The sequence below is a fragment of the Phocoena phocoena genome, chromosome 4 (genome assembly GCF_963924675.1).
Source record: "Phocoena phocoena chromosome 4, mPhoPho1.1, whole genome shotgun sequence".
Lineage (NCBI taxonomy): Eukaryota > Metazoa > Chordata > Mammalia > Artiodactyla > Phocoenidae > Phocoena > Phocoena phocoena.
Window position 1 is genome coordinate 135983188 of NC_089222.1, and position 226723 is coordinate 136209910.

The 226723-nt window shown below is 45.7% G+C and overlaps 3 protein-coding genes and 1 pseudogene across 4 annotated transcripts; all 4 read right to left on the reverse strand.

Annotated features, from left to right (window-relative positions):
- Positions 1-11898: 11898 nt before the first annotated feature.
- On the reverse strand, positions 11899-12669 carry C4H21orf140 (chromosome 4 C21orf140 homolog). The gene has a single exon (XM_065875912.1). The coding sequence runs from the start codon at positions 12667-12669 to the stop codon at positions 11899-11901; it is 771 nt and encodes a 256-aa protein (XP_065731984.1).
- A 43904-nt stretch (positions 12670-56573) lies between these two features.
- On the reverse strand, positions 56574-62295 carry KCNE1 (potassium voltage-gated channel subfamily E regulatory subunit 1). Its single transcript, XM_065876478.1, has 3 exons — positions 62230-62295; positions 61157-61251; positions 56574-57204 (listed from the first exon to the last, which is right to left on the reverse strand). Exon 3 carries the CDS (start codon positions 57151-57153, stop codon positions 56764-56766), a length of 390 nt encoding a protein of 129 aa, XP_065732550.1. The 5' UTR covers positions 57154-57204; positions 61157-61251; positions 62230-62295; the 3' UTR covers positions 56574-56763.
- A 44397-nt stretch (positions 62296-106692) lies between these two features.
- On the reverse strand, positions 106693-202393 carry RCAN1 (regulator of calcineurin 1). 2 transcript variants are annotated; one of them, XM_065875732.1, is made up of 4 exons: positions 115310-115521; positions 112425-112598; positions 110646-110805; positions 106693-108457 (listed from the first exon to the last, which is right to left on the reverse strand). In XM_065875732.1, exons 1-4 carry the CDS (start codon positions 115394-115396, stop codon positions 108285-108287), a joined length of 594 nt encoding a protein of 197 aa, XP_065731804.1. In that variant the 5' UTR covers positions 115397-115521; the 3' UTR covers positions 106693-108284. The 2 variants fall into 2 exon arrangements, with proteins under 2 accessions (XP_065731804.1, XP_065731803.1); XM_065875731.1 differs by lacking the exon at positions 115310-115521 and adding an exon at positions 202160-202393 and having other exon boundaries at positions 108285-108457.
- LOC136122910 (large ribosomal subunit protein eL21-like) lies at positions 184842-185331 on the reverse strand (annotated as a pseudogene).
- Positions 202394-226723: the final 24330 nt, after the last annotated feature.

Here is a 226723-nt window from a genome sequence, read left to right on the forward strand (position 1 = left end):
GACAGTTGTGGACCTTCTCCCTGCAGAAGCTCACATACTAGAAACACCTAAATTGTACATAAAATTGCAGACAGGGGTGGGGAGGAAGTGGGGTCACAGGTCATTTAAGACCCCTGCGTGTACCTAAGATTAAGAAGCCCTGCTAACCTCAGGATAATGACTCCTAGGTATGGCATATAAATCCCTTCCCAGTGTATCCTCACCCCGGTCACGTTTGCCCCCTTTGCTGCCCCTCTCTATGCTCCTGCAGGCCATTCCTTGACCACGATAGACGTTCGTGCCCCTTGGCCTTTGCTGGTCGGTCCCCTGGCCAGAGGGCCTTCCCGATGACCGCCTCACTGGGCACAAAGTCTTCCTCATTGTTGTAGCCCAGTGCCTGTCCCAGAGCGCAGGGGGTGCCCAGAATGTGTTTGTTGAGTTAAGGCACCAGGAAGTTATTAAACACCCACTTACAGATCGAACTTAGGACAATTAGCAGTTTCCTAAATTCTGTTGTGCTCCCCCAGTTTCATCACTTCTCAGGTTGAGTTCTATGCTTTTCGCTAAAAATGAGAGGATTCAAATATGGTAGCAGGGAGTTCTAGATCAGTGGTTTCCAAACTTGGCTAATGATCAGGATTTGCCTGGGGTGCTTGTTAAAATGCAGATTCCCAGGGCCCAGCCTCAGAGAGGTTCCATTCTGCCTCTGGTTGGGTCTGGCATCTGTTCTTTTGAAAACTTTTTAGGTGATTCTTATGCTGTCTTCTCAGCAACAGGTCACTGTAGGAACCACTGGGTTGGTGACCTCCAAAACCTCTGTCCACTCTGAGACAGACTTCTGTAGACGTGAATTCCCTTACAATACTCGTAGACTTGCTGAGGCTATAAGAAGCATACTTATGAGTAATAATTGTCATAACGTATTGAATGACTGTTCTGGGCTAGCATTTTGAGCGTTTCACATACAGCGATGTTACTGACCACTCCTGACGGCCCTGTGTGGTCCATTCAGATTGAAAAGTGGCCCCCACTGTACATGGTGAAGAGCAGAACCAGAACTGAACCCAGGTCGAACGTTCAACCCCAGTGTGTCCCTCCCGGTCGTACTGTGTCCTGGTCCTGAATGCCAAGTTCAGGGAGGGAGCTGCTGGAAGCGCTCAGCTCCTGTTTCTCACCCCAGAGGAGGAGACCGTCCTCTCACTGGTCCTTAGTGAGCTGGATGCCCTGCCAGGCCAAAGAAGTTATTGTTATGAAATCTTGCCCTTTTTTTTAAAAAAAAAATATGTTTTGGGGGCTTCCCTGGTGGCACAGTGGTTGAGAGTCCGCCTGCCGATGCAGGGGACGCAGGTTCGTTCCCTCGTCCGGGAAGATCCCACATGCCGCGGAGCGGCTGGGCCCGTGAGCCATGGACGCTGAGGCTGCGCGTCCGGAGCCTGTGCTCCGCAACGGGAGAGGCCGCAACAGTGAGAGGCCCGCGTACCACAAAAAAAAAAAAAGATGTTTTATTGACTGAAATTCATGAGTAGGCACTAGACGGGGAAGAGGGAGCACTTCAGAATTGAAGAAGGTGAGGGAAGGCAGTTTCCATTGAAACGCTGATTGGATTTCTAATCCACAGAGTCATCCTTTTGTGTGTTAACCGCAAAAAGAAAGAAAGGACGAGGTGCGAGGCCCTAATCGCTTCTTCCTTCCCACAGACTTCAGTAGAGGCCCGTCAGTGAAGTAGGGAGGGATGGCTTGTCCAGCTGAGCCTAGAACTGACCAGGGCAGCCCGTTTCCCCGTCCTAGGCTGGCAGCTTATCAAAGCTTGGCCTGGAGCCTTGTTTTAAACAAAAGGGATTTTTTTTTAGATGAAAGGAAATTGTGATGCTAAAACTTCATTCCTTAATAGATATGCTTCAGTGGTTTCTGTTTAAGTGTAAATGGCTGAACTTAAAGGTTGATGCTGAGCGAGTAAAATAATCACTCTTACTCTGTGAGACATTTCATACTTCTCCCTTTGGTCTTCCTTTCTAGATTTGGTAATTTAAATGTCAGCTTGAGTGGACTCCGGCTGAGATGAAAGATTTAATGATTGAATGGTATGTCAGAAGATAAACTCCCAGCCTATAGTCTAACTTAAAACGACGTGAATTTTTCTGTGCTTTTAAAAGAACCAGTATTTTGTTTACGAAAATAAAATACCTTTGTAAAAAGGGTGTCTCCGGTCTTTGGAATAAGCCAAAGTAGGTGTATGTCTCTCTCTCCTTCTCCCTCCCTCCCTCTCCCTCTCTCTGTCTCTCTCTCTCACACATACACACACACACACACACACACACCCCTCTGTGTAGTGAGAGGAGGGAATTTTGCATTTCTAGCATCTCCTAGCTGTGGGTACCAGATCACAGGTGCACCTCCACAGACGACGGGGCCATAGCTGTCGCGTCAGCCTGCTGTCCCTCACCCACCCCTCCAGCCCTCTAACCTGCTGCCCTAGTGCCTACGCTCCTTTCCTCTTTCTCTCCTCCGAGCACTTCGGCTCTTTCTTGTGTTTTCATTGTTGGGGGGAGGGGCTGTTCGCTGCTCCAGGAGCATCGTGCGTCTGCTGACCCGTGAGGTCCTTGCAGGGAGGGGTGCGGGATGAGACCCTCCTGCCCCGGTGGGCACCGAGTCTAGGAGGAATTGCCTGTTTGTGAGGAGGAAAGAGGATCCCAGGTGTGCTTTGTCCTCTCCCCACCAGTCTGCTTGTTCCGATTTGCTGATGTGAGATGAAGGGCGGGACATGCCCAGCAGACTGTAATATTTGAGAGGAGTGGGGTCCATAAGTCTTTTGACTCAGCCCCTAACCGACTGAGGTCTCTATTAAAAGGTTCCCGTTTTTTCACTTCTCTCCAGATACCACAGAGGATGGGGAATGAGGCAACAGTAACCAAAGCCACAAATATGGTGGAATGTTTGGTCTCGTTGCAGGCAGCCACGTGGAAAATCTGCGCGAGGGCATGTTAGTAGATACTCCCCCTACCTCCCCCCTGCCCCACGCCATCCTGGCCCAGGTTGGCAGAACTTGGAACTTTAAGCATGAGGAATAAAGGGAATTATGTTTTTCTTAAGTTTTACTGTGATTGCTCCTAATCACAATTTAGAAAACAGAATTTACACAGAATCAAAGTTTTAAATACAGGAGACTTTGACTCTACAAGCTACAAATCCCCAAATAGAAGGGACTTTCCCTCGTGCTCGCACCTCAGCCTCCCTGCAGTATGCTGCTCTGGCCTTTGCCTGGGAGCCCCGCGGTGGCCTGGGTCCCATATGGCAGGAGCAGATGACCAGAGCAGAGGTGAGACGCAGCCTGGCACCCTCGCTTCCCTGACCCGCTCAGGTAGGTCCAGAACTGACCCTGGGCCGTGGCCTAGCCTTTGTCAGGGCGGACTCTGCCGCCTGGCGGGTGACCCCCCCACCCTGCTCTAGGCTCCTGCGCTAGGGCCTCGGCCTCTGCTTCCTCACCTCTCTGCAGGATGAGGGCATCGTGGGCTCCCAGCACGCCTGGCATCACACCCACTACCTCTGGGCACCCTTTCCTCATACGTACTTACACCTATATGCCTCGTAAATCCCAGGGCAGGGGATGAAGAGTGGCCTTGGCTTTTCACGGAGACCCTATGCCCATCTAGTAGAGGTTCAGGTTTATTTTAAACACAGGTGTGTTTCTAGGCTATGGGATTTAGAACTCAGTTTTGGAATTTGTGGAACATCTGGCCGTCTTCTTGGAAAATTTGGTAGCAGATCATCTAAGGATAGGAATAAACCATTGACCACGCCCACAGGTTTTCTGTAACCGGTGTTTTGGGGTTTAAGTTAACCTTTCTGATATTCTCTTCTTCCACTAGGGGGAGATAATCACTATAGTAAGTCCCCAACATACGAACGAGTTCTGTTCTGAGAGTGCGTTCGGAAGTTCAATTTTGTGTGTACGTCCAACAAAGTTAGCCTAGGTACCCAACTAACACAATCGGCTCTATAGTACTGTACTGTAATTAGTTTATAATACTTTTCGCGCAAATAATACATAAAAAACAAACACGAAAACATTTTTAACCTTACAGGACAGTACCTTGAAGAGTACAGCAGTACAGCACAACAGCTGGCATATAGGGGCTGGCATCGAGTGAACAGGCAAGAAGAGTTACGACTGGAGGAGGGAGAGGAGGTGGGAGATGGTAGAGCTGAACGGTCGTCAGCAATAGGAGACCGAGGGCTGCAATTTCACTCATGCCTGACGTTGATGGCTCAGGTTCTGGTTCCTTGCTGGAACCAGATGCATGTTTGCATCTTTGAAAGTTTGAAACTTGAAGGTTTGTATGTAGGGGACTTACTGTAGTTGGAGTTATTGATACTCTTCCAACCGTGTGTACATGAAGTCAGTAGATTTGTAGCTTGACTTTTAATAAGTGGTTGGATGCATGAACACGTGGGTGGATGGAGCGATTGGTAAAGCCCACACCCAGGACCCCATCTGACTGCACCTACCCAGCCTCTCTCGGGACCATAACTGAGAACGATTCCATAAGACCACCATCCCTGGGCAACTGAAAGATGTTTCAAAGAACGTAAACTGGAATCTACGTCCTCCATGCACAAGAGAGCCCCAGGATCCCTCACACAGATATTTCGTCTTGTTAGATGGGCTCCTAACACGTTTTTGGTTTTTGAGCTTACAACATACTAGAATCAGATATGAAGAAAGGCTGTTGGCGGCAGAAATACCTCAGAGCAAGAGAGACGGTCTTTGAGCAGCAGACCAGGCCTGAGAACTCGTCTGTACGATCGCCAAGCCCACACCAGGAACGACACCCATCATGACATTAAGGAAAGGTGAAACTGTCTTTATATACTTTGCTTGACGAGGCAGAGACGTATATAATATATCTCAGGAACTGAATATTTCAAACAAAAAATCTGGGGCGTTTGAAAAAAGGTCATCTCTTGCCCGTCTGTCACCAAATTCTCATCTCAGGGAAGCACACCTGCCTGGATGCGACCTTCCCAGCCTCCTGCAGGGGCCGGGCCTGCGCACGCACGGTACTGCAACTCAGCCGACTTGAGGTCCCCGGCTGTGCTGAGATGCCACGGGCCTCGTCCTTGTCGGAGGGAAGCCAGGGTGACGGAGAGTCTGGAGGGAAAAAGAGGATTGAGGCTGGGTTCTTAAACGTGAGCGCACACGAGAGGCTGTTTAAAGTGCAGACTCCTGGGCTGGGCCCCAGACCCACGGCATCAGAAGCCATGCGGGAGAGACCAGGAATCTGTGAACAAATTTGAAAACCCCGAGGGGATGGCGATGAGGTGGTCCTTGAATCTCCTTTGGAGCCTTAAACGATGGGCAGAGGGAGATGAGCCAGAAGCCGGGCTGGGAAGGAACATCTGGAGCCAGTAGGCTGGGGAGCAGGGGAGAGAACGTAGCTGCGAATCCTTGTTTAGCCCTTAACTATTCCTCCTGCTTTACATCTATTACCCCCAACATGTGTCACCGTCCCCGTCTCACAATAAGGAAGCCGAGGCACAGAGAGGTTAACCTCTCTGTCTAAGGTTCCCCAGCTGGCAAGAGGCAGAGACAGGATGTGGACCTCGCAGTTCAGCTCTGGGCCTGTACTCTTCACTCCCGTGCAAGGACAGGGCAGGTGGGCAGGCGTTCTTGTTCTTCCAAGTCGTGGGTCATCAAGTCTTCAAGACGGCAAGGTGAGGACAGAGGCCAGGCTGCGGGAAGTGGGGAGGGTATGAGGAAATAGAAACAGTGCCGTTTGCATCCTAATTTCAAGTGTGTGTGTGTGTGTGTGTGTGTGTGTGTGGTCTGCAAAGTCAGGAAACAAATTTTTGTCTGAGCAATATGTTAATAGTTAGTTTTCAAATAATTGGCTCGATATTTCCCTTGAGTTTCCAGATGTTTTGGACACTCTCTAATGTACTGATTTGTATTTTTCAAAGATTCACAATTAGCCCCATTGAATTAAATTTGGAGGGACTTCACGGCGAGCTGATTATTTAAAAATTGTAAAAGAAGTTCTCCCAACTTTGCCGCCTGCTGTGCACCTCAAAGGTGGGGACAGAGACATTGGTAGCCTTAGGGGAAGGCAGGGTTGAGGGAAAGGTTTTTCCTGAAGGAGTAAGCTTGAGCATGATCACAGGCTGAAGGAGGTGCCAGAGGAAAAGGGAAAGGAACCTGGCCGGGCTGGAGGTGGGTGGCATCTGGGGGCCGGGCACTGAAGGCCCCGGTACATGCAGGGCGAGGGGATACCCAGGGAAGCTGTGCTGGGTAAAGGCCTCGGTTTCCCCTTTAGCTTGAGGCAAGTCCTTCTGCTCTGAGTGTGGGAGGGATGCTGGGTGCAGTGGGCAGAGCCCGAGGACCTGGGGCCTGCAGTCCCCTCTCCCCTCTCCCTCCAGGTCAGCGGCCTGAGCCGTGGACTACAGCTCCCTTCAGAGACGGCAGGGCCCTGGCTGTCACCAAGTCTGCTGTGGGGAGGGTGGTGTTTGCCCCCATGAGCCCTGCTGGGTGACACCTTTGTAACTGCCTGCGGTCAGGCCTGGAAAACCACACAGGGGTTTTTAACCAAGAGCTGGACTCCTTGGTGGGAAAACTTATGCTTCCACACCCTAACCCATCGTCCTGTACCACACCCTTCAGGGTCTTTCCTTTCCTTCTAGAATAGCCCAAACTCCTTCTCATACAACACGTTGTTTTCTTTTTCCATCCTGTCCCTTCCACACTTGCATTCTTCCTTTCATTCCACTCACACTGCTCCCTGCCCACCACACGCACACTTGCACGCACACGTGCGAGCGCACACTCACATACCCTGTGCCCTGGGAAGTGGGTAAGCTGGACACACTTGACCTCTTCTTCTACCCACTGTGATGAAGTCCTTGCTCTTCCTCTGGCCTCGGCTCCAGTTTCACCTCTTCCTGCCGCTCTGCCCCTGACTCCCCAGCCAGGCCCTGGACTCTGAGCCCTCACTCCCCACACCTCCAAAATCTCACTGACCGAGAGGTACTCCACACCACCAACCTGACTGCCTCCAGGGCCTGAGCTTACTTTCTTTGGGCCCCTGTCCAGGCCACACGTTACAGGCACATAGAAGGTGCTCGAATATTTGGTGAGTGGATGAGTGGTAGCACCCAAAGGAAGGGGAGCAGGGATTTTCAGCTGGCCACATCACCACCCAGAATAAAAACTACTTTTCCCAGCTTCCCTTGCAACTAAGTCTGGCCAGTGAGATTTAAGTGGAAGGTTTAAGTGTGAGACTTCCTGGAAAGCCCCTTAAAAGAAAAGGGATGAGCCCTTCTTCCTCCTTTTCTCCTTCTCTGCTACCTGGAATGCTAACGCAATGGCTTTTTCAGCAGCCATTTTGGACTATGAGGTGATGTTGAGGATGGAACCAAGTCTAGGACAGTAGAGGAAAAAGATAAGACCCTGAGTTCTTTATGATCGTGGATCCATCATATTAGCCCTGAACTGCCACCTTAGCATTTTTTGTTTTGGTGGGGGATGGGAGGGTACCTTCTATTTTATTTAAATCTCTGTGGTTAGGTCTCCACTACTCATAGCCTGACCTAATCCTAACTGACCCATAGAACCAGCTAGAGAGGGCTGTGAGGACTTCCTGATAGGAAAACGTGGATTCTAGTCCTGACCCTCCTGCCACTACAGGTGGGCATCCCTCCAGGTGAGTCAGTTACCACTTTGTCTTCATCTGTAAAACGAGCTTAACGATCACTGCCCTGCCTATGTACAGGGGGTTATCTAAACTGAATGAGGCCAAGTATATAAAAATGTTCTGTACATGTAAAACAATCACAAATGGAAGGAGTGTGTACCACCTGCGGGGATGGGGGGGGCAACTCGGTCCCCTGATTGGCCAGGTGCAGCTTGATCAACTCAGTTGAGCCTGGACCTTCCTTGAGTGGTCAAGGCCTGAGCCAGTGGGCATTCAGCTCCATTAACCCATTTCCCTCTGGGCTTTTTCCAGGGCAGCACATTTTCCAACGCGCCACCTCCTCAGGGGGCGCCTGGCCCACGGGAAGGGAGTGGGCGTGTGGTGGTTGGTCCTGACGAGGACCAAAGTGGATGAGATGTGCCCTCAGCCAACCTCTCTGAAGGAGTCAGCACCACCAACATCACGAAGGGTCTTCCAGAAGATGTGTCCCCACCTGCAGGGCTGCTGGGCCTTATCACCCACTGTTTTTTGGGTTTTTTTTCTTTTTTGCGGTACGCGGGCCTCTCACCGTTGTGGCCTCTCCCATTGCGGAGCACAGGCTCCAGATGCGCAGGCTCAGCGGCCACGGCTCACGGGCCCAGCCGCTCCACAGCACGTGGGATCCTCCCGGACCGGGGCACGAACCCGCGTCCCCTGCATCGGCAGGTGGACTCTCAACCACTGCGCCACCAGGGAAGCCCTCACCTACTGTTTATTTCATACAAGTGCTGCTCCCAAAAGGTTCCAGGCTGTACTCTCCATCCTTGCTGTCCACACCACCAGAAGAGACCTCTTATCCTTAATTCCCTAACCTATCGCGGATGGTCTTAAAAGAAATGCCAGAGAAAAGAATTTCCTTTGATCAAAAGACACGTCTTAAGATGTGTCTACTCTGATTACAACCCAGTGATAAAAAGCGAGAATTTGCCACAGAGAGTGAAAAGGAAATGAGGAGCAACTGTGGATGCCCTTGCTGGAATCCCAGCCTGCACTGCAGTAACAGGAGCTCCAGTTTATTGAGCGCTGAGTCGGGGCTGGTCATGATGTAGTGGCTTGGTGTGTGCTAAGTGTTTAAGCCCTCAACTCTAGTTTACGAATGAGTTCGTTGAGCCTCAGGGAAGTAACTTGTCCAAAGTCTCATAGTTAACAAGCTGGAAACTTGCGATTGTAACGAGATCCATCCGATTCCCAAAACCCTGTGTACTTTCCACTATTTTCTCCTGGAAGTTTCCATGCTTGGCGTAAAGCAGCATTTCTTAATTATGAGTACAATATTACGTAACTCAGTTGCACGTTACCCGTGGCCCTTTGATCTCTGGTTATACCGATGTTCTCTTTTTCCCTACTTGCTTTCTAATGATTGAACAAGGCCTCGAAGGAATACAATCCTAAACTCGTTTTATTAGATCGTCTCGGTTTTCCAAGAAAAATAGCTTCTGTTGGTCTATCTTGTTCATCTGATAACCCAAAACCCTCCCATTTTTTTTCTCACTGCAAAATAATGTGTCTTTAAAAAATACCTGCCTCTAGCTCAATATTGTACTGAAGTATGTTTTGTTGTGTCCAGTTGGAGGCAGCCACTTTGCCAGCCGATTGTCTGATGTCAGAGGCAAGCCTTACACCGTGTTTCAATAACCAAGCCAAGCATGGCGGCTGGGCACACGGGCTTAGGCTCTGACTGGCCTGAGTGTCACAGTCTCCTCATCTGTAAAATGGGAAAGTGATAGGACCTACCTGAGAGGTTGTTTTGAGGGTGAACTGGGCTGCTCGTTAGTAGAGAGGCTGTGTGAATAACAGTTCTACCTGGGAACTCTGGATTTGAACCTCAGCTCTCCCGCACTGGAGCAAGTTACGTATCTCTCTGTGCCTCAGTTTACCCTTCTGAGAAATGGAGACAATGGTAGTTCCTACGTCGCAGACTGTTGTGAGGATTAAGTGAGTTAAGCGTGTATAGCTGTTAGTGGTTGTCACTACAGAACTCTGGACAGGTGTGAGATAAATGCGACGTGGGGCAAAACGCACTGACATCCCAAACGCAGGCCACCGACACTGAAGTCACCAAGGAGGTCTGAGTCCTGTTACTTACCCTTAAGGAACATAAATCCTGAAACATACATGAAACAGGTAGCAAAAAAAACCACACAAAAGTACCATGCAGTGGACTTCCCTGGCGGTCCAGTGGTTAAGACTCCCCGCTTTCATGGCAGGGGGTGCACGTTCGATCCCTGGTTGGGGAACTAAGGTCCCTCATGCCGCGAAGCATGGCCAAAAAATTTAAAAAATTTTTTAAATAAAATAAATAAAAGGTTTAAAAAAGTACCACGCAGTGAGAGCCATTTCACCAGGGGTAACTGTGTTACCCCTGGGAAATGTGGTGGGAAGTGAAGTATTTCAGTGGGAAATGCAGTATTTCAGCTGGCAGAAGAAAACCTTTAGAACCTGTGCTCAGCTGAATAATGGTCCCTAAATGTATCCAGGTCTGAATCTCTGGAACCTGTGAATGTTACCCTATATGGAAAAAGAATCTTTGCATGTGTGATTAAATTAAGGATTTTGAGATGGTGAGATGATTCTGGATTATCTGGATGGGACCTAAATGCAGTCACACATGTCCTTATAAGAGGGAGGCAGAGGGAGATTGGACACAGAAGAGGAGAAAGTAATGTGGCCACAGAAGCAGAAATTGGAGTGATGTGGCCACAAGCCAAGGAAGGCGGGCAGCCACCCAGAAGCCACAAGAGGCCAGGAATGGATTCTCCCTTAGAGCCTGTGGAGGGAGCGTGGGCCCTGCTGACACCTTGATTTTGGCTCAGCGGAACTGATTCCAGACTTCAGGCCTCCAGGACTGGGAGAGGATAAGTTTTTGTTGGTTTAGTGCACCAAGTGTGTGGTAGTTGTCACAGCAGCCACAAGAAGCTCATACTGCACGGTCGGCTGTAAAGTGGGAGGTGTAGCTGAGAGTGTCTGGTTCCCAGTGGTTGGAGGTGGTAAGTGTGATTCATCTGCAGATAAAATGCATAAAAACAGGATGATAATTATGATAATAATCATAATTAAGCAGAAGTCCACAGCTTAGTTGCTGAAAAGCACCGAACATCTGTTTTCTGACAAAGTGTTTCTAAATAATCCAGGGAGTTTCAGGAAGGAATTAGGGCAGAAGACAAGCAAAGAATCTGATTTTTCTGTGCTTGGCTAGCGGGAACCTGGCCTCACCATCTGATATATAGGCAAGTCTATTGGGAGTTGGTAGCAATTTTCAGACATGGTTCTTGACATACCCCAGAATAATTACTTCTGCTATAAAATTACTGCCTGAACGTACATAGACAAGAGTGAATTTTGTGATATGTTTAATAGGAGGCAGGGCTTTTTTTTTTTTATAAAAGTGAAAAATACCACCACAAATCCTTACAGCCACCATTAGCAGCAGCCCCAGACTTTAGGGTGCTGTTAGCCACAGGTGGCTCAGCAACCAGGGCCCCGAGGTGCAACTGCATGACGGGCTAGTGACCTCCCATTGGGATTCTTGGAGTTGGAATGGGAGACGGATTGGATAAGTGGGTTCTGTAGACCCTCCTGTTTACGTCACCTGTTCACCCACCAAGTCCAACTTGAACCAATCACTGTCATAGCTTTCCAGGTTCCTTATGGGGACCACCAACTTGCCTGGAGGATCTGGTTGGGGTTTAACTTCCTTGGATGTCTCTTGCTCACCCTCTGCCTCCTTGCTTTCAAGCAATGGAAGGGAAAGAGCCTGTTCAGCCACCATCTGGACCACATCTGTTGATGGCAAGCCGGCTCCCTGTGGATTATTTTGGTGGACTGAAACCAGTAGGCACACTAGTTAATTTCAGTTTTCTGTGAGCACACTCTTGGTTCTCTTTTTTTCCTCACACAACCTTTAGCTCTGTTCATCTCTCTCACTTCCCAGCTCCTTTGGGCTCGGTTAACTCTCATCCTCTCACTGACATAATAGCCCTCAGAGTGGCCTTAACCAGACGAAAGTCAAGATCACTAATTTACCAACAAGATTTAATGAAACCTTCAGCGAACCATAAGCACTTTGCCAATGCCCTTAGGAAGCAGTCCTCACAGCATCCCTGTGAGGTCATTGTTGGAGCATATTTGGCTGCAGTGGTCCAGAATCAAACCCAACAGAATTGGTAAAGATCATGCCCACAGCACGGCCCTGCTGTTAGAGGAATCGCACTTCAGAAAATTTACCAAGATAGTAGTTTTCCCATCTTTGTACTTTGTTAGTTAGTGTTCTCCATTTGCTTGGGTTTATCCTTTCAATCCCTTTGCTAATTAAATCACTGAAGAGTATATACTGGTAAGAATAGACACCATCAGTGGATTGCAAACAAAACTCCTTTCTGTAATTGATGACAAACCATTTCAGAGAAGACCAGGCTGAGTCTAGAGGGTTCAGATAACTGTAAGGGGAAGGCAGAGAGAGTAGTTTATGGCCATAGGACTTGGCCACCTCAGGACAACATGTGATGTTCGTTAAGTTAAGGACTGATGAGACATGGGCCTGGGCCTCGGATTCTGTGTCTTCCTTTGGCTTCATCTCATCCTGCTGCCTTCTGTCTTTGACCACAATGGTGCACTTCCCATAGGTCTTCTTTGCCACATCACAGAACTCAGAGAAGAGGCTTTCTTCTTGTTTGATGCATAACTCATCCCTTAGGAACATCCGATATTTCCAAGGCATCCATCCTTGACTACCACCGGCATGCACAATACACCAAGTTGGAGTTGGCATGAAATGGCCATCACTAAAATCTTCCCCTGTTACAAGACTCTCAGGGATATAAGTTTCCCCAAAATATACAGTTGTAAACCCATCATATTGCAGTGTTCTCAGGGTTTTCAAATACTGGAGACATTGCTTCCTCTTCATGCTGTTGAATAGATTTCTGATAATAATGTTTCTTAAAAGAGGTTTTGCAAAGTGAGACATGGTAGCTCTTCAAGTGTTTTTCAAAGCTTGAGTGTCTCCATCTGCAGAGATCTGGCAAGAGTGGGATGATGACCTCATAAAGGGCTTTCTTACAGCTGAGCTGGTCCCATAGATACACTTGAGATTTCAAAGCATCATGAAACACACACTCAGAACAATTCCTTTCTGGCTTATATGACGTGGGAATGGGAATGGCAAGCCATCCAAGATGTTACTTTGACATTGCATCTGTAGTAGGTCTGGAGAGAGATTGGCAATTGTATTAGTTTGCTAAGGCTGCCGTAACAAAAGAGCAGAAATTTATTTTTTCACAGTTCTGGAGGCTAGAAGCCCAAGATCAAGGTGTCAGCAGGTCTGGTTTCACCTGAGACCTTTCTCCTTGGCTTGCAGATGGCCACCTTCCCCCTATGTCCTTATTTGGCCTTTCCTCTGTGTGCCCACGTGTCTCTGTCCTAATCTCTCCTTATAAGGACACCAGTCCTGTGGGATTAAGGCCCACCCATATGACCTTATTTTACCTTAATCACCTCTTTAGAGACCCCGTCTCCAAAGATAGTCACATTCTGAGGTCCTGGGGGTCAGGGCTTCAACATGAGATTTGGGGGAGACACAATTCAGCCCCTAAAGCAACCTTTTAACAGTGATGAGCCAAGTTCCTCACTCATTTCCATTTAGGTCATGAGGATGAAGTGTAATATATTTGTTCATTCAACCATTCTGAGCACCTACTATACACCAGGCATTGTGCCAGGCCCCAAGGGTACAAGTCATGATGTGTCCGGTGAGGCCTAGACACATATATGGTTTGTCTGTGTACACATGGACTTTGTGCCTGCTGCCTGTCCACTTTCACAATCAAGAGTGGTTTTTCCAGGCGGCAGAAAGGGTATGGCGAACAGTGAAAGAAAGTCAGCCTGCATACCTGTCTTTCACTGGGGCTGCCAATTCTTGAGCTAATTCAATACTCCGTCTACAAAGGACTTTAGTTTTATATACTCAAGGCAAAATGACAGTTTACTTCAAACTCTAGCAGCCTCTTTAATTTCCTTTGTATTTTCTTGTCTCCTTAAAGATCTTTCATAAATGTGAATAATGGGTTCCCTCAAATGAAGATGTGGACAAACTGATTTATTGGGTGCTTTTCTCTACTGTTGAATGGATGATTTTCTTCCCACAAAGTTTTCTTGGGACTCAAGTTTAAGCAATGCCAGACAGTAAGACTAACCTAGCATAGTAAAGTTAACATGAAGCCTGTGCTCTCCAAGCAACTTTCTCAGAGGCTAGAATCAGTGGGTCTGGGTTGATAATTGTGGCCATTTTCTCTTAGAATTTTTCTTCTGGTGGCAGGAACCATTTTCAGACCAAATTTGGTATGGATGCTAAATATGTAGAAGTGTGGCTGCTCGGTTGAAGTGGTAATGGTGGTCCTAGAGCCCCCCCCAACCCTGTTCAGACACCCCTTTCTGCCTCCTCTCCCACAGGACCCTGTGGCCTGGAGCGATGTGAAAACATTATATAATACTATGAAGTCAATCCCAAGACAACAATTGTTTGCTTCTCTCTCATCCAATCTTTAGTTATGTATGGACATGAGAAACATGCTCAGAAGTGTAGAAGAAAATGTATAATGTTACCTTTGTGTAAATATATGTGTGTGTATAAATGATAAAGAATATACATACTTGCTTGTATTTTCAAATATAAGCAACAGAAGAATAAACCTAACACTAATTAAAAATGCTTACCTATAGGGGAAGGGATAGAACAGGAGGGAGGAAAAAAAGTGAGAAATCTTTTCTGAATGTATCTTGTTTTATAGTTTTGACTAGAAAATATAAACATTTCACATTTTTTAAAAATAACAAGAGTAAAAAAAGAAAACTAAAACACAATGATCTCTAAAATATGCAAGAAAACGGAAACTAATGAACCTCACTGCTTATCATGTCAGAAACCAAAACAAACAAACAAACTCAGTAGCAATGTATACTCTACCCTCCAGATCATGGTCTCTCGATATTATTTCCTACTGAAGGAATCAGGGGTCCTTTGATTGTAAGTCTGGGGAAGGAAATGTGCAAGATGAGCTTGGGACATCTTGTCCAGCCTGACAGAAAGGAAGCCAACAAAGACCACAAGCATCCACCCTCACTGGCCCAGGGAGAGGCCAAGTCTGCACCCGAGCAGGACCGAGAAGTAGCCTGCCAGTCAGTAAAGTGGGTGGGATCTGGACTCAAGCAAAGCATTGCACCATGGGTGGCCAGAGAAACTCAGAGAACCCTTCCCTTCACTCCTTCCCCTGATGCTATGCCTTGTGGCTTTCCCCTTCTTGACTTCAGGTTCTGTTGGGAGATACTAAGGGCTTGGGAGAAAGAACAAAGCTTCACCTGGGTCACGTCCCACTTTGGAGAATGTGCAGGGTGACAGAAGGACCACTAGGAGGCAGTAGGTATATGTCTCCTTGATGACTTATAAGGCAACACCTTTTAAGTACCTCCCAGGACTCAAGATAGAACCTTGCTTTCCCAGAAGCCTCACACCCCACACCCCTTCCCAGTCACAACCTTCTCCCTTGGCCCTAAGAGTCACTACTATCTGCTTTTCTAGAAAACACTTCTGTACTTCTTTCTTCTCCACTGCCTGGGTAACGGATATTCTAAGGTAGAATGCTGTCATATGCTTAATTCATTGAAATTAATTTGGTATAACTGGGACATCAAGTTTGTTCGGTTCAAAGATGGAGAGGAACAGAAATATTAACTCAGTGTGTAAGTATTAGTGTGGTTCTGTTGGCACACATGCCACAAATTGTGCTCGTCACCAAAAAGGGGGAACGTTTGGAAACTGGTTTCACCAACCGTAACCTCCCCCCACCAAATCCCATAAACTAAAAGAGTTGCCGCACATATACACAGAGGTGTGTTTACATGTGCTACTTCGAGTCTTATTGCACAAACTTGGTTGTGCAGGAAACATTATGCTTATTTTATTTTTGAATTTATTTTTTTATACAGCTTTTATACAGTTTCTTATTAGTTATGTATTTTATACATATTAGTGTCTATATGTCAATCCCAATCTCCCAGTTCATCCCACCACCACCCCCTGCCGCTTTCCCCCCTTGGTGTCCGTACGTTTGTGCTCTACATCTGTGTCTTTATTTCTGCCCTGCAAACTGATTCATCTGTACCATTTTTCTAGGTTCCACATATATGCGTTAATATACGATATCTGTTTTTCTTTCTGACTTTCTTCACTCTGTGAAACAGTCTCTTATTGATATAAATCAATCACACTGGACTTGGGCATTGTAGAGGCTCCTTACCCCACCCTCAAGGCCAGAGCGTTGGCAGGATGCTGAGGCCACCCCTCCCTCTGCTCACTGTGGTCATATGCGGATGTGCCTGCATCCAACACTGTGGTCCCGGCACCTAGGCACTGCAGTCCTGTTGGGGCTAATAACTTCAAGGCTAGGATCCGGCCCACTGAGGTGTGTGCCCAAGGCCACTGTCCCAGGAGACCCAGCCAACTCCAGGGGGACAAAGAGTGAATAGGCTGAGGACCCCGCAGTTCCCCTAACCCAAGAGGCTCTGTCTGTCTGTCTGGCCCCAGGCTTGGGTACAGCTCTGCCCCCATTCTCTCCTCTAGGCAGCCCTATCCTCCCCTACCTTCTGCAGGACAAGTAGCACAATCTCAGCTACAGGGGAAGAGGGCCTGCCCTCAGGCTTTCGCCCTGGCATCCTGAATCTCCTCCAGGGCAACGAGCACAGAGCCCAGCGCCCCCTACAAAGGGCAGGGCAGGAAGGAAAAACTGCTGGGAAGAAACCCAAATTCACTGCTCAGCAGATGATCCACCACTGTGTGTGTGTACACGTGTGTATCGGACTTTTCATTGTCCCACAACCCACTGTTGGAGTGTCACCCCCAATGAGACATGTCTGTCAAGTGAGGTCACAAAGCCCCTGCTCTGTCGGTGAGTGGGGGAGATGATATTGTTCTAGAGCACTTAGTGCCGGAAACAGCCCTGGTCCCTCAACATGAAGCATCTTGGTTAATCCTCGTGGCGACCCATGGAGCTGGAATGATTATCACCCCGCTTGGGAGACAAGTCGCTTGGGAAGAGAGGACGAAAGTGCCCCTTCACCTCTCTTTGCCAACCAGGAGAAGAACCCCTAGTCACCGTTTTTCCACACACACAAAAAAATTCTTAAAAAAAAATCCTTCTAATATACTTTCTAGAGCTAAGGAGAGTTGACCAGAACCAAGGGGGGGACTTCTCACACGCCTTGACGCTCCTCACAGCTGCTTTTCGTCACACGTAGGATGAGAGAATTGGACCAGACAAGGGAGGAGTTTCATTCACCCCAAAATATGATCTTTCTCTTTCTTGTGAAACAAAAAAGATGCATGTGAGTATGGATGTAAGAGTGTGTGTGTGCAGAGTGTGTATACATGTGTGGAAGTATGTGTGTGTGTGTGTGTGAGGTGTATATATGGGGTAGATTTACACGTGTGAGTGTGTATGTGTGTGTGCACATTCGTGAGTGTATATGTGTGCTGATGTGTGTGTGAATGTGTGTGTCTGCGTGTGAGTGTGTGTGGACGGTGTCGTGTGTGTGAATTTTGAACCTGTGGGCCCCATCATCCCCAGCTCCCTGCCGCTGGGAAGGAGCTGGAACCATCAGGGTAATCACCAAATTCTCTTCAACCTTCCTCAGCTCGCTTCTTGCCTCGTTTAATGGAGGCAATTCTCCCACCCCCAGCTTCTCCTCCCGCCTTCACCTGGAAGGCAATAACCAGCCCTCAGGGCTTCAGCTGCTTCCTGACACTGCTTGGAACAGCACTGAGGAACTATCAGAGGAGCTTTGCTTATGCCTGGGCCCCGAGCTCAGGGATTCTGATGGAATTGGTCTGGGGCGAGGCCCAGGCATCATCAAGCTTTTTACAGACTTCTATGTAATTCTAAGGTGAGGCCAAGTTGAAACCCCCTTTTGAGAGCAAGGCCTGATCAGAGCCTGGTGGGGACCTATGGGTGTAGAGCTGGCAGGGACCCCAGAGTTACTTTGAAAGGGAACAGAACAATTTTTTTTCCTCACATAAAATTTATAGACTTCTTTTTAATGTAGAAAGGTTTGAGTTTTATATGAATGAAAAGGATAGAATGTAGGGAATGGGACTGACCTTTCCTCAGTCCTGCGGAGACCTGAGGAACCTCCGTGGAACAAGGAGTCTTAGTCCCTTTGTGCTGCTGTAACAAGTTACCACAGATGGGGCTTAAAAATAACAGACATTTATCTCTCACAGCTCTGGGGGCTCGGAAGTCCAAGATCAAGGTGCCTGTAGACCCAGTAGATACAGTGTCTGGTGAGGGCCCACTCCCTGGGCCCTCAGACAGTCATTTATGCAGGGTTTCCTCACATGAAGAGGGCAGAAATTGGAGGAGGCAAGCCCTCAGGTCACTTCTCCTAAGGGCACTAACCCCATCATGGGGGCCCCACCCTTATGATCTCATTACCTCCCAATACATCACATTGGAGGTTAGGATTTCAACATATGAACTTTGCAGGGGACACAAACATTCAGTCCTTAGCACATGGTTTGAGAACCTGGGATCTGGTTCAATTCTGTAGTAGCCACTGGTACTCTTCCTGGATTGTTTGGCTCTGGCCTTCCAGGCACAGGGTAGGATGGCACTTCCCCACCCCCTTGTGGTTGGGAGGACCATGGGCTACTTTAGCCCGTGAGTCGGAGGCAGGTGTGATGTGCGTCTCTTCCAGGCTGGAGCATTTAACCATCCAGGTGAGACTCTCTGGATTTCTTCCCTTCAACACCAAGACCAGAGATGTTTCAAACAGTGGCTGCTCCAGAAACCTGAGTCTCAGAGCAAGGACAGTAATGACACAGAGCAGAGCCCCAGCCAACCCACCGTGTGCAGGGGGCATGAGAGAGAAATGAACCTAGCCCAAACCAGTAGCCTTCTCATTCCTCACCTTGGATGAAAATAAAGGTATATTTTGGACAAATAATTCACAGAAATATCACATGGACCTAGCTTTGAACTTCCTGCCCACTGTTTGACAATATACAGGTTTCTTAGCCTCTCTGCACCTCAATTCCCGGATAGCACACACCTTGTGGTGTTTATAAAGGGATCACCCAGCTAGTGTACATCAAGGCACCCAGAGTTTGGTAGTGTTCATTAAATGTTAGTTTTCTTCTCTTCCTACGGCACCTTTAATGGACACATGTTTGCCTCCCTGCTTCCATTTTCCCGACCACCCCCCCCACCCCGCTCCCCAACAGAGCCCTGAGTTCGGTTCCAATGTTCACCTGTCTCCCATGAAGCTCAGGTTCTTTTGGAGGAAGCCATGTCAACTCCTGCTCCAAGCTTAAGCCAATCAGCACATCCCACTCCCCCAGCCACTGCGTGGTTCAGGGAGTGCTCATGACATAAGCAGCCCCCAGTAAATCTTGGGGCTCTTGCCAGGACTTCTGGGCCTTCAGGACCTGAGAGGGGCCCAACCTTACTTCTCTCATCTCTCTTTCCCCAGGAGGAGATCTGTCCTCTGTCCTTCATGCAAAGAGCCTCGCTGACACTTGCTCAGACACATCTGACCCCAGCAGGGGACCTGATGTCCCCTGGGCTCCAGCTGGGACCCCCCCCCAAATTGTTTGTTTTCTGCTAATTAAACTTCCTAATATAACTTGTGCTAAGTGGGTTTACAAGGCAGGGGGTGTGGGGTAAAGGGCCCTGCCAGGCCTAGAGAGGCTCCCCTCTGCACTTCCTGATGATAAAGAGACAAATGCATGAAAGTTCTTGTCTGGGATTGGTGGCAGCTAAGGGCAGAAGGCATGAGGCAATCAGGGTTTCAAACAACCCAGGAGGAATACGACTCGGGGGCAGACAGCTCAGCATCTCCCCAGCAAATAATAATTACAATAATAATACTCTCCAAAGAACTTCAGGATTTGTGCACACATGAGAGCAACACAGAAATCCATGTCATGGAAATGATGTGGCTTAATTTGACATTTACGACTTTTATTGGAGGCTCATCAACTTGTTGGTTTCACTTCATTAAATTTTCCAGTGTGTCGAATTATATTGCTAATGCTGATGGTGGATGACATAAATTTCCTTTTCTGCTCTGATCTGTGGTTTATTGATCAATTTTGCAGTTCTGTTGTAACACATTGTCCCCAATCACTTTATACATGCTACTTTTACGAAGAGTGCATGACCTGTGTCTTTCTTCCTATAAGGACGCTAATCCCATGGTAGGGGCCCCACCCTCATGACCTCATCTAAACCTAATCACCTTCCAAAGGCCCTATTTCCTAATACCATCACATTGGGGATTAGGGCTGCAACATATGAATTTGGGGGTGGGAGCACAAACTTTCAGTCCATAGCGCACTACCAATGGCCTAACTCCCCCACTGGCTGTCCACTAGCCTGTGCTGACCTCTGTCCTGGGCAGTTGTTTTCTGCAGCCTTCCCATCGTGGTGCGGTGCACAACAGACTATGTGGTACCCTGCCCGTGAGTGGGCTCCCTATACCCCAATTCTCTTTATGCACCCATTCATCAGCCTTGGTTCTGCTGGGCCAGGGAAATTGTTAACTGCTGCCCAGAGACTGTGGCCCAGGCAACCATGTGAACCTCTCCACCACCCAGTGGCTGCAGCCATACCTTCTCCAATGAGGTCTGCTCCTCAGCCTTAGGGAGGGGACCCCCTTCCAAGTTTGTCCTTCCCTGGGCACTCTCCCTCAGACCCTGGATATGCTTTAGAGTTCTCTTTACATCTTCATAGTTTCTTCCCTATTGTCATTTAATAATTCTTTATATGAAACTTCCTCTGTTCAAATGACTGCATGGTTTTTCTCTAGCTTCATTGGTGGGTGTTAGCATAGAGGCAGCATAGGACCTGGGGATGCAGAGAATGGGTAACAGGCACATGAGATAATACATGTAGAACATTTAGCAACTGGTACACACCAAGTCCTTTTATTTTAGCTGTTATTATTTTTAAATGAGTATTGCTATTTTTTGGGGCACACCTGTAGGAGACTGGGCAAGGGGAGAAGGCTTTCTGGAGGAGAGGATATCTGAGCTGGCTTGAAGACAGACTAGTGAGTCAGACCTACGGGTGGAAAGGGAGCCATCAGGGCCAAAACCAGGAACTGGCCCACCTCCCATGGTTGTTATAAGGACTGAAATGAGATAGAAAGATAAGTGTATTTTGTAAACATGGAGAGAGATTATAAACAGTAATAATCCAACTCCCTTTGCTTGCTGGAAGCAGACCTTAAGGACAACAAGTCCCCTGTGCAAATTCCATGCTCATTATATTTTGTCTGAGCACTGGACATTTCCACCAGGAGAAAGTGCCTAGAGAAAATTGTTAGTACCTACTGTCCCAAATGGAATAGCACCCATTGTAAATAACTAAGTTGACACACTTGCAACATTCACTCATTCAGCACTTATTGTGTGTTTGCAAGGAGTGAGTGATGTCAAAATTAATAAGATGTTGTCCTTATTTTTAAAATCATATTCTCATGCGTCGGCGGGGGACACAGACTGCAGACCAGTACTTGTAGTCTTATGTGATAAGTGCTCTAATAGATGGACCAAGTTTTCAGGTGCCCCCCTCAAGCACTCACCCCACCCTCCCTCTTCCCCATACCCACTCTACAGGGATTTGGTTAAAGTTGGTACCAGCTTCTCCATGACTTTTGTTACTTCTTGATAGTTTAGCTAAAACTAAACTGGAACTAAAGCGTTCCTGTCCCCAGCATCCCATGTCCACCTGCTGCTTCAACTCTACCTGCCACAGACTTGACACATCACCCAGTCCCTTCACGGTCTCCCAGACCACTCACTTCAAGCGTTTGTTTCATGAGTTTCCTAACATTGTAGATCAGAGCTGGTGGGACTGGTGGTGGGCGAGTCATTGGAGACATTTCTCAGTGTGTTCTGCCATCAAGCTAGATCCCTTAATCACCCCTCTGTCTTTTCCTCCCTCCACCTCTCTTGAGAAGCAAATTCTTCGCCTGGTCTCCTGTAGAAGAGTTTTACCCATATTCAGCAGCCTCTGGGGTCTCACTTCCTGTACCAAATACTTGGTAAACAAATGCAGTTCTCATCCTTGGAGAAATTCTGTTAAATAAAATTTTCTCTTTGACCCATCCAAGTGTTTACCAAGTGCTATGGCAGCCCTGGAGGAGCAAACAGGTCTGCCTTAGGAGTCAAGAAAGTTCCACAGAGGCTGATATCTGAGCAACGGTTCTTTTTTTTTTTTTAACAGTTCTTTTTATTTGCATTTTCTTCCTAGACTTAGTGCCCTCATGTCACATAAGGGAGCTCATGACCCAGCCTCAGCCAGTCAGAGCTCTCCACTCACTGGGTCCACCCTCAGTGATTGGTCCAAGGGGTGGGCACCTGCTATACCTGATCCAATGCAATGCTGTCCTCTGACATCTGAAACGTGAGCAGAGGCACAAAGAGACAGCATGGGAGCTGAGCCATCTTCTGGGAGGACCCTAGAGAGAAAGTTCTCCAGCTGAGGGCACTGAGTGAGGGGCTTGAGCAAACTGACCTCTCTCCTTCCTGAGGCCTGGATAAGCTGCTGCCCTTTAGATTCTGTGAGCTAGCTCAGTTGCCTTCTCCCAGATCCTCCCCCCGCCGCCCCCATTTTTTTTTTTCATGAGTTAGCTAGAGTTGGTTTCAATTTTGCCAGGAGAAGAAAGTCTAACTTTAATTGAAGGGTGAGTTGACCTTCTTCTGCTCTCGTGGAAGTCTAGACAATCAGAATCAGTTCTGAGAATCAGAGCCACCTGCCACTCTGCGAAAGGCTGGGTAAATACCAACAAATGTTTACCCTCTAAATTCTTCTTTAAAATCCTCTTTTAAAATCTTGTGGTAATTATATCACACCAGACAAATCATAGTGCAGCAGAGCTGATAGACTTTTATTCAGAAGAGATGTGTTCTGATCACCCAGGAAAGCTGTGGTAACCTCGATTTGATTTGGTACAAACCCTGGTACCATCAGCCACAAATCCCAGAGGAAGCCATTCTTGGAGACAGTGAACCAAACCCATTCTACATTGATTTTAATTTTAATTTTTTAAATTTTTGGCTGGGTTGGGTCTTTGTTGCCGCACACAGGCTTTCTCCAGTTGCGGCGAGCGGGAGCTACTCTTCGTTGCAGTGCACGGGCTTCTCATTGCAGTGGCTTCTCTTGTTGTGGAGCATGGGCTCTAACCATGTGGGCTTCAGTAGTTGTGGCACGTGGGCTCAATAGTTGTGGCTCGCGGGCTCTGGAGCACAGACTCAGTAGCTGTGGTGCACGGGCTTAGTTGCTCCGCAGCACGTGGGATCTTCCAGGACCAGGGATCGAACCTGTGTCCCCCTGCACTGGCAGGCAGATTCTTAACCACTGCACCACCAGGGAATTCCCTCTACGTTGATTTTAAATAATTCCCTTTTCAGAGGAAGGCCTTCATCTGTCCTGATCTGCTAATCTTGGAGAAAACTTACTATAGGACAAAGAAACTTACTATAGGACAAACTTACTATTGGACAAAGAAAGAAAAAGTGTCTGAATCTGGGACTCAGTTTGCTCTGTTCCTGTCTCCACCAGGGTTGATGAAACATGCAAACCTCTTCCGCAGTCACTGACTTGAACACACACTGTGGTGCTGGAACCTCTCCCTCCTAGTCCAGCTACATAGGTTTTGCCCAGACAGTGATTAATTGCTGTGAGCCTAAACATTTTAGATTTAAGGGATTTTGCACAAAATATTCTTAATACCTGAAGTTCTTTCCCACCAGTCTAGCTTATAATGGAGCCTACATGGATCTAATTCCCACCCAAGAACACATCTCCCTGGCAAACTCTCGGCCCAGCTCCCCAGAAAGTGGGTAAAGTTGAATCAAGCAGGGAAAATGTCCTCAGATTCCACGTAACTAACTGTGTCTGGGTGTCAGTGGGAAGACAGTGGCTTTTGCTCCTTAGGAAATACCTTTGGAGCCAGTCCTGACCTCATATCTAACATGGCAAGCCCTCTAAGGAGTTTCCACAGTAAGAGTCAGGGATTAAATGGAACAAAATCTCACTGAATGCTCTTTGAGAGGTCAAGTTATGAGAAATCTTGCAAGTGACTGTTGAGCTGACACAAGCATACCAAATCTGTGTTTTTCCTATAAACACAAAATCCTATAAATATAAAAATCTTTGTGAAAGAAATGATCCCACCTTACCACATCACATTGCTTTTTTTTTTTTAAATCAAATTCCACTCCAAGGCCCACTTCCTCCAGGAAATTATTTCTCCAGTGATCTCATTGAGGATATTTTTGGTTGAGGGAGACAGAAAGCCTACCTCCAAAGGACTTACTAAAGGGAATTTACTGGCCCATAAACTAAAACATTCCAGTGGGAAATTAAGGCTTTGGGCACAGTCTGATCAGGACTCTAGCCTCTGTAATTTTCTCAGTTCTCCTCTTTATGTTGGCTTTTGCCCTCAAACTGGCTTTTCTCACGGTGAAAAAAATGGCTCCAGCAATTCCAGACTCAGATCTGTGTTTAACACCATCCAGCACAAGAGAGGGCATCTGTGTTCCAGAAGTCCCCATGGAAGTCCTTCCTGTCACTCTAAGGCTTACTTAGGTCATGGGTCCAGCTTGGCCCCAGTCAGTGAAGCTGGAGATAGGATGCACTGATTAGATTAACCTAGGTCTCTTATTTCAGCCTTGCACTGGGAGTAGTTTCAGCTTTCTTAGAGCCATATGGATTCCCAAATTCAAATTAGGGGGTGTTGGATTAAGGAAGAGAAAAATGCATAATGAGGAAGAAACCAACAAGAAAGTATGTATTTTATCTTCAAATTCACTTAAGTTCTGATGTTTTGCTCCCATTTTAGTTCATTCTGCATTCCTATTCACTGTGGATTACATTTTTATCTATCTTTGTGTCTACTGTTTTATGCTGCCCTGTAAGCATCTCAAATATATGGATGAAGCCCAGCCCTAACTGTATAAACAAACCAACACTTTTGCTGGAGAGTCTGTGAGATGATGATGTGGAAAATATGAAAAAAAGAAAAGTAGCTGGAAGTCTATCTCATCCTCTCAAAAAAAAAAAAGCTTGGCATTTAATTCTAACCTTTATTAAATCATTGGGGCTAGTTGCTGACCACTGTCTGAAGACAGGGAAATACATTTTATTTGTAATCCAGGAGACCCCTCCAAAAGCGAAACTAGATAAACTTCACAGAAGTTGGTATAAAATATATTTTTCTCTTTGCCTACTGAAAGCCACTTGTAGAAATTCAGTTAATCACAATCTCTCTAAATTAATCAGTCTGGTAGGCAAGATCCTATTTCTCTCTCTCTCTTTTTTTTACACACATACAAACACACCACATCCTTTTTTTTTTTTGGCTGCGTTGGGTCTTCATTGCTGCACGCAGGCTTTTTCTAGTTGGGGCGAGCCAGGGCTACTCTTAGTTGCTCTGCATGGGCTTCTCATTGCACTGGCTTCTCTTGTTGCGGAGCATGGGCTCTAGGTGTGCGGGCTTCAGTAGTCATGGCACATGGGCTCTAGGGCACAGGCTCAGTAGTTGTGGTGCATGGTCTTAGTTGCTCCGCGGCATGTGGGATCTTCCCAGACCAGGGCTTGAACCCATGTCCCCTGAATTGGCAGGCGGATTCTTAACCACTGCACCACCAGGGAAGCCCAAGATCTTATTTCTTTTTGAAGCAGAGACAAGAATATAAGTAACAGATATTTGAAAAACATTTGAATGAATCGTTTTATGTCTAAGGTAACAAAATCTAAAAGTGACTGTTTTGTCTACATATACAACTTGAATTTCATGGACTTGATTCAGAGCACAGAACATCAACTGTTATGCAGATGGGCTCTCCTGTAGAATAAGGTAATACAACCATTACTTATAGCTATTACCAGTAGACTAATCATTTCCTGATCCACAATAGCATCACCACCACCACCATCAGCATCAACCACCACCAACACCATCAACATCAACCACCACCAACATCAACTTCAACCACCACCACCACCATCAACATCAACCACCACCACCACCAACATCAACCACCACCACCACCACCATCAGCATCAACCATCACCACCACCATCAGCATCAACCACCACCAACACCATCAACATCAACCACCACCACCACCATCAACATCAACACCACCAACAACATCAATATCAACCACCAACAACAATATCAACATCAACCACCACCACCACCACCATCGTCAACCACCACCAACATCAACCACCACCACCACCACCATCAACATCAACCACCACCACCATCAGCATCAACCATCACCACCACCATCAACATCAACCGCCACCAACATCAACATCAACCACCACCACCACCATCAACATCAACCACCACCACCACCATCAACATCAACCACCACCACCACCATCAACATCAACCATCACCAACACCATCAACATCAACCACCACCACCATCAACATCAACAAATACCAACACCATCAACATCAACCATCAACCACCAACACCACCATCATCAACACCAACCATCAACCACCAACCACCACCAATACTACCATCACCACCAACATCAATCACCACCACCACCACCACCACCATCAACCATTATCACCACCACCACAACAGGGCTTATATTTACATATTTATTTTACTTTCCAAAATACATTCATATGCATGATCTCATTAGCTCTTATCTACTTTGTAAGATTGGCAGAAAACTGGCATCACTATCCTCACTTTATCTGTAAGGAAACTAAGGTCCAGAGGGGTGAAGTGATGTGTGCAAGGACAACAAAGTGGTCAATAGTCAAACTCAGACCAGAGTCTGGTTCTTCTGACTCCAAAACTAACGTTTTTTTCAATGGTCCCCACCCTCTCAATGAAAATGAAGAACTTCTGAAAATGAAGATGTTGATACTGACAACTTTGGTTCGATATTCCAGTCAGAGTTTTTAGAATTAATGGCCCTCTGGGACCATATTTCCCAACGCTCACATGTTCCAGATGAGCCACTAGCCACTCAAAGTTCATGTGACCCTCTAGAAGTTGAATTTTCATCCAAGGGATTTGACTCGAAATTCAGCCTTCTTTCCATGACAAGAGGCCACCTTCACATATACACCAAGAGTTTCCCAGATTACTCTAAGAACACTGGATGTCCCATGCCCTTTCCTGGAGCACAAGCTTTTCCAGTGAAGGTTGAGTTGGGCTGGAAGCCACTACCCCTGCTCATCTCAAAGCACCAGAAAACCTGAGAAGGAAACAGGATGCTGGCTTTTGGTCACAACCCCATCCACCAGTGGCTCAGTGATGCTCTTCCAGCCCGACTCAAGGGCTCGACTCCTCTCTCAAGGTTCCAGTTAAATCCAAAGCTGCTCCCCAAAGCAAGAAGTTTGGGCCTTTTCTACGGAGGCCTGCTTGCCTAGACTTTCAAGGGATTCCTTGGATTTCGGTGTGGGGCTGCTGTTTCCACACATTATCCCCAGGCTGGCCTGGTTGGGCTGCAGGACAGCTCCGTTGCTAACGGGCAGTGAAGAGCATTTGGCTGCCTTGCTCTGGAGCCCTTTCTTCTTGAGTTCAGAGGTCAAATTTGAGTAATAAATATCTTCCAGGGATTTATCGTTCTTTCTGAGGATGTTGCTGGCCAGTCGGAAGAGGAAAATCACTCCGTAGATGCCAATGATGATCAGGATATACCAGGCGGCACTGGTCCCGTCTGGAAGCTTCAGGGCCCTGGTGGAGTTGGTGCTGTTCCTTCCTTCCAAGTGGTCCCTCAGCAGGTGCCCCAGGACAGGGCTGGCCTGGGTCTGGTTGGGGGCTCCGTGATCCCCTGAGAAACAGAGAGGTCCAGATGAGACCCAGCATTCTGGGCTAAAGTTTGCCTGACCAAGCCAATAGCAGTATCTTTACATCAGTGGGAAAATGGGACTGCTGAAAGAGGCTTTCTCTGTTCAATGGGCAGAAGCCTAACAACATACGTGTCAATATATTCCTTTTAGACAAGAGAAAATCACACAAAAGTTTAATAACATGTATACATGGGGAAGACCGAGGAAAACTGAGTAACTCCCATGTCAATATATTTTTAACAATCAAGAGAGTTCAAAACACCAAATTCTTGAATAGGAAATGCAACATCATAAAGATGTCAATTGTCCCTAAGATCATCTACAAAACTAACATAATTGCACTTAAAAGATCAGTAGGATTTCTTTGTGAAATAGACAAACTCTGCATACTGAAAAAGTTTTCCTAATTAGGAAAACTCTGAAAGAGTGATCAGTGGAAATAAGTTTAGCCAGAAATTTAAACCTAGCCAGCCAGAAAAATGTTTACTATTTTTTGAATGAATGAGTGCTTTATTTGCCCACAGCCCAGGTGGGGCTTACTGGGCTTTGCAAAGGGCATGAGGGGCTCTTCAGAACCAAGTACAGCTTTCCCTAAAATGTCTCCCTATAAAACTACAATAGCTAAAACAGTGTGACATAATACATAGACAGGAAGACCAATGGAACAGAGTAACAACATCAGTAGAGTTGGAATTGGAATTTGGTAGATAATAAAGGGGTATTTTTGATCAGGAAGAAAAAGATGGATTATTCAATAAGTAGCATTAAAACAAGATAGCAGTGAGTTCACATCTCTCACCTCATGCCCCAAAACTGTCCAGATAAATCAAAGATTTTAACATTAAAAAAAGAAATAATTTAAAGTACTAGAAAATAACATGGTAGATTTTTTTCCCCCTTATCATGTCAGAGTGGGATATCCCTTTCTAAGTGAAACACAAAAATTCAGAGGTGGAAAAAAAGGAAGAAAGAAAGAAAATGCTAAATTCAACTACCTAGAAAATTTTAAAGTGATTGCATACTCTAAAACCAGAAGACAAATGACAAACCAGAGAAAAATGGAAATTTATGCCACTAAACTTCTTAATAAGCTTCAGTTCTATAAGAAAAATCCAAAACCCCAGTAGAAAATATGCAAAGGATATGGGCAATTAGGTCGGAAAAAGAAATGGACCTTAAACATAAGAAAAGCTTCTCAGTATCATTCATAATAGGAGAAATGCACATTAAAACTGCAGCAAGATAACATTTTGTTATCTATCAGGTTTGCAAACTCATGATGTCTCAGAATACACTGGATATGTCTGCAGGGTTGTCAGGACCTTGCTTAATTGCTGGTGAGAGCGCAAATTTATACAACCAATATGGAAGGCAGATTGACAAGGTCTATTGACATTACAAACGCATGTACCTTTGACATAGCGATTCTACCTGTAGGAATTTATCCTAAAAATACGCTGGAACATGCCCCAAACCATGCATGTTTAAGGTTAGTCATTGCAGCATTGCTTGTGATGACTAATGCTTAAGAACAGCCTGAGTAGCATCAATTGGAAGATGGTTTAATCCATTTTGGAACATCCACACAGTGGAATACTATGCAGCCGTAAAAAGTAACAAAGAATTTTCTTGATACTAAATCTTAACAAATAAAAAAGTGTATAGTGATATAGCTGATACGATCCTGTGTATAAAGGAGGGTATGTTATTTGCTTGAAGCTTATATACGTGTAAAATATCTCTGGGAGAATATACAGAAATTGGTACCTGAGGTTTCCCACGGGGAAGAGAGCTGGGAGCAGGGGACGTACTTTTCACAGATGCCCTTTTGTACACTTTGTACCATGTGTATTGTTTTTTGTTTTTTGTTTTTTTTTTGCGGTACGCAGGCCTCTCACTGCTGTGGCCTCTCCCATCGCGAAGCACAGGCTTGGGACGCGCAGGCCCAGCGGCCATGTCTCACGGGCCCAGCCGCTCTGCGGCATGTGGGATCCTCCCGGACTGGGGCACTATCCCGCGTCCCCTGCATCAGCAGGTGGACTCTCAACCACTGCGCCACCAGGGAAGCCCATGTGAGCCATGGCTGCTGAGCCTGCACGTCCGGAGCTTGTGCTCTGCAACGGGAGAGGCCACAGCAGTGAGAGGGCCGCGTACCGCAAAAAAAAAAAAAAAAAAGAAAAGAAAAAAGAAATTAATTTAAAAATGGAAGAGTACAAGTGGGCACTTTCCTGATCTCATTGGTGAAGTGCCCCTGGGTAAAGACACTGTGTGCCCTTCCAAGACCAGAAGATTAAGATCTTAATTGCTGTTTAACTCAAAACTGTTTTCTGTACTAGGAGAGCCAGTGAAAATGAAATGATAAAAATCAGAGAAGTAGTACTGTGAGACATTTTCCAGCTGTTTTATAGGTTCAAATTCTCATTTCTTGCTCTATGTGAACACAGATGTATCCAGACATGTCATAGGCTAAATCCCATCACCTGCTGGGTAGACCAAAGGTGCTCCATAAGTGCTTTCTATTTGATATTCACTTGTTGTTAATTCATTTTGCTAATGCAAGGCTCAGAGAGACCAGTAGTTTTATTATAGTTAATTGTCAAATGAATAATCTATTACTTTGAGATTAAGGGAGAAACCATTTAAAAATAACTGTACAAACCACATGTGACACAGCCCAAATTAACAGATTTCATTATATAGAATTTGTCACTCATAAGAAACAGTACAGTGATCTGGAATTTTTTACTGCTGTTGATAGAATCGTTTGAGAACTTAAATGAGGAAAGGGAAAATGTTCCCATAATTATTGAAAAACAAATCAACCCAACAAGAACCTCACAAACTTTAATTAGGGCAAGAGAACTTGTTTAAACCTGGAATGCGTGTATAAACTTATAGACCTTTTTGTGGATTGTTATAGAATGATGTAATATGTTCAAATGCATATAAAATATATCCAACTAAGAACTACAGAACGTTAAATTATTTGAAAGCCAGTCCATTTTCCACATGAAAGAAACTCAGTATTTTAATTATTGCAGTACATTGTTCTTTACCTTTCTTTTTAGATGTATAAGTTAGATGGTATCTTCTATATCCTATAGAAGAGACAAAGCTTTTTTCGTCTGTGCTGTTTTGCACTTATAAATTAATAATGTGACATATATAAGAAATTCTAGAACTGCTCATCCTTGCGTCAGAGCAGAATACTCACGTTCCATGAGGTGGTCTTTTCCTTGACTCTTAAGGAGGCAAATATAAGCAGCTGCCATTGAAAGAGAATAACTTCTTTTTGCAAATGACCACAGTCCTACTGAAGTCAGGCTGCACTGAGGTTCAAGAGCAGATAGCAACGAGACCCCCAGAGAGTCTTAGGGCAGCACCAAGTAGAAACTGAGCAGAGAGAAACTGGACTCATTTTCTCTCCTTCAATTAATCAGAGGATCAAAGTCGATCTGTCATCTGTTGGCTCAGAATAGAAAGCACTTCCTGGCTTTGGCTTGCTGAGAAGATCCAAAGCATAGGAGTTGTTTAAAAACATGCTGGTACCAAGGAGCCTCCAGCGCTTGCAGGTCCCATCCAGGACAGTGGTGGCAGGAAGCTCTCCAAGGCTGGCTTACAGCCTGGAGGGTTCCTGAAATTCCCTGTTCTGCACCTGTTGCAGGTGTGGCTGATTGTCAGGTGTGGCAGAGACCCGTTGTCACAGGGCCAGGAAACTCCATGGTCAAGAGTCAGTCACCAGCTTCCTCTAGGACTGTCCCGGATGAGGAAACCCAGACAGGAAGGAGCCTGTGCAGGAGGACACAGCTGAGGGAGTTGGGTTCCCCTCAGAGATAAGTGGGCGATGGGCTCATGGGTCAGGCTGTGAGGAACGGGGCTTCTCTTTCTCACACCCCTGAATCACAGGCCACATTGGAATCAAAGCAGATTTAACTAGAACGGGTGAGAAGAAGAGTCCGGGAGCAAAGGGAATGCCGGGAGAAAAGGTCGGAAGACTTGGGCCGGTTCTGTGATGCAGCCATTGTTCTCTGAATCCTCACCAATGTGGCCCTGACCTGCCTAACTCATGAGGCTCGCTGGCTTTTAAGATGTAATTTGATCAAATTTCCATCAATAAAGGACTAGATAAGTAAATTTTAAAATAGGCCATATGATTCAGGAATTCCACTCCTAGGTATATACCCAGGAGAAATGCAATCAAATATCTAGACAAAGACTTGTATATGAATGTTCATAGCAACATGATTCATAATAGCAAAAAACTGGAAACTATCCAAATGTCCATCAACTGATGAACAGATAAGTAAAATGTGGTCTATCCATATAATGGAATATTATTTGGGAATAAAAAGGAATAAAGTACTGGTACATGCTACAACATAGATGAACCTTGGAAGCATTATGCTAAGTGAAAGAAGCCAGTTACAAAGGACAACATGTACAATTCCATTCATATGAAAGGTCAAGAATAGACAAGTCTATAAAGGCAGAAAGTAGATTAGTGGTTGCCTAAGGTTGGAGTAGGTGACTAAGCGGTGATAACTAAGGGATACAGGGCTTATTTGAGGAATGATTAAAGTATTCTGCAATTGATTTGGTGATATTTGTGAACATACTAAAATCCACTGAATCATAGACTTTTAGTGGGTGAATTTTTTTGTAAGAAATCTGATTATTCAAATTTATTACCATCAGGAATTATGCAATGATGCTGTGGTTTTCTTAACAAATAGAAAACAGACTGTGTACAACAGTGAACTCTATAGCACTAGCATCCACGAGGTAAAAATGAATGTCTCATTCATGGGATGTGGATTGTATTTCAATAATATAATATAGGTCCACAATGGAATACTACCCGGCTATGAAACAATGAGGAAGCTATTTGTGTACTGATGTGTAAAGATCTCCAAGATGTTTTGTTAAATGGAAACAGCAAAGAAGAGAGTATGTTACCATCTATGTAATCATCCAGATCTGATTTTGCTCGTATAGGCATTGAAGAGCCCCTTAAAAGGATGCCCGAGAAAGTAAGAACAAGAGGAACCTGGGGAGGCGAGAACTGGGTAGATGGAGGACAGGTGTGGGAGGAAGAATCCTCACTGTATATTCTTTATGAATATAAAGAAGTTTAACAGTGTTAAACACACCCATTCATTAAATGTAAATCTTTGTCAAAGCTCTATCTAGGCTCTTGCTGTCTCCCGCTGTGGGATGGCTGGACCCTGGTACCTCTGGCTCTGCCACAGAGACCGGGATGCTCAACAACCACCATGAGATGTGAGAAGGGGCAGATTGGAGATCCTTCATGATAAAGGGCAAATGGGAACTTCCCTGGTGGCGCAGTGGTTGAGAATCTGCCTGCCGATGCAGGGGACACGGGTTCGAGCCCTGGTCCGGGAAGATCCCACATGCCGCGGAGTGACTAAGCCCGTGCGCCACAACTACTGAGCCTGCGCACCTAGAGCCCATGCTCTGCAACAGGAGAGGCCACCGCAACGAGAAGCCCGCGTGCTGCAACGAAGACCCAACGCAGTCAATAAATAAAAAAAAATTTTTAAAGGGGGGGCAAATGGCAGTGAGGAGGGCTGGGAGTCAGGGCTCTAGTTCCCAATTTGTCCTTGTTGTGTTAACCCTGGGCAAGTCCTCACCCTTCCTGCAGTTTCCTCCCCTGCAACTTGGAGGAGCAGCAGAGTCAGTATCCTCTGGTCCCAGGGAGACAGGGAGGAAGCCTGGGGTGTAGGGAAGAGCTGCTCCTTGTGAGGGTGTCTGAACAGGAAGGCTGCCAGCACTGGCCACCTTGGGAGAGGGAGAACACGCCTGGGCAGCTGGTGCCCAAGAGGTGCAGGCTTTGGAGCGTGTGTCATCTGTGAAGTCAGAAGTTTTCGGCATTCAGTTCCACAGGATGTCAGTGTGGGACGTTGGGAGGGATAAGTACCAGAAAAATAGGGGAGATGTAAGGAAAGGTGGCCTTTGGTCTCATCCATACCACCAAGGGAGCACTGACATTAGGAAATAGCTCTGTGCCAGGTGCTTTCCTCCTGGATTCCATCTCTTAGAATTCCTGCAAGGCGGGAGTATCATTCGCAGTTAAAGAGGGGAACGCTCTTTCAGGCTCAGAGAAGAGACTTACCCAATGTCATACAGCTTGTAGGTGCCAAAGGCCTTCTCCTTCCACACCGCGAATGTCACCTTCAAACTGGACCCAGAGTCCCATGAATTCTCCGGACTGCTTGTCCTACAGGTTGACTTGTAGACTGTCATTGCTGAGACATATCCATGACTTTGAAACCCTCCCTGTTGGCCGAAATTAAACTGTTATGTTACAAGTCAAAGTAATAGGTACCTTACAGCTGAGGGTGACTAAAGGAGGCAGGAGGGGGGCTCTAGGGTGCTGGTCATGTCCCGTTTCAGGGCTTTGTTCAACTTGGGGCACGTCACAGAATTGTGTTCACTTTTCTGCATGTATGTTCTACTTTATTGCAAACCTCACCTTGCTGTTTAACACGGAAAGCCCTGATAGGCGATGGGAAAAGAAAGTTGAAGGCTTATCTAGAAAAATACAAATGCTGTTTTTAAAAAGGGTTCTATATTCTGTCATGGCTGTGGCCATATGATACCATCTAAGGAAAAGTGCCCTAAGGTGGGGATGGTCAAGATTATGGTCACAGGGACTGGGCAGCTGCCTGTCTTCTTATGCAGTGTGGGTGATGCCAACTATTTGTCATTCCTGAATGCTTACATAACAGCAAAATGTACCACCACGTGGGCCAAGAATTTCCTTCCCACTTATGTATGTCTCCTCTGGCCTTCTGGTTCAGTCTAGACAAATACCAACCTCAAGGCAGTCAAGGAAAGCCACTCACCCAGTAAATAGTTGACTGAGCTGGGGCAAATATTCTCCTTCCTCTGGGAGGAAGGGCCCCAATACCCTCTGGCTCCTCTGACTTTAGAACCTGAACTCTCCCAGGGGGCCATGGCTTTTTTTGTTACTGAAGAGCCAGTCAGTTTAGAGAATGGCTAAATTGGGAACCAAGGTGGTGGTGATATGGCTTTGACATTCCAAAACAGAGAAAAAAAGAAAAGAAACAAGTGCTTTTGCATTTCATGGGGCCAGAAATGGTAGTTTTAAAATGTCAATAAATAAATGCCTATATCCACACTTGACCTTCTTTCTAAGAAGTATTTTCGGGTGTGGGAGGAAGACCCCACCAACCAAGTCTGACACCCTGCCCTGTGAAAGGACATTAAAGCTGATGTCCAGCAGTCGTACGGCCAAGAACATAGATTCCATGTGTTTCTGCCTTTGCAGGGGGTACAACCTCCCAGAGGACTTTTAAAAGATGCTTTGCATATTTAAAAAAGTCTCTAACTTATATGTCACTCCTGCCCTTCCTTTCACCTTCCTTGTCATCTTCTAGCACTTAGGGACATTACTCTTCTCTGCTGTCTCCAGGGGGTTACAGAGGAAAGCTCAGAGCCTTTGCAATTGGAGGACCCAGGCTCTAGTTGGGGCTTTCTCACTTACTAATTGAGGGACTGTGGTCAAGTCACTTCCCTGACCTGAACTTCTGCTTTAAACAAAGGATAATAAATTGTGATGACATGAAGGACTCCAAGGGGCAAATGCAGTCATTTCTCAAATACACCTCATTTCTTCTCCCAATTAATTACTTGAGCCCTTGGTTGTCTGATTCATAGGAAATCTTATATTTATTTCCCTCTTAAGGCCTCCCAGTTGACCAGGACTGCCAGGAACTTTGTCCAGAGTAGGGAAGGAGGGCAGCCTGGTTTCCTCAGCCAAGCCCAGAGGACTAGAGTCTGAATAATCCTCTGCTACTGTTGCCTCCAGCTGCCACATGGGGTCGCTGTTGAACACTGACCTTGCACAGTCTGTCAGATAAGGATGAGCAAGTCTTCAAAGACTGAAAAAATGAACCCACAAGAGAAGGCATTAGCTCTAAACACCTGCCTGTTGCTAGTTCACACCACAGAACTGACAAATAAGACTGTTCTGCTCCCTCTCTGGTTCCCTTGCTTCAGCCCTGGGGAGGTCAGACACCACAGTAACAAGGCGGAAGTAGAAGCAGAAGAGCAGTGGCTGGAAGAAGGAAGAAGGAAGGAAGGAAGAAGGACGAAGGCTGTCCCCACTGTCCCCCTGCAGTTCTCCTGCCCCTGAAGCCTGAGCTGGAGACCGGGGAGCTTCAACCTGAGATCGAGCTCAGAATTTTGATTATGACATGAGACTGCATGATCTTAATTACCGAATTCAGATTCCCCAACCTGACTGTAGGGCAGGGGAGATCAAACGCCACACTGTGTAGAGCCCACAGAGCAGAATTAAAGAAGTGGGAGCACAAAGGTGTGTTACTATTATGTCCCATGAGTCTTGTCTGTAATGATGGATCCCATGCTCTGGGATGCAGAGCCAAATTTAAACAAGAGTTGGAAGAAAGGGAGATTTTATGGGTTCAAGCAAGCAAGAGAGAGGGCGGGATAGAGCTGGCTTGCAGGGCTAATGCAGGGAGGAAGGTCCATTTCTGTCTTCCTTCTCAGCCTCTCTCCATGTATTGTGGCATGTGGTGCTCAGACTTACACCCAAATAGTTTCACCACCAGATGGAAAAGGGGGTACTTTTCTCCCTGTTTAGCCAGGGATATCCCAGGGAATGGCTCTGATTGGCCAGACTGAGTCAGGCATCTACTGTGGGCAGTCAGAATTGGGATGGGGTCCAGTAATTAGACCAGTCTATAGCACATGCTCAGAAAAAGACAAAAGTCACCTGTCCTAGACCACACAGACTTCATTGTAGAGCATGGGTTGAAGAGGGACAGGATTGGAGGCAGAGAAACCAGTCAGGCAGCTGTGGGCTTAATCCAGTAAGAGGTTAGTGGGAGTAATGCTGGAGAGAAGTCATGGATTCAAGAGACATTCAGAAAGAACAGAGCTTGATTAGCTCATGTAGTAGGTTGAATGATGTCTGCTGTGAACTGAATTGTGTCTGCTCAAAATTCATTTGTTGAAGCCCTTAACCCCCAGTGTGATAGTTTTTGGAGGTTGGGCTTTGAGAAGTAATTTGGTCTAGATGAGGTCATGAGGGTGGGGCCCTCATGATAGGATGAGTGCCCTTATAAGAGAAGACACCAGAGAACTTGCTTCCTCCTTTTCCGTCCACCATGTGAGGACACATCAGGAAGGCAGACACCTGCAAGCCAGAAAGAGAGCTCTTACCAGACACTGAATCCGCTGGCACCTTTATCTTAGACTTACCAGCCCCCAACTCTGACAAATACGTTTCTGTTGTTTAAACCACCCAGACTATGATATTTTGTTATGGCAGCCCAAACAGACTAAGACAGTGTTCCCTCAAAAGATAGGTTCATCTGGAATTTCAGCATGTGACCTTATTTGGAATAATGGCCTTTGTGGATGAAATTTAGGTAAGGATCTCAATCATCCTGGATTAAAGTAGATTGCAAATCCAATGGTGAGTATCCTGATAAGAGACAGGAAGGGAGAAGACACACAAAGACACAGGGAAGAAGGCTGTGTGAGGGCAGAACAGAGATTGGAGTGATGCTGCCACAAGCCAAGGAATGCTTGTAGCCGCTAGAAGCTGGAAGCAAAGAGAAAGAATTCCTCTCTTGAGCCACCAAAACATGTGTGGCCCTGCTGATATCTTGATTTTGGATTTCTGGCCCCCAGAATTGTGAGAGATTAATTTCTGCCACAAAGTCAGTGGCAATTTATTGACATGGTGCTAGGACACGAATATAGTTGGATATAAATATAAGTACTTGTATCTATCATTATCATGATTATCATATAGGGAGTCATTGTTTATAAAATTTGGCTAGTTTTGTTCCATTCATTCAAACATACATTCAAAAAATATTTATTAACAGCCTACTATATGCCAGTCAGACACTGTACTAGGTAAATGATGGAGGTACAATGATGACAAGACAGATTCCCGGCCCTCAAGGAGCTTATATCTAGTGGGAAGAGAGAAAAAAAAATATAAGCAAACAATATACTAATAAAAACTGGACTTCAAACCATGAAGGAAATAAATAAGATGCTGCAATAGGGAGCAAAGAGGTAGAGGAGGAGAAATTCTTTAGAAAAAATCATCAGAAAAGGTGGTCAGGATAGGCAGGACAATTAGTAGTATTCTAATTTTATTTTTATCCATATTAGATAATTAATGGATATTGTTCAAGAAACAAGATTAACCACATTATAAAAAGTATGTTTAAAAATAACCAGTGGAACAAATGGCCAACAGGCACATGAAAAGATGCTCAAAAGCATTAGTAATTAAAGAAATGCAAATCAAAGCCACAATGAGATATAACTTCACAAGAAAAGAAAAAAAGGAAATGATCATGTGTTGGTGAGAATATGGAGAAATTGGAACCCTTAAACACTACTAGTAAGAATGTAAACTGCTGCATCCACATCCACTGTAGAAAAGAATGTGTTGGTTCCTCAAAAAGTTAATCATAAAATTACCATGCTATCCACCAACTCCACTCCTATGTATATAACAAACACTCATACATGAATGTGTACAGCAGCACTACTCAAATAGCCAAAAGGTGGAAACAACCCATATGTCCACCAGTGGATGAATGGATAAACAAAATGTGGTCTCTATATACAATGTAATATTATTTAACCTTAAAGAGGAATAAGGCACTGATAGACTATACCACAAAGCTACAGTAGTCAAGACAGTATGGTACTGGCACAAAAACAGAAATATGGATCAGTGGGACAGGATAGAAAGCCAAGAGATAAACCCACACACATATGGTCACCTTATCTTTGATAAAGGAGGCAAGAGTACACAATGGAGAAAAGACAGCCTCTTCAATAAGTGGGCTGGGAAAACTGCACAACTACATGTAAAAGAATGAAATTAGAACACTTCCTAACACCATACACAAAAATAAACTCAAAATGGATTAAAGACCTAGATGTAAGGCCAGACACTATAAAACTCTTAGAGGAAAACATAAGCAGAACACCCTATGACATAAATCACAGCAAGATCCTTTTTGACCCACCTCCTAGAGAAAAGGAAATAAAAACAAAAATAAACAAATAGGACCAAATGAAACTTAAAAGCTTTTGCACAGCAAAGGAAACCATAAAGAAGACGAAAAGACAACCCTCAGAATGGGAGAAAATATTTGCAAGCAAAACAACTGACAAAGGATTAATCTCCAAAGTATACAAACAGCTCATGCAGCTCAATATCAAAAAAACAAACAAAGAGAGGTGGGATAGGGAGGGTGGGAGGGAGATGCAAGAGGGAGGAGATATGGGGATATATGTATATGTATTGCTGATTCATTTTGTTATAAAGCAGAAACTAACACACCATTGCAAAGCAATTATACTCCAATAAAGATGTTAAAAAAAACAATCCAAAAATGGGCAGAAGAACTAAAAAGACATTTCTCCAAAGAAGATATACAGATGGCCAACAAACACATGAAAAGATGCTCAGCATCACTAATCATTAGAGAAATGCAAATCAAAACTACAATGAGGTATCACCTCACACCGGTCAGAATGGCCATCATCAAAAAATCTACAAACAAGAAATGTTGGAGAGGGTGTGGAGAAAAAGGAACCCACTTGCACTGTTTGTGGGAATGTAAATCGATACAGCCACTATGGAGAACAGTGTGGAGGTTCCTTAAAAAACTCAAAATAGAACTACCATACAGCAATCCCACTACTGTGCATATACCCTGAGAAAACCATAATTCAAAAAGAGTCATGTACCACAATGTTCATTGCAGCACTGTTTACAATAGCCAGGACATGGAAGCAAGCTAAGTGTCCGTCAACAGATGAATGGATAAAGAAGGTGTGGCACATATATACAACGGAATATTACTCAGCCATAGAAAGAAATGAAGCTCAGGTTTTGTAGTGAGGTGGATGGACCTAGAGTCTGTCATACAGAGTGAAGTAAATCAGAAAGAGAAAGACAAATACTGTATGCTAACACATATATATGGAATCTTAAAAAAAATGGTTCTGATGAACCTAGCGGCAGGAAAGGAATAAAGACACAGACGTAGAGAATGGACTTGAGGACATGGGAAGGGGGAAGGGTAAACTGGGACGAAGTGAGAGAGTAACATTGACATATCTACACTACCAAATGTAAAACAGATAGCTTAGTGGGAAGCAGGCGCTTAGCACAGGAGATCACCTGGGTGCTTTGCAACCACCTAGAGGGGTGAGATAGGGACGGTGGGAGGGAGACGCAAGAGGGAGGAGATATGGGGATATATGTATGCATGTAGCTGATTCACTTTGTTATACAGCAGAAACTAACACAACATTGTAAAGCAATTATACTCCAATAAAGATGTTAAACAATAATAAAGTACTGGTACATGCTAGATCATGGAAAAATCTCGAAAACATTATGCTAAGGGAAATAAGTCATATTATAAGACATATAAAAGGTCACATATTGTATGATTCCATGTCCAGAAAAGGTAAATTCATGAAGATAGAAAGCAGATTAGTGGTTGCCAGGGGCTAGGAGAAGGAGGAATGGGTAATAATGTTTAACGGGTATGAAATTTTCTTTGGGATGACGAAAATGCCTTGAAACTAGATAGAGGTGATGGTTGCACAACATTGTGAATGTACTAGATGTCACTGAATTGTACACTTTAAAAGATTAATTTTATGTTATGTGAATTTCACATTAATAAAAAAAAAGCCTACTGGAAGAAGCAGATTATAAAGATTTCACACTGTCAGAAGGTGCACACATGCAAAGCAAAGAAAATACAACAAATAGGAAAAATGAAAAATAAAAAAGCATTGAAAACAAAAAGCAGGCTTTCCTGGTAGCATAGTGGTTAAGAATCCGCCTGCCAATGCAGGGGACACGGGTTCGAGCCCTGGTCAGGGAAGATCCTGCATGCCATGGAGCAACTAAGCCCATGTGCCCCAGCTACTGAGGCTGTGCTCTAGAGCCTGTAAGCCAGAACTACTGAGCTCACGTGCTACAACTACTGAAGCCCGTGTGCCTAGAGCCCTTGCTCTGCAACAAGAGAAGCCACCGTGATGAGAAGCCCACACAACGCAACAAAGAGTAACCCCCGCTCGCTGCAACTAGAGAAAGCCCGCACGCAGCAACGAAGACCCAGTGCAGCAAAAAAATAAATAAATAAATAAAATTTATAAAAAAGAAAAAACAAAAAGCATGATCTCAAACCAGATAATAAACCAGGACTAAATAAATTTGTCCTATCTATATATTGCAGATGAAAAAAATCAACACAAACAATAGCCAATTATACTTTGCATTCAGGAAATGTAGAAGGGCTTTGTTTGTTTTTATTTTCAGCAAACTCTTAATTAGCACTTACTATGTGCCAGGCATGTTCTAAGTCAGATTACAATTATTAATTAATCTAAATCACTTAATTATATCAAAAGAAAAAGAATGGGCACGGACACACAAAGTAGATACAAACATAAAGAAAGCAGAAATATCCATGTTAATATCATGTACGTTGAACTCAATACATAAAGCATTAAATAAAGTAAAAGGAGGCACTTAATAATCCACTCTGATCATATAACATCATGAGTATCTATGCACCAGATAATACAGCATCAAAATTCATAAAGCAAAACTTACTGAAAATAAAAGATGACAGAAAAAATATAGAAGCAGGCAATTTAAATTTACTTCTTGGCCCATAATAGAAAAAATAAACAAGATATTTTAAGTAAAGTTATAGAAATCAAAATACATAATTGATATATTTAATAAGACAGAACTAATTTGATATATATATATATATATATATATACACATATTGAACTCTATGTCCTGAAAATACAGAATTCAGTTTTTTTTCCAAGAACCATTAAATTTTCACATACACAAAAATCATATATTTGGCTGTAAAGGACACTTAAGGACATTTTTTTAAAGTAGAAATATTCTCTACTAACAATTATTAAGAACAGAAATTAATTTAAAAAATTGAAAAATATAAGTCTTGCTACTGGAAATGAAGGCTCAGAAAATTCTTAGTTAAAATGAAAATCAAGACTAAAAGTAAAATGTTATCCAGAAAATTAATTAAAAACAGTGCGTATCTGCTATACAATATGGCTAACATTAGTAAAGAAGAAAAACTAAAAATAGATTTACCAAAAAAATGGGGAAAGTCCAGTCTTTTCAACAAATTGCAGTGGAGCAATCAGATATTCATATTTTAAAAGTGAACTAAGACCCTTACCTCACACTACACACAAACATTAACTCAGGATGGACCATTTAGCTTAACCTTAATGTAAGAGCTAAAGCTAAAAAATTTCTAGACAAATACATAGAAGAAAATCATTGTGATGTTGAATTAAGCAAAGATTTCTTAGATATAACTTTAAAAGCACTATTCATGAAAGAAAAAAACTGATAAAATGGACTTCACCAAAATGCAAAACTTTTGATCTTCATAAAACACTATTAAGAAAATGAAAAGACCACAGACTGGTAGGCAATATTTGCAAGTCAAGTGTCTGATAAAGGACTTGCATCCAGAATATATGACAAAGTCTTACGATTTAATGATAAGAGGACAAACAACTCAATAAAAAGTCAGAAAGAGATTTGAACAGACATTTCACAAAAGAAGGTACACAAATGGATGATAAGCACATGAAAAGATGCTCAACGCCATTAGTCGTTAGGGAAATGAAAATCAAAACCACAATGATGTATCACTATACACCCACTAAAATGGCTATAATTTAAAAATTGGACCATACTGAATGTTGGCAAGGATGTGGAGAAACAGGAACTCTCATACATTGCTGGTGAGAATGATGATGGTACAACTACTCTAGAAAAGTTGGACAATTCCTTAAAAAACTAACTATATACCTACTACATGACATTGCAGTTTCACTTCTAGGTGTCTACACAAGGCAAACAAAAATATATGTCCACACAAAGACTAAATATTCATAAATATTTATATATAAGCATAATATACATAAATATTCATATCAGTACCTTTCATAATAGCTCCAAATTGGAAATAGTCCATCATCAGGTGAATGGAAAACCAAAATGTGGTATATCCTTATGAAGGAACACTTCAGCAATAAACATGCATGAACCTCAAAAGTATTATTCCGAGTGAAAGAAACAAGACCCATAGGACCACACATTGTAATGTTCCATCTATATGAAATTTCTAGAAAAGGCAAAATTACAGAGACAGAAAGCAAATCAGTGATTACCTGGGGCCAGAGGTGGGAATAGGAACTGATTCAAACAGGAACAAGGGGACTTCTTAGGCTGATGGAAATGTTCTGAAACTGGATTGTGGTAATGGTTCACAATTGTATACATTTACTAAACATCATCACACTGTACCCTTACAATGGGTAGGTTTTATGGTATGTAAATTATATCTCAATAAGGCTGCTTTAAAATTGTAAATTAAGCACCTAATTCCAGGTGTTAGAAAAAGGAAAACAAAATAATCCTAAGGAAAGTGGGGGTGGGGAGTGGTTTATTACAAAAGGATAAGAGCAGAATTTAGAAGCCAGAAAATTGATAACGCTAATAATACATCTAAGACATGCTTCCTTGAAGAAAGAAAGAAAGAAAGAAAGAACAGAAAAGAAAGAAAGAAAAAGAGGGAGAGAGGGAGGGAGGGAGGGAAGGGAGGAAGGAAATGGATAAACCATTAGCTACCCTAATAAAGAAATAAAGGACAAAGAACAAATATACAAAATAAGAATTGTGAATGGACTAGCAATAGATATAGAGAAAATCAAAGAAATGATTCCTCAATTCACCTGCTCAATTCTGTGCAAATAAATTTGAAAACTTTGACCAAACTAATGATTTTCTAGGAAAATGTAGATGACCAAAACTGATCCCAAAAGAGATTTTAAAAATCAGAAAATATCGGTTACCATAGAAGATGCTGAAAAACCTGTGAGTCATCCACCCAGAGAAGAATCTGGTTCTGCCGATTTCACAGGTGAATCCTACCAAACCTTTACTGATAAAGAAGGCTGCTTTTAATCAGCTCTAGAGCATGGAGAAGGGAAAAATCTTCCGAATTTTTCTGAGGAAGCCACTACATCGGTGATAACCTAGCCCTATAAAACCACCATGATAAAAGGTAACCACAGACCAGCTTCACTTCTGGATAAAGATGTAAGTATTCTAAGTACAATATTAGTCAATAGACCCCAATAGTACACTAAAAGAATAATACACCACAAACAAATGCAGACATACCAATTATGAAAGAATTGTTTAATATTAGGAATCCATTAACGTGATTTATCACAACAATAGCCAAATAAAATATGTTCATCTTTATAGATGATAGATAGGTATTTGTTCAATTTCAATTCCATCCTGATTTTTGAAATCTTGATAAATAAGACGATAGATATTTCTCTAATATGCTAAATTAAATATATCTGAAGTCAGAAACTGGACTTATGCTTAATGGTGAGACACTACAAGGACATCAATACAGTCAGGAATAAGACACAATCACCCCACAGCTGTCAGAATGGCTGTTAACAAAAAGACAACAGATAATTGTTGGGAAGGGCGTGGAGAAAAGGAAACCTTTGTACCCTGCTGATGGGAAGGAAATTGGTGCAGCCACTGTGGAAAACAGTATGGCAGTTCCTCAAAAACTTAAAAGTAGAACTACGATACAATCTGGCAATTCCACTCCTGGATATTTATCCAAAGAAAACAAAAACATTAATTTGAAAAGATATATGCACTTCTGTGTTCATTGTAGCATTGTTTACAATAGCCAAGATATGGAAGCAACCTACGTGCCCATTAATAGATGAATGGATAAAGAAAATGTGATACACATACACACACACACACACACACACACACACACAAAAACACAGGGGACTATTACTGTGCCATAAAAAAGGACAAAATCTTGCTATTTGTGACAACACGGATGGACCTAGAGGCTATTATGCTAAGTAAAATAAGTCGGAGAAAGTAAAATACTGTATGATTTATGTAGAAAATAAATCAAATATTAATATTAAAATAATACTAATGATATATGTGGAATCTAAAAAACAAAAAAAGAGAGCAAACATAACAAAACAGAATCAAAGTCATAGATACAGAGAATAAACAAGTGGTTGCCAGAGGGGAGGAAGGTGAGTGGATGAGAGAAATAGGTGAGGGAGATTAAGGGGGTCCAAATTTACTGTTAAAAAATAAATGAATCATGGGTATGAAATACACAGTGTGGGGAATACAGTCAATAATAAGTAATATCTTTGTATGTTGATAGATTGTAACTAGATTTATCCTGGTGATCATTTTGAAATATATAGAGATATTGAATCACAATGTTGTAGACCAAGAACTAAAGTAGTTATAGGTCAATTATACTTCAACAACAAACAGACTCATAGAAAAGGAGATCAGATTTGTGATTACCAGAGGTGGGGGACAGGCAAATTGGATGAAGGCAGTCAAAAGGTACAAAATTCCAGGTATAAGATAAATAAGTACTAGGAAGGTAATGTACAACATGATAAATGCAATTAACACTGATACATGTTACATATAAAAGAGAGGAAATCCTAAGAGTTCTCATCAGGAGGAAAAAATATTTTTTTCTTTTATTTTGTATCTATGTAAGATGATGGATGTTCCATAACCTTATGTGGTAATCATTTCATGATGTAAGTAAGGCAAATCGTTGATTATTCTGTACACCTTAAACTTGTATGGTGCTGTATGTCAATTATAGCTAAATAAAACTGGAAGGAAGCTAAAGAAAGAAAAGACACATTCACCCATTATCACCACTGTCATTTAATATTATACAGGAGGAATTATTCGATTCAATTAGACAAGAGGTACTAAAACTGGAAAAGAGAAGGCAAAAATTATCATTGACTGTATGATTAGAAAAATAAAGAGAATCAACTGCAAAACTATTAGCAACTATTAGCAAACTATTAGTAGGATAATTCAGTAAGCTGAGTGGGTACAACATAAATACTAAAAAAAATCAATATCCAAGAATCTATATTAACAGCAATAACTTTGTAAGTATAATTGAAGACAAGATTCTACTTACAATTGGAACCAAAAAAGATAAGACACCTATGAGCACAATAAATGCATAAGATTCATACAGAGAAAATCTTTAAAAAGAGGGACAAAAAGGAAGATTTGACTAAATGCAAATATTTCATATTCTTAGAAAGACTCACTTGTGTAAAGATGATAATTCTTTCCAAATTCATCTATAGATTTAGTGCAATCCCAACAAAAGATCAACAGAGGTTTTTGTTGTTCTCGTTTTGTTTTGTTTTCCAAACTACACTGAATGCCAAGTTTTCAGAGCCCTTACTCCATTTGTTAATGATCTTATTCTTGCCTTTTCCTTTCCAATGATATATTTCGTGTTTTCAGGCCCATATTTCTTTCAGTTTCAACGAATAGAATTCCAACTTTTAGGCTTGAAAAATCGCAGCAAAATCAAAAGGAGAAAATGGTCCTTCTTCCCCTGCAGCTACAGAGGGCAGCAGACAGCATCCTTCATCATAAACACCCATCCTTGCAGGTATCACTGCAACAAATGAATAGGCGAACCCCCAGGATTTCAAGGTTGCCTCTGAGAAAAGTAAACTTGACTTCCCCCAAAGCTATCATTCAAACTGGTCATTTTACTTAATTATGTTGACTCTGGCAGAGATATAAACTGATAACTGTTTCCTCAAAGGAAATATCTTTGTTAACTTTCTTTGTTTGGCCTCCCTCCTCTTTCACCAGAAGCGTGAGGTAAATAAATTTGCTAAATTTCTTATTTAGACAAAGACTTTGAGAGCCTTGCTCCATTCAAATTCACACAGACAAGTTGAGTCTAAAATTTATATGTAAAATTGAACATGCAAGAATAGCCAAGAAAATTATAGGAAAAAAGAAGTAATGAAATATCCCTGCAAGATGTTAAAACATATTATAAAGCCACAGAAATTAAAAGGGCTTGATTCCAGCATATAAACAGGCAGACAGACCAGTAGAACAGAATAAATTCCAGAAATAGATTCAAAAACATTCAGGAAAATAGGATAAAATAAAGAGAATGTTTCAAATCAGTGTAGAAAAGATTGGTTATCTAATAAATGCATGGGACAACTGGGTAACATCTGGGGAAGAGTTAAATTGGATGTCTACTTTGTTATGCCAAAATAAATTCCAGATGGAGCTAAATTATAATTTTAAAAAAATAAAGCTATAAAAGAACTAGAACAAACATGGGAGAGTTATTTTTATAATCTCAGATTGTGGCAGTCTTTCCAAGCACGACACAAAAGTCAGAAGTCACAAAAGACAAGACTGATCAATCCAACTACATAAGCATTAAAAATGCCTTCGTGGGGACTTCCTTGGTGGCACAGTGGTTAAGAATCTGCCTGCCAATGCAGGGGACACGGGTTCGAGCCCTAGTCCGGGAAGACCCCACATGCCGCGGAGCAACTAAGCCTGTGTGCCACAACTACTGAGCCTGCTCTCTAGAGCCCGCGTGCCACAACTACTGAGCCCACGTGCCGCAACTACTGCAGCCCGCGTGCCTAGAGCCTGTGCTCCGCAGCAAAGAGAAGCCACGGCAATGAGAAGCCCGCGCACCACAACAAAGAGTAGCCCCTGCTCGCCGCAACAAGAGAAAGCGTGCGCACAGCAACGAAGAACCAACGCAGCCAATAAATAAATAAATTTATTTTTAAAAAAAAGCCTTCATGGCAAAAGCAAAATACTATCAATCGAGACAAGAGATAAATAAAAGATAAACTTGGGGGAAGCATTAGCAACACATATGGTAAAGTGTCAAATTCGTTAATATTTAAAAGTTTTTCAACGTTAAATAAAAGAGGTCAGCTATTCAACAGAAACATGGTCAAAGCACATGGACAACTAGTCACAGAAAAAGAAGTCCAAGAAAAAAACATTTAAAGAAAGAAAAGAAAAAGAAGTAACAGTGTCTTTTAAACAGAAAAAATATACTCATTCTCACCCATAACAATATAGATGCAAATCAGAATTATAAAGAGATCTCATTTACTACTGGTAGACAAGTAAAGATCATTTGCAAAGTGGGTCTATCCATCCACAGTGTGTTCGCCACGGTATACAAAGCAGTCTGAACAGTGTCTGACACACAGTGACCGCTCATAGAAGTCAGCTTTTATTATTATTATTGAGGATAATTGGGATTATTATAATTTTATAGCACACATACCTTCTGACCACTCAGTCATCTTCTGGGAATTTGGGGGACTTAGGTGTGATGTGAGCATATTTCCAGGACATATGTACAGGTCTGGTCATTGCAAGCAAGAGATTGGAAACCTTAGTCTAAATGTCCATCAAGAGAGGACTGGTAAGGACGGTACGGAAATCCACGCGATGGGATCCTAGTCAAGCATTAAAAGGAATGAGGCAGATGTTTGTGTACTGAAGAGGAACAGTCTTCAAAATCTTGATAAGTAGGAAAAAAATAAGCATGATGTAGATTGGTGTGTTGTCCACCGTTTGTATATAAAAGCTGTATATTCTTGTATATGCAAAGAATATTTCTAAAAAGAGACCTAAGAATCCTTTTATTGTCCTCTGGGCAGTTTCCTTTTAAATGATTTGTTTGTTTGTTTTTTACTATGTGTCTGTTACCTATTGAAAAGGCAAATCTATTTTTTTAAGAGTGAGGAGTTTGCAATGAACACATCAACTCTTTACATGGAATCAGCTGTTTCTATGCTAGTATGTTTGAAAGTCTTGCTTCCAAACATTTTAAATCCAATCCCCTAGACGTCCATCTCTGTCCCTGATTTGCATCTTCTTGTAGAAATGTTCCCTTGTGTAAGAGAAATAGCCTGCCTCACAAGAGAGAATCACAAGAGGTGTGAAAACTATGTATGTGCAACTTGCCCTGACTTTATTGCAAAAGCCCTTTGAAATTCAGTGATTCATTCTCCCTCTGATTCTGTGTCCCCGGTAATTACTGATTCAGTAGTTCAGTGTAGGCTGTCCTGATGCTACCACCACTAGACATTCTCTCTCCAAGGGGCTCCAAGAGGCCCCTGACGACTCTGGACTCCGGGATTCTTGCGGGGCAGGGCTCCGAGGTACCCATGGATGCTCTGCCACCCTGTGGCGAGAGGTTGCTATAACAAGCAGGCCATCCCCAGGGAGCTGCCGCAGACGGATTCCCTGGGTGACCAGTTCAAGGGTTTTCAATAGAGGGCGCTGATGAGACAGCCACGCGGGAGCTGCTCGTGTTTTCTAGAACAATGGTTAGATACGTGGATTTCACACATAATGCACACAAAAGCATTAAAAAAAATTGTAAAGTACATAACTCAATAGTCATTGATTTTTTTTTAAAAATCCAATTCTGGTATTCCATGCTTAACAGACAAAACTTGGAAGAACCGGGCCTGCCTCAGTTTGACCCCAGAGAGTGCCTACTGCCTCTCACCCGTGGCTCCTGTACTTGCATGCTCCAGAATGTGCATCCCCTGAGCCCTATGGTGCCAACATTACCAAGTATGGCCAAGTCATCAAAAAAATTCAGGATCGTTCTAGAACAGGGGTCAGCCTCCTTTGTTTCCGTAAAGGACTAAACAGTCAATATTTTTGGATTTGTGTTTCAATATGATCTCTGTCACAAGAACACAACTCTGCCTCTGTAGCAGGAATGCAACCTTACACAATATGTAAATAAATATGTGGTTGTGTTACAATAAAACTTTATTTACAAAAACAGGGGAATTCCCTGATAGTCCAGTGGTTAGGACTCAGCACTCTCACTGCCGTGGCCCGGCTTCAATCCCTCGTTGAGGAACTAAGATACAGCAAGCCCTGCGGCGTGGCCAAACAAACAAACAAACAAAAAACACCCCAAAACAGAAACAAAAACAAAACCAAAAAAATAGGTGGTTGGCCAGGTTTGGTCTGTGGGCCATAGTTGGCCAAACCTTAGTCTAGAAGGTTCCTCCTGTCTCTCTTTTCCCGACTGGACCCCGACTGATCATCCACAAAATAAGTGATAAAGTCCGCGGTTGAAGGATGAGAATATGCAGTGAAAACATCACTTGAGAAAAATCACAACTGGGTTTACGGTAGCAACTGGGGTGGTGTCCTAAATCTGATGGCTGATGTCCTTATAAGAAGAGAAGACACACACACAGAGCAGAAGACCAGGTGAGACAGAGACAGCGGTTGGAGTGACATGACCACAAACCAAGGAGCCACCAGAAGCTGCAAGAGGTGGGAAGGGTCCTCCCCCAGAGCCCCAGACGGAGCAAGGCCCTGCTGACACCCAGACTCTGGACTCTGGCCTCTAGAACCACGAGAGGATACCTTTCTGTTGTTTCAAGCCACCAATTTTGTGGTCATCGTTTATGGCAGCCACAGGAAATTAATATGATCGCCCACTGAATTCTCACAGAAAAGCTATGTTTAAAAAGCAGTTAGGGGGCTTCCCTGGTGGCGCAGTGGTTGAGAGTCCCCCTGCCGATGCGGGGGACGCGGGTTCATGCCCTGGTCCGGGAAGATCCCACATGCCGCGGAGCGGCTAAGCCCGTGCGCCACAACCACTGAGCCTGTGCTCTAGAGCCCGTGAGCCACAACTACTGAGTCCACGTGCCACAACTACTGAGCCTGCGCTCCAGAGCCCCTGAGCCACAACTACTGAGCCCGTGAGCCACAACTACTGAGCGTGTGCTCTAGAGCCCACGTGCCACAACTACTGAGCCTGCACTCTAGAGCCCGTGAGCCACAACTACTGAGCCCGTGCACCACAACTACTGAGACCTGTGGTCTAGAGCCCGTGAGCCACAACTACTGAAGCCCGTGTGCCTAGAGCCCGTGCTCCGCAACAAGAGAAGCCACTGCAATGAGAAGCCCGCGCAACTGCAAGGAAGAGCAGCCCCTGCTCACTGCAACTAGAGAAAGCCCGCATGCAGCAACGAAGACCCAACGCAGCCAAAAATAAATAAATGAAACTAATTAATTTATAAAAAAACACCCATGGAGGGGGGGCCCTGGACAAGCAACCACTTTCCCCATTCCTCCTCCCTGTGACAATATCTGAACGGGGTCACTTAGGTTACTGTCACCCCAAATTTGCTCATCCTCTTCCATGAGAGCATGAATGGTCACAGGCCTGGAATGGAAAGGGGCTGAGGTCTGGGTGAGAGATGGTTTCCCAATGGCTGGAAAGGATGATGAAGAGATTCCTAGAAAGGGGGTGGGCAGGTTCCAGCACAGAGGAAGGGAGAAGGGGTCCTAGCAACTTCCTGAGGACTCTGAGCCCCCAGGGCCCCTGCTCAGAGGAGGGGCCTCCCAAGGCCCCTCCAGAGGCCTGCTTCTCTCTCTCCCTCCTGTTTCGTAATGATGACCATGGTGGGCTCCGTCCTGCTGAACTTGATGAGTGAGTAGAAGTTTAGCCTCCAGAGAATGTCTGAAGCCCACCCGGAGAACCTCGCCGGCCCCAAGCAGGCACCCACCCGGCTCCAGGTGCTCAGGGCTCCATGTGCATTGGAAATTCTCAACCTGACCACCAGGGGGCAGCCACACCCAGGGCGCCTTCCTCTGCCCGTGGAGACTGGCAGACAAAACCCTGTATTTCTGGAAATATCTAGGACACCTGGCATTATTGACCTTAAGCAGACACACCGAGGAAACTGAGGGCCAATTGCTCTAAGTCCTTGACTCCTTTTTGTATTTGTATTTAGATTTGTTTGTGTACCCAATGAATCAGTTAAAGAATTTACCACCCCTTCTCAGTCCATCCTTAGCTTTCTGTACATTTCTTTTGTCCTCAAGCTCTCGTAGCCTTTGGCTATCTCCCTTAATCTGATTTAGTATTTACTTCTCATTTTTTTTTTTTTAGTATTTATGTGCCCATAGAGAAGCCATCTACTGATGTGGATGTAAGATCGGGCATCCTCTGGAGAGAGACACGCATTAACACACAAGTCACACACAGGCTTGTCTGGAGATTCAGAGATTGTGGAATCCCTAACAGTTTTCTCTGCCTGTCAGCTTATTTCTAATTCTTGTTATGGCTACTATCGAATTACCACAGTGTCCTGAGGGGAAACTGAAATTCAGAGCCAGGGCAAAGACGATATTTCAAGCCATATTATCAGAATTCGCAATTGGCTTCTTTCTGGCTCAGTTTGCCTTTTTCTTTAAATGGCCCAGCTCAGATGCTGGACTACCTTCTGTCTCTTTAAGCAGACATCTAGGTATACAGTGCAGACGGTATTAGGATACTTTTTATTTCAGGCAAGGCTTTATGGGGTCCCTGCTGCAGCAAGGGGGAGGGAGAACAAACAATAGGTTCCCTTGCTGGTTTGCTCGCTGAGGTGAGGCGAGCTTGTTCCTTATATGCGGTGAGAATAAGGGTGTGTCCAGGGGTCAGGGCGGAGTGGTGGCTTAGGTGCTTTGCCCACCCCTGAGATGGTGTTGCAGGCAGGAGGCATGCACAGTGCCCTGGACCCCCTGCTTGTGGGCTCTTCAAAATTGACAGTTGAGTGTTTTAGTCTCTTTGTATCTTTTGTCCAGAATTTGCCCTAACTGTACATGCATGCAGTTATACTTAGCTCATACAGTTTCTTTGTATTTGGTTGCCTGAGGAGAGGTGTGTCCAGGTGCAAGTACTACAGCACTGCAGCAAAGGGTCAGCCTGTCTCATTCCCCCCCCGAGAGACCCTACACCCTTATTCTTAAGGGGTAAGGGGCCGAAGGTCTCTTCTTCTGAAACTTCTTCCTGCTGGATGGGGGCCACAGACCCTAGCCTATCCTAGAGGTATAGAAGTCCCTCACTGACTGTTCCAAGGACCTGTAGTGACTGTCCTCTGGAATTGGCTGAATTCCTTGAGCCATCATGAGCCTTACTTCAAACTGTTGGAGCCTAAAAGACACAAACTAAACCAAACGGTTAAACAAACAAGGGCTAAAAAGGAGAACAAGAATAGCCATTAAAGGGCCCAGAAAGGGAGGGAACGAGGAGGACCCTTTTGGAGAGTAAATTGTCTGATATTCCTAAATGATATCCCGTAAAGGATGATCAAGTCGGGTTAGTACGCATGAGAATAAAATCAGAGCCCCGTCATTCCTTCCCCACCTCACAGACCCCCAGGAACCCCTGGCTTGTCAGAGAGGACAGAAGTTAGGGGAGCACACCTCCTGCTGGCTTCCTCCTTCAGGCAAGCGATGACCTTGGGTGTGTCCTTGAACCTTGCTGAGCCGCAGTTTCCTCAGCAGTGAAGTGACAGCCATGGTCTAGTTAAACCTCAGGGAGCTTGCTCTCCAAGGCCAACTGTCTGGTGAATTGCATGTGGGGGGCATATCTAATCTGGAGCCATTCGCCTAGCCAGGCTGCGCGCCTCCAGGAGAGGTGAGGTGCCATGTCATTCTTCGTATTGGCTAGTGTACCCCAGTCCACGGTCAGCCCTCAGTCTTGTAGACAAGCCTGGTTTGTCTGCTCATAGAGTGGATCCACCTCTCCAGGGCGGACTCCACAACTGGTTCCAAGAATCTGCAGAGCAAAATTGGAGCCGTAATGCCCTCTTCTATACTGACAGAGGGTGAGGGGCCTGCCATCTGAATGGGACGTGCCAGGTAAAGACAGCCCGATGCGGCATCCTTTCAGAGGGCTGGGATCTGAGGGTCCACTGGCCAGGCCCACACCTGGGTTGCTGCCACTGATTCCACCTGCCTCTGCCACCACGGCGGGCAGTCCTTCAGATGCAGGTTCCCCTCCCTGACTCTGGTTTCTATCAAGTGTGGCCTGGGGCTGTCCCGGAGCTATTCTTTCTCCTTAAAGCGGAGGTTGTAAATCAGTGGTCTTTGAGCAGAATTCAGTTCAAGGTCATAGCCTGTTTGGCCCACACATTAAAAAGAATAAAATTGAATTAGTTGCCCACATTCAAAAATCAGGAAATTTCAAATAAATATCCAGACTTCCCCGGTGGTCCAGTGGTTAAGACTTTGCCTTCCAATGCAGGAGGCGTGGGTTCGAACCCTGGTTGGGGAACTAAGATCCCACATGCCGTGGGGTGCGGCCAAAAACTTTAAAAAAACATCAAATAAATATCACAAGTGCATCAAGAGTCTGCCCAAGCTGCTGGCTGGCTGGGGACGTCTGGGATTCCCAGGTGGGGAAGGTGGGCAGCCTCCCACCCCCTTAGCAGGAGGCTTGGGTAATAGGGGAAGGGGCGCTCTGCAGTCTGCCTGCAGCTCCACCTGGGGCTTTGCTCCCTTGTTTTCTACTTGTAGGATCAGGGGTGTCTACGGCAGAGTTGAACCACGGGCAATCATACTTCCTTATTCCAGAGCCCCCCAAGAACCCACATCCACTTTCTAAAAGGATCGTAGTCATGTTAACAAAACACACACTACACATCGTGATAAAAGACTCTAATTTTTTAAAAAGATGTTTTTAATACCTCAAAAGGCATGCTGTCCTATTCAGTGGACACATAAAATATTGAGCACAAAGCATTGAGATTCTAGTTTGAAAGGGCTTAGCACAGTGCCTGGCTCCTAGTAAGCATTCTACGGATGCTCACCCAAAATTTTAAATGTGGTAACAAGCATTTGAACATGTGTGGCTTATAAGAGGTTTGAGGGGTGTGGGGAAGTGAGCTGAAAGCCTGGTGCTTCAAGGACGGGGAGGACTAAAGCCCGTGGGATCTCCCTCTGCCTTAAAGGGGCAGGAACCTCATGGGGGAAGTGAACCGGTGATAAAGAACTAGTCTGTGTGCCTGGACTACCCAAGTCTGCCTGCCGCTGTGAATCATGTTGTGGACCACGTGCGCTCTGGGTTCCTCTCCAAACTCCCGGGCCCAGCCTGCTTTCCTTCACTAGGGGCCAACTGTGTCTGCCACAGCAGGGAAGTCACACGTGGCCAGGAGATGCCAGCAGTCATAGGTGGGCTTCCAGGGGCCCAAGAACCCCCGAGATTGTGGGTAAAATGTGTCTGTGTGCAATCTGGGGAGATCATAGCTTTCATTAGATTGTCAAAGGACTCTGACACAAATAACCACTGGTCTCAAGGACTGTAGTAACTCTGCCAGGCTTCTGTCCAAGGGATGTCCCATTGGGAGCCCGGCCCCCAAGCCCACAAAGGAATCACTGTCTATTACGTGAAGCAAGGACTGGGCCCCATTCGTCTATTGGAGGATGGCCAGCGATGCTTACGTGTTGCTTCTAATTTATATTATGTGCAGGTTTCTAACAAGTATGTTTTATTTAAGTATTCCACCCTCTTAAGCAATGCCTAGGCAGGTGAGTGTTCAGGACGGCGCAGGTGACCGAGGGCAGCCGGGGAAGAAGGCTGAGACCCAGGTCACACGTCCTCTGAGTCCCTCAGGCCAGGCCATGCTCACGAGGCTCCTTCCACTGCCATGAGCAAGTCCCTGGTACCGTCTGCCTCCACCCCTGAATCCCCTTCCCAGCTCTCAGTTGGGAGGGACGTTTCCAAGGGAATCTCTGTCTTGTGAGGAGAAGGGCCAGGAGGAAAGCACTGTTTCTGGAGGGGTGGTCAGGGCAGAGGCGCTGTGTGAGCTTCCCAGGGCTGCTGGAGCAAACTAGCCCAGCCTGAGTGGCTTTGAGCAAGGGAAACCCCTTGTCTTCCTGTTCTAGAGGCCAGAGGTCTGAAATCACAGGATCTCAGGGCCCTGCTTCCTCTGAAAGCCATCCGGGAGAATCCTTCCTTTCCTCTCCCAGCTTCCAGTGGTGGCCCTCAGTCCTTGGTGGTCCTTGGTTTGCAGCGGCACCACTCCTATCTCTGCCCAAATTTCCCTCTTCTTATAAGGATGTCAGTCACATTGGATTAGGGCCCACCCCAATGACCTTACCTTCCTTGATCACATCTGCAAAGACCTTATTTCCAGATAAGGTCACATTCACAAGTTAGGACTTGAAGGGTTAAGAGGATCTTTTGGGGGGGTCACAATCCAACCACGATGGGCACATTACCTCAGAAGGCCCTGCCACCTCAGTCCCGTGTGTTGCCCCTTTGCCCACACCCACGCCTTCCCCTGAGCTCTTGAGGTGGTGGATGCAACCCTCCCTCCTGCCACGAAAACTGAGTACTTTCCCCTTGGTACACATTCTGAAGCAGGAGTTTTTTCCTTCTGCATCTCAACTGCGCTACGTGAGTAGGTAGTGTGTGTGTCCTTGAGTATCTGTGTGTGTTTCTCTGTATGTTTCTGTGTGCACGTGTGTGCCTCTGGGTATGAGCGTGTGTTTGGGGGGTGTGTGTGTGAAGGGTGGGCATGGGGGGGAAGAGGAGGCAGGAGAGGAAGGGGAGGATAGAGCCACCATGGTGAGGGTACGAGTGAAAAGGGCGGAGTAAGTCTTGTCCCGTAGCAAGTGGGGAAGTGTGCTTGCAACGAATATGGAAACATTATGTCTTGGGTCTCAGTCCCATAAGGAAGGCGTATTCCTTAGGATTTTGATTCTGTTACTTTAACAAAAAACAAAATCACACTGGCCCAAGGAAGATCGGAGTTAGTTTCCCTTTCCTCTAAAGTCTGAGCTGGTGATTGACCAGACCCTGCCCCATGCCATGGCCCAGGGGCGCAGACTCTTATTGCTGTACCATCTGTGAATACACTGTCCATTTCCAGAGTCAAAACTGGCTCACCACCTGATCCATGTCCCAGCCGCGGGGAAGGGGGAGAGGGGAGTGGAGGACACATCCTTTCCTTTTCAAGGCTCACTGGGAAATTGCCCTCATCATTCCCACTTCAACTGGCCATAACTTCATACAGAGGACGTTGCTAGCTGCAAGGAAGTCAGGGAAAGACAGCTGTTATTCTCAGAGCCCGTGATCTCAGGGATTTTGCTGAAATTAACGAGGCAGGCACACACACTGGGGAGCGGCTCACAGCCTATTATAGAAGGAAAGTGATTTTAGAAATATAGTGTTACTAATCCACCTTTCACCCCTTATGATAGAAAAAAAAACCGAATTATACTCATGCAGGAAAGAATATAAGGAACATGTAATTGGAAAAATCAGATCATCAGGGAGGCTTTGTCCAATTCTGACCAGTCTCGGGGTCAGGATGACAGCTTCATCTCAGGAAGGTATGCAGTGGGTCGTTCTACAGCCAGCTGGTTTTCAATGACATAACACGCCCTGCAGCTCTCCAGAATCCGGGCCTGGAAGTACGCCTTGTCCTGCCCCTGCCAGGTGTCAGACTCGATGTACACGTTGTACGGGTCATGGGAGTGCTCCAGTTTCTTGGAGCGGATGTAACTTAGCATGATGCCCAGGGTGAAGAAGCCGAAAAAGCCAAGCACCATGAGGATGTACAGTGCCGCCAGCTTGCCGTCATCATGGCCCAGGGACCTGCGGGCCAGGTTGGATGTGTTGTTGCCCGGTTGAACTGTCCCCTGCCACAGCTTGGTCAGCAAGGGTGTCACAGCTGTGGCGTTAGACAGGATCATCCTGGGAGTCAAGGTTTCACTGTGGGAGAGTGAACTTCCCAGGCAAACTTTCTAAAAGAAAAGTGCAACCTGAAATCAAAAAATATGTATTGGCCCAACCCCCACCCCCACCCCAACACACACACCACACAGTTTTTAAAAATCTCAGTAAGAGGGGTGCCCTACCAGAGTATGATGGGGGAGTACCCGGTCATGGTGTGTGCCACCTGGGATCTACATAATGCCCTCTCTTGACTGATCAAGTGATAAATTGATTCACTTTTATTTCTATTCACCACCCCCACTCCCTGCCTCCATAGGTGAGCGCCAGAACGAGTTCCCTTAATACACACATTGTGTCGTACGTGTGCCTTTTAATTTATACGCCATGGGCCAAATTGTTCTCTCCAGCAAGTCATATGTTCAAGCCCTAACCCCTAATGCAGTTGAACCTGGAGGTAGGGTCTTTCAGAGGTAACTAAGTTAGATGAGGTCATAAAGGTAAGGTCCTAATCTGATAGGACGGTGGCCTTATAAGAGGAGGAAGACAGACCTTGCTCTGGGTTCCTGTCTGGCATTGGGACTTTTCAAATCTTCTCAGGTGATCCTACTTTGCACTCAAGCTTGAGAACCACTGAGCTATGATGTGGGTCCTTAGCAAATTAACCAATCAGTCTTTTGTGCTACAGAGTACCCGGAAGAATTATATAAGAAGAGAAATAATAACTTCATAGCATAATTTTCCAATCCTGTTTGTTTTTCAGATTTTCTTTTTCGGTCTTGCATGTCCCTGAGAAAATCTGAACAGGAATTGCGGAAAGAAATTCTCAAGTCATCACCATGACCTCAGCTGTCCCTGTCCTAACTCACAATGGCACCTCAACATTATGGTAAGCCAGTCGTAACTTTATGCTGGACCAGAAAAGCCAAGTTACTTAACTGCCTTTCAAATAACAACTCTGCATTTTTAACAAAAAATCTTTTGCTGACTTTACACTTAATTTATTGTATCGCTTTTACTAAATGCCTTCTATGCCCCCAAGGCCTGCATGCTGGGTCATGTGGTGTTTTTGCGTATTGAGTCACAAAATGAGTTTGGCAACGTCCTCTAATAATCAGCATGGTGTAAACGACACAGAACCCAATCCGCACAACAGCTGTGGGTTCGTGTCCCATTCTCCAAGTTCACATCCATTATAATGCCAAAGCACTGCCCAGTGGCCACAGTTAGGACTGTTGGACTCAAATGGATGTGGAGACCGGCTGATCCAACGGTCTTAACTTCATAGAAAACTGGTTTCCACAGAGGTGAGCTGACTTGCCCAAGGTCACGTCTCCGATCAAAAATACAACTAAACTTTAATCTCTTAGCCATGGACACACATTTTATTAGCATAGAAAAAGGAGTTCTCAGGACCTTGCAGAGAGAAGGCAGATCTGTATTTAAGCTCAAAGGGACCAAGGAGCCGGCTACTTTTATCAGGTAAAACTGAGTCTACCTAATTGGGAACTGGCTTCTGACCTACATATGCCATCAGAAGAGCTCTCTGCCCCACCGGCGAGAACCACAGCTTTTTGTAGCTCGCACAGGGAATAGGGGGCTGGAGGAGGAAGAAGCAGCAGGAACCAGGGAGGTCCAGCTCCAAACACAACCAGTTTGATGCTCAGCCTGGGCTAAACATTCTCAAACTGGCTTTACTGGGCCCAGAAAGAAGGAAGTGGGGTGGGGGTCTAGAAGTTTCTGCTTCTGCCTGGGTTTGAGACTCTTCAGTAGGCATAAACACTGCCCCCAACGAAGGTTAGTGCAATTTTTTTCCGTCAAAGCTGAGTCCCAGAGCTGCTGGTCTACTGAGAATCACTCAGGATTCGGGACTGTGGACAGCCGAGCTGAGCTGCAAATGGACAGCAAGCATGCCTCCAGCACCCCGGGATCCTGTGAACGCTCCAACTGTACCCAGGGGAGAGGGGGAATTAGGTGATGTCACGCTGTTCCCGGCACACATGGCCCCTTCTGCCTTTCTCCCAGGAGTTCCAGATCCGTCTCATATCAGCACCCATAACAGGCTTTTAGAACAGATTTCCTAGTACCGCACCTCTCATTCTTTCTTACGCATTTACTAAAAGGGCAAGGCTTTCGTGGCTGACTCCAAGTTCTCTACTGAGAGGGACAGATTCTGGGGGCAAGTCAGGGGAAGAGGAATGTCAGGGTTCCCGAGTTCCAGCCCTGGCTCAGTCCTAGCTACTCCTCGCGGCTCCCAGACGGTACCGTAGCTTGCTTATCTAGGTGGGATGGGGATGACATTCCTGCCATTCTTGTCAGCATTTCCTCGGAAGAGCATCCAGTTTTGAAATCAGCACTTTTTGTTTCAGGAAGCAGAATTAGGGTAGAAACAATTACGGATAAGCTTAATTTGGGGGAATATGATCTTACTGAGTCAGGAATTCTGTGAGCCAATTTTCCTTGGAAATACCTGTCAACTGTCTTCATCTTTATCGAAACACAATGTCCAAACTCTGGAGATATATTTACCTCCTAGCAGCAAAGAGGGGCCCAGACTCTTCCAGGCAGTCAGCGGGCTTTGTCTTGGGCTTCTCACCTTCCTCTCTCCCGGGAGAGGAATAACTAAGGTGGCCAAGGTCTCAAACAGTCAGGGTGTAACCTGTACAGAGGCACCGCATTTGACTGTCCTCAAAGATCTGTAAAGGGCTTTCTGCCACCTCCCTGCTGGATGTGCAGTGTGGTTCTTGAGTCTGGTCACAGGGCTAAGAGCGTCCCAGACCTCTCCGTGGGTGGCAGAGAGGAGCTCTGGGGTGTGAAGGGTGGAAATGTGAACCAGGGAGCTGATGAGAGGGACCCGGTCAAACTCAACATGGGAAAAAGGATGAGCATTTTGGCATGGAGAATGGATGGCAGCAGGATTCCCAGACTCTGGGAAGGGAGCTGAAGTCACATAGAAGGAAGAATCTCACCCTCAGCAAATTAAATGAATTTGGGGAGCCCCAGTTTCCTCATCTGAAAACTGGGGATGATGGGATGACTGGGGAGGCATGAAACAAGCCCACAACCTTCCTATCTCTTGCTTTTGCTGCTCTCTCTGCAAAGAGAGTCATGACCACCATGTCTGCCTGCCAAAATTCTACTGGTCCTCCAAAAGCGCCCTCCTGTGCCAACCTGTGAAGCCGCTTCCAGATGTCCCGTCCCCTCCTTTGAGCCCTCATAGTACCCAGTCTGTACCGCTCAGATTCTAAGCTGTGTTGTAATCATTTATGGGCTCGTCTATGCATTTCCAGGAGCTCAGGAGGATCAGAGACCGTATCGTTCGCCTTGTCCTCACTCCAGCCCCCAGAATGGGTCCATATGGGTTTGCTGAATTAAATTAAATTTAATAATGAAAAGTATTAAATTCAATACAACTACAACGTGAATGTGAGAGCAAATAATCAACAAAGTAGAATACACTCTGGAAAGAGCTTGGTGTAACCAAATGAAAACCTCTTTCAATGTAGTCTGTTTTGATATAATAAAATTTAAATTATTTTTATGTATATTTATTTTATTAGCATTATTTATTTTGTGTATTAAATTTTATATTATTAATATAGTTATGTATAACTATATTAATAACTATATATGTCTGCAACCCACCTTATTCCTAAAAAGGTTCAAAGCCATCAATAATTGTTAATAATACAGCATAATTTTCACTCATCCTCCCCAATTCCCGTAACTCTTATCTTGCCCTCCTTTTTATCCATAGTACTTGATCACCTGCACCTAGTATAGTTTTTCTTATTTATTCTGTGCATTGTCTATTGTTTGTTTTCCCTATCAAAATGTAAGCTTTTGAGGGCAGGGATCTTTGCCTGTGTTGTTCCCACGTATCCCGAAGACCAGAACAGTGTCTGGCATGTGGCGGGAGCACAGTAAATATTCACAGATACAGGCATGCATGCATGGATGCATGAGTGAGTAAATGTCCCACTCAACTACGGGAAAGCCCGAACCACACAGAAACTGTCTCACCAGCTCTGCCTTCAGAGACTTAAGATGACAGGAGTGAATCCCTCTGATGTCTTCACAGGGTACTTTATTTTCAAAACAATCCACTTTTGAATAACCTGTCAAAAGCAAGACATACCTGAATATTCTGGAAACTGAGAATGCCTTCCTCAGACCCATCCTCAGCTCATCTCTGATGAGCAGCAGGAAACAGAGCAGAGCCAGCGGAGGGGTTTTGCCCCCTGGTTAGAAACCCATAGATCAGAGTCAACAGCGCCTTCTAGCAATTCACTCATCACATGAATTAAAGCAACGGTGTGATCACAGCAAAGTTCCCCACCATGGTGACCGTAAGTGACAACTGTGGTTATTGACAAGGCCCTTCCTCAATGGAGCTGGAAGCTCCTTCTTAACCTAAAAGTGGACTCAAACAGTTCACATACAGCAGTCTGAAAAATCGAGGGTCGGGGGCAGGGGGCGGGGATGGGGCGGGGCGGAGTAACGTGATATACTCAGCACATAACACGTGACGGCTACTGGGTCAACTTCTGAAAGTTCCACATTTTCCCCAGTTACTACAATCAAGATCAGATACCAGTAACGTTCTGCGTGTCCCATGCCTCTTCCCTGGGGAGATGCCAAGGCCCAAGAAACTTTTCTGGTCCAAAGAAAACCCACAAAAGATTCCCTTTGAGGCCGGGTGCGTTTGCAAATACTGCCCCATCTGGAGGTCTTTGAAACCAAGCGGGGGGCTGGGATCATGGGCGGTTTTAGTTTTCTTTGGATGCTTTTAAGTATTTTCCCAATTTTCTCCAGGAACGACTGTAATTTAATAATAATGGGAAAATGTTGTCGTTGTTTGGTGCTGAGATGATTTTCTAGGCATGCGTTCTAGAAGTGTAGAAGGCAGAGGGGAAGGAGGCGTGAGGCCGAGCCGCCTATTCTGTCTCCCACTAAGGGGGTCGCGGCTCCTCCTGCCTGGGGGCGCCCGCTGTGGCCCAGGGGCTGAGACTGGGTGCCTGGAGCCCGCTCAGGGTCGCCGGCCTGGGGCATTGAGCGCCGGTCGAGGAGCCGGGAGGCAGGAGCCCTTGACTTACCAGGTCTGGGGCGCGGAGAGAGCCGGGAGCGCAGCGGGGTCCAGGGCAGCCAAGCGCAGGGCACCGACAGCCGCGCCCCAGGCGGAGCGCTCCGCGGGCAAGTGCGCGGCGGGGCGGGCGGGGCCTCCGGAGCCAGAGGGCGCCCCGCCCCGTCCCCGCGCGTCCCCGCAGAGCCGGCGGCCCCCGGGCCACCCCAGGCCATCCCGGGGCGCCCCCCGGATGCTCCGCACCCTGCGTCTCCAGCAAGCGCTCTGTCACGCGGGGTAAGCGCAGAGCCGGCAGAGAGTCTGTATAAGAACTGCCAGCCAGCCAGCCAGATATACCTTCCTGAGGAGCTCGGCACTGGCAGGCGAGAAGCCTCAGTGGCCAAAAGAAGTCCGTCCCGGAGAACCCCACTGTCGGCCAAGCACTCGCCAAACACCCCTTCACACATCTCCAAACAAGAACTTCAAATCAGCTCAAAACCACAGCAGACTCCTTTTAGCTGCGTCCTGAACCCCAGCAGTGACCATGCATCTATCGGCAAGCATTTATTGAGCACCTACTGACAGGTGTCCTGTCCTGAGCTGGGGGTGCAGCTGTGGACCAGACAGACAGGGGTCCCCGTGTGCAGGTGTCAGTGGTTGGAGCCACCCATGCGTTGGCACCCCAGCTCCGAAGTTCCTGGGGCAGTGGGAACAGCCTTTCAGGCCGCCAGGAGCAAACTGAGCCTCGGCCCCAGGAACCTCCAGGGAAATTTCACAGCTGCTGCCTACCAGCTTGTGGGGGTTGGTAGGGGGGTGGCGAGCGTGAGACGGGCAATTCCCAAACGACAGTCCTGTGAAAGCACTGGGCAATAAGGTCCAGGCTTGCGGTCTACAGGCAAGCAACAGAGAAATTAGATTCCTGACCTAGAGATAGAAGACATTTTCTCGGACCCCCCTAGTCTTCCTGGGCCAGTCACTTCTGCTTGAGCCTCCGCCTGGGGGTTCTCTTGGGGAGGAGGCCACTGAAGGCTGTGGGAAGGGGTCCATTGGATGTGGCACTTTAGGACGCAGCCCAGCTAGCACAGGCAGAGCTGGCACTCCCCTGCACTACGGGTGCTAGTCTAAATAAACCCACACAGCAACTCTGGAAAGTTCTAAAATGTCCATAGCCTTGATGTGTACTTATACTGTGTGACATATATTCTATGGAGGGGATCTGAACTGTAGAAAAGCTTTATGCATAGAAAAGTTCTTTGTAGTTTTACTTAAAATAACTAGAATCTGAATGTCTCAAAATAGAAAAGTGGTTACATTATGTTACGTATGATAGAATATTATTCTACATACTGGAATGTTTTATGTGGTCATTAAGATAATGTTTACTAATAGTTTGTAATGTTAAGTGAAAAATACAAAACCCTAAATTGTACATACAAGATGCTATGCATTATTTCAAAAGACTAAGAAAACACACCATGATGTTAATACTGTGTGCTAGCGATGTGCTTACATGGTATTTATTTTCTTATTTATACATTCTATGTTTTCCTTTCCTTTTTTTGTAATAACTATATTCTTTAACATTTAGGAAAAAATACATAAACTTTATCTGAAAATTCTCTGGATTCTACCCCATCAAGGCCATGCTGTATGTATTTAGTATCTTTTTGCTCACCTTTCCACAAAAGGACTCCACCAGGAAGGAAAAAATGGATCATTGAAGCAAAAATGTTTGTCCTGTAGAATTTATGTGCTACCCTTTCAATAATAACCCATGGGCCAGGTAAACATGCATGGACAGTGTGCTCCAGACCAACTGCAGAGACCCCCCTGTCAGGGGATGGGGTGGTCGATGTCTGCCCACCTGTCACCCAGTTACTTTGCAGACTGTGTGTTTGGAAGTGTCTTCAAAAAGGTAAAGTAGGGGGCTTCCCTGGTGGCGCAGTGGTTGAGAGTTTGCCTGCCAATGCAGGGGACACGGGTTCGTGCCCCAGTCCGGGAGGATCCCACATGCCGCGGAGCGGCTGGGCTCGTGAACCATGGCCGCTGAGCCTGCACGTCCGGAGCCTGTGTTCCGCAACGGGAGAGGCCACAACAGTGAGAGGCCCCCGTACCGCAAAAAAAAAAAAAAAAAAAAAAAAAAGGTAAAGTAGGGCCTTCCCTGGTGGTGCAGTGGTTAAGAATCTGCCTGCCAATGCAGGGGACACCAGTTCGAGCTCTGGTCCGGGAAGATCCCACAAGCCGCGGAGCACCTAAGCCCGTGCGTCACAACTACTGAGCCTGTGCTCCAGAGCCCATGCTCCAGAGCCCGTGGGCCACAACTACTGAGCCCACATGCCACAACTACTGAAGCCCATGCACCTAGAGCCCGTGCTCTGCAACAAGAGAAGCCCCTGCTCATCGCAACTAGAGAAAGCCCACGTGCAGCAACGAAGACCCAACGCAGCCCCCCCCCACACACACACACAAAAGTAAAGTATTCTGGGAGTGGTGATTTGTGGCATGCGGGATCATAGTTCCCCCACCAGGGATCAAACCCATGCCCCCTGCAGTGGAAGCAAGCACAGAGTCCTAATGAGTGGTGATATTCTTATTTCTCTCCCTGGTTCTCTCCATCCCACATGTGATGAATTATTTTATTGCAGTGATACCGTTGTTGTCATTCCCTATTCGTAATGATAAAACACAATTACAGATAAGAGAGTGTATTTTGTTGCCTTTGGCGAACTTGAAATGGCTTCTTTTCTCTTTCTCTTCCTTCTCCTTTTACTCTTTCATTCTCACCTCTTCCCATCATACAGGTGTGATTGGTCTTAAACAAACATAACAACAGAGCGACAAAGTCCTTGGGTCATTTCCCTTTTTTCTGTGGCTCCTCCACCTTCTCCATTCCTCTTGGTCCCTTCACTGGGAACTGTCCCTTGGGAGAGGGGGCGGCAAATGTGGGCTCTGCTCCTCTTGGTGGGTTTATCGTCATCTTCCATGAGCTCCCACCTCAATGCAGGTGACATCCAAAGCCAGAGCTCCAGCCGCTTCTCGTTCTTTCTTAGGAAGATCCCAAATCTCAACTCGCAGCTTGGAGTTCCTGCTCATGTTTCTAACCCTTTCCACACGCTGCCAGAGAAATAGCGTCCCCGTCACCAGAGAGGACTGTCTTCATTGTAACCCACCCAGGACGCACATACGGAACCCAGGATCGTGCAGATAGCTCTTTGCCGTTTTCTCTGGCTGCTGTTCCATTGGCATCCAGATGCCCCTGTGTTAGCCTGGGGAACATGCCTTTCCCTTAGGACCCCTTCCTTCTTTCTTGTTGACCCTTACTGCACAGCTTCTGGTATCCCCGGGGGCAGCCCTCACCTGTCAGTGAGAAACACGTGGAAAGCCAGCAACTTTTTCGAGCAGCCACAGAGCATAACCTGGGTGCCGTAGTGCGCGAAAATTGCAATACTTCCTCCTCATGAGACAGACAAAGAGGAGGAAGGTCATTGAAGTCCCCATCCTGCCCCCAGTGACGGGTGAGGAGGTACAGAATGATGGAAGAGAGCCCGGCCCTGCTGCCTCAGCTGTGGTCCCCCCAGTGCCGCCGCAGCTCCATCCCCATGCCACACAGATGGCTGGACATGTTTGTGTCTTCTCTACTGGCCATTCAATGCTCGCATCTTTTCTGTCCCCCTTCCTTAGCCAACAGCTCCCACCTGATTCACTTGGTCACAGGAGGCCAGCTTCAGTTTGCTCCCAGGGCTCCTCTTTAGGTGGGAGTCCTGCACACAAGATGCATCCTTCCCAAACACGGCATTCTCCTAAAACCCTCTTGAGGGCTGATCCTGTTCCAAAAAGAAACCACTCCCAGCCTGCTTGGGGCCCTACAGGCCATTCCAGCTCCCAACCTCATTTCCCGGTGCTCTGCCCCTCTGAGCTCCCGGACCAGCCAACGAGGCACCTCCATCCCCTGGTCACTGCCCATCTTTTCCCCCTGCTCCAGGCCCTTATTCATGGGGTCAGCCCTCTGCTTCCAGCTTAACAAACCAGAGGTTGATGACTGTCCTGCAGCTGGAGCTCAGGACTTTTTCAAATCCCAGATCTTCAGCAAAGGTCTAAGACTAGGGAATGCTAGTCTTAGACTAGCTGCACCGCACAGGATGTGGGATCTTAGTTCCCTGACCAGAGATCAAACCCGTGCCCCCTGCAGTGGAAGTGCGGCGTCTTAACCACTGGACCGCCAGAGAAGTCCCTGTTAGCTCTAATTTTGAATTGGTTTTTAGATTAAAAAAATTAAGAGCTCTTATACTAAATACCTAGACTTTGGCTTCTCTCACAAAACCCAGTGGATTTAGAAACTTATGCCCATATTTGGCAGAACAAGTGGCAGGAGCTGAGGGCACCAGCCCCTTTCCAGAAAAATGCAGACTCCACATTCTCCCTGACAAGGACACTCAGCAGGCCCCGCTTACGGAATGCCCTGCCTGGTTCTGCAGTTACTGAGTTTGTCACTTTAATTCTAGGCCCTTCCCTTGCAGGAAAAAGTTCCTGCAATGCCCTTTCTCTGGCTGTTCCTTCACTTTGCACACCTGGGAACTCACTTCCTCACTGACTTGTTTTGGCCTTGCTCAGATGTCGTGTTGCACGTGCTTTTTGGCTGTTTCAGATGTGTATGTTCTGTTTGTCCTTTTAGAGCAATGGTTCTGGATTCTTCAGGATTCCTTTGGGAATCTGAGAAAAGCTATGGCTCTCCCCAACCCTTACCCCAAATGCACACGTGTGCAACGTTTGAGCTACAATTGCGCAGACTTATGGACCCCTGATGTGCTAGATGATTCTTGGCTGCTGTGTTAGGAACTGCTGATTTAGGGCAAGGACTGTCTTTCCCATAAAACAAATTCAACTCTGTGGCATCAATTCTATGGGGCTCTACAGTGCACGTTGCCACTGAGTGTTGCCTGGTGGGCGGATGGCAAGATTATCCATTAAAATAGTCATTTAAGCTGCCTCTGCCCAGGTCTCGGGGGCACTTGCACTAATTTTTGTCACCCTCGAGTCATTCAAAGAAGACGATGCAGCTGGCTATAGACCCATGGATTCAGGCATCCCAGCTGCCCTTGCATTTGACAAATAACCACAGCCTTCACCTTGTTATGAAAAGAGCACAAATCCAATTAAGAAAGTTTTTCCAAAAGAAATAACAGTGTTGATTTCTGCCCCCACGCCCCGCCTCTCTCCACCCCTTTATGTCCTGGAATAATGCTGTGCTGATAAGAACATGGATATATTAATTACAGCTTGGAATGTTATTTATGGCTAAGAAAGAACACTAAATCTACACATACAGTGTTTGACATTTGACTACAAGCACAGCCCTTATGTTTAAAAAAAAAAACCCTCAATCCGTCCAGTTTACACTGACATATGTCTAATCCTTTTAAATGCTGTGGATTTGAAAATCACAAAGGTAACAATATGTTGGCTGTTCTACTCAGCCAAAGAACAAGGAGACACAGGAGTGAGATTAGCATCTCTTCAGTTCTTTGCATGTCTGAGACTATTTCAGTGTACCTCCAATTCCTGATAACACAGAAGCACTCTTGTGGCCAAAGTGCCTGAAATGGAAATGCATTGGCAAGCCTGAATTTAAAACTAGTGCAGGCAGGCTTTCTGGGAATGTGTGTGAAGGTCACTTTTTTTTAGAAACGGACTGTCCACAGCCATTGTCATGGTTTCTGTGTTATTTCAACCAGGACCTCAGCCTGGAAGTCTGGATTCATGTGGGTTTCTGCAGGTCCTCCACGGGGATTGAAGGAAAAAGTGAAGAAATCAGGGGTGGTGTCCAGCATGACTCAAAAGGGGATGAGAGGAAAAATATTCAAAGGAAATCTTTAGAAAAGCAAATTCCAAAATACTGGGTTGGCCAAAAAGTTCGTTTTTAAGTGCAAAATTTGTTAACAGTGAGAAGATTTTGATAACAGTCTATTGTTTGTTATTTTTTAAAATTGTCGTTTATTTTATTTAAAAATTTTTTATTGAAGTAAAGTTGATTTATAATATCATGTTAGTTTCAGGTGTACAGCACACTGATTCAGTTATATTTATATGTTCTTTTTCAGATTCTTTTCCCTTATAGGTTATTACAAAATACTGAGTATAGTCCCCTGTGCTAGACAGTAGGTCCTTGTTGGTTGATAACAATCTTGATTTTTCAAACTGAATCCTTATTCTAAGTAGTGCCCTAGTTTAAACTCGGATCCCTTTCTTTACAATTTTTCCCAATAAATAAATCTTTTCCGTGGATGACTAGTCAGTTCAATTCAGTATTTATTGAGTTCCTCTATGGGTAGGTTGTAGAGCACCCAATCAAATGTATGTTCAAATTCACCCATCTTGCAGATTAGAGCTAAAATATCCTTTCTCTTGCTAACCTCCCCCATGTCCCAACCAACACACACAAAGACTTTCTGGCAGAAGTGATTTTCTCTCTCTGCTGGAGACCGCTGTGCAGGTTCCAACAGCACCAGGGTGTCACCTATGACTCTGCCCTCCACCCCCAACAGTGATCTCAGGACTTCTTTTCATTTCTGAAGCCCCTACCAAAGGCCAGTCTGTACCGACTTTTACCAGGAATCTCACAAGAGTTTCAGGGCTGATCTTCTGGCCCAGTCCCACCCTCTTCATCCATCCTTGCATGGTCCACTTCACCACTCTTAATTTTCTGCCTCACATGTCAGTAATCAATGACCGTGTCGGCTGTCCTCCAGCAGTAAGCTCTACCAAGGGACAGGCTTTACCAAGGGACTTGCCTTTCAGTCATCTACTGTGACCAGCAAGGAGCTTGGCATGTGGAAAGAGATTCCTAGATATTTCTTGAGTGGAAAACGAGTTGCTCATCTAGGCGTGATTTGGGGGACGCCCCTTCCTGGACCAGTCATGGACCAGACCATACCACCTGATGGTGTCTGAGCACGACAGAGCCTCAGTGAACATTTGCTGAATTGAACTGAATTGAATTGAATTTTGGAGCATGGAAATTTGTACTAGAAAGGTAAATGGGAGGAATAAGTGGGAATGACACTACCTAAATTAAAATCCAGTGCTGTGACAGCAGATCGGACATTTTCTCCTCTGATACTATTCTTGAAATTACAAAATGCTCAAGGTATCAAAAGCATTGAAAAATTGGTCAAGGGAATTGTCTTTAATGAATGCCGTGATCATTCAGTGTTCTATTTCTCTTGGCAGCAAGAATGAGTAAAAAGTAAAATTGGGATGGGCTCTGGGGGAACAGGCTCTGCAGGTAACCAGCTATTCTCTAAACCTGAACTAAAGCAATTGAACTCTCTGTTTCTTGTTTTGCTCATTTGTCACTCGGGGTGATAGGAATACCTGCTCCATCTGACTCATTGCATTGGCATCATAAAGTAAAATAGTTTCTTTAAATCCCTGTGAGATAAGGCAGTAAATTGAAAATAAGAAAGATAGGGAAGAGTGTTTTGAACAAGGCAGCTCAATGAGTTCTTGCTTTGATCCATCCTTTAGCCTGAACACAAAGCCATGACAGATAAGGTATAAAAATAGAAAGCTAAAAAGAGATATCTGGCTCAACAGAGGCAGAAGAAAACTCCTGAAAGCCTCTGACCCAGGGGGCTCTTTGTTTAAAATCAGCGGGGAGTTTGGCTCCTATGGGATAAACCCAAGACACAAACACCCAAGATGGCAGACAAGAACTAAGTACATTGCTTAAGTCAAGAACTGGGATGGGAGCCCCATGGCTTTCCATTGCCTGGAGACCAATATTTTAGAAGAATGAGAGTCTAGGAATGTGGGGCTGGAGACCAAAGCCCCAGCGAAAAACTGAGCCTAGTCACATGCTGGTCTCATGATGGCATGGACGTCCCCACAATCACTATGGGACAGAAACCCCAAACTGCCTTTATAAAATCTGGTCCAGGATGAGGTCACAGAGCCCAGGTGAAAGCTACCACAAAATGATCATCAGGGAAAATCTCATTGGGTGGGGTGGAGGCAGGTGAGCAGAAAAACGAAAAGAATAAAAACAAGACCCCACTCAAATTGAGCCTAAAAATCAAAACTCTAAAACATGTGAAGAAATATAATATGAAGGACAGTCAAAAATCCTTGACTCATTTTATGAAGCTAGAACACTCATACCAAACTGGATAAAAAAGGACAAAAAAGGAAAATCACAAGAAAATATCACTTCTGAAAATAGATGCAGAAATGCTAGATACATGGTATATCTCTCCATCTATTTGTATCATATTTAATTTCTTTCATCAGTGTCTTATAATTTTCTGCATACAGGTCTTTTGTCTCCTTAGGTAGGTTTATTCCTAGATATTTTATTCTTTTTGTTGCAATGGTAAATGGGAGTGTTTTCTTGATTTCACTTTCAGATTTTTCATCATTAATGTATAGGAATGCCAGAGATTTCTGTGCATTAATTTTGTATCCTGCTACTTTACCAAATTCATTCATTAGCTCTAGTAGTTTTCTGGTAGCATCTTTAGGATTCTCTATGTATAGTATCATGTCATCTGCAAACAGTGACAGCTTTACTTCTTTTTTTCCGATTTATATTCCTTTTATTTCTTTTCCTTCTCTGATTGCTGTGGCTAAAACTTCCACAACTATGTTGAATAAGAGTGGTGAGAGTGGGCAACCTTGTCTTGTTCCTGATCTTAGTGGAAATGCTTTCAGTTTTTCACCATTGAGGATGATGTTGGCTTGTCATATATGGCCTTTATTATGTTGAGGAAAGTTCCCTCTATGCCTACTTTCTGGAAGGTTTTTATCACAAATGGGTGTTGAATTTTATCGAAAGCTTTCTCTGCATCTAATGAGATGACCATATGGTTTTTCTCCTTCAATTTGTTAATATGCTGTATCACATTGATTGATTTGTGTATATTGAAGAATCCTTGCATTCCTGGAATAAACCCCACTTGATAATGGTGTATGATCCTTTTAATGTGCTCTTGGATTCTGTTTGCTAGTATTGTGTCGAGGATTTTTGCATCCATGCTCATCAGTGATATTGGCGTGTAGTTTTCTTTCCTTGTGATATCTTTGTCTGGTTTTGGTATCAGGGTGATGGTGGTCTCGTAGAATGAGTTTGGGAGTGTTCCTCCCTCTGCTATATTTTGGAAGAGTTTGAGAAGGATAGGTGTTAGCTCTTCTCTAAATGTTTGATAGAATTTGCCTGTGAAACCATCTGGTCCTGGGCTTTTGTTTGTTGGAAGATTTTTAATCACAGTTTCAATTTCAGTGCTTGTGATTGGTCTGTTCATATTTTCTATTTCTTGCTGATTCAGTCTTGGCAGGTTGTGCTTTCTAAGAATTTGTCCATTTCTTCCAAGTTGTCCATTTTATTGGCATAAAGTTGCTTGTAGTAATCTCTCATGATCTTTTGTATTTCTGCAGTGACAGTTTTTACTTCTCCTTTTGCATTTCTAATTCTATGGATTTGAGTCTTCTCCCTTTTTTTCTTGATGAGTCTGGCTAATGGTTTATCAATTTTGTTTATCTTCTCAAGGAACCAGCTTTTAGTTTTGTTGATCTTTGTTATCATTTCCTTTATTTCTTTTTCATTTATTTCTGATCTGATCTTTATGATTTCTTTCCTTCTGCTAACTTTGGGGCTTTTTTGTTCTTCTTTCTCTAATTGCTTTAGGTGCAAGATTAGGTTGTTTATTCAAGATGTTTCCTGTTTCTTAAGGTAGGATTGTATTGCTATAAACTTCCCTCTTAGAACTGCTTTTGCTGCATCCCATAGGTTTTGGGTCATCGTGTCTCCATTGTCATTTGTTTCTAGGGATTTTTTAATTTCCTCTTTGATTTCTTCAGTGATCACTTCGTTATTAAGTAGTGTATTGTTTAGCCTCCATGTGTTTGTATATTTTACAGGTCTTTTCCTGTAATTGATATCTAGTCTCATAGCATTGTGGTTGGAAAAGATACTTGATACAATTTCAATTTTCTTAACTTTACCAAGGCTTGATTTGTGACCCAAGATATGATCTATCCTGGAGAATGTTCCAGGAACACTTGAGAAAAATGTGTATTCTGTTGTTTTTGGATGGAATGTCCTATAAATATCAATTAAGTCCCTCTTGTTTAATGTATCATCATTTAAAGCTTGTGTTTCCTTATTTATTTTCATTTTGGATGACGTGTCCATTGGTGAAAGTGGGGTTAAAATCCCCTACCATGAATGTGTTACTGTCCATATCCCCTTTTATGGCTGTTAGTATTTGCCTTATGTATTGAGGTGCTCCTATGTTGGGTGCATAAATCCTTACAATTGTTATATCTTCCTCCTGGATTGATCCATTGATCATTATGTAGTTTCCTTCTCTGTCTCTTCTAATTCTAGTCTTTCTTTTAAAGTCTATTTTGTCTGATATGAGAATTGTTACTCCAGTTTTCTTTTGGTTTCCATTTGCATGGAATATCTTTTTCCATCCCCTCATTTTCAGTCTGTATGTGTCTCTAGGTCTGAAGTGCGTCTCTTGTAGACAGCATATATATGGGTCTTGTTTTTGTATCCATCCAGTCAGTCTGTGTCTTTTGGTGGGAGCATTTAATCCATTCACATTTAAAGTAATTATCGATATGCATGTTCCTATTCCCATTATCTTAATATACCATGTTCTTGGATTGGAAGAGTCAACATTGTGAAAGTGACTCTACTACCCAAAGCAATCTACAGATTCAATGCAATCCCTATCAAACTACCACTGGCATTTTTCACAGAACTAGAACAAAAAATTTCACAATTTGTATGGAAGCACAAAGGACCCCGAATAGCCAAAGCAATCTTGAGAATGAAAAACGGAGCTAGAGGAATCAGGCTCCCAGACTTCAGACTATACTACAAAGCTACAGTAATCAAGACAGTATAGTACTGACACAAAAACAGAAATATAGATCAATGGAACAGGATAGAAAGCCCAGAGATAAGCCCATGCACATATGGTCACCTTATCTTTGATAAAAGAGGCAGGAATGTAGAGTGGAGAAAGGACAGCCTCTTCAATAAGTGGTGCTGGGAAAACTGGACAGGTACATGTAAAAGTATGAGATTAGATCACTCCCTAACACCATACACAAAAATAAACTCAAAATGGATTAAAGACCTAAATGTAAGGCCAGAAACTATAAAACTCTTAGAGAAAAACATAGGCAGAACACTCTATGACATAAATCACAGCAAGGTCCTTTTTGACCCACCTCCTAGAGTAATGGAAATAAAAACAAAAATAAACAAATGGGACCTAATGAAACTGCAAAGCTTTTGCACAGCAAAGGAAACCATAAACAAGACCAAAAGACAACCCTCAGAATGGGAGATAGTATTTGCAAATGAAGCAACTGACAAAGGATTAATCTCCAAAATTTACAAGCAGCTCATGCAGCTCAATAACAAGAAAACAAACAACCGAATCCAAAAATGGACAGAAGATCTAAATAGACATTTCTCCAAAGAAGATATACAGACTGCCAACAAACACATGAAAGAATGCTCAATATCATTAATCATTAGAGAAATGTAAATCAAAACTACAATGAGATATCATCTTACACCAGTCAGAATGGCTATCATCAAAAAATCTACAAACAATAAATGCTGGAGAGGGTGTGGAGAAAAGGGAACACTCTTGCACTGCTGGTAGGAATGTGAACTGGTACAGCCACTATGGAGAACAGTATGGAGGTTCCTTAAAAAACTACAAATAGAACTACCATATGACCCAGCAATCCCACTACTGGTCATATACCCTGAGTAAACCATAATTCAAAAAGAGTCATGTACCAAAATGTTCATTGCAGCTCTATTTACAACAGCCCGGAGATGGAAACAACCTAAGTGTCCAGCATCGGATGAATGGATAAAGAAGATGTGGCACATATATAGAATTGAATATTACTCAGCCATAAAAAGAAACGAAATTGAGCTATTTGTAATGAGGTGGATGGACCTAGACTCTGTCATAAAGAGTGAAGTAAGTCAGAAAGAGAAAGACAAATACCGTATGCTAACACATATATATGGAATTTAAGAAAAAAAAATGTCATGAAGAACCTAGGGGTAAGACAGGAATAAAGACACAGACCTACTAGAGAATGGACTTGAGAATATGGGGAGGGGGAAGGGTAAGCTGTGACAAAGTGAGAGAGTGGCATGGAAATATATACACTACCAAACGTAAAATAGATAGCTAGTGGGAAGCAACCACATAGCACAGGGAGATCGGCTTGGTGCTTTGTGACCACCTAGAGGGATGGGATAGGGAGGGTGGGAGGAAGGGAGACCCAAGAGGGAAAAGATATGGGAACATATGTATATGTATAACTGATTCACTTTGTTATAAAGCAGAAACTAACACACCATTGTAAAGCAATTATACTCCAATAAAGATGTAAAAAAAATTCTTGCAATTCAATAATAAAAAGGTAAACAACCCCCCCCACTCCAAAAAAGAAATGCTAGATACAGTATTAGCAAACTGAATCCAGTAGTTCTAAAATAAGCACTATATCACAATAGAGGTAGGTTTATCCAGGAATGCCAGACTGGTTTAACACAGGATAATATGAGAAAATCAGTGTGTGTAATTAACATGTTAGTAGTATTAATAATAATATTATGATGTGATGGTTAATTTTATGTGTCAAGTTGACTGGGCCACATGGTGTACAGATAATTGTTCAAACACTATTCTGGGTGTTTCTGTGAGTGTGTTTTGCGATGAGATTAACATTTAAATCTTTAGACTGAATAAAACAGATTGCCTTTCCCCAAGTTGGGTGGGCTTTACCCAATCAGTTGAAGACCTGAATAGAACAAAAGACTGACTCTCCCATAAGTAAGAGTAAGTGAGAATACTTCTGCCTGACAGCCTTTGAACTACGATGTCGGGTCTTCCTGGTTCTACTGCTCTTGGTTCTTCCATGGCAGCATCTGTCAGAAGAGAGCACAGCATCCATTCCCAGGGCCTGAGATCCACACCTACCAAAAGTAATCTAAGCAGAGGAGAAATTGGTTCCCTCGACTCCTAGAAAACATCCTCCTGCCACTTCAGAGGAAAACTCCTCTCCCGGCACCGTTTATGTTTCTCAGAACCAGCAGAATCACTTCCTTGTGATTTAAGAGTAGGCAGTCAAAAAAGGTCCGAAGACTTTAATTCAGAACTTTCCAGTTGCTCTTGGGGCATTATAAAGTGAAATCATACCATGGTTCCAGGCTACCAAACTATGGAGTGACATGGAGATAGGAGCGTTAGTGCAGCGACGTGGAGATAGGAGCGTTAGTGCAGCTGCAGAGCAATGATCCATGCCTCCTCTGTGCAGAATTGACAGCAGGGAGGGAACAATTGAGTACATAAACGAAGAGAGCACAGACCCATGTAATATGTGAACTTTTTCATCTGCACAAAAACATCTAGAATATTCTTTAAAAGAAAAAAATGCTGCCCTGTGCGCTCCGCGGCGGCATGGGCACCCTCCCCTTCCAGGCGTGAGGCGCTGTGAAGAAAGCAGAAGCGAGCGGACTCCACGGGCAGCGAGGCGCTGCCCCAGCCCAGCCTCCGTCGCCTTCGGCGCTCCCGTCGTGTGGGCCTGGGTTCCTCAGCACACCCAGCTCCAGCAGCCCCAGAGCCTGTCCTCAGTCCTTCGGAAGCCCCGGCGCCAGCCCCGGCCCTTGGCGGGGAGGATGACAATGACGGAGCTGCAGTCTGCACTGCTACTGCAAAGACAGCTGGCAGAACTCAACAAAAATCCAGTGGAAGGCTTTTCAGCAGGTTGAATAAATGACAACGATCTCTATCGATGGAAAGTCATTATTGGTCCTCCAGATACATTTTATGAAGGCGATGTTTTTCAGGCTCATCTCACTTTCCCAAAAGATTATCCCCTTAGGCCTCCTAAAATGAAATTCGTTACAGAAATCTGGCACCCAAATGTTGATAAAAATGGTGATGCATGCATTTCTATTCTTCACGAGCCAGGGGAAGATAAATATGGCTATGAAAAGCCAGAGGAACACTGGCTGCCTATTCACACCGTGGAAACCATCACGATTAGTGTCATTTCTATGCTTCCAGATCCTAATGGAGACTCACCTGCTAATGTTGATGCTGCAAAAGAATGGAGGGAAGACAGAAATGGAGAATTCAAAAGGAAGTTTGCCCGCTGTGTAAGAAAAAGCAAGAGACTGCTTTTGAGTGACATTTATTCAACAGCTGTAACTTCACTCATTTCAGGGTCTCCGATTGAGAAACATGGCACTGTTTTTCCTGCACTCTACCCACCTATTGCTGGACTTCTGTTGTAACAATTTGGCAAACACTGGCTGGAACTGGGCTGCAATAAAACATGTCAGTATCAATGCTGACAGGAGCCTAACAAGTGCCAACTTACAGATGATTATGCATTTTGAATTCTAAAGAACTGTTTTAACCTTCAGGAAGAATTGTAAAGACCTGTACATAGCACAACATGATCCAGAAAATATAATATACTGTTCATGTACATCCACAAACACACCTTGTACCCAATAATGCTTTCTTGTAGTAAAATAAGAATCATGTAAATTCTAAAAAGATTTTAGCAGGTTTTCTTTCCCTATTCATTGTTCTTATCAGTTTTAAAAGACTCCTTAAAGCATGTCAGATAAAAAGCAATTAGGATTAAAAGTTTCCATTTAACTTCCTTTAAACTATTGAAGCTTCATTAGATACAGTATTCATGTATCTAATGAAGATACACTTACTAAACTTTGTATCTTCTTTGTTTTGACACACTTCCCTTTGCTTTAATCTCCTCTGTCTACCAGGAAGTTTTTAAATCATTTAGTGCAAATACTGAAACACTCAATAAGCAGCTACTTGATTTTTAAAGATGACTTCAGAGGAATGGTTGTCACTAGGTGCTTTGTCCCTTTTGTATTATATTTGCATCCATCTCTTGGATTGGATATTTCAATAACATGTTTTCGTTGTTGAGAGCTCTTGAATTCAGTCATTATCCCCATGAACTAAAAAGAGTTGGTTCTGAATTCAATTCAGATTTAACATTATTGAAATGTACCCCAAACAGTAAAAAATTCTGATTTGGTTTTATTTTTGCCCTCAGTTACCTAATGTGAATATTGGATGAATTAATCATGCACAGCTATAGGTTTTCTACTTAACTTCTGGGTTTGCTATTTAAAATGCTGTTTACCCACATAACCTTTTCCTCAGCCCTTCATATTTCTTTGCCTGTATTCTCTATACTGCAGATTTTTCTCACCTATTGTACAAAGAAATTATGATGTATATTTTCATGTAATTTGATTTTGGAATTCTGTCACCTTATGTAGTGAGTTCTTCCGAAACACAATTTTTTTCCAACTAAAAAAAAAGAAAAAAATGCTGATTTTTTTTTTTTTTTTTTTGCCCTGTAGAAAGTTACAATTGTTTTTACCAAGAGTCTACATGGGGCTTGATTTACACTCCATGCATTGGCTGGAACATGGATTAGAGATTAGATAGAAAAATAAATCCTGTTTGTTATTTTTTTAAAAAGTTATGCATCCATAATAAATACATAGTCAATAAACCTTCTTATATCTGAGAACCAAAAAACCAATATATGTCTACTTAACTCATTGATTGAAGAAGTAAACACAGTGGAAACAATAAGATATTAAATGACATAGAGTGCTATATATGAAAACCTCTGGGTTCATAAAGTGTTTCTTAGAGGTAAATTTATAGCATTAAATACATTTTTAAAAAGAAAAATAATATGAATAAATGAAACTAAACTCAAAAAGCAAAAGAAGAGGGACTTCCCTGGTGGTCCAGTGGTTAAGACCCCATGCTCCCAATGCCAGCGGGACATGGGTTTGATCCTTGGTCAGGGAACTAACCCGGGGCACAGGCTTGATCCCTGTTCAGCATCCTGAATGCTGCACAGTGTGGAAAAAAAAAAACAAAAAAAACTATGCGATAAACTAAAGAAAGTAGAATAAATTAAAATTTAAGCCAAGAACAGAAATTAACAAAAAAGAGAACAAAGAAAAATAGAAAGGATCAACTAAATGAAAAGCCACTCAATAAACAAAATTTGAATATTTAGATGAAATATTTCTCCAGCAAAAAATAAATTACCAAAGTTAATTCATAAATAAATACAATTTCAGCAGAAAGCTAGAATCTATTAAAAGATATCAATTCAGTGAATACGTTTAGTAGTAGATTAGACACAGCTAAAGAAAGAGTTCATGAATTAGAAGAAGTAGGTTAAAAATACCTAGAGTGAAGCACAAGGAAAAAAAATAATGGAAAGTACAAAAAAGGAGTATAAGAAATATAGGGAAAAGGACTAACACAAGTGCAGCTGGTGTCCTAGAAGTAGAGAAGAAAGTAAATGGAGCAGAAGAAATATTTGGAGAGGTAGAGATTGAGAATTTCCCAAAACTGATTTCAAAACATCAAGCCACAGATTAAAAAAATATTAAAAATGTCAGGCAGAATTACTTCAAAGAAAATCACCTGTAGGCACATCGTAATACAAATGCAGCAAACAAAAGACAGAGAACCTCTTAAACTGAGATGGGGGAAGAAAAAGATACATAACTTAAAGAATCACCAATAAAATATATGTCTTATTTCTCAAAAGGAATGATAGACTCTCCCCCTCCAAAAAAAAAAAGAAATGACATTTTCAAAGTGCTGAAAGAAAATAACTGCCAACCTAGAATTCTATACCCGGTGAAAATATCCTTTAAAATTGAAAGCAAAATAAAGATCTTAATAATTCAAGGAGCATGTTGTAATCTCTGGTGTTGTCACTAAAGTAACAATGAAAGAATGCATAGATAATAAATTAATTATGGGGAGCATGTTGTAATCTCTGGTGTTGTCACTAAAATAATAATGAAAGAATGCATAGATAATATATTAATTATGGGGAAATATGAAATAAAAACTTCAGTAATCCAAAAAAGGAAAGAAAGTAAAGGAACATAGACAAGTGAAACTAACAGAAAATAATTATTTAGATGGTAGATTTAAACCCAAATTCATCAGTAATTATATTATACATAAAAGACAGAATATTTCAATTAAAAGGCAAGGATTATCAGGCAGGATAAAAACATAAAGCCTGCTATATGGGCTTTATAAGAGACACCTTTTAAATATAAGGGTACAGAAATGCTAAAAGCAGAAGAACAGAAAACAATATGCCATGCAAACACTAAACAAAATAAAGTTGGCATAAGGATGCTAATAACTGACAAAATAGAAGAAGCGTACTAGAGATAAGGAGGAGAATTTCATAATGACAAGACTCAATTCATCAGAGAGATATAAAAATTCTATATTTGTATGTACTAAATACATCATCAGTTTATAAAGCAAAAAGTGTAGAAAAAAAAGAAGAAAAAGACAAATCTACAAACAGGGTGGAATTTTAACACACTTTTAGCAGGAACTGATTAAACAAACAAATAAACCAAATGTGGTGCCTCCATACAATGGAATATTATTCAGCAATAAAAAGAATGACTATCAAACCATGAAAAGACATGAAGGAAACTTAAATGCATATTGCCAAGTAAAGGAAGTCTGTATGAAAAGGGTACATATAGTATGATTCCACTTATATGACACTGTGGAAAATGTAAAACTGTAGACACAGTAAAGTGATCAGTGGTTTCCAGGGTTCAGGAGGAAGGGGGGAAGGATGAATAACACAGGGGATTTTTAGGGCAGTAAAACTGTTGTAATGTAAGCTTTTAGGGCAGTAAAATTACAATAATGATGGATACAAGATACTATGCATCTGTCAAAATCTATAGAACAAAGAGTGAAATCTGATGACTGCAATTTTTTTAAAAAATCATTTAAGAAGTTGGGGGAACACAGGAAGGAATGCAGACTGTGACAAGAGAAGTTAACTAGTTAACTTTTTTTTAAATTTTATTTTTGGCTGCATTGAGTCTTTGTTGCTGCACGCAGACTTTCTCTAGTTGTGGCGAGCAGGGGCTACTCTTCGTTGCGGTGCGCGGGCTTCTCATTGCGGTGGCTTCTCTTGTTGCAGAACATGGGCTCTAGGCGTGTGGGCTTCAGTAGTTGCAGCACGCGGGCTCTACAGCGCAGGCTCAGTAGTTGTGGCACACGGGCTTAGGTGCTCCGCGGCACGTGGGATCTTCCCGGACCACGGCTCAAACCCATGTCCCCTGAATTGGCAGGCGGATTCTTAACCACTGTGCCACCAGGGAAGCCCTAACTTGTTAACTATTGCAGTTCTCAAGTTAACTATTACAAGAAACAACCTCACTGAAGGGGATGGGTAGGTGGGGTGGGGAGAGGTGTTGACCTAAGTGTCTTTGGAAATGAGTGAGATCTCTAAGACTAAAGGCAAAAGGAACTGCATACGAGCTCTGTACACTAGTGGATAAAGCTGTTTTCCTCGGGGTACTGGTTAACAATTCTGATACAGCTATATATGTATACTAGACTGGAACAATCACATCAACGTATGGCCAGTGGTGGAGCCAGGTTTCTCAGTATTAGAATGGGAGTTTATGGATAAACAAGGGTAGGATCCATGTAGTAATGGATTTGAGATATCAATACGAACTCATGCTTTGCTTAATATAGATACAGATGGTTACATATACAAGGGTTTATAGTTACACTACATACACACCACTTAGTACACATATATTTTTTGCTCTGTCATCAGAGAAGTCTAACAAGAAATGACACCCCAGTATCAAGCATGGCTTAGTACCCAAATTTTGGTTTCTAACACTGCTCTCCAATAAGATGAACCAGGGCTCCTTGGAGAAATGGCTGATTCTAAGACTAGGCAGGACATATACAAGATGAGCCTGGATAACTTGGTAGTCCCTGAAAGTGAGGAAGAGCTCAACACAAAACAAAATAAAACATTGACCAGTATGTCAAAGGACAAAGGACCACAGTAGCCCATTGAAAGAGTTCCAGGGGTCAGAGGATTACAATCCAGAAAATAAAGTAAATATCCACAAGTCCATACTGATGTAAATAGATGACTGAATAAATTAGTAAACGAGGAAGAAGAGACGAATCTCCCATACAGAAGAATTCCGAGGAATTCATGTAGATACTCTGCCTCCAAGGAGAGGGAGTAAAACTGCTCACTCTGTAAGTGAGGGCTGTGCAGAATGACCTCCTTCCAAACTGTACAACACGGAAAGGGAGAGAAAAGGAGTCACTTTACAGGGGATAAACCGGACAAACGCTACCTCCGGCAGGTGACTAAGGCCACCGTCAACAGTCATCAATAACGTTGGCAGTACATATGCTTGCTATGGTGTCATGAAAAAAGCACTTCACCTTTGTGGTCTGGCTCCCACCAACCTAAACCCAGTCTTATCATGAGAAAAACACCAGGCAGGGCTTCCCTGGTGGCACAGTGGTCGGGAGTCCGCCTGCTGATGCAGGGGACACGGGTTCGTGTCCTGGTCCGGGAAGATCCCACATGCCGCGGAGCAGCTGGGCCCGTGAGCCATGGCTGCTGAGCCTGCGCGTCCGGAGCCTGCGCTCCGCAGCGGGAGAGGCCACAGCGGTGAGAGGCCCGCGTACCGCAAAAATAAAATAAAATAAAATAAAACCCAGGCAAATCCCAATATTGGGGTACCGTACAAAATACCTGACCGGACCTCACAGAAACTCTCAAGGGCATCAAAAGAGGGAAAGTCTGAGAAGCTGCTACAGCCACCAGGAGCATAAAGAGACCTGACAACTAATGTCACGTGGGAGCCTGGAACAGAAAAAAAGAGCATTAGGTAAAGATTAAGAAAATCGAAATGAATTATGAACTTTTGATAATAAGGTATCGATATTAGTTACATTAGTATGTACCATACTAACGTAAGAGGTTAGTAATAGGGGAAACTGGATGAGGTATATAGGAACTCTCTGTACTATCTTCCCAATTTTTCTGACAGTCTACAATGGTTCTAAAAGTAAAGTCTATTAAAGGGAAAATTTTAAATGAACAGACTACCTCTATGCATAAAACATAGATGAACCTCTCGAATATAAAGTTAAGCAGGAGAAGTCAGACACAAGTCTACAAACTCTGATTCCTCCATACAGAGTTCTTGAACTGGCAACTATGGCCTGAGAAGTTAGGAAAATGTTTTCTCTGGGGTAGTGGAGCAGATGATGGCCAGGTGATGTCATGTGAGGGCTTCTGGGGTGTAATTAATATTCAATATCTTAACACAGTTTGTGGTCACGTGGAATATATTCACTTTATGAAAATCGATCGAGCTGATGCTCATTATTTGTCTACTTTTCTGTACAACTCAATAAACCTCAGTGATGGAAAGAAAACAAGGATGCATGAAGAATGAATCAGAATATGTTTCCACATGGGTAAACATAAAAAACAATGTTGAATTTTAAAAGTAATTTGCCAAATAATGCCTAAAATATACCAACTTAAAAAACATACCATCAGTAAAACAAACTATATCTTACTTACAGACTTATAAAATTCAGTCTAAGTACAAAATCACACATGAGATTATAAATAGTGAACTCATGATAAAGTTGCCTCTGCAGAGGGAAGAACCGAAATGGAATGAAGGAGTGGGGTGTGGAGGGTCTTTATAATGTTTTATAAATATGAAATATCTGGAATACATGTTACAAGATGTCAAGTTGTGATATAGTTGGGTTCAGCTACGTGGGTAATCATTTTAACCTCTGCTCTTTTTCCTAGTACACTTGCATATATTTGTACATATGTATACAGAGAGAGAGAGAGAGAGAGAGAGAGAGAGAGAGAAAGGGGTATAAGAACATGCAACCAATACCATATAGAACAATAACAACCTAGGAGAATTAATAAGTATTTTGTGATCAATACTTGGCCTCAGTGTTTCTGAGGATGAATGGATACGTAAATCTTTTGCAATATGGAAACTTTTGGCTTTTTTTTTTATGAAGAGCCTAACTCAAAGATTAATTACCTTTACATTTCACCACCCCCTTGTTAATAACATATCTTTCATGAAATGTAATTCAAATTTTCCTGGAAGATAAATTACATCTGCTGACAAGGCTCTTTAGAACCACTGGGAACAGTCAGATATTGGAGGCTGATGAGAAAGCAACCCAGCTGCTTGTTCATTCACTCTGCAGCACGGACCATGTGAGATATGATGGGGTCTGAACTCGGCTGGTAGCAGAGGAGTGGGGGAGGGGAGAACAACAAACAAATAGAAACGTTTTGAGACTGAGCTCTCAGAAGTCGCTGAATCGCTCTGAATAATGTGGCAGAGCCCAGGACTCCAACAGATTTGAAGAGGAATCTAGGACATCAGCTAGGGTTGACAGCAAAGTTTGAGTGGCTGCATGGAGGTTGGTGTCATGAACTGAGATGGTGAAGACGAGGGAGAAATTTAGGAAGTTTTTCTTTTGAACATGGGAAACTTCTAGACCTTTCAAAGTCCAGATCTAGAAGTGGGCGCTTGTATATTGAATCTGAAGCTCAGAGAGGAATCAGGGAGGAGATATACACTTAGTTGTCATCAGTATACTGATGGCACTTCATGCCAGGGGACTTGATGAGACCCCCGTGGAGAAAGGGTAGCTAGGGAAGAGAGGTCTGAGGTTCAAGTCTGGAGACGCTCCAGGGATTCGAGCTTCACAGAGGAGTGTGGAACCAAATGAGAAAAACAAAGGCTGTTCCAGAGCTTTCTGCAGAAAGGGAGTTGGCCACCATCACTTGCATTTTGGCAGAGACTCAAAGGCAGGCAGAAGAGCGGGAAAACCTCGTAGTGGAAGAAGGGGACGGCTTCAGTGTCCCTGATTCGAGGCTGTGGGCCTGGGGAAGCCGGAGGTGGGGTAATTAGAGCGGGGCATCCTACGTGAATGTTTAGGGTGCATATTTGGCTTTCTCTGTTGGCCTTAAGTTGGAAGCGGGGACAAAAATTGGGAAGCTGTCAGTTATTAAGTCCTGGCCATTTGGGGTCAGTTGCTGCAGAACTTATTGATGAACTTCCTGTATTGTTACTGGAGATGGCAGTCTAGCTGCCTACACATCGGACTGACAGCAGGCTGGCTTCCTGGGCTGGTTACTGGAGTCAAGGGGTTGCTTTCCTGGACAGGTTGCTGCAGATTGTCGGTCAGAGTTCTCTTTTTATATATGATCTGACTATTGTCCATTTGTATATTCAGTCTCTCCGGAGAGGAAAGCAGAAGAGGAGACTAAGAGGGAACAGCACGAGGTAGGAGGAAGAGCAAAGAAAAACACCACCCTGGGAGTCAGGAAAATAAAGCGCCTCCAGAAGGAGGGAGTGGTTAACTGGCAAGGGTCGCCGAAATGTCTGGTAAGAGGAAGATGCAAAAGTAGATCGAGGTTTTCCAGATGAAAAAGAGATGCAACCATCATTCTTGCTGAATTCTCACACAGGAGAAACATTTTCCTGTGGCAATGGTTGGAAACAGGAACAAACAGGATGAATTAGGAAGAGAAGATACCAGTCAGTCCCTGCAGGTGGCACCTTACATCATTGTGGAGGACTGAGCTGCAAACACTGCCCCCTACTGGGAAGAAATACTGGCTGATTAGATCACACCTGAGATTTCCGTGAACCTCAGCCCGCTCCCAGGACTTAAGCTCCACACTAAAGGCTCTATTATTCCATTTTAGGGAATTCTACTGCCAAGTAGATTGGGACCCTGGTCATTCTCCTTCACAGACTGTTAGAAACAAGGCAAAGAAAACTGAAGACAGCAGTCCCGGTTTAATCTCCAGCATTCCATCCCAGGAACTTCAAATCTGCCACAAGAATGTTAACCACGAGAAGAAATTGTTTAATGATGTTTTTCACTATCATGAATTTGGTTTTCCTATACCTACGTAATGTAACCATGTTACAAAAACACGTACAATTGAGAACAGATAAAATTATCCAGAATCTCTCTCCCTTATCATTGCTCTGTTAGAATTACCTTACACTTGAATTTGATGGGTGACATAAGCAGATGTTTCTGCCCCTTCATGAGGGGACATTTGCCTCACTTCTAGATGTGAACCCTAACTCCTGTTCTTCTGGAAACTGACTTAGAGGCTGCGGAAACCTAAGAGCAGAGAGACAGGGAAAGGACGACCTTGAGGGTCTTCTTCTTTGTCCTGCTGCCTCCACTCCAGCCCAGGCTCTCATCTGGATCACCCAACAGTCTCCTACCTGGTTCCCTGGGCTTGTTCCTCTCCTGTGCACCCTTCACACGGCTGCCAGAGCATCTTTCAAAATCCCCAATCTATCAGTACTATCCTTCTCCCTACAAAAATTCAAAGGTCTTCCCTTTCTCAAAAGGCTCCAGTCTGGACTCCCTAATAATACACAAAAGATCCCTTCAAGCTCTGCCCCTGCCAGCAGTTTTCAACCTTGGCTACACTTTAGAATCCTTTAAAGATTTAGGAGCTTTGAAACCTGCCCAGTTGGGACTTCCCTTCTGGTCCAGTGGTTAAGACTCTGCACTCCCAATGCAGGGGGCCTGGGTTCAATCCCTGGTCAGGGAACTAGATCCCACATCCCGCAACTAAGACCCGGAACAGCCAAATAAATAAATATTTTTAAAAAACCAAAAAACAAAATCTGCCAGTGGTTCTGGTTTAATCAGTCTGGGGAGGGTCCCAGGTATCCAGAGTTTTAGTTCACTTCCCCAAGACCTGGTGACACCTTCTTGAACTATTTGCATATTCCAGCAGCTCAAAAAGAAGAAAAATTATTGTGTTTCCAAGGTCACTCCATGCAGCATATGGTAGGTTTCAGACAGAGAAATGGGGATGGGGATGCGGAAGGGAAATGTGGGAACCCGGACTTGGGAGGGTGCTTGTGAGACCTCGATAGACAGCAGCCCCAGGACTGACCAGTGGCCCTAGAAGTGAAGCAGCCAGTGAACAGGAAAAGGAGGGCCAATCCTCCTGGACTACAGGGGCACTTCCACTGGGGGGACCATCCTCCCAGGCAGCTCGGCCCCTCAGCAGATCTTCACCTGCTCCTTTTTCCCTAGGCAGTGTAAGGGTAACTACAAATGGAAAGGAAAGATTTTCCCTGGTGCCAGAAGGGAAAGAGAACTCCCTCCCTCCCTTTCTTAGGGTGTTTCCTTTAAAATCCTTTCTCTGTCTCTTTGAGATGTGTGTAAGCCTTTCAATAAAACCTAATAACCCTTTACCAGTTTGACTCCCCAGAGACGTCTTTCTTGGGGGCCTTGGAGCCGTCTCTTTGAAATGTGAACATCAAGGAAGATGGTACCCTGACTCCCTGTCTCTCTGGCTCCAAGTTGTAACTTCCTGCTTTGACAAAGGCATGAGAATTTTAATTTTTCTTAACATTAGGTGTTGCCTGCCAAATTCTGCTTGGGAGTGGGTGAGGGAGGTGAGAGTTTTGGGGGCATCACTCCAGACTCAGGCACCCTCGACCCAAAGCTCTAGGACTGGTTCTGGTTTGCCACTGCTGTCTTCTGCTCTAGCGAAGTGGGATAAGCTTATGTAAAGGCCAGGTAGGACCTGCACTGCCATGGAAGTTGGATTGCCCAATAAGCACACATGAGCTGACCAGTGGAGGCCATCCCAAATCTCATGGAAGGGGGATCAGGAACTCATATACATATCACAGCAGAGAGTAAGACCAGGCAAGTCAGGGTTACCTGCTATAGTAAGTTACTGCCCAAAGAAAAAGCGATGGAAAAAGGTCCCCCACATTCTTAAACACAGAAGTCGTCTGCTCCAGGAAAAGATGAGAGCAACTTCCCAGGTAGAACTTGAGGATTGTTGCTCACAGCTCTACTGGGAATGGGAAAGGGGTTTCTTAGCATGGAAGTGTGGACAGGCACCCACTGGTCTGGGAGGAAATGCCCATCTCCTGGACTCCACTCTTGTTATTGTCCTAGAGGTTGATACTTAACTGTCTGAGAAAGAAGATGAGATCATGAGATCTTGCAGGTTTCAGGGCCTGCAAAATAGGTTTCAGGACCCTGAGGGCCGGGTGGAGATAGATGAGAAGGGTTACAGTCTTTGGGTCTAAGAGGTGCGGTTGGTGAGAACAGGGGAGTCTTAAAGAGCCATTAGAGCCTGGGACCATACAGGTGGGTACAAGAAGAAAGATCTAGGTCCATGGGCTCCATGCTAGTGCACCAGGATCAAGCCCAGACAGAGAACCCACCCCTGAACTATAACCTCATTCCCACAGGCCCCCACTCTGCAGTTGGAGTATCCATGACTTCTGCAAGATAATGATGGGCAGCATCTGTTACTCTCCAGTCAAGGTACACCTCAGCTACACTCTGGACTCCAGGAGGAGTGAGCTCAATAATAATCTGGAACCTCTGTAAGCCTTGGGTAGCACTAGATCCTAAGATGGGCTTTGAGCTTGGTGTTATCACCAACCAGTGGGTGTGGACCTGGAAGTCCCATACCTTGGTGAGAGTGGGAACGTTGATGCCCTGGGAACTGGGGACAGACGAGATAAGCACTCCATTTCTATGAGTTTGTGTTTGCGCCAACCATCTAAAGCACCTTTCCTTTTCTGATCCATGTGGCAGAGTCCTTCCTGTCCGCCAGGAGTCAATACTAGCATCACGTGGATAAGGAACCTTTCTTGGGTCCCCTTAGGTCGAATGGCCCAACCCTTCCTCTTGCATTCAGTCCTTGTTGATGAACCCAAGTTTGCGTGTCTAATGCACAGTGAGGCCAAACAAACCCAAACATTAGAGTTTGGAGCTGAGAAAAGTTTACTGGAAGTCCAAGCAAGGAGCACAGGCAGCTCATGTTAAAGAAGCCCAAAGTCCCCAACGATCTGGGGGGAAGAGCTTTCTTTTGTTTTGTTTTGTTTTTGCGGTACGCAGGCCTCTCACTGCTGTGGCCTCTCCCGTTGTGGAGCACAGCCTCCGGACGCGCAGGCTCAGCGGTCATGGCTCACGGGCCCAGCCGCTCCGCAACATGCGGGATTGTCCTGGACCGGGGCACGAACCCGTGTCCCCTGCATCGGCAGGCGGACATTCAACAACTGCGCCACCAGGGAACCCCGGGGGGGAAGAGTTTTTAATGGCAAAATTTGGGGATGGGCTGCAGTGTATGTGACCTTCCTCTGATTGGCTGGTGGTGAGGTAACAGGCTGGTGTTCAGCCTTCTGTTTCCAACCAGTCTGGGGTCCTCATGGGCGGGGGCCTTGGTTCCAATAGAAGAACCCAGAGGCATATTGCCATGTATATCCCCCAGGAGGAAGCAGGATCCTGCCCCATCCCTGCACTATTGTTTCTTGACTGCCTTTCCTTTGTTTCTGCATTGCCTCATTCCTCTAATTAGTGACTGTTTGAATCTGCCCTTTGGAACTCAGGGAAGGTCTAAGAGGCTGAAACCATTTTCCCCCACACAAGAAATGGGGGACACAGAAAGGCTTTTGTACTCGGGAGGGTCCCACAGGGTCCTGCTTGGTTTCATCCTGTCTGGATTATAAGGACTTTGACTCATCTCTAGCTCCATCATTTTGCCCTGTATTGGGCACCTAGCAGGTACTCAATAACCGTTCAGAGATGAATGAATGAACGAATTCAAGTGCAGAAACTAGTCTGAGGGTGGTTTGCCCATTTGACAAAGTCATCCAGCTTGTTAGTTTCTCATCTCTTTGAACCAACCAGGAATGAAGACCAAAACGCAGATTGGCTTTTTCATTTCAGGGCATGTCCTGTCCTTCATACAGATGTAGACTTACCATGGAGTTTTTGTTGTTGGTCACACCTAATAATCCCTAGTGGCTACCTGGGTGGAGCTCACATTGTGCGACAATGAGGAAAACTCATGCCCCACCCAACCCCATGCCCTGTACTCACTCACCTGACCCCACCCGAAGACTTGGTCCCTCCATCAATCAACAAGAGTACATTGAGGACATCCTGTCGATTATTCTCGACCCGAGACAAGTGAAGTGCAAAGAGTTGTTAAGGGCACTGGCCTGAGACTGGAACTCAGCCAGGGCTGGTCAGATGACCACGTGATCAGAGGTCACAATACTCCTTATTAAGCCAGGCAGTTTGCCTTAAGAAAGGTGGTTCTGGAATTTCTGAGTTTTCCATACAATCTCACCATGGCTACTGTCAGGCATGGGTGAGGTTCTCATCTTCCAAAGTCTCCTCCTTTAGAAAACCACCTGCTTTACTTTAAGGGAAGTACATCCTTACAAAAAGTGAGCTCTTTGGGCATCCAGAATTTCAACATATGCCACCAAACTCTTTCCTTCGCTCTGAAATTTTGGAGTAGCTCTTCCCCTTGTGAATTTGTAACACTCCGAAGCAGGAAATGCCCACATTCAAACACATGTAAATACCAAGAGTTATTTCCTAGTAAGCCCCTCCCATATTCCAGTTACACAGATGCAACAAGATAGAGAAATTTTCATCTAAGCAGCTGGTGTCAGAAGCCCAGCCTTTATCAGGTGAGCCCACGTGTGGCAGACGCTGAGCCCTGGACCTTGTGTTGACTGGTGCAGGGCCTTCAGAGGAAGAGGAAGCCACTCCATGTAGTTTGGACCTAGGTGAGCGTTTGTGGGTGGGTGGGATTCAGGAGGATACAGGGTGAGGAAGAGGGGGAGGGAGGGGGAAATGGTAGAATGTTCTGCAAGATGAGACCCGCTTCTCTCAAATCAAAATGAATGGCCAATTAAGTACAGGAAAAGATGCTCAACATCACTAGCCATCAGGGAAATGCAAACACACACCACGATGAGATGCCACTTCTGCTGCTAGGACGACCGGCGTGAAAAAATCAGGTAACAATAAACAATAAGTTTTGGAGAAACAATAAGGATGTGGAGAAATCAGAACCTTCACATACTCCCGGTGGGTGTATAAAAGGGTTCCAACTGCTTTGGAAAACAGAAAGGCAGTTTCTCAAATGCTTAAACATAGAGTTACCCTATGACCCAGCCATTCTACTCTTGGTATCTACCCAAGGGAAACAAAACTTCAATTGTCCATATAGAAACTGCACATCAATGTTTGTAGCAGCATTATTCATAAAAGCCAAAACATGGAAACAGCCCAAATGTCCATCAACTGATGAATGCCCACGGTGTATCTATACAATTAAATATGATTCAACCATAAAAAGGAATGGAGTACTGATCCATGTTACAAATGCATGCTAAGTGAAAGAAGCCAGTCAGAAAAGATCACATATTATAGGATTCTGTCTGTATGAAGTTCCTGAATAGGGAAATCTATAGAAACAGGAAGTAGATTGCTGGTTGCTTAGGGCTGGGCTGGGGGCGGGGGCAGGGGAAGGACGGGGAGATAAGGGAGGTGATAATAAAGGGTTTGGGGCTTCTTTCTGAGGTGATGAAAGTGTTCTAAAATTGACTGTGGTGATGGTTGCCCATATCTGTGAATATATCAAAAACCATTGAATTGTACACATTAATGGGGTGAATGGTATGTCTGTGAATTATATCTCAATAAAGACGTTTAAAACAAACAAACAAAATCAAAGACCTTCTTTCTGTCCTTTGGATTTCTTGTGGCAGCTGGTGAGTGAGGCACACTTTGTGACCTGGGAGGTGTGGGTCCCAATAGAGGCAGAGGTAGGTGAGGAGGGAGTGAGGTGGGAAGCAGCAGGCACCATAGAAGGCTCAGGGCTTCCTAAGCTACGGACTTGCGGTTTGAACTCACCCAGGTCTTAGAGACCCGAGCAGTACCGGTTGACATCAGGGTGCAAACATGTCCTCTAATCCACACTGCAATCCCTAGGAGCTGGGAATGTGCTGGTTTCTCTGTACTCACGTTGTCAATGTGTCCTGAGTACTACTGAGTATCATCTTGTAGATTTCTCCTTCTCCCCTCTTGTCTGAGAAAAAGTGAAATAAAAAAAAAAAAAAAAAAAAAAAAAAAAAAGTGAAATAACGTGCATGCAAAGACTCCACTGCTTACTCCAGCTCAGAAGAGGCGAGACTACACCCCTGAAAACACCTTGGCTTGGGGTGTCTCCTAGTTACTCCCACCCCCAAGACACCTAGCTTCCACCTCGAAGTTGGTAAAAATTCCCATGTGCTGAGCTTAGTGAGACAAGACAGAAGTTTCTGGGAAAAAAAAACAAAAGCAAAAACTTTTTAACGGCAGTTTTCTTTTTTTTTTAAGGAGCATTGTTTAAAAGTAATTTCAACATATACTCTTTGTCAGTGGAGTTGTATAGCACTTGTATGTTAAATGCCTCACATTCGGAGATTATTTTGTTTTCAGACCCAACAGGGATTTCCTCAGGAACGAATCACTATTGTGCATTCAGAATTATGTGGCTGCATTGTTTTTATCTTTATACATACTAGTATCCATAACCTGTTTATTCAATTCTATTTAGATGGCAACAATAACAAGATTCTTAATGCATATCCCCCCCAACCTGTACTCTTTCCCTATGCTACCATTTTGACACTTACAAAAGAACACCTCAATTCAGCAACCGAGTTTTACAACTATTATTCCTACCCATCAAATGGCGATGCAGAAGGTCGTACTTCTCATGAGTTTTTAATATATTAAGAGTACATTGTTTATCTAGGACCGAAGGACTGTGCCTTACTTTATAAGAAACAAAGATAACCACATCAGTTGAATTCCATATATGTGATGCTACATATTCAATGTATTAAAAATTGAAATAAACATCATAATCAAACTAAGGCTCCAAACTTATGCTCTTCACGTGGGAGACAGTGCAAGAGCAGACACAATAGAGACTGCCTTGCAACAAGAAAAATGGGAAGGTGTTCGGGTCCCCTGTTGATTTTTAAGCCACTGTGTCAGATCTGATCTGCCAGTCTTTGGGCTTCTGCGTATATGTGAACAAATAAACCCTTAGCTATTTAAAATAAATACATAAATAGTTGCTTCTTAAAAAAAAAAAAAGAATTCTGTGGCTGCAGTGGTTCCATATTGCGGGTCCAGGTCAAAAACTCAGGAATGTCCCTTCTGTCCCAGCTCCTTAAGGCGGGCCCTGCAGATCCCAAGGGGACAGCCTTTCAGAAAACTGCTAGTTGTCTAGACTGATCATATCTTTGAAATGTTTTCTCATCACTGTTTTCTCATGCGTGCGTGCCATACTTCCATGTGAGAAATCACATGTTTTCTCATCAGTGATTTCTTGCTTTAGCTTAACTCCGCTGGTTGGATAGATCGGGCAGATCACGATGTGAACACAGCCGGGGGCGTGGAGGTAAGAACCAGCCTCTCTCGGATGCATCTGCGGAAAGCCAGGCCCGCGTTTCCATGTTGGTGCACAGAGTCTGCACCCAGAAAACACCGCGGTGAAATATTTGTGTGCATCCCCTGCCTTAGGTTCTAGCCTCCCACACGGACACGGCCCGCTCAACAGTGCTTGAGGGAGCTACATCCGTACAGTTAAAGAAAAAGGGATCGAGCTGGGTGGTACGCAGTTCATTCAACAAATAGCTATTGAGTGATGATTTCATTCCAAGCCTCTGCTAGGTGCTGAGAAACCAGAGACAAATAAATCAGCTGACGAACTGGCTGGGGGTTGGAAGGGAGGCCAACCACTGGGGTCTAGATCCGTGGGGTGAGAGCTGTGCTGGGAACTCGATGGGTTTGCAGGAGCCGGGGCAGGGACATGTAGTTCCCCGACCAGGGATCAAAGCCACTGCAGGGGGAGCTCGGAGTCTTAACCACTGGACCGCCAGGTAAGTCCCAGGGACACACAGCTCCATTTGATGGGACAGGCAAGTGGCAGGCAAGTCATCCCAAAGGACATGATGCCTGAGAAGTTCCCTGAGAACAACTAGAAGCTGGAAAGTCAGAGAAAGGCATCGCAGGTGAAGACAGAGGTGGAAGTATGGCACGCACGTCCAGAGAAGCGCAGACGCCCACTGAGCTTGCTGTCTCTGCGGGAGGCGAGAAAGAATTCCCAGTGTAAATGGATGCACCTTAGAGGACTGAGTTTGGACTTTAGGATGAAGATGAAGGAGGTATGAAGATCAGACCTATGTGTTAGAAAGCTCACTCGAGGTGTTTGTTGTGTGGAGAATGGATGGGCGAGGCTTTGCTTATAATAAAGTGAGAGAGGGTGAGGGTCTGATGGGGTGGGAACACAGGGGGCACATCCTAAAGATAGAACAGAGAGGGACCGGGACTTGCAAGAGTGACTGAAGTCGGGGATAAGGAGACAGAGGCCGCCTTCCATGGCCCTAGCTTGAGTCACTGGGTGGACAGGGCTGAGATCTGGAAATGCGGATGGGAAGTCAATGAGCCCTGCCGGATAGGCAATTCTGGAGTTCCTGAGAGAGGGCTGGGTGGAGAAGTGTGCAGGGAACAAGGGCCTGACCCACATAAGCATGTCAAGACTTCTTTCTGAAAGAAGGAAAGCACACCTCTGATGGTGCGAGACATAAACACACATCAGCGGGTCAGCCCTGAATATCTTTCTTGGGGGGCTTAAATGATGGGGCAGGGGTAGCGTATCCCAGGCTCTCCCTTGCCCATGAGAGGACCTGAGTCGGTGATGAGATGAAACTGAGCAGGTCCTATTCAGTTTAACACAACGCTTGGCCTTAACACTCCACTGCATCGCAAACCATGTAAGAGGTGAGAGGACCACTGGTGGCCAGCAGCTTTAGCATCTGAAAAAATTTAGAGACACTTACTCTGGCTTTTAGAATGTTTTTAGACCAGGGACTGCACAATGACAGCACCATCTAGAACCACAGGCCATCTTTCTTCGGAGGCATACAAAGAGCCTAACTCATCCCCTCAGGTCTAGGTTAGCTAATCGGTTTAACTCACGATTTGGTGTTTTCTGGAAGGACATCTATGAGGTAACTCTCTCTTGAAAGGCTTCAGAATAATCAAACATTAGGACAGAATGTATTTTTTAAAACATGGGAAATATGCAAAGAGTGAGCAAGCAGTCACTGGACACCTTTATAAAAATATCCGTAGAAGTGAATATATATGATAAAAAGTGCAATACAGCTAGAGGTCCTTCTTCACCCTTTTTGTTTTGTTTTGTTTTGTTTTTTGTTTTGCGGTACATGGGCCTCTCACTGCTGCGGCCTCTCCCGTTGCGGAGCACAGGCTCCGGACGCGCAGGCTCAGCGGCCATGGCTCACGGGCCCAGCCGCTGCGCGGCATGTGGGATCTTCCCGGACCGGGGCACGAACCCGTGTCCCTGCATCGGCAGGCGGACTCTCAACCACTGCGCCACCAGGGAAGCCCTCTTCACCCTTTTTTATTGATATATGAGTAGATTCACCCAAGTGTTCTTCTCACACAGAGAGAATCAGGTCATATTCCTTACTACAGCACTGGTCTGAAGTATTTATGCTTCACTAATGGTACTGATATAAAGTTAGCTAAGAGAAGATATAAACTGGAATTTTAATTATGTAGAAGTAAAAAATCACCCCAAAACTTAGTGACTTAAAACAGCCACCATTGTATTCTCTCACACTGGGCTGTGGATTGGCTGGTGTGAGCTGGCAGGTCTTCTGCTCCATGAGGTTGGCTAGCTGTACAGTCTCCGAGGGCTCTATTTTGCTAGAACATTCCAAGATGACGTCTCGGCCATCTTGGTTCTCCTCCCTGTGGCCTTTGTCTCCACGGAGGGGGTCTTACCCTCTAGGGTCTCTCTGTGTGGCCTCTCACCACAAGAGGTAGTTGGACTTCTTACACAGCAGCTGGCTGCCAAGAGGGCAGAAGCAGAGGCCGCTAAGCCCTCTCAGGATCTGAAAAGGCACAGTGTCAGTTTCAGCATGTTCTGTTGGTTTAGTCAAGTCTTAGAGGCAATGCAGACTCAGTGCGGGAGCAGATGTCCCTAGGGCACTGATGCTGGCGGGTGTGGCTCCTTGGGGGCCATCTTTGCACACTGGCTGCCACGGTTCACAGTGCAAGAGGGATGAGCAGTGAAGTGGTTAGAACCACAGATCTGGCATCAGACTAATACAGGTTGAAATTTTGACTCAACCACTTCCTGACAATAGATGTGACCATGTGGTGTAAGACATAAAATGAGACTCAAGATTATGTGGTCTTGACATCTGGTGAAATTGGAGGCCCTCTTATGGCCCAACAGCAAGTTTCCCTCCCCACTCTGTTCCTGTGGATAAGGTCCCCCAGCTAAACACCCAGCCCCCTGACCCCTTATCAAACAGATCAGGCTCAGTTCCTGCTTACCCTTGAGTAGTGGGTTTCCGTTCCCTCCCGGCTGGTAGAATTACTCAGACAAGCCGGTCACATTCTCCCATGGGAACCAGGGGCCACCCCACCCTCTTGTTACTACAGAGCCTGCCTTCCACTGCCCTGCTTGTTCACTCTGTTCTGAGTGTAACCCCCATGTGCCCCTGCATGGTATGCAGTATCCCCCTCTCCCGGGCTGCTTTTTATCTCATCTGTCCTGTGTTGGGTGTTGTGTGTTCATCCATCCCCATAACCCTGGGGTAGGAATCCCTCCTTCATGAAGAGGGTGAAGGGGAGGTGATTAAAACCGATGACAGAAGCAAAGGCTTGGTGTGCAAGGAAGGGGTCATGAGCCAGGGAACACAGGTGGCTTCTGGAAGCTAAAAGAGGCGAGGATTCTCCCCTAGAGCCTCCGGAATGAATGCAGTCCTGAGGGCACCTTACTTTAGAAGTCTGATTTCTAGAGCTGTAAGATAATAAATTTATGTGGTATCAAGGCCCTGCGTTCGTGGTAATCTGCTACCAGCAGCCACAGGGAATGAATGCATCTTCTTTGTCTTCTTCATGGCATCTCTCGCTATCTGAAGTTATCTCATTTATTTATTTGCATGTTGATTGTCTAGTCCCTCTTACTAAGCTCTGTGAGAGTGGGTTCTGTGTTGGCCTCCATCACCTCATCTCCAGCTGTGCCAACAGTGCCTGGCACATCTGGATGCTGAATAAATACTTCCTGAGTGAGCCTTGAGTGAAACATGACAATAGTGCAGTGGCCTATGTGTGGCACTATCTGGGCTTCTACTCTTCCACTGGTTCTGATAATCATGGGCAGCCTGATTTTTAAAATCATAGTAACCTTACTTTGCACATTTTATTTATTTATTTTGTGGTACGCGGGCCTCTCACCGTTGTGGCGTCTCCCGTTGCGGAGCACAGGCTCCGGATGCGCAGGCTCAATGGCCATGGCTCACGGGCTCAGCCGCTCCGCGGCATGTGGGATCCTCCCGGACCGGGTCACGAACCCGCGTCCCCTGCACTGGCAGGCGGACTCTCAACCACTGCGCCACCAGGGAAGCCCTGCACATTTTATAACAATGCTTTGTACTAAGAGTATTGTATCCTCGAAAAAAAAAACCCCAAAACCCACCCAAATTCAAAGCTGTATTTTGTTGCAAAATTGCTTAGGAAAGAGCTTAATGTGACTATTAAAATATGTTTATAAATGCCGCATTAAAGGGGAGAGGAGAGATCAGTGTTTGAGTCCACATGGCCTGCAGCGTGCAACAAAGGGATGGCCTGAGGAGATATCAGGTTCATTGGGGGCTGACAGCTCACAGGGCCACACGGGCCGCCCCAGAGGAGCTGGCCTTGGACAGGTCATACGGCACTGTGAGTCTGGCCCGATGAAGATGCCACACCTCCCTTCTGAGGTTACACCTTACAGCTCTGTATTAGTTTTCTATCACTGCTCAATGAATTACCACCAACTTGGAAGTTTCAGAGAACACATTTATCATCTCACCGTTTCGGTGGGTCAGGATCCAGGTCTGTGATGGCTGCGTCCTCTGCTCAGGGTCTCTCCCCAGGTGAGACCCCCTTGGAGTCAAGGTGTTAGCCAGGGCTGCGATCTCACCTGAGGCTCGGAGTCCTCTTTCAAACTCACGCAGTTGTTAGCAGAAGTCATTTCCTTGCAGCTGCAGAACTGACATCCCCTTTTCTAGCTGGCTGTTGGCCAGGGACTTCTAGAAGCTGCCCCCAGGTGCCTGGCACACGGCCCTCCTCTCACAGCTTGCCTCTTCCCGGCCAGCAGGAAAACCCTGCTACGGCTCTGCTCTCCTTTGAGGACTCGCCTGATTAGGTCAGGCCCACCCAGGAGCATCTTCCTTTGGATTAACTCAAAGTCAACTGAGTCGGGTACTGCGTTCTAACTGCGAAATCCCTTTTCCCACATAAGGTGATATCATCATGGGGGTGATAGCCCGTCACAGTCACAGGGCCTGCCCACACTCAAGGGAGGGGCTTGTTCCCCAGGGATGGCGGTGGGAATCTTGGGGGTCAACCTCGTCAGTCCACCAACCACAACCCCTCGACCCCATTTCACAACTGCATTCTCACCAATCCCATCCTTTCTAACCCCGGGGAGCGCGGCCTCAGCCGGACTTCTGCTAAGCTCTGGGGACTCTCTTACGACTGGGGACAACGGGACTGTCTCATCAGACCAGGAATGGCCTCCTGCTGAGCCCCCTTGCCTGCCCAGGTCACCTGTCTGCCTCACCTCCCGTCCTCCAGAATGTCAGCCTCCACCCCAGAACTTCCGCTCCCCGCTCACTGCGGCACGTCTCTCCTCCGTACTCCCTGAGTGTGTACAGCTCAAAACGGGCAGCAGAGGGCGCTGCCGGCCTTGGCTGGCGGGCAGTCCCAGAAGGCGGGAGCTCAACCGCATCCCAAGGCCATGCGCCTCTTCCTCGATTCCCGGCTCTCTCCCAGGGGAAGGCGGGCCGTGCCTATGCCTGAGGTCTCCTCCCTCCCAGCCTGCGTCTCTGCGGGGGAGTTAGCCCTGCCGCAGGGGAGTGGCAGTGCAAGGGTAGGGGGCTTCCATGGCCAGGTCCCTGCTGGCGGATGAGCACGCCTCCGCCTCTGCCCGTGGTCTGGCGGTGGCTGCGAGGATGGAGAGTGAAGCGCATGGTCCCTGACTGGAGAGGGGCCTGCGCTGCCTCCTTCTCCTGTCCGTTTTTTGTGTCTGGAGGCCCCCTCCCAGCCACACTGCAGTGTTCGCATCATCGGCGGTAGGTTCTTCTCATTGGGGCCGTCTCAGGCATTCTTTCTAGTCTCTTCCCCCTGAGCACAGCTCCACTGGGTGAGCTCCAGGTCACAATTTTCTGGGTCCTTCACGACAGGCCGAGCGGCTTGTCGTTTTGGTGGTAGAAGAGGGTCCCCGGGCCCTGGCCACCAGCTTCCACAGGCCTGCAGGTAAGGCCCTGAGATCTGCGGGCCAGCAATGCGCCGCTGCACGCAGACCTTGCCTGGCGCCATGACCATCCTGTATTCTACCCCACCTTCCCCTTCTCTTTCCCTCCTCCAGGTCTCCGTCAGCTTCTGCAGTTGGAAGAGGCTGTGAGTGGGGCTCAGACTCACTTGGGTGAACAAAGCACGTCCCTCAAGGTGCCCTTGCCACGTGGCCTGAGTCTAAGACCCTCGGAATCGGGGGGGCGGGGGGGCAGCCCATCACCATATATGGCCTTGTACAGCTCCTGTTCTTGGCCGCCCAAACCCTTACTTTGGAGGCCTTGAGATCTTTGCTGCAGTCACCCAAGACTGGGCATTAGGACCGGGAATGTCCCCATTAATGTCCCCTTAAGCCTGAGCCCTTAAGGACATCTGTCGGTCAGTACCTTCCTGCGACCACCATCCCTGGAACGTGCCAATAGTGTATCCCAGTCAAGATCCAAACACCTTGCTTCCTGGGGAGGAAACTTCATTTCCAGAAAGTACTCTGAATTTTTGGTAATTCGTGATTTCCATTGCTGGCTCGGGGGCCCACCTGCTGCCTAGCCCATGTGGCACAACCAGGCGGGGGCAGTATGGGTCATCTCCTGCCCTGGGTGTCCGGCAACATTAGTCTAGGGTGTAACTTTCTTTCGGACAGGAAATCCAGTAGTTGCTGGTATTTGGGGCCCAAGGCAAAGGCCTGAGAATCACCATCCACACTCCTTTCAGTCCTGTCCTGGGAACTTCATGGTAATTAGTGTCTTTGGCAAACTTGAATACAGGGGAGTGTGTTTAGCATGTTGGTGTGACTAGCCAGTGCTGAGCCAGGGAGAGAGTGTAGACAGGGAGGTCAGAGAAGAAGGACAAAGACCTGGATCAAGAGGGTCTCAAAGCCCGGTAAGGATTTTAAATTCTAAATTGGGGAGCGGGGGTATGTATTAGCTTCTTACTCCTGCTATAACCAATTACCACACGCACTGTAGCTTAATATAGCATTTACTCTCCTTAAGTTCTGGGGGCTGAGATCGAAAATCAGTTTCAGGGCTTCCCTGGTGGCGCCATGGTTGAGAGTCCGCCTGCCGATGCAGGGGACGCGGGTTCGTGCCCCGGTCTGGGAAGATCCCACATGCCGCGGAGCGGCTGGGCCCGTGAGCCATGGCCGCTGAGCCTGCGCGTCCGGAGCCTGTGCTCCGCAATGGGAGAGGCCACAACAGTGAGAGGCCCGTGTACTGCAAAAAAACAAAAACAAAACAAAACAAACAAAAACAAACAAACAAAATCAGTTTCACTGGGCTGAAGTCAAGGTGTGGGCAGAGCCACGTGCACCCGGAGGCTCTGGGGGAGAATCATTTTTCTTGCCTGTTCCAGCTTCAAGAGCTGTATTTCTTGCATCCCTTGGTTCATGGTCTCTTTCTCCATCTTCAAAGCCAACAGTGTAGCATCTTCAAATCTCTTTTCTGTCATCACATCTGTCTCTGCTTTTCTCTTATCAGGACTCTTGTGATTACACGTGGGGCCCACCAGGATAATCTCCCCATCTCTAAATCTTTATCTTAATCACACCTGCAAAGTTCCCGTTGCCCTGTAAGGTCACATCCACAGGTCCCAGGAATTAGAACCTGGATATCTTTGGGGTCCACCATCCAGCCCATCACACAGAAAGTCGTGGTGCGGGAGGGGGAGATGGCAGTGATGCAAGGGTGTGGCAGGATCTGATGTACTGTAACAAGGGTCCCTCTGGTTCTGTGGACAAGTGACTGGAAGAGGCGGGGGCAGAGCAGGTGACCACACAGGAAGCTCTGCAGCGCCCCAGGGCAGAGACCTCAGAGGGCTAGGTGACTTTAAGGAGGGAGATTCTGGATGTATTTTGAAGACAGAGGGGAGAACATTTGCTAATGGGTTGGAGAGGAGAGTGAGACAAAGGGTTTCTCGGCTGAGCTGGGTGAATGGTGTTGCCACTGATGGGAACATGCGAGGATGGGCAGGCCTAAGGGTCCTGCGTGGAAATTAAGATAAAAAAGAAATTTTGGACTTGGGCACATTTTGTCCAAATGAAAAGCAAAATAAAAACAAACAAAAAACCAAACATCCGGAGCACAGGGTAAAATGAAATTTGCTCAGGAACTCGCCTCCCGAGATTGGCCGGCAGTTCAGTGGAGGTCAATGTACGGGGCTCTTTTTATGAACACGGGGAGCCTGGGGCTGTGCCTCCTGAGCCCCCCACCATGGAGGGCCTGGTCCTTGATTGACGGGGGCTGCCTCTGGTCCTTGCTCAGGCCTGCAAGACCCAGGCCAAGAAGATGATCCTTAGTGGGAGATGCCAGTGACTCGAGCCATGCCAAGTTTGGCTTCACGCTTGGTCCTGAAACCCTCACAAGGATGAGTCAATCTCTTCCAAGGTCAGCTCTCTCCTTTTATAGCCCCGCCTTCTGTTTCTCCCACCCCAACCAGAACCTCCCAGCTCTGAGCACAGATTCTTCACTCTGTCTCTTTTCTTAGACATTGGAAGCTTGACTACCCACCAGGAAGACCTTGACCTTTCAGAGAGGGGAGCCCCAGACACCAGGATCCAAGGAGATCTTGCTGACCTCATCTGGAGGCTAATGAAGCCCAGTCTTAGAAGTACAGTATCCTGGTTCAACACTTTGGAAGGGGAAACTCTTCCCATTGTTTTCCTGATGAGCCTACAGGGGTAGAAAGAGGAAAAAAGAAAAGAAAAACATCGGTGCAGAGAATAGCCTCTCAACAGGTTATGACAGTAGACTCGGTAGAGATACTGAGTAACTTCAGGGAGAAGAGTGACACCTGTTTTGGTGAAGCCCCAAGCACTGTGAGGGTTAAATCCATCAAGAGTCTGGAACAGAGCAGCTCTCAACAAAACAGGAAGACAAATCATTTATGAAATTCAGCAGAGAAAACTTGAAGTAACTGATTTGAAGTGGAAGCAGCTCGGGGGTTGAACACTGCACAGTTAGGTTTAGGGAAACAGTAGATTGGCAGCCAGATACCAAATGAAAGCAGGTCACATGGTCTTGTGGTTTTTCTTTCTTTTTTTTTTTTTTTTGCGATACGCGGGCCTCTCACTGTTGTGGCCTCTCCCGTTGCGGAGCACAGGCTCTGGACGCGCAGGCTCAGCGGCCATGGCTCACGGGCCCAGCCACTCCACGGCATGTGGGATCTTCTCGGACCAGCACATGAACCCGCGTCCCCTGCATCGGCAGGCGGACTCTCAACCACTGTGCCACCAGGGAAGCCCCCTTGTTGTGGTTTTTAAGCCCCTTTTTCCCGTCTGTCTGTCTCCTGGGTCTGGCAGGACTGTGTGTAATCTGTTACATACTTACTTATTAGTACCTCTACTCACCAAAGATCTGCCACAAACACCAAAAACTAAAGCTGGGACTAATTTTACCTTATAAAAAGCATGAATTCAAGTTAACTCAGTTAAAAGAAGTTATTTGGCAACTTATCCTATAATAAGACCACATATAAATATTAGATTTGGAAGGCATAAACATGCAGATTTGATATGTCACTATTTATAATGGTTGTTGAGGATCTTCTATAGCTTCTGTAAGTTATTTGCCCGGTATTCATGGTGCTTAAATTTTTATTTCTATAAGAAAAAGATTGAGGCACATTTTGTACAATTTGCAGGAAAAATGTTTTAGAAGCTTCAGAAATAAAATTGACCTTGCAGAAACATAGTGCAATTTTGTTTGTTTCTTTTTTTTTCTTTTTCTAATAATTCACTAATTTCAAATGCAACATTGCAGATGTATTTTCCTGGTGCAGTACGTCACTGCCGCCTGAGGTCTGATGAGAGTGTGGATTGACATTAAAGAGGTGATAAGATGAATTTCATTTACCACTGATTACATGTGGATGTATATATTCTTATTTATTTATTTATTTTTGGCCACGTTGGGTCTTCGTTGCTGCGCACGGGCTTTCTCTAGATGCAGCGAGCGGGGGCTACTTTTTGTTGCAGTGCATGGGCTTCTCATTGCAGTGCTTTCTCTTGTTGTGGAGCATGGGCTCTAGGCACACAGGCTTCAGTAGTTGTGGCACATGGGCTCAGTAGTCGTGGCTCGCGGGCTCTAGAGCACAGGCTCAGTAGTTGTGGCGCACAGGCTTAGTTGCTCCATGGCGTGTGGGATCTTCCCGGACCAGGGATTGAACCCGTGTCCCCTGCATTGGCAGGCGGATTCTTAACCACTGCGCCCCCAGCGAAGTCCCATGGATGAATATATTCTTGAAGTAGTAATTGGTTGGTTCTGAACATATGAAAAATTAGTCATATATTAAACTTTAGGGAAAGAACTATGACCCAAGTTACTTTTTAAAGGTAACAGATTGTCATGGACATATCAAGGTCTTCTAGAAGAGATTAATCAGAATGCTCACACTCTAAGTTGGGAAGCTGCTTTGCCTTGCTGTATAATACTGTGTTCTAAGAATGTTATGAAAGTATTATACACTTGAAAAATGCTTTTACAAGGATAGAGTGAGAATTAAGACCTTCCCTCAACTTTTGTCCATTGTCTAAGATTTAAATTTTTCCTTTATCCTGATTTTAAAAATAAATCAACTTTACTGAGGCATACTTTACATAAAAGAAAATGCATACATTTTAAGTATGCAGACTGATCTGTTTTGGACAAATGTATAAACTTGTTTTACTACTACTGTGTTGTTGTTACTGCTGTTATTACCGTGTTGCTCCATCAAGATATAGAACATTTCCATCATTCTGAGAAATTCCATGATGCTCCTTTCTAGTCACTCATCCTCTAGCCAATCAATCTGTTCTGAAAAGAAAATTTAAAAGCAAAGTGTTTTCTTTTCTCATCTATTGCTTTACTCCAACACAATTATGTCTCCTTTTCTTTCTCTTTCATTCTTTTTTTTTTTTTCTTATTTTTTTTGCCGTACGCGGGCCTCTCACTGCTGTGGCCTCTCCCGTTGCGGAGCACAGGCTCCGGACGCGCAGGCTCAGCGGCCATGGCTCACGGGCCCAGCCGCTCCGCGGCATGTGGGATCCTCCTGGACCGGGGCACAAAGCCATGTCCCCTGCATCGGCAGGCGGACTCTCAACCACTGCGCCACCAGGGAAGCCCTTCTTTCATTCTTGTTGCTCTAGCAGCCTGGCATTTTGTTGAATTAAAGCACTGAGCTGATTATTGGCTCTACTGACTAAGAAGAGAGAAACATGCCTTATTATTTTTCTATTTTTTCTCAGTGACCTTTTCACTCTTCATCCTCTGAAATCTGCATCCATCATCCATCCCCCACACACACACCTATCCATCCATCCATCCATCTATCCATCCATCCACCCATTTGCCCACACATCCATCCATCCATCCATTCGTCCATCCATTCACCACCCACCTATTCGTCCATCCTTCCATCCATCCATTCCATTCATCTACCAATTCACCCACCCACCTGTCCATCCATCCAACTTCTTTTGAATGTCTGCTCTGAGCCAAAGGCCACCGGGAATCCCATCTCCACTTGATTTATGTTCTAACAGCGAAGACAGACAATTTAACAATTATGCTAAAAAGGCAATGCATACTACAACAGGGAAGTATGGGACACAATGGGTGACATAGCAGGAGTAGCTGGGAGGGATTCTCAGGGGAAGTGACATTAATGGTGGAGACGTAGGACAAATATCAATGAGTCGGCTAATTATTTCAGGAACATTTATTGAGCACTGCAGGCTGGGCACCGTGGTAGCTGCTAGTGATTCAGACAGAGGTGAGTAGGGCAGACATGGGACGTTTCTCATGGTATACACATCATCGTGGAGTTCGCCCAGGCGGGGCTGGGGCAGTGGGATGTTTTAAGGAACATCTCAGTGGAGCACAGGGAAGACAGAACAGAGTGAGTTAGAAACACTGCAAATTCCACATGACCAGAATATGCATGTCAGCCAGGAGGGGCGTTCTTGATAGCCTTGCAAGATACACCTGTGAGCAGGGGCTACAGTAAGCTGTGAGCGGCTTGGCTGTCATTCGCTGTATAGAATGGTCATCGGATCCCTAATCAGAATCTTGAAAGAAGGAGAAACGGTGCATGCAGGCACCGCATCTCAGTCACTTCCAAATAATCTTCTCTGGCTTTCATAAACGTAGTCATGATTAAAATGACCTTTCACGAACAGCGGGAGGGAGTGCTGAAGAAAATGAGATATGTGAGAATAAAATCCATCTACCTGATTGCCGTGTAACTTTTGGTGAGTCACGAGAGTGAGAATTTCAGATGTGAATTAGAGATTGCCAAGCGTGGCGGCATACTTGAAAAAAAATTCCCTACATGTCCTACTTTAGAATCAGAAGACACGAGACTTGGAGAAGAAAAACATGTATTTCTTATTATATCCTAACTTCTTCTCAGATAATTTTAAGGTAAATTCTTTATGTAATTTCCATCTGAATTGTTGACCTTTAGATGAACTTTACTTGATAGGCACTTAATGCAAATATTCCACAGGATTCTTTAAATGCTGTAAAATATGACGTACCCCAACTGCCGATGCACTTTTGGTCATAACATGCCTGTATAGTATATTTAATCCTTTGCAATGGACATTTGAGAAAATCTATTTAGTTGGTAGTGAGTTCTGTACAATTTCACCTAAAATTAAAGCTCTCCAAAAACCCACATCTCCTGCAGGCACTAATTCTCACAAGATTCTGGACATGAAAAATCCTAAATGCTTGCTAACTGCAAGTCAATGTTTATAGCCCGAGTATTAATAGCCGCACGAAATGTTATAGTTCTCTCATCATTTACCTCCCTTTGCTTGGATGTAGCATACATTGAGGGGCTGATTTTCTTTTCTTGGATGGATGGCTCCAAGCTACTTATCATCAGATGAGAAATATAGTCTACGAAAATCTCTTTAAGGAACACATCCAATCAATGGCAAAGGATGCGTCCGTGTGATTCTGCCTGTCTGTGCCTGTCGTTTTGCATTTTACTGAGCCCTCTTGCTAGCAGGGCTAGCGAGATGCTTCAGTCCTGGGCACGTGAGTGATTTGGGGCCCTTCGTAATCGTCTGCCAGGTAACCAGACTGTGAGCATTATTGGCTTTGGAATTTCAGGTGAGGCTGTACCTGCCACAGAACCACTCATCAGTCATCGTCCATCAGGAGTGAGGCTGTTTGTTGACTTGTGATTTCTACTCTAGGGTCTGACGGCTTCCCGGGCAGTGGGACCAGCCACCTGTATTTCCCCAGTTGTGTAAGGGGAACTGTTGGAAATCTGCATTAACTGACAACACAATTCGACTTTATTCCAGGGTTATTAATGTTATGTTTTGTTTTGCCACATCACATGGCTTGTGGGATCTCAGTTCCCCCACCAGGGATCGAACCTGGGCCCCGGCAGTGAAAGCCCGGAATCCTAACCACTAGGCCGCCAGGGAACTCCCTCCAGGGTTATTTATGAAACAGGATCCTGGACCAGCGCACTTCCCAATTCAGTTCTGCTCTGCAGGGGCTCCTAGTTATTCAACGTGATGACAAATAACAGCCCTTCCCCCCACCCCCGTGGTTAATTAGTGAATCTCCTCAACAATCAGATTGTTGGAAATGTGGTGGAAATGTGGATTTTCCAACATGTTTAAACCTCAAACGTGTATGAATTTAAAATATGCAAATGCTGTTGGGGAATGACAGAAAGAGGCTGCTTGTACAAGGAAAACAGACGAGCCAGTGAATTTTCACGGAAAAATGCCTGATGATTATCTCGATGAAGATTAACACCATTTGCTCTAGTTCGGCAAATAAACATGGGGTTGTTTAGGCCTTTGGGGGCTGGCCAGGAGTTCACCACTATTTGTAATAAGAATTCCAGGTGAGATTCAAAGAGGAGGCTTACAGACAGATTTTCTGAACGTAACTGGCCTTTGTAACTTAGAATCTTCCATGGGCATCTTTTCTAACAGGAAAGAAAACTCCTTAAATGAACAATCAGAGAGATTGTCGTTTAGTGGATCTGCTGGCGAAAAGGGGTTTCATCAGAGTATCCTCTCCCTGGACAAAGGAAAGACTCAGACTTCTGATTTCAGTTTTCTCCATTTTCCCCTTTCCTAGGTGATGCAGCATCAGTGTGGTTGACCCTCTGTGAATCACAGCAAGGATCTGGGAGTTTCCAAACGCAAACTGATGAAGGGATGCGTCCTTCTGAGACTGCAGAATTCAAAGGGTGCGCAGGTTGACAATTAGAAATAAAATGACAAACAGGTAACTTTTCCGTAAAGAGCATATTGTGTTGATTTATTATAGAATGCAGTTAAAAAAAATATCTTGAGGTTAGCCTCTCCAGTTTAAAAGCACTTAACTAGGGACACTTGAACAGCTATGCAATGGTCTCTCCCTCATCTGCCCCGACCCCCCACCAAGTACTGTAAACAGGGTTTTGAGAACATTCAGTCAATGTCTTGATATGAACAGCCATCTACCTTTGCTTCTTAAAGAAAACCATCTTCCACATTTCCAAAGCATGCATTGTTACTTGGCATTAGGTATTTCAAAAGGACAAACCTTGTTATGGTATTGTAAGGCCAAAATAGAATACCTATTGACCAGACACACACGTGACAACTAGAAAAAAATTACAAACATTTAACCTAGTGTGACAATTCCGTCAGGAATGAATGGGGAAAGGCACTGCATCCTTCTCATACCACCACGCATCTACTGTCCACTTCACATGCTTTGAATTCAGGTCCTGTCAAATAGCTGAAAGGCATTTTCTATAACATACGATTCACAGGGAGGTTAATACATCTTACACTAGTCTTCCACGGCCGTATTTCTCACCCAAGGGCACAACAGGTATGAATATATGCTATCAGCTTTATTTACAAGTTTATCTTGACGTTTCAGTGGGGTTAAAAAAAAAATCAATGATCTCAACTGAAAGTTCCCCCCAAAAAAGGGTTTTGGCTATGGTTCATATATATAAACCACCACGTAAAAGAAATAAATGAAACCCATTTATTGTCTGACCTAAAACATCTACACTAAAATTTCTCACCCACTAAAAGTTGGCAGTGAAACTGCAATTTTCTGAGTTTTATAAGCGAAACGCTACGTAGGAATTTCAGATCGACTTCTTTTGCAAAAGCACAAGCTCTAGGTGGCATCAAATAGGATGCTGAGTGGGTGTATTACCGGTAGAATTCCCCCTGTGTGTGCTGTTGCAAAGACAGTCATTGAATCTGGAAAGGTGACAGATTTTGCAAATGCTTTCCTATCTTCCCCAAAGATGTAAAACAACAATGGCATAACTCTATATACGACCAAAGGTTAGTTCTGAAAATCAGTAATACACATGCACAAACATTAGAACGTGAGGGGGAAAAATGAGACACTACAATTTCCACATTGCATTGCTGTCTTCGCAGCCTTTCTGCACCAGACACCTTATGGCTTCACGTGGTGCCTTTTCCTACTGGGAGAGAGAGTCTACCTTGTAGGCTGGTTAGAAACAGAAGGCTCTCCCTGGACCCACTGATCAATCTACCCCTGGCAAAAACAGAACCTACCAGAAAACAACGAGTACAAAACACTATCGTTATTGGTTTTCTCGAGACGTTCCCAGAAGTCCTTGTGCGATCACCCCAAACTCAGTGATTGGCTCAGGACATTCCCAGGAGCCATGGACATTGACTGATACGCAGCGTTAGAACCAGAAGACAAAGCCTCGATTCTCTTCTGAGCAACATGGAATTTCTGCCACAGCAATCACAGGCTGCCATCTCCGAAGTTGTGACTGGGCCGCTTCCACAGTAAAAGATTCCTTCTCGTGAGTATGACTCAGAACACTTCGTCCGGGTGCCAGTTCAGCTTAAGTGGACGGGCGAGTACTCCGGCCTCCTGGTCTGGATAATTTTGGGTTTGGGTCTCTTCATTCTTTCCACCTCGTCTTCTTCCTCGTTCTCCTGGTCGCTCTCACACACGTGGACCACCACACTGGGAGTGGTGTCGGTCGCTGCATGCAATTCATACTTTTCCCCTAGGGAAAGAAAACAATTGCAGGGTAACTCAGGCAAGGACCCGAGGGTCAAAGCAAAAGAGCAAACGGATACGCACGTAGAGGTCAGCTCGGCCAGGCTTCTGTGGGCATCCAATGGGGACTGAGGGCCACAGGCAGCCACACTCTGGACTGGTGCCTCTTTGGTGGCTCATTCTATATCTCGCCACCGTAAATGACTCAGCTTTCAATCAAACACTCTGAGTCCAGGCATATGGAAGGTATGGAAGGAGTGTATTTCTTAATTACACTTAGCATGTTCACCAGGCCCTCTAAGCTACCCAGAGGACTTCCCCGGTGTGGCGCAAGGAGCACCTGTTCAGGAAAAGACGGTGCGTGAATAACGGTGTTAGGAAAGGACCTCTTGAGCCCACGATAGGGACAGGAAGCACGGGGGGGCCCTGCACAGGTGTGCTGGTTGAAACAGGTGCTCTGAAGACATTTTTGACCACACCATATCCTTTTTCACACAACTATCAACCCCTTGAACCAGGAGTGTCCTGCTGTTCTCCGTCAGCCTGCACTTTATCAGGTTCAGTCAAGACGCTTTTACTCATAAAAAAGGTGTTGCCTCTTCCCTACCCCACGCGTGAGACTGGAATGCTATTGTAACTGCGGCTGAAAGGGGGAAATTCTCGGCGTTGGGGGCAACTAAGGTGGAGGGCCAGAGAGATCACTCAAACTGTGGGTCACGATCCCCTTTACAAATCCCTACCTACCTGCTGGGGAGTCGCAATCCAGAAGGCATGGGGACAGGATCATATTTGCAAAATCTTTGCAATCTTTCAACTTTTGAAAGACTATTCAAGCTCACGAGCCCTAAGTAAGCGAAGGGCAAATTGATCTTATGGCTACTTTCCAGAAGGGTTTCTCAAACAAGCCGTCTGTAAAGAAGTGGTAGGTTCTAGAGGGCGAAGAATGCTCGCTAGCATCACTCCCTGCCTCTGGAGCAGTTTGACGCCTCTCCCCAGGTGGACGTCCCCTTCCTCCCTTCTCTAACATCCCGGGAGGTTTCAGCCCTCTGCTACCTAATAATACACCTTGACCTGGAGCTGCCAGGAGGAGCGCTGGCCACTTCCATCTTGACCTTCATGCCACGATGAGCAGTAAGTAATGTGATTCTTGCTTTCTACCACAGGGGGGATTTCCGTCAGAGCGATGTTTACAGAGATGTCATCTTTTCCATGTGAAACCGCTAATGGTCCAAGAAAATAAAACCTTCCCCTCAGAGGAACACCAGATTGCTGGTCAAGGAGAAAGCTGATGGCCTCAGCATTTATTGCACTTGCTCCACGAATAAGGCAGAAGGGGGGCTCAAACCTCTTTACCCCCAAGAACCCCGCTTGCACCTGCCAGCTCATCCAAACCCTATCAGGTAGGACAGGAACCTCCAACATTGTACCGTTTCCAGAACACATGTTGTGAGCGCTGCTCGTAAGCTAGGCACTGTATGAGGTGCTTTTCACACGATGATCTCGTGTACTACTCCACCCGGTAATACCCATTTTCTGGATGAGAAGCCTGAGGCCAGAGTACCTTTCTTCCTAAATGCTCACACCTTCGTTCCTTCTGAGGACCGGAACCTCTTCTTCCCTGGCAAGCTCACTAGGGGAGCACCCCTCCCTATTGGGCTTCGTGACTGGGGCTCTTTCTCCACTACGATCTATGGGTCTCTGTTCCCTCACACATTCAAAAGGTCAGGGGAGAAGCAGATCAATAGATGAAATTACCTTGACTAAAAATGAAATGTCTAAAAGTGGGGAAAGCCTGTTTTCCCTTTCCAAAATCCAATCACTCATCCCCACTTGGAGCAACAGGACGTGAGGCCGGGTCTTGAGTCCCTCACACCAGCTGTGCTCAGTGGGTGAGGGGATGGATTCACGTGATGAGGCCCAGAGGGGTCATGGTACTTGGTCCCCTGGACCAGCTTGCATGCTTTCCTAATGGATGAAGTAAGAGGCAGGCGTGCACGCTCCCACCCCAGGGCATGGGTTACTTCGATTCAGAAGAAAGCAAATAGGAGACAATTCACAACACACACTGGCACTGATCACGTGAGAAGTGGAAAGAGCAATGGGGTCGTGGCCACTCCTGCTGCAGGCGTGTCTCTGCCTTGACCACAATCTCTCCACGTCTCCTTGCCCCCTCTCCACCGGAGGGCACTGCTTACCTGGCCCCAGCTTGGAGATAGCATATAAAAGGTCATAATTTATGACGGGAGTAGCGTCTTCCACTTGTTTCCAACCGACCGGCGGCGAGGCAGGAGGAGAGATCAGAAACTGCTTGTCTGGGTTTGGTGGAGCCAGGTGTGAACTTCCTATGTGTAAAGTCTGAGGAGAGAGATAAATGCAGGTGGGTGTTCCTCGGGGGAAGAACTGAAGCAGCAATCGCACTTAATGGCAGCCTACGGAAGACAGGTGTGAAGGACAAACCCATGTCCAGACAGCTGAACAGGTGCAGCCCAAGGATGAATCGCAGTACGGTTTCTAAGGGCGGGGAAGGGAACTTGGATTATGGTGCAAACATGATTAGAGGCCCCTCGCAGGACAGGGACTCACAGGCACTGGGACTGCAAGTAATTACGCTTGAATTAGACTGATTGAAAATATACAGAGATAATTTTAGTAAACATGGGAAAAGTAAAGCACTGTCCCTGAGGTCAAGAGGGATCTCAGCATCAACTGCTTCCAGATCCTTATATTACGGTGGCATCACATCATATCACAGAAGCTCCAAAGGCTAAGCGACATCTCTAAGATGACCCAGGACTCCCGCCCACCACGCTCTCAGGCTTCCTTCCCTCTGGGGCTCTGAATCAGATGCCAAAAGTGAGGAAGGAAAAATACATCTACCTTCCAGGATACATATTTAAAACAATAATGATAAGGAACAATGACCAAGATCCTAGTTTGGGCTTAAAAATTATACCAGTGGTTAGAGGGCTGTTTGGAGAGATCTTACATCAAAATGCTACCAGTTTGGATTTTCTTTAGTATCCTCCCCCCCCGCCAGAAAAATCACAATGAACATGCATTTACTTTAATAAACCAGAAAAAGTCGTGGAGAGACCAAGTAATTACTTATATGGAACCCCACCAAACGTAGAAGGGAATTTGCTAAGGATCCAAGGTTGAAGCCTGCGCCTCGCACTTACCACCAGGGGGCAGGGCATCCCGGCTCTCATTTACCCTGGAAGGGCAAGTTCACCTTCGCGCAAGGTCAGGAAGCCCCTCTACAGGATCTGCTCCCGTACTGGCAAAGGGAACTCAGGGCCCCAATGGGGGTCTCTTTCACCAGGGAGCAGCGTCCGAAGAGCCCCTGCCCCTCCCCCTGCCAAGATGTTAGACTCCGGTAACATCACCAAATGGAACTTTGTGAGCTGCCTAGAAGGCAGTTGCTGGGGGAGGCAGGAAGGGTGAGGCAGGAGAAACAGCAAACCCGCCGCACAGCTCCCGGGAATGCCCTGGGGCCAGGACCCCCGCTTACAGAAGTATTTCTTAGCATTTGCTACCTGCCTGGTGAACCCATTGTTTTCCTTGCAGGCCGGGTCTGGCAGCCCCGTGCTGATGCGCAGGACCGGCTTGCAGATACCAGCTCTCCAGGAGTGAGCGGGCTGCGGGGACCCAGCGCAGAGACGAACCGCTCTGGCCCGGGGTGGGGTCAAGGGTAGCCACGCCCACGACCCTGCGGTCCTCCACCTTCCTGAGTCAGGAAAGGCTCTCTTTCTCCCCTCATCACTCAACCCGTAAGGTCATCTCTGAGGGCACTTTCAAATACACCCCGATGTCTTCTTAAAATAGGTGACATGAAAAATTTCGAGTATGACTTTTGCCCTTCTCAAGATGATTTCTTGGAGTTTTAAATCAACCTATACGTAATGGATGTCTAAGCTACTTTTAAGGGTGGGAGGGAGGAGGGAGAAGGATGGGTATCAATGAACTCGATTCACCTGAGCAAAATATAATTTCATTTCCTTTCCAAGAAATTCCGTCTTATGTAGCTGGAGTCTGGCATCCGCTGCAGATAATGGGTTGCTGAAGTTTATTCTGACTCGTTTGAAGCTCTTAAAATACTGAAAGGTGATATCTTTGTCATATGTCCTAAAGAGGGATTCAAATTTGGCCTGAAAAATAAAAATAAAAGGAGTTGAAATTTACCTGCATATGACCTTTGACTGGATGACTTCATTACATTTCTTATGGAGGAACCAAATTATTAATCATGTCAAGAACTTCCAACTTTTTTCTTAGAGAAGACAGAGAACCCACCTTTCTCCTCTGGGGAGATTCTGCCCTTTTAATATACGTGATTTTATACAAAAGCAAGAATGTACGATTTACTAAATTCATTTAATCAGCTGAACAATACTTCAACACTTCTTACAGTCACGGAAACATTCTTTTTAAAAGTAGAAGGAACATTTTCATTTGGTCATTTGTCACCCTTCTGGCCTGCCAGACCCTATTGTCCTGTGACCTCCCCCAGTCTAGTGAGCTCCAATCCCACCACTCAGCTCAGGGCATTGCTTTGTCCATCAGATATTGCTTTGGAACTTAAAAGCACTGGAGCTAATTTCAAAAAAAAAAAAACAAACATTATTATTGAATTGGTAACCAATGAAGTTAATGAAAAGGCTTGCATTTCTTAATGTAAAGGAAGCAGTTTTTAAAAAATTCCCATTATTATTTTCCCATTCAATCTGTTACGTTTTAACTCTCTAAAATAGTAGTGGTTTCAAAAATTAACATTCTGCCAATGAACCCATTTCTGCACGCTGGCTTTAATATATGTACAGATCTAGCTCTAGTGTTGAAAGAGCTAGTGAACAGTATGAAACAGCATGAGCTCTTAGAACTGAAATGCCCAAGTTCAAGGACGAAAAGCCTAGATTCACGAGAGCGTTCATCAGCTCCTGGGAAAAGCTCTAGGGAGCGACCCCCGGCGGGGTCCTGGGTGCGGGTGCCCTTGGGGGGACCTGGGAGGCCACTGAAACCTTTCTGACCAGAGAGGGAGGTGATGGACAGTCTTGAAACTTCCAGGAAGATTATGCAGGGACTTTTAGTCACCGAACTTTCTGAATCTTTTTTCAGACTAAACTGTGAGGATGGTGAGAGGCAGATGGGGGTGGGATGGCAGACGGTGAGAGCCCAGATGGGGCAGCATGCCCTCCACCCAGGTGACTGGTGAGAAGGGGAGGCCCTGGAGCCCACAAGTACCGTGGAGACCTATGCAGAGCACGGTGCTTCTGCAGAGGGGAGAGAGGATTCCCAACAAGAAGGGAGAACATCTTCGAGGATATTCATGGCTAGAAAGCGGGGGAGGGGAGGGACCCTCCTGTCGGTCAGTGCCTGGTCCACAGGGCAGGGCTGTGGGCAGGTCCTGCATTCCCTGCTGGCTGGTGTCTCCACCGGGCAGGTGGCTCAGGGGGAGTGGGAACAGCTCACAACCGTCCTCTCTTCGAATTCGCCGGCTTCTCTTTAGTTGATGGAAATGTCTGTGACTTTCCCACGAGGGGTGTTGCAGAGGCAAAGAATGAGAAAGAATGCACAGCAGACGTTTCAGCTGCGATTTCATCTGGCTGCACGTGGCTTGTTCTCCACCCCTCCCGAGAACGGGGCAAGTCTGGGGCGTAAGGGTGTCTGCGCAGATCTGGAATTCCACACGGCCTCATCCATAGGCACTGTGACCAACTGCTTAGCTTTAAAGTTATCATTCATAATTTAAGAGAGATAACTTGGCTGAATATTTTTAGAATACAAGTCAGGGCTTAGGACCAGAACCCAAGAGAACCCACACTATCTTGTTAATTTCATATTGCTATTATATTATTAGTATTCTCTTATAAAATAATCTTATTTGTTCCAATAACCAATACCTAGTAATTATAGTTATTGGATGGCATCTCTACTTAATTAAGTAAATCAGTGATTTTACTCATATAAGGCTAACATTAAATACATAGACTTTGTAGTACTTTTACACGCAGAACATGCTGTAATATCTAGTTCAAAAACTACAGTCCCGGCTCGCAAGCATTGTACACAGTTATGGAGTTAAATTTGATCAGAAAAAAAAAAAGAAACCTTCTGATGTCTCAGTAGGGCTTTGGGTATAAAGGTATAACGTGATCACCGCCCCCCAAACAGAACATACAGAATTCATTCACATATAATATTGTTAGAGATCAATTAGATAGCTTCGTAGCTACTGATGAAAATCTTACATTTTAATCAAATGAAGAAGAAAAGCATAGTAATTAAAATTACTAATTATATTAATAACCATCAATGAGAGCTGCTTCCCAGGAGGTATACTCATCCCACACTTAAGTTATGTATCCAGTTTTATTATTTATTTGCTATGGCTGCATTTTCTCCAGCTAGAGAAATCTGGAGACTTGAAGACAGGCCCTTGTAATTCCTGCAGACATTCAAATATCTTTCCAGTACTGATTTCCTGAGAGAAAAATCAATGTATCCTGAACTCTAAATGTCAAAGTGAAACATTCTGTTCACTGTCAGAAAAGTCCTCCCTCCAAAAGTTTACTTATTGATACAACCCACACAGAATGAAAAATCACCACGCCAAACCTTCCCTTACTAACTGGTCAAGGGACACAGATGCTTTTAAATATTGAGAGCTTTAAAAATTCCTTCACAGTTAATTCCTCAGGCAGCACCTTTTGATTTTTAAGGCTCAAAGCATTCTGGATGTATTTCAAAACCCCCAAACCCACAAGACAGCCTCATACCCCACCAAGTATTTCAGCTAATAGTCCCAATTAACATAATAGTTTGAAAACTCTCAAAAATCACATTATATCAGAAGCCTTACCCTGGTTTCACTTTCGCTGAAGATCTCACTGTTTGCCACACAGGCAATCAGGGAGCTAAAACTGTAGTTAAAGTTTCTAAAGTGCATCTTGCTTTCTTACAGAGAAAGCTACAATTCCCGCGGTCAAGCCCCAAGTAAGGTTCCTTTACCAGAGGCTGTAGGTTCTTTCTCGAGCCCTCACTTATAAAGCACCGAGGTCCAGCCCCCACCGGGAAAAAAAAGCACCGCTTCCAGAGCATCCTGTTTGGACACCAAATTCCTGAGTCAAGTCCTACTTGCTCGCAGGCAGGCAGAGACAGAGTGTAAGTTTCTACTGGAAAGAGGTGACGTCAACACCTTAGTCATTTTCCCTATGCTAATTAACTTTGCTTGGGGAGGATGGAAAAAACTGCCGAGGTTTGCTGTGCAGCTGCTTTATCTACCCCTCTTGCAGCATAGTTTCCACTGGTAGTAATTCCATTCAGCCACTCAGTCACCAGGCTCCTCGGCTGAATGGGACGACCCTTCTTAAGATGGAAAATGTGACAGAGGAACAGGAGGAAGGTCTACAGCAGTAAACAGTAATTAGCCTCCAGGGAACTCTCAAGGCTTGGAGAAACCTGGAAACCGAAGTCTTGGCAAGTTGTTTGATCCCTGTAATTTCCTGAACACTTAAATCAAAGTTTCAGATGCTGGGGTATTAGAGAAAACATTTTGAAATCAGTCTTGGTCAATGAACTCTGCTTTTAAAGAAAAAGTGGACTTCATTTTGAAATATGGCCTTTTTTTTTTTTTCTGATTAAACTTTATTGGAGGAATGTCCTAATTCCCACTTGTATTCCACAATGAGAATGTGAGAAGAGATCCTAGGATTTTCATTGGAAAACTTTATTATTGTAATTTGAGAACCAGGAATATGCAGCACGTTGATCATTTTCTAACAGCTGCTAAATTCGGGAAAAAATACAAAAATATTTTAGAGGATCTAGCCTATGAAGTTGAGAAAAGAAACATTCAGAGGTTGTCTGCTTAGAGACTCATAGACTGAAGGTTTTTGTTTTTACTTTAATTAGGAAAGGAAGAAGAAATAGGAAGAATGTACACTACAATTGAAAAGTTAGTTCAGTTGGCCTTTTTTCAGGTAAGATGTCTGGTCTTGGAGGAGCACACTGGGTGTCAGGAGGCCCGTTCTTTGAAAAGGCTGCAACTCTTCTTCTGCAACTTTTTACTTTTTAAATTGAAGTATAGTTGATTTACAATGTTGTGTTAGTTTCAGGTGTACAGCAAAGTGATTCAGTTCTACATATCTATATCTATTCTTTTTCAGATTCTTTTCCCTTATTGGCTATTACAAGATACTGAGTGTAGTTCCCTGTGCTAAACAGTAGGTCCTTGTTGGTTCTCTCTCTTATATATAGTCGTATGTATTTGTTAATCCCATTAAAAGGCTGCAAGTCTTTGAACTTCCAAGTACTTTGCTAGTTTAGGTCCCTATGGCAGTGTGAGTCCTAGGTCCTTCCTACTCATTATCACCTAAATGCTGTCTCATTATTTATAAAAACATTCTCTAGTCTAGAGGCGGACACCTCTTAAGCTTCCAAAAGTTAAGTGGAATCCTGCTATTCACATTTAAAAATTAACTACAAAGAATCATTAAAGTCAGCCAATAATAAAAAGAATATATGCAGTGGGAAAGAACAAACCAGAGCATTTATCCCTCCATAAAAGGAAATGCGAAGTCTTCTTGCATGAGTGAGCACCGCTTAATCTCCACGGATGGTGCCCTGCTGCCAGCTGTAGGGTTGTGCAAGAGACCAGTTATGGTGTTTGCTTTGCCAAATTACCCGTAACTGCCAACCCAAGACATCTAAGTGCATGTGTTCTAGAAGAGTTTCGAACGCTGTGAGATAGCATGGCATGCATCAAACGCCAAGAGGAAACGGTCCATTGGGTGGCGCTTGGTTCCGGGAACTGTGCCCTGGGATTGGCTGCATTTCGGTGCACAGCTTGCAGCGTACCCTGGAGGCACATGCAGGCTTTGGTGGTGGCCTGGGGGTGGCAGTGGGGGTATGGGAGGCCAAGGGGAAAGGCACGGGAGGTAGAAGGCACAGAAGTGCATTCCACTCCTCCGGAGCGGCTGTCCCTCCTTTTCTCTTTCTCCTGGAGTCCACCTTGGCGAATAAGGGTTAAAAGGAGATCAGAGGAGGAAGAGGAGGTTAATTTCACCATCTCCTCCTCATCCTATTAAAACGCATGACATGAAGCTCCAACTCAGTCATGTGCGCAAATCTGGAACATTTCTGTTCATCTGAGACAACAGCACTGAACTCACCCAGATTTACAATTGTGGTTTCATTAATACAGATGGTACTAAAAAAAAAAAAAAAAAAGGAATAGTGAGGTATTTGAAGATGGTTCAACTGTCTTTGCTCCTAGAAATAAATGATAGATCTTTCATTAGGCTGTCCAGAAAGCCTCCCAAAACATGTAATTCTGTACATGCCTTTGAATTGATGGTAAGCTCTATCTGAATCATATTTAGGGAACTTGAGTGCTTCCATTTCTAGATCAGAGATAGGGGCTCAAAGTTGTGGCCGACTGTAGGGAGGCTGGATTGGAAGCTGGCAAAAACCACCGGGTCACAAAGTGTACCTGAGAGAGATGGCACCTAGGGTCCAATAACACAGGCTTCCCACAGAGTGAGAGGTACGGAGCATGGACCCTTCGTGGTGCTGCAAAGCCCCGGCTGGCCAAGGGGACAGACACCTGTCCCTGAACCCAGAGGGCCTTCCTTTTATCGGCTCACCTGACAGTTCTTGCTAGGAATGTCCACTCTTCGACTGCATGTCTATTAGATGTGAACTTGCACTTCTAAACGTCCTATGGTATTTGTCTATCCCTTGTGGTTTGAAAGGCAAGTACTTTTTTGATTCTTGTTTGCAAGTTGGATGTAAGTGATTTGAAGAAAGCAGGGCCCACAGCAACGTCTCATTAGAACTCTTGAAAAGCATACTAAAAATTGCACTTAAAATAGTAAAACAGGGGCTTCCCTGGTGGCGCGGTGGTTGGGAGTCCGCCTGCCGATGCGGGGGACGCGGGTTCGTGCCCCGGTCCGGGAAGATCCCACATGCCGCGGAGCCGCTGGGCCCGTGAGCCATGGCCGCTGAGCCTGCGCGTCCGGAGCCTGTGCTCCGCAACGGGAGAGGCCACAGCAATGAGAGGCCCGCGTACCGCAAAAAAAAAAAAAAAAAGTAAAACAGAAACCAGAAGTTAGAGAAGAAATGAAATGCTTGAGTCCGCTGAAAGCTTTAGATGTTTTGCATTTCTTCCATTCGCACCATTAAAAATCTTAAATGAATCTCTTCAACCTGCATTTGCTTCCTGTGGCTCCAAGCAGTGAGAGCATATTTTCATTAAGAAGTTTCTATTTTCAGTGAGGAACAATTGAGGTTTATGTCGAAATCCATCATTCCCATCACAGCACTCTTAAAGCATAGTGAGGATGACCTCAGCACGCCCATTATAAACCCCAAGGAGTTTACAGCTACGCCAAGAATGTGCCACCAGTGAAGCCTTCTACAGAACGACCACAGAGAGAAACCGAGTTCTGACTTTGCTGTGCAAATCAAAGCTGAGCAAAGAAGAAATCTGCAGATCTCCTGGGAGGGAAAATGGCACACCCGATTGAGATCAAAGGTATCAGAGAGTTTATCTTGAATGCCAATTAAACTTGTGTTTTAATGGAGCTTTTAGCTTCTGAGATAATGGGATAGCTTCACTGTTATTTAATATTCGTAACCCTTCCTTTTATAATGTGGAGCATTGTTCCCCCGACCTAAGTTACTGTACACAGGGGCCTCTGAGTCATCTTTATCACTTCCCAGTCTAAAAGGTGTTATTAACTGAGGGGACACTTCTTTTTTTTGTTTGTTTGTTTGTTTGTTTTGCGGTACGCGGGCCTCTCACTGTTGTGGGCTCTCCCGTTGCAGAGTACAGGCTCGGGACGCGCAGGCTCAGCGGCCATGGCTCACGGGCCCAGCCGCTCCACGGCACGTGGGATCCTCCCTGACCGGGGCACGAACCCATGTCCCCTGCATCGGCAGGCGGACTCTAAACCACTGCGCCACCAGGGAAGCCCGAGGGGACGCTTCTTGTTCTCACTTGGAAACCAGGTTAATATCAACTTCCCAGCTGCGGTGGAGATTGAACAATCTGACATAGGCAGAGTGCCCAGTGTAGTGCTTGAAACACAATCAGTGGTTGATGCATGTTAGTTGTGTTTCTAGTTCCCATTTCGTCGGTAAGGATACTGAGGTTCAGAGGGCCTCACTGTGTTGAGGAGTCAGGACTCACCCCGATCCTCTGACTGCAGATTCCATGGAACTATGCTTGCCTCGCAGCAGTGCCCTTTGGTACTTCCCCATCTCCATTCTCTCAGTCCCTCTGGCATCCTGGATGGCTTCCTCTCCTACGTGCCCCACTGGTCAATGGAGGGGTCTCTAGCTTCTCTGTAGCATCCTCCACCTGGCACTCCTGCACACCATTTCAGGCAGCCACAGTACCTTTCTAAGTGGCCAGTTTCTTACTGCTCCAAAATAGTGCGTAATTCCCACAACATAAAACTTCCCGAAGCTGAGCTTGATCGCGTTCCTCTCCTACTGTAAAGATTTCAGTGACTTCCCATTGCTCTGTAGGTTAAAGGGGAAGATTTTCACTTGGTATTCATCCATGTGTCGATCCATGCATCTATCTACCCATTTGTTCTTTCACCCAAGCACAGTTCCAGGTGTTGGGGGTTCAGAGATGAAGACAGACAAAACCCTCTGCCCTCGTGGAGCTAAACACACATGGAGTGTGTTTAGATAGTGGTAAGTGCTGGGAATAAGGCAGAGATGAGGGATAGGAAAAGCTGGGAAAAGGAGAAAGAGAGAAAGAAAGACAGAGAGAGAAAGAAAGAAAGAAAAAGGAAGGAAGGAAGGAAGGAAGACTAGCCAGGGAAGGTGTCCCTGAGAAGATGACAGGTGGGTACATCAAGACCCGAAGGAAGTGGCGGAGTGAACCGTGAGATGCTCGGAACAGCATCTCAGGCCAGGGATCAGAAGGCACAAAGGCCCCTCGCATGTCCAGGCCCAGCAGGAGGCTCAGAATGGCTGTAGAGGAAGGACGTGGAGAAAGTGGTTGGGAGCAGGGCCACGCGAGACCTTGAGCCATTGGAAGGTCTCTGGCTTGCATGCTGGTATCAGAGGGTTTTGAGCAGAGGAGAGGCATGAACTAACTTCTATGCAACAGAACCACTCCAGTGTCTGGGTTCAGAAAAGAGGGAAGGGACAGGCTGGGGGCAAGGCACCCCTAAGGCATGAGACCTTCTCTGACTACGGAGCCCATGACTCCTCTAGGCAGCCCTCAGCTCTGCCTGCTTTCCTCAGTTCCGTCAGCCAGCTCCTCCCTAGTCTCTTCTCTGCCTGCCAAACTTCTATTCATCCTTCAAAGCCCATCACCAAACATCCGGTCTCCAGGAGGCACCCCTCCGGACTTTATGTTCTCTCCCTCCTTTAACCCCTGTGACCTCTCCCCCCCACCCCCCAGCTCTCAGTGCAGTCTGCCTGGCATCCTAGTTATATTCTTGCCTGGCAATCTCCCTCCTACAGTGAGAGCTGCTTGAGGGCACCACTGCCACTCCCTGGAGATGCAGATAAATGCTTGTGCAATTCAGGGACTACACCAGGGAGGGTCCATCTGAGACGGGCAAAGAGCCAGCAGCCACCAGCCATCAAAGGGCCAAGGCCATCCGTGTTCCTAACTGGAGGGTTTCCAGTGCCTTTGGTTTGAACAAAGACCTCCTTTTCATTGCAGGGGGTGGTAAAGGTACAAGTTTGCTCAGCGGGTGCTGGTCACATTCGAGGGTGTACTTCCTCTGTCCTTGCTGCATGGTGGCTCGCAGGATGTCCAGGCACGGGACTGCACCACCAGCTCCAGACTCTGAGGCCTCACCCCTTGGACACTCCCAGAGGCCTTGTGACTCTCCTTAGGGGTCTATGGCTGGGGTCTCGACAGCGCTTTGTCATTTGGGCAGAACGTGTTCAATTTAATATATGTTTACTTGTCTTTTTTAAATGCCTATTTTTTAGGGTGTGTTTTATAAGGTGCACAGTAGGGAGTAGAATTTGTATAGAAGTTACAAATAAAATGCTTTTATTGGCAGATGTACCAAAAATCTTTCATCCATGAGGTTCATGATCAAAAATGTTTGAAGGCCTATTGTCTCAGCAGTGGGGGGATTAAATTCCCAATTTTCTGCTTTTTTGTGACGATCACGTGTAAGAAAGAGAACAGGAAAATATTCTTCTTTCTGATTTCTAAAAGCGTTTCCATTTTTGTTCTCTCTGAAGGGTAATCAGGGAATGGGCTGGGGAGCGGGGCAGAGCCAGATGTGGGCTCGGGAATTTACTGCTCATAGAATTGCTTTATTACTGGTAAGATCTGCTCGGCCACAGGGAGGGGCCTTGTATGAAAGAAAATGTAAAACAAAGCTGATAACCTTTTTTGTGGGACTTGGAAGGTTTTAACCAGAACTCCTTAGACAAGAGAGTGCCCTTGTCTCCCACTACAGAAGGTGATGCCTATGAATTCTAAATCTGAGCTGAGAAAACCATCTTTAATGAAAATCACCTTTATGTTTAATAACCATTAATCTTCTGAATCTGTAGGATAACACAAAAGAAGTGATATTAATACTAAGCTTCAGCCTGGGTCATTTTTGATACTTTGGGGAAAAAAATGGAAAAGCCTGAGATATCATTTGATACTTTACACAGAATAGTACAAGATAGTATACAAATAATTTCTATTTCTGAGATAACGCGGAACTTCCTATTACTTAATTTTTTTTTTTAAGTGGCTTATTGGGCTTCCCTGGTGGCACAGTGGTTGAGAGTCCGCCTGACGATGCAGGGGACACGGGTTCGTGCCCCGGTCCGGGAAGATCCCACATGCCGCGGAGCGGCTGGGCCCGTGAGCCATGGCCGCTGAGCCTGCGCGTCCGGAGCCTGTGCTCCGCAACGGGAGAGGCCACAACAGTGAGAGGCCTGCGTACTGCTAAAAAAAAAAAAAAAAAAAAAAGTGGCTTGTTGACACCAGTGCCACAAATGATGGAAGCAGTGGTGAAAATGCTAAACGCATGTTTTAGTAGAATGGCAATCATGCTCTGTTAAAGCTTGTGGTGGAAATGAAGGAAAACTGCAATCACCCTCAAAAAAAAAAAAAAAAGAAAGAAAGAAATGACATAAAGTAAAATAAAACAACCAACTGATTGGGGAAAAGTAGGGAGGAAAGCATGTTCCAATCGATACCTTAAAAGAGAAGTCACAGTTCATCCAAGATTTCATCTTGTTTGTTAAATTCCGTGTGCACTTGAAATCCCATTAACTCTTTTTTTTTAAATTTATTTTTATGTATTTATCTTTTAACTTTTTTATTTTATTTTATTTTATTTACATCTTTATTGGAGTATAATTGCTTTACAATGGTGTGTTAGTTTCTGCTTTATAACAAAGTGAATCTGTTATACAAATACATATGTTCCCATATCTCTACCCTCTTGCGTCTCCCTCCCTCCCACCCTCCCCGTCCCAGCCCTTTCCTTATTACCTCAATCTTTCCCTAGTACATGAAGGTTAACCGCCCCCTCTGTCACTTCTTGGAAATGCACTATTTGCAATGCTTAAGATGGAGAAATAGCCATAGGCAAATCAAAACTATACTTAATGACTTGAAGACCAGCAGCCCCGGATTAAGGGAGGTAACATTTATTTAAAGCCAGCTGGGGCCAAAGGCCCCCTAATAATCCATCCTCAATTGTTCTCTTTATTCCTTTCCAGACCCACTTTGCTTTAATGATTGATTTTCACTTCTGCTTTGAAGCTGTTCTGAAGCCAGGGCACAATCCTGCAGTGACAAAAAATGTGGACAAGAACACTGGTGCAGGGGCTTGGCTTCCCTGGTGGCGCAACGGTTAAGAATCCGCCTGCCAATGCAGGGGACACGGGTTTGAGCCCTGATCCGGGAAGATCCCACATGCCGCGGAGCAACTGAGCCCGCGTGCCACAACTACTGAGCCTGCGAGCCACAACTACTGAAGCCCGCGTGCCACAGCTGCTGAAGCCCATGCGCCTAGAGCTTGTGCTCCGCAACAAGAGAAGCCCCTGCAATGAGAGGCCCACCCACACCAACAAAGAGTAGCCCCCGGTCACCACAACTAGAGAAAGCCCGCATGCGGCAACGAAGACCCAACGCAATCAAAAATAAATAAGTAAAATAAATTTATTAAAAAAAGAAAAAAACCACAGTAATGCTAAAGAAACAGAATGTTGGGGGAGACTATGGTCTAATAAAACTCAACTTTAAATTAAAGAAAAGAACACTCACGCAGGGGTGGGCTGGTGACAGGCTGCTTTTGTGTTCATCAGTCACCAGGACCTGGTTCTCTTCCATTCCAGCTACAAACAGCTTTCACAACCCCAGACCGATTCATTCCCACCCAGTAAATCCCTTTACATTCAAAGGATGAGTTCGACACTGTTGTGTGAACGCTGACGGAAAAGCCCTGTTCCTCTCATTCTATGTTCCATACTCATCTCAGAAGAACTGACACAACTAAAACCCTGGGGGGCACATGTGCTGCCTTGAGGCAGGCCCGGATCCTGTTCTGGTTCTGGTAGGTTCTCCCAGGGAACCTGGCACAGCGCTGGGGGCACGCAGACACCCCCTCAATACCAGGTGAGTGACTGGCCAAACCAGAGTCGAAGGTCAATAAAGAGGAAGGGGAAAAGAATGAGGTCAAACCGAACTCTGTAAATCTTTAGCACCAGATGTGAAACTCAGTTTTCAATAACTTGGCTACGAAGAGTTTGTATCCACACCCCGTCTTCAATCTCAGGATCTCAGCTCAGAAATCGTTGTTTTGCCAAGTTTGGGAGAAGAGAAAAGTATTACGTGTTCTTACCTACTCTTTCCATTACCACCCCCAGGCCCCATTTCCGTGTCTGTTGTTGGGAAGTTACCGACAGCACCACTGCATATGCTGTCTTTTCACACTGACATCGCCTTCATTGAGGATTATTTAAAAGTCGCCTGAGGAACCATCTCCTGTCGCCTCCATGCGGGTAACACAGTGATTCAAAACATACTTAACAAACAATAAACTCTAAACACTGGACAAACAAGGTATCACCACAACTTGGATATCGTGCTTTTCACCATGAAAAGCAAGAACAACCATGCCGACTGTGTTCATTAGGAAAGTTGGGGTGTTTATGGCAAGTGACTTAAAATTTGCACACCCATCTTTGCACCAGAGCATCTGAGAAGTGAGAGCTGCCTCCTTTCCATCAAGTCTAGAATGGCCAGGTTAGTTTACTGGTTGTGAACTGGCAGCCCCCCTTCCCCCAAATAAAAATATTAGTTGTCAACATTTAAACATTGGGAGGTTTCACATAGAAATAGAATTTCTGGTTTCTTTGGGATTAAAAAAAAAAAAAAAAAAAAAGGAAGATGTGGCAATAACGGGCCCAGAGGTCTGCTCGGCAACAGCTGAACCCTTGGCTAAGCCCCTGCTTTTCGAATACCAGTGGCCCTGTCGCTCCCGACCCCAAAAGCATCTGAGTTTTTGGCCTCTAGCTTAATTTAGTAAGTCATCAAAAATAGATTAGTCACCTGCTTTGAGCCAGATACTGAGAGGTAGGGACACGCACAAAGCAGCTTACCCATCCATATCCCCGTGGCTCAAAATGTTGTGTGTCACATAATCTACTCCAAATAATACATTGAGAGAGTGTGTCCCTCGTTCCTTACACAGCAATTCTTTATTTTTTTTCTGGTTCAACACATTTCTACGGCTGACTACCCGGGCATTTGCAGGATGTTCTCTCTACTCCTGAAATTATACTCCCATGCAAGTGAATGGTGGGGACGTTATTATAGGGCTGACCTAGATTCCGCTCAAACCACAGTTGGTTTCTTTAGCAATCATTAGGGCGACACGATTGGGCCATACCAGGGAGGCACACAGCACGACTGAGAATCAGAACTTAACGTATTTCTATAAAACTGGCTTACGATGAATGAAGACAGAAGGGTTTTGTTACGACCAATATTCAATGACACGGTTGGAAAGATGATCTAAAAGTAGACTGAGATACAGGTATTCTCGGGGTGTGCCTTCTAAGATAGTTTTTCAAAAGATCATTTTGAGAAGACAGCATTTTAAACTGCTCTTGTAAGACTCTAGGATACAGTTTGATCAATATTCTTATGTTGGACTAACTGTCGGAAGACGGAGGCTGACTTCACCCTTGAGTCTGAGCTGCCCTGGCGCTTCCATCCCGAGGGAGGTCGTGGTGGCACTATTGGCCCTGTGGAGGAGAAATTACGTGGCACATACAGTGATCAACCGTCAGGGTCTGCTGAGCCCCACTTCTGCTCTTATAACCCCCCCAACCAACCAAAAACCCAACAGGTATCCTCTGAGACAGAGCTTCTTGTGCAGGAGGTTTATTAGGGGGTTCTTCTGGGATCAACACCCAGGGAAGGAGAGGAAAGCGGAAGGGAGGGTGGGGAGGGGAGAAAAAGAGGCCGGGTAGAGGGAGAGTAGGGCTACCATGTGGTCCCACTGGCAGCCTCGCTGGTTGGTCCCGTGGGGTGTTCTGAAGACAGGATGACCCTCATTGGAGCAGAAGGGCTGGGTCTTGATACCCCACATTGGTCAGCTCTGGGATGGGGGCGGTACCTTGAGAAGGAGGGGACTTAGCGGGGTGGCTCTCAGCTGAAGTCATCCCCAAAGGGGGCAAGTGACAGGGCAGCTGGGGGACAAATCCATTATTCTTGAAGGGACCTGGGTGTGTCACTGTGTCCCTCAACCAACCGACCAATGAACCCATGAAACAGACCCAAAGTCAACGAACCAACAAGACCCAAATTCAAAGATCTGCACCCTAAGTCAATCATCTGAAATTTCTGACAAATAAGACAGACTTTAAACTGGACACCATGAAAATACGACTGATTCCACTCCAAATCATTAGCCCATCTCCCCAGGTAAGGAACTTCTAAAGGAATATGGCAGTGAACTGTAGAACACTCGATAGTTTAAACTTTCAGTGTAAACCAGGTCAACTAAAACCTTGAATAATGACTCAACCGTTTCCCTCCTAGGAGTTTATTCTAAGGAAATCATCAGGGCTGTGGGCAAAGATTTAGATGCAAATACATTCCCTGTTATTTGCATATTCTTTATGCAAATAACACATTAGAACAAGCTAACCATCCTATCAGTGACCAGCTAATAAGTATGCTGAATCAATGACTATAAAGCCACTCACACCTCACAGGAAGGAAGTGAAAACTACTTAACGACATAAAACGACGTTCACAACTTGCTGTTAAGAAAAGAAATGCAGGTTTCAAAGCAGTGTTTACTGTTGTGACTCCAACTTGGTGAAAAGAAAAAGCATGCACGTTAGTATTAAAGAAGATTGCAGCGTTTTCCTTCTTCGCTTCTTTGGACTTACTAGAATTTCTACAATGCACATTTATTACTTTTGCAATAACCAAACGGCTTTTCTCTTTCCCCTCCCCCCACTATATGTTCTATATCAATGGTCAAGGAAACCGTGGTTCACAGATACACTAAGTAAGGTGGAACGTTAGTCAGAGAGGAAATCTACTCCTTTCTTTGCACAGCAGTCTGGTGTCATGAATTTTAATTCCTTATGAAACCATTCCCAAACCTGGTATTTTTAACTCATTAATATTTTGGAGTGCCAACTGTTGGAAAAATCCCATGTCTTACTTAAATACCTGTAAAGACAGGGATTTCACCAGGAAATATTTATTTTGCTTTTCTTTTGACAAGCTCTCCTGCCAGCCATCTTTATCTGGTGAAACGCCCAACTCATCAGCTGTATGTGCTGAAGCGGTCTCCCCAGAGTCGAGGTCAAGCACTGGCCAGCACAGGGTCCCGCGTTCCGTCCGGCTCCACAGTGTGGGTCGCTAGGCTGAGCACTGCCTTAGTGTGAGCAGACCTCACACGGCTCCCGAGTGTGCTCACTGGAGAATATCTGATCTTGGGGGGAAAATCTCCCATCTGGGTCTTTCCAATGTTCCCAAGGGTGATGCCTTCTCAGAGCAAAACTATCAAGTTCTTTCCTGTCACTGCCATGTCACCACATCTACTGCTTCCTCATCTGTGTTTTCTTCCTCTGTTCTTCTGTCCCAGAATCGCATCCAGGTCTTTTCTTTTTCCCTCTCCCTGGGACAGTCCTGCCCTCTGCATCTCCCTTCTAACAAGACTGGAACATACCTAATGAACTTTTCACCATGACTGCATTAATGATGACAGCTATTTAATGTATAAGACCTCCCAGAGAATTTGTATTTAATCAGCAACTTCTGGAGATGGAAGTCTCAGCCCCAATGGAAGGCATCACTAAGGGGGAAAGTTCCACACAGCAAGTCAGTTATAGGGAAGAATTCCTTGGACAGGTGGGCTCTTCTGGGGCCGGGTGTTGCCTACCTGGAAATGAGACACACATTTTTTGAGCATCTACATTGAGCAGATTCTTGTCTGGGCTGTTTGGAGTTAAGAACAGACTTCCATGCCTAAAGAAAATCACTCATTTGTTTCTTGTTCAACCACCATTTAACAAGGATCTACTCCGTGCCTTCTCGAACTCCACCGCTGGGTCAAATTACACCTATTACATATTCTCATAACACTGGGGACCTCTAGTTCTTAGTATTTATCATATTTTAACTGGTTTCCTCCACTAAACTGAGGGCAGACCAAGTCATGGACCCTGGAACACTTAGGACCCTCCATAAATATTTGTTGAATCAAGCATGCAGCTAGGTACCTGACTCTTCACTGCAGACACAGAGAAGAGAAGGGCATGACTCTTCCTTCAAGAACTCACAGTCAAATCAATCGTGAAATTCTTACTAAGCCATTACCAGGTGTCCCGTACTCTACGAGGGGGTTCAAAAGCCTAAGCCACAGCGCCTGACCTTACAGGGGCTTAAGATTGAAGCTTGGGAGATAAGACTGCCACTCCAGTAACGTGATAACATGCATGAGCCCCATCTGTGTTGCAGGCAGTAAGAGCTCAGGATACTGGAGTTGGAGGGCGGTGATCAGTGATGATCCTATCTCAATACCCCATTAGTCCAGTTACAGAAAGTCCTGTGCATTATGGCCTTGAGAATAGGGTTAGATCTTAAATAGGTGGGGAAAGGATATATTCCTGTATTTTCTCATTACTACTTGAATAAAAGGTATTAGGAAAGTTAACATTTTCTTCATCCACTTCATCCGTGCAGAATCAAATAAGGAGCTGCTTTTATTAAAAGACATATACAGTTTGTTCATTTTGAACAAATTTCTTTGACTGCCTGCATTTCGGTGTGGCACTGGTTAAGTGTTGGTATTTGTTAATCTCGTGTCCTGGATTTCTTGGGAAATCCTACTTTTGTTACTTTGTTTTATTCCTAAAATACAAACGATTCGTGCAATACATGTGGCTATGTTTTTAACATTTTGGTAAAAATACAAAAATAAATGAACATATTAGACAAAAATCTTCTGTTAGTTCACATAGCCAAACTGGGGCTTGGGGAATAACGTATCCATCAGTGTGCGGGCAGAGGAGGACGCAGGGGGCTACTCTAAAGGCAGTTCTGGTAGATGGTATTTTCTGAAGACAGCTGCCACAAACCTCCTATCCCACATGCTCTTGTAGAACCTTGCCATTCCCCCATCAAGGGGAGGGGTGTGTATCCTCCACCCTTGAACGTGGGAGGGCATTTGTGAGTGTCTCAAAAGACACTGTATGGTGGAAATGACACCATATGACTTCCGAGGCTAGGTCATAAAAAGCCATGCACTTCCGCCTTGTTCTCTTGGAACCTGGTCACCATGTTTGTGGGAAGCCCAGGCAGCCCGTGGAGGGGCCCACGTGGAGGGGAACTGAGGCCCCTGGCCCAAAGCCCTGGCTGAGCTCCCAACCGACCTGCCAACCATGTGAGTGTGACATCTTGAGTGGGTTCCCTGGCGTCCAGTTAAGCAAACCCAGCAGACGCCACATGGAGGAGGGAAGACCCATCTCTGCACGAACTGCAGATTTATGACCAAAATAAAGGATTGTTGCTGTTTTAAGCCTTTAAGTTCTGGGTGGTTTCTTTCCCAGCAATAGTAATTGGAACAACATTTCAGAGATGGCAGAAGTGACAAGGCCTCTGTAACTGATTAGACTTGGAAAGCAAGGAAAGAAAGACCAACGTGACTGACTGCTTTCCCACCCAGAGTAGGATCCTAAACAGGCAGAGTGGGAGTTAGAGGAAGGGTAGGTGAGGGGTGGAGGCTGGGACGGTGACTTTGGCTTCTTGCCATTTATATAAAGTGGCCTGCTTTTCACCCGTCCATCGACGAGAGGTACATAAGAGTGTAGACTCTGGAGCCAGCCTGTCTGGGTTGGAGCCCTGGCATTGCCGTTTCTTAGCTGTGTGACCTTGGGCAAGGTTCTGAACTCCCACGTGCTTCAGTTTCTCTGTCTGTAAAAGGAGGATCACGATAACAGAACCTACCTCATAGCGTGGTTGTGACATTAATGACCTAATGTCTAAAAAGGGCTTGGCACAGAGGAAGTTCTAGGAAAATGTCTGCCGTTGTGATCCGCAGAAATGTGGGCTGAAGAACGGCCTTACGTGGTGAGGTGGGGTGAAGAACAAATAGCCTCTCAGGCGTCCATGTCCTAACCCCTGGAACTTTGAACATGTCACCTCACATGGCAGTGGGGACTTTGCAGGCACAGGGTCCTTAAGGACCCTGAGATGGGAGACAATCCTGGATTGTCTGGGGGCAGGTCCTTATAAGAAGGAGGCAGGAGGGTCATCAGGGTTGGACCCAGACATGATGTTGGAAGCAGAGATCATGGTGATATGGGGCTGTGAAGCAACACTGTAGCCTCTAGAACCTGGAGAAAGGCAAGGAAACAGATCCTTGAGTTTAGCCCACTGAGACTGATTTTGGAGTTCTGACCTCCAGCACTGTGAGATAATAAACCTGTGTGGTTTCAGGCACTAAATCTGTGGTACTTTGCTACAGCAGCAGTAGGAAACTAATCCAGATTTTAACCTTGAGGAAGGTGGCTATATAGAACACGGAGCAGATAGAATGAAAAGAAGATGGGTTTTGGAATCAATACAACATCTCTTTATTCCTCATCTCCTGACTTAGCATTGGTGGGGCATTTTCTCTTTAATCTTAGCTTGTGGAGTAGCCGAAGCCCCGGCTCTGGTATGAGCACTGACTCCAGCCCTTGCTTGCTGGGAATCATCCATCAATGGGTACCAGCCAGCAAGACCACAGTGGTTATACATAGCCAGAATCTGGCCTGATTGGCTTGACATCCCTTCTGATTGGTTGGTGCCCACAAGCTCCTAGTTGCTATGAATTTCAAATATTGCTACCTCTAGGCTTAAAACTCTGAGTGTCTTCTTCTGTAAATTAGGCGCAATCGAAGTCAAAGGTGGTGGAATTAGTGTAGGTAAGTAGTTCTCACAATGTGATTTCCAAAGCAGCAGCATCTCATTACCTGGGAATGTGTTAGAAGTGCAAAATGTTGCCTCACCTACTGTAGCTGGTAGAATTCTAAAATGGCCCATGCCCCCCCTTCCCTGGGGGACACGGCGGGCAGGACCATGGCCCTGACGGATTTTACCCATGATTAGGTTATGTTACACAGCACAGTGTTTTGTTTTAACTTTTTTTTGGGGGGGCGGGGGGAGATGCTGCGCCGGGATCTTTGTTCCCCGACCAGGGATCGAACCCATGCCCCCTGCATTGGGAGCAAGGAGTCTTAACCACTGGACCGCCAGGGAAGCCCCACAAAGTCCCTTTGTGAAAGGGAGATTAGCTACGCTGAGCCCTTAAAAGCTACCGGGCTCCTTCTGAAGGCAGAGATTTGACGTGTGAGACGAGAGATCCCTTGTCGCTGGCTTGAAGGAGGAGGGGGCCAAGTGGCAAGGATGTGAGTGGCCTCTCGGAGGGAGGGTAGTCCCGGAAGGAAACAGGGATCTGTTCCCAGAAGCAGATTCTTCCCCAGAGCTCCGGAAAGGAAGGCAGCCCAGCCTATGGCTCAGTTCTAGCCTTGTGTGACCCAGAGCAGAGAAGGCAACCACACCACACCCTGAGTCCCGACTACAGACCTGTCGGCTAATAGCTAATAAGCGGGTGTGGCGTTAAGCCACTCAATTTGTGGTATTTCATTATGCAGCTAAGAATTGACTTACTGAATCAGAAGCTCTGTGTTTTAGCAAGCCCTGCAGGTGACTGCCAGGCACACTCAAGTTTGAGCACCTCTGGCGTCCATCAAGGGCCCACACAGCCGGGCCTGGCGCCGTTAGGTAGCGTAAGCAACAGCTGTGGTTGTCCTATCATATAGTCTAAGGATCTTTCCGCTCCTTAGTTGCATTTGAAAAAGTTTTAAAAAGCACGAATGCACAAAATCTTCCAGGTGTGCCCTTTTCAGGTGTAAGATCAGACTGATCCCTGGACATTCTGCAAACACCAGACAAGGGGTCCATGCAAACTTCCCTTCTCCCCTTCAACCTAAGAGTCCAGGGCAGCTGGAGCTAATAGCCATAAAGCAGCGGCAGAAGGAAAGTTCGAAGGGAAGTGGGCCAGGGAAGGCAGGACCACATCCCATCTTCTGAGAAGCTGCAAGCAGGGGCAGGTTGACCAGAGTCTCTGAAACTATAAAAGCACGACCTACCTCCTTGGGTGGTTATGAAGCTGTAAAGCCATGCCCGGGACTCAGCACAGGGCCTGGCACAGGGATGGGGGGTCAGGGGAACTGGTCCTGCCTTTGTCCCCTTTATCATCTTCCTCCATTTCATCCTTCTGCATCCTTCTCACTTCTCCCAGCTTTTTTTTTTTACTCCTTTTTTTTTTTTTGCGGTACGCGGACCTCTCACTGCTGTGGCCTCTCCCGTTGCGGAGCAACAGGCTCTGGACGCGCAGGCTCAGCGGCCGTGGCTCACGGGCCCGGCCGCTCCGCGGCATGTGGGATCTTCCCGGACCAGGGCACGAACCCGTATCCCCTGCATCGGCAGGCAGACTCTCAACCACTGTGCCACCAGAGAAGCCTTTTGACTCTTTTTTTGATTAGTGTTAGCATGGTTTATTTTTTCTACCCACTTATTTTTAATCTATATGTACCTTTATATTTAAAGTGGGTTTCTTATGGACAATATATGGTTGGCCTTGTTTTTTGATCCACTGTCACAATCTCTGTCTTTTAATTGGTGCATTTGACTGTTTACGTTCAAAGTGCTTACTGATTTAGCTGGATTCGTATCTGACATATTTGTTAGGATTTCTCTCTCCTTTTAAAATCCTTGCCAGTTTCTTACCCTGCATCATTCTTTCCATCTCTCTGGTTGGTTCCTGTGTCATCCCCCTCCCCCCACCCCCTCTACTCCTGTGAGGACTCCTTCACAGTGGGCTCTCCTGAGGGTCCTGGTGCAGGGTAACACGTGTGGATGGCCAAGGACGATTTTGCATGAGCTTAGGGAAGCCTGTTTATCTGAAGGCATGGCTGGAAGCTCCACCCGATTCTCTGCAGGACGGTCCACAGACAGGACCTGGAGCGCAGAGAGGAGGACGCGTCTTGGGAAGGATGCTGGAAAGTGAGCCTCAGAAAACGCACTGCCACGTCCTCTCCTCTGAGACGTTCCCAACTTGGGTGTTAGAAATGGCCTGTCCTTCTCTCCATCAGCCCTTCTATGGCCTCCATTTGCTTTCAGGAGAAAACCCGGCATCATGACCACAAGTGGCTCCTGCTGCCTCTTGGTGCAGGTCCCGCCCTCGACACAGTCCAGCTCCGGCCACTGTCCTGGTTCATCGATGCTGCCCAGGCTGGTCTTCAGGTCTCAGAACCTTTATCCGGGCTGCCGTCTACCTGGAGCATCTCCCGGGCATCTGCTCTGGGCTGAGTCCTACTTGAATCACAATATAAACATCACTCCTCAGAGAAGCTGCCCCTGGCCCCACAGACACGGGGAAGCCCTCTATTAAGTACTCCTTTTCCTTCCTGGCACATATGACAACGGTAATTGGTCTGGGGTTTAGGGCTGGAAAATGACCTTCCTGCTGCTGGCCACACTGCCACATCTTACCCGGGTCCCAGCTCAGCAACTCTCTGTTGACTGAGTGACCGAATGAATTAATGACCACGCTCTCTGTCAACTCCAAAATACTGATCTAAAAAGAGGAATTTAGAAAAAAGAAAAGAAAAAGATATCTGGTAGTGCTTTTAAAAAAAAATTATTTATCTTTGGCTCGTTGGGTCTTCCCGCTGCGCGCGGGCTGTGCGCGGACTCCCTCCAATCACAGCGAGCGGGGGCCCCTCTTGCGGCAGAGCACGGGTTACAGGTGCGCAGGCCTCGGCGGCTGCGGCACACGGGCTCAGCAGTTGTGGCTCGTGGACTCCAGAGCGCAGGCCCAGCAGTTGTGGCGCATGGGCCCCGCTGCTCTGCGGCACGTGGGATCCTCCCAAACCAGGGCTTGAACCCGTGTCCCCTGCACTGGCAGGCGGACTCCCAACCACTGCGCCACCAGGGAAGTCCCTGGTAGCTTTGAAGACTTGTAAATGAGTGAGTGACGGAAAATCTGATTTGGGGATTCCTTTCCTTAGTCATTCAACAAGCATCTTTCTGAGCATCTTCCCTGTCCAAGGAGCCAAGCTGGTCTCCGAGAGAGAGCAGGTGAAGCAACACCGCCTTGCTCTCGGGAAGCACCCACTTTAGGTCAGAGTAAAAGGCCGGTACTCGGAACTATCCTTTAAGTCTTAGCAAACAGCAGTAAGAGTGATGCGTGCGGAAGAAAGGGAGCCCAGGGTACCACTGGGTGCAGGTCGGCAAGCCTCGTAAGGCTGTGCTACACGAACTCCAAGATCCATCCCTGAAGGCCAGTGGGCAGTTCGATAGATGGAGGCATTTGATATGTGGACGAAGCTTCTTCTCCAGCGCTGTCAGCCGTGTGAGAGCCACTGGGACCACCTTTCCAGCGCTCTGTGCCTGCAATTGGGGGTGGGCTTACTGGCCGTCTGGGTCAGCAACCCCGGCGACTTCTCAGTGGGATATGAGCTAAACCAGGAGGCGAGAGCAAAGCAGACTCACAAGAGCAGCCCCCCTCTACCCCGGCCTTGTTTCCATGTCATGTCACTTCAAGTTTGCTTCTCGCTCTGGTCGGGAGACTACAGCATCACACAATGGGAAGTGTGGGCTGGTCAGCACGTGCCACTCACCCTTCCAAGACCCGGCCGGAGGACAATCTGAACCCCGACTTGACATTTTCCAACAGAAGCTTGTACCAGTGACGTACAGTGGATCCCCACTGAAAGCTGATCTGAGCCATGACTAAGAAGGTCATTTTGGAAATGAGGAAGTGTATTTTGGGCTCCTTGTGGTTTCTGATGAAAGCTGCTGCAATGTGGGACACGGGTGAAAGAAAACTGAGAAAAGAGATGAGTTCGCTCAGCCTGTCCCTGTGAAGAACGGGGGAGAAGAATGAATGGGAAGATCCTTTATGTCCTAAGAGTCCGTGAGCCTATGGCTTGTCTCAGCGTTTCTCAACGCTTACACTCACGACATTTTAGACAAAACAGATTTTCCTGTGGGGTCCTGTCCTTTGCATTCTAGACTGTTTCGGTGACCCCCTCCCAGATGCCAGCAGCTCTCCCCCAGTCGCTGCTGCAACCCCAGCGTCACCCACGGGTCTGCAAACGTCCCTGGGAGGAGGATTTTAGAACTCTGGGATCGAAAATCAAGCAGGTTTACTCTAACGTCCTAAGAACAGCCCCAGCGCGCCAAACACATTCACTTAACGTCTTGTTCAACAGGAAGGAATGCCCTCTTTTCATACAGAGCTCCTTTGAGACGTGTCATTTCAACTGGGTCCAAAGGAGATACTGTCCGAGTCTCAAGTGCTCAGTTGAACACATGGAAAAATGGTGGGAGAGTTCAGTGCGTCTTGAATAAGAGGAAATCCCTCAGAGATATGACATGCTCCTTGATCATTAGAAGGATGGTGAAAGAAAGTGATTTACAGAAACAAAATGGATAACGAACATTTTGGTGACTCAGAAACTGCCTAGAAATCACATCAGGCCAAAGTTCACTTTTTCCATTAAAACAACCCCAAAACTCTGCCTAATAACAACGTCCCGCTCCAAACATTTGCCAACAGGCTGAGAACTTACTACATTTTGGCTCTAAGAGGAAAGGACATAAAAATCCTGACTCGATTCCTTGTTCACAGTTTCTTCCTTTCCCTTAGGTTTTGTTTTAAATGTAAAAAACATTTTCTTTGTTTCAAACTAAGCAGGCTTTAACTTAAAATCATTTACTGGGATAATTGAGCGTTAAATTATTTGAAAAATCCCAATAATGCTGCTATTATATCGTCAACAGGTGTGTAACTACTATTTATTTTCGAAGCAGATACAAAGAAGGTGCTACACCTATGGACATGAAAGAAAAATCGCCATAGCTTAAAACTGTCTTTGTAGTTTGAAGGTAAACACAGTGTTCTCAAATACTAAGTTACTGTAACTCTCCAGCTCAGAAAGTAGAAGTCGGAAGGCATTCACCACACCAGGAACCGAAGAATAGGAGGAAGCATGTTCAAAATAGCAATGGTTTTTCCCTGAGATGTATATTTTACAAGAAATGTTCAATTCCATTTTAGATATGGAAACAGTGTGTTTTTCCCACTAAAAGGGGAAACAGGAAGGGTATAAGTGGCTTCTCCCATTACTGTATCCTATCTGGAAAATTTAAAAGGTGGAGAAATGATTAGTCATAAGTGCATGACTTGTTAAAAATGACTTTCTGGATAACAGGGACATACCTGCAGGAATGAACATTTCCCACAACCTCTATATTGGGATCCTTGCTTTGGAAAGGCTTACGTAGTAAGCAAGACAGTGGATTTTGGTGGCGGTGTTTTGTTTGGAACCCAAAGGGTCACGGAAAGATTTCCACCAGGCTGCAGCCATGCCACCCCCAGAACCAAGGGGCAGTGGTGTCAGGGAAGGACTAGGGTCCCCAGCACCCGGGCATCTCAGGACCTGAGCCCAGGCATGGGGACTCTCCCAGCACACCTGAGAGATTGGGGTATTTCCAGTGGAACCAAGAGAAAAGCTTTCATGGGTGATCTATTATCTCCACAGTTCTCTCCTCACCTGCTCCCTGCCATGTAGGCAAATACCCTCTAGGAGACAGAAAATTTGGAAACAATGGTCCCAGCAGAAAAAGTAAAAACCTGTCATGAAGGGGCCAGGAGAATGAGAGAAATTAAGTACCTCTCCCAGTGCTATGGATTGAATTGGGTCCCCCCAAGTTCATATGTTGAAGCCCAAACTCCCAATGTGATGGTACTAGGAAGTGGGGCCTTCAGGAGGTGATTAGGTTTAGATGAGGTCATGAGGGTAGAGACTGCACGATGGAAACTAGGATCCTCACCAGAAGAGGGAGGAAGACCAGAGTTCACTCTCTGCCACATGAAGACACAGCAAGAAGACAGCCATCTTCAGCCTCACCAGCAAGGTGAAGAGAGTTCTCACCAGAACCTGTGTCGTGCGTGTACCTGATCCCAGACTTTCCAGAGTCCAGAACTGTGAGAAATACACGTCTATTGTTCCAGCCACCCAGACTATGGAATTTCGTTACGGCAGCCCGAACTAAAAAGACTCACTATCACTTAGCTTTGGAACAGGACTGTGAACCAAAGTCTATGGATTCTAAGCTCATGTTCTTAAGAACTGCACTTTATCACTTTGTGAGAAACACTGAATTAAAACATTCAATGTGTTTTAATTACAGGGTGCTGTTTGATTTCAAAGCTATATATGAAATTTGTTTTGCATGGTTAGATATGTGCTGGGTGATTCAGATTTCTGAAACGAACACACAACAGTCGAATCAGTTTTCTTAATAAAATGACATCTCTCTGATTTCTGCAAAAGCTCTTTAATGACCTCTTAAACTGGGAAAGCTGAGTTTTCAGATTTAAACTTGGGAAAGTGCAGGTTTCAAAAGGGTAAAAGTGATTGAAAAGGTTAAGTCAGTACCTGCTCAGGATTTAAATTCTCTGCAATATTGAAATGTGTGAAATATATGAGCATAGAATTTTTTTTTAAAAAATTGAAGTGTAATTGCTATACAATATTATATGTTACAGGTGTATATATAGTGATTCACAATTTTAAAGGTTATACTTCATTTATGGTTATTATAAAATATTGGTTGTATTCCCTGTGTTTTACAATATATCCTTATAGCTTATTTTATACTAATAGTTTGTACCTTTTAATCCCCTACCCCTATCTTGCCCCTCCCCCCTTCCCTCTCCCCACTGGTAACCACTCGTTTGTTCTCTATATCAGCGAGTTGAGCACAGTACTTCGGTACGTGGGCCTCTCACTGTTGTGGCCTCTACCGTTGTGGAGCACAGGCTCCGGACGCGCAGGCTCAGCGGCCATGGCTCACGGGCCCAGCCGCTCCGCAGCACGTGGATCCTCCCGGACCAGGGTACGAACCTGTGTCCCCTGCATCGGCAGGCGGACTCTCAACCACTGCGCCACCAGGGAAGCCCGAGCATAGAACTTTTTAAATAGCTTTATGGAGATATAATTTAAATATCATTACGGTATTTTTAAAAAAACTTATTTATTTGTTTTTTTTTTAATTTTTGGCTGTGTTGGGTCTTCGTTGCTGTGCGCGGTCTTTCTCTAGTTGCGGCAAGCGGGGGTACTCTTCATTGAGGTGCACAGGCTTCGCATCGTCGTAGCTTCTCTTGTTGCGGAGCACGGGCTGTAGGCAGGCACGCGGGCTCAGTAGTTGTGGCGCACGGGTTTAGTTGCTCTGCGGCACGTGGGATCTTCCTGGACCAGAGATCGAACCCGTGTCCCCTGCATTGGCAGGTGGATCCTTAACCACTGCGTCACCAAGGAAGCCCACCATTACGGTATTTTTTATGTCTTTGTCTTTATGTTGTGATAAAACTGATATTTGCTTAACATCACGAGGAATAATGCTTTAACTGAAAAACATTATTCGTGATCATTTAAAAGGCTCTTATGAATGTCTACATCTCTCAGTAAATCTACTCATGTCTAGTGCAAAATGGGCTGGCAGCAGAATGTCAAATTCTGTTTTTGTGCCACCTAAAGAAAACTTTCTTCCCAGTTGATATTGTAAGACTATCACGGTACAAAGCAATTACAAAGAAAGGCACGCCTTTTCTCTCTGCGCTTATCCCGTATGCTGGTTTCTTATTTTGTGTAGGTTCCATGATGTTGCTGACTTGCGCAGCCAACAAACCGTCTTGTGGTCAACAACCAGGAGAGGGACCGTGAGATTTCGTTTGCCGGATGCCGGGATACGACCAAATAGTCGTGTCTGAAGCTCGCCTTCACTTGCCTTCCGTTGCTTCTGCTCTTTCCTGTCTCCCTCCTACATGATGAAAGGCAGCCACGTGTCTTTGGCCAATGACTAAGGCGCCGTGCCCATGCCTGCTCTGTCTGGGTCCTGGCGTCTTCCAACTCAGGCTGTCGGTGGCTCTCAAAGGTACCGGGGGAAAGTCGAGAGTCAGATGGCCAGCAGCCATGGTTACAGCAGCCTGCGTTCAAAAAGGCCAACTCTGCCCGAAGGCACTTTCTAGGACAGCCTGTAACTCCGTATAATTATTATTTTTATTTCTCCATAGCAGTGGCCATTTTTGCACCTGGTGGCTTAGGTGAGTTTGAAGATGCAGCTACTACATGATGTGCTGTGGTTGCTCGAAATCAGTATTAGTGGTGGGCGCCTAAGACCCCAAAAGGACCGATTATGGAGGTAAACTTGGAAAATTAATACTCTCTCCCGGCCAAGGTGGTGTTGGTGCCCCTCCAGTCCAGGTTAAACCCTCACCGCACAATACCGCCTTGCTTCCAATATGCCTAAAAGCAAAAAGATGAGGGTTAACTCACTAGTGGGATCTATAGCCCTAAAGGGACTGCACAGGGTGGAGAAAATGACAGGGGACGGGAGGTCAGTAGCCTTGATGGCTGACATGCTTCTGAAATTCATCCATTTGTTGAATATCTACCATAGGCCAGGCATGGCCTAGGCCAGGTGCTGGGGTCCAGATATGACTCTACTGTGGTTCCTTGAGGAGCCGGGAGGCCCACAGGGCAGACCTGGCCACCCAATCTGACCCCAGGAGCTATGGAACACGGAATCCAGGTGTATTTCTGAGGGCCTGCCCCCAGATGCCCTGCAGGTACAGGACTGCCCCTGACTGGCGAGGTTGGCAAGTGAGAACAGGATAAGCACAGCCAAGACTCCCAGGTGGCAGGGGTCCGCGCTGTTACCTTTAGAGTATCCTAGATGTCCTCCCAAATCCATCTTCTCCCACAGTGAAAGCCTCTCCAGTGGCCGGAAATACCACTTAGAGAATGATGTTGCTGCTGCGATTCTTACTTCCACGGTAAAATTCCAGATCTGCCATCTCTCTGCTAAGATGGCGACAGAACCATTCTTGAAAAGAAATGGAAGGACTGCAAAATAATCCAAGCCTAGGAAATAATTTTGCAATTTCAAAGTGGTTTCTATGACCTTAGTTATAGGCTGAACTGCATCCCCTCCCAAATTTCCTATGTTGAAGCCCTAAACCCCCTAGAACCTCAAAATGTGACTGTATTTGGAGATGGGGCCTTCAAAGAGGTGATGAAGGTTAAATAAGGCTGTTAGGGTGGGCTCTCATCCTATAAGACTGTGTCCTTATAAGAAGAGGAAATGTGGACACACAGCGGGACACCAGGGTGCACAAGACAGAGGAAGGACCTGTGAGAACAAAGTGAGAAAGCAGCCACCAGTAAGCCAAGGAGAGAGGCCTCGGAAGAAATCAACCCTGCTGACACCTTGATCTTGAACTTCCAGCCTCCAGAGCTGTGAGAAAATGAATTTCTGTTGGACAAGCCACGCGGTTTGCTATAGCCTAGCAAACTAATACGACCTCCAACTTAAGAGTATATAACCATATAAACGATGCCCATGTTGAACTAACACTCTTACTAAAAATCCTCATATAAGGTCTCTGCAGAAGCACAAATTCCTATCTACGGTTTGCCTGAATGTTTTCAAGGAAAAGTGTCTGGAAGAAAACGATTAGACAGAGATGTCAGCACTGGAACGCGCACCCAGCTACCCCCAGACACAATCAGTGGCGCGCGCAGAGATTTGCCACGTATCTGATGGAATTCACATTCTGCCACCATCCAGTACCAAGCTGTAAGTCAGTCATTCATGTATGCAAAACCACAGAACTCTCTGATGCTAATAAAGTAAGACAGGCAACTCTATGACAATGATTAAACTCGCCTTTGCAAACGCCACATTTTTGGCAATCATTTGGAATGGAGCTTTTTTTTTAACTAAACAAAGACCCAAGGAAAATAGCAGAAAGGCGTTCAAAGGCACCCATTACACCAAGGAAGCCATCCACGAGGATGCATGCATGCCAAGAGTGCATCCTACATTCTGAACACTGTTTCTTTTCAAATGGGCTGTGTGAAAGGTTGCTGGCTGGTTTCTAACTGGAAAAGTCACAGAAATTTACCCTTGCAGAAAATATCTATAACTGTTTCTTCCTTGGAAAAAATAATGACAAGCCCTGAATCATATTTCCTAGGATCTTAAAATAATGATGTTGATTTGCTGGTTTATTTGAAAATTCCATGGTAATAAAATAAAATAACCAATTAAAGATTTAACCTATTTCCATAGGAGCAGTCAAGGGAAAAGGAGGCGGCAGAAAGCAGCTGACACTTCGGCTTAACGATTTTTCGGCGAGTCCAAAACCCACGTTCTGACAATGGGTGGTTCTGAAATACAGCAATTGCTGGAAGTGCCTAGGCTGGGATCCTCCCTGAAGACCATTCTTTCCTCTTTCTTTCATTAAATCAGCCTTAAGGAATTCTTAAACCTCTCAAATCTCCACTTGTAGAACTTCTAGCATTTCTCCATTGGCCACTGAAGTTGAAATCCTTTCTTGTCCTTCTGAGACCAGCACATCGGAGGCTGAGGACAAGTGGGCGGTGATAAAAAGTCTTAGAATGAAGATTAAGAGTAGGGCTCGTGGGTCCCATGAGAAGACTTAGATGACCAACAGTTCTAGAAATTTTCTTCATACTAAGAAACAGTCCAGTCAATGGAGAAAAGGAAGGAATGATCAGATCTTTACAAGGCAGAGTCCGGGGCAGACAACTGTGCGTGTGCTCAGAGCATGAAGTATATAGTAAGAGATGTTAGGTGAAGAGGCCAGCAGGGGAGTCCTTCCAGGTGCCTATGAGGGTCCCTCCACCCTGGGGTGTTTCCCAATCCTGCTGGGGAGAGGTATGAATGTCACGTAAAGAGACTCGAGGTTGTGGACATACAGAGCTCTGCAGGTATTGGCATCAGGTGGTGACACCCTTTAGGGTTGGGACTTTTGCTAACTCTGCAGATATAGTTTGTTTATGCAGCTCTGGCCTGGATGGTCTAGATACTCACAGGGCAGCCCTGAACCAGTAGTCCTGGCCTCACCTGTGAACTTGTAAGAAACGCAGAACATTGGGCCCCACCTGAGATCCACTGAAGCAGAGTCTTCATTTTCACACGATTCCCAGGTGATGCCCACACATGCTATCAGTCTGTTCGGGTGCTAAAACAGACTAAGACTGGGCAGCTTATAAACAACAGGTGTTTATTTCTGTCGGTTCTGGGGACTGGGAAGTCCAAGATCAAGGTGCCAGCAGGTTTGGTGTCTGGTGAGGGCCCAATTCCTGGTTCACAGAGGGCTAACTTCTCATGGTGTCTTTACATGGCAGAAGGGGCGGGGAGCTCTCTGGGGTCTCTTTTATAAGGGCACTAATCCCATTCGTGAGGGCTCTGCTGTCTGACCTAATCACCTCCCAAAGGCCCCATCTCCTAATGTCATCACACTGGGGGTTAGGATTTTAATATGTGAATTTCAGGGGAGACCAGCATTCACCTGTGGCATACAGTGAGGTCTAGGCTGGAAGGGGAGGAAGAACACGCCCATTGTTACCATCTGATTGCTCAGTGATACCATGTGACAAGGACATGAAACCATCCTGGGTTAGCTTGGGGACAGATGATTCTCTACACCTTGCCAGATGGCCACACATGGCAAACAAGGCAAACCTTGTTGGCAGGATTCTTCCAGAGGGATGTTTACCAGGTTGCCAAGGGCATCAGAGTCAACTGGACTTTCACTGTTGTTCAATGGAAAGTTGGGAATTCACATGCAGGCTTCATTCTTCATTGAATTGTTCCATTAGATATGCTGGTTAAAATATACATGCTATATTTCTATACATATATCTCTATCTCTCTCTATATCTATATGTATATATCTCTATATACATCTATCTCCCAAGCTGTAATTAGTGAATGCTATGTGTACCTATCAAGTCTAACAGACAGGGAAGAGGTGGCTTGATTACTTGATTATCTTTAACTGACTTCTATTGCCAATAAAACAACAAACTTATTTCCCTCCATGTTTAGTTTTAGTGGTTGATTATATTTTCAACATTTTCCTCTAGCAATGTAGCTTTATGAAACTTATATGATCCAAACTTTTAATCCACTCCATTTCCCCAAGGTTCTCTTTTCTCTTTAACAGGATGATAGAAGGCCAGATCACACTGCCTCCTTCTCAACTTCAGAGCACCCTTCTAAAACACATGGGCTTCCCTGGTGGCAGTGGTTGAGAGTCCGCCTGCCGATGCAGGGGACGTGGGTTCGTGCCCCAGTCCGGGAAGATCCCACATGCTGCAGAGCAGCTGGAGCCGTGAGCCATGGCCGCTGAGTCTGCACGTCTGGAGCCTGTGCTCCGCAACGGGAGAGGCCACAACAGTGAGAGGCCCCCGCATACCACAAAAAATAAAATAATAAATAAATAAATAAAACACAGCACAACACAGGGAGAAGCAACTCTCTTGCAGACTATAAGTGACATTGCCTTATAAGCAGCAACACCAGGAGTATGAAAAAAGGTATTAGAAACAAAAGGACAGATGCCACCCCTTTGCAGCAGCACCTCTGTCAAGATGAGTTGCTTTTCCGACTTGACCTAGCAGCCTCAATGGGCTTTCGGGTGAATGTCCGTATCCCCCATGGAGTGGGAGTGGAGTGGAAATGCATTCGAGTTGACAGCAGGGATCCACAAGTACTGAAAGGGCTGTGCTTTCACTCCATGGTACTTTTCAATTTTATCTCAAAACTTATGATTGAAAAAAAAAAAAAAAAGACTCCAGGTGTCTGGAGCGTTATGCCACATGATTTGCAGTACATAAAACCATGGAAAGTCACACCACTTCCTGATAGCGCACAGCTCATGTTGGCCACTGAAACCCTTCTTCTGACTAATTCATTCCATGCTGTAGTTTTCCAAGGCTGACTCATAACCATATCCTACTTTTCTCATTTCCTGAAATGATTCTGATGAAGGTTATTCCACATAAAACGTGGAATGATATATAAAATCCAGAAACCCAGGTACAATTTTAAAATCTTAACTCTAAGTCCCAAATAAACTTTTGTCATAAATTCATCAGATGGACCCATGTTTCTGGGTTTCACAAGGACATCACACACTCCAGTAGATGAGGCTGTAACACGGTACTGGGCTCGCAATCAAAATTACTGAACTCAATTCAGAATCAGATCTACTTTTAATGAAACAAATAGGCTATAAAGCAAAAATATTTTCAGGGCTTCCCTGGTGGCACAGTGGTTGAGAGTCCGCCTGCCGATGCAGGGGACATGGGTTCGTGCCCCGGTCCGGGAAGATCCCACATGCCGCGGAGCGGCTGGGCCCGTGAGCCATGGCCGCTGAGCCTGCGCGTCCGGAGCCTGTGCTCCGCAACGGGAGAGGCCACAACAGTGAGAGGTCCGCATACCGCAAACCCCCTCACCCCCCAAAAAAATATTTTCAGACCACAAAGGAGTCTGAAGTCGGAATGAAGTACGAAGAGGATGCAAAAGGGATTAGAAGCCGTATAGACCCTTCTGTTTTATAAGATGGGATCATCATCATGCTTTATTTAAAAGAACATTTCACTATTTAATCCCCCAATTTTTTACATTATTACCAAAAGGAGCATGGAATACTTTATTTTGTTTTTTATTCTTTTAACATTGAGTACTCTAAATTGCCTTGATTTGCCCGTGTTTTAAGGAAGATAAATGCTTTAAAATTACTTTTGTTCTCTAAAAAAACAAAATCCCTTAGAAGCAATGCACATTTTGACTCTTTAGTCAGAGTTTCTGGGAAAAGAGTAAACAAGCCAACTCTTTACTAATTATTTCTCATACTCATCTTCTATCTTTGAGACTTAGAATTATTTTTATTTTTCTAGTTAACATCCTGAAAAGTATGTGTTTCAATATAAAAATGTGAAAGCATTTTGAATCATGCAATCATTATCTTATCAGAATCACTCAGCATTTCTAATATCCACTAAGGAACATTTTTGGAAAATCTTTCAAAATGAGTTACGCGTTGGGTGCTGAACCCCTAATGAAATGACGATTCCGGAGGCCAGGGTCAAGAATGGCAACTAAAACCATCAGGTGAAAAGCAGACGGGGAATTTTATCAGCTGGATGAGATTGACCACAGTCCAACTCAGAGATGGACTGATCTGACACACAAAAGGGGAGACAACCAGACATTATGCACCTCTCGATGGACAGCAGTAACAGGACATCTCACGTAAACAAAAACAAAACTAACAAAAAACACTGATCTGACCACTTTCCCAGACCTATGAGTTTACAATAAATAGAGGGATAAAGGAATGTGCTAACAGGGTGCAAATGCCAGGAAATGTCTAACAAGGGACTTTCTACCAGACAAATGACCCAGTCTTCAAACACAAATGACTATGGATGCGGAACCCAGACATTAACAGACAGAAGAGATATGTCAAGCAAGTGCAATCAGTGCATCTTATTTGAACTCTGACCCAAACATGCTAAGGACAAAAATAGATTCATGAGTCAATTTGGGAAATTGGAACACGGAATCGGTATTTGATATTAAGAAAGTACTTTTATCTCTTTTTTTAAAGAAAAGAGTCCTTATCTGTTAGAGATGCATACCTTTGAAATGATGTGATGTCTGGGGGGTATGGTTAAAATTACCCCATGGTGTGAGGATGGGAAGGGGAAATTCCATGTGGCGATCAGTGCTGAGACTGGGTGATGAGTTGAGTCCATGCTGAGTTCATTAGACTATCCACTCTACTTTTGTAAGTGTTTGAAAACCTCCGTAAACAGTTATTTTTAAAAAGTAGTGAAGAATTGATAGGGGATTTAAGATAAGGTGAGCACTACCTGTGCTAATGTTAAACAGACATGGTATAAGATGGCTTTCCTAATAAAATGTATAATTCACAAAAGCTGAAAGTACGTAATTTTTAAGTTTTAGCAATTTTTCAAGAGAGCGAGGTCTCTGATGAAAAACGTCATACCCTGACACAAAGTATACAACATAACTCTCTTGGACATGGCTTCTTTTTTTGCAAGTATTGTCCTACAGACAACAGGGAAAATATTTAGAACAACTTTCAAGATGCTGGAAAGTAGGTACAAAGAAACATCTCAGTCCACCTTTCAGATGAGGACCCAGTAGTATCGAAGTTTCTGTTTCTTACTGTGTAACAGACCCGGGTCAGGTCAGTCACATGACTAAGGTCTAAGGACCATGCTGAGAAGGGTGCTCTAACTACACGGTTGATGAAACACTGGATGCTTTATGGTACTTTAAAGCTGTGAGGACCACAGTGGAGCCATGGGTAAGGGTAACGTCCACTCGACCGGATACGCCACGGGGACACCTCATGCCCGCATGGCTCACTCCAGCCACCCATTGCAGAAGCGCTAACTCATAACTCCCACGACAATCCAGTGAGGTGTGGAGGTGGCAACTGTCTGTTTCTATTTCATCTATGAAAAGACTGATGCAGATCACATGATCGCCCAAGTCAGAGAAAGATTCAGGAGGAGGGCCAGAAATAAAACCCAATCCAACACTTGGAAAGCCCAGCATGTAGTGTTAACCATCACGATCTACTTTGTTCCAAGCCTGGGGAAGACGCTGAACTGAGTGATATATTCAGATGCATATTAGCACATATCAGGTGGCGGGTTTTTAAATTTCCAGATAATTTTTTAAAAGAAGAAACATTACAACAACTTTCACATTGAACCCACTTAGAAGATGAGAAAGGTGGTGTCCATTTTTCACAGGAGAAGATGACGTTAGTAGCCTCGGCAGCCAACAATGGTAACGATGGAGAGGAGGGGAAGCAGTAGCTCTCAAATTGGCACCTACCAGGTTCGGGGGCGGGTACTCGGCATCTGTTCTCTCTCTTCCTCCTTAAACTTCTCTGTGAGAGAGGCGCTATTGCTTTTTCACAGCCGAGGAACTGTCTGCGAATTAGGCTAACTGAATTAGGCTACAGGTCATGCCGAATTCTCTTGGATGTTTGACTTGGAATGAGAATCTGAAGCAAAGTGACAATGAAACTGTACCCGGCCGAACACAAATTCTTAAAATGGTGAAGAATGATCCATCATACCCGGTGGCCAACTACGTTGACAAGATCAAGCCGTCAAGGAGACGCCTGTGGTCCCATGAACTACTAATGGAAAAAGCTTAATTCTCTTAATGCTGCCGACACTTCACGAGACATTTGGCCACTCCAGGGAAGATGCTACCCCACGCGGGCATCCTGCACTGACAGGCGGACAAAGGAACACGCTAGAGAAAGACAAAGATGAAAAGGTTTGCGAGGCCAGCGACCTTCTGTAAGAAAGCGGGCCTCAGGCTTAGGCCCTGTTCCTTACCTTATACACCACACCACCTCCGTGTACAGCAAAACACAATGACTGAGGCTCAGAGTGATTGATGAGGTGGAATCACCTAGGAAAGGCATCATCAAGGATTACCAAGAAAGGAAATTCTCAAGAAAAATCCTTTCAGCCCTATTTAAGATTAAGGCAGGGTTGGACTGTCCATTTTAGACACTGATCCCCAAATAGTTGAACATTAAACTTCTAATGATCAGAACATTATATCCTTTTTCTACAGAAAACCTGGCTATCTAAGGATTTTGAAGAGCAGAGGTTTTACGCTGGTTTCCCAAGAAGCTATGGCATCTTAGGACACTGGTCCAGGAGTCAGTTTTGGTCTTTAGCCCCAGCTTTGGCAAAAACAAGTTGTGCTGTGCTGGGCTGAACATTTCACCTCCCTGGATCTGTCTCGTCTGTTGCAAAATCAATGGTAAAGGAGATCCAAAAGGATGACAGCAGGGACAGGAAAGATCATTATCACCTATAACATAATTCAGCTTATACAATGGAACAAATTGTGGCAAAGCAAGGCAGAGATATCAACACTCATGTATTAATAACTATGCTAATGGAGTACTATAAACCCATTTCACCTGAATACTAAAAATAGGCTTCCGAGTAATCATAAAAATTTTTTTTAAAAAACCATAAATTACTGTCATCCTAGCTGCATGCAATTTCTGTTAGAATCACTGGAAACTGTGAGAATGCAAAGACAGATAGATGTAGCCTACTTATTCCAGGAATCGTTGGAAAATTCATACAAGGTCAGGATAAGGGGGGAAAATAAGAAAGAAAACTTGCCTGAAAAATTAAGTAGTGTCAGGAAGCTTAATATAATCTGTGTTTGAGTCACAGCCCAGGATGCTTTCTGTAAGAACCCTTATCTAACCCTGTTTGTTCTGGACAGTGGCTGGTCCGCTTGTGAATGATGAGTTCCGACAAGTTCAAGTTAATAAGCTCCATGAAGACTCCTATTATGTAGGCGTTTCTATAACTTTCATAGGCAAGGGAGAAGATAAAGAACTTGTTTGTAAGGTGAACAAACGTCCTGCTGGCAATGGTCTAATCAGCCTAATAATGCTTTAGACGCTGTGCTCTCAAATATCCCCTTGTTCCACGGATTAAGTCAGTCAAAATACCCAGAACCGGGTCCCATAGAAGGTACTGACGATCTCCTGAGAACGTACCTCCCATTTTCCAGTTTATTATGCAGGCTCTGAATAATTAATAATATTTTTAAGTTACATTCAACCTACACTTTGCAGTTTACAAGTCTTTTCACATGTACTAACTCATTTGAGTTTCTGGAAATTCTCTGGAGGATATAGGGAAGGCACTCTCATCCTTACCTTTGAGAAATGAGGCTCGGTGAGCTCAGATCACTTGCCCAAGGTCATGTAGCTCCTACTGGCAACATCTACATGCATGTTCATGCCTTCTGACTGTTTATTACCCAGAATGGCTGTACCCAAATACACCTTCTTGTAAATCCTTAAGACAGTACCAAAAAAGGCATAGTTGAGGTATACACACATGCCCCCAGATTTCTGTGGTGAGTCAGTAAACATGACTTTAAAAGGAACACTGATTTGTGAGCTCATTCACGTCTTAGGCTCTGAACTGAGATAGGGTTAACCGACCAGTACAAATTTTTTTCCCCCAATTAATCTTTTAATCCAAGAAGTAAGGTTCTAGGCATTCTTGAGCACTCTAGCACAAGCCCCAAATCTGCCTAAACTATTAACAGAGGTGCGTGATTTATGACTCTGACAAGCATGCTTTAGTCTGAAGGTGTGGGCTGATCAAAGGCACATGCTGGCACAGATGCAAGCAACCCATGAAGGGGCTTAGGAAGGAAGCACCCACACTGGAAGGGGCTGGAAGTTTCTGCGAGAAGCCTAGTTTTAGAACTCCTCTGTGGAGAAATGTAAATCAAAACTACAATGAGGTATAACATCACACTGGTCAGAATGGCCATCATCAAAAAGTCTACAAATAATAAATGCTGGAGAGGGTGTGGAGAAAAGGGAATCCTCCTACACTGCTGGTGGGAATGTAAATTGGTGCAGCCACTGTGGAGAACAGTATGGAGCTTCCTTAAAACAACTAAAAATAGGGTCACCATATGATCCAGCAATCCCACTACTGGGCATATATCTGGAGAAAACTCTAATTCGAAGAGATAAATGCACCCCAACGTTCATAGCAGCACTATTTACAATAGCCAGGATATGGAAACAACCTAAATGTCCATCGACAGATGAATGGATAAAGAAGATGTGGTACATATATACAATGGAATATTACTCGGCCATAAAAAAGAATGAAATAATGCCGTTTGCAGCAACAAAGATGGACCTAGAGATTATCATACTAAGTGAGGTAAGTCAGACAAAGACAAATAACATGTGATATCACTTATACATGGAATCTCAAAAAATGATACAAATGAACTTATTTACAAAACAGAAATTGACTCACAGACATAGAATACAAACTTATGGCTACCAAAGGGGAAAGGGAGGGGTGGGATAAATTAGGAGTTTGTGATTAAAATATACACACTACTATATATAAAACAGATAACGAACAAGGACCTACTGTACAGCACAGGGAACTCTACTCAATGCTCTGTAATAACCTAAATGGAAAAAGAATGGATACATGTATATGTATAACTGAATCACTTTGCTGTACACCTGAAACTAACACAACACTGTTAATCAACTACACTCCAGTATAAAATAAAAATTAAAAGATAACCAACAAGGACCTACTGTATAGCACAGGAAACTATACTCAGTATCTTGTAGTAAACTATAATGGAAAAAAAGAACATATATATATGTATATGTGTGTTTATATATATGTGTGTGTGTGTGTGTGTGTGTATATATATATATATATATATATGAATCACTTTGCTGTATACCGGAAACTACACTATATTTATTATAGTAAATCAACTATATTTCTTTTAAAAACTCCTCTGTGAATAAAAATCTTTTAAAAACTCCTCTGTGAATTGCTCCATATAAGAATATCAACCTAGACTTCTGTAAGAACTTAACAAGCAGGATCTTCCTTTACTATTTTTCCATCTTTTACACTTAGAAGAGACAGGTACTAGCGTAAGAATAAAAACTGATGAAAAAGAACAGCCGCAGACAATGAAGGTCCATATTGATATTCATCTCAAGGTTGTTGTTTTTTTGTGGGGCAGCCATTTACTGGAAAATATCTGTCCAAAGGAGGGTTGTTATACAATTTTAAATAATGAAAATAGGGTTTTATAATGGAAACTATTTTGCAATTCTTTAATAATTTTAATAATTAATACGATAATTTGAAATGTACCAGAAGAAAATTTGGTTAAAGTGACAACAAAAACAGAGTATCAAAAATTGTAAACATTGACATAGTTTCACAAAGACATCAGGAGAATGATACATCTGTTTAAGGAGCACAATGAGAGCCTGGGGGAAGCTACATGGAGAATTAATGGCGAAATAAAGAAACAAAAAAAGAGTAATATCCAGCAAAGACTCTCTGAGAATACTTCAAAACTAATGCTGTGCTGAAATCATGATCCGTGTAAACACAAGATAAAAGTTCCCAATCTACGCCACTTTCTATGCACCAAAAAACTTTTTGTTAAGTGGTTACTTTAAAACTTTTAATTTTAGTACAAAAAAACTCCCCGAAGTATACTCGTAAGCCATGGTTGGACGATGTTTGATGTTGAAAATAGTGATCTAGGGAGTGCCCTGGAGGTCCAGTGGTTAAGACTCTGCACTCCCCAGCAATCCCACTACTGGACATATACCCTGAGAAAACCATAATTCAAAAAGAGTCATGTACCAAAATGTTCATTGCAGCTCTATTTACAATAGCCCGGAGATGGAAACAATCTAAGTGCCCCATCATCGGATGAATGGATAAAAAAGATGTGGCACATATATACAATGGAATATTACTCAGCCATAAAAAGAAATGAAATTGAGCTATTTGTAATGAGGTGGATAGATCTAGAGTCTGTCATAGAGTCTGTCATACAGAGTGAAGTAAGTCAGAAAGAGAAAGACAAATACCGTATGCTAACACATATATATGGAATTTAAGAAAAAAAAATGTCATGAAGAACCTAGGGGTAAGACAGGAATAAAGACACAGACCTACTGAAGAACAGACTTGAGGATATGGGGAGGGGGAAGGGTGAGCTGTGACAAAGCACGAGAGAGGCATGGACATATATACACTACAAAACGTAAGGTAGATAGCTAGTGGGAAGCAGCCGCATAGCACAGGGAGATCAGCTCGGTGCTTTGTGACCGCCTGGAGGGGTGGGATAGGGAGGGTGGGAGGGAGGGAGATGCAAGAGGGAAGAGATATGGGAACACATGTATATGTATAACTGAGTCACTTTGTTATAAAGCAGAAACTAACACACCATTGTAAAGCAATTATACCCCAATAAAGATGTTAATAAAATAAAATAAAATAAAATTGGAATCATTAACAACAACAACAACAAAAAGACTGCGCTTCCACTGCGGGGCGTGGGGTGAGGGTTCGATCCCTGGTGGGGGAACTAAGATCCCGCATGCCACCCGGCCAAAAAAAAAATCAACAACAACAACAAAAAACTAAAAAAAAAAAGGAAAAGAAAATAGTGACCTGCCTGCATATCCTCTTTACTTTAAATACCATTCTGATGCTCTCTATGTAAACAAAAATACATCTGAATACTTTTCTTTTCCTCCAAGAGTTAAAAATATTGTTGTTAGTTCTACTTGGCTTGTTTGAATAGTTGACAGCAGAACTGCAAGGACGAGCTCTCTCTGGAAAATGTTTCCCTCTTTCTGGATTAGATTACATAAAAGTTAGTTACCTGAGTCATCTGTTTATGAAAAGAAGCCAAAAAGGAATTCATACACGGTGTCAACAGCAATAAAACCTGAATTTTAACTCAGAACTGTTCTGTCAATATTGTCCCACGTCAGGGCACCACAATGGTCCTGCTGTTCAAATAGCTGATGCACCCTGGGCTGGCTCCTGGCCCACCGAATTTTCCACAGGCGCATAGGATTCGGGATTTGGCTCCTTCAAAGGCTCAAGATCCTATCTTTTCCAATTCAGGGAACTACCCAGAAAATTCCACGTCGTGCGTGACGCCAGTGCACTAGTGCTACACTCCATTACATTCTCTTAAATGTGACTGCATTAACTAAAGCGGGCCACTCCCAAATCGGCCTCATATTTTCTGTGATTTCAGGCAGAACAAGCGCTTCAAGAAAATCTGACCGAGTGCTCTGTGAATTCCATTATGAGGGCACATAAAATAATCATCTTGCTCTATTTCCCTCAGGGGTAATCTCCGAAGGTCACGTTTTGGCTGTAAATCAATAAAGACTTCCTGGAGCCCTGATTTCATCTGCAGCAATCAGTTTGGGAACATATTCTCATGGTCCTGAAAAATCAGATTACTCTATATTCCATAATGATCCCCAAATATTCTGAATATTTGGTCATCACTGGTTGAATACCTACTACAAGCCAGGCGCTCCCAGGAAGGCGTATTTTCTGGGCGGGGGCGGGGGGCAGACACACAGGGGGCACAGGAAGAAAGGCACGTGGCAACGCCCTGGGGAGGCCCCGCAAAGGGCAGAGGGATTACACCAGTGGGAGAACAGGAGGGAGGGAAGGCGGGGCCAAGGGGCCGGCATCCTCCCACTGCCTTCTTATACCTGAAGTGTCTAGGACAGCAACGTCAATATACTTAACACAGCTGAACTGTACTTAAAAAAAAAAACAAACAAAACCCAAAGATACGAGAACTGAATCTAATCACGAGGGAGCATCCACAAAACCCAGACTGACGGCCATTCTATGAAATGACAGGTCTGGTACCCTTCAAAAGTGTCCGGGTCCTGAGAGTTCAGGAAAGACGGAGGAGCTGTTCTAAACTGAAGGACACTCAAGGGGTCAGACAGCCACTCGCCACTCGTGAGCCTCAAAGGGATCCTTTTACGCCAAAGGGTGCCATTGGGACAAATGGAGAACTTTGAACCAAGTCTCAGGATTACACGGCCATAACGTATCAGTGCTTATGTCCTGATCCCGATAGCTGTATTGTGATTATTCGGCAGTGTGTCCTTGTTTCAGGGGATGTGCTACTGTATTCAGGGGTGGTGGGCGCGCTTGGCAACTACTTTCAAATGGCTCAGAAAAAAAGTTACTTGTATTGAACTTGCGACTTTTCTATACCAACCACCACAAAAAGAGAACTATAAGTGAGGCAAATGCAGAAGTTCAGCACGGTGCTGTCACAGGGTGGTGTCAGGGCTCCGGGCCGCCCAGGATTGAACCCCAGCTTCACTCTGTGCACTGTGTACCCGCCCCTTCGGGCAAGTTATCTCAGCTCTATGGGCTTTAGTTTCTCATCAGTAAAAAGGGATAAGAACACCCGGGTATTAGCTCATACAGTTGTGGAGGGGATTCAACAGGAAACATGTAAAGTGCTCACCGTGCTGGTCCTATTAAAACAAGCACATGTGTTAATTAGATATCCTTACCCCAAATAATCAAAGATGCTGTTCATGGCGCATCCACGTCAACCTTCCGCCACCAGCATGCCTGGCTATCCTTGTTACTCTTTAGCTCCACCTTTGCTGGGCACATCAGGAGGGACACCTTCCTTCAACAAACCTTTTATCTTCTACTCACCTCAGCGTCAGGCTGGCTGTCATCACCACCGTCGCCATCATGTATTGATTAGGTGTCCACTGTTTTCAGGGAAAAAGAATGTTGGAAGACAGGCCCTTGCCTTTGCAGGACTAACATCCAAAGCAGAGAGCCAATTCGTTTGACATTAGCTGTTTACAAACCTAAGAACTCACTGTACACTCTAGTGTGAAACTTATCTTGGAGCCAATATTGGCACCATATTTCTGAGTTGAAATTCATGATTTATTGCTGTTGACACTGGAAAGTGGCTCAGCCTTTCTGGAAAACAAGTCGGCAATGTGCAACCATGTTTATAAGGTCCATAATCTTGGACTCTATGATTCCATTTGGGAGAATTAATTCCTATATCAAAAAAAAAAGACAAATAGTCTAAAGATGCTTACGTCAGTGCTGTTTATGATAGAAAAATACCTGGGGAAATGCAGCAAAACGGGAAGCTTATTATCTGCAAGAACTAGCCGCTAGCATTCACTGAGCACTGGGCGCAGAGAGCTGGTTTATTAGGGCCACAGCCCGGGAAGTGTGAAAAGGCAGGGACCTTCCAGGACCGCAAGGAACTCAGTGTGGCTGAGCACACGTGGTGTGGTGGGAAGGATGGTGGCATGGGAAATAAGAAATGAAGTCAGAGAGGCAAGTAGGGTCCAGGTCAGACTTTAGAAGGCTGTAGGTGCTGTACTATGAGAACTGTGAGCCCACTGGAAGGAACAAGACAGGGTTTGTGACTTGGGAAGACCGCTCTGGGCACCTCGTAGAGCTTGACTTGAACGCAGAACAGAGGGGAGAGGGGAGAACAGTGTGGAGGTTGGAGCAGTGACCAGGCGGGAGGTGAGGAGGGCTGGGACCCAGGCAGTGGCGCCGGGGATGCACACCTGAGAAAAGGGCCAGTGAACAGAAGCAGAATAGGGACCTCCCCTGTGGTCCAGTGGTTAAGACTCCGAACTCCCAATGCAGGGGGCCCAGGTTCGATCCCTGGTCAGGGAGCTAGGTCCCGCACGCTGCAACTAAGACCCTGCACAGCCTAAATAATTAAATGAATATTTCAAAATAAAAAAGCAGAATAAACACCCAGTTAAGGATTATAGCTATGTAACACGTGTGTTTGTTCACTGGAAAAGATTTAAACGTAAATTTTAAAGTAATGCAAATTGAATATGATGTTTATTGATTTTTTTCTGGAAACTTTATGAAAACCTTGCAATGATACATACACATATTTAGAATTTTAAGTACGTCCGAGCTTTGACCCCTACTGTCATTTAGGGTAATGCTACCTGAGTGTGGTCTGTGGACAGTGGCCAGTCTGCAATGAGGTCAGAACAGAAACTGGGAGTGTTTTAGAAACTTTCAAAGCAGTTTATCAGAAAAATTGCGTGTCTGTTGCATCTAATAATAAAACATTAAGGCTTGTCTTTTGTACGTCTTCCTGTTCCACTTCATTCTTCTAGTAATTTATTTTTATTTTATTGTATTTATCAGTTGGCAAGAGACTGGAAATTGAAACGAAGCAGGTCATCCTCGCAGATAGTTTGAGAAATGCTGATTGAAACACACTGCACAGCTGGGGGCTCTCAGAGGCTGGCCAGGTCCACACAGGGCGGCCCGGTCCACACAGGGCTGCCCGGTCCACACAGGGCTGCCTGCTCCAACTGGCCGCTAGCAGTGCCTCTTAGCCCCTGCCCCCAAATCTGGGCTGCTGCACCATTTACATGGTGGTTGGGATGGTGAGGGCTCAGGTCTGGGGAAGAGGTCCATACAGAACTTGGAAGTGGATTTGGGTCATTTGGGGAGGGAACTGCAGGGTCCTGTACCCTGAATGTGGCGTTAATGGAGGGGTGCAGGGTCTGAGTGACATGTCTCCTTGGGGCCATGCAGGTGTGGACACAGGAGGTCTACTGTGGGGAAGCACTGGGTCCTGGGCCGGTGCCCATTGCCAGGGTCTACTGAGCTCTTGATTGCAAGACAAGCACTGCCAGGTTCCCTCCCAACCCCACCCCCAAAAGTACACAGTTCCTTTGTCCTCTAGCTTCTCAGGTACAAGGAACCAAACTCTCCTTGCCTCTTCTTCCCTGATCCTTTTCCTTTCTCCCTTCCCAATGCACGCACACATGTGCACGAAGCGCACACGGTCACATGTGCACAAGGCGCACACGTGCACAAGGCGCACACGGACACGTGCACAAGGCGCAGACGGACACGTGCGCAAGGCACACACGGACACGTGCGCAAGGCGCACACGGACACCTGCCCACGTGCGCATCCCGGTTGCGCTCGCGCATGAGCGCACGCACGCAGGTCTGGACCAATCACTGCTCTCCGGGTGGAGCAGGATGGGGTCAGAGCGCCTCCGACCCGGAGGGGACGCACAGGGCCAGTGAGCCTCATCCTCATCTGGAGAGGGGGCCAAGGAGAGGTCAGAATCACGCCAAGCGCTCTCACTTCAGCGTTCTTTACCTGAAGGCTTTAAACTACAAATCTGATAGATGGTATCGCTTTGCCTTCCTCCCACCCCAGGCCGCCCCCAAACCCCATTACGATTCTGCGTGTTTCTACAATTTGAGGTGGTGTGGCCACAAACCACATGCTTTCAAGTAAAAGGAAACCCTGAATACTTAAAAGATTGAGAACACAAGCTCTAAGAGTATCCCTCTGTTAGATAAAGGTAACCAGCCATTCAGACTAATCTCAAATCAACTCTGAAACTGAAAACCTCAGCCCAGTTACTGACAGGGAAAATGTTTGGGGAAATCTTTGTGAGGTTTAAACCTACAACAAAGACATCTCTAGCAAGTACAGCCTTCATTGGGATTTCCTACTCCTTTCTGTTGCTGGTGTAATGAAATAGTAACATAACAGGAAAAAGGGGGGAGGAAGCATGTCCCTCTCTTGCCATTTATATTCCAGAGTTCTGTCTGCTTCGTGGACAGAAGATAATCAGGGTGAAATAGATACTGTCCAATGTCTCTTGTGCATTTGGGTGGTTCTGCCTAAAAGCGTCTTAGCCCTGAGAACGGGGGAGGTGTTGACAGATCTGTGTGGCAATGCACTTAAAGCAGCGTCCACGGGGACGTGAGCCTTCCACTCAGGACCTGAGCTCCAGCGTTGAAAGCACACCATGGTCCTATTAACGGAAGTTTGATATGCACACTGCAAGCTGACTCCTACTTCAGCACTTCCGCTGGCTGCTGACGCTTAGCTAACGCCTCATCGCCCTCCACCCCCAAAGTCAGAATTCCATCTTGAAAGGTAGACACTTTTCTGTGCTCCCATTAGGCAGGAGAAAGGGCGAATAAAGGCACTCTATATCTGATGCAATTCCTCCCTCACCAAATCCATCGAAAGACCATTTTAACATAATCAGATCGGCGCTTAAGAGCTTGACCTTGAATAGAGGATGTTTTAACTTTTCGATTAACTTTGAGAATTCTGTTTTCCATCTTCACAAGGATGTGAAGTTGCAACTGAGTCTAAAATGTGCATTTGCTGGTGGGGAATGGCAGCGATGCCAGGGATCGAAGGTGTGCTGGTGCCACGTTAGTTCCTTGACGTCTACAGTACATGGGGCTCTTCAGATGGGTCTCCTTACATCAGTGGGAGGAATCCCATGCTGACTGCTTAAGGGTGAGAGGCTCTAAACAGAAGGGAGCTTTGCTTCTCTAAGTTGCTGTGCTCATGGACTGCTGAGGTGGAACCCACGGAATAGACATGTTTGGACCTGCGTTTCCAGGGGCACATGGGAAAATGCCTTCCAAGTCCCAAATGGCAGGTTCACAAGAGAAGTTTTTGAAATAAAACTTATTTGAGGGGACTTCCATGGTGATCCAGTGTTAAAACTCTGTGCTCCCAGTGCAGGGGGCCCGGGTTCGATCCCTGGTCGGGGAACTAGATCCTGCACGCTGCAACTAAGACCTGGCGCAGACAAATAAGCAAACAAATAACTTCTTTTTTGAAGTTGGGAGAATTGCTGTATAGGAATTGCCATAAATCCTGAAAGACTGAAACTCAAAAAAGAGCCCATTTCCCTTCAGTCATTTTAAAATAATTTAATACAAATACTAAAAAACGAATGCTACCTTTATTTTGTGGTGATTCTTTGCACGTTAGCATATCTTAGACTAGAAACCCAACCTGACTGTGATCTGGTGGGAAAGAACTTCCAGAGCTTCAGACAGAAGGCAGGTGCCTCTCGTTCCCTCCACCCTGAGAAGTGGAGCATTTCCTGTTGTGTGCGCCCTCCAGGCACTGCTTGGGCTGGGGGTGATGTCCCAAGGCAGAGCTTCTAGGATGGAACAAGTGAGTGGGTGGAAGTGGAGGGATAGCTGGAGAGAAAAGGAGAGAAAAGGAAGGGAAAGCAACTAACAATTTAAGCACATCCTACGTGCCAGCAACTGTGTGTAGGTGCTCATATATATTATCTTTTAAAATTTCTCATCTTGATACGTGTTATTTCCATTTACAGAAGAGGAAGCAATCTCAAAGAGGTTAAGGCCTTGTCTGAGTTCATCAGTTAATTCCTTTCTGGAGCCAAAGATCACTGGGCTCAGGGCAAGTTATCTCAGGGAGGGGAGAGGCCTTGGAGGAGGCTGGAGGCAGCAGGGGGGAAGGCGGGGGGCGTTCCCATTGTTTCCCATTGTTCCCATTGTTTCATTGTGTAACCACAGACTGAAGCTGAGGGACAGGGGACAGGGAAGGGGAGGGCCTGTGACTACAGCCGCCAGGCCCCACATGAGAACCCCAGGCCCTCGTACGAACTGAGTCTTCAGTAAGTACGCTGCCTGTAGAGATTGTAAAGAAAACCCATCAATCTAGAAGATCCCAGACAATGAAAAAGGCCTTTTCCTCTCTAAAACTGAAGAGTTTAAAAAAAAAAAAAATTGGTATAGGTAAAATATGCTCTGGAGAAAATAAAAAAGAACAAATCAAGTAAATGAATAATAACTGAAAAAAGAAACAAGAAAGAGGAAAGAAGAAAGAAAAAAAGAAGAAAGGAGGAAAGAAAGGTGGGGGAGGGAGGGAAGGAAATCAAGCAAGCTTTTTGTTTGTTTTTTTGTTTTTGTTTTTGTTTTTGCAGTACGTGGGCCTCTCACTGTTGTGGCCTCTCCCGTTGTGGAGCACAGGCTCCGGACGTGCAGGCTCAGTGGCCACGGCTCACGGACCCAGCCGCTCCGCGGCATGTGGGATCTTCCAGGACCGGGGCACGAACCTGTGTCCCCTGCATCGGCAGGCGGACTCTCAACCACTGCGCCACCAGGGAAGCCCGAGCAAGCTTTTTTGCCTCGAGTTCCCCAGAAAATGAGCTGATTTGCTTCTGCATTTAACTTCCATTAATTTAAGTACCAGTGGTGTAAGAGGCCTTGTGAATATGGAAAAAAATCCCAAGAACAGGATGTAAATGACAATTTCTTAGGCAAGAAGGTAACAGGGAAGAGCCAGATCTGACTACATGTTGCATCTGTTTCTTTTACTTTAACCTTTGCTTCCCATTGCTTTTGTTCACTAAAAGGATACTTGTCTATACACTAATAGGATACTGTCCATACACAATGGCCTGCCTCAGGAACCCTGCCCCTCTGCCTGAATGTTACACCAAAGTGCCTTTGTTCAGGGAAACATCCTGACCCCGTCCACATGTGGATGGCTGCAAGAAAGAAGAAATTAACAAATCCCCAGGGGACATTTACAAATCTTATGGCCTTTTTACTTTACTTCCTCATCTCCTCCCTCTCTCTGTGCTATAAAAGAAACTGGCACCCAAACCCCAAGAAGATGTTTTTTGGAGGCGTTAGTCTGCCATCTTCTCAGTCTGCCGGCTGGCTTTCCGAATACACTCGTACTCCCTGCCTCAACACCTCTGTCTCCGATTTACCGGCCTGTTGTGAGGCGAGCAGAGTGAGCTTGGGCTTGGTAACAATAAGAGTTTAGGCTATAGAGCAGCCTGGCTGGAGTCTTGAATTAGCACTCCACCACTGAAATATATAAAGCACGTGGTCCAAGTACTTCGTGCTTCATGGCTCAAAAGTCTTTTGGAAGTCACGTTCCATATTGCCTATATCATCTATAACACATTTTCTGTGTTATCTATAGCACATCTTTCTGATGATACATCTCTGTCCTTTGATGATGGCGGATCTGGTTTCTTTTCTTTTTTATTGAAAACTTGAAACCAAAATTTTGGTACATGAAGTACATTGTCAACCTAGTAACACTATTATAAGCCAAAAATAGCATGTGATCATAACCCCCATCTAATTTTCTCAGGTACTTAGTGAACTTGCTCCAAACACAGTTTGAAAAGAAGACCTACAAATTACTTTCAGTACAGCACAAGAAAACGCTCGGTTTTAGAGATTTACATGATTTTGTATAAAAGTATATATATTTTCAGAAACCCTTTCCCCAATCACAGACTCAAGCACGTTGCAAACTTTAACAAAGACCCACAAAAACTGATCATGATTTTGAAGAGTTCTCAGAGGGAAGTTGCTTTCTAAATGACTGGAACATGTTTAAATATGCCAAAACATAGTTTGATTTTCTGACAAAATTCTCCTGAAAAAAAAAATCACTACTTAAAAATTAAGCTAACACCTACCTCTTAAAAATAAGTATTATGCCAAAACACAAATGCACTTTTAATTAATGAAATCACATTTCCCTAATAATGCCAATCAATTCATTTAAAATTAAAACTATACAGAGGATACAGATACAATTTTAAAATGGCTTTACAATTAATTATTAAGACACTTTATTTAATTTGGTAAATTACAACAAACTGCTTTTACTTGCATGCCTATCAAAGACCATTCCTAATTTAATGATCACTAACATAATTGGTGACCAGGAAAAGGCAGAGAACGATCACCATATTGCAAGAAGAGCCCTATTTGTCATGAAGGAAACATGGTACCCAGCAGCACCAAGGACAGTAGGCTGGAAAATCTTCATAATGAACTTGCAGTTTATCTGAAGGGCACATACGCATCTGTGGGACCAGAACACGAGCAGTTAACTCCCCTATGACCGAGGGATTTCATAAGAGGCTAAGGTAAAAAAGCCTAGGATTAAAACTCTCCTGAGTTATCCCCTTTCATCCCGACGAGGCTAGAAGGTCAAAGGTCTGGATTTATCCACAGCTCTTTCGGGTCCAGAACCCGATGCTTCTCGGTGGCAGGGAGACAGCACAAGAGAACACAACACAGGGGACCTGGGTGCAGTTCTGACCTCTCCTGCCCTCTCTTGGGCTCAGTTTCATCCATTATAAAGTAAGGGGAGGGGCTTCCCTGGTGGCGCAGTGGTTAAGAATCTGCCTGCGAATGCAGGAGATGCAGGTTTGAGCCCCGGTCCGGGAGGATCCCACAGGCCGCAGAGCGGCTGGGCCCGTGAGCCATGGCCGCTGAGCCTGCGTGTCCGGAACCTGCGCTCTGCAACGGGAGAGGCCACAACAGTGAGGGGCCCGCGTACCGCAAAAAAAAAAAAAAAAAAAAAGTAAGGGGAAATCCTGTGGGTCTGTGGTGATGATGCAGGGCAGACCCCTGCTCCACAAGGGGAGAACTCTGTGGGTTGGGTTCACTCTATGGGTTGGGTTCCATGGAAGAGTTCATTTAAAAAAGGTATTTCAGGGCTTCCCTGGTGGCGCAGTGGTTGAGAGTCCGCCTGCCGGTCCCGGAAGATCCCACGTGCTGCGGAGCGGCTGGGCCCGTGAGCCATGGCCGCTGAGCCTGCGCGTCCGGAGCCTGTGCTCCGCAACGGGAGAGGCCACAACAGTGAGAGGCCCACGTACCGCAAAAAAAAAAAAAAAAAGAGACCATTTCAAAAGCACTGAGATGGACCTCTAAACAGCTTCAACATTCTAAAGTCCACGAAAGTGGGTGAATTTGGCTTATCTGTACTGCACCCCTAGATCCAAGCTGGAAATTCTGTGAGCGAGCAGAAATGCCTGGTTTTATGATGGTGACCCAAGGATCATGTTTGGACACGGACTTGATGTAAATGGAAAGATTGTGGCAGAGACCCTCAAATTTGGGGACCGAAAGCTCCCAGCTTCCTCTTGGTCTCAGTTCTTCCCGGGACACCCTTTGGCATGGTGACGGTGATCAAGGGAGAGGGGAAGGACACAGAGAACACTGCGTCACCGACTTGGATAAAGTCAAGATTACTGAGCTCATTTCTCGCATTAACATCACTGATGGAAATATTTTGCCTCGGTTGAGTCCTCTCATCCGTGTCCTGTTACCATGCTTGCCGTCAAATTTCAATCCCCCTCCTGCTCGCAGCCCCTAAATACTGGACGTTACAAAACCTGGCCAACCGGTCCCACTACAAGTACGTCTTGTGTATGTCAGATGGGTCTTCAGGGCTTCTGGGTCAAACTTCCATTCACCATCTGTCGCTCCAGCAGATGTTTCATCCCTTTTCATACCCTCCAGTCTTCAGTCTAAGTAGAGGACCTCAACTTCTACTTTATAAGATTATCAAGGCCACGAAACTTGAGTCAGCCTCTCCCCTCTGTTACTATAACATTATTCTGTATCTTAACTTGACTCTTTGTCTATCTTGTCAATAAGAAGCATCCCTCCTCCTTCCCAAAGATAAAGGCTTCATTTGCTCCCTCAGTTCCGTTCCCTCCTGCCTCCCCCAAGGCCTGAATCCGTCTTGTAATTACTCCTACTTGTAATTTTTGTTGTTGCTGTTACAATATACATTATACAATATACAAGCTTCTCTAATTAGTAGAAAAATGCCAGAATTACCCATGTCATAAAAACACAAAGACAGAAATTATGAGATATAGATGAACAATTTAGGAGACCCAACATTCAATTCCTAGGATTCCAGAAAGAAGAGAAATAAATGAAGGGGAAGAGATGAGGAATGCTTAAAAAAAAAAAAAAATTCCTCAGGTCTCAAGGAGATGAGTCTTCAGATGGAAAGAACTTACCAAATGAAGACTACCTCTTACAAAGACCTACACACGGAAACATGAGTAGAGCATCTCAGAATATCAAAGACGAAGAGAGATGTTTGAAAAGAAAAAAGAAAGCAGTTACCTACAAAGGTGTATAAGTCAGAGTGACGTCAGCCAAACTAGACCCTAGGAGACACTGAACTTTCCCTAAAAGTTCTGGAGAAAACAGTGTTCACTAAAGAATTCTACACGCGGAGAAACTAGCACTCAGGTGCAATGTTTTAAAAAAAATACACATATTTCAAGATATCTTCAAGATATCAGACAACTTACTTTTTATTGCCTCTTTAGGGAAGGGGAGAAGTTAATGTGACAGAAGTCCAGCAAAATGAAGGCGTAAACCACACAAGAGAAAGCAGGGAAGGACTGACGAAAACTCGCCGGGGGTGGCAGGTAAACCTCAGATCTTGAGAAGAGTCAGTCCAGAAGGCAAAACGAGAGAAACAGAATGTCTGTCATCATTGTGCGGATGTAGGTGCAAGACTCTCGCAAACTCAAGACTGTGATGAAGCAGCGTGACACTTAAAAACGAACAAACAAACATAGAGGGAACTCTAAGAAAAATAAAAGTCTGTCAAGAAAGTCAGGTCCAAATATGAAGTAAAGCATAGCATGACATGATTTTAAATTGGCAGCTTTCTGAGTGTATAAAAGGAGTTTGCATTTGCCTTTGACGCTAAATACATTCTCTTCAAGTGCCTCCGGGTCATGAAGTTGGACTGGCTTAGAAGGAAATGTAACCCTAACCAACTGCTTGGCCCAGCACTGAAGAATATTTTTATAGCTATAATAGCGTAAACCCTACTTACTGATGTACAGGTTTTAGAATCCAGTTATGAATAAAACACGGGCAAATGTTAACCACCTAAAAGTAAAAGTATGACTGCTAGAAGGTGGAAATAGGCAGAGAGAATTGAGAAGAAATGATGGGAAAAGGAAGGTGGAAACTCGTGATTCCAGAATTTGAGGGAATCTGCTAAAACTGGCCAATTTCTATCCAAAGAGTTTTCCAACAGCAGCATGGATCACTTGTTACCAAAATCGGTGGTGGGGCTTTGCAGAGATGCGGTCAGTGTGAGCCACTCTCTGTAACATGTACCTGGCCCCTCGTTGCCACCATGCCTGGGTGGCTCCAAATGCCTAGGCCCACCTCAGCATGGATGGCAATACTCCACAGGAAAGCAAACACGAGCTCTGCACCTCGGCCCTGCCTGGGACCACCCACTCAACTTGCTAGTGACATACTTCCCTTCTTCCCTCCTTTGCCCTCCTCTCCCTCCCTCCCCTTCTCCTCTCTGATCATGGAGCTTCTTTTTTCTGCCAAACATTGTGGCTGAGATGGTCTTGCTCTCAAGGTGGGTTCATCTTAAATAAGGTCATACCTAGAGCCTGAAGACTCTATGCCTGGAGGTGACAGAGAGGAAGATGTAAAGTAGAAGTATTTTCTAAAAGGCATTTAACATAGAAAGAGCAGTGTTAGGACTTCCTAAGCATAATTCCACTAACCAAGGACATGCATAAAAATTGACCAGCTGAAACCCAGAAGAGTAGATGAAACGGCAGCCACTTTGTGACCCTCAAACACACCAGCTCAGGGCTTCCCTGGTGGCACAGTGGTTAAGAATCCGCCTGCCAATGCAGGGGACATAGGTTCGAGCCCTGGTCCGGGAAGATCCCACATACCGTGGAGCAACTGAGCCCGTGCGCCACAACTGCTGAGCCCACGTGCCACAACTACTGAGACCGCAAGCCACAGCTACTGAAGCCCACTCGCCTAGAGCCCGTGCTCTGCAACAAGAGAAGCCACTGCAATGAGAAGCCCACGCACTGCAATGAAGACCCAACGCAGCCAAAACTAAATAGATTAATAAATAAATTTTAACAAAAACAAAAACACACCAGCTCATTAATCCCTGGGACAACTCTGAGGTGTATTTTACTGATGAGGAAACAAACTCAAAGGACTTGAGTAGGCCCCAACCAGGCCTGTATAGCACCAGAGCTGGGGTTCTCTCCACCATGCTGTCTGGGATGGTTAAGTCTCGCTTACTCTGAGTGAGTGAGAGAGTGCATGAGTGAGTGGACCAGGACACTCCAGATGTTTCCAAAATGCTGCATCCCCTCGGGGACGACTAGAGGAGAAAAAAAGACAATGTGTGGGGAAGCCTGAGGAAGATTTTGATTTGCATCTAACAACTCAACAATGTAGATGGTCTCTGGGAATCACTCAAAGACAAAACTCCGTGATTCTATCAATATACGTGGCCCCCAGGTTCCTCCTTCCGTTGCCCAGCCCAGGATTGCTCTGCACCGTCGTTGTCAGAGCAGGTCAATGACCAAGTCCACGAGCTCCACAGTCTCACACCTGCACCCCCAGCCTCAGCTGAGTCCTCTCCCTGACCTGTTCTTTCCAGCAATGAGAACTGCGGCCTCTCCAAGGGCAGGGCTCTGGCCGCCTTCCAGACAAGTCTGTGACAAGGAGACAAGAGCCCCTGGGCCACCATCCAACTCAAAACAGGCGAGCAGCGGGTGGGCAGCTGTTAGGGGTTCAGCCTTTTTACTTTAAATCACTCCCTGATTGTCTTGTGTGCTCTTAAACTCAGGCTTCCTTTTTAAGGAAGAAGGATGAATTTTATTAAAAACAAACCCCAAACCAGCCAGCAAGGATCGTCTTTAGAAGAAACGAATTACAGGGGGTTGAGAATAATGCACACACACTGGAGAAATCTGCACAATTTGGTAAATACGTGCGAATGTTTCAAAGTTTAAACTGGGCAGGTTTCCAGCGGGTCTAATTGCTGCTCGGCAGGAAATCTACCGCAGTCAGATGAATTTTATCATACATGAGGGAGCAGGTGGGAGAAGACGCAAAGATGCTTAATGAATTATGCTTTCCCCTTTGGGTCAATTCTATGACTTGGTTTTTAAATGACTTGCTAACTCATTCATTCATTCACCAACACTTGTTAATAATAAAGGACACGGCAAGCAACTGTGCTAGGCACTGGCAATACTAGACAGTTTCTTTGTTTCTTCATTTGAGAAGATCAGAAGTTAATTGGGAGGAGAAAGGCTACTTGGGAGGAACAGGCAGAGCACAGAGGTTTTTCAGGGCAGTGAAACTACTTTGTATGATACTATCATGGTGGATACATGTCCTCATCCATTTGTCCAAACTTATGGAATGTACAACACCAAGAGTGAACCCTGAAGTCAGACAGAGAAAGACAAATATCCCATGATATCTCTTTTATGTGAAATGTAAAAAAAGGATACAAATGGACTTATTCACAAAATAGAAATGGACTTACAGACTTAGAAAACAAACTCATGGTTACCAAAGGGGAAAGGTGCGGGGGAGGGATAAATTAGGAGGCTGGGATTAACATACACACACGACTACATACAAAATAATCGACAAGGACCTATTGTACAGAACAGGGAACCCCACTCGACACTCTGTGATAACCTATATGGGAAACAGAATCTGGAAAGGAATAGATACATGGATACTGAAGCACTCTGCCATACACCTGAAACTAACACAGCACTGTAGATCAAGTATACCCCAATATGAAATAAAAATTTTAAAAAAAGAGTGAACCCTAACGTGAACTGTGGACTCTGGGTGATTGTGATGTGTCAATGTCGGTTCATTGGGTATAAGAAACGCACCATTCTGGTGCGGGATGCTGATAATGGGGGAGCTTAGGCACGTGTGGAGATGGGGTACACGGGAAACCCCTCTACCTTCCACTGAATTTTGCTGTGAACATGAAACTGTTCTAAAACAGAAAGTCTGTTTGTTTGTTTGTTTGTTTTTTAAATTAAAGGCTATCAGAAGGACTGGAAAGGGTCTGCTCCATGCGGAAGGGGAGTGAGGCATCCCAGATGGAGTCAACGTCAGTTTCCAGCACACAGCGCGCTGTGTTCTGGGGACCCCTGGTGGTTCTGCATCCCTGCCTTGATGAGATGTGTTCGGGAACTGCAAGAACAGGGCAGAGGCACGAGCAGGGGCAGACAAAAGGCCGTATTTGCAAAGTAAGGGTTTTGAACGTTACCTTATAGACCAGAGGGACAAATGTGGAAGAGTTGTTAAAAGCAGCATAGTGATGAGGGACTAGGTCTTAGAAAGATCCCTCAGGAGCAGGCTAGAGGTGGACTGGAGGTCATCGGACCGGAACAGGAGGGCCAGGTAGGAGGCTGATGCAGTAACTAAGGCAAGAGGTATTGTGAGAACTGAGGCACTTACAGAGAGGATGGGAAAGTGGAAACACATGGAAAGCATGTTCAGATGTGAAATCTACAAAACTTTTGGCTGATTAAATGAGGATGAGAGAGAAGGTGGCTGCATTTTCCCTGTTTCTGGCACAAACAACTGAGTGGATGGGAGGGAACAAAAGAGGGATGGCAAGTTCAGGGGTAAAGACAACGGCCAGGGTTCCGGCACACAGAGCTTGAAACGCCTGCCAGCGTCCGAGTGGAGGGTCCCCTAGGAAGGTGGCTAGCTGGTTCCACAGCCCTGCAGAGGGCTCCGGATGTGTCAGTCAGCAGAATACCGGGAGTGGTAACAGGAGGAGGAAGCCAAGGCAGCTACGGTTAGAGTCCTGAGGACAAACCAACATGGAGGTGATGATTCAAAAAGGCAGAAGGGTAAGAGGCATGTGGAGGAGATTTAACTATCAGGAAATCTAACAGAAAAGGCTGGGTGTCTGACTTCTCTTGATGATATGGTGACTTGCATTCCTGCATGGCGACAGTAGACTGGAGCTGACAAGTTGCCCTCTGTAGACGGGGCATGTGCTCCTTGGTTCCCAAGATACGTGCTCATGGTTGGCTTCACCCATTTGCATGCAAGCCTGTCACCTGTAGACATTTGAATTTGCAACTTCTAAAAGACAACTGTAAACATATTTCTCTGCTTTTGATTTCCTACTCTTATGACTTGAACGGGCAATGTTTTTACAATCGAATGGGAGTTAAAAGTGTGGCTTTGGGGTAGGGTTGTTTGCATCATTAGAGAGATGCAACTCTCAAATGTTAGAGTCGGAGGGAGCCTTAGCAGCTATTCAGTCAGCCGTTCATTCTGCGGATGGAGAACGTAAGAAGATCCAGAGAGGGAGGGGCAGAGGCTAGCTCAGAGTCGGCAGTAAGTTCGCACCATGGGAAAGGATGGAATTCAGGTCATACGGTTCCTAGACCTTGGAATCTTTAGTTATTAACATATACTGACATGTTTGCTCTTAACTGAACAGAAAAGTTTGTATTTATATCTGAATGGGAATAAAGAAATAGAGACATCACACACACAAAGACGTGTGCAGTGGAAACAGATGATTTTACATTGCCCTTGCCCCTGTATCTCTCTGATTACCCACCTCCTGATCCCCCGACACACACCAATATGCATAATTTAGGTAAGACAGTGAGGACATCATACTGGAATCCATGTCAAATGAGTACCAAGGGTGGGTACAATATGGAAAATTTCTACCTATTTGATCTCGAAATAAGTTAGAATATTAGATTGAGAAACTCCAGGAAGGGGGAGGGGTGGAAGAGAAACATCAGGATTAACTTGCAGGAGGAAATTAACCAATGTATTACATCATAGGTTAGTAGTTCTCCTACTCCGAGTAGCAACGAGCCAGACCCCCTGGAAATCTGAGACAGGCCAAACTACACACTCTTATCACCTCTCCACTGAGCCGAATAAGTAATTAGATAGCCCGTGCCCCGTCCGAAGCTTACTGGACAATCATTTTTACATGGGCCACTTCAAGTACTAGGGATGTAATGTACAACATAATTAACGTAATTAACACTGCCCTGTGTTATCTGGGAAAGTTATCAAGAGAGTAAATCCTAGGAGTTCTCATCACAAGGAAAAAATTTTTTTCTTTGACTTTGGATCTATGTGAGATGATGATGGCCGCTACACTTACCGTGGTGGTCATTTCACGAGGTATCTAAGTCAAATCATTATACTGTACACCTGAAACTTAGACGGTGCTGTATGTCAATTATATCTCAACAAAACTGGGGGAAAAAGTGGTTTGGGTTTTTTTTCTTTTTTAGAATAAAAGTTTTTAATAAGATTAAATGGGCCACATAACTGAAGGCACTGACAGGTGAAGTTCACTGTCTACAACAACTGAACCGGTTGTGTAACAGCAGGATTCCCAGGCAGGGTGCTGTCGCAGGGCAGAAGGTAGATTGGACACACCAGCTCTATTCCAGGGCCGAGCCCTGGCACCTGCTCCGGTCTTGGTGGGTCCAATCTGTTCCCTGGGGAGGTGGGCTTGCGCAGAGACGGAGACGGCTTTCTAGACACTCCCACAAGCAATGCTTCCAAAGCGTCGGGGTAGAATCTCCTGAACTTAGTAGGTCCTCTGAGAGGTCCATCCTGGCCAGAGCGACTTTTGCAGGAGCCTGGGGCACACGTCACCAGGTGTGCAGACGGCGTCTTGGCCACCAGCCTCTGCTGGCCATGCTGTCGAGCTACGTTCACACTGCTGCCCTGGGAAGAGCAGCTCTGACACTTGACTAGTCGTGTGACCCCCAGGCAAGGTCACTGAGCCTCTGGGCCCTGGGTTCCTCACCCCAAGAACAACAAAAGCAATAAGCAGACAAACAAATAAAAAAAAACAAGCAGATGAGAAAAAGAAAGATTTGTATTTAGTGATTTTCAAATGCGGGTCCTTTAGAGACTTTTAGGCTGGCTATTTAGGAAGCACTTGGGGAGCTCGTCAGAAATGCAATGCTAAAGACAGGCCAGGTCATTGACCCGGGGCCTGAAGTAGTTCTGGGGCACCTGTATTTTAGATAAGCTCTCTAGGTGATTCTGATAAACAGCCCAGTTTGGGAGCCACTGGGTTAAATGATTACTAAGTTCCTCCCAGCTCTTACACCATATGATTCAATGCATGTATTTAATAAATGCTCACGACCAATTCAATAACCGTGACCCCAAACCTAACCCAGTGTGCTTGCATCACTCAGACATCACCTATGCTTGCTGATGAATAACTCTTTGCTTTACAGAAAACAGAATAAAACGAAATTAGTCAGGGGTCCTAAAATAGACCCGTGTCTCATTTCCCTTGAACAAATTTTCTAAAACTGAAACAGAATCAGCAACCAGCGTCCCTGAGCTCAGAGGAGGGAGGGGCAGGGTTGGCAGGTCCAGGGCCGTGAACTCTGATTCCGCTTGGGCCACTGGTTTTTCAGTGATACTCCCGAGCAGAAGAATTTTTCTTTCTTTCTTTCTTTTTTTAAAAATTGCCTTTCTACTCTGTAAACTAGAAATAACAACCTCCAATCTGTCTCCCAGGGCTCTTGGGAAGAATCCATACGGAATTTGCTATCAATCTCACTCTTTACAACTAACACCAGGGAACACAGGGGAGAATGTCATATTGCGTTACTTTCAGACTCAAAGCGTCTGCACTGCAATTACGTCGACAGCTCAGAATAAGAGAACCCGACCAAGAATTCCCAAGGAGAATTCGTTTTGCTTTCCCAGGCAAGGCGAGTCCAGCTTTAGAACAACGAGAGGCAGCTTATCTCTCCCCAAGTGTGCTGGAAAGGGAGGCCGGTCTGCATGGCCCGGTCAGCAGTTGCAACTTCCTTTGGCCAAACGTGCTGGCATTCACCCCGATAGCAAGCAGGGTCAGCAGGGATGGAAAGAATGACAGTGTGTCCTTGCATCTTCTTGAGGCTCCAGCTGATATGGAAACTGGCTGGCGCAGGCAGCAGTGGAAAGTATGAATCCATTCTTGCCTGGGGTTGAATGACTGAAGCATAATCAGATCGAGGCTCGTGTTCAAATATCAGTGCTGCTCACTTGACAGGCTGTATCATCCAGGCACGTCCTTCGGGGCTGCAGGAATTATGCGCTGTGACTCGAGGCAGCTGGACGGACAGCACTTGCAAAAGCAGGAGGAGGGGGATGGGCTCCGGACAACCGAGGTGGGGAGGTGCCGGGGCGGGGGCGGGGGGGTGGCCGCCTGCACTCCTCACCCTCCAAGTGCCCGGCAGGGCTCTGGAAGCTTCTCCAAGACCGCTCGCGTTGGTGGGAGTCTCCCGGTGATCCTAAGAGGTGTGCGGTATTCGCCCTGCTCTATGGATGATGCAATCGAACCCCACAGAGATGAAAGGACCTGACTGATATTGCACAGAGCAGGGACCCCAAGCCCGGGCCCTTCGGGTCTGAAGCCTGAGACCTGGGGGCTTCCCACCACTCTGCTTGTGTCCCGTTCACGTGGGTATGACAGACCACTGTGAGCCAAAGGCAAAGCAGAGAAAGGCCAGCGACACAGGGGAGGCTTGGGAACAGGACAGGTAAGGAGGACAGGGAGGGGTTTTAGGCCAAAACCTCAAATATGGCCTTCATTTTTTAATTTTATTTTTTAATATTTTTATTGGAGTTGCTTTACAATGTTGTGTTAGTTTCTACTGTACAGCAAAGTGAATCAGCTATATGTATACCTATATCCCCTCTTGTTCGGATTTCCTTCTCCTTTAGGTCACCACAGAGTATTGAGGAGAGTTCCCTGTGCTATACAGTAGGTTCTCACTAGTTATCTATTTTATACATAGTAGTGTATATATACCAATCCCAATCCCCAATGCATCCCACTCTCCCCAAATATGGCCTTTATACAAGCACAAGAAGAACCACAAAAAAACAAAAGCACTGAGCAGTGAGTTTGGAGTTCTAGGCCATTCTAGAGCCGGGCCCAGAGTCGCCCCAGATTTGTCTTCCTCTCTGTGGGAAAGAGCAACTGGACATGCATCCAACCTGGAGAGTTTAGGTAACCAACGTGTTTGAGCCTCCCTCATCATTTCGTCAGAGTGTCTTAGAATTGAAAGATGCCGTTTCTAACATCCCAGTCAAATCAAGACGCTGTTTCTAGGGTCCTGCCCGCCTCTGCTCAGATACCTTGGAACTGGGCAGAGCAAGGAAGGAGAGAGTGTAAAGCCTTCTGAAACGCAAAGCAGCACAAACATGAACACCTCCAAGATTCACAAAATGAATCAGGGCTTCCCTGGTGGCGCGGTGGTTGAGAGTCGCCTGCCGATACAGGGGACACGGGTTCGTGCCCCGGTCCAGGAAGATCCCACATGCCGCGGAGCGGCTGGGCCCGTGAGCCAACAGGAGAGGCCACAACAGTGAGAGGCCCTCGTACCGCAAAAAAAAAAAAAAAAAAAAAGATCTTGTCTGAGAAAGTCTTATTCATACCCGCTCTTTCCTCTTACATGAAAAGTTCCCTTGAACAGAAGAAGAAAAATAAGAGGAAGAAGGGGGAGGAGGAAGAGGAAATTCAGGAAGTTCCCTCCCCTGCAAGCCCCCAACTCTCCTGGCACCACTTGCTAAATTCTGGTCCTGGAAGCCAAGAGCCCCAAAGGAAAAGAGCGGGTTATTCCCAGATGGCAATCCCATCTTCTGTGACAAAACTCACTGGAGATGAAAAGTTCCTATTGCTTACAGGACCTGAAAAATTTAAACCCAATCAGGATACCTTGCATGACAGTTCCAACAGGGTATTAATAAAAAAAAAAAAAAAGTTAGGAAGATGGGGAAGTGGCCGGCATGCCAGCTGAGCGTGCATTCTGGGTGGCTCCTTGCGGTGGGGGGTGGGGGGGTTTGCTTCATTCCTACAAAGCAGGTGCCTCTCCACTGAGCCCCAGAATTAGGGACCAGACTGTCTGTGACCTCCCAGCTCTGAATTTGTTATCAAAATGCCAACAGGCCTACTCTCCTTCAAGCCAGAGGGGTCATTACTCTTGCAGGTAATTTCTCAACGAATTGGCCCGGGTCCAGTGGAGTCTGGGTGGAAGGTTTCTCCCTGTGACCACTTTGGACCAGAGGGGTGGTCTGCTCACGGGCAAAGGCACTCTGCGTTCTCGGCCTTTGACCAAAGTTTCCCGTGAGCCCCAGAATTTCAGTTGTGATTTCCCACCCATTCATTAGCAGGCGCTGTTCCGGGTGCTGGGATCTAGGGGTCAACAGGACGGAAGCCTCCGGGAGGTTTACAGTCCAGCACAGACAGGAAATACGCCATTATGTACCCAGATGTGGCAGTGGAGGGACGGGGAGCCACAAGGGCTCTGAAGACAGCTGTGAGTACATATGGGAGGGGCGGGGTGCGGGACAGTGCGCTAGTTTAGCCGGGGGCTCAAGGAAGATCTCAGAGGATGTTACACCTGGGCAGAGACCTAGAAGACAGGAAGTATACCATGTGTGCAGATTGGGAAGAACATTCCAGGATTCCAGGCCTCTGGGGCAGGGACCACACTTGGCGCGTTGGAGAAATAACGCGCCAGTGTGGTGGGTGCATGACGGAAGCAGAGACCAGGAGGAGAGGCAGACAGGGGCCAGTTCATGGACAACTTTATAGGCCCAGGAAAGCATTCTGGAGTTTGCACTAAATGTGCTGGGATGCAGCTGGGGAATTCTGAGCAAGGGCGTGACCGGATTTGATTTCTGTTTTAAAAACACCACTGGCGGGGGTTTCCCTGGTAGCGCAGTGGTTGAGAGTCCGCCTGCCGATGCAGGGGACGCGGGTTCGTGCCCCGGTCCGGGAAGATCCCACATGCCGCGGAGCGGCTGGGCCCGTGAGCCATGGCCGCTGAGCCTGCGCGTCCGGAGCCTGTGCTCCGCGGCGGGAGAGGCCACGATGGTGAGAGGCCCGTGTACCGCAAAAAACAAAAACGAAAACAAAAAACACCACTGGCTGCTACGTGGAGAGCCAGAGTTCCAGCAGGGGCAAGGGTGGAGGACAGGATTAGGAGGCCATTGCAATAATCCAGGCAATCCATGATGCTGGCTTAGATGGTGGAGAGGGAGGTGGAGTTGAAAAGTAGGTGAACTCAGAACATCTTCTGATGAGACACCCAAAGACCTTGCACCTGGGCTGGATGTGAGGCGTGGGGAAAGCAGCTGAGGATCAAAGGCGGAACACCTATTGCTTGTTTTAGGAATAACAGTGCTAATAAATTCCTGCAGATACTTTTTTTTTCTCCAGCTTTATTGAGGTCTGATTGACAATAAAAATTGTATATATTTACGGTGTACAACGTGATGAACTGATACACACATACAGTGTGATATGATTAAGCTACTTAACACATCCATCACTTCACAGAGTTACCCCCTTTTTTCGCGTGCATGGTGAGATCTACTTTCTTAGCACATTTTCAAGTATACACTACAGGAGTATCAACTACAGTCACTGTGCTGTACACTAGGTCCCCAGAACTTCTACATCTTGTACTGCCATAAGTTATAAGACCAATTTATAACTTATAAGATGTTGACCAACATCTCCCCATTTCCCCCACATCCCCCAAGTCCTGATAACCCCCATTCTACACTCTGTTTCAGCTGGAGAGCTAAGATTACACTAATAGTGTTATGGGCTGAATTGTGACACCCCCCCCCCCAAATTCATATGTTGAAACCCTAACCCCCAGTACCTCAGAGTATGACTATATTTGGAGACAGGGCCTTTAAAGAGGTGATTACGGTAAAATGAGGCCTTTGGGGTGGGCCCTAATCCAATATGACTGGTGTCCTTACAAGAAGAGGAAATTAGGACACAGACACGCACAGGGCAAAGGCACAGCAAGAAGCAGCCGTCTACAAGGCCAAGGAGAAAAGCCTCAGGAGAAACCACGCCTGCCGACACCTTGATCTTGGACTTACAATCTCCAGAGCTGTGAGAAAATAAATGTATGTTGTTTAAGCTGCCCAGTCTGTGGTACTTGGATATGGCAGCCCTGGCAAATTAATACCAAGAGCCTCTATGTTGTTTTGAATATCTGTAGGTTGATAAACTTAACCACACTTTATAGAGATCCCGGGACCAGATCAGCCACTGTAGAGTCCTGAAGGCTGACCATTAAAAAACCAAACTACGTGGGGCTTCCCTGGTGGCGCAGTGGTTGAGAATCTGCCTGCTAATGCAGGGGACATGGGTTCGAGCCCTGGTCTGGGAGGATCCCACATGCCGTGGAGCAACTAGGCCCGTGAGCCACAACTACTGAGCCCGCGCGTCTGGAGCCTGTGCTCCGCAACATGAGAGGCCGTGATGGTGAGAGGCCCACGCACCGCGATGAAGAGTGGCCCCCACTTGCCACAACTAGAGAAAGCCCTCACACAGAAACGAAGACCCAAGACAGCCAAAAATAAATAAATAAATTGATAAATTCCTACCCCCAACATCTTCTTGAAAAAAAAAAGAAAAAACTACACACACACACGCACGCACACACGCACGCACGCAGGCACAGGCACGTGAAGTTAAACAGATTAAGAAGTCTAACCAAGAGCTACCTGTTTATTCCCAACTACCTAAGAACAACTTTTCTTTGAACTTCCTGCTGAAGGGCACAGTGGCTCCGGCTGCTGTACGGACTCCCAAGGACAGGGCTGGCCAGAGACAGCTTACAAGAGCCCTCTGGAATGCCCAGCCCGCTGCCTGCCATCAGGCAACAATTTGCTGAGCTTCACCTTTGCCCGAATTCTAGATGCAGAAAAGTCACACCTATTTCAAGAAATCTCTATTCATATCCCATCCCGGCTCTCAGAGGACATTAAGAACCCGAGGGAAATCAGAAACTCAGTTAGCCCGAAGTATCCAAAATGCCTCTCTCATTCATGATGAATGCAGCAAACAACGTCACAGCAAAATAATGATGAAAAACAAGCCTTCCAACATCAAAAGTACTTCTCTTTCCTAGTGTTTCTACCAAATCTAAGAAAACAGACATTACCATGGTGAAAAAAAAAAATTGGTCTCGGTAAAAATAAAACTTCATAATTATAGTGTGTTCTTCTGAAAAACTCCTCAAATACATCCTTCTGGCAAAAGGTTTTCTTTCACCAACCTCCTCTTCTTTCATCGCTGACTGCAGTGGAAAATTACATTCCCCTACGAAATATAATCCTGTTGATATTAACACCTACTAAGATTTTCATCAAATTGCTAGGTGAGCTGGCATAATTAGGGACAGCGGGGGGGGGGGGGGGGGGGGGGGGGGGGGGGGGAAATTACAAAGCATGCAGAGGGCATCACTCCAAAGGAGGTAAATACTGAGAAGATCCTAAGTTGTTTTTAACTTTGGATCACGTGCTTACAAATTTTAAAAAATGCTCGCAGGCCAGACTTCTTCAAACCACCGCAGAAGCAAGTAACTGCTTGCCTCCTGGGGATAGTCTCTTTGAGAAGAAACCTCTATGTTTCCTAAGTCTGACTTTCACCAGAGGATTCATAAGAGCATCCTGAATGCAGATGACAAAAATTAAATGCACACTACGTACTACTCCCTCCAGCCTCACGTAAATGTGTGACATTAGGTACTAAAGACAAGAAGTATCTGTTATCTGAGGGTCATGCTTGGATGTGCATTTAGTGGATACCAGTTCCGCAAGCTGAAGGGGCAATGGTTTAGTTTTATATAGTTGTTTGAAGACAGCTGTGAGGACAGATGGGACGGGATAGGGGGACGGCGCGGCGCTTTAGCTAGAGATTCAAGGAAGCTCTCTGAGGAACTGACATCTGAGTAAGGCTCTCTATACCGATATCTATAAATATGCAAATTAGCTTCGCTTCTATACGTACACAGGCACATAGATCCACACAGATACGGGCAGACCTCGTTTTATTGCACTTCGAAGATGCTGCGTCTTTTTCACGAATCGAAGGTTTGTGGTAACATTTTCATTATGATTACATTTGTTATGGTATCTGTGATTGGGGATCTTTGATGTAACAGCTATGACTCACTGAAGGCTCAGGTGATGATTAGCATTTTTTAGCAATAAAGTATTTTTTAATTAAGGTATGTACGTCGTTTTTTTAGACACAATGCTAGTGCATACTTAACGGACTACAGTGTAGTGTGAACATTACTTTTATGTGCTCTGGGAAACCAAAAAATCCGTGTGACTTGCTTCATTGCAATCATTTGCTTTCTAGGGGGCTCTGGAACCGGACCCACACTGTGTCTGAGGTCTGCCTGTAGATACACATCTCTCCTCTGAGCTCTGCTTCTCTGGAGAATGCTGACTAATACAGAAGTCCAGCAAACACTTTTCAATACTTACCCACTTTCCCTTTGTTCCCTACTTCCTGCTCACACTGGCTTCTTGGGTGAATGCCCCGCACTCTTTCTGCTGAGGCCTCTCCGCACCAGCCATCCCCCTGCCTGGACCTTACCTGTCTCTTTGCACCCCTCAGACCTCCTCAGAGAAACTTCCGGGCCCCCACGAAATCCCTCCTGTTACTGCTCCTCGCTGCTCCCCATTGGCTTTACTTGCAGCAGTATTTAAAATGTTTAAAAATTATCTGTCTCTGCCATGAAGTGTACATTCCCTGATGGCAAAGGTATGGCTTGGTTTTCCCCTGTGTCTCAGGACATTGCCAGAAGAGTTCAGTAAATATTGGCTGGACGAACAAGTGAATGAATAAATGAATGTCCGATGAGCACGCCTCACAGGATATCAACCTCAGGGCTCTGACCTAAAAGGGGATGAGAACGGAAACCCAAGGAAAAACGTTCTGAATTCCCTTTCTAAATTGCATTCTTCAACTGAGTCTTTTCTCCACATTATCCTGACACACGTTTTTTCAGGTTAACGAACCTCCCCCTCTCAGCAACTGAAGATCCCAGGAAGATCCCACATGCTGCGAAGCATAAGCCCGTGCGCCACAATGACTGAGTCTGTGCTTTAGAGCCCGCAAGCCACAACTACTGAGCCCGCGTGCTGCATCTACTGAAGCCCGCGCGCCTAGTGCCCGTGCTCCGCAACAAGAGAAGCCATCGCAATGAGAAGCCCGCGCACCGCAACGAAGAGTAGCCCCCGCTCGCCGCAACTAGAGAAAGCCCGCGCGCAGCAACGAAGACCCAACGCAACCAAAGATAAATAAGTAAAATAAGTAAGACAAGTGGCATGTCATGTGGGGATAAGTGGCACAAAGGAAAACAAAGCCGTGGGGGGGGGTACAGAAGGTGCAGGGGAAGGGGGTACAGTTGAAATAGGATGGCCAGGGACCTGCTCCCTGAGATGGTGACATTTGAGCTAAGATCCAGAGGGTGAGGAAGCCAGCTATGGCTTTCTGGAAGAAAACTACTCCAGGAGGAGGGAAGGGCAAGCACAAAGGCCTGGGGACACGTGGAGGCAGTGGAGAGGGACTGGCCACTGCAGGGATGCCGCTGGACTCCGGGGACAAGGGAAACCCTGGAGGGTATGAATAAAGCGACGGAAGTTAAAGCTGAGCTTCAAACACAACTACTTTGAGACTGAACAGAGTTTAAGTCATTTAAATGCCACTGAATCCCAATTCGGTTAACTGATCTACCTAAAGGTTCGCGATCCCCACAAGCTGGAGATCCAGCTTGATTGTCAGGCTAATACCCGAAGGGCCATCAGTTTCCAGGAGGTGGCCGGAAGAGCCGTCATCTAACCCGACCCATCCCCTCTCCTCACCTCCAGTACAACACAGCTGGTTACCTAGCAGGCTGCAGCAAGCCCGGGGTTTGAGCTGTAAAAATGCCGTCAAAAGTGGTGAAAAGTGGTGCTCTCCCACCCCCTTGCACCCTGCTAGGCTTTCAGAGCCCACCGTCTGTACCAAATCTTCCTCTCTAGATAGATGAAAAAAAACGACAGGGAGCCAAAAAACCTGAGAAGACAAACCCAATTCACCCAAATATCTGAAGTTTCATTCTGGAGAGAAGGTCTGCTTGGGGCGGAGGGGAAGCGGGGAACGCCCAGCCTCGCAGCGCACTTGGGGGTCAAGAAGAGCCAGGACGCCCCCTGCCGGGCTGGGGCCTACTCCGCAAATAGCCCCGCCTCCCTTATGTCAGCGTGACAGCACCCAAGCACATGGCCACACCCAGCTGGCACTGTCCCTGACTGACTGGCTAAAAACAGATTTGATAAAACCCAAGGATCGGTATTTAGGCTGCTGCCCTGAATACAACATCCGTCAGGTGATTAAAGTTGGGGGTGGGAGAGGGGGAGTCCCGTTTTCCCAGCACCAGGATTAGTTGGCAAGTCAACTCAGTGGGACAGTTTGTTCCCACACACACCCATCAAACCCCAGACCTCCTTTTCTATCCGAGCCACCCTTCTGGGGCCGTCGAGGGGCCTGTCATTGTCCTACACTGGGACCCACAGCCTACAGGAGCACAGACATGTATCAAGGACCACGTTGATTTGTGAGGCCTACAAAAGCACACAGGACCCAGTCGTCTGTTCCTTGTGATTTCTGATTCCAAGAAGAAACATTGCTTGTTTCAGGCCGTCTTGTCCCTGACCAGATTTTCCTATGACTTCTACTCACTCAGTGATTTATAGGAGACGTCACGCTACAATCACAGGAGAACCTCAATGGCCTGACTTAATTTGGAGAGCCGGGAGGACCTGGGAAGGCGACACGGATCATTTTAAGCGCATCTGGAGGCCTGAAGACAGAATCGGGCCCTGAGCTCTAAGCAGTCACAGGGGCTTTGATACACCGAGGGCCCACGAGCCCAGTCACGTGCTAGCGCTGGACAGGATCCCAAACGCATGTTGGCTGGCCTTCTCCCCAAAATGAGCTAAATCTTCCCTCACCTAGATTACAATAAAACTTAACCTGAGCGTATATAGACTAGGACTTCATATGCTGACCTCAATCCTGCTCTAGTTGAAGAAGTTCACCGTGAGATGGTCTTACACGAGAAACCTGATCACAGAGGGAGGCATGAGAGTGAAGTGCCAGTATGTGTAGGTCAAAAATACTCAGATCTTGGCAATTTCGTGTGTTTCGATATAACACTAATTAGCCCTCCCACCCGACAGCCAGGTACTTACAGCGTGCCTATCACTGTTGGACAAGGCACAGCCTATTTTTACCACGTGCAAATCTCAGCCTTGCTGGGCCGATCCCCAGATGTATCATCACAAATGGTAAAATAATTAAACTGTTAGGAATTCGATTTGGCTTGTGACATGGGCTGAGGTCCCAAGCTCACCCTCCCCCCCCCCGAATCACAAGCTTCCTTTTAGGGAAGTTACGAAGGGATGCTAAGTTAGCTAGTATTTCTGCTGTCTCGTCTCTTGGATTTACTGAGAATATGAAGCATTCTCCCGCATGAACCCACTCGGTTTCTCTCTTAGGCAGGGGAGGGGAGCGAGAGGCGGCCTGAATTGGAATAACTGTGTGGGTTTTATAGTCACGGACACAGAGCCTCCCAGAGACTGGGGAACTGGGCCTCAGTGAGTTCTATGATGTGCTAAGGGGCCCTCTGGCTGCAGAGCCAACTGGTACATGCAGAAAAGGTATGCATGGTTTTCAGAACAGGAAATAGGTTCAGGAAATACACATATGGGGAAATGTCTGGAAAACTAAGAAGAAAACTGCTGTGGGCATGGGAAGTTCTGGGCCAGCTTGTTTTCCTGAGTCTTCCCATTGAATACATCTGAGCTGCCCACAGCCATTCCTTTTGACAGACACTTGTGGAAGTTTCCTGCACTTCAGGCCCCAGGTTGGGGTGCAGGGTGAACTAGGCACGGCCCCGCCCTCAAGGAATGGGTGTACAGATCAGAGGACTGGCTTGTGCCCTGGACGACCACTGCCCCAGACAGACATATGCGTCTACAATATATGCAGGGAAAAGACTGCCAGTTTACACCTGGTTTATTTTATTTTTAATTAATTAACTAATTTATTTTATTTTTGCCTGCATTGGGTCTTTGTTGCTGCGTGCGGGCTTTCTCTAGTTGCGGCGAGCGGGGCTACTCTTCCTTGCGGTGCGTGGGCTTCTCATTGCAGTGGCTTCTCTTGTTGCGAAGCACAGGCTCTAGGCAAACGGGCTCAGTAGTTGTGGCTCGCGGGCTCTAGGGCACAGGCTCAGTAGTTGTGGCGCAGGGGCTTAGTTGCTCCGTGGCATGTGGGATCTTCCCGGACCAGGGCTCAAACCCACGTCCCCTGCATTGGCAGGTGGATTCTTAACCACCGAGCCACCAGGGAAGCCCCTACACTTGGTTTTTATTGTGAGGCTGGATGGAGAGCTGGGGGATGAACAAGGTCTACGTTCTCATTCCCTTATTCAGCATTAAGGGCACGTGATTATTTTCAGAGTCGTCGCAGGACAGAAAAGGGACAAAGATGTTATATATCGATTGATGAACTCAGAGGAATTTCTGTCCTGACCCTTCAGCGGGACAGTGGAGCTGCCTAAAATAAACAGTCCAGCAGCTGAAGAGGCAAAGGATATGAGCCGTCCAGAGGAAATAAGCTAGAGGAAACCGAACCAGTCAACACGCATGTGGGAAGGCAGAACAGCAGAAAAAACAAAGAATACGAGAATGTTCCATAGAGAAGGAGCAGAGACGTGCCCCCTTTAGGGGAGCCTGGAGCCCCCTGAAGTCAGTTGGTTGTACTTGACAGGCAACGGGAGGAGGCGGTGAGGCCAAGTCCAGGGGCTGGGATGATAATGCCGAAGAGGCTGCCAGGCACCTGGGGAGGAGCAGGGTTTGGAGTCAGGGCCTCGGGTGTGGCGTCTGAACCCCAGGCAGGCCACAGGCCACGAACTCTCCAGGCCTCCGCGTCTTCATGCAACAAGTGTGTACCTCCCAGGGATGCTGGCTTCAAACAGAGTGAGGGACCAGAGTGGAGAGGCAGTGGGGTGGCGGCGGTTAGCAGTTAAGAACACGGACTCCGGGATAAGACAGGCTGGGTTCAAATCCTGCTGCCACAACTCAGCTGTGCAACAATGAGCAGGTCCCTTTGCCTCAGTTACTCCAGCCATCCAATGGGGACGATAGCAGCATCTCCCTCCCAGGGTTCGTGTGAGGATCGAATCCGTCCACGTTCCTAAGCACATACGACAGCGCCTGGCACAGAACAAACACCATACGCGCGTTTACTTCACTCATGTACATGAGCCCCGTGCCATGGGGACCGGCACGTAGTAGGTGCTGAGGAGATGGTGGGGAAAGTCACCACAGCCATTTCCCTTCTCTGGGTGTGCTGGGAGACAGGGAAAGAGGATCACCAGAGAGGCAGGAAAAATTACCCAGTTTTAAAGAAAGTTCTCCAAGACTCTTCCCTGAGCATGAAAAAAGAAAATGGAGCAACGTCCGCAAGAAGGAATAGAATCCTAGAAATGTTGTGTTCTGATCAAGCCGAGTTTGACCTTTTAGCAAATTACACAACCCACGATTCATCACAAATTCCAGCATCCGGGGGGCCAGGCTCTGCAGGTGGGTGGAAGCCCGGACTGAGAAAGAGAAACACGCGGGCTGTGATCAGGCTCCCGGGAGGTGGGTCCTGTCCACCTGAGGAGCTGACGTCTTCACTGGCAAACAGGTTCAGACGCGCGTGCGCCTTCGCTGGCCACTTCACTGGCATGGCTGCCAACACCAACATGCTACCTGATGAGCCTCGAGCCAGCATCCCGACAGCTCCAACGCGGTCACTGGGGCTGGACAAGCTGCCCCAAGGGGCCTGGGACCCTGCTGTCAGATACACCGGCTGCCACTCTGCCGATCCAGGACATTCGTGTGATGCAGCCAGGAAAAGGGACTCTCTGGGGCCATGGGTATAGCCATCTGCACGCACCCAGGCAGGGCTCCCCAAACCCACCTGCATCGAGAGCTCCGACGGAGGGGCAGAGGGACACCGAGCCTGGAGGTCACCTGCCCTCGGGGCAGGGAGAGCCATCACCTCTCCCGTGTGAAGAATAACCCTCTGTGGAGGTGTGCCCTCTGAACACTCTCCACCTGTGGACTCACGTACTCTTCACCGGAGCCCTGGGCGGGGGGGAGGGGGGGCGTGGTTATGCCCCCCCAACTTCCAGGCAGGCAAGCTGAGGCACAGAGTGGGTGGTGAGTCGCCCAGCCACGTGGAAGGGGCAGCAGAGCTGGGCTGGACCCCAGGCGGTCCAGCACTCTTCACTGCTAAGTGCTGACCAGTGACCTTCAGACGCGAAGGTAGGGTCTTCCTGCTGGCCGGAAAACGTGAAGAGTTCCTTCCAGGGTGGGTCACTCCTGCTTCCCCTCCAGCCAACTAGTGGCTGGGAAGGACAGCTAAGGAGGACACCAGCAGTGACCCTGAGTGACTGACCAGGGACCCCCGAGGAAAAGAAAGGGCTGGCGGGGGCAGGAAGATTCTAAATGCCTCGAGAGCAAGGCTGTGGGTGCTTCGTTACTGAGAGGCCCTCCTTCTCCGCTGCGGCCCCCGTGTGAGGGCCTTCTCAAAGGCTCTCCTTCTTTTATCCTCCTCTCTGACTCCCTAACTTGCTGGACATGAATTGTCTTAAGGTTTAGATTAGTCACAGGGGCGAGAAGAAACACCCCGCTGTCTTGCTGGAAGCGTGGATGCCTGCAATCTTTGAAGAAAAAGACTAGAAAATACATGTGAACTGAAAGGGCACAGAACTAATCTTCCCGAGGATGCTGGAACACGGTGCCTAACGATGCTTTAATCCCACCAGCAGAGAGGCCAGACGCAGAACCTGGACCAACAGCCGTGCGGCTTGGCCTCCCGGGCCCGCCGCACCTGTCCTTCCCGCGAGCGAGCCTTTGCCCTGCAGTGCGAGAAGATGCAGCGGAAAACTCTACATCTGAACCAGCCCGGGGGTCAACCCAGACACGGTGGAGAAGTCAGTGGGGTGAGACACGTTTACTGAAGGTGTATAGGTCCGTACACACCTGGACTTTGGTTGTCATTTAAAGAAGGAACGTGGGAAGAGCCTGAGACAAGAACAAGGAGCCTGGCTTCTTACTTCAGTTTAATCATGAGCTTGCTGTGTGATCTGGGGCCAATCTCAACCTCTCTGGGCACAGAGAGCAGCCACTGCGTAGGTCCTTTCTATGCTCACGTCCTATCCTTTATTGATATGATTGAGGAACTGGTGCTGCCTGATTCTGGAGCTAAGAGTCCCACGTGGCTGTTTCAATTAAATTAAACTTACACAGAATTAAAAACTCAGTTCCTCAGTAGCACTAGCCGCATTTTAAGTGCTCAACAGCTGGTCATGATTTAAATTAATTAAAATGAAATAAAATGTAAAATTCCGCTTCACAATGGAGTACTACTCAGCCATAAAAAAGAATGAAATTTTGCCATTGGCAACAACATGGATGGACCTGGAGGGCATGATGCTAAGTGAAATAAGTCAGACGGAGAAATACTGTATGATATCACTTACATGTGGGACCTAAAAGTTACAACAAATGAGTGGATCTAACAAAAAGGAAACATCGCAGATATAGAGAACAAACTAATGCTTACCAGTGGGGAGAGGGAAAAGGGGCAGGAGCAAGAAAGTGTAGGGGATTAAGAGGTACAAACTATTATGTGTACAATAAATGAGCTACAAGGATATATTGTACAACACGGGGAATACAGCCAATATTTTATAATAACTAACTGGAGTTTAACCTTTAAAAATTGTGAATCATGGGCTTCCCTGGTGGCGCAGTGGTTGAGAGTCCGCCTGCCGATGCAGGGGACACGGGTTCGTGCCCCGGTCCGGGAAGATCCTACATGCCGCGGAGCGGCTGGGCCCGTGAGCCATGGCCGCTGAGCCTGCACGTCCGGAGCCTGTGCTCCACAATGGGAGAGGCCACAACAGTGAGAGGTCCGTGTACCGCAAAAAAAAAAAAAAAAAAATTGTGAATCACTACGTTGTACACCTGTAACGTATAATACTGTACATCAACTATACTTCAATTAAAAAATTGTTCTCGTGTTCTTGAAGTCACTTCTTTTTCTTTGTTTTTTTATAGTCCAGAGGTCTTTTATTTTTTTTACACCTATCATGCCATGAATTCACAGGGAATGGGTTCCAGCAGCTCAGGCTCCTTTCCATGGGTTTCTGTTATACGAAGTACGTTTCTCTGGATGGAACAGGCTGGTGCTTCAGTTGAACCCAAATACCTTTCTCTTGGCTTCCTTCTTTTTCTGATCATCTTCCTTCGCGAGTTTCAGGAAGCTGTCCCGGCTCTTAGAGTGCTTGATACTCTCAATGTGGACATTAATTGTCTTGGCAAGGATCATGTCCTTAACTTGTTTGTTTACGACAATGCCAACAGCATGCCAGGTCACACTGTAGACTCTTCCAGTCTTGCCACGGGAACACTGGGGGCACATTCCACTTTGAACGGTGCCCATTCCCTTGATGTCTACAATATCACCTTTCTTGTAGATTCACATGTATGTGGTGGCCCAAGGAACAGCTCCATGTTTTCTAGGAGGCCTACAGAACCTAAAGCAGGTGCCTCTCCTCTTTCCCTTTGTGTTGGTCATTTTGATGAATTCCTGGAAGATGACGGCTCTGGCCGAAAGGCTGAAGCCACTTCTTTAAAAGGAGGATTGAGTGCTAGGTAAGAGCCTACAAAAGAGCAATGAGAGAGCTGATGTGTCTGTTGTGTGTAACCAGGTCTAGGACAGGAAAGTATTTGTCAAAGATACCGGAAGGAAGGTGAGTTAAAATGCCACAATGCCACGCCAAGGTTAAGGTTAATGGTAGGACACTAGCACGTTTCCCTTAAAAGCTGGGTATAAGACAAGGATGCCATATGCCAACGCTATGATCTACTGTCAAAGTGCCACGTGGATTAGAGAATAAAACAGGTATTGTAAAGAAGATGGCAAAATCGTCACTATTTGCAGACGATATGATTTAATACCTGCAAAATGCAGAAGAATGAATTGTAACATTATTAGCAACAGTAAGAGGCTTTAGTATGGCAGATGGTTACAAAGTTAATATGCAGGAAACAATTTCCTTTATATAAAAGTAAAAGTAAGTACAATGGGAAAGAGAGCTCATATTTTAATACATTTCTTAAGCTTACATAAAAATATTTATACTGAAATATCTAAAACAAACTAAAATATATAGGCGATCTATGTGAAGAATATATGTATATGGAAAGCGTCAATCCTGTACAGGTGGCATAAAAGATTGCTTAAATGAGTAGAACAACATTATAAGAACATAATATTTAAAGATGTCAATTCCCCTGAAGTAACTGTAAACCCGGAGCAATCTCACTCAAAATACCAACAGGTTTGGTTGTTGCATTTTGTTTTCCTTCTCTGTGGGGGGTAGAGGATACTTAGAAATGACAGAATGATTCTTAAAGTTTGCGAAGGAGATAAGGAAAGGAAACAGGCCAGGAAAATAAATTCTGAAAGAGAAAATGGGGGAGAATCAGCTCCATTGTAAATAATACAAAACTGGCTCAGAAATGGACAAAAAGATGAACAGAAGAGCCCTGATTCAAGAACACTTGACCATTTAGCTGGTATGTCAAATCTGTAGGATTTGGAACCTGCAAGTAACATGCAAAAAAGCAAATCAGAAACTGAATTTACTCCTTACACCAAAATATCCAGGGAATTAAAGGCAAACATCACAAATAAAAATGTAAAAGTACTAGAAGAAAACATACGCCTACACATCTTGGCCCAGGAAAGGACTCTCTAGGTATAAGAGCCCGGAACACAGGAAGGCAAAATTTCTACATCAGAACTACAAATAAAAAGGACAAAAATGTCTATGGGGTAAAAACACCACAGTCAAATGGCAAACTGGGGGAAATATCGGTAATATATGCGATTAAGTTACAATTTCCTTAATATACAACAAAACTCTGAAAAATTCACAAATACAGATGAAAACTTACCACAAAAATAGCAAAAGATATAAACAATCAATTTACAGGAAAACAACAACAACAAATGACCAATATGAATAAAAGATGGTCAACCTGAAGCAAATTAAAACAAAGAGATACTATTTTCCACTTATCAAAGATTGTGGCAATGATCCCAAATGATTTATAATCGCCTGTATTGGCAAGAATGTGGGGAAAGGGGAACTGTCATGCCGCGCAGGCGGTAATATAAATTGGTATAAACAGTCAGGATAGCAAATTCACAGTATCTATCAAAATGCAAAACAGCCATACCCTTGACTCAGATATTTCACTTCTAGGAATGTATCTTGCAAGCATTTTTACACAAGTAAACAAAGATATATGCAGAGTGGGCCCTCTGGATCCTTGGGTTCCACACCTGCAGATTCAACTAACAATGGATCAAAAACATTTGGAAGAAAAAAATTCCAGAAAGTTCTGAAAAGCAAAACTTGAATTTGCTGTTTTCCAGCAACTATTTACATAGCATTTACAGCTATTTACAGAGCATTTACATTGCATAGGTTATATGCAAATATTATGTCATTTACTATAAGGGACTTGAGCATCTGCAGATTTTGGTATCCACAGGTCATGGAACTGGTCCCCCATGGATACATGGGGAGGCGTGTATAAGGATGCTGCTTGCGACATTGTTTACAATAGGAAAAAAAAAAAACCACAACCTAGAAACAAACTAAATGTCTATCAGTAGGAATTGCTGGTTAAATTATGTTACATTCTTAGAATGAAATGCCAGGCAGTCATCAAAAGAACAGACTCCATTGAGTCTGTTGGAAGATGTCCACAATATTTTAAGAAGGCAAGTAGCAAAAGAGTATATGTAATATGATATTTATAAATGTATACACATGGCATATATAGAATATGTGTGAAAGAGTACACATAAAACTTAGAGGTTATTTCTAAGAAACAGGTTGAGAGAAAAGGATGAGGAATTTTTAGTTAACACTTTAACAATCAAATATAAATTTTACAATGAATTACTCTTCAAAGCACACAGCAATCTAGACAAATGTAATAACCTATAGTTGGTACTCAGCAAATAATACTCATTATGAGTTGTGATCTTCAGAAAGTTTTCCCCAGTGACATAATATACCCATACCCCAGCACAGTGTAGACGTAATACAGTGGTGGGTAACGTCTTGCTAAAGTCAGCATGTCATGGCTCTATTCTCTGGCTAGAAGGCTGGATAAGGGCTGAGTTATCCTGGACCAAAAGCACAGAGAAATGGCTCCAAGAACGATGAGCCCAGATCACACCATGCTAAAGCCCCTTGATCTAATCTTCAGTCCTCACTGGTGCCACCCTATGATGTAACCATCTGGAATGTCTGACCTGGGGATAGACTGTGAGTGCCATGCTGCTTTGGGGATAAGACTCGAGTTTTTAAAGATTGGTTCATTTAATTAAAAGCACAGCAGGCCGCTGAGCACTAAGCAGACAGCGTGTGTTTCATTCAGGAAGGTCACCTCTCCTGGTACAACGTAGTGGAAAACAGGGCAGCATTCAGAGATAAGAAGATCACAGGTTGATTTTGCCCTCTTAGGATGAGATTTGGCAAAGAATGACCAGCCTCCTTCTATCAAGGGTGCTAGAGGCTGGCTGGTAGATGGGATTTAGCAGATGACAATGAATTTCTGAAAAGATCTGTGTATTCCCTAAAAGTCATTCTAAGAACAACAAGAGAGAATGGAAAGAGGGAAAGCAAAGAGAGAGAGAATAGGGAGGCAGGGAGGGGAAAACCTCACCAGCAAACATGACATTTATTTCTCAATTATAGATTTTTTTTAAAAAATCGTGCTTGGGAAGCCTAGGATTTCTTACCACCATAAATAATGATTTTATGTTTCAGAGCAACTTTATGTAAAAACCATTATCTTACTGAGTTTTATTTTTTTTAATTTATTTATTTTATTTATTTATTCTTGGCTGCGTTGGGTCTTCATTGCTGTGCGCGGGCTTTCTCTAGTTGTGGCGAGCGGGGGCTACTCTCCGTTGAGGCACGCGGGCTTCTCATTGCGGTGGCTTCTCTTGTTGCGGAGCACGGGCTCTAGGCACACGGGCTCAGTAGTTGTGGCTCGCGGGCTCTAGAGCGCAGGCTCAGTAGTTGCGGCGCAGGGGCTTAGCTGCTCCGCGGCACGTGGGATCTTCCCGGACCAGGGCTCAAACCCGTGTCCCCTGCATTGGCAGGCGGTTCTTAACCACTGTGCCACAGGGAAGCCCGAGATTTATTTTTTAAAGGGTTTAGGTTTTTAATTTGTTTCCAACTTTGTAGCAACGCTCATTCATGTTAAAACATGATTTTCTAAGCATTACAGGTGATAACAAGCCATGCTAGTCTTCCGGTATAATACTGCTCTAAATGCATTCTAAATGTTCAGCAACGTCTCAGCCTGTTAATTTCACACACACGTGTGTGCACACACGCGTGCACACACATACACACACACACACAATCACTGCCATGATTTTAAAGCTGCAGAGCCTTCTAGCCTGAGATAGTTTATGCAACTTCTGGAAGTGCCTAAAACTACTCCTGGGAAAATAAGGCTTAATATTTAATGAATTTAAAAGAGCAAGACTTTTATTTTTATGTTAGCGTTTTACTTCTACTGCTGCACAAATATTTAAGTGCCTACTATGTGGCAGGCACTGTCCTAGGCACAGGACTACAGCAGTAAGCAATACAGATACCGTAGGCCTTGCATTTTCATCATCATTTAAATAAAATTGCTAACAGTTACAAAATACTTACTACAAGCCTGGTATTATCCTTAGCCCTTTATTTATATGTTGTCTTTTCATCTTCACAACCCCATGAGGTAGGTACTTTTATTACCCCATTTTACAAAGAGACTGAAACACAGAGAAGTTAAGTTACTTGCCCAAGGTCACACAGCTAGTTGCTGGCAGAGCTGGGATTTGAATTCAGACTGACTTGGTTCAGGGGTCCACCCTCCTAACTACTGCATCTGACTGCCTTTTTGACATGCACAACTCCAAAGAAAGGTAGGTATTTGTCCACAAAGAAGGTGGGCACTCACAGGTAATATGTGCATATTCTCTTATGCATTTTCACTCTCAGCTAAGCCATAAAAATGAGATAAGTAGCAAGCAAGAAGAAAACCTACAAGTAGGTGATCTTGCCAATGTAGTCCCTGTGCAGAGAAAACAAAGGAGGAAAAGAAAGGAAATGAAATGAACAAAAATTAAATGGCTACTCAATATAAAATCTCTAGTCATATAGTCAATGACATTAAAACGAAGTCCTTGATAAAGACTAAATAAATCATTTCAGGGCATCTCCTGCCTTCAGCTTCTATCACAAACACTGTCCTGCTGTATTGAATTGTCACAGGCATCTTAGTAAGGTGAAGGACCGCCCAGCCCTTGTTTTATGATATAAGATAAAGAATGTGCTCAGAATCTCAGCCATGGCCCAGCTGCTACTGCTTCATTCCAGGCCGCGAACTGAAGCACGGATCTCCATTCTGCCCTCTGCACAGCTACCTCCCACCAAATGCAGGAGGTCATCCCCTCAGCATACAACCTCTCTATCCCCATCCACCTAACCTGTACCACCGTCTCAGGCAGGCTCGTGGTGCTGAGGACCAGGTCATTAACCTGAACATGTTGTAAATAACTGAAATACTCCGAATGTGGAGGTTACAATGTATCTGAAGATCCATTAATGGTATTGCCCAAATATACGTCAAGGAGATAACTGAATAACAGAGCACATTAGGGGCACTTATGAATCACTTCGAAGAAATACACAAATTCAGAACTGATTTTAAAAATGAAGTCCACTCTGGAAATGCTGTGTCAGGGTCAAACAGGTGGTTGAGTTTGAAAGATATATCTTGGACTGGGCTGTTCCGGAAAGAGGGATATAGATACAAACCAACCCTGATGTTGCCAAACGTTTGCAAGGGTCTCCAGGCCAGTTCATGACCTGCTTGTAACCCAGTGAGTTTCGCTGATGAGTGGTCGGTTTTTAGTAGTTTATAGGCTGCTGACCCAGACCTGAGGGTTCTCCATCACCATCCAAGATCTGCAGCTTAGGTGCAAAAGTGGTTATGAGAGCAGAGCTGAGATCTACCCGAATTCCCCCAAATCCTGACTCCAGCCCAGAAGAATACTGTCACTACATGGCTTGGGCAGTAGGCAATTCATCCGAGGACAGGGGTCCACCACGCGGGGCTGACAACCTATGTAGCAGCACAAGCTTTGCCTTTTAAAAGTAATCTCCATAGCAACCTAATAGCTGAAGACAGCTCAGAAAATTCCCCTTATCTCTGAAGTGAAGTGTTTGTTTCATCTGAGTGAGCTCTCTCTTTCTCTTTCTTCCTTTCTCTCTTTCTTTCCCACACCTCTTGGCTTGTGGGATCTTAGTTCCCCGACCAGGGATTGAACCCAGGCCCCCCGGCGGTGGAAGCACTGACTCCTAACCACTGGCCTGCCAGGGAATTCCCTCTTTACATTTCTTTATGCTGATCATTTGAGTCATAGTCCGAGTAAGTCACAAAAACTCAGAGCACGGGGCAGAGAATGTCACAAATGTGTACTAGGCACAGTGAAAGAGGGTCACTCTCTGAGGCGAGCACAGCGTCCCTGTTTCCTGTTCTAACCAAAGGGGGTCCCATTGCCCAGCAGCAGGGAGAGTCCCCTCCCTTGGCTTTCTGCTGGGAGAATGGAAGAGAGGGGGTGTGTCTCCGGTTTAAAGTTCCAGCTACACACTTATCATTATAACAGCTTCTTCTGCAGCACAAGGAGTGACTTCTCCCTCCGAAAACGCACGCTCTGTCTGCGATGCCTGAAATAAAGTCGAAGGCAACCACCAGACTCCATCGCAGAACTTATGTGAGGTGACCGCCCCCTGGTGGCAGGCGCTGGTGTTTGAACACCCCTGGACTAGCTCTCGCACAGCCTCCTCTGTCGTTCCACCAGGAAGGACCATAGGTACCCTGCTCTCCAGCAGCTCCCTAACGGTGGCACAGGAGACAGTTCTGCCCGTTTCAGCTGCCGGGGCTCTAGCTGTCCTCCTCATTGCCTCATGCTCCGGATTCTTTGCACGGGGTGGGAGGTGTGGCAGGCGAGGACATCATTTCCCAGGAAATTAGATGAGCAATGTAACCAGCGGGCCGGGAGAAAATTCTAGTTCTGCCAATATCTAGTGAGCTCCCCTGAGGAAATGTGGCCACTGCTCTGAGATTCCTCCTTGGAGAAATTGAAGGCTTGAGCCTGAGGTCCTCTCTGCCACGGTTCTGTAGTTGCGCCCAGAGTCTGATGAGTTTTGCAAAGGGAGCAGAAGCCTTCCACATCTATAAAACGGGCAAATATAGCATTTATCTTAGAAAGCTGTAAGAAGGATGAAATGAAATGATGTACATAAAATATTTGACAAACAGTATGTGCTAAGTAAACAGGGTGCTTCTCATGAATTGTTTTTCTTAAATTTATTAATTTTTGGCTGTGTTGGGTCTTCGTTGCTGCGCGCGGGCTTTCTCTAGTTGTGGCGAGCGGCGGCTACTCTTCGTTGCGGTGCGTGGGCTTCTCATTGCGGTGGCTTCTCTTGCTGCAGAGCACGGGCTCTAGGCGCACGGGCTTCAGTAGTTGTGGCGCGCGGGCTCAGTAGTTGTGCCTCCCGGGCTCTAGAGCGCAGGCTCAGTAGTTGTGGTGTACGGGCTTAGTTGCCCCACGGCATGTGGGGACCTTCCCCGACCAGGGCTCGAACCCATGTCCCCTGCACTGGAAGGTGGATTCTTAACCACTGCGCCACCAGGGAAGTCCCTGAATTGTTTAATTACTAACTACATATATAATTGATGACCCAAACCTAAGAGTGAAGGAGGGGACTACTAGTAACCTTCCTGGGACAACAGGCATGAACCAGATGGACAAACTGGGACATACTGTCACCGTATCCATAAGAAATAGCTGTTGGGTGATTGGGAAAAGTTCCCAATAATGGAAAAACTTAAAAAAAGTTTCACTCAATTGTTCTGGCTTTGCGAGGTCATATATTTGGCAAACCCTCAAATGGCAACTGGACAGAATCGGCGCTGGCCTCAGTTAGATGGTCTCTGACACAGGTTCCTCTCCGATGGGTGAAATTTCCAAGACCGATTGCAGACACAAGTGTAAGTGACTGAAATTTACCTCCTCTCTCCCACAAACCAGCAGACAAGCCTCCCACCGACCAGTGCAGGACAAGGCATGAGAGTGGGGATGGAGGAAACCAGAATGTCACCCCCCAAATATGCCTCTCTGACATAAAAGGTATTTGAAGCTGAATGCAATTATGAAGCACATATGCGAGAAAGCTCTATCTTGTCCCTCTTTTCTGCTTATAGGTGGGATATAAATGCCCCTTTTAATGGAGATGACTCCAGACTCTTACAGAGGAATCTGCAAACGCACCCATCAGTTTCCTCCCACGGATTTACTTCCCCAGTGTGCTGCCATGTGGAAGCCTGAAACTCCTTTCCTCCCTCCTGCCATTTCTCTATCAATTTATTCTTTGCCGAAGAGGCTACATAAGCCGAGTTCTAAGCCTCCACGTCATGATGAGGGTTCTCCCACCTGACATGTACCGCACGCATTAATGACTTCTGTTTTTCTCTTGTGACCCACCTTTTCGTTAAAGAGCCACAGCTGGAAACCTAGAATGGACAGAGGTAAACTTCCGTCTCCCCTGCAGGTAGGAGGCTGGGAAGCCAGATGGAAGAGAACTAGAGTCACACTAGGAAAGATTCTCTTCTTGAGTCAGTTGCTACTGGGAAAGGTCTGTAGGGGAGCAAGCGCTCCACTGATAGAAGAGCTGGAAGTGACCTCGCTGAGATGATCCGGGCTCAACCCCGGTCACTTCATAGGTGAAGCAACTGAGGTCTGGGTGAATATCTTGCCCAAGGACATGTGGTTTGTTATGGATCTGTTAAGCTCTTTGGTTATATTTACATAACACACACAATTTAAAAAGTGTGTGTCCTCCCTGCTGGCCTGTGAGCCTCACAAAGGGAGAGACAGTGTCTGTCATTCACCAAGGGCCGCGGCCCCCTCACACTGACCTCACCGTGACTGTGGGGTAGGGCTTAGTGTCCTCCTTCTGCAATGGGGGAGACCAAGCCTGGGGAGGTTGACTGACTCACCTGGGGTCCCACAGCTGGCCTTGCAACCAGCACGGTGCTCAGAACACAGGAGGCCCTCAGAAATACTTGTTGAATGAATGAATGAATGAGTGAAGTGCTGGAGCTAGGATTCAAATCCGGGTCTGCCTGACTCCAGCGCCCAGGCACTGCCTTCCGCTTGAATTCGAGAATATCATCAGGGCTGCCACTGATGTACAAAACGCACTCAAATAGATCTGTTAAATATAAATAAATGGCTTAGAGAATAACAGAGTTATAACTCCGATGAACCTCAGTTTCCTGTGGATAAAAGCACTTTCTTCATAGAGATATCCTAGGGTTTAAATAAGGTGTGAAAGATATGAAAAATTCACGTGCATTACTGCATACAAGGTGATTCCAGCACAGGTTCTGTAGTTGGCTAAAACCAGGTTTGAATCATAGGGCCAGCACTTACTGGCTATGTGATCTGGGACAGGTTACTTGGCCTCCTCTGGCCTCAGTTTCCATGTCCACAGAATGGGAATAATAGTACCTATTTCTTTTTTTTCTTTTTTTTTTTTTTTTGCGGTACGCGGGCCTCTCACCGTTGCGGCCTCTCCCGTCACGGAGCACAGGCTCCGGACGCGCAGGCTCAGCGGCCGTGCCTCACGGGCCCAGCCGGTCTGCGGCACGTGGGATCTTTCCCGGACCGGGGCACGAACCCGTGTCCCCTGCATCGGCAGGCGGACCCTCAACCACTGCGCCACCAGGGAAGCCCAATAGTACCTATTTCATAGAGTTCTTATCAAAAGATGAAATGATACATATTACACATAAAGCACTTCACATTAATGAATAGAAACTATTTTATTATCTGTAAAGTAAAGCAGAAAAGTTAACAAAAATTATAAAGGTAATAAAGTAAAACAAGCTATTGTTATGTCACATGAAAAATATCCAAAATTAGCTTTCTGAATCAAATAACATTTTTGTCTTTTAATTCTGAATTCAGGCCAACCTCAAACACCTCTTCCTACGGTGTTAATTATGATTACACGTGGGAACTTCACATTGCACCTGCTGAAATTAGTAATGAAAGGAAAAGTACTGAACCTTCTCAACATCAAAAAGCTTTAGTTTCCTGAGCTCTTGGTTCAGAAGTGTAGCGGCTGACGGCTTTTGCTATGAACCTAGCTATAAACCTATCAATGAGGTATTTTATGTTAAGTAGTAGAGTCTAAAACTGTATTCTTTACAGAGCTGAAGCTAAAAAAATCAGATGAGAAAATACCTTCATAAACATTTCTGAACGTTAACTGCTCCAAGAAGTCAGAAAAGTTTACAAGGAAGAAAATGTCCTAATAAACAGTAACGGTCGGTGGTCGGCAGCCTGTAAGATGGGCTCAGCGATCTCCACTTACCAGGACTCACGCCCTGGTGTAAGCCCCCCACCCCCCGAGTGGGAGCTGCACTTACTGACTCACTTCTAATGAAGAGAATCCAGTAAAAGTGGTGGGATATCACTCTGAGATTATTAGGTCACAAGAAGACTGTGAACTGCATTCCATCTTGCATGTCCTTTCTCCCTTGCTCTGATGGAAGCCAGAGGTCTGTGTGGCTATGAATTGAGGGGGGCCTCTAGCCAACAGCCACTGAGGAACTGGGGCTCTCAGTCCAACAACCCACCAGAAATGCAATCCTGCCAAAGACCACGTGAGTCAATCTAGGAGCAGACGCTCCTTCAGTTGAGCCGTGAGATGAGACCGCAGCTGGTACTTTGTTGCAGATGTGGAGGCAGAGGCACCAGGATAAGCCATCCCTGGATTCCTGACCCACAGAAACTGTGAGATAATAAATGTTTATTGTTTTGAACTACTAAGTCTTGAGTTAGTTTGTTACACAGCAGTAGATAATACACAACTTACATTATGTGTTTACTATGTCCTAGTCCCTGGGACAAGCATTTTATGTACATCATAAGGTGTTAGTACTACTGGCACCTCCATTTTACAGGTAGGGAAGTGAAGGCACGGTAGGGTAAATAGCTTCCCCAGGGTCGCACTGGTGTTAGTGGTAAAGGTGTGCTTCAGATTCATACCCTTAACTATCGTGCTGCATTGCCTCCGCACGGACACACTTCAAAGGGGAATGTGAGCATTTTAAAACCAAGGAAATCTTTAGAGGTTAAAAATATAAACAAAAACACTGGACACCAACTAAATCAAATAAAGGATTTCTACAGTGACTGAAATCTACATAACATGAAGCCAACCCTTTCTTCCACGTCAAAGTTTGAATTAAGGGAGTTAATATTTTCCTGATGTTCAAGTTTGAAAATGTTTCTGTTCTGCCCAAGAAGGGTAGAAGAGCTATTTTTACTTCCTACGGCCATGGTACAGCCCATCACTGCTCAGAGAATAGAGCAGAGTCACTTACTGTCTCATTAACTGTCAGCGTCCCCATGTTTGGACAGTGATTCATATTTACAAAGGAAGAAATTCTGTCACAACTGAATTGTATTTCAAATGACCGGCACTCCCCCTCAGCCCTTGAAATGGGTCCTAACAACTGTGCACAGAAAACGCACACGGAGGAGTCCCCTCCCTGCTCCTACCCCCAGCACACACACTGATGCGTGCACAACGGCAGTCACTGTCACAGGAGGGATGCATTCACAGAACAGGGCAAATAGGCCCCTCAGTGGCATGTATGCAAAAGAGGGGACTGTGCCATCTGATGACATTTTTAGAAAGGAAAGAAGGAAAGAATAGAGCCTGAAATATAAACACTGGAATCAAACAGCCTCTGCTTTAGCTATTCTATCACAAAGCCTATTTTTTTTTTCTTTTTCTTTTTTTGGCTCCCTTATGTAATTGTCTTGGGAGTTGCTGGCAATAACGTTGAAAGCTATTGCTACTGAAGAAGAAATGCTTTGAGCAATGGATGGTGCTGAACAGGGGACCAAACCCTTGTTAGGGAGGGAAGCGGAGAGGAGAGATCAAAAGAACCTCACGGACGTTAAAAAATATATATATACATATGTAGATAGACAGATAGATTTAAGAGTCAGAAATTCTAAAATTAGGGAAATAGTGGATAACTTCTAAAGTAAACTTTGCACATATATAATATGCAGGTTTTTTTTTTTAAACTTACAACATTCTGAACTTTCCCAAATAAATGAAACCATACCATATTGGGTTTAATATCTCTCCACACTTGAGGAGGTTTCAGGGGACATTTTATGCTTAATTTAAATCTCAGAAACCACATGCCTGTGACACTAGGATGAAAAGTGAAAATGGCCTAGGAAGGCGGGGATGTTACACTGTAATAGAACCCCCAACTGTTACCATCCTGCTGGAATGTCACATTTTACAACACACTGTGATGGGAACAAGCAGATACACGGCCAAGCATATACAACCATACAGGCGGAAACTATGCATCTCAGCTGTGCCACCTTGGAGCTTCAAACATTTCAATCATCAAATTGCTACTGAGTGATATCTTGTCTACCGAAATACACGCTTTGGGGGGACGAGCCCGGGATCTGACGTCTGGTGGAGAGCAAGCAGCAGCACGAGAGGATGTGTACAAAAGCCCCGAGGCGACCCCACGTTCAGGTATGTGTTCTTATCTCGTGTGTCACCCGCCCAAAGGCTGGGCTCTCAGGCTGACAGCCGGTCATTCTGCTTTCCAGCCACAAGGTCAAATGGCACTTAGGAGAAGGGAGGCTCCCGACTAGGGGCCTGACTCCCATTTTGGACTAGAGGAAATCAAGGCACAGATCTGGCTGAAAGCGGAACCAATGATCAATTATTCAATAATCTTTTCATGATACAACAATGACTCTGGTCAGGCTAGACCCCTTCTGGCTAGACAATGGGCCGCAACCTTGGCTCCCAATCAGACTCACCTTGGGGAGCGTTCCAGGTGGTTCCCAGCCCCTGAGACTGGAATTGGTCTGCAGAGGCCTGGGCATGAGAGTTTCTCAGGGGTCTTCACTGATACAAAGAATTTAAGGACACCCCTCAACCACCTTTCATGCCTTATCAGAATATTTCATGTTTTGAAAAGAAAGTCACGCCAGTATCATAAATCTTATGTGGGCGTTTGTTTTAAGAAAGGTGAGCCACTAGCAGAGCTGTCAATCAAATATACATTCAGGTCTCAGACAACAGAAAAATGGCCTTCGTTTCCATTACTCTATGAAATTATATCTACTGCCTGGAAACTAACAATATTATTTGAGAACTCTAACTTTCTGGTTAGCTTGGTGACAACTGAAGGAACCTTTATTCTAGGGAACCAACGAACCACTGCCAACAATCCAAAGCACATGTAATTACCGGTTCAAAGCACTGCTTTGCTTTCTCAGTAAAAAGAAAAAAGTTCACAAAAAGTACAGTAATGGAATATGCTAAGCAAATATCTGTACAACCGAAAATAACCTTATTTTAATAAAAGTTTTCATTCATTTGTAATGGTGTGAATCTCTCTAATAATATTGCTTGAAATTAATGACGATACAGTTTCAGTTATTTTTTGGATAAACATTTAATGAACATGTTAATTATAAATTATTTGTAATAATTTGATGATCCAGCTAACAAAAACAAATTTTACATATCAGATCCAACTGTTACAGTTAGAAAACCGGCTTCCAATATAAATTCCCAAATGAATTGGCAGTTCAGGTCAATTTCTTTCTTTACTTTACAATTAAGGTTAGAGACTGATATGAACACACGTAAAGAACACTGACATAGCCTTTTTCCTTCACACCATCTGCCACCATCTGAATGTCTGTTTCCCCCAAATTCATATACTGATGTCTTCACCCCTGAAGGTTATGGTGTTAGCTGTTGGGAGATGATTAGGGATCATGAGGATGAAGCCCTCATGATGGGATTAGTGCACTTATGAAAGAGACCCCACAGAGCTCTCTTATCCCTTCCACCATGGGAGGACACAGCAAGAAGTCTGCAACCCAGGAGAGGGCCCTCACCCAGCCATGCTGGCCACCAGAACTGTGAGAAATAAATTTCTATTGTTTATAAGCCACCCAATCTGTGGCATTTTGTTACAGTAGCCCTAACAGGTTAAGACACCATCACTCACCCAGACGATCCTCCAACAGACTGGTTAAACAGAGGATGTGGCCACACCACCAGCACAGGGACTTTTGTTGGCAATGCAGTCAATGGTCCGCCGACTCAAGGGTCAGATACCACTGACCTGAAGTAGAATCATGTTTTCATTACACCACCCAAAGGTGACACTCCAGCTTTAATAAGAATGGCCTTCAAAATAATAAGGCCGTCAGACTGAAATCTCAGAAGCCACATCTTCCCACCTGGAGGAATGGTTTCAGCTAAATGAGAAATTTATCTTTCTACTGGAAGGCTTACCAACGGTCTCTGCAGGACCCTGGAGATGGGCAACCAAGGCACGGAGCTCCCACTGTCCACATTCTGAGGCTCCTGACCCCCGAATGGAAAGGACAGGCACTGTCTCCCACGTCTCTACCCTAGTCCAGACACCTTCACAGCTCCCCTGACAACCAAAGTCAAGAGCCTCCTAAGGGGCCTCTTTGCTTCCTCTCCTGCCCACCCAACCTCCTTCCCCCAAAGACATTCTCCACCTAGCTTTGCAACTAGAACAGGATCCGAATCCCTCCCAGGGCCTCCAGGCTCCCATGGAACCGTTCCCCGGCTGCGTCAACCTCGGCCACCACCACTGCCCTCACTGGGCCCTCTGTACACACTCGTTCATCCCTGCACTGGAACTTCTGTATTCGCTATTCCCTCTGCCTGGACGCCAGCCACACAAAATCTACATGAGGAGCTTCTTCCTGCCAGGCAGGTCCAAGCTGTGCAGAGTGGCCTTCTGGGGCCACTCAGTCTAAAGCGGCCGCGTGCTGACCCTCTCCGCACATCCTCTTTACCTGCACTGACCCCAGAGCCATTCTCTGCTCTCTCCACTCTTCTCTGGGCCCTGGAAGGCTGACCCACCTACGGACTGCATTGGTTGGACTCCCTGGCCTCCTGGCTGCCAGCTGGGCTCTGCCAACGAGATCAGAAAGCTGGGGCAAGCTGGGGTATTTCTTACCTGCAACTCGCGGCTTCAGCATCTCAATTCCATCCCTCCACGTCTGTAGCTCCTGCCAAGAGGCTCCTCTCCTAGGGTTCCAGCAATACGACTTCCTCCCAACACTCCCTCAGTCCTGCCCCAATTAACCAGTTCTTGGTTACCACAGGGTCCCTGTTAGGTCCTTACTGATACCGTAGGGTCCCTGTTGGCCCTGACTGATACCTTAGGGTCCCTGTTAGGCCCTGACTGATATCACCGGGTCCCTGTTAGGCCCTGACTGATACCACCCAGTCTCTCTCCTCTCCCTGGTCACTCCCGATCACATCATCCTGGGTATGTCCTGCACTGCACTGACCACCATCTGAAATCACCTTGTTCACTTACTTGTTTTGACTGCCTATCTCTTCCTCAACCCCAAGTACGTAAGCAGGAAGCTCACTGTGTTCACCACTCTATCCACTGGACCTAAAACAGTACCTGGAACATGGTAAGCATTCGATAAACAGCAAAAGAATAAATGAATGAGTGAATGAATGAATGAACGCTAGCCCACTGTCTCTGCTCAAAACAGCACCTTGTAAGCCTGTCCCTGATCATTTTATGTAAAACAGCAATCTTCCCCTTCCCCCCCCATCTTCCAAGGCCAACTTTTTCCTATAGCACCAACACCTCTTAACAAATTTGCTATCTATTTGTTTACTGTCTGTTTCCCCCAACAAAAATGCCAGCTCTGAAAGCAGTAATGTTATTTTATTCACTGCTGTGCCCTCAGAGCCTAGAACAGTGCCCGGCTCACAGCAGAATCTCCACACATATTAGTTAAAGTGAAGAGCAACCAAAGGGGGCAACATTTCAGACAAAGCAATTTCAGGATGGTCCCCAACACTGGGAAGACCGTAAAACTATGAATTGCTAGGCAAACAAGCAGCATCTTACATGATCTGATCTTGTTTCTTTAGCATGAGAGCCTAGGACCCTTAAGAAAGAGACTTGTTATGCTGTTAGACCTTAGCCTCAAGAAGGGAAAAGGCTGGAGAGTAAAATGAGTGAGACCCTGTATTTGTGCCAATAGTTCCTTTAGAAAGCACGCATGGAACCTTATCTAAGCACACAGCCACTGTAAATCCTGAGAGTCGATGAGCCTATACATTATAAATAAATGGGTCTTAAGCACACCATTCTCTGGTCCACAGTGGTGTTCCTCTTGGCAGCCACCTTGACTACAGTTCATAGACAGTATGCAGACTCAGAGCCAAGCACTGAAAGCAGCACTTTCTTTGACAGCTGCTCTCCTAATGGGGCATCTCTCTCAAAGACAGGCTTTATTCTGCAACGCCTACGTTGTCCAAATTTTATTCTGCACACTAATTGCAGATTCCAAATAAATTCCTCCTCCCCACCGCCCTTGGTTACTCATACCTGCCCCCTCTCCCTCCAACATGTCTAAACCCTGGGGATGTAGAGGAAAAAAAAAAATCCAACTCTCCCTGTACTGAGTGTCTCCTGTCACCCCTTCAGGGAGCAAGATTCCAGACTAAATATCCTAAAGGCGTAGAAAATGGGCCCCTTCCCCCCAACACCATTCCACCAAAACTGGCCAAGTGCGAGATAATGAGCAACCGCGGATCCTCACCCAAACATTGGCTTTGCTTCCAGGCGTGCAGATTGAGAATGCCGAGACGCCGTCCTGTTTGTAACAGAGTCACGTCGCCGCTCAACGTCTGTTTCCTCCTCCCCATGAATGAGGCGACCCCCTCCTCAAAGGAGTAAGTGCCCGGCACGGTCCGAGCCCCAAGATGACGATACGAGCTCGTCGGCCGCTCGGGCAGCTAATTCATCCTCCGATTGTCTCCTACTACGTCGCCCCCCTCCCCACCCGAGTTAACACCCGGAGACTGGAGCGTCGCTAGGAGGGGGTTATTAGCCCAGGTGAAAGGCTAGCCTCTGGGCGCGCAGCGCGCGGCCCGGCAGGTGCTGGGGACTTGGGACCTCGGGGAGAGCGCCCCCACCCCAACCGGGACAGAGGGGACCGCGGCAGGGCGGCCGGGGACGTTGCCGCGTCCCCGGGGGTGGCCTCCCGCCCCGCCGGCGGCCCGGCTGGAGAGGCTGCCCCGGGCCGGCCGGACCTCGGCGCTGCCTCCTCCCGGCAACAAGTGTCCGCCCTCCGCCCGACGGCCGCCCCGCCCGGCCCTCACCCGGCACAGGCCGTCCACGAACACGCGCGGGTCCAGGTGGCAGGCGATGGTGGCGCTGGGCAGGTCCTGCAGGTCCACCTCCTCCATCTCGCAGTCGATGAAGCTCCAGTCGCCGCCGCCCTCGTCTGCCTCGGCAGCCCCCGAGAACGGCGCGAAGGGCCGCAGCGTCACCCCGGGCTGCGCTCGCGCCTCGGCCGCCGCCCCGAGCCGGGGCCCGGCCAAACTGTCCTCCATCCCCGCGGCCGTGCGCCCCCGCCGGCTGTGCCGGGCTCGCACGGGATCCTCGCGCTCTCCCGTCCGCCGACTGGGCGGTTAACCTCCTCGGGCTTACGTCGCAGCGGGCTGCGGTCACCACGGCTCCCGGAGACGCGGCCTCGGAGTGCCGGCCCCGCCCGCCGCCGTTCCGCTCCGCGCCTGGCCCGCCCGGCAACGAGGGCGGAGCTCCGGCGGATTTAGACGTGGGCCCTTTAAGGCCGGCCCACGTGGGTCATTTCCCCCCGCCGTCCGGAAGAGAAAGCGAATAGAGGATCGGGATTCTTCTCACGTGATCATCATTCTGCCGCCCTCAGCCTGAAGCCTCAGAGCGGCCATGTTGGTTAGGGGCAAAGGTCTCTTCAGCCAGTTCCGCTTTTCTGACATCCGATGCCAGCTGAAGGCTCCAGGCAGTGTCTTGGGCGCAGGGTTAATAGCTGGAGAATCAGCGCTTCTGTGGTTCCCATGGGTGACGTTTTTGAGGCATATAGGCCAACTCTGAGGGATTTAAACGAGATATAGTCCTGGCTATGGCCTTTGGCAAGTGGTTAGATACTTACCGTATATCGTCAGATATAGCCGCAATAGTGAATTGAACGAGACCGTGGTTAACAATAGCTTACTTTTTTTACTTTTAAATTATTTTTTATTGGAGTATAGTCGCTTTACAATGTTGTGTTCGTTTCTGCTGTACAGCAAAGTGAATCAGTTATATGTATACGTACATCCACTCATCCACTCTTTTTTAGATTCTTTTCCCATGTAGGTCATTACGGAGTATTGAGTAAAGTTACCTGTGCTATACAGTAGGTTCTCATTAGTTATCTATTTTATATATAGTAGTGTATATATATCAATCCCAATCTCCCAATTCATCCCACCCCCCTGCGACAATACCTTACTTTTAGATTTTAGCTTATTAGTCATTATATCATTGTTCAAATTTTATATAATCAGAAATACTTTTATTGAATTACTACTATGTACTGTGAACAATATGAGCTAACGAAAGAAGTAAAACGTTGGTCCTTTCCTTTGGGGAGTTTATAGATAGAAAACGGAGGTCCTCTAATAAGTGTCTCTCTCTCTCCCTCTCCCCCTTCCACCTTTCCTGCAAAATAGAATTCCTTCAATGTGAAGGGCAATGTGGTTCAGTGAAAATCTGAGTCTAAATTTCCGCTTTGCTGTTAATTACTTGGACAAGTAAGCTGAATCTCAGTTTCCTCATCTGAAAAATTACGTCATATATGGTAAGAATACAGTAAGGGCCCAATAAACGGCAGTACTGTTTATGTGTAGGTGTCTTTGGAAGACATGAAATTAGACCTGTATTTTCTCCTAACGTAGGCCTCTAGTTAGGAACTGTAGTGATTATAATTAAAAGTTTATCCAACTAACAGCTGAGATTTACTCAGCTGCCGTGTGCTGTGGTTACTATTCTGACAATCTCAGTGCAGTTCATGCACTTCAGGAGTTTAAATCCAAGGCGAGTAGTGGTATGCATGCAGAGATAGCTCATGAAAGAGAATGTGCTACAAGGATCTTGAGAAATTGGAACCATCGCATATTGCTGGTGAGAATGTAAAACTGTGCGGCCACTTCAGAAAAACAGTTTGGCCATTCCTCAGAAAGTTAAACATAGAGAGTTGTCGCATGACCCAGCAATTCCTCTCCCGGGTATCTACCCAAGAGAAATGAAAGCATATGTCCACACAAAAGTCTATGTAGGGGCTTCCCTGGTGGCACAGTGGTTGAGAGTCCGCCTGCTGATGCAGGGGACGCGGGTTCGTGCCCCGGTCCGGGAAGGTCCCACATGCCGCGGAGCGGCTGGGCCCGTGAGCCATGGCGGCAGAGTCTGCGCGTCCGGAGCCTGTTGCTCCGCAACGGGAGAGGCCACAACAGTGAGAGGCCCGCGTACCGCAAAAAATAAAATAAAATAAAGTCTATGTAGGAAGGTTCATAGCCCCATTATTCACAGTAGCCAAAAAAGTAGCAATAACCCAAAAGTTCATCAACTGATGAATGGGTAAACCAGATATAGATCCATACAATGGAATATTATTCAAACATAAAAAGGAATGAAGTACTGATACATACTACAACATGAAGAACGCTGAAAATGATGGTAAGTGAAAGAAGCCAGTCACAAAAGGCCACCTATTGTATGTTTCCATGAATATGAAATGTCCAGAGTAGGCAAATTCATAGAGACAGGAAGTAGTTAGTGGTTGCCAGGGACTGGGGGAATAAAGAAGGGGGAATGAGAAATGGAATATTTCCTGCCATATCAGTAAACAAAGGAGGGCACAGTCATCAGCGATTGCAGCTCTCCAACGTGAGCTGGTAAACCCTGAGGAAACTCAGCAAGGAAAGAATACCTGCCATCTGGCAGCCATCAGACTGCAGCCACTCCCTACGGTCAGTCCTGAGGAAACTCAGGATGTGAAAACAGAGGATACTGGCCCCAGATAGGATGAGGTGCATGTCAAAGGAAAGATTTCAGTGAGCCCAGACTCTTGCATCTTCCCATACTTAGAAGAGCACTAAACTCCTGAACTTGGATTGTGGTGATGTGTGTACAACTCCGTGAGTATACTACCCGTCACTGAACTACACTTTAAAGGCAGAATTTTATGGTATGTGAACCGCATCTCAATAAAGCTGGTATTTACGGAAAAGAGAATGTAATAAAGGCCATCAGGAGTTAGATGAAGTATGGCAGGGTGGGTGACATCACGGAATATAAAACTCTCTGAAAGCTCAGCCAGAATTCTGAAAAAACTAACAAAGGGGATGAGGCACCACTTTTTCTTTTCTTTCGCGGTACGCGGGCCTCTCACTGTTGTGGCCTCTCCCGTTGCAGAGCACAGGCTCCGGATGCGCAGGCTCAGCGGCCATGGCTCACGGGCCCAGCCGCTCCGCGGCATGTGGGATCTTTCCGGACCGGGGCACGAAGCCATGTCCCCTACATCGGCAGGCGGACTCTCAACCACTGCTCCACCAGGGAAGCCCCTCAGGCACCACTTTTGAAAAGTAACACCCAGCCAAACCATGGCCGGGTTGGTCTGTGTTGTCATCACCCTTAGGACAGCAATCTCTTTCAATCCCGGCTTTCCCTAGACCACTGACGCAAGCGGACTGGGCCTGGGGGACAAAAAGTACAAAGGAAAGAAACTGAGCTAAGAGAGGAAAGAGTAAGTTCCACTTCAGGCAAGTGACGAAGACAAAGTTACCTGTGATTGACTTTGGAACGCTATGAGTCATCACTAAGACACAAAATGTTCACACATTCCTTCAGTGACTTCGGAGTCCCACGTTTCTCTCTCTCCTCTTCCTCCGCAGGCAGCAAAGAGGGTAATATTGTGTAGTTGTTTGTATGTCTGCAGTAATAACATCAATTTTATTTGGGTGGCTCTTAAAGAGTTAATGGGGGTACACCTAAACTAGCTCACCTCGTTCTCACAAACAGTTAATATGACTCCAGATCCTTAGAACTGAGGCTCCAGGAAATGGAGTGACCTCCCCATAAGCAAACACACAGCAAATGGCGAAGCAGGACACCAGCTTTCTTTCTCTCATCCCAGCACTGCCTCTGCCCTTTGGGACTATAGGAAACAGAAAAGGGGAAGGAACCAAAGCAAAATGGTGGAGGAGAGGGAAAATAAAGCAGAGACAAAGAAGGGGAAAGGGAGAGGTAAGGGGATTGAGAGCAGAAAGTAAGATGTTCGTTCAGGCAGTTCAAAGTGATGATGCCTGGAAGAGCCGGCCAGGCAGGGCCCACTCTCACACATACAGGGCCAGTGCTGCGTGAGCTGTTTGAGACAGAGAGAGCTCTCAAAATATCAGAGCGAAATCATGGAAGCTCTTGTCTACTGAAAAAATAATGCACAACCTAAAAGTTGAGAATTGTGTTTTATTCGGTGGACATACTGAGGACTTAAGCCAAGGATTTGCTCTGAAGGACAGTTCCAAAGAGGTAAGGGAGGATCCAGGATATAAAGGGGTCTTTGCAAAAAAGACCAGGTAGTTGGAACATCAAAAGATTACTCTTAAATCAAGAAAACCAGATGTGTCAAGTTAAAGAATTGATCACTTTTCTCTGTGTGGGAAGATGCAAGAATCTGGGCTCAGTGCAATCATTCCTTTGCTATGCACCTTAGCTATCTGGGGCCGGTATACTGTGCTTTCCCATCGTGAGTCTCCTCAGGGGGCACTGTTGGGGTGGCTGCAGCCTGATGGCTTGATGGTGGGCATCCTGTTTCTATTATGCGTTCCCTCAGGGCTCACCTTTGGGGAGGCTGTAATGTGATGGCTTGATGGCTGCAACATTCTTCGTTTACTGATACGACAGGCAACATTTTTCCATTGACACTCTCAATAAATAGGATTACCATCATGCCTTCCACATCTGGGTGCCCAAGGTTCTTGCCCTACCGCAGAAGACATCTTTAGTAATAAAATGTCAGATTCTCCTTTCCATCTAGAAAATAAAATTTGATAGTAACTTCTGTCTTTAAGAATAGCAGACGCTGTGTCTTATGCCTTCACCCACTGACTCTAACAATTAACATCAGCAATCAGTGGTCTCTCCCAAGGAGGAAAAAAACAGAAAATATGAGCTGTCAACAGCACAGGCAGAAACGAAGCAAAACATGCTACTTAAGTATGAGTGTAGACATTTCTATTTTTTCTTTTAGGGGTCTTCTTTTTGGCCACACCTCTTTGCATGTGGGGATCTTAGTTCCCCAACCAGGGATCAAACCTGCGCCCCCTGCAATGGGAGCTCGGGGTCTTAACCACTGGTTCACCAGGGAATTTCCCAAGTGCAGACATTTTTAAGGATGAAATCAATTAAACTTGAGAGGGTAATCTTTTAAGAGTTATTTCACCATAACACAGATACAAAATTCCCGAAGCATCCTTTGGGAATTCTTAGCTGTCCCTCTTCTTCTAACAGTGGCAGTGGAATCTAAGATTTGCCCTTGCTTCCTGCTTTGGCCTCTATCCAGCGAGCCTTTCCTCCTCATTGGCTTGAAGGAGCAGATTTGATCCACATCTTTAGATACCCAGAAAAGAGGGGAACCCAACATGGGTAAAGAGCTGCTCTCAGTGATTCTCTCTTTTTTTTTTTTTTGGAATGAGGGAAGGGATGCACATTTCAATTAGTGTATCCTACTACCACCTCCCATTCACGTTCCTCCCCTCACACTTCCTTCGTGTCAGCCATCACAAATACAGAATGCAGAAGGCGAAGAGGTGCTGAGAAAGTCACATTTGGTTATTTCTGTTCTCAGCACCTGTCTCTTGCATCTAACGCAGCCCAGTTATGCAAACATGCCTGTGCAAAGATACACCAGTCTATTCATTTGCCAGGTGGGAAAGTTTCGCTGTTGGACACTTTCAATCTCTTCCTATTTTGTTCTGGAAATGGAAGGGGGCTGTGTGCAGGAGGCACCCGCTGAATGCTTATTAAATGAACCAAAGGCATTTCTGCACATTCCGGGAAATTATAGACATTTAAAAACTTAAGATAGAAGGCAAATAGCTGTCTTTGAGTGTTTGCTTTTACGAAGAATAAACTTTTCCAAAGACTGCTCAAACCAGTAAACCCTTTAAATAACCCAACTGAAAATTTCCATTTTATTACCTCCTGTCAAATGAATGAAAATATGTCCTATGTTGTTGCTGTTTTCGTTTGTTTTAGAGAAAGGAATGATTTTCCCTACTCAAGTTTCATTCTTACAATCCCCTCTTAAAAATCCCTGTAATTTTTTAAATTATTGGTTATATACCTTGGGTTGTACAGTATATCCATGTAGCTTATTTTATACAGAAGAGTTTGTACCTCTCAATCCCCTAAAAATCCCTGTTATTTTTAATGGTCTTCTGGTGCTTTTTAAATCAGAAAGCCAGAATTATAAATTAGGTTTGGGGGGAAATATTGGAATTTGGTTACTTTGCCTTTCCGAGTTTAGAAAGAAAATTCACTGACTTTTACATTTTACTCTAAGTTCTCTTTCAAAATTGCTGACACTTGTGTGGCTTTTACTTGAGTTAGGATTCTTCTGGTTGCAAGTAACCAAAACCCCTGGAGCTGGTTTAAATTAAAGATGTCAGGCATCTCATGGTAGCCAAAGGCAGGAATGCAGCCAGGCCTTGGGAAGGTCCTAGAAACCAGACCTCAATGGCTGTCCAGAAGCCAGGCTGTCATTTGGAGCATCTTGAGACCATTGGAGAAGGGGGATGGGTGTGTATGCAAATGGGTGTCCATTTCTGAAAGTTCGTAGCCCGTGCATTTTCAGTGAGCGCTTATGGTTCAAAATGTCTCCCTTTGTTTTGACATAAAATGATCACTCCTGTGATAGTATCACACAATCTCCTGTATAGCTCCAGAAGCCAGGTAGATCTGGTCTAAATTCCAGTTCTGTCCTTTATTTATTATCTCTGTGGCCTTGGGGAACACTTGACGTGTTGGAGTCTCCAAATGCTCTCGTATAGATAGGTGATGGAAATATAGCTTCCTTTCAGAAGTGTTGCCGGGGTTAGAAACCTTGTCGAGCCGCTTCCTGGCACAGAGGAGGGGCTCAGAATGGAAGGATTGGAATTCTACTTGTGGTCTTCCACTTGGACCCCCTTCTCCTCTATGTTAAAGTCTTTTAACATAGGAATAACAGGTAAATCGATCTTCCCCTCTGGCCAGCTTCTAGGGAATGAAACCAGGGCAGGGGCTGGGTCTAGGGACGAGTTACTTATTGTAATTGTTATGAGTTCTTCTTTAGACTGTGAGATGGATGGTACATTAATGATTTGTCCTACTTCACACCCAGTCTATTGACAGTCTGTCCTTGGAAGCCACCTGTGTGTGCTGGGCGAGCCTGTCCTGATATCTAGCTGATGTCATCATTATTCGTTTTAGGGGTCAGGGTAGGACATCATTGGTGCCTCTCCCAGTGCCCTTGCTCAGGGATGGTTTTAACCACTGCGATGGGTTCCTTCTTTGATTTTACCCTATAGCATAGGAGCCGCATGTGACTTGCCTGTGACACCTAACAGTGCCTGGTGTTTTGCATAATGTGACTTGGTGCTGGAGAACTCACCAGGAGCAGGGCTAAAGTGACAACACCAAGCCAGCCGCATTCAAGCCCAAACCCACCCTGGCTCTGACTCTGGGGACTCCCCTTTTCATTGGAATACTAGGGATATGGTGGTACACAAAACAGACAGAAACCCCTGCCCTCATGAAATGTACTTGGGTGATTGCTGGGGGTGGACGGGTGGGGGGGCAATAAAGAAGATAAATAAAGACAACGTGTAGTTGTTGGTTATAAATAAATATGACATGTAGATGTACATTGATAAGTACTGAGGAGCAAAAAATAAAGCAGGGAAGAGTGATTGGAAATTGTGTGTGTGGGGTGGGAGACGGATGTCAGTTAGGTCAGCCAGGGAAGACCATGAGTAAATACCTGAGGAAGGGAGAGGGTAACATGCCCACTTCTAGGAAAGAGCATTCCAGGGAGAGGAGCAAGTGCAAAGGCCCTGAGGCAGCACCTACGTAGCCTGTTGAAGGGATCATTTGAAGGCCAGCATGGCTGGGGTGAGTGATCAGGGCATGAGTAACGTTGAGGTCCGAGAGGTGGTAGGATCTGATCTTAAAGGGCTTTGTAAGGTGCAGTGAATACTTTAGCTTTCACCCCCATTGAGACGGGGAGCCAACGGAAGGTCTGATCAGAAAACAACTAACATGCTCTGACTTTTTATGACTATCAGGAGGGCTCGCTCAGGAGCTATGTGCCCAGTTCTCTGCGTGGGGACAAGGGTGGAAGCTGGGGACCAGTCAGGAGGCTACTGCAATAATCCAGGTGAGAAGTGATGGGGATTCAGATCAGGATGGAAGACCTGAAGTGGTGAGAAAGTGCTAAGAGTCTCTCTATATTTTGAAGGTCAGCCAACAGGATTTCCTTAGTGTATTCTTTTCCTATTGATGCTGCAACAAAACACCACAAAGTTAGTGGTTAAAACAACACCCCCAAATTCTTTTATTGTTCTGGAGGTCAGAAGTCTAAAATGGGTCAGCAGAGCTGTGCTCCTGTGTGTCACTCCAACCTCTGAATCCACCGTCACATGTCCTGCTCTGACCTTGACCCTTTCGTCTCTCTCTTATAAGGACCCTTGGGATTACACTGTGGTGTCCACCTGGATGGTCTAGATCCTCTCCCAATTCTCCAGATTCTTACCTTAATCACATCGGCAAAGTCCTGTCGCCTGAAAGGTAGCATAGTCACAGGTTCCAGGTCTTTGCATGTGGGAATCTTCTGGGGGGACCGTTATTGTATATGTCACACTAAGAGAAAGATGGGGGTCAAGGTTAACTACAAGGCTTGTGATCTGCGCAGCTGCCAGGAAGAAGCTGCCTCTACCCTTGGAGAGGAACACGTGGGGAGAGAGCATTTATCAAGAGCTCACAGAGGGGCAACTTAGCCTTGAGAGACCACTTAGACTTGAAAGGGGAGCTGTCAGGGAGACCACTGGATAGTGAATCTGGAGTTCAGGGGAGAAGGCTGGGATCATGCATTGGGGGATGCAGCTCTAGGTGGGATTTAAAGGCATGAGGCTGTCGAGAGGGATCCCCTTGGAGGGAGTGAGGAGTATAAGCTCAGTCAGCAGGTGCCTGAGCAGGTGGGGTGTCCTAGAAACCAAGCCAGAGAGGGCTTCACGGAGGAGAGAAAGGTCCTCTGTGTCCAATGCTGCTGAAAGGCTGGCTTTGAGGACCCTTGGAAAGTGAGTTTCGGATTTCACAGTTTGGAAGTCATTACTGACCTCGGCAAGAGAAATTTTGGAGAAATAGTGGGAGGTAAATGCGCCACTGGGATAAGAAGAATTGGAGGCGATGACTTTAAGTGACTGAAGAAGTTGTGCTGTAGAGGAGCACAGAGAAATGGGACAGTAGCTGGAAGAAGTGGGAGGAAGGGAAGAGTTTTGTAGGTTTTGGGGGTTTTTTTTTGGTGTTTACAGATGGGAGAAGAAACCCCAGGTTTGCACGCTGATGAGGATGACCCAGTAGAGAGGGAAAGCCTGATGACTGTGTGGGGTGGGGGGGATTTCTGGAGCCATCTCTTTGCAGATAGGAGGGGAGGGCACCTGGTACATGAGTGGAGAGGCGGGCCCCAGATAGAAGACTGGCATCCATTCACTGTCATGGAAAGAAGGTAGCAAGTTCAGCACAGGTGCTGGTGGCTGGGTGATGGGAGAGCGAGGCGGGGATAGTGACGGTTGCCTGTGGCTGCTTCGATCTCCTCAGTGAAATAGGAAGCAACGCTGTCAGCCGAGGGTGAGGATGAGAGGCAGGGCATTGAGAGTTTAAGGCGTGTTAAGAAAATGTGAAGAAGTCCTCCAAGAATGCGGGAGAGTGAATGGTGAATGGACTAGGAAAATGTAGGGTTACATATACACACAAATGTAGTGTGACATATGTAAATTACAATATGTGAATGCATTTATATAATTATAATATATACATATATTAATAGGTATAAACAAGTACAATATTTATATATATGTATAATATAACACATACTACAAAATAATTATCAATAGCATCTAATATATATGAATTTAATACGGTATATGAATATATGTTCATCCATCATATGTGCATATAGAAATACATGCAGATAATGTACATGATAGCACATTAGTAAACTGTGTATATTATATACAATTAAAACATTTATTTGTGAGTTATCTGTCTCCCCAGCTCTATTCAGAATACATGTGATGCATATTATAAAACATACACAGAAATAGAAAATTTTAAAGTGTAAGGAAAGAGAAATAAACACAAATTTAAATGTTTATTGTGTGTTTAAAAATTTTTTTATTTTTAATTTTTTTTACTGGGGTATAGTTGTCTTACAATGTTGTGTTAGTTTCTACTGAACAGTGAAGTGAATCAGCCATGTGCATACATATATCCCCTCTTTTTTGGATTTCCTTTCCATTTAGGTCACCCCAGAGCAATATGTAGAGTTCCTTGCGCTATACAGCAGGTTCTCTTTAGTTATCTGTTTTATACATAGTAGTGTTGATATGTCAATCCCAATTTCCCCATTCAACTGTGTTTTTATCTTCGTCTCCTCTGGTTTGGAAGATCAATGAAGGCAAAGTCTTTATCAACAATCAAAAACATTCTGTTTTCTCAAAAATCTTCTGTTACTCTCAGTTACTTTTAACAATGCCTTAGTGAGAGTGATGTGATTGAACTTGTTTCATCCTTTTGGAAAAATCATAGTGGGTATTGTGTGTACTGCTTATTAAATCAGAATACTCATTTTTCAGTCCCGTCTGCCAAATATGCAAAAGTTTATTATAAGTTATTTTTATTATTGGTGAGGTGCGGTTAGTACTTCTCCATGCTCCTTGATGTCAGAGAGTGGTTCCTGCAAATTAATTGGAAGTTATTTGTTTTTATATGTTTCACAAATGAGTTTTAAACCCCAGAGAATCCCTTGGAAGCTTTTTAATGGGTTAGAAAATGGTGTTTCCAAGTTTTAAAATGTGAGCTATGAGATTCACATGTCATTTGTTGGCAATAACATCACTTAATGATAGAAACCTTTCCAAACTTCTGTTTTCAAAATGTTCTCTCCCTAGCACACGTCCCTGACAGTGGTCACTCTCTCACTCATTGTTAGTTATTGCCTTGACCATGAAGGTGCAGGTTAAGTTTGTTGATTGATTTATTTAAAACTCCCGCCAAGGCTCAGACTTCATAAATCGGCTGGGTTGCTCATACCTGGAGTGGAGAAGTGCCAGCCCACCCCCTTCTGGTCCACCTCTGCTTACTTCCTTGGAAATATCTTCATGCCATTGTGTAGTGGGCACCTTTGTCCATTTTCACGAGGATTTGTTTAGTTAAAAACTGGATGAGATAGTCTGCAAATTCTCTTAATGGGAATTTGGGATCTTCAATAACAGCAAAATTCTGGAACAAGGAAGGTGTGAGGAGTGGCATCAACCCATGCCACCTGGAGCCCCAGATGTCCCATCGGGGTGCCTGGTGCACCCCCGTGACACCTGCCAGTCTGGCTCCTGCAGTGAGAGTGAACTGGGTCAACCCACATAGCAGATCGACAGACCATAATTTCCTTTCTTTCTTCCTTCCTTTTTCCTTCCTTCCTTCCTTCCTTCCTTCCTTCCTTCCTTCCTTCCTTCCTCTCTTTCTTTCTTGATAGAAACTAATAAAACAGAAGTCCTAATATTTTTCTCGTACCCCAGTGAGTGCCTTGAACCAGAAGGGCAAATAAACAGAAATGGACAAGACTCACCCAGAACAGCTCTCTCCACCTGGACTCTCTCTCTTTGACCCAGGATTGTGACCTTTGACCATGGGGCTTACTGGGCTTTACTGAGTTCTTCCCCCTTCACCCTCCCAGCTCATCACTGGGGTCCGAAACACAGGTTAGTATCCAAAGATCACTTCAAATTCAAAAGGCCGAAATAGAAGTCCTCACCTTTCTCAACGAACCTGCTCATCCTACTCTGCTCTCTTTTAATTTGTACCCTGCAGTCTGCCCGGTCAGCAGGGAAGAAACCAGGAATCCCACAGACTGCTCCCTCTGCCTTACACACGCACACACACACACACACACCAACTGACCCATCCCCCACTCCAGACCACCAATCACCAAGTCCTGTCCACTCTTCTGCTGAATCGTCATGCCATATGATTAAAGTATTATGAACTTTAGTCAATAATAATGCATCAATATTGACTCATCAATAGTAACAAATGTACCTCACCAACACAAGATGTTAGCAAGAGGGGAAACTGTGCTGTTGGAGGGGCTGGGGTGATGAAGTGATAAAAGGGAACTGTCTGTGCTTTCTGCTCAACTTTTCTGTAAACCTAAAACTCGTCTGAAAAAATATTAATTAAAATAATGCCTAATAATATGGCCACAAAACACCTGATTTAAAGCAAGAAAGCCAAGTAAACTTGACGGAACACAAGTTGCAAATTGTACCTCTCTGGGATAATATTGGAGAACATACGTCAAAGGAATGATTCGGTCTTAGAGTAGCTAATGGTGAGGGGGTTTCTCCCTCCTTAAACAGTGAGAGAACAAATTCCTCTGTCTATGGGGGCCGCTCCTAGCAAGTTGCAGGGTAAGGGAGGGGCAGCAAGCCGTGGAAACACTGCCACCTAGTGCTAGAAGACAGACTTTCAAAAACTTGGATTATGGCTTTGCACTGGTCAGACTCTGTGATGTTATCACTAACACTGGGAAAGGGCCCACATCCCTTTATAAAAGCTGGGAGAGAGAAGAAATGAGAGAAGGGTAAAAGAACATGAGAAGGAGAGGGAGGGATGGGATGCCCACGTGGTCAGATCCCTAGCATTTTCCATCAAACAGACTGACATTGGCAGAAGGATCAGATCTGGAGAACCCAGAAGGCTCCTACACAGATAAGAGTGATGGCAAAGGCACTGCAGAATCTGTCTGCTTAAAAACATCTCTGCCACGTAATGCTGCCCATATGCTCCTATCGATGTCGATTCCCACAGGATGCAGAAGGTACAGCCAAAAGGCACGGCTACCCTTCATTCAGTGGGTCTCTAGTGAGCACCCATTGTACACCAGGCAATCCTGGGGGCGCTTGCGGGTATGTTATACCCAGAGACTTCCCATGTCATCTGGAAATAGGCAGCCTTCTAGCCCTCCTTCCTGGGTACCAAGAGATGTTTCCCTTTGACTTTAAAAGGGGGAGCAGGAATGGAGACTTTGGTGGGAGGTTCTGGAGCTCGAGGCGGGGACCCCAGGGCTCCTGGCTGAGAGAAAGTGCAGAGCGACGCCAATTACCAGGTGCAGGAGAGACCCGCGGAGTAAGAAGCAGGGAGGCTGCGCGGACAAGCGTTAGCCACGCCCTGACTTTGCTTCGGGCTGCCAGCAGCCCCTGGTGAAACATTTTAGCTGGTGAATGGTTGGCCCATTCTAGGCCGCTTGGCTTTAACGGAGGAAACTTCCTATGATGAAGGGACTCCAGGCAGTGTTTCAGCCTCTGATGCTCCTTCCCAGATTAGCCCGTATATCAGTTTCCAAGGGCTGCTGAAATAAGATACCACATACTGGTAGGCTTACAAAGTCACAGATGTACTTTCTCACAGTTCTGGAGGCCAGAAATCAAGGTGTCAGCAGGGCCGTGCTCCTTCTGAAAGCTCTAGGGGAACATTCTTCCTTGCCTCTTCCAGCTTCTGGTGACCCCAGGCATTCCTTGGCTTGTGGCAGCATCACTCCAATCTCCATCTCCATCTTTACATGGCCTTCTCTTCTGTGTGTCTCTGTCTCTAAATCTCCCTCTCCTACAAAAACACCAGTCATTGGATTAGGGGGCCCCTAATCCAATACTCCCTCACCTTAACTTGATTACATCTGCAAAGACCCTGTTTCCAAGTAGGGTCACATTCACAGGGACTGGGATTTAGGACTTCAACATGCATTTTTTGGGAGGGGGGGGGTCACCCACAACACCCTGCCTGAGTTGCTTTTCAGAATAATCCACCAGGAACGACATCCTTTCCCTTTGTACCAGAGCTGCATTTGGTTTGGTGTGTCTGTGACTTTGGGCTCCTTTTAGTTAAGGGGGGGTCTCTGCTCTGCTGTTTCTGCCCCAATAAAGGGCCAGCTGTTGGAAGTCTGCTTGTCTGCAGCCTGTTCTATAGCTTTCCTGATACATCATTGATAACCAGAATGGCTATCCCCCTCAGTCTGGGGAAAAAAGAGAAGGCTGGGTCACCCTATCTGAATCTAGAAGATTAGAACTCTACTCTTATGACCTCATTTTACTTTATCTCCTAAAAGACCTATCTTCAAACGCAGTCACCTTGCAGGTAAGGGCTTCAATATATGAACTTTGGGGTGGGACACAGTTCAGTCCAGAGCATCGACTGTAAAAGCTTTTTGAGGGCTGGGACTGTGCCTCATTCATCACTGAGCTCCTGGTACAATAAATGGCAATAAATACTGACTGACGTACTTACTTACTGAATGAATGAGTGAATGAAATGAGGAGAATGTCAGACGGTGCTGGCTAGATTCCTCCTAATGCCTCTGTGAGGTGGTGTGGCTGTTGTGATAGATCTCATTCATCTATTCCAACCTGCTTCCACTGGGTTTTCCTTTTCTGCAGAGGCTGGAGAGGCTAAAACTGAATTTGCCAGCCTGCCTTGCAAACAAGGCTCTAGACATGATTCCGGAGCTGCAGAGGAGCTACAGCCAGGAGAGACTTGAGTTTGGAATGGGATTAGATGCACAGAGAGGCACAGTCGGGGGCATCTATTTATTTCTCTATTTGCCCGGGCAGATCTAATAGGTGTGGAGGGACCACTTCAGGTGTTCTGTCACTGCAAGCAGAGGTTCCCAGGCTGCGCAGCCTCCTGATTCCGGAGCTTTCTGCTGGATGTAGAAGAGGCAGCTCCCCTGGCGGGTTAGTTCTCTGAGTCATTCCTGGGAGCCTCATCTGCCGCCTGCTTCTCCGGCCCTTCTGAAGGTTTTGTAAGCACATAGATCTGATATTAAATCTATTTCTGCTTAAAATAACTAGACTGGTTCCTACAGCTGCAAGGGGATGCTGAAAGAGGTGGGAACACTCACACCCCTTCCACAGGTGAGACCTGGAAAGATGAACAGCTATACAAGGCTTAGGGGTTGTAAGGGCCTCCCCTGGTGTCTGAACCCAGGTATGACCCCAGTGAAGAAGAGGCAGGACAGTGTAGGGGAGCATGTTTACACAGTGCTGTGGTCCCTGAAGACACAGTAGACGGGAGGATAAGTCAGTGAAGGGAAGACAACAGCATGAGGATGAGAAACCGTCAGAGGATAAGTGACCACAGGGCCTTTCAGGTTAGCAAGCTGACTTAGTAGGGATGGAATGTGAGGGCTTGCAGTATCACAGGCACCAGGGCTTGGAATGAAGCATCCCTCTGGGCCAGGCAGAGGCCTTGGGTTTTGGTGAAAGGCCTGGTGACATTTGCTCTGGCTTTCAGTTGGAATACTGGTGTAAAGTATTTTGTGTTTCTGAGTTTCCCCAGGAGCTGGTGGGTGGGAGTGGTATGATCTTGCTGGAATATGGGGCCTGGCAGCCCTCTTTCAGAGACACACAGCTTGGAAATTCCCAGAGGCCTGCAGCTGTGGGCTGAAGAGCACCGACCGCTACCCAGACCTTGGAAGAATTCACGGTGCTCTACCTGCAGGTTCAAGGACATAGAGAATGGATTCTGAAGCAGAACATTCAAACCACCAGCACCAACTGGGAGCTGATGTAATAGGTCACAACACCTGAGGGCAGGTGTACTTGACTCTTCCCCTGATGGGGGAAGCTCAGGAGTTTTGTCACCCTCTGATGGCCCTAGGCCAGAAACCTCAGTTACACCTGCAACAGAACTCAAATGACCTTGAGTGTGAGAAGGGAGATGACCCCGGTTACGGTGCATCAGTGATTGGTGAAGGTAACCTCCTACAACACTCTACTGAGTTACTGGGGCCACCATGAGATTTCCAGGACTATGGTGATCATAGCGTTAACGCTGATGAAACTGGTGTTGTGATGCAAGTTTGAAAAAAATGAAGTAATAGCTTTTGACAAAGCACAATTTCTTCCCATCAGAAAATGAGTACCTAAGACAGGACTTATTGAACTGGATCCAGTGACCACATATGCCTGACTTACTGGACATACATGCTAAACATTCTGACGCCTGGGCTTAACCGGACTTACTGAGTTGGAATTTCTGGGGATATGCATTTATAAGAATCTAAGATGATTTGAATCACACTAAAATCTGGAAGTCACCAGTCTTAGGCATTCCGGTCACCAGAATAATACGATGACCAGATACTTTAATACCCGTCTCAAGCTGTTTTCCAAGGGATCTGAGGAATGATGGAATGGGCCCGGGCAGTCTTAACTAACTGCTTCCTCCAGGTTCTCCAGTGGGTCAGCTGTGTAGGACGGGAAGCACATCGGTCCTTACAGCCACACACCTGTCCACGAGCAACAGTACACCTTACGCTATCAGAGATCTTAGGGGAAGTACGCATGCATGTACTCGTACCCCGCCTTATTCCAATGGGATTTAAGATGTTGGGTTTATCACAGTAGATTGTATAAACTTCATTTAAAAAGAATAAAATCTCTGACCTACCTTTCTTTCCTTCTTTTTTCTCCCAATACCTTCATTTTGGATTTCTAGCTCCAGAATTCTGAGAAAATACATTTCTGTGTTTCTTTTAACAGCAGTCACATATACCTGATATGTATCATTTTAACCACGGGTAAGTATACAGTCCACTGGCAGTAACTGCTTGCACAGTCATCACCATCGTCTACACCTAAGTCTTTTCCCTCATCCCCAGCATAAACTCTGTTACCATTAAACAATAAATCTCTCTCTCCCTCTTCCCCCAGCCCCTGATAACAGCTATTGTCCTTCCTGTCTCTGTGAATTTGACTATTCTAGATCCCTCATATAAGTGGAATCACACAATATTTCCAGCTGAAGCAACCAGGCACGATTCGTCCTTCCTCCACCTTCTGTTCCGTTCAGGCCCTCAGTGGATTGGGAGACATCCGCCCCCACTGGGGAGAGCCATTTTCGTTAAGAGTCCACCAATTCAAACGCTAAGTATCTGGAAAGCCCCTCACAGACACACCCGGAAATAACATTTAATCTGAGCAGCGCATGGCGAGTCTACCCACACATAAGATTAACCATCACAAGGACTCAAATTCTCCAACACTTAAAACAATTTTTTTTTATTGAAGTATAATTGATTGACAGTGTTTCAGGTGTACAGCAAAGTGATTCAGTTATATATACATACGTATATATTCTTTTCCATGATCGGTTATTACAAGATACTAAATATAGTTCCCTGTGCTATACAGTAGGTCTTTGTTGTTTATCTACTTTATATACAGTAGTGTGTATCTGTTAATCCCAAATCCTTGACTGTCACATCCAACCCGTTGCTCTGTCCTGCCAATCCTTCCTTTGTCTGATTCCTTCCCACTGAGAGCACGCATTATTTAAGTCTGTGTAAGGGGGTTACCATAGGTAGCCTGGATGCTGGGGGTGACAATGCACTCTTGGGGGGTCTACGTTGTAAACTCACCACGTAACAGATGAGGGGGCTGTCTGTAGGTCCTCTATGGGGACAGGATCACTTCCCTCTTGAGACCTGTGTAAACCTTGGGGTTTCAGAATTTAAGAGAAAGCTGTGTAATATTTAAAACAGCCGTAGAAACAGACTGTGACCAGTATGGAGTCTAGGGGAAAAAAGAGAGGTGGTCAGGAATTGGAAGGTGCAAGCGTCTCGGCACCCAGGGCTGTGCAGCCAATGCCATGTCATCAGATGCCCCTCACGACCCGTGTTAAACGCCTGTCTGTGCTCTGGTCCATGTTCACCAAGCAACCTGCTGACTCCTAGTCAGCACCCCAAGTACCTGGATGGAAGAAAAGCGGTGCCTAGAATGGTAGCCTGGAATGTCCCAGGATGCTGCTACAGAAGTCCATTGCTGAGATGATGATTCGAGATAAAAAGGCACCCCGAGGGCTGGAGAGCAGATGTGGGACTTGCAGCAGGGCGTGGTCCCTGCCCACGATGGGCAGAGCTCGTTGATGTGATCCCAAAGCCATCAGCCACCTGCCTGCTCAGCCACAGTATTCACCCACATGGCGGTATTCGATGACTCGAATCCCCACTTGCCCTGCATTAGGTCCTGATTCCTCACAAAGTCTAAGGGCCTCCAAGCCTCGGCCTGAACTGGGATTGAACCCGAAGACCCACAGACCTGAACTTAGTATTAAAGTCACAGAATCAACGATCTTTCTGTCTCTGCTGCAAGTCCTGGGAGTCAGAGGCAGTCACTAGAGCCACTGGCCTTGGGTTTTTCCCCGCCCTCACCCCTTACCCCCGTCTTCCCTCAGCTGCGGCTGCCTATTCGCCTTGCCTGTGAGTGCAGTTTTCTGGGCAACCCAGAGGGTTACCGACGCCCTGGTTGGTCCCCAGCTGGGAGGGAGCCCTGGGGTAGAGCCCATCACCTGTGCTGCAGGAAATGGACGTGGCTGGCTGCACGGGGAACACAGATTGTGCAATGACACCCCAACCGTGGTCCGGAGAGCCCAGAGCCCTCAGGCCCATTCTGGATGGGGATCTGCAGGGGCGGAGGGGATCTGCAGTGGCAGCGGGGTGTCGGGGGAGGCTGAAGGCCATGGTGAGTGAGGAGTTTCAGAAAAAACTCCAGCAATGGAAGATGAAGGTCTGGAAAGGCAGGTGGATGGAGAACAGGAGGCCTGAGGTTGAGGGCTTTGGATTTCCTTCTGCAGGCGCAGAGGAGCTGGGCAGGTCTCCGAGGGGGAGGCACTGAGTGTGGCTCCCCCAGCTCTGAACCGTGGTCTCTGCTGTGGTTGTTTCTTCCCCATCTCATCTCCCAGCTGCCTCTTGAATTTGTTTTGTTGTGAGATGCATCTTAGACGTGAGAGAGCATAAAAGATCTATGTCTGGATTCATGAGTAATCAAACAGATATCCATGTAGCTACCACCCAAGCTAGAAGCTTAGAAGCTCCAGGGTACCCTCCTGTGTATACCCACCTCCTACCCCAGAGGTGACTCTATTCACAAGGCATAGACAAGGGGTGGGGACTGGACAGCATGGGGGAGGGTGGGGGCATGTGTAGCTAAAGGCCATCCTAGGAAAAGGATGACTTTCTTTTAGGCTTTATGCTGATGGTCCCAGCATAAACCTGGTCGGGCACACCCAAACCTTCGGCCCCTGGGTGCTCACTTGTCCGGGGTGGCAGATGTGGGAGGTGTGTTCTGTGCCTGCCCTGCACGGGTCAGCGGAAAAGAAGAACCGCCAATGGACGATTTCAAGACTTCAGGGGGGGACAGGAATAGGAAGCAGAGTGCCCTGTGTCAGGATGCCGTTGGCCGTAAATAACAGAAAGCCCAACTCAGACTGGCTTAGACAAGTGGCTTACTTACTGGCTCACCTAACTGCAAGTCAGACCTCCATGTCCCATGGTTCTCTTGGTTCTGCCCTTCTGTGCGATGGATGCCACGTACTAGGTCTCACCTCCAGGCGCAACAGCATTCGGAGGACCAGAAGGGCGTTTCCTCCTGTGGTTTTTCTCTAAGAGCAAAGGAATTTCCCCAGAGGCACCCCCGCCTCCCCCGCCGGCAAAATGGGTCTAATGGGTCCACCGCTGAACTAATCTTTGGTGCTTGAGTTCCAGAATTCAACTTTAATTGGGGGATGGGACCATGTTGACCAGCTTAGATGAATGAGACTCTGCCTTGGACTGGAGGCCGCCATAACCATAGCCTGACTGTTACCCCTGGGAATTTATCCAGATGTTGGTGAGCACACTGGACTTCCCTTCAGACGCAAGATAGGGGGTTCAGGTCCATTTTAGGTTGCAAATGTTACTACAAAAGAATTGTGCATACATTCATTTATTTATCCTCGAAGACCATTTCCATGGAGGAGCTTATAAAATGTCCCAAGCAAACAAAGCTGGTTGATAGGACAGATCAGCCTCTCATACCCTTTTCTTTGAAGAGCTCTTCCTGTGATAGTTTGATAATACTCAAAGGAAAGCAGCATGTTACCGTGATATCCATAACTAGATGGTTGCCCCAGGTGTTGGAATCCAGAGATAATGGTCAAAGTACACTACCACTGAGAAATTCAGGGGTTTAGAAATAGACTGGGAAAAGAGGAATCTCTTGGGGAATCCTAGAAGTCCTCTCCTCACTTGCAGGTCTTGCCCAGCGTGAGGAACATGTGTTACCTATTAAAAAATATGAGTGTATTTTACTATTTTCTCCCTCTTGCTTTTTTCATTTAGTATGATTTCCTGGAAATCATTCCATAGCTGTATAGGAACTATTCCTCTTTCATTTCCACGTCGTGTACCTGGGCCCCAGTTTATTCAACCGGTTTCTAACTTATTCAACCACCTCCCTATCGATGGACATTCGGGTTGTTTCCAGCCTTTTGCTCTTAAAAGCAATGCTTCTGTGAATGGCTGTGTGCGTGTATCTCAGTTGCATTTTGTCAGTATACCTTTGGGAAAGATTCCTAGAAGTGGGATTGCTGGGCATATATATGCATATATATATTTGCGTACATAAATTTGCTAGGTAATGCCAAATCCTCCTCTGTAGAGTTAGACCATTTGAATCACATGGTTATATCTCTCTCTCTCTCGTGCTGTTAAACCATGTTGAAGCTCTATGTTGAACTTATTGTCAAAGCGTCCCACTGAGTTAGAAAAACAAAACAACCCATCTCCTCCTGCTCTTCCCCCTTCCCCCCCAATGTGTCTCCTTTACTTTCACACAGAACACATCACTTCTGACACTTCTGGTCACCAAGTAGGTGGGTTTTTTTCTCCCACACCAAGCGTTTCTATGACGCCAGCTGTGTCCTACAATTGAACTCAGTCCTGACACTACTTGAGAGAGTGTCAGATCCCACAGATCAGGGGCTCAGTCCCACAAAACTCCCCTCCGCCCACTTCAGATGCCAATAGCAAGACCACGTTGTCACCTGCACTAGTGACCTATCGGCTATGAATCAGAGGTTCCCACGACCACCTCCTCGGGTTCACTTAATTTGTTAGAGCAGCTCACAGAACTCAGGAAACCAGTTTACTTAGGTTTACTGATTTATTATAAAAGGATATGATAAAGGACACAGATGAGCATCCAGAGGGAAGAGATGTGTAGGGCCAGGTGTCGGGGGAGGGGCACAGAGCTTCCACCCCTCTCCCTGGCACCTCCACACGCTCGCCAGCTCGGAAGCTCTCTGAACCCCTTACTGCTGGGATTTTATGGAGGCTTCAACATGTGGGCATGATTAACCATTAACTCCATTTTCAGCCCTTCTCCCTTCTGAAGAGAATGGAAGGCAGGGCTGAAAATTCCAAGCGTCTCATCATGGCTTGTTCTTTGTGGTGGCCAGCCCCCATCCAGGAGCTGTCCAGGAGCCCACCTATAGTTGCTTCCTTAGAACAAAAGACACTCCTATCACCCAGGAAATGGCAAGGATTTCAGGAGCTCTGAGCCAGGAGACCAGTATGTATATATACAGGTATTTTTTCCCCTATTATCTCACACCCACTTAAGAAAAAAATTACACTGACAGAACTAAGCTTTTAGTTCCCGTTACAGGTTCTATTCAATGTGTCTGTGTATTGGAGTCTTTATTAAGCATGAAAACAAGCCAATTTGGCTATTTAGTGATTAGGCACTTACAAAGGTACCCTAATGCCCTATTTCCAGTATTGATGGCTGTCTATTTCAGCATCATTAAAACTATCACACGTTGAAATTATTTCAATGAAAAAAGTTCATGCTGTCTGCTGGGGGAAGGATTCTGGTGTTAGAGTATCCCCTGATGGCATCACATGTCCCTCAGGTCTTCTAGAAAAGGGAAACTCCCTCTTGCACTGGACGTTGAATCTCCTGCAGCAAGTCCACTTTTTGTTTACTCCCATGGGTCCGGCCAGGACTCTGGATCCTCTTTGCCTCACAACACCTCCAAAGAGAGCCCGCCGAGGTGCAGCCCCTGGAAATGTGGGAAGGGTTTTGATTCCATTTATCTGGGCGTGGTGGAGGCATGCCAGCCTGTCTGATAACAGACAGGTGCGTCATAAATTCCATGCGCTGACCCCCTAATTGGGGGAATCTGGGCCCCATGATCTGGGGCTTTTGGTAGCAAGTCGAGGCTTCCAATTCCTTTGATTGATCACCTGCCAAAAATCCCCTTACAAGTGAACGTGTCCCAAAAGGAGGGCTTGCACACCTCAGATACATGATCCACCTCCTTCATGAGCCGGTGGCCTCTAAAAAGGCTTGTGAAGGGATGGGGTGGCAGCAGTGGAAGAAAACAGGAACCTTGAGCTCTCAGAGCCTATGGGTACCAGGGAGGGATCAGGTGATCGAGTCATTCAAAAGCTTCCCTGTAGAAATAAACGCAGGTCAGTTCTGGAACAAAACAAGATTCACTGAAACCAGACCACTGTTTGGCTTCAGGAAAGATTAAAGGGAAGGTTGAGTCTTTTCAAAGAAATAGGGTGCACATCTGCTGTGTAAATTTCACAGGAAGGGAGGAACAGCCCCTATGATGTTTTGAGAAAGATGCCACTGATTTATTAAGAAGAAAGGTCATCAGGAAAATCCAGCCTTTGCAAATAAAGTTCAGAAAGGATAGGCATTTGGAAATCTGAATTGCTAACCTCTTTTGAAAATAATTAATTAAATATTAGTTTTAAAGTGGCAACAATAATTTTTAATATTATCAGTTTTAAACATAATAAATTGAATGCAGAGGAATCAATAGTCAAAGCCATACTAAGAAAGTATTCAGAGAAACGACTCACTCCCACCCTCACTCCCTCCCCTAGTAACTATATATTGTTATTTTTCCTGCCTTGAGACTACAGCCAGCCCTGGGAATGTGGGAAAGGAAAGAAGAGAAGGGCCTGATGAACAGACAATCCTTTGCAGCTCTGGCCAGGAGGCGGCACCTTTAATCTGGGCTCCTTTCCCCCTGAGGGGGCAGAGGGGTCCCCTTAATTAAGTGCAGAGCAGAGCCTCCAGGCAAAGCAGAGGGAGGCCCTGGGACCGAGATGGAGCCAGACCCAGGCCAACTGTTGAAAACCAACCTCATTTGTACACTTGCTTCAAGTCCACATTTGCTGAAAAAGTTCCTAAGGGAAGAAGTTCAATTTGGGGAGGGTAGAAACCTTTGGTCTAAAAAAACCTTTAATGCGTCGGAAGAAAATAAGCAACCTCCCAAATCATCCCATTTCAGAGCTCACACTATCAAATGGGCTATCGCCAAAGCCAACAGTTTTTGATGGAACAGCCCCTATTAGCACAAAACAAGTTTTTTGAGCCTGTACTCCCGATATCCTAATTTATGTAAATATATTAATTTAAAGATTTAACCACAAATTTGCATATTTATTTTATTCATAGATTTTATATATTAGTTACAGAATGTTACATTATAAGACATACACAAAAAGCAGGTATTAAGAGCATTAAGGGAATTCCCTGGCCGTCCAGTGGTTAGGACTCGGGGCTTTCATTTTGGAAGGCTCAGTTTCAATCCCTGGTCAGGGAACTAAGATCCCTGCAAGCCGGAAGAGTGTTAATACCCCAAAAAAGTCTCAATATGTGCTTGTATTTACTTCCTTTGCCTCTAGGGTGTGGACACCCCACCCCCTTTGGGACCCCTTGACCCCCGGAGGTGGGGGGATGGTGAGACACGCCTTCATCTCTCTGTTCCAGACTCACAGGGAGGAGGGAGAAGGGGGGAGAGGGCTTATGTTGATTGACAGTCTATCATGAGTCAGCACATCATAAACTCATTTTTATCCTGGATCCAGGGATTGGTGTCTCACTTATCAGAGGAGGCTCCCAGGTGGGTGCTGTGTCATGCAGCCTCCACAGGCTGGACCAGGGTGCGACCCCCGAGCAAACCTACTCTAGGGAGTCCGGAAGCTGAAACCAGGACTTAGAGTCCAGCACAGGGACATGCTAACTTATTTTATTTTGTTTATTTCTCTGCTGGGAGGTTCTTAAAAGCATTGTTTTATTTCTTTTGCTTTTTGAAGGTAGCCACTTCAGATAGCAATATTCCTCCATCTTTGTCCCACGGGACACTTGTTGTGAATTGTTCACAAGTTGCTTTGTTTGGGTCATCTGTTTAGCACATGGTTTCCCATAGTGAGCACCGCTGGCATTTGGGGCTGGATCAGTCTTTGATGTAGGGGGCTCTTGTTCCTTGTAGGATGTTTAGCAGCATCCCTGGTCTCTACCCACTAGATGCCAGTGGTACCCCCGCAAGCTGGGACAACCAAAAATGCCTCCAGATTTGACCAGATGTCCCCCTCAGTTGAGAACTACTGGTGGAAAGTCAGCCCCACAGTTGGGTTCTTCCTTTCCAGACACCCCTACCCCGCTACCCTTTGTTATGGAACCCAGTGCAACCGTCCTACCCTTCGAGGTTGGAGCCCCCACTTTCCAGGAAGCAGTTGCATGAGATCTAAGAGACTGGTGGCCAGTGCCCTCTCCTGGGCCACAGCCACATCCTCCTAACCCTCCTGCAAGTGCTTGCTCCAGATGCATAGCAGTTCTTATCACCCCTCAGTGGACAACGCTTTGGGGAGCCTCAGTGCTCTTCACATAGCCCAGACTTTCTGACTGGCTCATGGGGTTCTTCTTCGCTTGGTC

Excerpts from the sequence above, each read along its gene's own strand:
- C4H21orf140 (XM_065875912.1), bottom strand. The coding sequence starts at position 12,669 with ATGTCTCACTTTGCAAAACCTCTTTTAAGAAACATTATTATCAGAAAT.
- KCNE1 (XM_065876478.1), bottom strand. The coding sequence starts at position 57,153 with ATGATCCTGTCTAACGCCACAGCTGTGACACCCTTGCTGACCAAGCTG.
- RCAN1 (XM_065875731.1), bottom strand. The coding sequence starts at position 202,393 with ATGGAGGACAGTTTGGCCGGGCCCCGGCTCGGGGCGGCGGCCGAGGCG. Across the intron at positions 110,806-112,424 it reads TGAAATTATATTTTGCTCAG|ACTTTACACATAGGAAGTTC; the intron begins GTGAATCGAGTT and ends CTCTCTCCTCAG. Across the intron at positions 108,458-110,645 it reads TATCTCCAAGCTGGGGCCAG|GGGAAAAGTATGAATTGCAT; the intron begins GTAAGCAGTGCC and ends TTCTTTCCCTAG.